The sequence below is a fragment of the Taudactylus pleione genome, unplaced genomic scaffold, assembly GCF_031769625.1.
Source record: "Taudactylus pleione unplaced genomic scaffold, aTauple2 ptg000179l, whole genome shotgun sequence".
Lineage (NCBI taxonomy): Eukaryota > Metazoa > Chordata > Amphibia > Anura > Myobatrachidae > Taudactylus > Taudactylus pleione.
Genome location: NW_028284581.1, coordinates 32,571,866 through 32,860,223, shown reverse-complemented (window position 1 = coordinate 32,860,223; position 288,358 = coordinate 32,571,866). Strand labels below are relative to the sequence as shown.

Genomic DNA, 288,358 nt, shown 5'->3' with positions numbered 1-288,358 from the left:
ATGCCACAGCTGCAGCTCTAAAAGTGATGTCACAAAACGTCTTTGAATCATTGTTGAAACACTGCAAAAAATTAATTGAATGTGAAGGATGCTACTTTGAAAATTAAAAATGTTCAGATCTGGAGGAGTCATCGGATTCTCATTAGTTTTCAATCGGCATATATATATATATATATATATATATATATATATATATATTATATATATATAATATATATATATATATATATATATATATATATATATATATATAGCGTCCAAGTACAAAGGCATCACTCAGAGATGGATAAATCCAATACCCTCACCAGAGGGATTTTTATTGCGGGTCGACATTTCAGGGTTATGGAAAATGACATTAGAAATCTAATCAGCAAACAACATCTGTAGATGAAACAGATAATATGACAAATAGTCTCCCAGGCCCCATTTTGTATCAGTATATTTTAGAGATGAGCGGTTCGGATTCTGAGGAATCCGAACCGCTCCGAACAGGTGGAATCCGAGTCCACCATGAGGCTGAACGTCACCTGGCCGGCGTCGGATTCTTGTGAGACCCGGGTGATGTTCCACCTCTATAAAAGGCATGGCACCCGGAGCTCAGTGCCATTTCACAGCCAGCGAGACATTAGCCCACTGTGTGTATACAAGCTCAATGACTGGGCATTAGCCCACTGTGTGTATACAAGCTCCATGACTGGGCATAAGCCCACTGTGTGTATAAAAGCCTCTTGACACTGCATAAGCCCACTGTGTGTATACAAGCTCTGTGACCTTAGTGGGCATAACCCACTGTATGTATACAAGCTCCGTGGCTGGGCATAAGCCCACTGTGTGTATAAAAGCCACTTGAAAGGGCATAAGCCCACTGTATGTATACAAGCTCCATGACCTTACTGGGCATAGCCCATTGTGTATATACAAGCTCCATGACAGGGCATAAGCCCACTGTGTGTATACAAGCTCTGTGACCTTACTTGGAATAGCCCACTGTGTGTATATAAGCTCTGTGACGGGCATAAGCCTACTTTGTGTATACAAGCTCTGTTACCCCACTGTGTGTATACAAACCTTGTGATAGGGCATAAGCCCACTGTGTGTATAATACATCTGTGACCTTACTGGGCATAAGCCCACTGTGTGCATACAAGCCTTGTGACAGGTTATAAGCCCATTGTGTTTCTATAAGCTCGATTACCTTACTGGGCATAGCCCACTGTGTGTATACAAGCTCCATGACTGGGCATTAGCCCACTGTGTGTTTCCAAGCTCCGTGACTGGGCATTAGCCCACTGTGTGTATACAAGCTCTGTGACCTTACTGAGCATAGCCCACTGTGTGTATACAAGCTCCTTGACCTTACTGGGCATAGCAGAATATAAAAACAAAATAGGGAAAAAAAGGGAAAAAAAGAAAAAGATGAGATCGATAAAAAGAAAAACAAATTGAATATTCACTGATATAAAGTATGGAATAAGAGGTAGCCACACCAACAAAGACCAAAAGTGCCAATCACGTGCTGAGATGAAATTATTAAAAGGGTTATATTTATTGATTTCTTTGGGGCCACATTGTCCAATTGGTGTATCCAGAAACATTCTCTTTTCTTTAACATAAGAAGTATGTAACCCCCCAATGTTGGAGGCGGTATCCAATCAATGAGTTTATATTTCAGACTACCTGATATTTCTTTTCCAGAAAATGTCTTGTGACTGGTTTATCTGAAGTGCCTGTCAATAAGGCTGAACATATAGATGTTCATTGATTGACCATGTGGTCCCTGAATTTTCTGAAAAAAAGACCTACATAATATAGGCCACATGCGCAAGTCAGTATAAATATTAGAAAGTCCATGGTGCAATGCAGATGATAGTGTATTTTGATCTTTTTACCAGAGTGAGGGTATGGGAATGTGGGTCCCATTAACAAGGATGTATAAGTGACACACACCCCACACGAGAAACTACCTTGTTTATGAGTAATTAATTCTATAGACCTGTTTTTACTCCCCTAGCTCTATTTAGATATTGATGTAATGTCGCTGCTTTATAGCCTCATTCACCAAATCTATTGGTCATCAATTCTAGCTATTCTTTCGTCAGTGTCAGATCAGTGTTGATTCTCATCACCCTAAGGTATTGATAAACAGGAATGTTCTCTTTTAGAGCCAGTGGATGTTGACCTGTTTGTAACAATAACATATTCCTATCCATAGATCTGTGGTATAGTGTTGTAATAAGATGACTTAGTATATTTGTGATAATGACATCCAAAAAATGTATGTGGTCATGGTCCACTTGATAAATAACTCAGATCGGGCTGTTAAGCTGATTCAATTCATCCACAATCTTCACAAATGAGTCAATGGTTCCTCGCCATAAAATTAACACATCATTGATAAAACAACAAAAGAAAATTATGTTTTGACCAAAGCTCAGGAAAACATATATTGTCTCATACTTCGTCATATATAGATTAGCATAGCATAGTGCGAGGTTGGATCCCATCACTGTCCCAGATGTTTGGATGTAGTATGAATCCTTATAGAAAAAAATTGTTATTATATAAGATTAAAGTTGCCAGTTCCATCACAAATTCAGTAGGTATACCAGGGTGTGGTCTTTTATATATAGTTTCTCTCAATGCAGCAAGCCCCTCTTCATGGGGTATCACCATATACAATTAACTGACATCCATAGTGGCTAAAAGGATATTGTTGGCCCACTTCATTAAGTTGTTGAACTAAGTCACTAGTATCGTGGATATTGCTCTCATTTTCCAAGACATGTGGTTGTAAATTATGATCCACATAAATAAAGGTTGCAGGACAGGACCCTGAGCCGAAATGATAGATCTTCTGGGTAGGTGGAGCAGTGATTTGTGTATAAATCTGACATCTAGGATTATCAACCTTCATATATTTAAATAAATTTTGGTCCAACCACCCATTTTGTAGACCTCGGGAAAGGATGTTATCAACTTGTTCTTTGATCTTCAAAATAGGATTGGCTTCCAGCCTCATGTATATGTTGGAATCAGATAATTGTGTCATGATTTCATGGTCATAGTCATTCCAGTCTTGAATGACTATGGCCCCTCCCTTGTCAGCTGACCTAATAACTATATGTGGTTTGTCATGAAGTGAATGCAATGGTTTCCTCACATCAGAGGAGAGATTGTCATATACTCTTGCTAATTTTGTAGAGGTAATCTCATTATCCACTAATCTTAAGTATATCTTTTGACTTGCAATTGAGACTGGGTCAAACAGAGTTTTTTTTTACGAACACTGGTGGATGGGGAGTCAGCAAAAAACAATTTCAATCTCAGGATTCTCCCAAACCTATATAGGTCAACTGATCTATCAAAACTCTTATGGCTACATGTTGGGACAAATGATAAGCCTCTAGCCAATAATTTCAACTCAGGTTCCCCAAGTGGGGTACAAGACAAATTTTACACTGTTTTTACATCCTCCTCCTGCATCCCCTTATTTTTGTTGTATCACCCCCTCCGTGGATGTGGTCTCCTAATCTTGAGTCTCCTATATCCAGTGTGATATGATCTCTGGTGGGGCCTTGATCTAAAAAATTACTGATAACCATTGTAGATATAAATAATTTTACACATGTTCATCTATAGGCCTTTTTAATTTTATGAGCCAGAGTTCCATTACTTGATAAAATAAAAGATGTACAGGATCCCTGATGTGGTTTACATTTAGATAATCATTCAATATAACTGGAAAAGTACAGAATATTTGAATTGATGTATCAGTAAAAGAGTTAAGAAGTTTCCCATAGCAACCAATCAGCTTCTATCATTTTATAGAATGTACTTGATAAATGGTAATGATTGGTTGCTATAGGTAACTCTTCCATGGTCCACTTCTCCACTCTTTTCACTGCTTTATACATAAACCCCATTATTATCCTTAATTTAAAAGGTGCTTTATTTTATTGCACCACATGTGCTCTCTGTATAATATTTTGTTCCTTTATTCCTTTGCTAGTTAGTTATCTACCAACAGAAAAGCTACATTTCATCTTTAAATAAATTTTGCCTTTCAATGTACTTTATTGACTTTTTTATATACAAATGTCTAATATTATGAAATTAGACCATGATAAAAATAACTTTGTCACATTGTGTGCAGCGGGCATGGCTTATCTGCAGCTGTGATCTTGCTTCTGCCCATCTTCACACAGCCAGGCCCTGTGTGAAGATGTCTGTGCGGTCCAACCAGCATAAAGAAATCATTTTGTTATAAACTTGGAGGTAAATTTACTATGATTTGATCTTGGATCATTTCCAAAACCGATGAAAACATATGGGTATAGATGGCATGTTTACATCTAAATATTATCTATTTTAATCCATTGGTTTTCATTTGAAAACTGACATCAATGTTGGTTGGTTTTTACTGCTTATTAGTTTATAATTGTTGACCATTTTCGTTCAAAACCCATGTCAAATAGAAGTTTAAAATAGAAAAGTCATGTGTGTGGTCCCATCCATAGCCATAACCAGCCCAAGCCTCTGAGTTTCCTGCTATTTCCTAAAAAACCAGCTCCAAGCTGAAGCAGCTGGGAGGGCTGATGCTTTAGCAGGGCGAGTGGGGTCCCCCTGCCATAATGTCATACAGCCCCAAACTTGTCAGCCCAGGACAGGAAGCCATAGAGAAGTGGGAACCTAACCCAAAAATGGGTTCCTCCCTCCCCAAAGACAACCAGCCCTGTGTTCAGTGTCTAGGGCTCTTTTTCGCACCCCTATTGGTGGTTAGTGTGGAGGTAAATGTCATTAAATAGTTTAATTATATTATTTTTTTATAGTCCCATCAAGTCTGCCTCTGCATTATGGAACTTGTTGAACCACGAGTGTCAGCATTTCTGGACATTAGGAGCCTGCTAGCACCTGTAAAAAATATTTTAAAAAGACAGTACTTTATTAAAAAAACACACTCCCACACATCCCTCGATCACCAGTCACTGATTGGCGCAGAGTGTGGGAACTGCCATGGTCTGGCCAATCAGAGTGTACCCATTCATTTTTATGGTGAGTGACTGGGAGAGACCTGTCTCTCGTGCTAGCTCTCTGTGAAGGGCAAGTTACAGCATTTTTTGTGTTGCCAAGGCCATGTGGATGATACATGAAATAAAGAGGAGGTAATCCCTGCATTTTGTAAGTAATAAATTACCAGTTTGGTGCCATTGACCTTTATGGCTGATGCTCCATGCTCTTTTCCAATATCAAGCTGGGATTAGAGGTCCAGAGGCTGTTTATGGATTTGGAGGAGGGACCCTGTGCAATTATTTAAATTAAATTGTCAGTCTTCAAAACTTATGGAAAATTACCAAAAACCTAATACTCAAATAACTGTCCTGGCCATAAAAGTTGCAACTTTGCCTCTGCAGTACTGCTGGTGGCTGGATTTGGGTTGGTTTGGGCTGAAACAGGCATGGGAAGCTTAAGAGGAGACTTTGGAGGTGTGATTCAACCTAGGTGGCTTGAGTTAGGACATCCTCATGTATTGCTGTAAGAAGGTAGAGAAGCTGCAGAGGTGAGAACAAGAATGGAATGTATTTATTAAACAGCAGGTTAGAATGAGAACTGGATATGAGCAGAATCTGATTGGGACTGATAATGCTGGTTTGAGATCTGGATCAGTTTGAGACTGATGTTGATGATTTGAAGAACTTGATGGAATTGAATCCAATGTTGAAAAATTGATGAACTTGATTGGCTTGAGACAAATGTTGAAGAACTGACAAAATTAATTGATATGAGTCTGATGTTGATGAATTGATTAACTTGATTGGTTGGGACCGATGTTGATCAATTGAAGAACTTAATTAATATGAGTCCATTGTTGGAAGCATCGGATGAGACCATTGGTTGGAAGTATTGGCTGGAACCAATGGTGGCTTTAAGAGCAAGTCTCAGTGGTAAAAACCAGACTGGTGTGCAAGATGGTATTGGAGACTTGTTTACCAGATATAGGAACTAGATCTAATGGACTGGGACCGTTTGGAAACAGAGTACCTGGGAGGTCAGCACTGAGCTGTAACTTCAGCAAGAAGTGACATTGTAGTGGTAACAGAGGTCTATCTAGAAATGGAATTTATAATCAAGGCTCCCCAGGGATTGGATGCTGCGATCAGCTGGACTGGGAGCAGTGCTCTGAATGGAGGAAGAGCATCAGGTGACAGTCCAACATGGCTGCACCCATACTGTTGTTTAGAAGGGAACTCTGGCATGCAGCCTGCATACCATCATGCTGGGAATACACATTGTGAGCAAGAGGCTGCGGAGAGCAATCTCCATGCTCAGTAACAGGACACTGAGTGGACGGGGCAGGAGCAGCACAGACAGCCCTATGCTCCAGCCATATGAAATGTGCAGTGTGAGCTGACTTCTTTCCTATCCTGGACAGGCTTCGGAACTGTAAGAAAGAGATTTTAATAGTCCGGAGTGTGACACCCTGGAGCACATCCCTCTCCTTTTATTTACCTGGGCTGTCCTTCTCTGCAGCCAGTGTGTGCCTTCTGCTTTCCTTGCCTCTTTCCTTAGTCCCCACCTTCTTCCTGGTTCTCCTTCTCTCTTTCTTGTTCTGCCCATCCAGTCTTTCCCTGCAGACATTGTGTGAGGTCCCCTCTACCTGCCCCTTTCTGGACTCCATGCCCCCTCCTGTCATATGCCCTGCCTGCCCAGTGGTACTCACCTGCAGATATTGTGTTAGGGAGGACCAAGCCCAATGCAAGTCTGCAAGCAGAGGTAAGTTGTTTGGCAGGTTTGTATTTTTTTTTGTTCATGTTATCTGGGTGGGTGTAATGTAAGTTGGGTGGTCATGTAATATATCTGCAGATGTATTTACTATAATATTAACTAGGATAAGGTAGGTGTTTGGAGTGTAATAATGTAGCTGGGGGTATGTATACCATATATTAACTGTCCTGATTTTGGTGGGACAGTTCAGTTCCCTCCAATGAGCTGCTGTGTTATGCAAATATGAACATTTTGGGGGGGCAGAATCTCTATTTCCATAGCATAAAAGCTGGTGAATGGATGCTGTACACATGCACGTGGAATCTAAAGAGTGCCAAGAGAAGCTGAGGACAGCCCCGCAGCTCAGGGAGCACTGAGCATGCCCCCAGAATGATGGAAAATAGGGACATGATGCAAGGCCATGCTCCTGTGACATGTGACCACACCCCTATGTCTTGTGGTGATTCCCCTTTTTTGTGCCTGTGACTTTGGGGTCACAGTTGCTAGCTCCCAAATTTTGAAAGATAAGGGCTTTTCCTTGCACCCCTGGGAGGTGGATGCAGAGGTAATCATAAAATTGAAGTGTTAATATTGTTTTTCACAATAGAACTGCAAGTCCTGAGCCACCTGCCCTGTGGCACTTGTAATACTACAAGTTCAAGTGGGCTGCTGGCACTGGTACCACCACTGTGGAAAAAAAATATATAATTAAAACACAAGACACACGCACTGAATAGTGGAATATTTTATGACACATTCACTCACTTACCCACACTCATCTATATACTTACTTTATGACACACTCACTCACCTGCACTCACACTACATAATTACCAACTTCCTGGCACCAGTCAGTCCTCTTGTCCAGTAGTCATTTGGTCTTCAGAAAATAAAAATGCAAGTTACCCAGACAGGGAACCCACAAGGTTGTGTGTGTATGTATTTGTGGGTGGGGGTTAATGAATGATGGCAGGATGAGTGTGTGTGTTAATGAGTCCTGGCAGGGTGAGTGTGTGTGTTAATTAGTGCTGAAAGTGTTAGTGTTGGGGGTTAATGACTGCTGGAAGAGTGATTGTGTGTGCTGGGTTTTTAATGGGTGCTGACATATATTGTGGCAAAGACGTGTGGCATAAATATGTATTGGGGCACGGATGTATGGCATAATGTATTGAGGTATTGAATTGAGCATACAGCTATAAGGCATATAAGGCATATAAAAAAATTAGCTGCACATGTGTGGCATATGTATTGGAAACATTGTGTGGCATCATTTATGGCTAAGTGTCATACAACAAATTTGGTGTACAGCTATGTGGAATATTATGTGTTGGGGTCACAAATGTGTGGCATATTATGTAATGGGGCACAAATGTGTGGCATGTTTTATGTATTGGAGTCATTAATGTGTAGCATAATTATGAGGTGGGGACACAGCTGTGTGCTATATAATGAATCTGTGGCACAGATGTGTGGCATATAATGAAATAGGACACTGTTATAAGGTGAATTATGATTTTGGGCTATATTGTGTGGCATATTAGTTGGGCATTTCTATATAGTATGTTATGAATTTTGGACACAGCTGTGTGGCACAGTACAAATTGGGGACACTAATGCATGGCATATTATCAATAGAAGGGGTTTGGGGTGCTGGGTGAATTGTTGCCTAGGGCACTCAGAATCTTGCACCGGCCTTGCCCCTATTTTCCTCTAATCAGTACTAGTCTGAACCATCTGGTGTTGTTATGGCACATCAGAGAGACACACATCATTTGGTCAACTGCTAAACCTTTCACTTGCAGTCCCACTGTAAAAAACAATATTAACACTTCATTTATATCAATGTCCCTGTACCAGCCACCCAGAGCTGCAGGGAAGAGCCCTGGTCTGTGAGCTCATTGATGCTCAGGAAGGGGACCCCCTTTTTTGGTAGTCGCAACTTTTTGATGATTGTTAGCCGTAAGCTGACCAGTTTGGGGCTGAATAATAGTTTTGCAGGGGGAACCCATGCTGGGTATCCCCCTGCTGTGTCATTACCAACCTGGCTATGTCAGCTCAGTGTTGGCTAAAGGAAAATAGGGGGAACCCCACGTCATTTTTTTCCACAATTGTCCTCTACCACAACGGGCTCAGAGGCATAGGTCTTGTTATTCTTTTAGGTAGGACCCCACACAATTTTATTTCTTAAAATTAACCCTTTTAATACTGTATTACACAAAGAAGCCTGCAGAGATCACACTGATCTGTGCAGCACTTCTGCTAAACATGCTGATGCTGAGGTAGCCTATTTCAAATTTCTATTTTGGCTCGAGTTAGCTCCATTTATGATCATGTTAGCATATATGATTTTCTTGGTACATCCCCAGGTTCTATTCCTGTCTATGGAAAGTACTTGCGAGTTTAGCTGATGGTGTATAGACTTCTGTGTTTTGCAGATAGATTTGTGTTTTTACTTCCATGTTTGTCTTTACTAAATCTCCATAATTGAAAGTCAGGGGAAACTCTCATGGGAATACTAGCTCAGCCAGACATAATTCTTAGTAAATATACCCCTATAGTCTGTATAATTCCTCTTGGAATTGTTTTCTTGTGGAAATAGTCAGAAAGACTTGTCCCATGCAAATAAAAATCTCTCTCTCTTTTCTGTAGCTTTTACAACTGAAAGCAGATTTATTCCAAAGAATGCACAGGATGCTTAAATCTACATTTTCCATGGACTTGCATGCAACTTTATTGTTAAAGAGATTTGTGGTTATTTACATATTTATTGTTATTACAGCTGTATCCACATACATGTATCCTCAAATTGCACCAAACAGGCCCAATTGGCATGCCACAGACTTAGCAACTAAGTCATGCCGTCCATCTTACAATAGACTTTTCCACAATACATGCATCTTAGCCGCATTGTTAATGAGACAAAATTACAATGCCTGGGTACCCAAGACACTGGTACTGGCATTTGGTGCAGTTTTTGCATGTAAAAAATTTAAAATATGGGGGTCCAATAAAAGAGAACCAAACCATGCTTCATGCAACATGTTGTTGTGCTTACTTTGCAACTTTGTACCAATTTAGTTGCAACAAAACACTAATACTAGTGTCTAGTTCACTATAAGTAACCTTGTATTTGGCTTTGATGCTGATAAGATGTTAACTTTAGAAAAATTTATGAGTTGCTAATTGTGGTGGATCATCCAATTTGCGCCATATGGCACAAAATGAATTGGTGTATGAGGACACATATGTTGCCAGTTGAGTTATGGGTACTGTTGACAGGGTAGTCTCACGGACATTCTTTGTATTGTGTGCCGTTCACAGTGACGCTATCAGTACTGTGTGGCAGTCTCAGAGAAAGTCTCTGTATTGTGTGGTTGACACTGTGATAATTTATAATATATATTATGTGGCAGTCACAAGGATGCTAAATTCACGTGTTACAATTTAAAAATATATGTGTGGTGAAAACATTTTCTTTTACTTTATTTTGATTTATCTGTGCTTTTATTGGGGGTATTTAGCAACTGTAACAAACAGTTCTGTCACTTTATTTTGAACAGTATTACAAATATATTGTGTTATATTCATTAAAATAACAAAATTGATCTGTGATTTTGAGGGTCTAGCTCAGATGAGGGTCAATATCTTGGTATGTGTGCACTATGTTTTATCTGTATCAGCATTTCAAACAAAGCACCTCAATGACTATTTGCACTCATGACCTATCTTTGATGGAAAAGCACTTTCAGTCTCAAGTGCGAAAGCAGTATGTTTAATAAATTCATTCAAGTTTCAAAAATCATTATTTGAAAATCTCATTTATGTCCATTACTTATAAATCCATATTATTACAAGGCTTTTCCATTACCAAAATCTATAAAACTGCAACAACTCATGTTCCAATGTTAGCTGGAATATACCAGTAGTTCATTAATGGATACAAAGACTATTTCCCTTAATTGAGCTTTACCATAATATATATCACTTACTGTGCAATAAAAAAGTATAATTCCATCTCCATATTTTATTTTAGAATTTTAAGGGCTCTATTTGGTAAACCTAGAAATGTCTTTTCTCCAGCATTTTAGCTGGAGAAAATACAGTTTTCTCTTCTCTCTATTTATAGAAAACTAAACTGAAGTGAAATCTGTTCTGATATTTAGGGCTCTATTCAGCAATTAATTATTTACTTAAATGATGTGAAAACGATTGTTTCACTACTCAGCAATGGGTTAATGGAGAAAATAACACAATTATCTTCTCTGTTAATTCCCATATCACACAGTATCGCACTGTAGAGAGTGAGCCATTGCCCTCTACAGTGGTTTAACGTGTTTAGCAATTCAGCAAAGCAAAAAGCATGAACCTACTCCATAACTCATCACTTTATATAATGCGATATCAGAATGTCATCATATGAAGAAAATCCTTAATTATTCAGAAAATTGCAGTGACAGAAGGAAATGTTCCCATCAGTCCCGGAAAGATTTTGAGACTCTGCCCCAATCTCCTTCCCTGCAGTGTGCCGAGCAGCAAGTGTATGTCCATATGCAGCCTCTCTAAAGTCTCTAAATTATTTAAAATGTGTACATAGGCTTTAGGTTAATCTATATACATATACATGGAATCAGTATGATTTACCACCGGCCGCATGGCCGGCGGTTCAAATCCCGAAATTTGCAACCCGACAAGGATGAAAATCCTGATCGTCCTAGGTAACTATTTCCTAACCTAATTTTACCCCCTAACCCTTCCTTAGGGGGGCCTAACCCTAACCTCCCCCCAAGTACCAAACCCTAATACACCCTCTAAGTGCCTAAACCTTCCCCCCCCTTCCCCGCTGCCTAAACCTAAGTACCCCGGGGTGTGCTTAACCCTAACCCCTCCCCAGGGGTGCCAAACCCTAACCCCTTCCTTTCCCTAGCCTAAATCTAACCTCCCGGGGGGGTGCCTAACCCTAAGTCCCCCCCAGGAAACCTAAACCTAACCCTTCCCCCCCCGCGGCTGTCCACGCCTGTTGTCCAGGTTACCTTCAATCGGTAAGATGGGTGTCGGTCTCCATTTGTAGGGAAAATTACAGGCATCGGGATTTAGATGCCTGTTTATATATATATATATATATATATATATAGTCAGCATCCCAGTGTGCGGGATACTGATAGTCTGAATACAGGCACCGAAATCCCGACAGGTCTGGATCGCTGCACCAGTATCCCGACCACCGGCATCACAAAGGTAAGTATCAGGGTGTTAGGGGGAGGTTGGGGTTAGGTTAGGCATTAGCGGGAGGGATAGGGTTAGGCAACGTGTAGGCAATGTTAAGATTATGGTGTGGGGAGGGATATATTAGGTTTAGACATCAGGGGGGAGGTTAGGTTTAGGCACCAGGGAGGGGGTGTTTGGTTTAGGCTGTGGGGACAGGGAGGTTTAATTTTAGGCACTAAGGGGGGAGGTTATGGTAGGCACCGGGGAGGGTGGGTTAGGGTAGGGTTTAGGGTAGGGGTTCGAAAAATACTTAACATTACCTCCTACGGGTGTACGGATTCTGCCAGGATTTCATACCCAAATATATATATACACTTTTTGTCAATTCCGCACTCACTTTGAAAAGATAAATGCTGGGGTGCAACATCAAGTTGTGGTTCAGGTAGATGCAAAGAACCACGAGTAGATAGAGAGTTTTTTTAGGGGTGCACTCACCAGACTTCAAATAAGAGTTCAAAAAGTCAGCTTACTTTTTGAACTCTTATTTGAAGTCTGGTGAGTGCACCCCTAAAAAAACTCTCTATTTATATATATATTTATTAGGGATGTGCAGGCTCGGATAGGTTCGAGTTTGCACGCCGAGTTCGGACTTTTCCCTCCAAAGAAACGTAACTCAGAAAGAGGCAAAATGTCATCTTGCATGGACAAACATCATCATTCCTGGTCTTTTGTTGGGGGGGTCCCCAACTCCCCAGGGATCCATGGCCTGGGCTGATTAATGGTCAGGGCTGATGCTGCGGCTGGGGGACCTGGTGATAGGGCACCCCTGGCTGTGGCATCAGTCCCCCATTAGAAAGGTTCCAGGGCTGGTTTTAAATATACGGGGAACCTCATGAAATTTTTTTTTCTCCTTATATTGAAAACCAGCTCTGTCCCTGGTTGCTGGTTCATAAGTTTACAGTGGAACCCTACATATTTTTTTCCCTGTAAATATAAGAACAAGGACAGGCTGGAAAGCCTGGGGCTGGATAGTCTTTTGGGGGGGGACCTCACGTAATTTAAAAAAAAAACATATAACCCTTTTTAACAAGTCTTAACACACAAGCAGCCAACACATATCTCACTGATATGTGCAGGCTGCTAGCTCGGGAGAGATTTGCAGAGAGAAAACACTGCAATCTTGGGTGAGTAATCTCCTGCAAAATGAGATACTCGGGAGAGATATCTCATTCTGCTTCACCTTTGGCCAACTTGATTAGCCTCAAATCGCCTGTTGGTAAATTTGGTAAAAAACACCCGAAATTTTGGCGAGTTCCAGCGAGATTAATCTCCATGAAAATCAGGACCATCTTGAAATTTACTCCTAAAACAATTACAAGCTACTAAACTAGAAGTGTTATCTATACCTAGAAATTCATACTCTTTTCCAAGGTCAAAACTACTTCAACTAACAAGATTCCATTTGTCATTAAAGCATATCCAGGTGTCTTTATGGGATTACAGAATATATTTTTTTTAATGCCTAGCTATAAAAGAGTACACAGTCTAAAGGGTTTACTGGTCAAAATGAATGTATCTGCAATCCACCGATACACAGAACCAGGAGTACAAACAAAGAAGCATGGATGTTACAAATGTCCGTCCTTTGTGACTTGCGGATTTATGGAGGCCAGCCATTACTTTAAACATCCCCACATGAGACATACTGTAAATACAGAATCCAACATGTATTCACATGTACCACTCAGTATGTTATATATGTAATCATCTGCCCTTGTGGGCTATATTATGTGGGACAAACAACTAGAACATTCCAAGAATGGCCCTACATACATCGGCAATTAGGGCAATTCTCTAAGGAAAGAATATTGATCAACATGTAGCTCGCCATTTTAAAACCTTTGGGCATACGTCGAGAGCCTTAAATATAAAATCATTGCCACCACCATATCCCACCTCTCATAAGAGGTGGTGATCGTAATAAACTACTATGGATCCATGCTTTGGACACGGTGCTTCCTAGAGGACTCAAAAAGAAAGTGGATTGGAATGTCTTCTTTCAAACATGAATGCCACTTATTTTTCTAAGTACTTTAATAGTGTTTTAATGCGTACAGTTCTATTCATGTAATTGTTGTTGCCAATATCTGCATTATAGATTAAATGTCATGATTTAAGATATACCCTTTTTGTTCTGATATTTATTAACAATGCTTTAATGATGTATATATTACTCTGTTTTTAATTTGCACAGTAGTTTTTTTTTCCTGGACAATATTAGTTTTTGCCACTCAGTAACACTATCGTTACTTCGTACACAGCTCTGGCAACTCTGTCTAAGCCGGGGAGCTTTGTATGTTGTTGTAAATACTCCTGACATCATTGGGCTCCAACTAGTCCTGACATTTACACAGCTGCCCTGTCTACAACAGACAGCTGAGCCCAGCATGGAAGCACGCGTCTGATTTCAGTGTACTGTATTAAAGGTAACACACTTGTATTTGCACTTTTCTATGCACCTGTCCTGATGAAAAGGTCCTGTGCAACCTTGAAATGTCGACCAGTATTTTGTGCACTATGTGATTAATATACTTAACTTGTTTCACCACGGAGGAGTGCCGCCCATTCTTTTCCAAAGGGGCAACAAAGCCCCAAAGGAAGATCCTGTATATATATATATATATATATATATATATATATATAGATATAAGCAGCATCCATCCTCTGAAACAGAAAACAGAAGTTACAGCATGGCACAGAACCAGCTGTTTCGATTGTGCCACCTTCCTCAAGGGACTGCCTACATACTACTACTGCACCAAGTGTAGACTAAATACCCCCTAAATTACATAATCACTCACTTGTGTGATCAACATGGCATCATCAATGCCATTACCAATGTACGGAAAGCACTGACTCACCTGGCAACTCTGTCAGCCACATAACGCCGGGTCAGAAGTGATGTCGGACGGCAGTTTGGAGTCTCTCTGTTGCTGGGGAGCACCAAAGGGTTCCCAGTAACTGGATGTGATACGCCAGACTACCTAAAAATGCTAAATTGTATATAACAAAAAACAGGCAAAAGTGTATAATGGGTAAATAACAATGTAGTCAGATGTAACCAGCAAATATGTCAAGAATGACACTCAACATCCCAAAACACAAATGGACCAATCACAACCCGCCTGTCAAATGTAAACAAACATGACAATAACAACTTATCATGGTTAAAATTTACCTATAATTCCTGCAATATGTGTAAACCAATTAGACCACCTGTTTCTATAATAGGTGTCTATAATATATATATATATATATATATATATATATGTAGATATATATATATATATACATATATATATATATATATATACATATATACAGTTCTTTGGATGCAGGCACTCCCTAAATAATCCTCAGGCCATGGTGCTCACTTGGTAAGCCAGACAGCAAGGCAAATAAGTGTCACTCTTCGGACTTAGCAATAAGACATCACAATCTGGTCATAAGGTCAACATTTCGAGTTTTAATCCAAACTAGTCATCAGGACCATCATGCATGTCCTGATGATGAGTTCAGAATAAAACTCGAAATGTTGACCTTATGACTAGATTGTGATGTCTTATTGCTAAGTCCGAAGAGTGACACATATTTGCCTTGCTATATATATATATATATATATGACACGTGGGATGAATGACCCCTGGCAATGTTCTTAGGATATGCAGAATGTGAGGCAGGATGTTTGTTTTAATAACGTTTATCTTCCCTATCCAACTTTCGAAGTTATAGTAGTTTCAGGAATATCTGCTGTAAATAGGATTCAATGTCATCACACACTGCAAACTATCCAGGGGTTCTTGTTTTCACCATGGAATCCTGCAGGCAAATATGGTCTTTGCTGCTTTGTTCCCACAGATCACGACTCCCTGGATGGAACCCAGGTGCACCTAGCATGGAATATGGTACAGAAAATATTGGAAACATTGCAAAATAAATATGTGGAGTCTAAGGGAAGTGAGTATTATATAGCATTTAAGATATGTTATGCTCTTTTTGTAAAAAAAAAGTTAATAATACAATATGTCCAATTAAAATATAAATATGTTTATGAGTGGTGTTTGTTAGTGTAACGATATATTTTGTTTTTAATTTAATAATAATTCTAAAGATGATAAAAGCAATTCACATGTAAAAGCTAAATATGCTAATTGTAAGTGGTTTATTACTGCAACGTTCTTACAAGTAATGTTTTATTTTACCTAATGATAATAAATTATATAATGTAAATTGTGAATAATTATTAAAAGTTACTGCAAAGCATTTAAACTAGTAAGGCCAGTGATCCAATTAATAGGAGCAAGTTAAGTATGTTCCACACTACATTAGTCTTTTAAACAGATCTTCTTAGCAATAATGGCACATTGCTGATATGCAGAGTAGGAAGAAAAAAAATATTTAGAGGTAATTATATAAAGACTACTTCTCCTTTTTTGCGTAATTTAAGGAAATGTATGATCTATAAAAATGGGTTCAGATACGCTTTTCAACTAAATTAGCTAGATGCATTGCATAATAAAGCATTATTCCTGTCATAATAGAGAAATAACCCTGGGATATTGGCTACAAAATTTTTATGTGCTTGATAAAAAATAGTAAAAAAAGATAAGTATAAATACTTATTAGATGCAATAAAGATAGTGACTGTCCTACAAAGTGTATCACTGTTATTTATTTCAAGCCAATATATAAGGATTCCCAAAATGCACATACAGTACTTAAAGCTATAGCTCAGAAAGCATTATACATAGATACAAATATTAATACTGGTTAATGTACAACCACAGAAATTTACAAACTAGAATAAATATATATATATATATATATATATATATATACACAGTCAGGTGCATAGATGTTGGGACATTGACAGATTTTTCATATTTTGGCCTCTATTCACCACCACAATGGCTTTGAAATGAAACAAACAAGATGTGCTTTAACTGCAGACTTTCAGATTTAATTTGAGGGTAATTACATCCAAATCAGGTGAATGGTGTAGGAATTACAACGGTTTCTATATGGCCTCCCACTTTTTAAGGGGCCAAAAGTAATGGGACAAACTAAACAATCCTAAATCTAACTTTCACTTTTTAATTCTTTGTTGCAAATCCTTTGCAGGCAATTACAGCCTGAAGTATGGAACGCATAGACATAACCAGACGTTGGGTTTCATCCCTGGTGATGCTCTGCTAGGCCTCTACTGCAAATGTCTTCAGTTCCTGCTTGTTCTTGGGGCATTTTTCCTTCAGCTTTGTCTTCATAGAGGAAATGCATGGTCAATCGGATTCAGGTCAGGGGATTGACTTGGCCATTGCATAACATTCCACTTTTTAGCATTAAAAAACTCTTTGGTTGCTTTTGCAGTATGCTTCGGGTCATTGTCCATCTGCACTGTGAAGTGCCTTCAAATGAGTTCTGAAACATTTGACTGAATATGAGCATATAATATTGCCCGAAACACTTCAGAATTCATTCTGCTGCTTCTGTCAGCAGTCACATCATCAATAAATACAAGGGAACCAGTTCCATTGGCAGCCATAAATGCCCACGCCATGACACTACCACCACCATGCTTCACTGATGAGATGGTATGTTCTGGATCATGAGCAGTTCCTTTCCTTCTCCATACTCTCCTCTTCCCTGCACTTTTGTACAAGTTGATCTTTGTCTCATCTGTCCATAGGATGTTGTTCCAGAACTGTAATGGCTTTTTTAGATGTTAATTGACAAACTCTAATCTGGTCTTCCTGTTTTTGAGGCTCACTAATGGTTTACATCTTGTGGTGAACCCTCTATATTCACTCTTGTGAAGTCTTCTCTTGATTGTTGACTTTGACACATATACACCTACCTCCTGGAGAGTGTTCTTGATGTGCCAATGTGGTGGCAACAGCATGTGTCAGAGCTCTCCAGAATGCTCCTCAAACCAATTATGGACCATTTAGGGTACATGAAGTCCATGAAGGGCTGCAAATGGTCATCAAACAGTGGCATCACTAGGGGTGTGGGACGCACTGGGTGTTATGCTCCAAGTGGGTGACACCAAGAGCTGCACACCCATGCCTGCAAAGCCCCTCTAAAAGTGGAGTGCAGGGCAGCAGGGCAGCATGTTCTTAAGACCTGCCCCCTTGCTGCAAATTGTCATGATTTGCAGGTCAATATGGTGGAGGTGGAGCCAATATGACACGATTACATTAGAATCACTTCGTTTGGCCCTGACCCCTCTTGATTGACCATAAATCACTCCAGATCTGTTAGGTCTAGAGCAAGGTGCTCTACGGGACCTCTGATGTCACAACCATTTGACCCGCATCAAAAGGACAAGGGGCAAGGTTAAGAATGGGGGCCCAGAGTGTCCTTGCTTCATTCACCACAGGTTTATATTCCCCCATCTGTGCCCACTTGGATAGAAACACTGGTAGATAACTTGCCCTGCCATAGCGGTCATGTGGTTGTGATGACAGAGGTCCTTTCTTCACTTTGGATCTAGCAGCAACCCTGCCAGGCCTGTCCTCATCAGATCTGCTGGAAGGTCAGTTTATCTTTTATTATATGTGTGATGTGTGTGTGTGTCAAAGCTTCAGTAGCAAAACGCACATTGGCAGGGAAGCCCACTGTGTTTGTAAATCCTATGACATAATTTATTAAGCCTAATGTATTAATAGCTGACCATCTTGCCACATGGTATATATGCTTGTAAGAGCTTGTGATGTCCATAAGTTTTGTGACATATAATTCAATAAGCCCAATGTGTTAACAGCCTACTGCCTTGCCATATGACACAAGAGCATATTGCTGGCCAGTATAGAGAGGTCTCTTACTGACCGAGGCTGTCGGAACACTGAAATCAGAAGTGACAGTGTGTAAGCTGGGCAGCTGAATAAGGATATATAATGATACAAATGTAACACACAACGAATGTTACAATTCTCTTAAATAAGCAGGAAATATTAAACCTGTGGCTATTTGAATCTATTGGTGTAAATTATATGCATGCTTATTATGAAGTAATGTGACACAGAAAAGAGACACAAACATGTAAAAAATCACTACCAACAGGATATGCTAAACAGCCTTTATTAAATTGAGCAGACGGGAACAGGAGGAATTAAATGAAATACGGTCGGCCGCTTGGCCGGTGGTTCGAGTCCCATCAGCGGCAGCCCGACAGGAGCAGAGTGCGATGCAGCGGAAGCCCGACAGCGCTGGAAATCCCGATCGTGGATAGGTAAGTATCCACTAACCTAACCTAACCCCCCTAACCCTAACCCTCCTTAGGGGTGCCTAACCCCAACTTCCCCCCCAAGTGCCTAACCCTAATTCCCCCTCTAAGTGCCTAACCCTAACCACCCCCTTCCCCGCTGCCTAAACCTAAGTCCCCCGTGGGGGTGCCTAACCCTAAGTCTCCCCCATGGGTGCCTAACCCTAACCCTCCCTCCCCCTAGCCTATCCCTAACCCTCCTGGGGGGTGCCTAACCATAAGTCCCCCCCGGGAGCCCTAAACCTAACCTTCCCCCCCACAGCTGTCCGCTCGCGGTGCCCGGCATCACTACGATCGTGATGCCGGGCGCCGGTCTCCCGGCATCAGGGAAATGCGGGCATCTACATCTAGACGCCCGGCATTTCACCCTTGCTGGCATAAGACAGTCAGGAAGCTGGCTGCCGGTATTTAGGCAGTCGGCTTCCCGATTGCCTCCCAAACAGGATCGGTTTCATCTAGTCATCCTGCATTTAAATGAAGGGATAATATTATGCCCATATAAAGGATTAAATAACATAATTTCTGACCAATATATGATCTGAAATCATTATGAAGGAACAGTAGTAAAGAGGTATAATTAATTAATAAACTTTTGTAGTTACTATTGATACTCAGCAGTGTAATACAACTACAATATCTATATGCATAAAGGAGTAGTACGAACTACCACACATATTGGACCTTATTCAGAGTTGGTCGTGAGCGCCGATGCACTCATAACTGACTCAATGGTTAGGCCTGCACACGCGCTGCGGCCGCACTGTGCGTGCGCAAGCCCCGGAGCAACAGAGAAACTCTGTCACTCCGGAACTCGCTACCAAAGGGGCGGCTGTCGATGTTGATCGACAGCTGCCCCCGATTGGTAGGCGGGCCGGGGGGGTGGTTTCCAAAATGGAGGTGTTCCTTTACGAATGCCTACCATTTTGTGGGCGGCCGCACTGACATCATCAGTGATGTCAGTGGGGAGCTTCCTGCTCCATCAGAGCAGAAAGCTCCCTGGGGCTTACGAGTGCCCAGACCCAACCTTAGGGTCTGGACGTAAGCCCCGATGGTTGCGATGCTGATCACCATAGCAACCATCAACCTGGTTGGTCAGTAAGCTGTGGGTGGTAAGCCATAGCTTAATGATCGACAAGGAGGCGGCTGTTCAGGATGCAAGTGTTCGCCCTGATTCAGTGCGACCGCTTGCATCTAACGACTGCCTCTGAATGAGGGCCATAGACTCTGAGACCAGTAACCTCTGCACTTATCTCAGAATATTCTATAATTGTAGATCATATCAGAAATTAACATAACGGCTTTGCATGAATAAGATACATTATTTATGCTGAAAAGTAAATGGGATGATTGGATTAAAAGGCTAAAACTCATTCACATTTAATAAATATCTGGTCCAAAGTAACTACCTTGGACCTCTATACTATTGCAACCTTTGTCCTCATATAAGTGGACTCAGCAGAAGGGATTAAACCAAGATTTGAAACTCTATAAAAATTAATATACACCTAATAGAACTGAAGTTTGACATACTGGACCTCGATATAACAATTTTTGTCCACATGCAAGGTGACTGAATAAGAGGGTATCAAACTAGAATTGTTATATTCCTTATATGAAGAGAAAAAGAGAGAACAGATCCCATAGCATAATATATAAATTTTTGCATAAAATCTACACTAAATTATATCAGATAACAACTGTAAAGCACATTGAAATAAAAAAACATATAATATATTGTTTTATTTTTTCAACATAAATGAGATTTCATGAAGCCTATGGCAGTAAAAGGATGATAATACCTGTAATACAGGCTTATTCAATTTGAACCAAAAGGAATAAACAGACAGAGGGACGTTCCAGTTTTAATACACATATTTCCATTCTTTTCACTCTATTATTATTGTTTTATATTAGCTGTGGAGGGACACAGGTGGGGTCAACTGCAGAGGGACACAGGTGAGGTCAGCTGTGGAGGAACAGAAACAGTTGAGCTGAAGAGGCTTATGAAAATGATGCTGGTGAAATGCAGGGACGTATGATGCTGAAGAGTCACAGGGAAGAGTCACAATGCATATAGGTAAGAAATGCATATAGCATATAGGTAAGAAAAGACTCAAACTGATGGGATACATAGGGGTTGCAAAAAAAAAATATGACACCCAAGTGACAAAGGCTTGTGACCCCATAAAAAAACTCAGAGAGTGACAAAAAATAAATGAGAGTGACACTGATGGTATAGAACTTTTTTAAGTGACTTAATATTGTAATCTCAATGTTAGTGGTATTTATCCCAGCCATTTTGAGGTTTTACCTTGCTCTTGCTCTTCTCTTATGTGTGTTATCAATATATGTATAGTATATAGCTAGAATGCTAAAGAACAGCTTTAATGGGGCAACATATTTTTTTATTTGCTTTGGACACCCTAGTTGCACCTCTGGCAAGACACAAACTCATTATAGTTTCAACCATTGTGTGGGGGCAGCATCATCATTGTGGGAGATGAGTTCCACCATCTCTCCAGGACCACTTTAAGCCCTGTGTATATATATATATATATATATATATATATATGAGACTTTTCCTTTAGTAGTGCATATGTGTGTGTGGAAACCCCTCCATAAAAATCCTGCATTTGCCCCTTTACTTGATTTTTTGTTTGGTGGTGGTGGTCAGGGTTGACACCAACCTTAGTGATGCCTTGTTGACAACTGGGGTCCATGGTCTCATGTGGTCTGTACCATACCTGAATCCTATCATCAGCTGAAAACAACTGGAACCGTGACTCATCAGACCACACCACATGTTGCCAGTTCTCTAAGGTCAATTAGTAACATTGTAAGCCCAAGTGAGGCACTGTGTACAGTGTGGTAGTGTTAACAGGGGCACTATGCTGGGTCTTCTGCTCCCATATCCCATAGAATCTAAAGGACACTGCATATGCATTTGGTACCTTCTGCATTACTTGCAATTTGAGTCAGTGTTGCTTGTCTGTTACCACAGACAATTCTGGCCACACATTGCAAACACTGCACTGTCCACGGTGTGTGGTATGGCCTTTCATGAGTTATACATTCATTAGTAACAATTAAAACAAATTGGGAGATCATATCCTTCCTATAGTAAAAAGCACAGTTGATTTTTTATCTAAACATTGTGGCCCCTATGGGTCTAATTGAAAGTTTAAGTTTTGTTATATGTAAATCAAACTATTGCCATAATTTTTCTGGCTGGTAACATGACTTTGTTATGCTTGCTGAGAGTTCTTATTATGAGCAGGTTAAATTACATTAAATCTTTGCTACATTCTTATGACTTTTTACTAGAAATGTCCGCAGACCCTTGTGTTTTGATTTTGGATATAATTCATCATTGTGGTCAGTTTTGCCAAAACAATCCTCATGGTTTGGTTTTTGCTCTTGATTTTTAAAAACAATTGATTGAAACAGCTAAAATTGTGTAATTTGTGCCTGTTTTTGTTCCTACATTATTATTAACCTCAATAACATTTGAATTTCTAGCCATTTCTAGTAATTTCCAGTCAATTTTGACCACCTTACAGCTTCACCAATATTGGCTATAGTCTGCAGCAAGCTGGCTGTCTAAACTAAGTGATAGAGCAGAAGCACAAACACATGGTAGTTTTAAAGAATATAGTGCACCTATGAAACATTACGGCACAGCAGTGGCTGATAGGATGACAGTTTAGTAAACTATATGAAAGAATGTTTTTATTAATCAAGAACTAGATCAGAGGCCTGAGGGCAGTACAGGGAAATGGAGGTGGATTATGTAGTGGAAGACAGAAAAAGGTTTGATTAATATACTGATTGATTGTTTAATGAAATTTGACATGTGGAGCAACTTATTAATTCAAAAGCATCCAAATGCATTCTGCAATTGCAAACTGATATATGCAGCAAATCACAGGCCTCAGTATTCAGGACAATACAAAAAATGCAATGGCCTTGCAAGAGATAGAAGAACTCCCCAAAAATATAGCCCATTATGAGAAGAAAAGTGGTGCGCAATGGAATTGTCCTTGGGCCCAGAGCCCATGAGGCCGTGGACCCCAGTTGTCAACAAAGCACTGTGTAGGCTGGTGGTCATTACATAATGGTGTGGGGTGTGTTCATGTTGCATGGGTTGGATCTGCTGGTTCACCAGAACACATCATTATCTACAAATATCAGGGAGCTTTCTCCATATGTCTTCATCCACTTGTTGTATGAATACCACATTGAGTTGCTGCACTTCGCCAGTCTAGAGGGGGTTTTACATGATACTAAGCATCTATGCCATGACTTTTGCCACTTCAGTGTATTGTGTGCTACAAATGTATCTATTTGTGTAAAAATCCAGGAAGTACCACTAAATTTATCTGAATTTTGGGAAGGCATGTATTATCCTTCTGTTTTGTAGAGTGCCAGTCATTGGACTATATAGTGAAAAAGCAGAGAGGCCTTTACTAGAATCAGCAATAGCATATGCATGTTTAATCCATTACCAGCTTAGTTTAATATGTCAGAGCAGAGCAGCAACATTTCTATCCCATTCGGATTTTAATCATGCCCAAAGAAAATAGATTAGTTGTGGCCTCACTCACCCATTCAAAAGGTCCCCCTTAAACATTACAAAGTTCAACCAGCTGTGCCATTAGCTGTGCATTCCAGCCACAGGAAATCCTGAATGGCTGTATAGTAATGAACAGTAACTAGGCAACAAAGATGCCGGAGTTCAGTCTAAAAATGTCAGTAGAACAGTAATTTATTCACACAAGCCACATGTATAAAATAAACTGCCTTAGGACAAGACTGCAAATAGGTTTATATACCTATATAAAATGTATATACTGTAGCTAATGGCCTGTAGCTCATATAATGGAGGCATAAATGTAAATGAGAGTGTCACATTAATCATAACATACATCAGTACATGATAATATTAAAATCACTTATATTCAGTACATATAAATATATTCCTAAATACGGAATATAACCATAGGTTCAAAAATTAATAAATTTTTTTAAGATAATAAAAAATGTAAAGAAAAAGATTTTTTCCAAAACAAAACAAAAACATAACTAATGCAAAACCATTAAAATTTGAAAAAATAATGGAAACAGAAAATATAACCAGCACCCTAGTCTTTCAGAATCGCAGAAAGACAATAGTCCATTGGCAACCAATTATTACAGGAAATGATTAAACTGAATATATTAATTCAGTACTATGGGTCTGGAATTAATCCATCCATCTGGCCTCTTATTGGAGAATAGTTCTCCCCCAGTTACCTCCTCATAAATTATGAGGTATGTAAAGTGCTAATAGACTATATAATTAATCACCGGAAAGATCCACTTACCTATTGATAAGAGCTGACAGTGGAAGCTCAAAACATACTTCAAAAAAGTATGTAAAAACAATAAATCTGAGGATGACACTGCTTTCTTTATAAACTTGACAAAGCAGAATCAAGCAATCAAGACACTTACATCTATTGATGAGTATTTAATTGATGACTAAATTCTTAAAAAAGAATAAAATATTGCACATATATGGATAATAATATAAAACACAATGATTTTTATTAATTATTAAATGTAAATAGTAGATTCCTAGCTCTTGACAAATAAATGTAAATATAGTGTGTATATTTCCAATATGTGCAAATATAGAAAAAAGGGGTACTCACCAGGGTTTGCAATAATAGAACAAGTCCAGACATAAGAGATTGGTGCCAAAAAACAGCTTCCACATGCCAGCTGGACCACAAAGAACATCACTTCCTGTTTCTTGTACACCAGTGCATCGGTACCTTACAGTGATCTAGTATATCACTAGCTCAAGAGCTAGTTATATACTTTATTTTGTAGTCATTATATATATATATATATATATATCCCTCCATCGGGCATAGGGTCAGCTGGGAATCATGTTGTTCTGATGTGTACCCAGCCTAAAAGCAATATATACAGTAAGTGAATGTCGCTCAGTAGTTGCCATCCAGTATTTTAAGTAGACTAATTATAAATAAATTCCTGCATTGTTCAGATGCTCCTAGACTAAAGTACTTGCATCCATTAATTAAATAGTCCTGGTTGGGTATGAGATCCCAATGGTCAGGATGTCGCTTGTCAGAATACCGACAGTGGCAACCCAACAGTCAGAATCCAACACCCATAAGGACATAAGGTCAGACTTACCCCTACCCCTATCCCTCCCTCCTCAGTGCCTAACCCTAACCTCCCCTGTAGTGCCTACACTTACCCACCTGGTGCCTAAACCTAACCTTCCCCTAGTGCCTAAACCTAAACTACTCCTCCCCTCCCCTCACCCTAAACCTAACCCTCCCCCCTAGTGCCTTCCTCTCTCCATAATGCCTAACCCTAACACTGCACCCTAACCCTAGCCATCCCCTAACACCCGATACTTACCTTTGGGATGCTGGCAGTCAGAATTCTGGTGGTGGGATCCCGATGCTGTTGGGATTTTGGCACCGGTATTTCACCCATCGGCAAGCCACACGCCGGGATGTTGACTTTAACCAATTTGATACTATTCTGGAATCCAGATTAATGTGCAGTTTACTAACCAGAGAGAATACAGCTATTCATATTAATACAGTAAATACTGTATCTATAATGTTAAAATAAGTTATGGTTAGGATATCGACACCTGCAGATAAGTATCCTAACCCTAACCATACCGCTACCCCTAAACCTAACCCTCCCTCCCCTCAGCCTAACCCTAACTCTCACCCTAGTACCTAAACCCAAAAGCCTAACCTAACCCTCCCCCTACCACAATACTTACTGTTGGGATGCCAGCTGTTGGGATGATGGCGCTGGGATTCTGACTGGTGCTGGGATTCCGGCGCCAGCATTCTAAATTCCAGCTTCCCGACAGTCAGGATATAAACTTCATACCGGAAGGGATACCTTTGCATACATATGCATATAAACAACATTACAATTTTAGCAGACAAATTATTTTAAAATCAGCAACATGAGATGTGATATACATTAAGCAACATTACAGTTTTAGCAGAAAATTGTATTAAAATAAGCAGTGCTGCAAATATAAAACAAATCAAGAGTTTGTTGTTTTGTCATAACAGTAGAAAAATAAACATACAGAAATAATTACAATGAATGAAAAAAAAGTTAAATGGGCTTAATTCATCATCAAAGATTTTAAATATTTTGTATGAAAATAAGTGTGTTAGCACTTCTGATGATAATCTGTTTTCACAGATATTTCTTAAAACAAAATCTGCAGATACAAAACTCTATGGGGACGTAATTAGTTGTTGCGGATGAATTAGAAACATATGTCAAATATTGTGCAATCATCTTTTGTCACATATGCTAAATGTGTTTACAACACTCACGCAACACACATGGCATACAATGGATACTGAACACATGGGACACGTGGAATGAACCATTAGTGAATATATATTAGCATCTGTTCAACAGTAATGAAGATATACTTACTACAACTGATCTTTGTCATTGTGCGAGTGAACCATGATCACATAACATTTTATTATCAGCAAGACTAGCAGTTATCTATAGTTTAAGCAATTAATTAGGAAGAAAGTGGAATGATTATGTTAAACCCCAACATAATTCACAAAGACATCTGTAAAATAAGAACTTTCACTGACAAAGACAATAAAAAGAGGCTAAATAATAGCATCAATACAATAAATAAATAAATAAAAAATGGATGCAGTATGTAGTTGAATAAAGGTACAGTAGTTACAGAAGACAAAAGAAAAATGTATGTATATGACCTCTTCCAAAATTATTCATAAACCTCTAAATAATATTAATTAGTAAATAACTTCTTCATTGGTCAAATCTTGCTATATCCTCTTATAGTATACAGTAGCTCTTATGTTCTTTTTTAGTAAAATATGTGCATTCAAAAAGTAACAGACTTATACATCATTTTAATACACTTTAGCCCATACAAATGACTGTGCTCCCAGCCTCAGTCAGCACACACAAACACACGGATCATTGGTTGAGAATACCGTGCTTATAGCGATTTTACAAGTAATAATATTTTGCTTCAGGGTCACTACCTAAACACCATTCTTTTCACTGTGCAAATAAATGTTCAGACCTGTTGAAAGGAAAGATCCACTTTTGTCTTTTCTTCTTAGCTATTACTAACTATGTGTGGCCAAACTTCTAATATAATTCTGTAGTTTTTAAATACTTACCTCTAAACCAAGACACCATTGTTATTTTTCTTTATGGAAAAACAAAAAACAAAAAATGGATTATTATTATTACCTCCCATACACACAGCACAATGACCCAATATATCAGCAGAGCTGGTACACACTGGCCGACGAACACTCGATATATTGGATGATCAATTGATCGGCCAATATAGCTGCCAGTGTGTACCCAGCATAACAGTACAAAACAATGCAGGATAAATAACATGGTTTATAAACATTGCTTCATCTGCTATCATAACACTCCAATAAGCAGCATAGCGGCAGCAACCAAGGGAAAGGAAAAGCACATGAGGGAGGAGGGCTCTGCTTGTGAGAATGAAGGCAAAAGAAACATTACCATAGATGCCCCCTCCTAAAGACTTTCTACTATATTTTCTTGCCCCCCCCCAAGAAAACTTTCTCTCCTTTTCACTCTGTGTTCCACTCCTCCCCATGTTCACTGCTTTCCATCGCCTACTCTCTCTACCATTTTACACTTTTTCTTGTTTGACTCTTAGGTGTTGTACACATAAATGTAAAATGTCCTTTCAACTTTCATTGTGTAGAGCTTCCAATTCAGCCTATTTGTGTACATCAATGTCTTTCTTTCCAGGGACCTTCATCAGTGAGATAAACTTTTCTAAATCAGTTTAACAGCCTCTTTCATATATCTCCTCTTTTCCAATGGTGAGCTATGTCATTTCATATAACATTGCACCATGTAACCTACCTACCATTGCCTTTACACTTGCGTGGTTCACTTAAATTTGGTGTGTGTTCTTCCAAAATTGCATAAGTGACTGTACTGGTGTATTTGATCTTGGAATGCCTTCTTCAGTGGACAGTACTCAGGGGCGGGATAGGCCAGGGGGAAGGGTGTCCTCTGCCCCCCGGTCAGGTACATGTTTGCTGCATTGAGGGCCAACAGGCAGCATGCACTGTGCACACATACCTGACAGCTGGGCTGTAAGCAGAAGAGTGCTCCTGGTACCTCCTGAGTGTCAGTCATATCCATGTTATTTTAGGTGCACTTCCCACCCTGTACACAGTCAGTCACAATGTTCTTTTGAAGGGTTACAGGCAGCTGCAGTGTCAGGTAACAGATTCAGGGACTTCCAGGGACCATGCCTAATGGGGGGAGGGTAGGTTTAGGCACCACTAAGGGAGGGTTAAGGGTGGGAGAGGGGTAGGGATAGGGTACTTACCTTCCCTGTTGGGATCTGAAGTGTTTGGGGTTCTGGCATCAGGATTTGAAATGGCGGCTATTGAGCCACCTGTATTTCATACCACTCCTCCACACAGTATAGAATGTTACAGTCTGCAGCAGTCCAGACTTCAGGCTAAAGCAGAGCTCCCTGGGGAGAGGGGCCCTGATGAATATATACAATAATGATAATTATTTTACCATACACAGCCAAGAGAAGTGACACCTCCCATCCCTGTGTACAAAATGTAACATTTTATTTTATTTTTTTACTAATGCTCCTATTTTTCATACTGGAGGAAATGTTTATGGGTTCATCATGTGTGCATACAGTTCAAAATAATTGACACCAATCACACCTCATTCCCACATTAATTACCAGTAATCTGCAAATCTTACTTTCTGTGTACTTTGGTATATTCTTTCTCAGCTTAGTGAAGGCTAAATGGTTAAGGCTAAGTGGTCAGGATAGTTAGCATCACTTGCAACTGAAACTTACTTAGGGCCTGATTCAGCATGGATCGCTATTCTGCTTATATGCACGCAACTGCATTGCTAATATCAGCAGGCTATTTAAATGTTTGCATTCATATTACGTACACAGCCTGACAAAAGGACACCCACTTCCCCTTACTCACATCCATTGCTTTTTGAAGTTTGAGTGGCAGAAATTCAATAGGTTTTGTGAAATTTCAGATCATGTCTAAGAAGCCTTAATGGGACATGTGAAACCATAAGGATTTTTTTGACTATGCAGTATATATATATATATATATATATATATTATATACAGTACATATACACAAGTGTTAGTGGGTTGCCTGGGCAATGCGCTACAATGCTTTCCAGAGAAAGGAAGTAGTTGCCAGTGGAATGCATGCTGATAGATAGCTTGGTTCTCTGGATATGCTCGAACTTTAAACACATGGATCGCGTGATTCACCAATAGAAGTGAGTTAATGCAATACAGTTAATTATTGTGGTACACGTACATTAGTGTCTGTCTTCATTACAAAAATATTGTCAGTCCTAATGGTGTTGGTGGGTGGGGTTTTGGTGAATGGGGTGGGTATATACATTTCCCATGTACTACATGTATTTTAGTCTTGACAAAGGTCCATGTTGTAGGACCGAAACGTCAGAAATTTATGCTGCTATAATCATCTCTATGGATTAACAGTAAAGGAGGCTATTCTTTAGAAGACTGGAGAGTGCACCCTGCTGTTTCTCCTATGTGTTTTTTTTTATATATATATACAGTAAGGTCCATAAATATTGGGACATTAAAAGAATTTTCAGATTTTGGCCTCTATTCACCACCGCAATGGTTTTGAAATGAAACAAACAAGATGTGCTTTAACTGCAGACTTTCAGATTTAATTTGAGGGTAAATACGTCCAAATTGGGTGAACGGTGAAGGAATTACAACAGTTTCAATATGTGCCTCCTACTTTTTAAGGGGCCAAAAGTAATAGGACTATCAACTCAAAAGCTATTTCATGGACAGGTGTGGGCTATTCCATCATTATTTCATTATCAATTAAGCAGGTAAAAGGTCTGGAGTTGATTCTAGGTGTGACATTTGCATATGGAATCAGTTGCTGTCAACTCTCAATATGAGATCCAAAGAGGTGTCACTATCAGTGAAGCAAGCCATCATTAGGCTGAAAAATCAAAACAAACCCATCAGAGAGATAGCAAAAACATTAGATGTGGCCAAATCGACTGCTTGGAACATTCTTAAAAAGAAAGAACGCAACGGAGAGATCAGCAACACCAAAAGACCCGGAAGACCACGGAAAACAACTGTGGTGGATGACAAAAGAATTATTTCCCTGGTGAAGAAAAACCCCTTCACAACAGTAGGCCAAATCAAGAACAGTCTCCAGGAGGTAGATATATATGTGTCAAAGTCAACAATCAAGAGAAGACTTCACCAGAGTGAATATAGAGGGTTCACCACAAGATGCAAACCATTGGTGAGCCACAAAAACAGGAAGACCAGATTAGAGTTTGCCAAAAACATCTAAAAAAGCCATTACAGTTTTGGAACAACATCCTATGGACAGATGAGACAAAGATCAACTTGTACCAGAGTGATGGGAAGAGAAGAGAAGGAAAGGAACTGCTCATGATCCAAAACATACCATCTCATCAGTGAAGCATGGTGGTGGTAGTGTCATGGCGTGGGCATTTATGGCTGCCAATAGAACTGGTTCCCTTGTATTTATTGATGATGTGACTGCTGACAAAAGGAGCAGAATGAATTCTGAAGTGGTTTGGGCAATATTATATTCTCATATTCAGTCAAATGCTTCAGAAGTCATTGGATGGCACTTCACAGTGCAGATGGACAATGACCCGAAGCATACTGCAAAAGCAACCAAAGAGTTTTTTAAGGCTAAAAAATGGAATGTTATGCAATGGCCAAGACAGTCCCCTGACCTGAATCCGATTGAGCATGCATTTCACTTGATGAAGACAAAACTGAAGAGAAAATGCCCCGAGAACAAGCAGGAACTGAAGACATTTGCAGTAGAGGCCTGGCAGAGCATCACCAGGGATGAAACCCAGCGTCTGGTGATGTCTATGCGTTCCAGACTTCAGGCTGTAATTGCCTGCAAAGGATTTGCAACAAAGTATTAAAAAGTGAAAGTTAGATTTAGGATTGTTTAGTTTGTCCCATTACTTTTGGCCCCTTAAAAAGTGTGAGGCACATATAGAAACCATTGTAATTCCTACACCGTTCAACTGATTTGGATGTAATTACCCTCAAATTAAATCTGAAAGTCTGCAGTTAAAGCACATCTTGTTTGTTTCATTTCAAAGCCATTGTGGTGGTGAATAGAGGCCAAAATATGAAAATTCTTTCAATGTCCCATTATTTATGGACCTGACTGTATGTATATATATATATATATATATATATATATACACACACATACATGAACACGTTTTTTCATCTCTTTCTTTCTTTGTTTGTCAGCGAATGTCTTCCACTGCTCTGAAGGTAAAGCTGCCAAATCTTACATAGTTATTTAGTATAAAAAAGTAAGCTATTTGACCACATAGCGACAACGCTACAAAGCGACAGGACGACATATCTTATATAAAAAATTAATTGGTCTGTTTGTCTGTCCGGTTATGCTCCTGCAACGATTGGGATGAAATCAATGTGAGGTGGTCCAGTTGGATCCTGGCCAGGTTTGAAGGGGGTTAGGGTCCCAATTCAGACCTTCCGTTGGTGTACGCTGGACAGAACTTTGACCTGGGGAGCCTGTTTTGAGCCTTCCACTGGATGGATTTGGACAACATCACATAATTAAACTTGAATATTTAATTTGGTCAATGCCAGGTACTTCAGCTAGTTACCTATATTACTACTTTCTGTTCTTCACATAGTAAATCCTAGAAAACAACTACTTGAAAAACCTAAAAACTGTCTATAAATATATTACTCTATTCCACCTTATTTAAAAATATATTGTAAAATCTTCTCACAATTCACTATTCCTATTTAGTTATCATACTTGCCTATCTATAAGGCAAACATTAATGCAGTACAGCACACAAAATAAACTATTGTACTCAATAAACAAATTCAAAATTCAATAATGTAAGTTGTTTATAACTTAAATGAACCAAGTTTATAATGTTTTATCAAATATAAGGATAACATTATTAGTGGCAACCTGAGTCGACTAATTGGGGTCACTGTGTGCATGTTGGGTCCTGTAGTGTGAAGTGTATTGCAGCTCTGTTAATAATGCTATATACCAGAGGTAGGCAGGGATGGCAACAGACATATTGGGGCCCATCACGCTCATGTTTTTTGGGGCCCCCTATCCCATCCCAGTAGGTACATGCAGGTAGGCCATTGGCTCATCCCCAACTTTCTGTCAGCCTCATCTACAACTGTTTCTCTCAAACTTAACCTCCTGTGTCTCTCCAGATTCATCCTCACCCTGGCTGCACCAGCCTCAACCCTCATCTCTCCAGCACATCTATGTCTCTCCATCTCCAGCCATCTCCTATGTGTCTCTCAGCTTCATTCCCCCACTCTGTTTCTTTCAGCTTCACCCCTCCACTGTGTCTCTCAGCTAGCTTCATTCCTCAGACTCTGCATGTCTCAGCTTCATTACCCATACCCTGCATGTCTCAGCTTCATTCCCCAGACCCTACATGTCTCAGCTTCATTCCCCAGACCTTGTGTGTGTTAGCTATATTCGCCAGACCCTACATCTCTCATTCTCAAACCCAGCCCCTGCGTCTCTCAGCTCCAAACCCAGCCCATTGCATCTCTAAGTCCCAAACCCAGCCCCTTGTGTCTCTCAGCCCCAAACCCAGACCCTTGCATCTCTCAGCCTCAAACCCAGCCCATGTCTCTCTGCTCCAAATACAGCCCCTGTTTGTCTCAGCCCCAAACCCAGCCCCTGTGCCTCTCAGCCCCAAACCCGCGCCTGTGTCTCTTAGCCCCAAACCCAGATCCTTTGTATCTGAGCCCCAAAACCTGCCCCTTTATCTCACAAACCTCAGTTCCTGTGCCTCACAACCACAAACCCAGCTCCTGTGTCTCTCAGCTCAAAACCTGCCCTTGTGTGTCAGCCCATGTCTCCCAGCCCCAAACTCAGCCCCTGTGTCTCACATCCTCAGCCCATGCCTCACAACCCCCAGCTTCTGTGCCTCACAACCTCCAGCCCCTGTCCCTTACAGTGCTCAGCCCTGTGTCTCATAGCCCCCAGCCCCTGTATCTCACAGGGTGCTCTCCTCCCCATTGTCTTCATCTCCAACTCTTTTCCCTCCCCAACCACTGCCCATACCTTGGCTCTCTTCCCCATCCAACACCTACCTGCTGCCTTGTTCCTCTTCTCCAGCAGCTCAGGCCTGGCTCCTCTCTGCCATGACATCATGCACGGTGCCAGCACCCAAAAAATACTTTATTGCTCCAGGCCAAACTCCAACTCCCTCTGACTGCCCGTGTCATGTCTATGTGCCCTGCAGAGGCAAGGGGGACACATGAACTGGGCTCCCAATATTCCTGAGGGGTTGGGGCCCCTCAGAATCTCATGCCTGGTACATGTGTCCCCTTTGTAAACCCCTGTTGCTGGGCCTGGAGGCAGGTGCTGGTGTATAAAGAAGTAACATGATTTGTTCTCACCACATTGATATCAGCAACCTGCAAACAGTTACTCAGCTATGTGCTTCTTAGGGTAGCAGCTGTAATATCCTGGGTTCACAGGCAATTCTCTGTGCACGAACCACCTAGGTACAAACTTCTTTGCCTCACAGTCTCTCTCTGTAGCATGGCATGACTGTGTCTGCTGTGAGTTATCAGAATATGGGAGCTAGTTGTCTTTCAGGCACTTTAGCAGATTTCTCCTCCACCTGAAAGGCACATCCTGGGCTCAAATTACAGATTTACCTCACAGTTCCCTGCAGGTCCAATTCTCAGCAAGGTATGTCATGAAGTGTCTCCTATTATGTCAGCTGGCTTGAGCTGGGCAACATTACTGCCTCAAACACATGACTCCACACTTTCATGCTCAGTACACAAACCCTTGCAGCCTCGGCTTCTCTGCCTCTGTAGGTCATAAACTATGTTGGGGGCACATATTAGTGATACCTCAAGGCAGCTGGGTATCACATTGGAGGACAAAGTTGGTGTATAAAAAAGACAGCAAGTCACAAACCATATGAGAGAATGTGACTGCCTATGCAAGTTTAAAGTGGCAAGTGAAGTTAATTAACATTTTCCAACAGCTGTTTGCATTTTCCTAAGATTTTTCAAGGAACTTTTGAAAAACCACAAATGATTATGTCAGACAGATCACATCCATGCCGGATGCAATGCCTAGTGTCGTGAGCAGGTCTAGACCCATAGAAGTAATTGTTTTTTGAGGAAAAAGACAATTTATAAACCACTGATAGTATACTATATTTGATATGGATGCAACAAAACCATAGGAGTTTCAATGCACCATTGACTGCCAAAATAACATTTACCAAATTAAATCTTGCTGAATGAACAGTTTTTCCAGATACTAATTTTTTGGGGCCAAATTAGTTTTAGGAAAAAAAAATGATGCTCATTTGCTCAGAATTTATATGATCTACACTGACTTTCGGAATACCATGCTAAAGATGACCACCCAGATATTATTACAGCAGATTCATATTGACCAGTCCATACTATCAAAAGCAAAAACAAATGTGGAAAGGTCTTTCATTCATATACGGTATGTATTTGTACTGTGATTCTCTTAAGTAGAGAAATGGAATCACATATATGTACTAAACACAGGGGTTTACAAGATGTGCCAAGGCCCCTGCTTTGCTGCTGCAAAAGATCAGAGCAGAGTTAAAGGAAGGTAACTCAGCATTACCATGTCCCCTTCAACTCTTGTTCCCAAAGCATCTCATACCCTGATATTCCCGCAGTTCTGCCACTGAAAACACACTCATGCATTGCAGACACATAATCCCTTCTTTTGAATTTTGATATCTTTGTTATTTTTATAATACAGCCATCCTCTCCATTAATAAGTGCCATTTACAGGCAATCAGACTATTTGCCCTGGCCTTGTTAATCTGTGGAGTTTTCCTTGCCATCATTCTAGTTTTAAAAAAGAAGAAAGAATCTTCTTTGATTCAGTGTACTTTGATGTGCACAGTAAGAGAACTCAGAGAATGTGTTTCTAACAGCATCTCCATGTTATTTTGAGCATTAATGTGGTGCTTTGATGTTGGATTGTTAGCACATAAGTTTTCACCATAACAGGGTACTCATTGCTCATATTTCAGTTACGCAGATATATAAATATTTACAAAGGTGAATAAAACTGATAACTTTTTTCTTCTACTTATTATAGCGACTTCGCTTTATATACATTTTGTAGATGACAAGATATTCATTACATATTAGACTGAGTACCAGAAAAATAGTACTTATGGATCCAAATGCCTGACTACAATGTTCCTCTAATGCTGCATACACATGTAAAGATTTTCTGTCCAACCATCCAACTAGTTGATTGGTTGGAATGAAAATCTGGTAAGGTATGAAAGCAAATGACAATCAGCAATATGCTCCCAAATGCCAGATAATGGACAAAAACTGTTGTTTGAACAAATTGTGTAGATTAAACATTTAACAAACTTGCCTGAACAACCATTTTCATCTGTTTTCTGGCATTTAGGAGCAAATTCCTGATCATCAGTTATTCCCATACGTTACCAGATTTTCATTCCAACCAATCAACTAGTTGGATGGTTGGACAGAAAATCTTTACGTGTGTATGCAGCGAGGGCCATAACTAGAGTAGTGCGGCCGGTGCCATTGCACAGGGCACCACAGGTCAGGGGGTGCTGTTTGGGCCTGTCAAATTTCTGTTTATTATCATTCTCACTTGTAGCTTCCACTTATTTCATTCCCAGCATCTCCTGGCCTCCCCTATCTCTTCCCTGGCCCTTCCTCATGAGTCCAGTCCCATTCTTGTGGGTGCATTATGTTCCTTTGAAAAATGAGGGGGGCGCCAATGCTCTTTCTGGCACAGGGCACCAAAAAGTCTAGTTACGGCTTTGTATGCAGCACAAGAGCTTACATGCTAAATGTCCGATTCAAATTTTTAAATGTAAGTACAATCTCATTTTATATAGATTTATATATTTTCAAGCTTTAAAGCTGCACTAGCACCTAAAGTGATAACTGTTTTATTCACCACGTTACAAGGGCTGCAGAACAAGTCAATGTTTGCATCTTCTTATTGGTTCTCCCTCTCACCCATTGCCCTTCAGAACATCCAACATCACAGTTTAATGCCAAGGCTGTGAGGCTAAACACAAAAACAAATGACTGCATTGAGCATTCCCCCAGAAGTATAAAGTGCAGCTTAATGTTACAGTATGTATTAGTGTTTCATGCACTAGTAGAGGTAGAAGTGTTATTGTTCTGTGTCTGTCTGCCTACATTTCTATTCTGTGTATAAATCACAAATGCAAAACCTCATCAGTAATTCTTTTTGATCAGTTGTAATGAAAATTTTGGTATTAGAAAGAACTAAAGTAAAGAAAACAACAGAAGAAAACCGAATTCAGCTAAAATATTTTCTTTTAATGTATTTTAAGTCAGATCTCTGTGGTGCAGTTGCCTGGAGTCAGGTAGAAACAATTGGAGAATTGTTAGTAAAGAGATGCTGAGATGCTAAAAACAACAATTCAGTAACAACCCACTAGTGTATGATGGCAAGAAAAGCCTGGGAAATGTTCTGGAAAGAAACTGCTGAGCATTGCTATTTTACATTTGTACTCTTTTAGCAGGAAAAATGTGCTTCAGAAACAGTTTAAGAAGTGACCCTAAAGAAAAGTTTGAAAAATGTCTGTTCAAAGTGCATTCTGTGCAACATAATTGTCAGTAAAGATGATGTCATCCTCATTGTATTAAATCTATATTTTTGAAACTAGAATTTTTTTGTACACTAATTATTTTAACAATGATGATTTATGACATTTTGAGGAAAATGTATATAACTAATCTGTTTTGCTTTGTTAAAACTAATGCTTGATGCATACAAAGCAAATAAGGAAATATTTGGCTACAGAGTGATTATGGCTGCGTACATTTCCATATGTTAAATTAGTTGATACTGTCAAGGTGCTCTTTCTCCACTGTGTTAGAGAAGGCCATCTATCTCATGATGCAGTAGGGAAATAATAATTCTGTAATGTGTTTAACCTATAACAAAAACTTGTTGAAAATTTTTTTACAAAATTAAATCATTTTTTAATATCTGTTAGTATATATATATGGCCTACTGAAGTTAATCCAACCTCCCCTCCCCTTCCCTTTCCTTCCCTTCCCTCCCCTCCCCTTTCCCCTTCTTTCCTTCCCTTCCCCTCCCCTTCCCTTTCCTTCCCTCCCCTCCCCTTCCCTCCCGTTCCCTTCTCCCTTCTTTCCTTCCCTTTCCCTCCCCTTCCTGTATCTTATCCAGGTCACATATAGCAAATGTGCAAACAAATGATTTTTCACTAACAATAGCAAATGATCTTTACTTGAATTGACATTTATTCAGGAAGTTTTAGGTGTTCTAGAACTAGAAGCTGTCTGGTATTGTATCATTGGTTTACCCTTGCAAGTGTTAAAATATACTACCCTGTAGTGTAATGTTTTGTTTAGATTTTTTTTGTATGACATGGCTGGTACTTTTCAAATTATTATCACTTTTAAATATATGGAATGTGTTGAGGCCTGGATAATAGTGAAGCCTAGGTGATGATGAGATCTGGATGGTGATGAGACCTGGATGGTGGTGAGCATGGACATTCTTTTAGTGTGGTATGAAGGGTTTAGGAAGAGTAAAGGTTAGAATGACAGAGTCCAGAAAATATATGGGCATTGGTGCTGCAGAGGCTTGTGTGGATTTAGACATGGAGCATGAGGAGGAAAAGTTAGTGGTGCCTGCATGCCACAAGAGCCTTGTTTGTGTGACAGCCTGATTGTGAATAAGAGTGACATCTGGGTGGTGTAAGGTCCACATTACAGATTGATAGCAGGGTGTCCCACTTGGAGAAGGGAGACATTATTTGATGCTGTCTTGGGGACCCACTCCTACCACTGTATGCTGTCAAAGGCTTCTTTGACTTTGGTAGCCACAAATTATGTACTTACGCAGGTCCAACAGGAGGTATACTGTAGGAGCTAAATCAAAGACATCTAGACTGCATCTCAAACATCTAGAAACAGTGGCTGATTTAACTAATTCTATTGGGTTTAGGGGTCTGGTGGATGGTGGGTGTCTAAAGAAAAATAGGGACATTTGCTCTAGTCAGTGCACTGTAAAAAAAAAATTACTAACTTAGATGACAATATTTTGTCTAAGTATTTAAAAACCATGTTGACCAATGAGAAATTGTGAATTTGCACCAGTAACTGTGTGTAAACATAACTACCAGATTATATAGCAAGCAATGTATTTGGTATTAATAGTAAGATGGAAAGCCACTAAGTCTCATCTCATGTTGTGCAAGAACAATAAAAGAAGATTCAGTGCCATGAATGCAGTAAGCTCATTTTATAAGATTTAGACATGGAAGGTGCATTTATCACTTGCTGATTAACCTCTTACATGACATGTGTTTGGCTTGATCCCCAGGGAACATATATTATATGGCAAATTTTCAGAGAATTTGGAAATCTAAGATCTTGCCATATATCTAAATTTGATAATCAATTTGGACATCTATATTTATCACCATAATATCATGAAAGACAAACTCATAATTCAAATGCTTCTAATGAGGTAATTTTTTTGTTTAATTATTGTAGTTTATTGCTCTCCGGTTCTCTTAGAAAAATCCAGGAATGTTATCACTGGATTATAACTATTTGCAGAGCATAACTAGGCTAATGGATAATATAGGAAATTAATAGGTTCCTAATGTCTTAAAGTATGTTTTCTTAGCACTAATGTGTTCTCTTATTAAATAGAATGAGAGATCGGATTTTCATGTAACCAGTAACTGATTACCAAAACAATGAAAAGCCTTAATCAAAGCATTACCAAAAATCTGCTTGAAAATATTCCCTCTGTTTGGTGGATTACTTTATTGAAACTTGGACTCAATCTGCATCAGTTAGAAAAGGGACTTTTCATGCTTCCAATTCTTTTAATGATAGCTGAGCAAAGCATAATCTTCCCCTCACTCAAGTGTCCTTCAGAATCCAATTGAAAGTATTCATCATCACTTACAAAGACCCTAACAGCTCCATGTCTTTATAGATCTAAAATCTCCTCTACTGTATACACAGTATAAAATAAAGTCCCTGATAGGTGTCTGTTTGTTGGGGCTAATCTCAAGAAACACTGGATGGATTATTATGTAGTTTTCACTATTCTATAGAGCATTTATTAAGGGAGGTTTAGGTTTATGAAACATTAATGTAAGACAAAAGGGAGCTGAGCAGTGACAATTTAAGTGAAGCAAGTCAATGAAAAAACAGACATCTGTGCGCTTTCTTGGCTTACGCTGACAAAACCATTAAAAATATATCATGATGGACTTTTTGTTTTATGCCATGTAGAAATTAATACGTATTATCCAGTTTCTCCAGAAAAAAATGATGTTTACTGATTCAAAAAATGAAGTTTTTCCCATTTTTTACCATCTCTATTTAAATTTGTGAAAAACTATTTTTTTATTTCAAACGAGTCCACTTCCCAGTAAGAGTCTGCATTGGCAATAAAAAAAGCACAGGGACAGACACTTAACGTTGCTGGAGTTGACCAGAGTGGAGCCTGTTTTGGTCATCACCAACTTTACCTGGCCCTTTTGTGTGTCATGTCAAAATTAAATTGTGTGATGCCGAGACAGATCGCTAGTCTTGAAATACTCTTTCTTTTATCCTTTACTTCTACCTCTGACCTATGTCTCAAGTCATCATTCATAACCACCTCTCACTCCCACTACAAGACTTCTTCAATGCCTTTAAATTGTCTGCAATGTCTGATCACTCTACCACATGCTTCAAATCTTTAACATTTCTGAAACCAATCTCTTTGAGCTTACCTTACTCCAATCTATATTACACACACTAGCTAATGCTCACAACCAGGGGCTGGCTGGCAACTTTCATCCTGGGGGGCAAGCATAAGCATGTGGCCCCAGGTGGGTCATCTATAAATGGCTTGTGCTCGTGCCCTAATTTTTGTGACATGTATCCTACTTATTCTCCCCATGTCATATATACCCTCCTGTCATTCTCTCCTTGTCGCATGTGCCCCAACCTCCACCTCATCCAGCAAGTCCCTGCCAAGCATTTCATGACTCCAGTCTTCAGCCCCTTTGTTTTTCCAGCCTCCTGCACTCTTGTCTTTCAAGCCTCCAGCACTCTTGTCTTTCCAGCCTCCAGCACTCTTGTCTTTCCAGCCTCCAGCACTCTTGTCTTTCCAGCCTTCTGCACTCTTGTCTTTCCAGCCTCCAGCACTCTTGTCTTTCCAGCCTCCAGCACTCTTGTCTTTCCAGCCTCCTGCCCCCTCTCTTTCCAGCTTCTTGCCCCCCCCCCTCTTTCCAGCCTCCTGCCCTCTCCCCCTCTTTCCAGCCACCTGGCCCCCTTACTTTCAAACCTCCTGACTTTACAGACTCTGTCCCACTCACTGAGTCTTACCATTTAATAGGTCCTCTGGTAGCTGGTCCTCTCCCGGGTGGCTGGTGGCTCCTCTTTGCGGCAGGTAGCATGACATGTCATGAGGTCAACGTCGTGCTCCCAGCCGGATTGCTCTGCACACAGCGTCACACTCCCAGCCAGGTCGCTGCTGCACACAGCACTGCTGGCACTGCCAGAGATATGCTGCGCCTTCACTGCAGTGAGGGGCTTAGACACAGGCACACAGTGGGGTCATCGCTGCCGCCGGCCGGGGAGCAGGCAGAGAATGCTCTCCGACTGACAGCATCACAGAGCGAGGCCGCTGGCTGCCTGCCGGCGGCCCCAAAGTGTCAGGATTGTACCGGCCCGGGGGGCAGATGGCACCCTGCCCCCCAGCCCAGCCCGCCTCTGCTCACAACTGTCAACATTTGCATCCTAAACTACTTGTATTCTTATCTTAGCTGTGTCCTTGGAATTGTGTTGTAAGCTCTTTTATGGACCTTCCCTAACCTTTATATCCATATGTGCATTTATTTTGCCTATGTTGCTTGTCCCTCTTCATTTTATTTAGTGTTTTCTCAACTGTCTGGTTATGCTGTATATTGTAGTGCCTAACAAATCAATAATAATATTAAAAACAATTACATTAATAAAACAATTAACAACTCCTCATTGGTCCAGTAGATTCATTTTAAAGGAGGATGCTTTTAAAAATTCAAAGCAATTAACTTTCTCTACATTAACATTCAATGCCAGCTATTATCAAGACAAAGAATATGTTTTATTCTGTGATACAGTGATAATCTAGTACATAACATGTTATGCTGAGCATACACTATACAATTATATGTCAGATATCTGTCCAATCTGGCTGGTTGGAATGAAAATCTGGTAGTGTATGGGAGCAAATGACAATCAAACATTTGTTCATAAACACTGGAAAACAGACAAAAATGTACGTTCAGCCAAATTGGTTAAATAACACAAATGTAACTAATTTTAACAATCGTTTTGTCTGTTTTTCAGTGTTTAAAACCATATAATCGATTGTCATTTGCTCCCATACATTACTAGATTTTCATTCAAACCAGCCAGATTGGACAGATATCAGACAGATAATTGTATAGTGTATGCCCAGCATTAGTAATAGAATACATCAGAGGTTCCCAAACTTGGTCCTCAAGGTACCCTATAGCTGGCCACACATCTAAAGATTATCTATGCAACCATCCAAATAGTTGATTGGTTGGAATGAAAATCTGGTAACATATGAAAGGAAATGACAATCAGCAATTTGCTCCCAAACGCCGGAAAATGGTCAAAAACTGTTGTTTGAACAAATTGTGTAGATCAAACATTTAACAAACTTGTCTGAACGACCATTTGCATCTGTTTACTGGTATTTAGGAGCAAATTGCTAATCATCATTTACTCCCATACATTACCAGATTTTCATTCCAATGAATCAACTAGTTGGCTGGTTGGACAGATAATCTTTAGATGTGTGGCCAGCTTAATGGTCCAGGTTTGAAGGTTATCCATGCTTGACCAGAGGTGACATAATTAGTACCTCACTCAATTTTATTTAATCACCTGTGCTCAACTATGGATATCTCTAAGAATGAACTGTTGGGTGCCTTGAGGACCGTGTTTGGGAACCTCTCATACACATTGATTGTAATTTTGTAGCTTCAAGCTAATATGACACAGCAGTTTGAATTTGAACTGTGGATATAATGTAGGCAGACTTTCTAAACAGTATGTTATACATCAATGTAAAAAAGCAACCATAGTTCTCTATGAACTTTTAATGCTTAATATATATATATTTTCTATATATTATGCAGCATGTATCCCCTGGTCCACAATTTTGAATAGAGTAACATAAGTTCACAGGTTCTCAAATTCAGTCTTCAGGGCCCGAAACAGTCCATGTTTTCCAGGTGTCCTCACAGAATCACAAGTGAAATAATTAGCTTAACCTGTGAATCTTTTAAAATATGTCAGTGAATAATGAGTGCACCTGTGCGTCTGCTAGATGACTTGGAAAATGTCAATTGTTTGGGGTCCTGAGGTCCAAGTTTGAGAACCACTGCATTAGTTTGATGATATTAAAATAATCAGATTTTTTTCTAAATATATATAACTTGGTTATACTGTAGTTAGTAACAAGGGCCACTCAGCAGAATGATATGTCTTGCCTTTTAACATTTTTAGCATGGCTACTAAGTAATATTATATTTGTTTGAAAATATAAATATGATGATAATTACTATTATTATATTCTATCATTTACTTTTACTAGTATATATTATTATATCTATTATATATTATTATTATTATTATTATTATTATTATTATTATTATTATTATTATTATTATTATTATATACAAAATAAAACAATATACCAATACGCAAATAATCAGTACCAAACCTTAATTGTCATAGGAATTATAGCTATCAAACTAGGTTACTAACAAGATTGTTATTATTAACTGCCAGATTAGTAGTCTGGAATGTGCCTTGGTAATGCATGCATAATGACCAAATCATTTCTGGTTGACTAGATGAGAGCTTTTTAATCACCTCAAGTATATCCAACATTCTGTGTTTTCCAGATGTATGAACTCATGCAAATAATGGGGCCAGAATTCACACCATTATTTTTTACTCTTCGTGAATATTATCAAAACAAACACATGGTTTACAATAGACAAGGTGATCTTTTTTGCAAAGGTTTGCAGTAGAAAAAAACATAAAAAGCAGAGAAAGGAAAAGGGAAGAATGAAAAACTAACAACAGAAAAGGGAATTAGACTGCATGAATAAAAGTTAACAATTTGAGTATTGTAACACTTCTGTTATGCTAACTAGAGCATACTACGTTTTAACATGATATACTGTAATATGTGTCAATACACACTTTTCGGTTCTTTTTTGGGATGTACTTCATTGGCAGGATAATTTCTGCTTTAACCAAAAATTCATGAACTCTTTATGTTACTTATTTATTTGTCTTATTGTCATTATACCATAATTAGTTGTTGTAGAACTAGCAGATGTTTTTGCCCCATTACAACAATGCTGACACATTTTGTAATGCTTCTACCACACAAATCCTAATGAAAACACAGCAAAGCATGTCCTATTTCTTTAATGAATGCATTATTTTTTATCATTAATTTGTGTGAATGAGGAAAATAACATCTGCACAAAGTAATTACTATATATACAATGATACAACAAAACAACTGTTTTTCCATTTATTACTTGTTAATTCTGTTATATATTTAACTCCTTCACAGTTTACCTCAGCTGCTCAACTCCACCCACATATTAACAGCTACTGTAACCAGTGGCAGAAATATTGATTAAAGAAGTCAGTGTAATTAATACATTATGTAATGCTATATCTAAATTATGTATGTACAGTATTCATACATAATGTATTATTTACAGAATATTTAGGGGCAGATGTATAACAAGTACTACACCAGTTGGTGTACAGTATCATGTGTGAAATTGCTCTTTGCAGCGGCCACACATATGCCTATGCATATTGTGTGATTCTGCCATTTACGCCTATATGTACCTGGATTGGCTGGGTACTATAACAGTGAGTTTGTACAACTATGCACAGATGCAGACTGAGACAAAGATGCATATCTGCCTGTGGTGACTGTATTACTTACCAGTGGTCTGGTGCTAACAGGATTATGATGGTCCCCAGTACCAGAGAACTGCTTAGCATTGACTGTTTGCCACTGACAATTAATTCTTCATTTTTTAGGCAAACATTATGCTTTTGAATGTGTGTTTAAGTAAAATATTGTCTTTTCTTTAGAGATAATTTAGCATTTTTTAATTGATGTCTAATAACAAATGCATTTGTTTATAATAAAATAAATAAAAATAAAATAAATGATTAAAAACATAGGTGCAAGTAGGACATGTGTATTTGACATATGCCTACTGCTTCCTGTCAGCAGACATCTTGTTAAGCTGCATACACAGACGATTTTGTTACCAACGATTTTATGAACGATTTTATGAACGATTTTCTGTCAGATTATCTGTCAGATTATCTGTCAGATTTTTTAAAGTGTAATGAACGATTTTTTTGAATTACACATGATTTTTGCATATTCCCTTAATGAAAATTGTTCAGTTGGTCAGTCTGACTGAACTACAAACTACAAACGTGAACGCGCATGAATGATAATCGTTCATTGTTTTAACTCAGAAAGTGAACGATTTTATCAACGATTGAACGATAAACGATATCGTTATCGATAATCATTCAAAAAATCGTTGTGTGTATGCACCTTTAGTTATGATAGTTGGTGCTTTACATGTAGTAGCAATAGCAGCTTTTTTAATAAACAAAAATTGTGTTTTATGATTTGCTTGGTACATAGAGCTGAAGTTAGACTTTTCAGCTCCCTGTAAAAGGTTCTTTTCTGCAGTCCTCTTTGTGATGAGTGGTCTTTTCCACTGTGCACTGGGGTGGATTGGGTGGTTTGTGTGTTTATTTCTTCTTCCAAGGTGAATTTCAGACTGTCACACATATGTTACATGCCCGGGAAATTATTCAAGGGAACCAACTTATAAAAGGGAATGTGGAGGGGACTGATGATACTTAATGAGCATATGCAGGGCAGTAATTGCACATATGGTGCATCTGGAACATGTTGATGGTACACATGAGGCAACTGGGGTGGCCTGATGGTACATAAGGAATATCTGGAAGCAACTGATGGTACATAAGGAATATCTGGAAGCAACTGATGGTACATAAGGTGCTCCTTGAGAGGTCTGATTACACATAAGGGGCATCTGAAGTGGCTTCAATTAAGGCAAATAGTGCTTCCAGGAGCCACATCCAGGACAACTAGGCCAAAAATCTCTCTAATTTAAAAATTGCATCTTATTTGCATAAATAAACAACTGGGAGTGACAAAACTACTTTGGTATATTGTACTGGTCAATTAGATGTGCAACATATGTATATCTGTGGGTGAGTGAGACTGAATTTGTCTATGAAGATGATGCAGTTAAAGTCGCAGTATGTCACTCCCTTTGTATCTTGTATGCTCATTACCCCCTATATATTTTATGCCCATCTCCTTCTTATATATTATACACCCATCACACACACACATATATATACATATATATATATATATATATATATATATATATTGGAAAATGTCTGCACTCACATCCACATTTCAAACAACTTGTTGGGGTGCTCACCCTGGAGCAGAGTTCTGATCCAGAATAATATAATCAAGCAGAATAAGGGGCACTCACCAGAGCATTTCCAGCAGGTAAAGTTGATTTAATAGCTTACATGTGTCAGTCGACATTTCAGTCCAACATGACCTTTATCAAGACCAGCAACAGCACATGTGAACAAAAGACAGCATATGTCCAAAGAATAGCCTCCCAAATCTCTTTACCTGTGGGAGGCTATTCTTTGGACATATTGCTGTCTTTTGTTCACATGTGGTGCTGTTGCTGCTCTTGATAAAGGTCATGTTGGACCGAAACGTTGACTGACACATGTAAGCTATTAAATCAAATCAACTTTACCTGCTGGAAATGCTCTGGTGAGTGCCCCTTATCCTGCTTGATTATATATATATATATATATATATATATTAGTGCTATTTTCAGCAGACACAAGCAGGTCCCATTTTTGTGGCATTATACCGCTGCTAAAAAAAAAAACCCGGTGCTGGTTGTGGATAAAATGAGGGACCCCTACTCATTTTATCACCCGTATTTCCAAAAGCAGGAAGGCTCACAGAGCCTGGTGCTGTTTGTGCTTTGAGGGGTACCCCAAATTATTATATTTTAACACTTTAATAGCATTAACACACAGAGGCCTACACGGATCTCACTGTTCTGTGAAGGCTTCTGTGAAACTTGCACCTACTCAGACTAAAATTGCTAGCCTGAAGCAGCTATATTATTTTGCGAATTTTATGTAAGTAATTCTGTGTGAGTTAAAAAGCTCGTACTCTATTACTTTGGCCGATCTGTATGTTCTCCATGGGAAAACATCTGCATGTGAGCTTGTCCATTGGGAGTTGAGGGAATGCAAGAAACATGCGAGTTTGCATGATCTCACACCCTATTACATGCATGAGTGCTGATAGGAGAGAGGAGCAGGTACTGTTTACCCAGGCCCAGGCTTGCTAGAGGGGCCCGGTGGGGCCCGGGTCCGGCATCACCCCACCCTCCCTCACAGCAGCTCAGCACACAGCTTGTGATGGGCTGCAGTGCAAGACTGCTAGCGGCTGCTGCAGCTGCCGGAGCAGTCTCCTATGGCTGAAGTGGGGAGCGATCACACTGATCACCCCCCCTGCTTAGCACCGGGCTGGGGGGATACAGCGCCCCCTCCCCTGTGCGTGCAAAAGTAATTTTTTTATTTATTTTTGTTAATGGGGCATGGCCATGCCTCCCGAAATTAGGCCACACCCCCTCCTTTACATGGGCCCAGCTGGGCTCTCTATGGCCCTGATTGCGTGCAGTCTATTAGCACTAAATGCATTTATTTACAACTCGCACCCTATTACATTGTAGTCCCATATATTTTATGCTCAACTCCCTTATATATTTTATGCAACACACATCAACAATGATCAGATCTGATGACAATCTGCAGGTCTCCATGTCTTGTGATCCTACAAGTCCCAGCATACTCTGTCCACCATCAAAATACTTCACACTCACATGCAACCACTCAGAAGCTGAAAGTATTGGAACTCGCAGGACCAGCAGACACTACAGCACAGCTTGTGTATGTAACATCTATCTTACCTTACTGATCTGTGACAAATAGTGAATGAAAGTTCCCCATGCTGTGTGCTTTGTGATTAAATGATTTGAGAAGTGGTGAGACTGTGGAACAGGAAGGAATAGCAGACCAGACAATAACAAGGATTGAAACAGGCCATCTCATCATCTACACTATATCACCATATCCACCATCATATGGACATGGCTAAATCAGCAACTAGTGATGAGCAATTTCAGAGCCGTAACTAGACTTTTTGATGCCCTGTGCCAAAAAGAGCATTGGTGCCCCCTTATTTTTCAAATGGGGACAAATTGCACCCGGAAAAAGGGCATGGCCTCATGGGCAAGGGCCAAGGAAAAGATGGGGGTGCTGGGGATAAAATAAGAGGAAGCTACAAGTGAGAATGATTATAACCAGAAAATTGAAAGGCTCGAACAGTGTCCCCCTACCCTGCGGTGCCCAGTGCGGTGGCACAGGTAGCACTACCCTATTTATGGCCCTGATCAATTTGGTTTTGCTGAAAGTTTGACAGCTAAGATCACTTTGGGGATTCCCAACTCTGATCTTCTCACCAAGTTAGGAACTTGGGCCCTGATTCAGAGCCGGACGCTCTGACAGAGAGCTCGCTCTGAATCAGGGCCATTCTTTTTTTTTTTTAAATGGCCTCCTGGCCGCTCGCATAGCTGTGGGTGACCACCCACAGCTAAAGCGAGCGGCCAGGAAGATGGTCACGATGGTCAAGACCATCACGACCATCGGGCTTGCGATGAGACCCTTGTGGTAGGGTCTCGTTGCCACAAGCCCCAGAGAGATTTCGACTATAACAGATCCGAAATCTCTCCCACTGACATCACTTGTGATGTCAGAGGGGCCGCCCCCAAGTGAAGGCGTTCACATGGGAACGCCTCCGTTTGGGCAGCCACTCCCCCGGCCCACCCACCAAAGGTACGAGACCTGGAGCGACGGATTGCCTGTCGCTATCCTGGTCTCGCGCATGCGCATGACGGAGCCGGTTCCATCGTGCGCTTGTGCTTTGGGCCAAAATCGACCCGGTTGCCAAAATTGCATGGTGGTCAAAATTGCATGGAAAAGACTGGAAATTAATGTTATTGATGTGAATAATACTATTATAGGAACAAAAACAGGTCCAAGCTCCATGACTTTAGCTTTTTTTATCAATTTAAAAAAACATCATAACCATAAATGAAAACCAACCAAAACACTTGAAAGTGGTTTTTTCAAAACCAAAACAATTCGGTCTGCACACAGCTCTATCATCATCAGCACAATTCTACACCCGACCTATAGCTTTATCAACAAAAGCCATCAGATAATTAAATAACTGTACGGGACATTGTATTATCAATACTGTTATTGAGGTGTCTGTAATTTTGAGTCAGCACGTCAACTACAGAACATACATTCTGCCTATACTATATGGTCTACATTAGAGAGCAATTGGAATACAATTGCTGCAATCACCTACAGTATATCATTTATTGTCATACCATCAATGCCCCAGAGTGCAGCAAACTTGTACATGATATAGTATGAGAAGATACTGCTATTGAAGCAGATGAGGATTTAGACCTCATGGCGCCCTAGGCAAGATACTCCCTCACTTAAACAATCCTATGCATATAATACAGAATAGTAGGTGTTGCTGGAGCAAGATACACACATCATTTTATATACAGTACACACATCAAATAATCAAATTATATATATATATATATATATATATATATATATATATAAACATAAACAGTGCCGGTCCTCGTAAAGAGTGATACAAGTCCATGCACGGCACTACTGGTGAAAAGGTTTTAATAAGTACAATTTAGTACATCCAATATTTGCACAGCATAGTAGCAGCGTTTCTGGATCCCTTCGGACCCCGTCCTCAAGCTGCTGTGGTAATGGCAATGATATACAAAATGACTGTCATTTTGTATATCATTGCCATTACCACAGCAGCTTGAGGACGGGGTCCGGAGGGATCCAGAAACATTGCTACTATGCTGTGCAAAGATTGGATGTACTAAATGACACTTATTAAAACCTTTTCACCAGTAGTGCCCTGCATGGACTTGTATCACTCAGGACCGGCATTGTATTTAATACAGTACGAGCACACAAATTTGCACTATAGCAAATGAGTGCTGGATCATTGGAACATTATATATATATATATATATATATATATATATGTATATATATATATACAGTCCTTAAAGGCGGCACTCTGATTCAATCAATGTAATAAAAGTCACCAACATTTCGGAGCTATTTATTGTGAAGTCCACGCTGTGCAGCGTCCTGGGCCGGGTCGCATGCTGATGACGTCATCACATGCATCCCTCACCTTGGCGCTCAAACAGCATCAGTCCCGATATAATGGATCTGCCCATAGCCAGCGTCACCGTTGCCCTAGCAACACAGCGTCTGGACTAGATGTAAGCAAAGACAAACATTGGTGCATTTCAGCCCCAAGGCACAAGTAAAATATTCAGAAATTTATAAACTCCATAGAGCATCAAAGACAGATACATACATTGATGAATAAAATAAATTTACAACACAAGGATGTCACTCACATCCCCTCTCCCCCACGATGCCAAATACAATTGCAACAAAGAATATAAAAGGTGCAAAATCCACCTATATATAAGGTGCATACAAAATGCAATATTATCAACAGACCAACAAAACGGTCAGTGACCTATGCTACATATCCTGTACTAACTTATTAATCAACTATATAAAAGAATAACTGAATATTGAATGCCAAACATGGAGATGACAGTGATTAATATCTCATCTCGGGTACTCACAGACCTAGAGGAGAAGGTCTTAAGCTGAGGACTGTCATATATTCCTACGACGAGATTTGACCCTATGAAGTGGGAGGTGGAGAAATATCGCCTCACAAGACAGCTCAAACTACACGAGTATTACAATGGTAGTAAAGCAATTCCAAGACCCCCTTTATCCACGGAATGTATAATCCCCCAAACATTACGGAAATTGCAGCCTAGATCACAATTTGAACCAGCATCCAGTAATGCTGCAATTCAAACCTTCATACGGATGTTAGATCATGGGGTCCAATCATTCACGAAGGAGAATGTAAATGATCAAATCAATAGCAATTTATCCATGGGAGAATGGAGAACCCTGCTGAATTTATCTGACTATAAAGATGTGGTATTTCACCCCGCGGATAAGTGCGCAGCAATCGTAATCCAGGATCTACCGGATTACATGTCTGAGATAGAAAGATAGTTGGCAGATATAACAGTGTACAAACCACTGAGTAGTGATCTGACGGAAATGTTCAGCAGACAACTTCGGGAGAGATTGAACATTGCAGTCGCTGAAGGGACGATTTCTAGTAATCTCAGTGAGGCCCTGATTCCCAAGAGTCCCACCATGGCTCTACTTTATGCCTACCCAAGATACATAAACTCCTGGACAACCCCCCGGGATGACCGATTATATTAGCCAGGAGGTTGTTGTTCCAGGTAGTTTCTATATTTTTAGATGATATATTACAGCCATGTGTTGATGAACAACCAAGGTTCCTACTGGATACTACTACCTTTTTAAATAAATTTTACCCTGCGTTGATACAGCAGGGTAGCTCCCTGTGCAGTATCGATATTAGTAGTCTCTACACTCTGCCAGGGGGTCATTGTTTCAACCAACAGCAGAATACTTGGACACATTATTACAGCCGCATGTCATCAAACAAAGAACCTATTTAAAGGACACTACAACTGTACTAAGAAAATTGGAAGAATTTACAAATATTGATGAAAACATCATAATGTGTACAATGGACGTGTCCTCGTTATACACCTCTATTCCACATAGAAATGGCATCCAAGCTATGCAAACGTTTATATCCAATTTGGATGAACTATTATGTTTGGATCATGATACTTTTTTACGTTTATTATGGCTTATTCTAATAAAGAATTACTTCCTGTACAACAGGCGATACGATCTAAAAAATCTGGATGTGCAATGGGGTCCAGTGTGGCCCCTGCCTATGCAAATATCTTCATGTTCCAACAGGAACAAAAATAATTTTTCGATAGACCAGACTTTTCTGAACATATAGTTTGGTAGATGATCTTTTCTGAACATATAGTTTATAGATGATCTATTCATACTATGGAAAGGAAGGCCAGATCTCCTTGAACATATGATGGACAGCATTAACAAATGACCAACGCCCATCAAATTCACGTATCTAAATAGTAATACATCCATCAATTTCTTAGATGCAACTTTGCAGTTAAAAAGCGGCAGATTTTCTACAAGAGTACATTATAAAATCACGGATTGTAACTCTCTCTTATATGCAAGTAGACATCACTCCAAAGCACTGAAGAAAGGATTACCACTCTCACAGATGCTACAGGTGGCACGTATCACGAGTGAACCTTCAGAATTACCAGCAGCCTTAGAAGTGGTGGTTAACAAATTTCTACAAAGAGGATACAGTTTATCATCATTACAGGAAAACAAAATAAAGTGTTGCAAATGGACAGACACAACCTTTTACACAAAACAAAACTTAAAAAAGATCAAGACAAATTCATTTGGAGTACACGCTTCTCTACTTCAAGGCCAATCATTCCATGTGCAACTAAAGCATTATGGCCTATATTAACAACAGATCCCAATTGCCTAGTCTCAAACAAACTCGACCAATGACTTGTTATGAAAGAGGCAAGAATCTAAAGGATTTCCTAGTCAAGACCTATGTTACGCAATATACTCAATATACATCTATCTTTGGCCAGGTGAAGAAACCAGGTTGCTATCGCTACCCCTCGTGTGTTACTTGCAATTACCTCATAACGGGTTCTAGCTTCAATCACCCACAAACGGGAGTTTCCATTCATATCAAACAAGTTTTGAACTGCACATCCAAATATATAATTTATTATATTACTTGCCCATGTCGATTATTCTGTAGGCATGACTAGCCATACATTCAGAGAGAGATCAGCCATCAATAAGGCTATAACAAGCGTAACAGCAGACCAACCAGTGGCCAAGCACTTCAAGGAGAAACATCACCCATTATCTCTCAAATATCAAATTATAGATCAGATACCCCTCTCAGGAGAAGAGGAGACCGAAATGCCATTCTTCTTAAACTGGAATCGAGGTGGATCTACAGTATAGATTGAATACCTTGCACCCTGCGTGGTTTAATGAAAAAATTTACTGGAATGCTTTCTAATGACACTTGTGATATTAGGATTTGGAATATAGAAAATCACAATACACCTCCACCTAATAATAATATATATTATATGCATACATACTGTCTCTGGAAAGATTTACCTGTAGCATATCAGGGTGACAACATCACAAGAATAACATTAGTTATATACATTATTCTCTATGGCCACTCTTCAGTCTACATATCCCTAGTTATTACATTACAGTAAAACACATTACAGCATACCATTATAGGCTTCATTCAACATCAATATGCCATATATATACAAAATCAGGGATATCATGATTTTTTCCATACTATTTTATTATCACTTTATGTCCACATAAGCACAATTGTACTTTTGTCTTTTTTACAGCCAAATCCTGGAGATGGAGACAGCATCGGAGTTGCTAGGTAATGATGGCGCACAGCGCTGATGTCATTGGTGAGTGTCCCGATGGATGGGAGAGCGCAGCTGGGCTCCGGGATTGGCATCCACATGCTCACACAGGGGATAAAGGTAAGGGTTTTTACTACATTGCATTTTTCTATGTTTTTTGCCAATATTATTGACACAGCAGCTTGAGGATGAGGTCTGAACGGATCTCGAAACATTGCTGACATTGCTGTGTACTGAAATTATGTACGGAATAAATGTACTGAAAAGTACCAATATAAGAAATTGCACTAGCAGTGCCGTGTGTGGACTGAATTCTTTCGGGACCGACATAACTAATATATATATATATATATATATATATATATATATTAGTGATGGGCAGGTTCAGATTTCTGAAATCCGAACACCCCCCCAAGCCCCCCAGATCCGAGCCGGGAACCAAGTCCAGCTCGGGTTTTCCCACCTGACTCGGATCTGAAATGGAGGCAAAACATCATCATAATGTTGTCGGATGTCGCGGGTTATGGGTTCTATAAAAGGTCCCCACGTCGGCACCATTTTTCACTCTGGCTGTGGACAGTGAAGAGGGAAAGTGGGAGTTAGTGCTGGCTGGGCTGTGTTGTGCTGTGCTGCTGTTGTCCATAGGGGCTGTGTCCACTCAGTCCATAGGAGCTGGCTGGGATGTGTTTGGCTGCTGTTGTTCATAGTGGCTACCTGGGCTGTGTTGTGCTGCTGTTGTCCATAGGGGCTGACTGGGCTGTGTTGTGCTGCTGTCATAGGGGCTGGCAGGGCTGTGTTGTGCAGTCAGTTGTCCATAGAGGCTGTGTCCACGACAAAGTCTGTAGGGGCTGGCTGGGCTGTGTTGTGCAGTGTCTCATAAAGGCTGTAGTCCTAAAGGTGTGCTGTTGTTTGTCCAGGGGGTGATCTGTCCATCAGGGGTGCTCCCCCCAAGTGCAAATAAAACAATTTTTTTCTGTGTTTGAGAATTGTATGTGCAGTAGCCGCACATGCATCAACAAAGTAGCACCAAGCATGCGCCTATGTCATAAATCAAGGGCCGGCTGGCTCATCTGTTAAAGGGTGGTGTAACCTCCAAAGTGCACTCCAAAAATATATATATTTTTTTCTGTGATTGTGAAATGTGTGTGGTGTACCCGCAAATGCATCAATAAAGTAGCGCCAAGAGTGCACCTGTGTCATAAACAAAGGGCTTGTCCGTTAAAGGGTGCTGTAACCCCCAAAGTGCACTCCAAAAAATTTTTTTAATTCTTCTTTACTGTGTTTGTGAATTGTGTGTGCTGTAGCTGCACATGTATCAACAAAGTAGCAGTGCCAAGCTTGCACCTGTGTCATAAGTAAAGGGCCAGCTGGCTCGTCTGAGGAAGGGTGGTGTAGCCCCCAAAGTGCCGGAAAAAAAAAAATCTTTTTCTGTGTTTGTGTGCGCCTTAGCCGCATGTGCATCAATATCACATAAATGGAGGACAAAAATTTGTCTGATAAAAATAAAATAGAGAAAGATCAAAAACCACTTCCTACTAGTGCTGAAGCTGCTGCCACTAGTCATGACATAGATGATGAAATGCCAACAACGTTGTCTGCCAAGGCTGATGCCCAATGTCATAGTAAAGGGCATATAAAATCCCAAATGGCAAAGTTCAGGAAAATAACCTTAAAAAATACATTTAAATCATCTGAGGAGAAACGTAAACTTGCCAATATGCCATTTACGACACGGAGTGGCAAGGAACGGCTAAGGTCCTCCCCTATGTTCATGACTAGTGGTTCAGCTTCACATGACGATGGATGCCCTCCTCCTGCTACAAAAATCAAATGAGTTAAGCTGGCAAAAGCACAGCAAAGAACTGTGCTTTCTAATTCTAAGAAGATATCACAAATCCCCATGGAGAGTCCAAGTATGGTGACGGTTGCGATGCCTGACCTTCCCAACACTGGACAGGAAGACGTGGCTTCTTCCACCATTTGCATGCCCTTTGCAAGTGCTGGAAGGAGCACCCACAGTCTACTTGCTGATTCAAATTGAAGATGTCACTGTTGAAGTACAACAGGATGAGGATATTGGATTAACTGGCACTGATGAGGAAGTTGTCGAGAAGGATTCTGATGGTGATGTGGTTTGTTTAAATCCGGCACCCGGGGGAGACAGTTGTTGTCCGTGGGATGAAAAAGCCCATCACGGTCATGCCTAGACAGAAGACCAAACATTCCACCTCTTTGTATATAAAGAAAGGGGGTAGAAACCTGCGCACTGAGATAAAAATGTGGATATACGGCTCTGTTGCGAGCTGCGGTATATGAATGATAGCTGACTCATAAGCAGTTAGACCATATCCTAAATGGATATGGTCAATAATCAGAATAAGCTACTGTTTTTTTTATTTTTTTTATTTTCATGACATTCTGGCAATGTGTTTATGCATGCAGGTATTTACAATTTGAATACTGCTTATTTCGATGTGTTTTTTTGATCCTTATTAATTATTCCTACATTCACATATCTCATTTTGTTACTCAGTAGCATATTCTTATTATTGACCATAACCATTTAGGCCTAATATAACATTCTGCATCCAATCAGTGTGAACTATAGCTGAGCGCGTATATTCTTTTTCTTCTATTCCATCTCTTTGGTCTGGCAATATTTCTATCCAGATCCAGACAACAACTGTCTTGCCATATGTACCATATGTAAAGGTGGAATAAGTAGGGGTAGGAACATTAACCACCTAGGAACATCCTCCCTTATATGTGACCTGCAGCGCGTTCATAAAAATTTACTGTCAAGTTCATAAACTGTGGCTAAGACTGTAAGTAGTCGAGGGACACCTAAATCCCTTTTTCCTGTTGTATCCAAGCACCTGCAAACCACATCATCAACTACCTCCTCGTCAATTTCCTCCTCAGTCAGGATCGGAAGTAATCCTGCAGGCCATGTCACTGGCATGACTGACTCTCCTATCCGTAATTCCTTCGGAGGATCCTGCATTGCTACGCCAACTGCTGCTGCTGCTGCTGTTGCTGCTGGGAGTAGATCATCATCCCAGAGAGGAAGTAGGAACACCACTACTTTTCTTTACTAAGCAATTGACCCTCCACAAGTCCTTAGCGAGGAGGATGAAGTAAGACAGCAGTCATCCTGAAGAAAAGCAGATAACTGAGGCCTTGACTGCTATGTTGGTGTTAGACGTGCATCCGGTATCCGCCATTAATGCAGTGGGATTTAGACAAGTGATGGAGATAGTGTGTCCCCAGTATCAAATCCCATCTAGATTCCACTTCACTAGGCAGGCGATACCGAGAATGTACAGAGATGTCAGAAAAAGTGTCCTCAGTGTCCTAAAAAAATGGTTGTACCCAATATCCACGTAACCTCGGACATGTGGACAAGTGGAACAGGGCAGACTAAGGACTATATGACTGTGACAGCCCACTGGGTAGACATATCGCCTTATGCAGCAACAAAAGCACTGTCATCAGTAGCAGCATCTCTGAAACGCCAGATTGTTCCAAGGCAGGCTACGCTGTGTATCTCCGGTTTCAGTAAGAGGAACACCACTGAAAACCTCTTAGAGGAACTGAGAGAAATCATTCCCCAATGGCTTACCCCACTTAGACTCTCCTGGGGATTTGTGATATCTGACAATGCCACAAATATTGCGCGGGCATTACATCTGGGCAAATTCCAGCACATCCCATGTTCTGCTCACACAATAAATTTGGTGGTGCAGAATTTTCTGAAAAAGACAGGGGCATGCAGGAGATGCTTTGGGTGGGCCAAAAAAATTCTGGCCACTTTTGCCATTCAGCGACTGCATTCCGAAGACTGGAGTGCCAGCAAATACTCTTGAACCTACCCCGCCATCACCTGAAGCAAGAGGTTGTGATGCAGTGGAACTAAACCCTCTATATGCTTCAGAGGATGGAGGAGCAGCAAAAGGCCATTCAAGTCTATACATCCACCTATGACATAGGCAAAGGAGGGGACATGCACCTGACTCAAGTGCAGTGGAGAATGATTTCCGTGTTGTGCAAGGTTCTCCAGACCTTCAAACTTGCCACATGTGAAGTCAGTTCAGACACTGCCAGCTTGAGTCAGGTCATTCCCCTCATCAGGCTTTTTCAGAAACAGCTGGAGAAAGTGAAGGAGTTAAGACGGAGTGATTCCGCTCAGCATGTGGGAGTTGTGGATGAAGTCCTTCATTTGCTCTTTACCAGGATTTGAGGGTGGTCAATCCGTTGAAATCAGCCCACTAGATTTTGGCCACCGTGCTCATTCCTAGGTTTAAAGCCTACGTGGTGTCTCTCTTTCCGGATGACACAAGCCTGCAGTGGTGCAAAGACCTGCTGGTGAAAACACTTGTCAGCTGAAGCGGAATGTGACACGTCAACAGCTCCTTATTCATTTTCCCCCAGTACTGGGGCAGCCAGGAAACAACTTAGGTATCCTAAGCAACCCGCTGGCAGTGATGCAGGGTAGACAGGACCAAGTTTGGACATCTGGTCCAGACTGAAGGACCTGGCAATAATTTCTGAAATGTCTACTGTCACTGCATATGATACTGTCACCATTGACACATCAGTGACAGCATCCAAGTAAGCATGTCAGACAGTCCATACCTGTACTCTCAGGAAAAAGAGGCAATTTGGAGGCCCCTGTACAATCTGGCTCTATTTTACCTAAGTAGCCCCCCTTCAGTGTGTACTCTGAAAGAGTGCTTAGTGCAACCGGGAACCTTCTCAGCAAAAGTCGTAGTAGGTAGCTTCCACAAAATGTGGAGAAGATGATGTTCATCAAAATGAATTATCAATTCTTCCAGGGAGACCAGCCTCCAGAAAGTACAGAGGGATCTGTGGTGGTGGATTCCAGCGGGGACGAATTAATACTCTGTGAGGAAGATGATGTACACAACACTGAAGAGAGTGAGGAATCAGTGGATGAGGAGGATGAGGATGATATTTTGCCTCTGTAGAGCCAATTTGTGCAGGGACAGATTAATTGCCAGCTTGTTTTGTGGGGGCCCAAACGAACCAATCATTTCAGCCACAGTCATGTGGCAGACCCTGGCACTGAAATTATTGGTTTGTTAAACTGTGCATGTCCTGTTTATACAACTGAAAGGTGGGTGGGAAGGCTAAAGGACAATTTCATCTTGCTCCTCTGTTTTTTCTTTGCATTAAGTACTGTTTTCGGCCTAGTTTTTCAAACTGCCATCCTATCTGCCACTGTAGTGTCACTCCTAGATGGGCCACGTGTTTCTGCCGCCCACTTGTGTCGCTTAGCACAGTCATCCAGCTACCTTGGTGCAACCTTTTTGCCTAAAAACATATTGTGAGGTGTGTGGTGTTGATAATAGACTGGAAATGATTGGAAATTAATGTTATTGATGTTCATAATAGCATAGGAACAGAAAAACCCTCAAATTCTGTGATTTTAGCTGTTTTTATGTGTTTTTCCAAAAAAATACAGATCCAAAACACAAAACCCAGAACCCAAAACACAGAGGGGTGGTTTTGACAAAACCAATCCAGATCCAAAACACAAAGAAAGATCCAGATCTCAAACCACAACACAAAACACGAAAAGTGGCCGGAGCACACCCCAAATTTTATATATATATATATATATATATATATATATATATATATATATATATTAGGGGTGTGCACCGGCCACTTTTCGTGTTTTGGTTTTGGATCTGGATCTTTCTTTGTTTTTTGGATCTGGATTGGTTTTGCCAAAACCACCCTTCCGTGTTTTGGGTTCTGGGTTTTGTGTTTTGGATCTGTATTGTTTTAAAAAAAGCATAAAAACAGCTAAAATCACATAATTTGTGTGTTTTTCTGCTCCTATGCTATTAATAACTTAAATAACCTTAATTTCCACTCATTTCCAGTCTATTCTGAACACCACACCTCACAATAGTGTTTTTATGTCCAAAAGGTTGCACCGAGGTAGCTGGATGACTATGCTAAGAGATACGAGTGGGCGGCACAAACACGTGGTCCATCTAGTAGTGACACTGCAGTGGCAGACAGGATGGCAGTTTGAAAAACTAGGCCCCAAACAGTACATAATTCAAAGAAAAAAAAGAGGTGCAAGATGGAATCCACAACCACAGGTCCCTCTGTACGTTCTGGAGGCTGGTCTCCCTGGTAGAGTTGATAATTCATTTTATGAACATCATCTTCTCCACATTTTGTGGAAGCAACCTCCTACGCCTTTCGCTGACAAGGTTCCCGGCTGCACTAAACACTCTTTCGGAGTACACACTGGAGGGGGGGGCAACTCAGGTAAAATAGAGCCAGTTTGTACAGGGACCTCCAAATTGCCTCTTTTTCCTGCCAGTACAGGTATGGACTGTCTGACATGCCAACTTGGATGCTGTCACCGATGTAATCCTTTAACAGACAGACGCATGCTTGTCGCTGATGCTTTGAGGATGCAGGTGCGGCTACAGCTCACACAATTCACAAAGACAGAAAAAAAATAATTTTTTATTTTTTGTGGAGCACACTTTGAGGGTTACACCACCCTTTAACAGACAGACGCACGCTTGTCACTGCAGCTTTGAGGATGCAGGTGCGGCTACTGCGCATACATTTCACACACAAACACAGAAAAAAAGAAGATTATTTCATTTTGTTGGAGCGCACTTTGGGGGTAACACCACCCTTTAACAGACAGATGCACGCTTGTGGCTGCTGCTTTAAGGATGCTGGTGCGGCTACAGCCCACACAATTCACAAAGACAGAAAAAAAAAGAATTTTTTATTTTTTGTGGAGCGCACTTTGAGGGTTACACCACCCTTTAACAGACAGACGCACGCTTGTCGCTGCTGCTTTAAGGATGCAGGTGCGGCTACAGCCCACACATTTCACAAAGACATAAAAAAATAAGAGTGTTTTTATTGTTTGTGGAGCACACTTTGAGGGTTACACCACCCTTTAACAGACAGACGCACGCTTGTCGCTGCTGCTTTGAGGATGCAGGTGGAATCTAGACGGGATTTGGAACCGGGGACACACTACCTCCATCAATTGTCTAAATCCCACTGCACTAATGGCGGATACCGGATGCACATCTAACACCAACATAGCAGTCAAAGCCACAGTTATACGTTTTGCTTCAGGATGACTGCTGTCGTACTTCATCCTCCTCGCTAGGGACTGTTGGAGGGTCAATAGTTTAGTAAAAGTAGTGGTGTTCCTACTTCCTCTCTGGGATGATGAACAACTCCCAGCAGCAAAAACAGCACTAGGAGGAAGTGGTTCTTGATCTTTCCCTATTTTATTTTTAACGGAGAAAGTTTGGTCCTCCATTTATGTTATATTGATATATACGTGCGGCTAAGGCGCACACAAATGCAGAAAATATTTTTTGTTTTTGCTGGAGAGTAGTGCACTTTGTGGGTTACACCAGCCTTTAATAAATGAGCCAGCCGGCCCTTTACTTATGGGACACAGGCGCACGCTTGGTGCTGCTCCTTTGTTGATGCACGTGCAGCCACAGTGCACACAATTCACAAATACAGAAAAAAAAAATTTATTTTGTTTGGAGTGCCCTTTGGGGTTTACAGCACCCTTTAGCGGTCAATCCAGCCGGCCCTTTATTTATGGGACACAGGCGCACACTTGGCACTACTTTGTTGATGCACTTGCGGCTACTGCGCACACAATTCACAAACACAAAAAAATATATTTTTTTATTTTGTTTGGAATGCCCTTTGGGGGTTACAGCATCCTTTAGCGGTCAATCCAGCCGGCCCTTTATTTATGGGTCACAGACGCACGCTTGGCACTACTTTGTTGATGCACGTGCGACTACTGCGCACACAATTCACAAACACAAAAAAAATAATTTTTTTATTTTGTTTGGAGTGCACTTTGGGGGTTACAGCACCCTTTAACGGTCAAACCAGCTGGCCCTTTACTTATGACACAGGCGCACGCTTGGCACTACTTTGTTGATGAACGTGCGGCTACTGCGCACACAATTCACAAACACAGAAAATATTTTTTATTTGGCTTGGAGTGTACTTTGGTGGTTACAGTACCCTTTAACGGTCAAGCAAGCTGGCCCTTTACTTATGACACAGGCGCACGCTTGGCACAACTTTGTTGATGCATGTGCGGCTACTGAGCACACAATTCACAAACACAGAAAATATTTTTTTATTTGGTTTGGAGTGTACTTTGGGGGTTACAGCAACCTTTAATGGACAAGCCAGCCGGACTTTTACTTATGGAACACAGGCGCACGCTTGGCACTACGTTGTTGATGCACGTGCGGCTACTTCGCACACAATTATCAAACACAAAAAAATATATTTTTTTATTTTGTTTGGAGTGCCCTTTGGGGGTTACAGCACCCTTTATCGGTCAATCCAGCTGGCCCTTTATTTGTAGGACACAGGCGAACGCTTGGCACTACTTTGTTGAAGCATGTGCGGCTACTGAGCACACAATTCACAAACACAAAAATATATATTTTTTTATTTTGTTTGGAGTGCCCTTTGGGGGTTTACAGCACCCTTTAATGGACAATCCAGCCGACCTTTTACTTATGGGACACAGGCGCACGCTTGGCGCTGCTCCTTTGTTGATGCACGTGCAGCCACAGTGCACACAATTCACAAACACAGAAAAAAAAATTTTTTTTAGCACTTGGGGGGAGCACCCCTGATGGACAGGACTGGGACACTGCACAGGACTTTGGAGTGGACACAGACCTATGGACAACTGACTGCACAACACAGTCCAGCCAGCCCCTATGGACTTTGAAGTAGTGGACACAGCCCCTATGGACAACAGCAGCACAGCGCAGCACAGCACAGCACAACACTACACTACACTACAACACTACACTACACAGCCCAGCCAGCCCTAACTCCCACCCTCCCTCTTCACTGTCCACAGCCGAGTGAGAAAATGGCACCAACGCGGGTACCTTATATAGGATCCAAAACCCGCGAGACCCGTAAGGCGGGATGATGACGTTTTGCCTCGATTTCAGATCCGAGTCAGGCGGGAAAAGTCGAGCCTTACTCGGATCGGCCTCGGATCGGGTGGCTCGGGGGGGTTCGGATTTCAGAAATCCGAACCCGCTCACCCCTAATCAGGCTTGCCTACCCTCCCGATTTAGTCGGGAGCCTCCCGAATATCGGGTGCCGCTCCCAACCTCCCGGAAAGGCAGGCAAGCCTCCCAGCTGCCGCCTACCCCCCCAGACTACTAGTAAAAACCCCCACTGCTGGAGGCCCCGAAGACGTGATTCGCGCTGAATAGCATCATCGTGGCTCCGCCCCCTGCTTCACAATGCCTTTTTCCAGCATTGTGAAGAGGGGGCGGGGCCATGATGACGCGATCGTGTGGTCCCGCCCCCAAAACGGCATCATAGCCCGACCACGCCCCCCACACAATGCAGGCATTCAGCTCCCTCCCGGAAGGTATGCCCCTAATATATATGGAGAATCCATATAAAGCCCACACTCACAGCAGCATGTCCAGCAGGGTGGGGTGAAACTTCAATGTAACCGCAATTTGATGTTCACAAATGCAAAATTACAGGTTTTAGGGCACTCACCATTGCAGCAATAAAAATGTCTTTTATTTGTTACATACCACCAGTGTTAAAGCACATTTTCCGATGTTTCGGTCTGATAACAGACCATTGCCAAGGTAGATAAGTATTGTAAGAAGCCACAGCCATCAGAAATAGTCACTATTTATGATGGCTGTGGCTTCTTGCAACAATTATCGACCTTGAAAAATGTCTGTTATCAGAACGAAATGTCAGAACACTGATGGTACTGTATGTAACAAATGAAGGCCATTTTTACTGCTGCAATGGTGAGAGCCCTCCAACTTGTAAATATATATATATATATATTTATATATTTATATTAGAGATGTGTGGTTTGGTTCTCCAGAAATCCGAATCCACCTGAATGTGAATCCGGGTAAATTTGAGTCGCAGTTCTAATCTCCTGATGTGATCTGAGAAAATCCTGGTCGCAATTCTGATTTTTTGGCGGTTTGGATGTTGGATTGTAAATCCGAATTTTTGGTTTTGGATTGCATAAATTACATGATTTTAGCTGTTTTCAATACTTTTTATCAATTTTTCATTTAAAATATCCAGATCCAAAACCAAAACCAAAACACTTGTGGATGGTTTGCAAAACCAAATCCAGATTCAATACCTTGAAGGAAATTCAGGTCTAAAGCCAAAACCAAAACATGGGGGTCAGCGCACATCCCTAATATATATATATAGTACAGTAGGTGTCACTGGAGCAAAATACATAAATAATATTAATGTATATATATATATATACAGTCAGGTCCATAAATATTGGGACATTGACAGAATTTTCATATTTTGGCCTCTATTCACCACCACAATGGCTTTGAAATTAAACAAACAAGATGTGATTTAACTTCAGACTTTCAGATTTAATTTGAGGGTAATTACATCCAAATCAGGTGAACGGTGTAGGAATTACAATGGTTTCTATATGTGCCTCCCACTTTTTAAGGGTCAAAAAGTAATGGGACAAACTAAACAATCCTAAATCTAACTTTCACTTTTTAATACTTTGTTGCAAATCCTTTGCAGGCAATTACAGCCTGAAGTCTGGAACGCATAGACATCACCAGACGCTGGGTTTAATCCCTGGTGATGCTCTGCCAGGCCTCTACTGCAAATGTCTTCAGTACCTGCTTGTTCTTGGGGCATTTTCCCTTCAGTATTGTCTTCATCAAGTGAAATGCATGCTCAATCGGATTCAGGTCAGGGGATTGACTTGGCCATTGCATAACATTCCACTTTTTAGCCTTAAAAAACTCTTTGGTTGCTTTTGCAGTATGCTTCGGGTCATTGTCCATCTGCACTGTGAAGCACCGTCCAATGAGTTCTGAAGCATTTGACTGAATATGAGCATATAATATTCCCCGAAACACTTAAGAATTCATTCTACTGCTTTTGTCAGCAGTCACATCATCAATAAATACAAGGGAACCAGTTCCATTGGCAGCCATACATGCCCACGCCATGACACTACCACCACCATGCTTCACTGATGACGTATGTTTTGGATCATGAGCAGTTCCTTTCCTTCTCTTCTCTTCCCATCACTCTGGTACAAGTTGATCTTTGTCTCATCTGTCCATAGGATGTTGTTCCACAACTGTAATGGCTTTTTTAGATGTTGTTTGGCAAACTCTAATCTGGTCTTCCTGTTTTTGTGGCTCACCAATGGTTTGCATCTTGTGGTGAACCGTTTATATTCACTCTTGTGAAGTCTTCTCTTGATTGTTGACTTTGACACATATACATCTACCTCCTGGAGAGTGTTCTTGATTTGGCCAACTGTTGTGAAGGGGTTTTTCTTCACCAGGGAAATAATTCTTTTGTCAACCACCACTGTTGTTTTCCGTGGTCTTCCGGGTCTTTTGGTGTTGCTGAGCTCTCCGGTGCGTTCTTTCTTTTTAAGAATGTTTCAAACAGTTGATTTGGCCACACCTAATATTTTTGCTATCTCTCTGATGGGTTTGTTTTGATTTTTCAGCCTAATGATGGCTTGCTTCACTGATAGTGACAGCTCTTTGGATCTCATATTGAGAGTTGACAACAACTGATTCCAAATGCAAATGTCACACCTAAAATCGCCTCCAGACCTTTTACCTGCTTAGTTGATAATGAAATAACGAGGGAATAGCCCATACCTGTCCATGAAATAGCTTTTGAGTTGATAGTCCCATTCCTTTTGGCAACTTAAAAAGAAGGAGGCACATATTGAAACTGTTGTAATTCCTACACCGTTCACCCGATTTGGATGTAATTACCCTCAAATTAAATCTGAAAGTCGGCAGTTAAAGCACATCTTGTTTGTTTCATCTCAAAACCATTGTGGTGGTGAATAGAGGGCAAAAACTGAAAATTCTGTCAGTGTCCCAATATTTATGGACCTGACTGTATATATATATATATATATATATATATATATATACATTAATATTATTTATGTATTTTGCTCCAGTGACACCTACTGTACTATATGCACAATTGTTGCAGTAGGTGTTACTATATCACATTATATATTGTATATATTTATATATACATGGAGCATGTGGACCTACAGGGAGACAGGAGTAAAGGGTTAAAAATAGGGCAAGATTGGAAGAAAGGGGATGGACAGAGGGAGATGGGAGAAAATTAGGGATGTGCGCTGACCCTTGTGTTTTGGTTTTGAATCTGTATCTTCTTCGAGGTTTTGGATCTGAATTTTTTTTCAAAAATTTATAAAAACTGCTAAAATCACATAATTTGGGCTTTCTTTGTTCGTACAATATTATTAACCTCAATAACATTAATTTCCACTCATTTCCAGTCAATTGTGATGACATCACAGCTCACAATATTTTTCATCCAGTTTAGGCCCAAAAGTTGCACCAAGCTAGCTGGCTGACTAAGTTAAATGGTAGCAGTGGGTGGCACAAACATGTGGCAGTTGAACCCCCAACATGTCACATAAAGAAACATATGTTTTCATCAATCAAGAGGTCTGAGGGAGATGAAGTATTATTATTTATTTCTTAACAGTTTCTTATATAGCGCAGCAAATTCCGTTGCGCTTTACAATTTGAATCAAGATTAACATTATACTGGGTTGTAAAATACATACATACATGACATACATAAGGGTAAGAGGGCCCTGATTGCAAGCTTACAAGCTATAGGAAAATAGGTGTTGATACACAAGGAAAGGTGTTACATATTGCAAATTGGTCCAGCCCAATTGCAGATATTCTTGGTGGGCTGTATAATTCAATTACACTGGAAAGTTGGCCTAGGGTTAGGGGGATGTTAAATTGAACGTATGTAGTTAAAGGCATGGAAAGGAATGGTTGATTCATAGTAAAATTAATAATTTTTTTTTATTCCATAACAAATTTCTGAGGGAGGAGGGAAGAGCATGGATTAACAATATGTGCCATGTTTGGCCCACAATATCAACTTGGTATTTCAGAATATTTTTTAAAACTTAAAGGGGCATGCAAGAAATGCTGTCTGTGGCCAGAAACATTTCTGGACATTTTTGGCATTCAGCAAAAGCATGTCAAAGATTGCAACAGCTGTGGCAGTTTAACTTCCAACATGGCACATTAAGAAACAAATGTTTTTATTATTAAAGAGATCTGATGGAGTTGGAGTATGTATGTGGTTGAAGGCAGGGAAATTGAATTACAGATTATTATTCCAAAACAAATGTATGAGGGAGGAGGGGAGGCATTTACAAAAAATATTTTACTCATTCAAATCAGTACTTGCCCCAGTGGAGCTTCTCGGTGGTTCCAAATTTTGCAGGAGATGATGTCTGTCAAAGCACACAAAATGGAAGCTCTGAACAGGATGTGGGCAGAGGGATTTTAAATTCTGGTATTAAACATATCTTATCATTCTTGCATTTTGTATGGGAAGGCTGGGAGGGGAGGAGAGAGAACATTTCCAGCTACCATCACAAAATAGCCTTTCCATTTAGTGTTTGAGTTGCATCTGACCAAACATGGCTGTTATAATCAAGGACATCCAAGCCCACCAGGTTGGTATCTAAAAATCAAGGTTGAAAAATGGCAGACAGGGGACAGTTTAATAAACTATAAATTTAAAAATGTCAGACAGCAATGCCCCAAACTGCACATAATGCAAAGAAAAGAGGTGCAAAGATGGAATTGTCCTTGGGCCCTTCCACCCACCCTTATGTTATATATAGTAAACAGGACATGTGCAGTTTAACAAATCAATCACTTCAGTGACAGGGACTGCCAATTGTGGCTGAAGCAAATTGTTTTGTTTGGGCCCCCACAAAACAAGCTATCAACGGGCAGCTAACATTGCTAGCAATGATCTCTTTGAGCACAAACTGGCTTTACAGAGGCAGAATGTTGTCGCCATCATCATCTTATTCCTCAGTCTCATCAGTGTGTACATCATGTTCACACAAGATTAATTTGTCCTTGCTGGAATTCACCATTACAGCCTCAGGAGCCTCTGTAATTTTTGGATATAATTGGCGGTAAAGGTCTTCCTTGTGAAATTTGCAGTTAATTTTGATGAACATCATCTTTTCCACATTTTAAGGAAGTAGCTTCCTATGCCAATCACTGACAAGGTTCTCGGCTCTGCTGAAAACTCTGAGTACACACTGGAGGGTGGGCAGCTCAAGTAAAGCAAAGCCAGTTTGTGCAAGAGCCTCCAAATTGCCTTTTTTTCCTGCCAGTAGTGAAACAGACAGTCTGACATGGCTGTTTGGGTGCTATCATTAAAATAGTCCTCAACCATTCTTTGAATGGTGACCGTTTCTGATGGAGTCACGGTAAAGGTCTCATTAATTGTAGGCAAATCTTTTAGACCTGACCAAATGTCAAAACTTGGTTGTGTTGACTCATCTGCATCACCAGTGGGTCTCTTTTGGGGAAAGTTTAGTTTATTCCTGGCAACCATACTTGCTGGAGAAACTGAAGGAAGAGCCATCGCTGCATCATTTGCTGCTTGAGCTGACAATTTCCTTACCAACAGCTCTTTGCATCTCTTCAGATCTGTGTCCACTGGGAAGAAAGACATGACATGACTTAAACCTAGGATACAGCACGGTCGCCAAAATATATTTATGTAATTGTAAGATCCTGACAACCCTTGGATCCTGGCAAAGCAGATAAAGGAATTGATCTACAAGTCCAACATGCTTAGTGGAATCGCTTTGTTTCAGATCCTCCTTCAATTTATCAAGCTGCTTTTTCAACAGTCTAATTAGGAGAAGTACCTTACTCAAGCTGGCATTGTCAGAACTCACTTCACAGGTGACAAATTTGAAGGGTTTCAGCACTTTGCACAACACAGAAAGTATTTTCCACTGAGCTTGAGTAAGGTACAACCCCCCTCCTCTTCCCATGTCATAGTTTGTTGTGTAGCTTTGGATGGCTTTTTGCTGTTCCTCCTACTGCTGAAGCATATAAAGGGTGGAGTTCCACCTTGTAACTACCTCTTGCTTTAGCTGGTGATAGGGCAAATTCAACATTTCTTATAGGTGCTGCAAACTTCTACATGCACCTGCTGAATGGCGAAAATGTCCAGAAATTTTGAGGGCCACAGAGAGCATCTCCTGCACGGTCCTGTAATTTTTTTTAATTGTGCACCACCTCATTGATTGTGTGAGCAAAACATGGGATGTGTTGGAATTCACCTTGCTGTAATGCTCTCACAATATTGGTGGCATTGTCAGAAATCACAAATCCAGAGGAGAGTCCAAGTCGGGTAAGCCATATTGCAATGACTTCCCTGAGCTTTTTTAAGAGGTTGTCAGCAGTATGCCTCTTAGTGAAACTGGTGATATACAGAGTAGCCTGCCTTTGAATGAGCTGCTATTTCTTAGATGCTGATGATGATGCTGAAGTCAATACACCCACCCAGTGGGCTGTTACAATCATGTAATCTTGCCTTTGTCCAGTTCCACTTGTCCACATATCTGTGGTTAAGTGGACAGTGGGTACAATGGCATTTTTTAGGACACTAAGTTTTTTTTATGTTCCTGTATAGGCTGGGGATTGCTTTTCTAGTGAAGTAGAACCTACTGTAGATGGGATTTGGTAATGGTGACACAGGACCTCATTTAACTGTCTATAATCAACTGCACTAATGGCAGTTAATGGATGCACATCTAATACCAGCATAGATGTTGTGGCATCAGTGATCCACTGTGCAACTTGGTGACTGCTGTCATACTTGCTCCCCCTTGCAAAGGATTGTTTAACAGTCAATTGTTTTTTTAACTCCAACCAGTATTCTTCCTGGTCCCCTTCTGGGATGAAGATCCACTCCCAGCAGCAGCAGCAGCAGCATAATCAGTGCTCAAGGATTCTTCTGAGGAATGCAGGATAGGTGAGGACTGAATTAGCCTTATCAAATTGGATGCAGGACTACTTTTGATAATGAATTAGGATATTGTTGATGAATGTGTTGGTGGTGAAGATGCCAGGTGCTGGGATCTAGCAGAGAGAAGGTAGCTGGCTGAAGCTGGATTGATTGTTGTTACTTTTTTAGCCAAATTTTCTGAATTGTGTAAACACTTTTGATGGATGCGCTGTAGATGATGTAACAGGGAGTAGGTTCCTAGATGGTTAGGGTCCCTAACTCTACTTACTCTGGCATGACAATGAGTACAGATGGCTTGACAATTGTTGTCTGGAATTGGGTAGAAATTATTCCACACAAAAGAAGTTGATTTTTTTGTTTTATGCCCAGGCATGACAATGGTCTTTTCCTTATTATGGGCAACAACTGTTTCCACTGGGGCCTTATTTACACAAACAACATCCTCATCAACTACATCCTCATCAACAACATCCTCATCATCAGCATCCTCATCATTAACATCCTTATTAGCATAAGCTACACAAATTTCCTCCTCATCCTGGTGCACTACCACAGAAGCATCTTCGATTTATATATCAGCATGTTGACTTGTGCTGCTTATCCCCATTGCAGAGGATGCACAATTGGTGGAAGGAGGCTCCTCTTCTAATACAGTTTTGGAAAGGTCAGGCTCACACTTGGCACCTGCTGACACACTTATACTCTCCTCAGGGATTTGTGACATTTCTGAGTGCACAGTTGGTTCTGTGCCTTAATGATTTACATTTTTTTTAATGTCTACAGGGAGAAGGGCTTACATCATCATAAGAGGCAGAACCACCAGTCATAAATAAAAGCAAAGGCCTTAGCCTTTCCTTGCCACTTCATGTGGTGAAAGGGATATTGCCAATTTTATGTATTTCTGCAGCTAACGTTCCCTTTGATGTTTTTTCTTTACCACTGTAAAATACTGGTTCTTTGATTTTAAATGCACTGACTGCCCTGTATGCCCTTGTGCATCTGCCTTAGTAGATGATGTAGATGGACTAGTCATGACTGGTGGCACTGGCAGCAGCTCCAGCACTATTTGTGGTTCCTGCTCTCCTCTCAACTGATCGTTCTACATATCAACAAACACAAATGAAGTGGGTTACAGCACACATGGCAATTTGTACCAATTTAAAATTTTATACTGCAGTATGAATGACCTACTGTATAGTGTCACAATATTTTTTATGAAAAAGAAAAGAATAAAACACTGCGCTACCACTTATGGTGTCACAATATTTTTTTATGAAGAAAAAAAGAATAACACACTGCGCTACCACTTAGTGTCACAAGATTTTTTATGAATATGAAAAGAATAACACACTGCGCTTCCACTTACAGTGTCACAATGTTTTTTATGAATAAGAAAAGAATAACACTGCGCTACCACTTACAGTGTCACAAGATTTTTTGTGAATAAGAAAAAAATAACACTGTGCTACCACTTACAGTGTCACAATATTTTTTATGAATAAGAATAGACTAACACACTGCACTAGAACTTATAGTGTCACAGTTTTTTTATGCGTAAAAAACTGCACTACCACTTACAATGTCACAAGATTTTAAATGAATAAGAAAAGAATAACACACTGCACTACCACGTACTGTACAATGTCACAATATTTTTTATAAGTAAAACACTGGTGCTACCACTTACAGTGTCACAAGATTTTTCATGAATAAGAAAATAATAACACACTGTGCTACCACTTACAGTGTTACAACATTATTCATGAGTAAAACACTGCACTACCACTTACAGTGTCACAATATTTTTTAGAAATAAGAAAAGAATAAATCACTGTGCTACCACTTGCAGTGTCACAATAGTTTTTATGAATAAGAATTACAAACTGCGCTAGTGTCACAATATGTGGATGATGTCTGACAGGCATTGTCACCAAACAATATTTTTTTTCTCACTGGGGAAGAGCACCCCTGGACAAGGCAGCAGCCCCTTGATGAACAACACAGCTCCCCTTTATGGAAAACAAAGCACCCCTGCAGAGCGTGGATGGACCATCTGCAGAGTCACAATTATGTGGATGATAAACTGCAGTTTGGCCAGCAGTATCACCGAACAATAATAGTGTAGCTAGCACACACAATTTTTTTTTAAAATATATTTATATTTTATTTTTTGAGAAATCATAATTATTTATCATTCATTTTAACTTTTTTTAACGCTGAGGAAGAGCACCCCTGGATTGACAGAGCACACCCCCTGGACAACACTGCACCCATTTATGAACTGCAGCCCTAGCCCCTGATTCACAGGACAACACAGCAGCAGCCCTTTATGTACTGCAGCCCCAGCCACTTGATTGATAGGACAACAGTGACACAGCTGAACACCTTAATGTACTGGTTACCGAAGCCACCCTTTATGTACTGCAGCCCCAGCCACTTGATTGATAAGACAACAGTGACACAGCAGCACACCTTAATTTTACTGATTACTGAAGCCACCCTTTATGTACTGCAGCCCCAGCCCTTTTATGGACAATACAGCAGCAGCCCTTTATGTACTGAAGCCACAGCCCCTTTATCGACAGGACAGTAGTGATACAGCAGCATACCTTTATGTACTGATTAATGAAGCCCCCATTTATGTACTGCAGCTCAAGCCCCTTTATGGACAACACAGCAGCAGCCTGCAGCCTCAGCTTCTGAAAGGACAACACAGTGACACAGCAGCATGTGCACAGGCAGAGCACGTCTGTTCTGTACACTCTCGACAGCCAGAATGAAAATGGCACAGATCACCGGGACCTTTTATAGAATACAGAACCCGTGAAAATCCGACAGCAGGAGGATGTCATTTTGCCTAATTTTCAGATCCGAGTTAGGCGTGAATACCCGAGCCAGACTCGGATCTCAGCTTGTATCATGAAGTTTGGGTGGGTCCAGTTCTCTGAGAACTAGACTCGCTCATCTCTAGAGGAAATGGGTAGGGGCAGAGAGAAATATGGAGAAAATGAGGACAAACAGAGGGAGATGGGAGGAAATGGGGAGGAACCGAGGGAACAGGAGGAAAATGGGGATGGGATGAAAAGGGGAAGAACATTGTGAGACAGATGGAGAGAGGGTATAACAGGGAGACAAGAGAAGGTGTAGGAGCACACAAAAAATAAACACCGACACAATAGCTAGTGACTATATATATATATATATATATATAATCCACAAACTTAGTACGGCACTCCTTGCAATCAATGTTAATTAGTGAAGCGCTGTGGTGCACTCCTTAGGATGACCACTCATCCAAATATAAAGAAGCACCACTCATCCAAGTCACCCGCCTGATGACATCATTGCGCCGGATACGCTGGAAGCACAGCGAGCGGTGTGGCGAGGAGGACGGCAGAGGCAGACAGGCGAGCACCATCTGAGTTAATTGTATGTATGTTTGTGTCTGTATATATAGTGTTGTATCACAGTATATTGTCATGTATGTATCCCTGAAGACGAGGGGTTGTCCCTCGAAACGTTGGATGAAAGGCTTCATTTTTTTCATGCAATTGAACAGTCTGCAGAGTGCCACCTTATTTTGCTTCTTTATATATATATATATATACACACACATATTTACATATGCACATATATATATATATATATATACATACTCACACACAGATATGTATATATATATATATATATATATATATTAGGGGTGTGCACCGGCCACTTTTCGTGTTTTGTGTTTTGGTTTTGGATCTGGATCTTTCTTCGTGTTTTGGATCTGGATTGGTTTTGCCAAAACCACCCTTCCGTGTTTTGGGTTCTGGGTTTTGTGTTTTGGATCTGTATTTTTTTTTAAAAAAGCATAAAAACAGCTAAAATCACAGAATTTGTAGGTTTTTCTGCTCCTATGCTATTATTAACCTCAATAACCTTAATTTCCACTCATTTCCAGTCTATTCTGAACACCTCACACCTCACAATAGTGTTTTTATGTCCAAAACGTTGCACCGAGGTAGCTGGATGACTATGCTAAGCGACACGAGTGGGCGGCACAAACACGTGACCCATCTAGGCGTGAAACTGCAGTGGCAGACAGGATGGCAGTTTGAAAAACTAGGCCCCAAACTGTACATAATGCAAAGAAAAAAAAGAGGTGCAAGATGGAATTGTCCTTGGGCCCTCCCACCCACCCTTATGTTGTATAAACAGGACATGCACACTTTAACAAACCAATCATTTCAGCGCCAGGGTCTGCCACACAACTGTGGCTGAAATGATTGGTTCGTTTGGGCCCCCACAAAACAAGCTGGCAATTAATGTGTCCCTGCACAAACTGGCTCTATGGAGGCAAGATGTCATCCTCATCCTCCTCATCCACCGATTCCTCACCCTCTTCAGTGTGTACATCCTCATCCTCACAAAGTATTAACTCGTCCCCACTTGAATCCACCACCACAGGTCCCTCTGTACCTTCTGGAGGCTGGTCTCCCTGGAAGAGCTGATAATTCATTTTGATGAACATCATCTTCTCCACATTCTGTGGAAGCAACCTCCTACGCCTTTCGCTGACAAGGTTCCCGGCTGCACTAAACACTCTTTCGGAGTACACACTGGAGGGGGGGCAACTCAGGTAAAATAGAGCCAGTTTGTACAGGGGCCTCCAAATTGCCTCTTTTTCCTGCCAGTACAGGTATGGACTGTCTGCCATGCCTACTTGGATGCTGTCACCGATGTAATCCTCCACCATTCTGTCAATGGTGACAGTATCATATGCAGTGACAGTAGACATGTCAGAAATTGTTGCCAGGTCCTTCAGTCCGGACCAGATGTCCAAACTTGGTCCTGCCTGCCCTGCATCACCGCCAGCGGGTTGCTTAGGATACCTAAGTTTTTTCCTGGCAGCCCCAGTTGCAGGAGAAAATGAAGAAGGAGCCGTTGACGTGTCACCTTCCGCTTCAGCTGACAGTGTGTTCACCAGCAGGTCTTTGCACCTCTGCAGGCTTGTGTCGGCCGGAAAGAGAGACACCACATAGGCTTTAAACCTAGGATCGAGCACGGTGGCCAAAACGTAGTGGTCTGATTTCAACAGATTGACCACCCTGGAATCCTGGCAAAGCGAATGAAGGGCTTCATCCACAAGTCCCACATGCCGAGCGGAATCGCTCCGTCTTAGCTCCTCCTTCACTTTCTCCAGCTGCTTCTGCAAAAGCCTGATGAGGGGAATGACCTGACTCAAGCTGGCAGTGTCTGAACTGACTTCACGTGTGGCAAGTTCGAAGGGCTGGAGAACCTTGCACAACACGGAAATCATTCTCCACTGCGCTTGAGTCAGGTGCATACCCCCTCCTTTGCCTATGTCATAGGTGGATGTATAGGCTTGTATGGCCTTTTGCTGCTCCTCCATCCTCTGAAGCATATAGAGGGTTGAGTTCCACCGCGTCACAACCTCTTGCTTCAGGTGATGGCGGGGCAGGTTCAAGAGTGTTTGCTGGCGCTCCAGTCTTCGGCACGCAGTCGCTGAATGGCGAAAGTGGCCAGAAATTTTTCGGGCCACCCAAAGCGTCTCCTGCACGCCCCTGTCGCTTTTCAGAAAATTCTGCACCACCAAGTTTATTGTGTGAGCAAAACATGGGACGTGCTGGAATTTGCCCAGATGTAATGCCCGCACAATATTGGTGGCGTTGTCAGATATCACAAATCCCCAGGAGAGTCTAAGTGGGGTAAGCCACTGGGCGATGATTTCCCTCAGTTTCTCTAAGAGGTTGTCGGCGGTGTGCCTCTTACTGAAACCGGTGATACACAGCGTAGCCTGCCTTGTAACGAGCTGGCATTTCTGAGATGCTGCTACTGGTGACGCTGCTGCTGTTGCTGCGTAAGGTGATACATCTACCCAGTGGGCTGTCACAGTCATATAGTCCTTAGTCTGCCCTGTTCCACTTGTCCACATGTCCGTGGTTAAGTAGACATTGTGTACAACGGCATTTTTCAGGACACTGAGGACACTTTTTCTGACGTTTCTGTACAGTCTCGGTATCGCCTGCCTAGTGAAGTGGAATCTAGATGGGATTTGGAACCGGGGACACACTACCTCCATCAATTGTCTAAATCCCACTGCACTAATGGCGGATACCGGATGCACGTCTAACACCAACATAGCAGTCAAGGCCTCAGTTATACGTTTTGCTTCAGGATGACTGCTGTCGTACTTCATCCTCCTCGCTAAGGACTGTTGGAGGGTCAATTGTTTAGTAAAAGTAGTGGTGTTCCTACTTCCTCTCTGGGATGATGAACGACTCCCAGCAACAGCAGCAGCGGCAGCAGTAGGCGTAGCAATGCAGGATCCTCCGGAGGAATCCCGGATAGGAGAGTCAGTCATGCCAGTGACATGGCCTGCAGGACTACTTCCAATCCTGACTAAGGAGGAAATTGACGAGGAGGGAGTTGACGGTGTGGTTTGCAGGCGCTTGGATACAACAGGACAACGGGATTTAGGTGTCCCTGGACTGCTTACGGTCTTAGCCAAAGTTTCTGAACTTGACAGTAACTTTTTATGAACGCGCTGCAGGTGCCGTATAAGGGAGGATGTTCCTAGGTGGTTGACGTCCCTACCCCTACTTATTTCACCTTTACATATGGTACATATGGCAAGACAGTTGTTGTCCGGATTTGGATAGAAATATTGCCAGACCAAAGAGGTGGAATGTTTGGTCTTCTGCCCAGGCATGACCGTGATGGGCTTTTTCATCCCACGGACAACAACTGTCTCCCCCGGAGCCTGATTTAAACAAACCACATCACCATCAGAATCCTCCTCGCCAACTTCCTCCTCAGCGCCAGCTACACCAGTATCCTCATCCTGTTGTACTTCAACAGTGACATCTTCAATTTGCATATCAGCAAGTGGACTGTGGGTGCTCCTTTCAGCACTTGCAGGGGGCGTGCAAATGGTGGAAAGAGCCACCTCTTCCCGTCCAGTGCTGGGAAGGTCAGGCATCGCAACCACCACCACACTTGGACTCTCCTTGGGGATTTGTGATATCTTCTTAGAAAGCACAGTTCTTCGCTGTGCTTTTGCCAGCTTAACTCTTTTGATTTTTTTAGTGGGAGGAGGGCTTCCATCGTCATGTGAAGCTGAACCACTAGTCATGAACATACTAGGGATCGACCTTAGCCGTTCCTTGCCACTCCGTGTCGTAAATGGCATATTGGCAAGTTTACGTTTCTCTTCAGCTGATTTAAATGTCTTTTTCAAGGTCATTTTCCTGAACTTTGCCATTTGGGATTGTATGTGCCCTCTACTATGACATTGGGCATCGGCCTTGGCAGACGACGTTGATGGCATGTTATCGTCTATGTCATGACTAGTGGCAGCAGCTTCAGCACTAGGAGGAAGTGGTTCTTGATCTTTCTCTATTTTATTTTTATCGGAGAAAGTTTGGTCCTCCATTTATGTTATATCGATTTGATATATACGTGCGGCTAAACACAGAAAATAATTTTTTTTTTGGTTTGGACTGGAGTGTACTTTGTGGGTTACAGCACCCTTTAACGGTCAAGCCAGCCGGCCCTTTACTTATGACACAGGCGCACGCTTGGCACTACTTTGTTGATGCACGTGCGGCTACTGCGCACACAATTCACAAACACAGAAAATAATTTTTTTTTGGTTTGGACTGGAGTGTACTTTCGGGGGTTACATCACCCTTTAACGGTCAAGCCAGCCGGCCCTTTACTTATGACACAGGCGCACGCTTGGCACTACTTTGTTGATGCACGTGCGGCTACTGCGCACACAATTCACAAACACAGAAAATAATTTTTTTTTGGTTTGGACTGGAGTGTACTTTCGGGGGTTACAGCACCCTTTAACGGTCAAGCCAGCCGGCCCTTTACTTATGACACAGGCGCACGCTTGGCACCACTTTGTTGATGCACGTGTGGCTACTGCGCACACAATTCACAAACACAGAAAATAATTTTTTTTTGGTTTGGACTGGAGTGTACTTTCGGGGGTTACAGCACCCTTTAACGGTCAAGCCAGCCGGCCCTTTACTTATGACACAGGCGCACGCTTGGCACTACTTTGTTGATGCACGTGCGGCTACTGCGCACACAATTCACAAACACAGAAAATAATTTTTTTTTTGGTTTGGACTGTAGTGTACTTTGGGGGTTACAGCACCCTTTAACGGTCAAGCCAGCCGGCCCTTTACTTATGACACAGGCGCACGCTTGGCACTACTTTGTTGAAGCACGTGCAGCTACTGCGCACACAATTCACAAACACAGAAAATAATTTTTTTTTTGGTTTGGACTGGAGTGTACTTTCGGGGGTTACAGCACCCTTAACAGTCAAGCCAGCCGGCCCTTTACTTATGACACAGGTGCACGCTTGGCACTACTTTGTTGATGCACGTGCGGCTACTGCGCACACAATTCACAAACACAGAAAATAATTTTTTTTTGGTTTGGACTGGAGTGTACTTTCGGGGGTTACAGCACCCTTTAACGGTCAAGCCAGCCGGCCCTTTACTTATGACACAGGCGCACGCTTGGCACTACTTTGTTGATGCACGTGCGGCTACTGCGCACACAATTCACAAACACAGAAAATAATTTTTTTTTTGGTTTGGACTGGAGTGTACTTTCGGGGGTTACAGCACCCTTAACGGTCAAGCCAGCCGGCCCTTTACTTATGACACAGGCGCACGCTTGGCACTACTTTGTTGATGCACGTGCGGCTACTGCGCACACAATTCACAAACACAGAAAATAATTTTTTTTTTGGTTTGGACTGGAGTGTACTTTCGGGGGTTACAGCACCCTTAACGGTCAAGCCAGCCGGCCCTTTACTTATGACACAGGCGCACGCTTGGCACTACTTTGTTGATGCACGTGCGGCTACTGCGCACACAATTCACAAACACAGAAAATAATTATTTTTTTGGTTTGGACTGGAGTGTACTTTCGGGGGTTACAGCACCCTTAACGGTCAAGCCAGCCGGCCCTTTACTTATGACACAGGCGCACGCTTGGCACTACTTTGTTGATGCACGTGCGGCTACTGCGCACACAATTCACAAACACAGAAAATAATTTTTTTTTTGGTTTGGACTGGAGTGTACTTTCGGGGGTTACAGCACCCTTAACGGTCAAGCCAGCCGGCCCTTTACTTATGACACAGGCGCACGCTTGGCACTACTTTGTTGATGCACGTGCGGCTACTGCGCACACAATTCACAAACACAGAAAATAATTTTTTTTTGGTTTGGACTGGAGTGTACTTTCGGGGGTTACAGCACCCTTTAACGGTCAAGCCAGCCGGCCCTTTACTTATGACACAGGCGCACGCTTGGCACTACTTTGTTGATGCACGTGCGGCTACTGCGCACACAATTCACAAACACAGAAAATAATTTTTTTTTTGGTTTGGACTGGAGTGTACTTTGGGGGTTACAGCACCCTTTAACGGTCAAGCCAGCCGGCCCTTTACTTATGACACAGGCGCACGCTTGGCACTACTTTGTTGATGCACGTGCGGCTACTGCGCACACAATTCACAAACACAGAAAATAATTTTTTTTTTAGTTTGGACTGGAGTGTACTTTCGGGGGTTACAGCACCCTTAACGGTCAAGCCAGCCGGTCCTTTACTTATGACACAGGCGCACGCTTGGCACTACTTTGTTGATGCACGTGCGGCTACTGCGCACACAATTCACAAACACAGAAAATAATTTTTTTTTTGGTTTGGACTGGAGTGTACTTTCGGGGGTTACAGCACCCTTAACGGTCAAGCCAGCCGGCCCTTTACTTATGACACAGGCGCACGCTTGGCACTACTTTGTTGATGCACGTGCGGCTACTGCGCACACAATTCACAAACACAGAAAATAATTTTTTTTTGGTTTGGACTGGAGTGTACTTTCGGGGGTTACAGCACCCTTAACGGTCAAGCCAGCCGGCCCTTTACTTATGACACAGGCGCACGCTTGGCACTACTTTGTTGATGCACGTGCGGCTACTGCGCACACAATTCACAAACACAGAAAATAATTTTTTTTTGGTTTGGACTGGAGTGTACTTTCGGGGGTTACAGCACCCTTTAACGGTCAAGCCAGCCGGCCCTTTACTTATGACACAGGCGCACGCTTGGCACTACTTTGTTGATGCACGTGCGGCTACTGCGCACACAATTCACAAACACAGAAAATAATTTTTTTTTTGGTTTGGACTGGAGTGTACTTTCGGGGGTTACAGCACCCTTTAACGGTCAAGCCAGCCGGCCCTTTACTTATGACACAGGCGCACGCTTGGCACTACTTTGTTGATGCACATGCGGCTACTGCGCACACAATTCACAAACACAGAAAATAATTTTTTTTTTGGTTTGGACTGGAGTGTACTTTCGGGGGTTACAGCACCCTTAACGGTCAAGCCAGGCGGCCCTTTACTTATGACACAGGCGCACGCTTGGCACTACTTTGTTGATGCACGTGCGGCTACTGCGCACACAATTCACAAACACAGAAAATAATTTTTTTTTGGTTTGGACTGGAGTGTACTTTCGGGGGTTACAGCACCCTTTAACGGTCAAGCCAGCCGGCCCTTTACTTATGACACAGGCGCACGCTTGGCACTACTTTGTTGATGCACGTGCGGCTACTGCGCACACAATTCACAAACACAGAAAATAATTTTTTTTTGGTTTGGACTGGAGTGTACTTTCGGGGGTTACAGCACCCTTTAACGGTCAAGCCAGCCGGCCCTTTACTTATGACACAGGCGCACGCTTGGCACTACTTTGTTGATGCACGTGCGGCTACTGCGCACACAATTCACAAACACAGAAAATAATTTTTTTTTTGGTTTGGACTGGAGTGTACTTTGGGGGTTACAGCACCCTTTAACGGTCAAGCCAGCCGGCCCTTTACCTATGACACAGGCGCACGCTTGGCACCACTTTGTTGATGCACGTGCGGCTACTGCGCACACAATTCACAAACACAGAAAATATTTTTTTTTTTGGTTTGGACTGGAGTGTACTTTCGGGGGTTACAGCACCCTTAACGGTCAAGCCAGCCGGCCCTTTACTTATGACACAGGCGCACGCTTGGCACTACTTTGTTGATGCACGTGCGGCTACTGCGCACACAATTCACAAACACAGAAAATAATTTTTTTTTTGGTTTGGACTGGAGTGTACTTTCGGGGGTTACAGCACCCTTAACGGTCAAGCCAGCCAGCCCTTTACTTATGACACAGGCGCACGCTTGGCACTACTTTGTTGATGCACGTGCGGCTACTGCGCACACAATTCACAAACACAGAAAATATATTATTTTTTTAGCACTTGGGGGGAGCACCCCTGATGGACAGAGCACCCCCTGGACAACACTGCAGCACTCCTTTAGGACTGGGACACTGCACAGGACTTTGGAGTGGACACAGCCCCTATGGAGAACTGACTGCACAACACAGTCCAGCCAGCCCCTATGGACTTTGAAGTAGTGGACACAGCCCCTATTAACAACAGCAGCACAGCACAACACAGCCAGCCCCTATGGACTTTGAAGTAGTGGACAACAGCAGCACTACACTACACTACACTACACAGCCCTAACTCCCACCCTCCCTCTTCACTGTCCACAGCCGAGTGAGAAAATGGCGCCGACGTGGGTACCTTATATAGGATCCAAAACCCGCGAGACTCGGAAGGCGGGATGATGACGTTTTGCCTCGATTTCAGATCCGAGTCAGGCGGGAAAAGTCGAGCCTGATTCGGATCGGACTCGGATCGGGGGGGCTCGGGGGGGTTCGGATTTCAGAAATCCGAACCCGCTCACCCCTAATATATATATATATATTACCAGGTCCACACTCACATCATACTATTTATGTCTGCTGGGGTGACATCCTATAGTGATCTCAGCGTCTCCAAGTGCATAGACAAATAATGAGGTGCACTCACCAGACTTTAGAAATTAATGATTTTCTTTATTATATCACATGTCTAGTAGAGACATCATCAATGTTTCAGTCCACTCTGGGGTCTTTGTCAAGATACATAGTAAATAACTACACCCAATATTTATACACTTGCAGTTAATCAGGTGAACCAAAACCCTCCCATCATTAAACTAAATAAACTACCCCATACTGAAACACAGACAAACAAATAGAGAATCAAGGCTAAATCAAGCTAAATATAGCTAGCGCTGATGACAAGCACTAATGATGGTCCAGTGATAATCAATTTCAATATATACCTAGATATCAGACGCAGCTCCCCGGCATATTTGCTTGGTGTGCGCCTGTTGATGATGTAATTCCTAGTTGCTGGGAAATCAGCACATTGCTCAGCTGTGTAGGAACACAGCACACCACCCGGGCAATGCTGGAATGCAAGCCATTGGAGTAAATTTATTAAGATGGGAGTTCTATCTAAGAAGTGATTTTGCCCATAGAAACCAATCAGATCCTACTTCTCAATTATCTAGCACCTTCTAGAAGATAATACCTGGAATCTGATTGGTTGCTATGGGCAACATAACTTCTTTATAGAACTCCAATCTTAGTAAATTTACCCCATTATCTCCTACGGGAGCCTAAGCATTATAGCTTGCAATCATTACCGGATACATAACGGAGTTACTAACAATCAATCATTATGACTCCTTAAAGTGTAGCAGCGCTGAAAAGCAGGTGTATATACCATTTATGGAGACATATGGATACAACGTCCCCCCTTTCTAAACATTAGTATCTATACATTAAACAATATAGGTATGGCTATAGATTGCATAAGAGCCAACAAAAATGAAAATATATATAATAAAAAATAAAAATGAAGGAAAAAATCAATTTGTGTCAGTTGGTACAAATCACCATTAGGGATCATCCCCTACTAGATCCATCTTAGAAGAGTAAAGTTCAGTAATCCAAAAGGTAGTTACACAGTGTCATAAGTAAAGTAAACACTGTATCAGTCCAAAAAGATGCCATACTGTATAGCAGGGATGGGGAACCTTTTTTCTGCTGAGGGCCATTTTTATATATATAACATTATTTGTGCGCCCAGTGCGGGACCACAATTGCAAGTGATTACAGCAATGCCTGGATCATCCTGTGGATGCTCTGGTGAGCTGTAAGAGCAGCGGTGTGTCCATCTGAAGCATCCTAAGAATGCTCCAGGTGGCACTGCTGCATAGATTCTGGCTGCAGGATGCCATACTAGGCACCCTGCTAGCCAGATGAGGCTAGCAGAAAAAAGCTAAAATTCCAGACAGCCTTAAACGGCCCCAGGGCCTGAGGTTCCCCATTACTGCTGTATTGAGTTGAATAATCCTCTTGGCCAGTCAGTATCCAGACTGTAGATCCATCTTGTCTCTTTCTTCAATAGTAATTTCGCTCCCCTCTTTGGAGGTGGCACCCAGTCAATTGCCCTAAATCTGAGTGTCGCCTGTGGGTTATGCGTATCAATGAATTGCTTGGCAATGGGCTTATTATTGCAGTAGTAAGTGCAGTTCCGATTGATGACCTGTGATTTGCCATCCTTTCACCTAAAGGGCGAATTGTGTTACCAACATATCACACAGTTCGTTAAACAAGCCATTAAACAACATTGGCCAATTGTATCCTCGGATCCTGTCCTCAAATATTGCTTACCAAAAATCCATTGGTGAGTTATAGAGGGGGTCCGAATCTTAAGGACCTGCTGATACACCCTGAACTGGGTCCCACACGGAATAATATTACATGGCTGAGATCGACCAAAACGGGATGCTTCCGCTGCACAAACTGTATTCTTTTATATTTTTCTTTAGCTCTATCTTTGAATATATATCTCTATTTTATTCAAAGAGGCAGAACTGGGTTGTAAAAGAGTATTCACAATTGAGGGTGAGAATTCATTCATATAAATGGAGGCTATCAAGAACTGGATGTAGGCAAAAGTATGCTTGTTTGATTGAGTCATATCTTTTGCACCTTGAATGAATACAGTAGGTATTTATCTTTTGGGCATTAATCTGAGATAAAATTGTACAAGAGCATAAAGCGGACATTTTTTATGTGAATCAATGCACAGAAAGCAGAGTGCATAATTCAATGCTACATTAATATGTCCTTATTGGTACAACAATGAACATTTTGTTCTTTCATTTCTCAGTTTCATCCGTATCAAACAATCATCACCTCAATTTAACCATTGGAACAGGTTTACATCCTTCCTTTTGTCCTGCACTTATAATTTAAAATTAAAATAATTAATTACTGCACTAACCTTGATCTACAGTATCTGGTGCTGGTTACTGTGTACACTGTACAACTGATACATTATTGTTAGCAAAATGGGTACAAATTACTAAAAAATATTGGGCCTAATTCACACTTGGGAATAGAGTGCAATATCTCTCTCAACTGAACATCTTGGTGAAACCATGCTGCACTGCAGGTGGGGCAAATTTAAAATGTGCAGAGAGATTTAGATTTGGGAGGAGTGTTTCCAAACTGATATCTAAATTGTAGAGTTATAATAAAGCTGTGCAGTATTTGTGGGCTATATGCAAAAGCAGCCAGTATTTACCCCACATGTAAAAAAATTTATGTATTTACCCCCCTTGCATTGCAATATGGTTTGTTCAGGTTCACAGTGGAAAGATATATCTCGCTCTGTTCCCAAGTCTGAATCAGGCCCACAGTCCACATAAAAATTGTGTTTTTTTACACATTTGCAGAACATTACACATCACAAGAATGTGCAGTGGCAACAAATGCACATTCTGTATTTTACATAATCATCATGATGATCAGTGTGTATTTACAGGTGCAATTCAAAGGATTACTTTTAGTATGTAATTTTTTATGGGCAGGGCACTCTTCCCTGTTGTTCTTCTCCCAGCACTATATGCCATTAGTGCTCCAATCCCTTGCCTACTACTGTCCTTCAATAACTATTTTTACTTGCCCATACAAATGGAACATATTCATTGACTTCTCTCTTGCAGCTCACCAACACTTCAAGCTCCATCAAGCTACAGTGAGCTGCCCTATCCTTTCCCTTACTCAGTCTATGGCCCTCATTCAGAGCCGGACGCTCTGAGCAGAGTGCTCCCTCTGAATGAGGGCCGTCCTCCATAAAAATGGAGCGTCCTCCTGGACGCTCGTATAGCTGTGGGTCACCACCCACAGCACATACGAGCGTGCAGGATGATGGTCGCGATGGTCTTGACCATCGCAACCATCGCCAGTGCGACCAGAAGCCTGTGGTCGGGTTTTTCGACCACAAGCCCTGGAGTGATTTTGGCTCTATCAGAGCCAAAATCACTCCCACTGACATCACTAGTGATGTCAGTGGGCCGGCTTCTGACGGTAGGCATTCCCTTGGGAACGCCCCCATCTGGGAGGCACGCCCCCGGCACGCCCACCAAAGGGGGCGTGCTGTCAACCAACATCGACAGCACGCCCCCTTTGATCAGACACAACGAGCGAAAGAAAGTCCTTCGCTCGTCGCATCTCACGCATGCGCACGACGGAGCTCCCTCCATCGTGCACATGCTCAGTGCACACCATCGACCCACTTGCGAGCGGACAGCCGCTCGTGAGTGGGTCTGAATCAGGCCCTATGATTCTAATGCACAGTTTAACCTGTGCTATGTACTTATGCTATGGTTACCTGTTGTTTATTATACTGATGCTTGTTTACTCCAATATTTTAACATTTTTGTATGCTTACTGTACCTCATACTGTATCTGATGCTACATACACTTTGTGGTGTATTATAAGTTAAAGATAGTGATAATGATAATAAAAAAAGATTAGCCTACTAACAGGCATATATGCATATAATTGCTGTTCTGGGATGCATCAAGACGCCCCCTTACTGAACTTTGCCTAAGGAGGAATGTCCCATTCCACCTCTTCGGTTGTAAGGCTCAGGGTCTGATTCAGCAGCGTACATAATTGCAAATACATTAGCAGATTGATCAATTGATAATCATTGTGCATGCATATGCACAGAACTGCGTGTGTGCTGTAATAGTATTGTGATTATGGGTGCATGTAGGAATCCATCACAGAGTGAGTGACAAGCTGTGATGGTTGGAGATGGTGATGGGAGTGTGCTTGGAAAAATGCAGGCATCTGTCCATTTGAAAGCCGTTTCATGGACATGCATAAATTAGCCACTGCGATTGAATGCGACATGGCTTGCAGTTTCTGCAGCAGGTCAGACCTGGTGTAAATGCTGCATGCCAGGCAGATGTGCATCGATGGTACCAATGTACATGCAGGAGTGCGAGGTTGGACAGATATGAGAAAGCAGCAGTGGGCGGTTTTATGCTGGCTGAACTATGGCAGATTTTAGCATATATTCGCTGCTGTGTTCCGTATGAAATAGCAGCTGCTAACGCAATAGTGATCCTTTCTAAATCAGGCCATTAATGTCCTTAGTGCCTCCAACTCAGCAATCACACATATGCATGTGTCCATATTCCAACATGCTCAGAAACATGTATAAAGATGCTGGATAGCCCAATTTGCTATGGATAGCCTGGGTGCAAGAGAATTACATTTTAAAGTGTGGTATGATACACCCATACAGTTATGGGGTGCAGGGGCTCGAGTATCAGGTTTATGATGCACTTTCAGCATCAGGGGTTTAGACAAGTCAGATGCACGCACAGCGTGTCAGAGTTCAGGAGCTCAAAGAGGTCTCAGATGCACCTATAGCATGTTGGGATAGAGGGGCTCAGATGGGATGTAGTTATGAGCCCGGCAGTCTCAATCCTGACAGCAGAATCCCAGCAAGGGATTTAACATAGGCCTTGAAATACCTACGCCTATGGTAATCCCAATGCCAGAATGCTGAGGACACCAGCCTGAATGAAGGTAAGTCCAGGGTGCCCTTAGCGGGGTTAGCGTAAGGTTTTGGGGAGAGATCAGGGATAGGCCCACCTAGGGGGGAGGATTAGGGTTAGGCACCACTGGTGGAAGGTTAGGGTTAGGCACCGCCTCAGTCGGTTTAGGTTTAGGGTGCGGGGAGGGGGGTTTAGGTTTAGACACACCCAGGAGGATTTAGGAGTGGGCACCACCCTGGGAGTTTAGAATTAAGCACCCCTAAAGGAGAGGGGGGGTAGATGGGAGGGTTAAGTAACTTACCTCACGCTGTCGCGATTTCATCCTCTTGGCCTGACGCTGCCAGAATTTCAATCCCATTCCGCTCAGACAGGGGTCAGACGCATGCACAGCTTTCACTGAGGTGAATTATCCCTAAACCATAACCCAAACCCTAAAGAAAAAAATCCTGTGTTGACCTTATTTTACTGTTGACCATTTTTGTGTCGACCTTTTGACCAAACACTTACTGTAAAAATACTAGAGATGAGTGGGTTCGGTTCTCAGAGTACCAAATCTACCCAAATTTAATGTTTTAAAGCCGAGATCCGAGTCCGCTGGGGTTTTCCCACGTGACTGGTATCTCAAAATGAGGCAAAACGTCATCATCCCGCTGTCAGAGTCTTGCGGGTTTTCAATTGTATAAAAGGTCCCGTGATCACTGCTATTTTCATTCTGGCTGTGGAAAGGGGAGGGGCTGTGATCACTTAGCTGTGCTGTTGCTGTGTGTTCATAGGGGCTGGCTACTGTTGTTACTTGTCAGGGGCTGGCTGCTTAATGTCCATACTACATAGGTCCTGGCTGGCTGTTGTCACTTGTCATAGGGGCTGGCTGTCTGTTGTCCACTCCATACTAGGGCTGGCTGCTGTGCTGTGGTGTGCCTGTTGTCAATATTGACTGTGTTACTCTATACTAGTAGCTATGCTGCAGACATAAGAGGGGAGTTTCAGTGGCTCCTGTGTCACTGCAGTCCATAAAAGGTGCTGCTGTGTTGTTCAGGGGGTGCTCTGTCCATCAGGGGTGCTCTTCACCCCAGTGTAAAAAATATAAAGAAATAATTTTTTTGTGTGTGTGTGTGCACATTAGCCACACTTATCAGCAGCATAGCTGTGCAGGGGTGCTGCTTGTGTCATTTATCAATGGGCTGCTGCCTCTTTCAGGAGTGCTCTCCCCCCAAGTGCCAAAAAAAATTAATCAATCAATCAATGTATCTTTTTTTCTGTGTGTGTGTGTGTGTGCATTATCCAGACTTATCATCAGCAACATAGCTGTGCAGGGGTGCTGCCTTTGTCATCTATCAAGGGGCTGCTGCCTCATTTAGGGGTGCTGTCCCCCCCAAGTGTCAAAGAAAGAATTAATCCAATCAATATGTTTTTTTTCCTGTGTGTGTGTGCGCATTAGCCACACTTATCACCAGCAATGTAGCTGTGCATAGATACTGCCTGTGTCATTTATGAAGGGGCTGCTGCCTTGTTCAGGGGTGCTCTCCCCCCAAAGTGGCAAAAAAAAATCAAACAATCAATGTGTTTTTTTTTCTGTGTGTGTGTGTGCACATTTTCCACACTTATCACCAGCAATGTAGCTGCACAGGGGTGCTGCCTCTGTTGTTTATCAAGGGGGCTGCTGCCTTATTCAGGGGTGCTCTCCCCCCCAAGTGGCCCCCAAAAATTATTCAATCAATGTGTTTTTCCTGTGTGTGTGCACATTAGCCAGACTTATCACCAACAATGTAGCTGTGCAGGGGTGCTGCCTGTTTCATTTATCAAGGGGCTGCTGCCTCATTCAGGGGTGCTCTCCCCCCAAGTGCCAAAAAATTAATCAATCAATCAATGTGTTTTTTTCTGTGTGTGTGCACATTAGCCATGACTTCATAAACTCCTCAGCTGAGATTTTCATAAAGATTTTCAAAAGGTGAAAATAGAGGATATGGTTTAAAAAATGGAATTAAGCAGCTAAAACTGTGTTCTCAGATTATTGTGTCCCTACTCCCTACCCATGACCCCTCTACCTGAATTTCAGTGAGTCAGAGGGGTAATTTCATGCAACCATATTCCAGAGTGCAGCTGCTCCTCCTGTAGCCCAGGTCAGAAGATGTGTAGGATGTGTGGTGATATGGACTAAAATGGAGCTCACATCCTCTAAAGTGGTCAATGAATCCCCAATCTAACAGAAAGCACAGCTGTAATTTATACACAACACAGGATGGGATGATGATCTAGGCTTGGGTGATGGTATTATCTCGGATGATGTATGCATCTTCTTCAGACAATATTAGTTTTTCCCCTCTGGAATCCACCATTACAGGTGCCTGTGTAATTTTTGCATGTAATTTGTAGTTCAATTTGATGGACGTCATCTTTTTCACATTCTGGGGAAGTAGTCTCAGGCTGATCACTGACAAGTGGCTGTGCTGAAAACTCTTTCTGAGTACACACTGGAAGGTGAACAGCTCAAGTAAAGCAAAGGCAGTTTGTGTAATGGCCTATAAACTGCCTCTTTTTCTGGCCAGTAGTTCTTTACATCTCTTCAGATCAGTGTCCACTGGGAAGACGAAACATTGTCTTCATCCCTTCTGGGATGAAAAATCAACTCCCAGCAGCAGGAATGGTACTCAAGAATTCTCAAGAAAGACACAACGTAAGACTTAAACCTTAAATCTGAAATGTAGCATTTGCTGCTCTGCTCCGCTTGTCCACATATCTGCTCTGGTTAAGTGGACAGTGGGTACAAAGACAGTTTGAAGGCCACTAACTAACTAACTGGGCAGCACAGATGGTGTAATAGTTAGCATTACTGCCACACAGCACTGAGGTTGTGGGTTCGATTCCCACTGCGGCCCTAACTGTGTGGAGTTTGTATAATCTCCCTGTGCTTGTGTGGGTTTCCTCCGGGTGCTCCAGTTTCCTCCCACACTCCAAAAATAAACTGGTAGGTTAATTGGGTCCCAACAAAAATTAACCTTAGTGTGTGTGTGTGTGTGTATGTTAGCATGTGGCAGGGAATATAGGGCCTGATTCAGAGCCGAACGCTCTGACCAGAGTGCTTGCCCTGAATCAGTGTCCTCCTCCCTGAAAATGGAGCAGCCTCCTGGCCGCTCGCATAGCTGTGGGTGACCACCCACAGCATATGCGAGCGTCCATGATGATGGTCGCGATGGTCTTGACCATCATTAACCATTGGGCTTGTGATGGAGACCCTGTGGTAGGGTCTCACTGCCGCAAGCCCTGGAGTGATTTTGGCTCTATCAGAGCCAAAATCACTCCCACTGACATCACTAGTGATGTCAGTGGGGCCGGCTTCAGACGGTAGGTGTTCCCATGGGAATGCCTTCATCTGGAAGGCATGCCCTCGGCACGCCCACCAAAAGGGGCATGCTGTCAATCAACATCGACAGCACGCCCCCTTTGGTGCGAGACCCGGAGCGATGGAGAGCCCGTCGCTCGCCTTGTCTCACGCATGCACACGACGGAGCTCCCTGTGGGGGAACATCGACCCGCTTGCAAGCATCCTGCGCTCGTGAGCGGGTCTCAATGACCCCCATAGATTGTAAGCTCTACTGAATATGTGTGCATTATATAAATAACTGGTAATAAACAATAAATAAATATGTTTTTGTAATGTCCCTGTACAGGTTGGGAAATGTTTTTCATGTGCAAGTTTTGCATTTAACAGTCAATTGTTTTAGAAATCAGTAGCACCCTTCCTGGTCCCCTTCTGGGATGAAACTGCACCCCTAGCAGCAGAAGCATGCACACAATTCTCAAGAAAGACACAACATAAGACCTTATATCTTGCGATTGTCCATATATCTGTGCTGGTTAAGTGGCAGTATGGAGGCCACTAACTAGGTTTTTTTTAATGTCCCTGTACAGGCTGGGAAATGCTTTTTCATGTGGAAGCTTTTCAAAGGATTATTTAACAGTCAATTATTTTGGAAAGAACTACTAGAAGTCTTCCTGGTCCCCTTCTGGGATGAAAAAAAATCCACTCAGGCATGGTGCTCAAGGATTCTTCTGGTGCAAGGACTAATGTGAATGTGTAGAAATGTTTTCGTAAATGCCTCTCCACCTCCCTCCCCTTCTTGCTCATAAATTTACTTTGGAATCAAAAAGTGAAATGAAATGTACTATCAATCAACCCTTCCTGTCCCTGCCTTCAACTACATACATACTCCAACTCCCTCAGGCCTTTCAGGCCTCTTTTGAATAATAAAAATATTTGTTTCCTGATGTGCCATGTTGGAAGTTGAACTGCCATATGTTTGTGCCACCCACTGTTGCCACTTAGCTTAGTCAGCCAGCTAGCTTGGTGCAAATCTTGGGCCTAAACTGGATGAAAACAAGATAGTGAGCTGTGAGGTGGTCAAAATTGACTGGAAATGAGTATAAATAAATGTTATTGAGGTTAAGAATACTGTAAGACCAAAAACAGGCCCATTTTATGTGATTTTAACTGTTTTTATGATTTTTTTAAGAATAAAATCCAGATCCAAAAACAAAAAACAAAACATGGAAAGGATATTTTGGCAAAACCAATCCAGATCCAAAACCAGGGGCGATACAGATCCAAAACCAAAACACGAGGGTCAGCACACATCTCTAAAAAATACTAATAAAATAATCATGTGTAAACCATTTATGTGTTGACCTTTTGTCCAAACCGTAACCCTAATAATAATAATAATAAAAACATGTCGACCATTTTTGTGTTGACCTTTTGTCCAAACCCTAACCCTAAAAATAATAACTAATGAAAATAAAATGCTTTGACCATTTTTCTGTCGACATTTTGACCAATCTATAACCGGAAAAAAATATTTTAAAAAATTGGGTCACGTATCAACCATTATTGTGTCAACCATTTTTCTGATGACAATTTTTGAATCAACATTTTGAAAAATCCCTAACCAAATAAAAATATATTTTTTTTAAAAATGGTGACCATTTTAGTGTTGACCATTTGACCGTAACCTAACCCTTAAATTTTTTTGGGGGAATTAATAAAGAATTAAAAATAATTTTTGTATTGACAATTTTTCTGTTGACCTTCTGACCATGTCTGCCATTTGTACTCATCAATCCATACTTTACAAGTAGATGGATATCCCTGACAAGCAGCTCCACCATGTTTGCACAACCAATCTTTTTAATAATAGTTCAGAAGCTCATTGAACTGGATGCAAGTCTGCACACATACAGTACTGGACAGTAGTGTAATTGCCATGGTGTTATGACGATATTACCAATACATTAGCAGATAATGAGTTCACAACAGTGTGTCACAACTGCAAAATGCTGATTCATTTACAGATATGTATGTGCAGTATACTATGGTACTGTAACTGGCTGTAATAGGGATGCAAATAGGTTTTTTTTTTAAACAAAAGTAGGTAAATATTTTTAACTTCCCTCCCCCTCCCCCAGGCACTTCTCAGATCCATTTACAATAGACTAGGTAACTTGTAACTTCAGGTCTGGATATTTACTTCCCCCACCACACAAATAAAATTCATGATTACAGTGTACATCACTGTGTTTACCTTCCCCCATCCTGGTTCAGATGCACCCACAAATGTTGAGGTTCAGGGACTCAATGAAACCTCAGTTTTAAATAAGACTGCATGATTTCATGTTCAATAATGTTGCAGTAGAGTATTGAAGGTACCACATTGCTCCACAGCTCCTTCTCACCCGGCAATGACACACGCACATTCAGATGCATGCAAAGCTAACAGTACACACAACAGCTGAGAGCATGCGCTTTATGCTTCATTGACATCCCGCAATGTACATCATACTGTAATGTGCATCCTACATGCATCCTACACTCTGGTAAAAAGGTGACTAGATAGAAACAGTTTAGGACTGCAGAACTTCTAATCCTGGTTAAAAGGCGGGACCAGCAGCTCACCATCAACCAGGATAAAGAAGCATCCTACCAGAGGACAAGGTGTGAGATCCTGGCCACAATGGGCTGGGATCATAGTGTCAGAATACTACAAAGGTGCTGGTTAGATCTGGCACGCAGCGACGCCCCGTGGCTCCAAAGGCTTAGAAGGTGTCTCCTCTGTAGTAAGTACAGTATCACTGTACAGTTACAGTATACAGTATAGTAACATGAATACAATGCACTACTGTGATATACTGTACTGTAGGGTGTGGGATAACTGACAGACAATGGCTGACAGTTGTTACATCACACCTGAATGGTCGACAGACATTTGGTTGACAGGGTCATTAGGTCGACATAGACTCATGGCCAGCACACTATTGGTCGATATGGGGTTTGTTTTCCATGGCCACATTTACATTCATTAGATTGACATACAGTAGTAATGGTCAACACAAAAATGGTCAACATGGTCAAAATTTGTTATACAATATGACCCTTTACAAAGCCCTAACCCTAACCCTATCCTTGGTGCCTAACCCTAACTGTCCCTTCTAGTGCCTAACCCTAACCATCCAGAAAGTGCCTAATCTAACATAACAAACCTACTGTAAACCTAACAAAGGGCACCGACCATATGTGTGCCGATAATTACTGTATTGTGTCTGCAAAAGTATTTTGTCAATATTTCATCCATTGTGAACTATTGTCATGTCAGCAAATACTGGGTCGACCATAAGTCTTAGTCAACCTTTTGCTGTAAATGACTTAATGCCTGTTGACCATGTGGTGTTGACCTACTCAATGTCAATCTAGACACTGTTTATCTAAAGCCAAAACCCTGAGACATACTGTATCATGAATAAGGTGCACTACAGTACCTTGTGACATGACGTGAATAAGCACTACAGTAACCTACATAAGAGACACTACTGTGTGACGTACTGTAAAGTGAATCAGTGCAATAGCTAGGGCTCACAGTGCCCTGTGCCATCCCTGCCCCTTTTAAATGTGACATTATGATGTCATGCATATGTGGCGGGTTTGCCTTCCCTCAAAACTACTGCGTTGCCCGTAGAGTCTTAAAAATTTGAAATGGCAGGGTGTGCCTGTAGCATCCAAATAATGCTAAGGGCAGCACTACTGCAGCAAATCTGACTGCAGGGTGCCATTCCTGGCACCCTGCTAGTCAGAAGCACAGGCCGTGGGGTGGTGATGGTGCCACCCACAGAGTCTCTGCGCGGGTTGGCACTACTTGGGCATACTTACTGTAGTTACCATCAAGATGTGAATAAGGTGCACTACTATGATGTATCCTGTATAAGGGGCTGACTGTGTGAAGTCAGACAGTCCTTGCCTGCCATGTCACTGAATGTCAATGAGGTGAGTGCTTCATCATCTGTTATGAAATACTGTAACATCATAATGTAACATGAATAGAGGACTCTACTATGTTGTGTAACCCAAAAAATATCCACTACAATACAATCAGTTATATATTACATACTACGTACAGTAATACTCTGCATACAACATTATGCTGGATATATACAGTACAGTATATATATAATATATATATATATATATATATATATATATTCCATATACAAAAAACTTCATGGTTTCACATTACCCATAAGGTTGCTTGATCTGAAAATTCACAAAACCTATTGAATTTCTGCCACTCAAACTCCAAAAAGCAATGAAATTATGATCATTAAGGCTGACGCCTTAATAGACGTTTTCCTTGTGTAATACAGATATGGTATGCCATGACACCATGTGGTTAATCACAGATTCAGCACTCTCACAGAGTGAGATTGCTGTCTCTCACAAAATGGTGGAGCTGCTAATTCACAGAATTGTGTGCTCATTGGAATACACACATGCAGTCTATGCAACTGAGGTCTAAGCAGTTATGTGGCATGCACATCTCATTCAGTGCCCACAATTTTTACATTCAGTCACCACAATAATCCCACTGTGTTCCAACATCCTTCTAACTCAGGGTTGATGCTTCAGCTGGGGGGCCTAGTGAAAGGGCTCCCCTGGCTGAGGCATCACCCCCACGCTAGAAAGAGTCCAGTGCTGGTTCTGGTAAATACAGGGGGACCCTATGCATTTTCCCCCTGTACTTCCAAAACCAGGGCCAGCTCAGAGCCCAGTGCTGGTTGCACTGAATATGGGGGACCCCTACATCATTTGTCACCTGTATTTTGGGAACCAGGACTGGTTCTGAAAATCCTGGTGCTAATTATGCTTAATACAGAGGACCACTGCATCATTTGTCCCCTGTATTTAGCTCAACCAGTACTGGGTCTCCAAAGCCTGGTGCTGGTTGTTTTATTTTGGGGGTGGGGGACACGCCATTTTTAAATTTTTTAACACAGAAGCAGGTATCATGGATCTTCCAGATCTGAGCCTGCATCTGTGTGCTACTACCTCCACTGAGTGCTAACTCCTGCCCCACTGCCACACACACTCCTGCCCGCACCACCACTGCTAAGGCCTGCTATCATCCCCGGGTCCTGGCCACAGCTATTGCCCGCTACCCTCCCGCGCCTCTCCAACAGGTCCTGATGCAGCTAATGCCAGCTTCCTTCCTCTGAGCCCACCACCGCTAAAGCCCGCAAATGACGGCCGTCTTTGCACACCCAAGTGAAACCACAGTGAGTACATCTGCAGGAAGCTCTTACTGAGGCTGCACAATAAGTTGAAAAGTCCTATCTATTCAATGGCGCATTCTTGATGTAAAAGTTTAAAAACTGTAACTTTCTAACTTACCTGAACCCCAAAAGACCCTAACCTGGAACAGTAGCTACGTAATAACACAAACCCAAAATCTAAATTTGCCCCCTACACTGAGTTATACCTTCCCAAAAAAAACCATAGAGAACAGCAGAAAAGTGGTCCTAATTGAGAATGTCAAAAAAAGTGACAGTTGGAAATTTAGATTACTCCCAAATCCTAATTTTTTTATGTGTATGCTCTGATACTTGGCATGTAGCACCAAGAGACAGTTCTACCCATCCGTGCCAAATTTCAGCTTGGTACCTCCAGTAACTTTTGAGGTGTAGCCCCTTAAACACCATGACCTCCTTCTGGAATTCTCTATGGAAGAATTGCAGTTTTTTAGGTGCAGCCTTAATGCCAGCTTCCCAGACAAGTTTTTGTACTGTACTGTATCTGTTTGTGTTGTTATTTGGGTAGAGACTTGTTGTACAGTAGGAGTTTTTTGAATACCATAGCCAAATTGTTTACAAGCAAACTTTACTGTACTGTACATTTCAGTGTTTTGTTTTTCCACAGGAAGTGAACGGCGCCGAAGGCAGAGGGGGTTTTTTAACCGTGGACCATGGCCTTGTTAAACGACCGTTGTAACCACTAGGCCAAGAAGTCTGTCAGATCCATCTACTAAATCCTTGTGCACTCCACCCACCCACTTCTGTTAGGGAGGTGCAGTGAGGGAAGCATAATAATAATGATAATAAAAATGTGTCTTCCTTTTATTATATAGTACGTTTAAGTAGCACATGCATGTGACCCCTGTTTGAGCACCTGAGACAAAATTATTTAAAAATATTCTTTAAAAAAGTGCAGGACTCATACACATACTGTTCTGTAATGATTTAAAACTTTATTACACATTCTTCTTGACCTCTGATTCCATGACGAAAACACAGTACTATAGTTTACCGAATCACAGGTTCTGTCAGCCAATCATTGGGGGGTGATACAAAAAATGCATTGGATATTTGACAAATGCATAGTATAGTTTAGGAAAAGTGACACCTGGTGGATAAAAAGTTGTATTACATGCTATGACTTTTTCCAGCTCCACGGTACCTTCCGTGCAATCAATACTGAAAGACATGACACAAGGTGTACCATGTGGCAAAGGATTGCAAGGTGTGGTACATGGCATATGGAGCAACAAACTAGCTGGGACCATCTGTAGTAACACTGCAGTAGCAGACAGGATGGTATTTTAAACTATACAATCCTATGGAATATTTTAATTGATCATAAACCAAAGGGCTGAGGCCAGGACAGGTAAATGCACACACTTCTCTGTGCCGGAGGTCTGCAGATAGAGACCTCCGGCAGTGGTGCGCACCGGACAGTGAAAATCAGCGGAAGATCCCGCCCTCCCTCCTCCCCTCGGAAGTTAGGGTAAGAGCTCAGGGGGGGGAGGAGGGGGCAGAGAGGGAGTGAGAGGGGCGGCAGTGCTGCACAGGGTGCTCTGCCGTCTAGCTACGACGCTGATCGGGCCCTGATAGTCACACTCTACCATGCAGCATTTTGCAGTCTTATGTCACCTCATGGTGTATTGAGTTGCATCGTAACATACTGAGGTTCTGACTCAGCATGAATTGCTAATCTGTTTATACGCACGCAATTGCATTGCTAATATGAGAGGTGATATTTAAATGTGTGCATTCACATTGCGTATGCAGCCTGACATAAGGACACCCACTTCCCCCTATGCAACATAGCGTAACATCGAGTAACATCGGACCCATATGCATAGTTAAGGCAAGTCAGACCTCACTCAAGGAATTTCTAACTTCTGTGCATGCTATGAGTACTCAGGAGGTGTGTGGTATCACAGTGGCTAATTTATGCATGCCAATGCAATGGAGTTGAAATGCACTGGTATGCCTGTGTTCACCTGACTACCCCCCACCACCACCCACAAATGGCACTTCCTGTCAATCACTCTGCTCTGGGTGTGCATAGCCTGTGCAAATGCAATTCCCATCGCAATTGCTAGTTTGTGCATGTGTAGTGCGATGCATAATCACGAGCAGTGCAAATTAATAGACCGATTGTGTGCGTCTTTGCAACTGCGTACCTTGCTGAATCAGGCCATGAGACTTTGGAAAAGACAGAGGACCTGATTCAGACCCACTCGCGAGCGCTGAGCGCTCGCAAGCGGGTTGATGGTGCCCTAGTGCGCAAGCCATCGCTATGGGTGTCGCACCAAAGGGGGCATGCTGTCGATGGTGAGTGACAGCACGCCCCCTTTGGTTGGCGTGCCGGGGGCGTTGCTGCCCAGATGGAGGCATTCCCATGGGAACGCCTACCGTCTGGGGTCGGCCCCACTGACATCACTAGTGATGTCAGTGGGAGTGCTTTTGGCTCTGATAGAGCCAAAAGCACTCCTGGGCTTGCAGCAGCAAGACCCTACCGCAGGGTCTCATCGCAAGCCGGATGGTCGTGATGGTCTTAACCATCACGACCATCTTTTTGGCCACTAGCGTAAGCTGTGGAGGCCGCTCCAATTTTAGGTAGGAGAGCCCTGATTCAGAGCGAGCGCTCTTGTCAGAGTGTCCGGCTCTGAATCAGGCACAGGGAGTGTAATACAACTTAATGTCCAGCAGATGTCACTTTTCCTAAACTGCACGGCACGTCTTTTTTGCAGTTTCTGTAGCACCGCCCGCTGATTTCCTGACTGAAACTATCAATCGGTATGCCGCAGATCAAGAGTTGTATTTGAATGTGTAATAAAGGATTAAATCATTCGGTGTGCATTTCCTGTATTTTTTAAAATATTTTAAATATTAGTACAGGTGTCAGCCGCCAATTAATGTCCAGACATGAGAGATGCTGGGACAGGCTAATTGGGACCTGTAATCTCACGGAAATGGATAAATGGATAATATTACCCCTCATTTTACACTATCAACCCCAGGGTCCATGGCATTGAGCAATGTGACATTCTAATCATTATTATTTTAGCTACAATGCAGTACTTATATGTATTAGAGATGAGCGGGTCTGGTTCTCTGAGAACCAGACCCACCTGAATCATGGATCCGGGGCGATCCGAGCCACAGCTCGGATCTCCCTGCCTGCCCGGGGATCCCTCTCTGAGGAAAAACCTTGCGATCCCACTGTCGGATTTCAATGTTTTGCATTGAGTGGGCTTAAAGATTATTGCCTGGGAGAGCCATCAATCAGTGTTAAGCTCACAGGAAATTAGGTTTTAGGAAGATGCCACCCTTGCCTGACACTGCCGGCACCCGCCCACTGCTGACACCTCCAGCCAGCATCGTAGCTAGATGGCAGTGCGCCCTGTGCAGCACTGCCATCCCTCTCCACCCCCTCCTCCACCCCCTGAGCTCTTACCCTAACTTCCGAGGGGAGGAGGGAGGGCGGGATCTTGCGCCGACTTTCAGTGACCCCTGTCCGGCGTGCACCACTGCCGGAGGTCTCTATCTGCAGACCTGCGGCACAAAGAAGTATGTGGCCGGTGCCGCTGGAGGATGGCGCCCGGTGCACATGACCCCTCAGCCCCCCCTAGTTATGGCCCTACCTCCAGCACCCCCTGCTGCTCACCCCCACTGGCAGCATCCCCCACTGCCAACACCCCTGCTGCCGACACTGCTGGCACCCTGCATTGAGGACACCAAAAGCACCTATGCACTGCCGACACCACCAGGACCCCCACACTGAGAACACCACTGGCATCCCCACTCTGCCAACTCTGCCAGCACCCCTGCACTGCCAGCACCCCTGCACTGCTGCCCCATGTACTGAGGACACAATGAGTGACCCCACACTGCCAACACTGCCGGCAATCCCACACTGAGGACACCACTGGCACCCCTGCACTGCAGACACGGTCAGCACATGTACACTGAGGACACTACTGGCACTCCCAGTTTGCCAACACCCTGCACTGAGGACACCACTGTCACCCCTGCTTTGCCAACACCACTGGCACCCTGCAATAAGTACACTTCCAGCTCCTCCGCTCTACTGCCACACATATTGAGGATGCTGACAGTGACCCCGCACTGCTGCTACTCTAACACCAAGGGCATCCCCACATAGCCCACACTGTCAGCACTCCTGAACTGAGGACACCGCTGGCACACCCTATCTGCCGACACTGCTGGCACTATGCACTCAGGACAATGACAAGACCCCCACTCTGCCAGCACAGCCACACAGCAAACCAACTGATGGCACTTCCGCATTGAGGACAGCACTGGCACTCTCACATTGAGGACACTGCCAGCACCCCGCACTGCCAACACTGCTGTCACAGTAAGTGTACTATTGGTGTATCCAATCTACACTGTATAAAACACTGTATATGTTTTGTAACTTGGAAGACGAACTGCCACATGTTAGTGCCACCCACTGCTATCGCTTAGCTTAGTCAGCCAGCAGCTGGATGCAACCTTTTGGCCCTAAACTAGATGAAAAAATAAATTTTTATAAGGTGGTTAAAATTGATTGGAAATGACTGGAAATAAATGTTACTGAGGTTAATAATAATATTGTAGGAACAAAAATATGCCCATTTTATCTGATTTTAGCTGTTTTTATAATTTTTTTAAGTAAAAATACACAACCAAAACCAAAAAACAAAACATGCAAGGGTGGTTTTGGCAAAACCAATCCACATCCAAAACAAGAGGAGATATAGATCCAAAACCAAAACCAAAACACGGGGGTTGGTGCACATCTCTAATATATAGGGCCACATGTAATAGGTAGTCTGTTTTAGTAACAGTACAAACTCGCACTTTCTCTTTCTCTCGCACTTGTACTGAAAATCACAAATTCAATAGCCTGCAAACTTTTCAGCTCGAAGCTACTGCATTTGCGAGTTTAGGCCTGTCGCAACATTGTATGATTGATGTAACCACAAGATTAACCTCTATTAATCTTGCGGCCACGATGTAGTTGTTCCCACCATAGACTTCAATGAGGATTTCTCACCATAGAAGTCTATGGGACACACTGCTGGCCGCATTCAGCTAATCAGGGAGCTTCTCCGACGGAGATGCTCCCTGATTGGCTGGCAGCCCCTTCACTGATGGGGCACATGTGTGCCCCGGTCATTTACGCGGGGCAAAGGTATGTGTACACACATACCTTTGCTCAGTCCGGCATGGATCGGGTTTTTTGTGTTTTTTTATTTTAACCCCTGGATTGCCTACTTGGACAAGTGGACGTGATCTATGCATAGGAGAGGTGAGTATGGATTTTTTTTTCAGGTACACCCCTATGGATTACTTCGGATACTAGGTGACTATGTGTGAGTGTGAGTATGAGTGTGCATGTATGTAAAATTTTACATTCACGGTGTATGTTTGTTTATTTACGTATTTCTTTAGTTGTGGAACTACAAGTGCCAGTGGGCCCGTAATGTCCCGCATGCTGGTATTTGTAGTTCTCCAAATACCAGCATGCAGGGAAGGCTTGCTATTACTTGTGGTTCTACAACTAAAGAAAATATGGAAACTTCATTTTTACACTTTACACTAACACTATCAACCCGGCACCCATAACCATAGGGTGCTGTCTATAGCCCCGGGCTTTCAGTCTAGGCCTGGGGTGCCCTGGAGAGAGGTACCCCTTTATTGGGGGGTACCCAACTCCCCAGGGATCCCCAGCGTGGACTGACTAGTGGTCAGGGATAATGCTTTGGCCGGGGAAACCGGTGAAAGGTTTTCCCTGGCTGTGGCATTATTCCCTCGCTAGAAAGAGTTCGGTGCAGGTTCTGGAATTTTCAGGGGACCCCTACTTGTTTTGTCCGCTGATTTTCCAGAACCAGGACCAGCTCAACAAAACCCTGTGCTGGTTCTTAATATACAGTGGCCCCCTACGCATTTTGGCCCCTGTATTTTTAGAACCAGAACAGGCTTTATAGAGCCCGGGGCTGGTTAATTCTTTTGGGGAGGGGGTGCACATAATTTTTTTTTTATTTAAAAACATATAACATATGTACACACAGAAACATGTACATATCTCATGGATATGTGCATGTTTCAGTGTTAATCTGACCTGCTCAGGATGTACTCGCTAGCCTGAAGCAGGTCTATTATTTTGGGACTTTTGGTAATCTTTTTTTTGCGAGTCTGAAACAGACACTATATTACATTGGGCGAGTTGATTGTTTTCAATGTGAAAACTTCTGGATGCGAGTTTGAGAATGGAGAGTTTTAGTAACTCTGATAAATGCGAGTTTTAGTGAACAGACACCCTATTACATTGGAGAGTTGTGAAAAATTGCGAGTTTAGCACCAAACTCGCGATTTACCAAAACAGACTACCTATTACATTTGTCCCATAGTCTCTCAATTATGGGATGTTTTAATACAACCATATATTATGTCTAAAAAACTCATCCAAAAGATACCACCCACTTCCTTAACCTTATAAAAAGTGTTACAACAATAGAAGATCACACAATAATGTGCAATATGGATGTTGCAAGCTTATATACGTTGATTCCGCATGAACAAGGTTTACAAGCTACATCAGAACTCCTCTTAAACCTTTAGGATGACTTTACCTTCAATAAAGATCTATATGTACAACTGTTGCAACTGGTATTGACATGAAATTATTTTCTTTTTGACGGATCATTCTATTTACAGAAATCTGGATGTGCAATGGGCTCAGCAGTGGCACCATCTTATGCCAATATTTTTATGTTTAAATAGGAACAACTTTTATTTTTCTCACAATATCATCAACACATTATATTTTTTTGTCGATTTATAGATGATTTATTTATATTGTGGAATGGAGGAGCAATGTTGTTTGAACAAATGATGGAGGAAGTTAATCACTTACCAACACCAATTAAGTTCACCTATCAGTGGAGCAGTGAATCAATCAACTTTTTGAATGTACAAGTAAAGTTGGATAATAAAAACATCACTACTATAAATACTGCAAAGACACAGATAGAAATACCTTGTTATTATCTAGCAGTCACCACCCACCACCCCTCAAAAAAGGATTGCACTTCTCGCAAATATTGAGAGTGGCCAGAATTTGCAGTAATAAAGAAGAATTGCCATCTCAACTGGATTGTATTGTTTCTAAATTTCATGAGAGAGGATGCAAACTGAAGGATCTCCTGGACATAAGATCTAAGGTGCTGTTATAAAACAGAGATGACCTGTTAAAATCCAAACAAAGAAATAGCAAAGATGATGTTTTTCCATGGATTAGCACATATAATTATTTTAGTACAGTCATACCTAAAGCCACCAAAGCCCTATGGCCCATTATGTCAATAGATAAAGATCTAACCTTCTTTAATTCAATGAGACCTATGGCCTGTCACAGACCTGGTAGAAACTTGCGTGACATACTAGTACAGACTGATACCAGGGAAGGAACAAATATTTTAATTCTCTGGAATGGCTAGAAAAAAAAACAGCCTGCAACAAATACCCTAACTGTGTTACCAGCAATTATTTAACAAAAGGATCAACATTTAAACATCCGCATTTCTGAAAAATATTCCATAGCCAACATGTTCTTACATGCGATAAAAAATTTCTAGTCTATATCATCGCATGTCCTTGTGGACTATACTACGTGGGCATGACTACCAGCAAATTCAAGGAGCACATGGAACTCCACAGATTTGCCATTAGAGCAGCGCTAGCAGGTAAACCAATGGAACAACCTGTAGCGGTTCATTTCAAACAACATGGATATCAACTAACTACACTTCGATATAAGATCATCAATCATATCCCAGAAAGTATCCGTGGTGGTGACAGATCCAGGGTATTAATGAAACGTGAAGCCTCATGGATATGTAGACTGGATACAGTAGCTCCCAAAGGGTTAAATGAGCGTATCTCATGGAACACATTGTTATAATTGTTCATCGTCACTTTAAGCATTATAATAGATATGTTGACTGTATTCATGCATTTCATATTACTCAATAGGATATCTGAGTATTACTGATAACAATGTAACATATTGCAATGATCTAAAAGAAATGGCCAATCAATCAGATGCAAAATAAACCATAAATGATACAACATATTAAAAAACTTCTTATAAGAATAAAGTTCCAAAGAGATCCAAATTGGACTCCAGATGTTACTCTTTTGGGGATTAACACTCACCTAAAGACAGTGAGATGCATGCATATATAGTGGTATATTTGATCCTCCTTCTCGTAAACAATGAGAACGTTCACTTCACCGCACTTGGTTCTTTACAGCAAACCTCCAAGAAAGATCATAAAAAAATAACTCTCATCATGTAAGACAGTATGGATATTTAATTTCCAATAACAAGTACACTTGACATACAGATAAAACAAAAACAAAAAAAACTAATAAAACCCCCTTAGGGGAATCCTGAGTACCAGAATGGGCCTAAAGGTAGGCACTGTAAAAAGCATAGGGGGATGGATGTTATCCCGGGTACATCACCTCCTAAGCAGATTAAGTGAATATCCCACTCATATCCAGACAGGCAGCAGTAAACCTCCCCACACCACCTACGCATTTTGGAACACTGTTCCTTACTCAAGGTGTATATGCTTTGGACCCTAGCTGCAGGTCTGTGAGCGCAAGTCACACACAACTTTAATCTTTTATAAAGTAACATATTGGTCGGGGGTAACTAGGTCAATAGACCATTTCCTATTTTGTATTTAGTTATGACTTTCCCATTATGGTAATTACACTATGCGGTACAAGATATAACTTATGTTTACAATATATAGAGTTAATTGTTTTTTGCTACATGAGTTCAGGGTGCAGATTGTTTTTAACATTCATTTTACTGTGTTGGCCTCTTAATTTCAGCCGCGGATAGCTGGGACTGTTGTGAACAGGTTGCTTGGCAACCGGGGGGGATATAAGGTAAGGATATGTGACAATTATGTTTATTATTGCACCTGAGGATGGGGTTTAGCACCTCGAAATGTCGTGTACAATAAATGAATATCTCTATATGAAAGTCTGCAGCGCCGTGCTGTGTTTGACCCCTGGAGGGGTGATTCACCATATTACTGTGCATAATACTTGCAAAGGCATGCAGGATATTGATATTTTCAACCAGAGTGCTGGTCCAACAGAACTATATATATATGTCTTATAGTGGAAAAGTATTCACCCCCTTTGCACTTTTCATGTTTTGTTGCCTCACAACCTGGAATTAAAATGGATTGTTTGAAGGTGTGCATCATTTCATTCACAGAACATGCCTCCAACTGTGAAATTGTGTTTTTTTTATATTGTGAATCAAACAACATTTAGGACTACATAACAGAAAAATTCATCGTGTATAACTATTCAACCCCCTAAAGTCAGTACTTTGTCGAGCCACCTTTTGCGGAAATTATAGCTGCAGGTTGCTTTGGATAAGTCTCTATGAGCTTGCCACATCTTGCCCCTGGAATTTTGGCCCATTCCTCAAGGCAAAACTGCTCCAGCACCTTCATGTTGGATGGTTTCCGCTTGTGAACAGCAATCTTCATCTGACCACAGATTCTCAATTGGATTGAGATCTGGGCTTTGACTAGGGCCTAGGTCATTCCAACACATTTAAATATTTCCCCTTAAACCACTTGAGTGTTGCTTTAGCAGTATGCTTCGGTCATTGTCCTGCTGGAAGGTGAACCTCCGTCCCAGTCTCAAATCACAGGCAGGATGAAACAGGTTTTGCTCAAGAATATCCCTGTATTAGCACCATCCATCTTTCTCTTGACTCAAATCAGTTTCCCAGTCCCTGCTGCTGAAAAACATCCCCACAGCATGATGCTGCCACCACCATGTTTCACTGTGCAGAGATGGGATGTGTTGGGTTTGCGCCAGACATAGTGGCCGAAAAGTTCAGTTTTAGTCTCATCTGACCAGAGCACCTTCCTCCATACATTTGGGGAGTCGCCCACATACCTTTTGGCAAACTCAAATCATGTCTTCTTAGTTTTATCACTAAGTAATTAATTGTTTATGGCCATTCTTCCATAAAGCCCAGCTCTATGGAGTGTACGGCTCATTGTGGTCACATGCATAGATACACCAGTCTCTGCTGTGGAACTCTGCAGCTCCTTCAGGGTTACCTTTGGTCTCTGTGCTACCTCTCTGATTAATGCCCTCCTTGCCTGGTCTGTGAGTTTTGGGGGGTGACCCTCTCTTGGCAGGTTTGTTGTGGTACCATGTTCTTTCCATTTGATGAGGATGGATTTGATGGTGCCCCAGGGGATTATCAAAGATTTGGATATTTTTTTATAACCCATCCCAGAATTATACTTCTCAATAACTTTGTCCCTGACTTGCTTGAAAAGCTCCTTGGTCTTCATGGTGTGATGCCTCTTGCTTAGTGGTCTTGCAGCCACTGGGGCCTTTCAGAAAAGGTGTGATTATACTGACAGATCATGTGACACTTAGATTTCACACAGATGGACTTAATTTTACTAATTATGTGACTTCTGAAGGTAATTGGTTGCACCAGAACTTTTGAGGGGCTTCATAGCAAAGGAGGTGATTACATATGCACATGCCAATTTTCAGAATTTTATTTATAAAGATTATTTTTTATATATATTTATCTAATTTCATTTCACAAAATTAGACTATGTTGTGCAGATCTATCACATAAAATTCAGATTAAAAAAATAAATAAATAACAGGTTGCAATGTAGCAAAAATGGTAAAAAGCCAAGGGGGTGAATACGTATTATATATATATATATATATATATATATATATGTTAGGGGTGAGCGGGTTCGGATTTCTGAAATCCGAACCTCCCGAGCCCCCCCGATCTGAGGCCAATCCGAGACAGGCTCGACTTTTCCCACCTGACTCGGATCTGAAATCGAGGCAAAACATCATCATCCTGCTTTCCGGATCTCGCGGGTTTTGGATCCTATATAAGGTACCCACGTCGGCGCCATTTTCTCACTCGGCTGTGGACAGTGAAGAGGGAGGGTGGGAGTTAGGGCTGGCTGGGCTGTGTAGTGCAGTGTAGTGTTGTGCTGTGCTATGCTGCGCTGTGCTGCTGTTGTCCATAGGGGATGTGTCCACTCCAAAGTCCTGTGCAGTGTCCCAGTCCTAAAGGGGTGCTGTAGTGTTGTCCAGGGGGTGCTCTGTCCATCAGGGGTGCTCCCCCCAAGTGTTAAAAAAAAATATTTTTTCTGTGTTTGTGAATTGTGTGCACTGTGGCTGCACGTGCATCAACAAAGGAGCAGCCCAAGCGTGTACCTGTGTCCCATAAGTAAAAGGCCGGCTGGCTTGTCTGTTAAAGGATGCTGTAACCCCCAAAGGGCACTCCAAACAAAATAAAAAAAAATTTTTTTTTGTGTTTGTGAATTGTGTGAGCAGTAGCTGCACATGCATCAACAAAGTAGTGCCAAGCATGCGCCTGTGTCCCATAAATAAAGGGCCGGCTGGATTGACCGCTAAAGGGTGCTGTAACCCCCAAAGGGCACTCCAAACAAAATAAAAAAAAAATTTCTGTGTTTGTGAATAGTGTGCACTGTGGCTGCACGTGCATCAATGAAGGAGCAGCGCCAAGCGTGCGCCTGTGTCCCATAAGTAAAAGGCTGGCTGGCTTGTCCATTAAAGGGTGCTGTAACCCCCAAAGTACACTCCAAACAAAATAAAAAAATATTTTCTGTGTTTGTGAATTGTGTGCGCAGTAGCCGCACGTGCATCAACAAAGTAGTGCCAAGCGTGCGCCTGTGTCCCATAAATAAACAGCCAGCTGGATTGACCGCTAAAGGGTGCTGTAACCCCCAAAGGGCACTCCAAACAAAATAAAAAATTATTTTCTGTGTTTGTGAATTGTGTGCACTGTAGCCGCACGTGCATCAACAAAGGAGAAGCACCAAGCGTGCGCCTGTTTCCCATAAGTAAAGAGCCAGCTGGCTTATTTCTTAAAGGGTGGTGTAACCAACAAAGTGCACTAATCTCCAGCAAAAATAAAAAAATATTTTCTGTGTTTGTGTGCGCCTTAGCCGTAAGTATTTATCAATATAACATAAATGGTGGACCAAACTTTCTCCGATAAAAATAAAATAGGGAAAGATCAAGAACCTTTTCCTCCTAGTGCTGTTGCTGCTGCTGGGAGTTGTTCATCATCCCAGAGAGGAAGTAGGAACACCACTACTTTTACTAAACAATTGACCCTCCAACAGTCCTTAGCGAGGAAAATGAAGTACGACAGCAGTCATCCTGAAGCAAACCGTATAACTGAGGACTTGACTGCTATGTTGGTGTTAGACATGCGTCCGGTATCCGCCATTAGTGCAGTGGGATTTAGACAACTGATGGAGGAAGTGTGTCCCTGGTTCCAAATCCCGTCTAGATTCCACCTGCATCCTCAAAGCAGCAGCGACAAGCGTGCGTCTGTCTGTTAAAGGGTGATGTAACCCTCAAAGTGCACTCCACAAACAATAAAAAAATTCTTCTTTTTTTTTCTCTTTGTGAAATGTGTGGGCTGTAGCCGCACCTGCAACCTTAAAGCAGCAGCGACAAGCGTGCGTCTGTCTGTTAAAGGGTGGTGTAACCCTCAAAGTGCGCTCCACAAACAATAAAAAAATTCTTCTTTTTTTTCTGTCTTTGTGAAATGTGTGGGCTGTAGCTGCACCTGCATCCTTAAAGCAACAGCGACAAGCGTGTGTCTGTCTGTTAAAGGGTGGTGTAACCCTCAAAATGTGCTCCACAAACAATAAAAAATTCTTCTTTTTTTTCTGTCTTTGTGAAATGTGTGGGCTGTAGCCGCACCTGCATCCTTAAAGCAGCAGCAACAAGCGTGCATCTGTCTGTTAAAGGGTGGTGACACCCTCAAAGTGTGCTCCACAAACAATAAAAATATTCTTCTCTTTTTTTCTGTCTTTGTGAAATGTGTGGGCTGTAGCAGCACCTGCATCCTTAAAGCAGCAGCGACAAGCGTGCGTCTGTCTGTTAAAGGGTGGTGTAACCCTCAAAGTGCTCCAAAAAATAAAAATCTATTTTTTTTATGTGTTTTTGACTTGTGTGCGATGTAGCCGCACGTGCACCAACACAGTAGCAGCGCCAAGCGTGCGCCTGTGTCATAAGTCAAGGGCCGGTTTGGACATCTGGTCCGGACTGAAGGACGTGCCAACAATTTCTGACAAGTCTACTGTCACTGCATATGATACTGTCCTCAAAGCAGCAGCGACAAGCGTGCGTCTGTCTGTTAAAGGGTGGTGAAACCCTCAAAGTGCGCTCCACAAACAATAAAAAAATTCTTCTTTTTTTTCTGTCTTTGTGAAATGTGTGGGCTGTAGCCGCACCTGCATCCTTAAAGCAGCAGCGACAAGCGTGTGTCTGTCTGTTAAAGGGTGGTGTAACCCTCAAAATGTGCTCCTCAAACAATAAAAAATTCTTCTTTTTTTTCCTGTCTTCGTGAATTGTGTGGGCTGTAGCCACACCTGCATCCTCAAAGCAGCAGCGACAAGCTTGCATCTGTCTGTTAAAGGATTACATCAGTGACAGCATCCAAGTAGGCATGTCAGACAGTCCGTACATGTACTGGCAGGAAAAGAGGCAATTTGGAGGCCCCTGTACAAACTGGCTCTATTTTACCTGAGTTGCCCCCCCTCCAGTGTGCACTGTTTAGTGCAGCCGGGAACATTGTCAGCAAAAGGTGTAGGAGGTTGCTTCCACAAAATGTGGAGAAGATGATGTTCATAAAAATTAATTATCAACTTTTCCAGGGAGACCAGCCTCCAGAACGTACAGAGGGACCTGTGGTGGTGGATTCCAGCGGGGATGAATTAATACTCTGTGAGGATGAGGATGTACACAACACTGAAGAGGGTGAGGAATCGGTGAATGAGGAGGATGAGGACGACATCTTGCCTCCGTAGAGCCAGTTTGTGCAGGGACAGATTCATTGCCAGCTTGTTTTGTGGGGGCCCAAACGAACCAATCATTTCAGCCACAGTCGTGTGGCAGACCCTGGCGCTGAAATTATTGGTTTGTTAAGGTGTGCATGTCCTGTTTATACAACATAAGGGTGGGTGGCAGTGCCCAAGGACAATTCCATCTTGCACCTCTTTTTTTTCTTTGCATTATGTACTGTTTGGGGCCTAGTTTTTCAAAATGCCATCCTGTCTGCCACTGCAGTGTCACTCCTAGATGGGCCACGTGTTTGTGCCGCCCACTCGTGTCGCTTAGCATAGTCATCCATCTACCTCGGTGCAACCTTTTGGACATAAAAACACTATTGTGAGGTGTGAGGTGTTCAGAATAAACTGGAAATGAGTGGAAATTAAGGTTTTTGAGGTTAAAAATAGCATAGGAGCAGAAAAATCAACACATTCTGTGATTTTAGCTGTTTTTATGCTTTTTAAAAAAAAATACAGATCCAAAACACAAAACCCAGAACCCAAAACACGGAAGGGTGGTTTTGGCAAAACCAATCCAGATCCAAAACACGAAGAAAGATCTAGATCCAAAACCAAAACACAAAACATGAAAAGTGGCCGGTGCACACCCCTAATATATAAATATATATAAATATATATATATATATATATATATATAGAGAGAGAGAGAGAAAGTGAAACTGATAAAAGAGCGACCAATGTGCTAATAAATACTTTGATAAAGTGCAAAATAAATCAATAAATAATGTGCAAATATGCAAGACTGAAAATATGTGCAAATAAACACAAATAAATGTGGTAGTGAATTATTATAAAGTGCATATAATTTTGTATAAATGACAAATATAAATAAGATAAAAAAGGGGTAATTTATTACAAATAACAGCTGACCCTAATATATAGGGCAGAACAATACAATTACAAAGTGGAAAAAAGCACATATAAAAAACAATAAAAGGGGTAGGGATAAGGAATAAGAGCTTATCTGGATCGCAATTAGGTAAGTTCATGTAAGGCTGGAACCAGGAGTCTCCAACGTGTTTCGTCCGTAAGGTCAGCTGTTATTTGTAATAAATTACCCCTTTTTTATCTTATTTATATTTGTCATTTATACAAAATTATATGCACTTTATAATAATTCGCTACCACATTTATTTGTGTTTATTTGCACATATTTTCAGTCTTGCATATTTGCACATTATTTATTGATTTATTTTGCACTTTATCAAAGTATTTATTAGCACATTGGTCGCTCTTTTATCAGTTTCACTTTCTCTATGTAAGTTTTTTAACCAATCACCTTTGTTATCACATTACTGTAGAGCTGACACCTATACCATTAGGGAGTGCTTTTATCCTGGATACCATATATTTATCTCCCTGCGATTTTATATGTATATATATAATTTTTAAGAAAAAGCAAATTGTGTTCTTAGTTCACTTGGCGCTGTAGTCTACTATATATATATATATATATATATATATATATAGATAGATAGATAATTTTACTTTGTTCTGCATTGCATGGCACTTGTCAAGAGACCCTTCATGCATTGTTGAAGAGAGTGTAAAGTTCAGTGGTGTAAACATGCACTCTCAGCTTGCAACAAAACCAGATGACTTCATGTCAGGTTACTGTGCTTTACTCGCTGCATACTTTAGCTGTACACAATCCCCCCAGCCTTCTTTCCTATGCCATGCCAACAGATATGGCTTTGGCACTAACCGCTGCAGACATTGCTGCTAGTAGCTTTCTCAACATGATGCTACTCAGTACACATCACTAAGTGTGGTCAGTGTGTCAATGTAAGGAGTGATTTGCAGCACTCACATAGCTATATGAAATCATCACATAACCACAAGTTAAAAGAAAATAGCCAGTTTGGATTAAACACTGATGGTTCGTTTACTACAGAAACCGTGTTGCAATATATCTGTCTAACTAAAAACAATGCAGGGTTGGAATCAGTGACATCACATTTTAGCACTGCCAGTGTGTAGCACATGCATATGTGGTTATCTTGGCCTAGTGGAATAATCAATGCTTAGAAAAGTTATATACTTAGGTTTGAATCCCATAGTACACTTTTAATAAAAAAGTTTTAATTATATTCTGTTACCAATATCACAGTTTACTATGCTGAATATACTTATCAGCGTGATAACATCTCATTTTTGCAAGTGCCAGTCAATGCCAGTCAGTGCTGGCCCATGCAACTTGTGCCATACACATTTTTCTGCACATATCGGCAGTGATGTGCGGCACTCACACAGCCATGACATGCTTTAGAAAAAAAGAGTGGGGGTTGAGAGGTGCTGTATGAAATCATCACTCAACTACAAGTCTCAGCATAGAAAGAGGTCTATTTGGATTACTTACTGAGGGGAATATTTACTAAAGTGAAGATTTTTAGAAGTGGAGATGTTGCCCATAGCAACCAATCAGATTCTACTTAACATGTATCTAACACCTTCTAAGAGATAACTTCTAGAATCTGATTGGTTTCTATGGGCAACATCTCCACTTCTAAAACCCCACACTTTAGTAAATATGCCCCTGATTGTGTGTTTTTGACAGCAACCCTGAGGCGATTTCGGCTGTGATTTGTGGCACTGAGGGACACTGTATGTAATCATCACTCAACTACAATTCCCAACATAGAAAGATGTCGACTTGGATCACACACTGATTGTGAACTTTTGACAGCAACCCTGTGGCAATTTCGGCAGTGGTGTGTAGCACTCACACATCTATGACATGCTTTAAAAATAAAAAGTGCGGGTTGAGGGGCACTATATGAAATCATCACTCAACTACAAGTTTTAGCATTAAAAGAGGACTGTTTGAATTTCACACTGATTGTGTGTTTGCTACAGCAACCTTGTGGCAATAAGACACTGAATTTTGCACACATACTATACACACAATTGACAGTAAATGCAGGACCTGTGTATGCACTAGCTTCATTGTGTTAACATCCACCATCGTGTCTCATGCATCCTATGGCCTACTGTGTGTATTCAGTATACAAAATGGCTGTAAGACAGCAACCTTATTTGAGGAGGGAGCTACCTCTGCTATTAAAATGGTGAGATCAGCCACTCAGCAATAATGGAGAGAAGGCTAGGCTTATATCAAGTCTCGATGTGACATCCTCGCCAAATTTGACAGGGATCACAGAACTAGTTTGCTCCAGTGACGCTGGAGCGATTTGGTGTAAAGGGAATTGCCCATGGCTCCAGAGGCTCAGGAAGCACATCCTGCATAGTAAATAGAGTATTACTGCACAGTTATAGTAGTTAAGTATAAATACAGGATCTGCTATAGCGGCATTACTGTGTGGCATAATATGGATTAGGTGTACTAATGTGTGGCATAATATTGATTAGGGGCCTGATTCAGAGTTGGGAATAGAGAGAGATATCTCTCTCAACTGATCATCTTGGTGAAACCATGCTGCACATCCAGGTGGGGCAGATTTAAAATGTGCAGACTGATTTAGATTTGGGAGGGAGGTGTCCAAACTGACATCTAAATTGTATAGTAATAATAAAGCTGTGCATTATTTATGGGCTACATGTAAAAGCAGCCAGTCTTTACCTACATGCAAAAAAAAAATAATATTTACATCCCTTGCATTGCAACATGGTTTGTCCACGTACACAGTTAAGTGCTATCTCTCTGTATTCTCCCCACCTCTGAATCAGGCCCTAGGTGCACTACTGAGTGACATATTATGAATAAAAGGCACTACTGTGATGTAATGTGAATAAGGGGCACTACTGTTTGACATAATGTGAAAAAAGTGCACTATGAGGAGTGCCACAACATTTTTAGGATGGGGGTTTCCTGTATCCCTGCTCCCTATGAACCAGCACATATACTTGTTCCTTTCAAATGTATTTTGGGGCAGCACGTCACCCCCTTGCCGCCCATTCCCAAGACTATGTGCATTACTAGAGTGACTAGGGTGGTGTGATTGATGTATAATATAATAATATATAACAGTAGCGGTGTGCTACTATTTCTCTGGCAGGTGCACCACTACAAATATACAGTATTGCTGGGACCTTTACTCCCACTGTAATAGACAATGGGGGTCATTCAGACCCACTCGCGAGCGGCTGTCCACTCGCAAGTGGGTCGATGGTCCCCACTGCGCATGCGCACGACGGAGGGAGCTCCATCGTGCGCATGCGCGAGACCCGACGAGCGAAGGATTTTCCTTCGCTCGGAGTGTCTCATCAAAGGGGGCGTGCTGTCGATGGTGACTGACAGCACGCCCCCTTTGGTGGGCGTGCCTGCCAGACGGAGGCGTTCCCAAGGGAACGCCTACCATCTGAAGCCGGCCCCACTGACATCACTAGTGATGTCAGTGGGAGTGATTTTGGCTCTGATAGAGCCAAAATCACTCCTGACCTTGCGGTTGAAAAACCCAACCGCAGGCTTTTACTCGCATTTCCGATGGTCGCGACGGTCAAGACCATCGCGACCATCATTCTGCACGCTCGTATATGCTGTGGGAGATGATCAACATCTAGACGAGCATCCAGGAGGACGCTGCATATTATTGGAGGTGGGCCCTGATTCAGAGCGAGCGCTCTGGTCAGAGCATTCGGCTCTGAATCAGGGCCAATATTTTTAATTCTAATTTTAACCAATTACTAACCATACTCCCACCACGACCAAGTTTTTGTACTATCTTTGTTTGTTTTGTTATTTTGTGTTCTGGAAAAGACTTGTGGTACAGTAGGGGATGATTTTAATTCAAATTGTTTTCAGGCAAACTTTTCTATACTGTAAATTACAGTGTATTTTATTTTCTTACAGTATGTCATCAGCACCAGAGGTTGCAGCATGCAGAGGGGGTGGAGACAGCAGGGCGGAGACAGCCAAGTAAGTACTGTACAGTACAGTACATTGTGTTTCAAGGTTAGGTCAATGTGTTGATTTTTTTACATGTGGGGCAAATTTAGATTTTTTTTTCATATCTGTGCCAAAGTGTTTGTTTCCATGAGGTTTTTTTTTCTTCAAATTGTGCTGAGGTAAAATTATATTACAGTGTTTTGCTTCACAGTAGTACATCGATGGCACATCCACCATCTGCCCTTCGAGGAGGAGAAGGATGGGCAGCAGGACCTGTCAACCCCTCCCAGCCAAGTAAGTACTGGTACTCTTCTTCCTGTATTCCAAAGGTTCCACTGCACTCTACATCTGCAACCTCATCTCCTAACACACTCCCTCCCGCCCTCTCCAGTCAGCCAATGACCAGAGTCTCTCCTGTGTTGCTAATTGTGATCTTTTTATGTTTTGGTTACTGTAATGTGATGTACAGTAATGTTTTATTTACCCTGTACTTTTCCCAATTACTGTTGCCATTTGAATGGTGCTGGGGACCACTTGGGGCACCTTATACTGTAAATGAACTATAAGAATAATAATAGTACAGTCAGGGATTATTTATTTAAAGTTTTCAAATAGTTTTCAGGCAAAATTGCATTAGTTATGTTTTGTTTTCACAGGCCAAAACCACGCCACTTCAAAATGGCGGCAGAAAAGGAGGAGACTTATGGTAATGAAAGAGTTATAGAATATATTCTTACACTTAACATGTCTCAGACTGAGATGATCATCTTCCCAAATAACCTCATCTGCAACAATATCATGATATATTGATGGCTCAACTACTTTATCCCCTCTTGCCACCAAGTGCACTGCCCTGGAGTTACTGTATCCTTTATTTCTCCCTCTCCTTCAAACCACACATTTACTACCTCTCGCAGTCCTGCCTTTTCCATCTCAAAAAAATCCAGCATTTGAGGCTTTCTCACTCTGTAAGACCCTCATTCTCTCAGAGGTCATCTCCAGTTTGGACTGCTGTAATCTTCCCCTCCTATCTGGCCTACTTTACTACTGCCTCTCTCCACCCCAATCTGTCCTCATTGATGCTGTTTTGCTTATCTTCCTTGTCTGCCTCCCCTCTCTTTCAAGCCCTACACTGGCTCCCCTTCAGAATCCAACTCAAGCTTCTTACACTCACTTACAAAGCCTTCACCCATTCCTATTCCATTTACATATCTGACCTTACTTTTACACACCCTGCTGCTTTTCTCCCCAAATGCATGCCACCTCTTCTGCCTACTGATTACTTCCTCCCACCTCTGAGTTTGCCCCTGCTGCTCCTTTCAAGATACAGAGCCCTGTGTGCTCTTACAAGCAGCACCCTCTCCACTCTTGTGCTTTTCCTTTTCTTACTTAGACTATAATCTACTGTACTCCCTACAACAGCACTTAACCCTTGGTTTGTGTCACCCTGATGGTTATTTCACTGTCAAGACAGCTGATGCAGCAATGTTTATACTATATTCCATGTACACTTTACGTACTTGTCCGGCACTTTCTTGTACTGTAAGTCATCATTTTATTGTTTTTCTGTTTAGATAATTTGTTAGGCCATATAAATAAAGGATAATATAATAGAGTGTACAGTACAGCACCATATTGGAATGTGAATAATGTAATTTTTTTCCAACTTAGACCGTATCATTATTTATGGGGGCCCAAGAGAGGGCCAAGCACCAGGCCCTGCCCTGGGCATAAAACAAGGTGAGTACTGTTTGTGCAAATCAACCAATGGGGTGCAGCTCAAATCCTAATGGTGAAGGCCACAAGACACCAAAATAGTCTGGATAAAAGTCAAGGTTCAGGATAAGCCTGCCCCTTGTCAGGAAAAGTGTGCTATCACTGGTAGAATGTTTATTACCACAGTCTTTAATTCTTAATAGTGGGATTCTTCTGGTTCTAATGTTTGATGCACGGTGTGATAACACACTATGACCACTTCTTGGAAAAGGTGAATACCTCAAAGAAAAGATAATAGAAATCCCATATGATGCAGTACTGTTGTAAATTTAATAACAAATCTCACAAAAAAACAGTAATAAATATCAGAAAAACAAAGGAATGCCCGGGTGAGCGGGATTCCTGTGTAACGTATAGAGCACACTGGATGTCACGATGAAGTTCATACACCATCAACTAACAAGGAGGCAGGTCAAATTGAATACCCTATTTAAACCTATTCAGTGATGTCTACCTCACACCTTGACAAAGGCTTCTAATAGCCAAAACGCATTGGTGGAGACTATCACTGAATATCCATTTGAGTCCATCGAGGAACACACTCCAACGGGGATTGAAGGAGCTTACCTGGCTATGCCATCTACCCTTCCTATACCCTTGGAGTGTGCCTTGCTCCATATGGCCCTATACGGTATGCAGGAACCCCACTCACCCAGGGATTCCTTTGTTTTTCTGATATTTATTGCTGTTTTATGTGACATTTGTTATTAAATTTACAATGGTACTGCACCATATGGGATTTCTATTATCTTTCCTTTGAGGTATTCACCTTTTCCAAGAAGTGGTCATAGTGTGTTAACACACCCTGCATCAAACATGAACCAGAAGAATCCCACTATTAAGACTTAGAGACTGTGGTAATAAACATTCTACCAGTGATACCACACTTTCCCTGACAAGGGGCGCGCTTATCCTGAACCCATGACTTTTATCCTGCCCAGGGCATGCACAGGCCACATGGCTTCACAAGAGGTAAAGTACAGGGTACTGGTGGTTCTTTAAAATTGTGTGGTTCATTTCCTGGCACTGATTGGGTGCAATAATTCCTTTAAAAGGCAAGGTCACTGTGAATCATTGCAGTATTTTATGGTATTGAGTGATAATCTTCACCTTACTTTGCACCTTAAAATTTTCTAGAGGATCAGAATATCATAGTTGAAATTTTGCAGACACACCATTGTTATAATATTTGGTTATGAAAAAACTTCAATTTATAGTCTTTAGCATATTTATTAGGAATACTGTAGCTCTATATCATTTTGCAAAATAACCTTATATTTTACAAGAAGGTATAATAAAGTGTGACTTTTGCATTCACAGTAATCGCAGATTATAATTGATCTTCAGTAAAATGCTTAGTTAATACATCCTTTCCTTGGGGCTTAAGCAGACCCAGGTTGTAGCTCTTTTTTAAATCCGTGTGTGGCTTAGTTCATAATTAAACCATTCACTGTATTAAAGTCCTACTTTATTTACAGCTTCTACAAAGGACATAACACTTGAGAGACATTGTATTTATTTGAATGCTTCAAGACTGCATTGTGATTTTATAGAGAAACAAAATCATGTTAGTACTGATTTATTTCTGTTTCATTGTGTTATGCTATCTGTATGGCTTTAAGAAAGATAAGTTAGCATTTTGTGAATCATGCACTTTTCACTGTATGCAGAAATTGCATATTCTTGTTCATTTTTGAGTTGTCATCATCATTTTGTGAGTTGTCATATAATCTTACATTATATACTTCTAATGAAAATCAAAGCTCTTACAGTCCTGCTATATTTCACTTTCTGTAAAATAATTGTTCATAATCTTATGTTGTGCAATGTTAGCACAAATAATTTTACTTGAGTAGAATCATATATAATGATAGATAGATAGATAGAAAAATAGATAGATAGATAGATAGATAGATAGATAGATAGATAGATAGATAGATAGATAGATAGATAGATAGATAGACAAAAGGGGGAAGTAAAAATGGAAGGTGCTGGTAAATCAGAACATGAATCTAATCATTATGTCCCCAGAACCTACTTTACATAATGCAGCAAATACAACATTATGCAATTGTGGGCAGGGCCAAAATAGTAGGTTTCCCTAATGATGCAACTAAACTTGTTGCATTCTGCCTTTTGAAGGTGAAAGTGTAAATTTACTAAGCAGAGCATTTTCTGGGGTTTAGAAGCCCATGTACATTGTAAGCAGATTGAAGCACCAAACCACTGAATTTATTATTCTAAGTTCTTGAAGGGCATTTTGTACACAACCGCCAATGTCTATCTGTCTTACGGCAGTTTTGTGGTGGTTTCATCCTGTGGTTTTGACCAAAAACATTACCTGTAAAACTGTCATAAAATCGCTGTAAAACCGCAGCATTCATCTGGTCAATCAGAAGGTGAGGAATGACTTATAATATGGGAAATCATTATGTATGAAATAAGGAGGCAGATAACATTAATAATTTCCTTATTGGGGAAAATACTATCTTAATAATATATTAGGTTAAATATAATTACTTAATTTTATTAAGAGACCAATGTTATTTGTTCATTAAATTAAAGAGGCAATATTAATTGTTAATTGGTGTTTAAATATGTTTTATGACAAGGGCAACATTAATTATTTTTATGCTTATTTAAATCCATGAAAACTTTTTAAACACCAATTACCAATTATTTAATGTTATTAATGACAGGGGAAGTGGGTACTAATGCAAGCAAAATTGGGCATTCTTTGGACATACCATGGTAGTGTCACAGGCATGTCAATGCAAGCAGCTGCATTCACAGATGCAAAGCCTGTGACATACAGTAGGAGGCCATGGCCACACAGGAAAACTGTACCTGCCATGGGGCTTGTGCATGTTTTGATGGTGCGACCAATGGTGGCATATAAGGTCTCACCAGTCAATATTACAGCTTTTACTGGAACTAAAAATGGGCACCTCAGTCCTTGTACATTTGGGTGCGTGAAAGTACACAAGGGAAAGAGTTTGTAGTCCTTTTGCATAAACTTCCAGATGGACAATTGCCAATAGACTCTGCTGTGTTTGCTTTTGCATGCAACTCATAATCAGGCCCAATTAGTGTATTGTATTTGTAATGCATCTCTTTCTGATTGATCAGATATTTCCAACATCATGTTTTCTGAGCAATCTTGCCTGCCACAGCCACCTCATTTTGGCAGGTTTTTTTGGATATGTGCGGTCATTCTAAACCTGCCACTTTGTTTAGGGTTTCTAAACTTCTAACGGAAATAACAATGATGGTACGTCGATGATAATTTGTACTCTAAAGTCAGGATTTCCAGTGGCTTGGGCTTTATTGAATCAGCGGGATACAATCTAACTGGTAAGCCACTGCAAAAAAACTAAATTGACAAACTGTGGATTAGTAAATATATACTAAAGTGTAATTAGCAATCTAGAAACAGTGTTTCCCGTAATAAAACCAGTTTCCTTATTATATTCTCCATTTTCACAAGGGATTAATTATTCAATTTTTTTAGAGAGAAGCACATTTCTGCTATCCATTCATATAGTACATATGAATGTAAACTGGATATGAAACATTACACAGCCTTATTTAAATTGCAGGGTTTTTTACCTGTTATTAAGATAAATAATTTTCGGCAGTTTGACCACATTTATTGTGACCTTGTAACCAACAAAATGGAAGTAAAAATCAAGTAGACAATTTGAAGGAAAAATAAGTAGAAATAACATTTCTACAATACTCTATTTGCATAAGTGTGCACACCCTTACACTTTTGCTTTTACTGTAGCATAGAATTTCTGAATATGTCTCCATCACCTTTGCACACCTGGGGGTATATTTGCTAACCAGCAGGTTGCCAAAACTACCAATCATTGGCAGCTTTGACCAATAGATTTAAAATGTCAATATATTTCTAAGCAAGCCTGAATTGGCATTTATTTCATTTGCCATGTTAAATCTACATATCAATCAAAGTCAGAACCTCTTGGTTAGTAATTATGCCCCTGGTGTAATCAATTCTATTCCACTCTTCTCAGCAATAAATGTCATGGTCCATGATTTTGTGAGGGAATCTCCTCTGCACAGCCCTGGTAGGTAATTCCACAGTTTTTCAATTAGATAGGTATCGCTTTTCCTTTTCTGCAGACATTCCTTGGCTGACTTGGATGGGTGCTTTTGTTCATCATTATGTTTGCAGGTGAATGTACTCATCATTTTCAGCTTTCTTGAAACTATTCATTATATGCTGATTATAGTCCCTGTACCATGGAAAGAGAAGCAGAGAAAAGCATATTGAGGCCATCACCATGACACACAGTAATAAAGTTAAAATATTTGTTGTCTTTACATCAAACATTTATTTTTAGAATTAAAGCCATAAAGTTGAACCATGGACTCGCCAGAGCATGCAAAATGTTAATGGGCTTGACTATTGTTTTTGGAAAAGCAGCTTCCATTCTTCCACCCTACAGTACATTGCAGAACAGACATTTGTAGAAACTGTTTTCACATGCAAGAAGTGACCTGTTCCTGCAAGAAAGAAGACTCTTGGTAGCCTGTCTCATGAGTTTTTGCCTGGTCATCTTATCAAATTTGGGAGAATGTTCTGATCTTGACTCTGTCCTTATTGTGAGAAATTTGCTCCACTTATTGATGATAGTTTTCACAGTGTTTAAACAATTAATGCTCCATGTGGACCCTGACCATCCTAGTAGGATGCAACCAAGAAAACTCCAAGGAATCTACAGAAACTTCTAGTCCTTATTGGGGTTGAATCATAATAATTTTCATTGCTGGTAGTTGTATGCTAATTATCATTGAACTTGATTTTAAGTATAATTGGGTAACTCGGAACATAGCTACTCCCCCATTATGAAAGTTTGTGTGCCCTAATGCAACTAGTGTATTGTAGTTTTTGTATTTTATGTAATTTTACTATTTTCACTTGCATAAATTTGGTTGCAAGTTCACATTAAAGGTGTACAAAGGCCTTACATGTTTTATATTGAATTCAGGCTTTACATCATAAAAACTTGCAATGTACAAGGGTAATCCAGAAAGTAAAGACCATTTGCCTGTAAAAAAAAACAACAAACTTTTTTTTATCACTTTTTTGTCTTTTTAAACATGGAGTTTCTTTGTTTTTTTTCTCCACATAATTATCTGGAACAAACATTAGTATTTTTTTAAAAGAATATAAATAAAAGTTAAATAAATGTAAATAAAATATTCCTGGTGAAAATACTGTAACACATCAAAAACTTGTCAAACTTATCATCTTATTTTAGTCCTAAATACAATACTTTTAGTCAGTAAAGGTATTGAGTATAATGTCCCAATGGATTTTGGTGAGTATTCTAACCCTGACCCACACCTCTCACATAGCCTTACCATAACCGCCCCATTTGGCAGCCTAACCCTAACCATCCCCTTTAACATTAATATATTTCAAAGCATTTTAATTTGTCTTCAAAAGAAAATAAATCAATAATGTAGAATAATTATGAAGTGGTTTATTTTTGTTGTATGCTTACTGAATTTAATGAGAATTTGTTTTCAGTTTAACACAACAATAATGTACAACCCTGTGTTATAAATATAAAAATGTTAAAATAAATGCCTCAATATGTATTCTTAGAATTATAATTTGTCAGATAAATATTTACAAGTATTTGTTATAAAGTGCTAGAACTTCCCTACAGTATATGCTAAATGTGTTCACATATGTTATGGTAATCCGTTACACATACAACCTAAGGACAAGAGGCAAATTATCTAAATATTATTTTGTCAAATTGTAAAAGGAAACAATACAGTATACTAAAACTTTTGTAATTTTTTTATTTTTAAAAAAATAATAAAATAATAATTTCTGGAAAAATAATTTGATCAAATATGCAAATATATTTTGTCTTTCAAAATTTATTATATAGTGTATTTTACAGAAGTGATTATGGTAACAAAAGCTTTATAATACCATGTTATGTAATATTCTCACTAAGACATAATGAGATATTTGTATATCATTCTACAGTATCCATATTGACATAGTAAACAGATGTCGCCTACATGTGTCATATGATTCAATATGGAAAATTAAGTACTGTAGTGTTAATTGAAGGCACAATTTTATTTTTACAGTACTAGGAGATCTATAACATTGTTATTGGACACTAAAATAATATCATGGCAAGAAGACAGTAATAATAAATATTTCAACCTTTTTTAAATTTTGAAAATAATAAAGGAACATATATTTATTTTGCTATGAAATTGAGTTGCTGTTTTAAGAACACTAATAAAGATGACATAACTATTTATTATATGCTCTATTGTGGCAGTTGTGCTGGGCCAGTAGGAGTCTTAGATACTGGGCCTGATTCTGAGTTTGGTGAAAGTCCAAAAGTGGATTATTTTAGTGATTACCAGCAAATTGTGTATATGCAACGAAAAAAATTTCAGACTACACCATTAATAAGCCCCTTCAAGTAGGATACAAGAGCAGGCAGTTTACTTCATGCGCTGATGGATCACCCTCTCTTTGAAATGTGCATTTTGTTGTGGAACAGAAAAGATTGTTTCATGGGAGTGTCATTGGAGTGTTGTCTGCATGTAGCTAGACTTCCATGTAGCTAGACTTGCATGTAGCTAGTTTCAGGCATGTGAACAGAGAAGAGATGCCTTTTTCAAATGGATCTGTTGCACTCAGTATGTGCTGGGTCTTAGTATGGACACTAATGATGGCAGCTGCAGCTCTGGGTGGAAAAACAAAGGGGGTAGAGCGATGCATACACATGAAGACAAACAGATACTACCAAAGATGAATAAATAATTGCATTAGCCTAAGGTAGTAAAAACAGCAGCCATGAATGACCACAAATGCTGAAACTTTGCATCTGACTCAGAATAAGGCCCACTAGGCTAAACTACTGGACACAGCCTGACACTGACAGTTACTTTTTCTTTTTTTATATTTTGCCTGTTTTTTCCAACATAACACTTTTAATGCAAAAGTATATTTACTCCACTATATTATCAAAATAAAGCACCATATTAAAAACACAATATTAAAGAAAAAAGTTATTCAATCTTAATCCTTCTGGATCTCTCAGCAGCATTTGATACTGTGGTCCATGAGATTCTAATTGAGCACCTGAAAAATTTCTGTGGACTGGATGGCACAGTCCTTAGATGGTTCAAATCATTTCTCACTGGCAGGTCACAGAGAGTTTCTTCTGTAGTAAACTCTTCATCATCAGTGTCACTTCCATGCGGTGTCCCACAGGGTTCTATACTATCTCCCATGCTTTTTGCAGTATACATGCTGCCACTGGGTGAAATAATCAGACGTCATGACTTGGTTTACCACTGCTATCAAGATGATACACAACTGTACCTGTCCTTTGCTCCAGGTACAAAGGACCCAATAAAAACCCTAACTGGCTGCCTAGCTGAGCTTCAGGAGTGGATGAGTGCCAGTTGGCTGCGACTGAACCCTGATAAATCAGAGGTTCTTATGATAGGTCACAGGACAGGGCTACAGCATAGCCAACCAACAGGACTTACGCTTGGGGGTTCAGAATTACAAAACACTAAACATGTGCGGAATCTTGGTGTTGTCCTGGATAGTGGCTTGACACTTAAACATCAGGTATCAGCCACAATCAAGTCCTCATTCTTTCATCTATGGAACATAGCCAGAATCAAGTGCTTAATTCCCTCAGAAGATCTGCCTAAAGTCATACATGCATTTATATCATCACGCCTAGACTACTGCAACGCCCTCTACCTCGGTCTCCCTGCAAAATAATTACACCACTTGCAGATGGTACAAAACGCAGCTGCCAGGCTATTAACCAACCAGCCCCTTTCCAGCCACATAACACCCATCCTCTACTCCCTTCACTGGCTGCCTGTCAGATGGCGAATTGCTTTCAAGATTGGATTAATAACTTACAAAGCCCTTCATGACCATGGCCCAGGGTACCTGAAGCAGCTTCTGATTCCCTACTGTCCCACTCGATTACTGTGATCCGTTGACGAAGGACTATTAACAGTACCTAGAATCTCACGGAATTCGTCTGGGGGTCAAGCTTTCAGTTTTGTGGCTCCAACCTTATGGAACTCACTTCCCCGCACAGTTCAAGAGGCCTCCACTCTAGAATCCTTCAAAAATAGACTCAAGACTCACCTATTCACCAAAGCATTTCACTAATGTCCCTTGTTTAAGCTTATTTTGTATTTTGTACTGTAAATGTAAAGCACTTTGAGTCCTTTAGGAGAAAAGCGCTATATAAATAAAATGATTATTATTATTATTCTAGGTGAAAACTAGTATATCACATAAATAGGAAATATAGCCTTTACATTAAGACAGATGTTCCCAAACTCCACCGATACAGTCCACATTTTAAGGATATCCATGATTGAGCACAGATGATTTAATTAGCACCTCAATTAATTTGATTTAACCATCTGGACTCAAACATGGATATCCTTAAAACCTGGACTTTAATTTCAGAGTTTGGGTACCTCTGCACTAACATAAAACACTGTTATTAGAGATGTGCGCTGACCTACATGTTTTGGTTTTGGATCGAGATTCATCTTCGTGTTTTGGTTTTGCAAAACAACCCTCAAGTGTTTTGGTTTTGGATCTGAGTTTTTTTTAACAAAAAATTGATAAAATGTTTTTAAAAACAACTAACATCATGTGATTTTTGCAATCAAAAACCCAAAATTTGGATTTAAAAAATGAATTCTGAACTGTGGGAAGATCAGAACTGTGATCCGCATCTGTCCAGATCTCCTTATAAGATAAGAACCATGACTCAAATCTGTCTGGATTCACAACATTTGGGTGGATTCGGATTTCTGGAGAACCAAACTGCACATCTCTAACTGTTATTATTAGTTGAATTTAAATGTTGCAATCCCTGTACTGTATGCAGTATATTTTACCTTTCATTTTCTTTTTTTTTCCCATAAAATATAACTCCTAATATTGTATGCTAAAAATCTGAACACCACTTATTAAGCATTAGTATGCATTTTAGGAAATCTACCACAATGAGAAAAAGAGTAATATTCAGTGTTTATGATTAGATATAAGAACCTATGTAACAGCATTTAGAATTTTAGATTTTCAATTACTCAATGCTGACAAATGACTTTAAGAAATTAACTTTTGAAGAAATTAACATTCTAGAATCTTGTATATCCTTTATATGTAATCCAAAATTAATTTAGCATGAAGAATTAATAAAACATAATTTACCTTTTGGTAAAAAAAACACAAATATTAACATTCAAACTGTAGAAATTAATATATGCCTTTAGTAAAAGAAAATACAAATAAATTTAGGTAACATGATTTTGCTTTAAACTGCAAACAACATTTATTTTATATAAAGTCATGTACTGTACTATATGCAGTACTGTAATAATATTTTACAAGATATTTCAGTTTTTTAGCATATCATCAAATGTATCCGATTGCTGTAACTCTCAAGATATTTTTTTAGAAGTATTGATCAATATTTGATCCACTTGACTCTATAGAGCTGAGCGATCCACAGGTTGATCCTGTTCCTTCAAAAGCATAGCTATGAAGAGAGTCCAGTGGAAGAATACTTTGGTCTGTATTTGCTTCTTCTAATTTTTCTGTAAGGAATTCTCTGAAAATTGCAACATCAGGACCAAGCCCCAATGACAATCTGTACATACTTTGAATATCAGTTCTTATAGTCCGTTTTGTCTTATGTTCTCGCATCACTGTGTGATGTCTGAGTCCTATCATATCAAAAGCTTCTGTGTCCTCTTCTCCTCCTCCTTCATCATCATACTTGACAATGTTCTCTTTTAAGTCTTCTCCTTTCTTAGCCAACATAGAATTATTCTTTTGTAATTTCATGTGAATAAGTAAAGCCAGCACTAGTTAAAGACAGAAGACAAAAATCAACTGTATATAACAAAAAGCTCCAGTTATTAAAAACACTTTAACACCTCCAACATTTTTAATAATATCTTTGTACTTTTGTGCAATATTTTAACAGTAGCTTCTTGTTTAATGTAAAGACAAAGTTTTTATGTTAGAGAAAACTGTTCCCAAGTTGCATTATGCATAATATGATGTAATAATATTAATATATATTTCTATAAAGGTGTGATATTTCCAAATGCACATGTAAAATATGGCAGCAGTTGAGTAGTTTGAAATGAATTTGATTAAATAATTAAATATTATTTAAAACTACTGTTCTTGTCCTACATTTTAAACTAATATTATTGAGACTATTTTTTCAAATGAGAAATCACCAAAATCCTGAAATGTTATATAAATATTTGTAGGTGCGGGCACAGGGACTTATGCCGGGCTGTTATGCAGTCCTAGTCCATCCCTGCTGCATACAACTCTGATGTTTTGCAATCTGCACATGTGCAGGATCTGTATGGAGCATGTGCCAATCTGTGTCTGTGACTATGGCAGCATGCCTTGAAATGTATGATGTATTTCAAAGTGGCTCATGCATTTAATTTTTGATACTTGACTCCAGTGAGGCATTTTGGACCCAATTTCTGGCTGTGCAGAGGCCAGTGTCTGCATCCTTGGACACCGGCATTTGGCCTCTACACACCAAGAAAATGGGGCCAAAATGCTTCACTGGAGTCAGGTATCAGGAAGAAAAGTATGAACCACTTTGAAATATATCATATGTTCAAGGCATGTACTGTATATGGTATGTAATCCACTGTATCCAATTTGCAAAGATTGTTTTGTTAAACTTTAAACATTCATATTTGATATTTAAGCTTTAATATATGGACAGATAAGTAGCCAATAACAGACCCTCTCTTTTTGCTCACACCCACTCCTTTTAATCACATCACAGACTAATAGTTTAACCAACCTAAAACAACAGACAGGAAGATTTAGAGCCTGTGCTAAGTTGAACTTACTCTACAGTACTTTCACTTTGCATCACTATGAGACAATTGTTCTTCCTTTTTGTAAATATGACTATTATTTGATTGTCCATGATAGCACTCCCTACTCCATATGGTATGTAGGCTACATAGACATTAACATTAGGGGTTCCTCTTTGAATTAAATTCTTAGGAATATTTAAACCTGTGCAGATGGTACTCTTTCTTTTGTGTCCATGTACATCACTTTACTTAATGTAAATAGCTCAAATTCAAAATCTGCATGCCCACACTGAGAACAAATGAAGATGTGCATTTGTGACTCTTTGTCACAACTCATAGTTAGATAGCAGATGCTAGCTTGTATTTCGAGATTGGCGAGACTTCGTACTTAGGTGCAGAGTCTAATGTGCTGCCAGTAGTCACCAGGGACCCGCGCAAGGAGGTATGGACTTAGATGCATCTGATACACAGGTTGCAGCTCTCAAACTTGGTTCCCTAATACAAGTGATGGTGTATTCTGGATGCAAGGGTGTAAAAGGGAGGAGTATAATTATAGTCGACAAACCAGGTCAAAACCAGCTGAACAACACATTACCAGGAATCAGACAATATCAAGGTGAAGAATGAAGCCAAGGTCAAAAATAGAATACCCATCACAGTACCAGGTAGAAGATGCAATAGGTTCCTGGAACAAGCCAAGGTCAGGAACAAGCAGGAACAATCACGGATAGATAAATGCTGGAGTAAGGTCGGAAGCCTAAAATCTGGCACCAGAGTGTCCTCAGGAACTTCCTTATATAGGAGGAGGCTAGAGTTTTGGCACCCTGGTGCGCCTGACACTTTAAGAGTACTGCTGAGTGGCCCATGTGGTCCTATGGAAGCTGCAGCCGCTCACCAGAAGGAGTAGCAACAAGCCACAGAGACTGAACATATTGTGTCCCAACCAGGTGCAGAGTAAAGGAGCTGGCAGAGTGTTGAAGCAGTGAGTGCCAGGAGCCACCCACCCACTGCCCCATAGACCACCAGCACTGCTGGACCAGGTAGGTAGATGGAACTTCCAAAGAAGTTGGGGGTGCATGAATATATGAGTACTTAGCCCAATAGTGTTCTTCAGGGCCATATCCTTTCAAGTCATCCAGAATTTGGACTGTACCTCGAGACATTCTGGAGTCCAAAAGGAGCTTCACCTTGTACTCCTCCAGATGATAACTGTAATAGCTGAAGGAGGGTCACAGGGCTTTGAAAACTGATTCAGAACCAATGGTTTCAAGAGGGAGATGTGGAAGGCATTCAGAATCTTAAGCATGCCAGGAAGCATCAGGCGGTATGCCACTGGGTTGATCACTTGGAGGACCTGGAATGGCCCAATGAATTGGGGGCAAACTTAATTGTAGGCATCTTCAGTTGCAGATATTTGGTTGACAGCCAGACTCTGTCACCACCTATCTGCAAACACCTTATACCTCTAAGTTGCTCTGCGCAAGTCCTCCTTTACCTCTCTCCAGATATACTTAACCATATTTCAGATGACTCGAAGTGACACCAACCCAAAGCCTGGCAATTCCGGTAACACAGGGTGCAAACCATACTGGATAAAAAATGGATAGTGACCTGCTGTCTCATGGAACAGATTGTTTTGAGCTAATTCAGCCCATGGCAGCAAGGAGACCCAATCATCCTGATTGGCTGATACATACATTCAAATGAATTTTTCCAAATCCTGATTCACCCACTCCATCTGACCATTGCACTGGGGATGGTAGGCTGATAGACCATTTTATGGAATGAAGTGTGCACCCTAGGAAAACCCATCCACTACTACCCAAATGGTATTGGAACCTTGACAGAACAACAGATCGGTGACAAAGTCCATAGAAATATGGGTCTAAGGACAGTCATGCACTGACATTGGATGCAGGATACCCAAGGGTGAATGAGGTGGAACTTTGTGTTGAGCGCAATTAGAACAGGCTGCCACAAAGTCATTAATATCTTGATGGACCATTGGCCACCACTACCCCATAAGAATTAATTCCATGGTTCTTTTTACATCCACATGACATGTGAAGCATGAACCATGTGCCCAATGTAGTAGTTTTGCAAGGAAATCAGGTGCTATGAATGTCTTTTCTGGAAGAATTTTGACCTTGGTGGTTACTGCTAAAATGCATTTGGCTTCAGAGCATGGTTATCCACCATAACTTTGTCCTCCTCAGCATAACTGAATGCCTAGGACAATGCATCAGCTTTGGTGTTTTTTCTGCCTGGCAAGTAAGTGATCGCCAGATTGAAGCAATCATAGAACAGCATCATTCTGGATTGACTATAGTTCAGACAGTGAGTGGTCCAGAGGTAAGAAATGGTTCTTGTGGTCAGTGTAAACTGTCATAGGGAATTTTGATTCTTCAAACAGGTGTAACCATTCCTTTAGGGCTAGCTTGATTGTTAACAATTCTTTATCTCAGATGGTGTCATTTTTCTCTGGGAAATGAATCCACAAAAATTCCACTTTCCTATCTCATTTTTCTGCAAAAGTACTGCCCCAACCCCGACCATAGATGATTCCACCTCCAGAAAGAAGGGCTGGTCACAATAAGGTTGCCTCAGGTGAGAACAGTGATGGGGCTGCAATAGATGAATAGTTCCTTATGAACTGTCTGTAAAAGTTACAAAATCCCCAAAAATGCTGTATAACCTTTAACACCACTGGACAGGGCAAATATTCAATGGCAGAAAGTTCCCCAAGATCCATTCGGAGACTAGAGACCGAAATAATGTAACCCTGGAATGCCAGCTCCTTTTCCTCAAAAAATCACTTCTCTAACTCGCAGAAGAGCTGCTTATTCTAAAGTCATGATAGCACTTTGCACACATGCTTATGATTACTCACTATGTACTTATTTAAGATTAAATTGTTGTCCAGATACACTATGACGTACTTGTATAATAGATCATGAAAGATGCAATTCATGTACTTTTGGAAAACAGCAAGTGTATTACTTACCAAATGGCATGATCAAGTACTATTAATTACCACTACACGTGTTGAAGGCAGTCTTCCATTCATCCCCCTCACATATTCTAAGTTATAGGCCATGTACCTGTAGATCTAATTTTGAAAAACCTTAGCTCCTTTTTTGCGATCAAAGAGTTCAGAGATTAGTGGTAGCTGATACAGATCCTTGACAGTGATGGTGTTCAGACCACTTTAGTCAATACATAGTCTCAACCCTCCATCCTTCATCTTAACAAAAAATAACCCCACTCCTGCAGGCAATTTAGACTTCCTGATGAACCCACGCTCAAAATTCTACTGTATGTATTCAGATACTGCTTAGGTCTCAGGAAGCGAGAGAGGGAACACTTTCCCATGAGGAGGCATTTTCCCTGGAAGTAAAGCTATAGTGCAGTCCCACTCCCAATGAGTTGGAAGTATTTAATTTGCCTTTTTACTAAACACATCCCTAAAGGCCTGGCATGGAGCTGGAAGAGGATTTTCTGGGGAGACAACCAAATTTCAGATGACACGATGTGGAGGTTTGAAAGACAGAAAGCAGGACTAATAACATTAAGATCTTGACAATCTGTGGTTTGCTCCAATCTAAAATGGGAGCATACTTGCACAGCCACAGAAGACCAAGGATAATTGGACTCTCAGCTGATGGGAGTATATAAAATGAAATTAACTCGTTATGAAGAGCACCGACTTGCATGATGACCACTGAAGTCCTGGAGTAGATGGTAGCTATAGGAAGTTTATGCCCATGCACTCCTAAAATGCAGAGTTGCACCTGTAATGGCACACTAGGAGTTCCTAACTCCTGAACTTTTTTAGCCGAGATGAAATTTCCATTGGCACAGGAATCTAAAATGGCCTTAATAATTTCAGAAGGTTTCTCAAGAACGAAGGTCATGTCGATAGTAAACTGGGAGGAAGGGTTTTTTTTGGGAGTGTGCTGAAATTCACCTAATCTAACCACCCTCAATCAGCTAGGCCTTCTCATTTCCCAGACGATTAGGACAGCCAGAGAGAAGGTGATCTGGTTTGCCAAAATACAAATACAGCTTGATCTGGAACCTCCGTTCCCTCTCTTTGGTATGAAGATGTGACCTGGATGCCAATGCATCCTTAATTTGTTCTGCTAGACCTCGCATATATGCAGAATAGCCAATCCTGCAGAAGTTACATGCCCAGGCTCATCAAAAACCTTCTGGAAGGCTGCTGGTAACTCATTCCTATTATTGACCTGAGAATAATTTATTTCCCATAACACAAAAGCCCAAGCCAATGCCTGTCTGGAAACAGCAGTGAGATAACATAATCCACTTTTGTTCTCTCAGAAGGGAAACTCAACGCCTGGACCTTGAATTAAATCAAGCACTGATTCTGAAATCCTCAATAGCCTTTGGGGTCCCTATCAAACTTTGAGGGATTTGGAATCTGTAATGGTGCTAAATCACCTGCAACCTGTATGCACACCACAAGAGGTGGAGCTGGTTGTACCAGTGGAAACTTAGTGTCCCCGACTTGTTGCATAAGTGTTTGTAGACACTGCATAATCTGCAATTGATCTTGCTTTTGCTTCTTGACTCTGGCAAGAAGATTTTCCAGCAAATCTTGAGGCAATAGAATACCAACAGCATCCATGTTGGGCCAGAGTATTCTGTCACAACTCACAGATAGTAAGGATGCAGATGGTACTCTTTCTTTTGTGTCCATGTACATCACTTTACTTAATGTAAATTGCTCAAATTCAAACTTTACATGCCCACACAGAGAACAAATGAAGATATACATTTGTGACTCTGTCACAACTCATGTTTAGATAGCAGATGCTAGCCTGTATTCCGGTATTGGCAAGACATTGTACTTAAACACAGAGTATAACATGCTGGTATAATCACCAAGGATTAAGCTGCATCTGACACACAGGTCATGTCCCTCAAACTTTGTTTCCTAATACAGGTGCTGGTGTACTCTGAATGGAAGGGTGTATGAAGGAGGCATATAATCGGAGTCGACAAACCAGTTCAGAGCCAGAAGGACAAGATGGTACCAGGAATCAGACAATATCAAGGTGAGGAATGAAACCAAGTTCAGAACCAGAATACCAATCGCAGTACCAGGGAGAAGACATAAATGGGTCACGGACAAGCCAAGATCAGGAACAATCAAGTATAGAGGAATGCTGGAGTAAGGTTGGGTGCCTAAGCTGTGACATCAGTGTCCTCAAGAACCTCCTTATATAGGAGGAGGCTAGAGCTTTGGCATCTATGTGACATCATCCCCCAGTACTACTGAGTGGCCCACACTGCTCAATGGGAGCTGCAGCAACTTTCTGGAAGGAGAAGTAACAAGCCACAGGGACCACACACAGCATGTCCCATCGAGCTGCAGAGAAAAGGAGCCAGCAGAATTTTGAAGCAGCAGGCACCAGGAGCCACCTGGCAACTGCCTCGTAGACCACCAGTGCTGCTGGACACAGTAAGTAGATGCCAGGATTCAGCACACTGTAACACACTTTCATACCTGCTAACTCTTCTGGAATGCCCAAGAGAATCTTGAATTAAAGGGGACTCTCCTGGTCTCCTGACAGAGTTAGATACTTTAAGATAAGGACTGTTTTTAAATATAACTTAATGTATTTCTTTACCTTTTAACATACATTTTCAATGCAATAGAGCCTGTTGGAAAAATTCACATAACTAATTGCGTACATATGAACATTTTAATAATTACCTAAAATTAAAAAGATAAAAACAGAGATTGCAATAATTGCTCCAGAGTTCAAAAACTTAAAAAAAAATCCATCTTGTCTACAAGGCTCTGTGTTGTTATCAGAGTCACAGTCACACACTTTAATGGTTAATGTACTGGTGCTGCTTAGTGTAGGGATCCCATTGTCACTTATTATAATTGTCAAATAAAATACTGGAGTCTCTAGATAACTATATCCATCTCGAAGCGCCAAAATGGTAGCTGTATTATCTGAAATAAAAAAAAATAGTTTGTAGAAATTAGAAACACACATATATCATAAAAAAGTTCACAGAAATGTACAATGCATGTTATGATATATGCCATCCTGATGTATATACAAAAGTTACTGTATAACCATAATAAATAAATCAAGTGTTGCACAAGTACCTTGCCATTACAGATTTCATGAAACAACACTTTAGAAAGTAGTACATACAGTACGTCTATATCCTTCTCTGTCATTCACTGATTCTCTCATAATTATGCACCCTTTCTCTCCAGTGATAGATTATCTTAGAACATAATAAGATTAATGTCTTACAATGCATCAAAACTGTGATAAAGGTTTAAATTTAGCTTGAGAGGAGACAACATTTATCAAAAATATATATGTAGATGATATCAATTAAATACAACATCTGAAATTATTTTTAGAATGGTTTCTTTAGAGGTGACTTCCAAAAATGAATGGTAAATTGTTGTACAGTACACCAAAAATACAGGTGTAACAAAAATAATGGTAACATTTTATAATTTATTCACTAGTATTATTATTATTATTATTATTATTATTATTATTATTAGTAGTAGTAGTAGTAGTAGTAGTAGTAGTAGTAGTAGTAGTATTAAATACTCACCTGCAAAACAACAGAAAAGTAAGGCTAGAACCACAGACTTAGTTAATCAAATGTTGCTGCATTAATTTGTTTTCTTTCACCCAATCCCCCTTTTGTTTCTGCAAGTTTCCTCATACCTCTGGTGAGATTATTTTGGCACTTTTAAGAAAATACTATTATTAAGCTTATTCATAAGTATGTTTGTTTTTTTGTACAAGAATGGTGGATATCTGAGCATTAGCCTCATACATGATCTGTAAATTATTGTGTTTCCTGTAGATCATAAAACAATAAATACGAATGAGGCAATTAATTTGATGGAAAGGACTCTGCCTTTTCAAACAAGTGTGCCCTCAAGTGTACAGGTGCTAGTATGGAGAGATTGTTGACTTTTATTGACCTCCTCTCATGGAAAATGTTATGTTTTCCCCAGTGTAGGGTGTTATTGTCTGTGGATTACAGGTAATCACTAAAGGGCCACATCATTTTAAAAAAGCTTAAGTCCCCTGTTTTAAATGGCTTTGCCTGTGAATTAATTAAAAAAACAGAATTGGGAGGATCTTCCTCTATCCCTGTTCATCTTCATTTTTCTGAAGTGTAGGGGGTTATTGTGATCACAATCAGTGGTGTCACTTGGGGGTGCAGGGTGTACAGACCACTTCGTGTGTCACCGAAGGGCTGTCAGCAAAATGCCAGATCCTCCTTAGTTAGCAGGAGCCAGATGCTACACTGTGATGTTAATGAGCAATGCCCAGCTCCCAGTCACTGAGGAGGAGCCATTTGTGTTGGTAGAGTCTCTGGGGTCATGTAAACATCTCCAAGAGTGCTAGGCATGCCCCAAGAGTAATGAAAATGGAAGGGCGGTATGAGGCCATGTCCTTTTCCTGTGAGTCCAAACTCATTCAGGCATGTATGACAGAGGCATGCACAAGAGGTATATTTGCTGTATTGGGAGTCACTGGCCTCAGTGATACTACTGATCACAATTATCACAGACAGTAGCTTATAAAGGGAATCCTAGTTAGAAGAGGAGACATCCCTCCCAAATGAGGGTATCTACAGGCCAGTATAGCACACACTTTAGGTTTATTTTATGTAATGTAGGATAAACCTGTGACATTAACTTGCAGTAACCCAATGATGTTAGTAAAGTCTTGTCTCCTCCACTGCACCCCCTGGTATTATTTGTAACTCATTTATTGTGCTCAGGATTTTTTATATATATACTAAAACATGTTCCATCTTAGCACTGATGAGTTAAAATAAGAAAAGTCCTGTATTAATTTTTTGTATTATTATTTCTTGTTTATTAGGTGCAACTAGATGTACACAGCATCATACAAGAGGTAGATATAAGGACAAATACAATAATAACAAAGCACAACAATGACCTCTTGCTTGTGTACAAGACATAAATACAAACATTGCAGTAAAACCACAAAAGGTACAGGAAGAAAAGTATAAGGAGTAGTAGAAAAGTATTGGACAATGACACCTCTGAATTAGTGTCACAATCTGGTCTTTGTTGGTAAAAGAGATAAAAGAAACACAATTGGACCAAAAATGTTATGGATAACATAGACAGATTAAATAAAACTATGTGGATTACTAATTAACTCCTATGCATTCATTTATTTAGTAAAGAAACTACTAAATTCAATAAGCTTTGCATGTACTACAGCAGTCCTCCACCTGTGTGTGTAATTATAGGTTATTAAAATAAAGTTTTTTATATATATGTAAGGTTATACCAAGATTTGTGATAGCTAAATCTAAACATAATTGGAAGACTATGATTATTTAGACTAGTATTACTAAAAAAAAAAAAATAAACTTATATTCTGATTTTGTAACTACTACTTTAACGAGCATTTACTATTAACAAGCATTTAATCTGAGTTCTTCAAGTAGAAAATATAATGGTTAGCAAGCTAGACTTTTATTTTGCTTTTCATGCATTTAATTATAAAGGGGTCTATCTTGAGGATTTTCAGGTTATAATGGAGTGCACTAGAAGCTAAAATTGTCTCTTAAAATTAAATGTAGTCGCTGAGTTAGATGGGACACATCAAACAGCTTTAGCTGAGCTTATATGTGTGATTGCAGCAGCATTAACACAAATAATATTTTCTTGACAATAAAGAAGGAAAATAAATTATTGACTTTAATGTACTATACTGTATATCTTTCTACAGTATCCATCTATAGATTGTTTATTTGAATGTAAATATGTACTGTAAATATATGAAAGTATTGGATTACATCACAGTTTTTGTCTGCTCATTTGGGAGTACCACCACAATCCCAAATCTTTATTGCCCATAATGCATGGGATATATTTGAAGGGCATCTGACATGGAAGATTGGAATTTGTATTGTGTATTGAGTTCCCCCAAATGTGTTTTTATACAGTATTGTGACAGCACTCCAAGGGGATTTTTCCCAACAAGCCAAACAGCATCAAAAACTTTATTCCAACATTTCAGACTATTACATCTTTCTTAAAGGATAAAATATATAATGAAAAGGTCATACCTTATATACAATCTCACCCCATGTGCAAACTCCATGCCACAGCCACACAACTTCCTGTCTCCTGTGTGATGCATCACACATCAGACAGGCATCAGGTGGTGCAGCCAGAGACCAGTAGAACAAGTGCATCATACCATCATCACAGAAATCACATACAGTTTTATGTGAAGAAAACAAAATTGAGCATTCTTTAGATACTATATACTGCATGGTGATAAACATTTAATGAACAATGGTGGTGTCACAACTATCGGACGGATTGTGGATGCAGCTCGTATTTCGGGAATTGGCTGGACCTATGCCTCAGGCGTGGAGTCTAATGTGCCGGCGGTATTCACCAGGGACCCTTGCAAGAAGGTTTGAACTTGGCTGCATCCGACACACAGGTCGTGGCCCTCAGATTATGTTCCCCTATACAGGTGCTGGTGAGTACTGGATGTAGTGCAGAAGAATAACATAGTCGACAGGCCGGGTCAATACCAAATAGACAAAATGTACCAGGGAGCAGATGTAGACTGGACACAGGGAATAGCCGAGGTCAGAACCAGATATCAGGAGTCAGGCGAAATCGGAGTCACAAATAAGCCAAGGTCAAGATCAGGATAACAAGTGAGTACTGGAATGCATAGAGTATGGTATGGAGGAGTATGGCATGGAACCTATACTATGGCACCTGTCTGGTGCCAGAGACTCCCTCTTATATGGAGAAGTCCAAATCTTGCGCCAAACGAGATTTCACATTTGGCGCGCCTGTCCTTTTAAATCCCCTGCAGGTCGGCTCACATGCTTCTAGGAGAGCCACGGACGCCTGCACTTGTGAGAAGTGAGGAGAACCCAGTGCCTGCGTTCTGGCAGTGGGCGCCGGGGACTCTCCACCCACTTCCCGCCGCCAACGGAGGTCCAGTGCTGCCGGACCCAGTAAGCAATAGCCGGTGTCCAGTGCACTATGGCTCACCTGCAGGAAACAAAAAAATAATACACACACAGTAATGGGCAGTGAATAAACCGCAGTGGTCAGACAACAATTCCAGTACATGCAGAGCCTCACATGCAAACTACATAGGCTAAAGCATAGTGCCCCAGGGGAAGCATTATTATAGAGGAAAGGGTATATCAGCCTAATATAATAGAATAGAACTTTATATAGTTATAAAAAAGGCAGCCACAGTTATTTAACCAGCCGCAACTAATTTATCTGGCTGACATAACCACAGCAACTCAAAAGTTGCAGCATATACACATCTCCAAATTGTAGCGCAACTAGTGTGTGAATCCAAAAATTTCAAGTATCTATGTGGCCTTAAAAAAATAATACATGAATATTCAAGATGAATAATTATTACTGGAAATAAGACAATGTAAGGCTCTCATTCAAACCAATTGGGGATACAGAATTAAAATGATAAATCCAGTGAGCTTCTTGGTGGAGGAGCCTTTTAGCTCAATTACCACCTGTGCTTAATGGTGGAACATGGGGCCTGATTCAGAGCCGGACGCTCTGACAGAGCGCTCGCTCTGAATCAGGGATGTTCTTTTTTTTTTTTAGAACGGCCTCCTGGCCGCTCGCATAGCTGTGGGTGACCACCCACAGCTATAGCGAGCGGCCAGGAAGATGGTCACGATGGTCAATACCATTGCGCCCATTGGGCTTGCGACAAGACCCTTGTGGTAGGGTCTCATTGCTGCAAGCCCCAGAGAGCTTTGACTCAAACAGAGCCGAAAGCTCTCCCACTGACATCACTTGTGATGTCAGTGGGGCCGCCCCCAGATGGTTGGTGTTCTCATGGGAATGGCTCCATCTGGGCAGTCCCCCCCTGCCCGCCCACCAAAGCAGGCATGCTGTCACTCAACATCGACAGCATGCCCCCTTTGGTGCGAGACCCAGAGTGACGGCTTGCCCGTCGCTATCCGGGTCCCGCGCATGCGCACGATGGGGCCGGCTACATTGTGTGCATGCTCTCTGGGCCACCATCGACCCGGTTGCGAGCACTCAGTGCTTGCAACCGGGTCTGAATCAGGCCCTGGGTCCACAAGTTTGTATCTGTGAGATGCCAATGTGTGTCTAGCCAAGACAAAATGTCTGGCCACAGGTTGATCACTTTCTTTGCCACCTAAAGCCAATCTTATGGCTGATCTGTGTTGTGTAGCTCTTTCTCTAAATGAACATATGGTTTTGCCCACATAGGCCAAACCGCAGGGACATTTTATTACATATATCACAAATTTGCTAATACATGAGAGGACATGTTTGATAGGGATTTTCTTACCAGAAAAATTATGTGTAATGTATGAGAGAACCTCCATATGATGACAGGTGGCACAGCCTGTGCACCTAAAACAACCTGGGAACCCTAGCCACAAATTGACCCATTCCAACATTTGCTTTTCTAGTGACATAGGGGTCTTTTTACTAAGCAGTGTTAGGAGAAATGAATAGTGAAGAGTGAAAAGTGATAAGGTGCCAGCCAATCAGCTCCCAACTGTCATTTTTCAAACACAGCCTGTGAGATGACAGTTAGGAGCGGATTGGCTGGCACCTTATTACTTTTCACTCTTCACTTTTCACTTCTCCGAACACTGCTTAGTAAATAGACCCCATAATTCTTAACTAACTAGTATTTAAGATTTTTACCTCTCTTAAAGCAATTGAGCAGTCATGTTTTATTAAGGGAGGGGATATTAGGGTCCGAGCTGACAAGTGGCCATAATTTTTTGGAGTTTTTACTCACTACCGCACTGGCTGTGGAAAAGTTGGTCTCAAAGGGGAAAATTGGCTTAGACACCTGCTCTACTTTTCAAGTCAACCACTCCTTGGTAATGCCAATACTTTGTCTTTGGCATTAATTAGTTCACCAGATGAATAACCCTGCATCAGAAATGTATCAAACATTATTTGTATTTGTACCCCTAGCTCCCCATCATTGCTAGTAATCCTTCTAGCTCTGAGGAACTGGGAGTGTGGCAGGCCTTTTTTCATTGCCACAGGGTAGAAACTACCGGCATCTAACAAAGTATTCATGTCTATTGGTGTTGTGTACAAACTAGTACCCAGGCTGTCCACACATCTGTAAAAACAGTCATCAAGAAAATTAACAGAAGTCCTGCTATAGGTATAGGTGAATTTGATGGTTTCATTAATAGAATTGATTATGTCCATTTAGGAGTCAAATTCATTCAATTCTCCACAGCAAAACAACAGTAAATCATCTGTATACCTAGAAAAAAATTTAAGCTTATTGGAAAATGTATTGTTATCCAGAAACAGTCTCTGTTCAACCATATACATATAGGAGATGGCGAATGCTGGGGCCACATTGGACCCCATGGTACATCCCTGAAGTTGAAGGTAGTGTGAACCATCAAAATAAAAATAGTTCTTTTTCAGGGTCATCTCCAAAGGAAGCAAATAGAAAGAAATTTCTGGACCTTCACATAGTGGATTTCCATCAAGCAATTTTTTTACAGCCATATCCCCTGATCATGGGTGATATTCGTATATAGACTTATGACATCAATACAGTAGAGCAGGGTATCCTCCGGGAGAGCTTGTAAATTCTGTAATTTCAGTAATAAATCTGTGGTGTATTTTAAAAAGGTTTTAGTGGTTTGGATTTCTGACTGCCACAAAAAGTTCAAGTACTCTGAAATGATGAAAAACAAAGAATCCTGTGCTGCGTTGATTGGGCGGCTGGGTGGGTTGGCCAAGTCCTTGTGGATCTTGGGCAATGTGTATATCATTGGGGCTTTTGGAAAATTAGCCATCAATGCTTTCCTAGTCCGCATATATATGATACCATTTTCAACTGCCTCAGATAGAATACTGTTGATTTCCTTCTTGAAGGAGGCCGTAGGATCACCCTGAAGTTTTTTATATACTGTACAATAACTGATTTGCCTATAGATTTCATTTTTATATGTGTCCAAGTTCTGTAGCATGATAGCAACCCCCTTGTCAGTTGATCTTATTACAAGGGAGTTACAGGAGCTCAGGTTTTTTATTGCTTAGAATTCCTCCCTGGATAAATTATCATGAAGATTACACCAGAGATAACCGAAGAATGCTACATTCTCGAATAACATTTAATGGAACCGTTCTGAGAGGGGGGGTTCGAACATGGATATGGGTTTGAAAGGATGTGGTTAAGATGATGCATCCTCCTTGACTGGATGATTATCAAATAAATCCTTCAGCATCAAATTATGTTGATGTTTCCATAAATCAATCTTCCAATCCAATCAAATTCATAAAATTTAGACACAGGGACAAACGATAAACCCTTATTTAAAAGAAATCTTTCCGCTTCAGTTAATACATGTGAGGAGAGATTCACAACTAGGTATATTTTTTGAAGACACATGTTCCTCTTCCCCCGGCATGTGTAAGTTCTGATCCTACCACACAATGAGCACGGGTAATTGCACCTAGAGGGGGCTTGGATGTAGATGTGGGTATAACAGCATCATTATCACTTTGAGAGGTGGTATCAACAGGAAATGAATCCACTTCCATGGTGATCTCAATTGCTCTCCTCCTCCTCCTCACTATATTACATGGTTTCTATAGAGGTTGTTAGCCCATTGCCCAAGCATAGACCATCTGGTCTTTATAGTCCCTGGTGACAATCGGCATTTTATTCTTTTTAAACTTGATTAATTCATTTTTATAATTCTCTACATTCAAGGATAATTTTTCCATTCAATCATTGTTGATATCACTCTGTAAAATCTGTTTAGATGTAGTTATAGGTGCACAGGCTGTGCCACCTGTCATCATATGGAGGTTGGCTCATACATTACACATCATTTTTCTGGGTGGAAAATCCCTATCAAACATGTCCTCTCATGTATTAGCACATTTGTGATATATGTAATAAAATGTTCCGGCGGTTTGGCCTATGTGGGCAAAACCGTATGTTCATTTAGTGAAAGAGCTGCACAACCCAGGTCTGCCATAAGATTGGATTTAGGTGGCAAAGAAACTGATCAACCTGTGGCCAAACATTTTGTCTTGGCTAGACACACATTGACGACTCTCAGATACTAGTGGACCATGTTCCACCATTAAGCAGAGGTGGCGATTGAGCTAAAAGGCTCCTCCAGCTAGAAGCTCACTGGATTTATAATTTTAATTCTGTATCCCCAATGGGTTTGAATGAGAGCCTTACATTGTATTGTTTCCAGTAATAATTATTATCTTGAATATTCATGTATTATTTTTTTAAGGCCACAGAGATACTTAACATTTTTGGATTCACACACTAGTTGCGCTATGATTTGCAGATGTATGCATGCTGCAACTTTTGAGTTGATGTGGTTATGTCAGATGGATAAGTAAGTTGTGGCTGGTTAAATAACTGTGGCTGCCTTTTTATATCTATATAAAGTTTTAGTCTATTAATTCAGGCTGATATACCCTTACATCAATAATAATGCTTCCCCTGGGGCACTATGCTTTAGCCTATGTAGTTTGCATGTGAGGCTCTGCATGTACCAGAATGTTTGTCTGACCACTGCGGTTTATGCACTGCCCATTACTGTGTGTGTATTAATATTTTGTTTCCTGCAGGTGAGCCATAGTGTTATTGGATGACTGTCTAGCCACCATTGTTCATTAAATGTTCATCACCATGCAGTATATACTATCTTAAGAATGCTCTTTTTTGTTCTCTTGACAAAAAGTTATATGTGATTTCTATGGTGATGGTATGATGCACTTGTTCTATTGGTCTCTGGCTGCACCACCTGATGCCTGTCTGATGTGTGACATCATCACATAGGTGACAGGAATTTGTGTGGCTGTGGCATGGAGTTTGCACATGGGGCAAGATTGTATATAAGTTATTACCTTATAATTATATATTCTATCCTTGAAGAAAGATGTAATAGTCTGAATCTTTGGAATAAAGACTGCCAGCCTTATCTATGTGAACCCTGGCTACTACGCTTGCAGATAAGCATACATTTTTTATTTCTTATTAACCCTGTCTATGTGTATCCCTTGTCTATTCTCCTTGAATAAAGCCCCCTGTTTTAATATACCACTGATGATGTGTCCTTTTTTGATTTAAAAGACCACCATCCATAAAAACGTGGAAGATTTTGGGGTGAGAGGAACACAGGAGGACAGACGAGTAAAAGAAATCTACCTTCCTATCTCTATGCAAGATTTTAATTGGTACGCACAATAATTATTAGCCACATATTGTGTACTGGACTTACTACACTATATTTGCCCCTTTCTATTTGGCTCTACTATGAGCGTCTTTTTTTAAAGATCGTGTGTGCAGCACCAGATATCCGGATAAAGCTATAACTGCATCCGGTCGACAAGACCACTCAGATAAGCATTAAAGAATTTATTTCTGGTACGCACATATTTATTTTGAGCACTAAGACACCATTTAAATTTAATACACTATTTGGCGCATGCCCTTTCCACCCCACTTTCCATATATATATATATATATATATATATATATGTATATATACAGTATATATCACACAAATAAATGCACTTAACCAGCACTCAGCAAATAGGGGCTAAAACACAATATTTTCTATAGTAGTATAGAAAAATTGCCTCAAGAGCACCAATTACAAACTGTTCACATTATTTAGATATATTATAAAAGTCAAATGTATAATTAGTTCATAATCCAAGTTACAGTATTATAAATTATTGGTAGAGATGAATCCTATGGCTGACTTGTCCACTTTCTGAATGTTAAAGACTTTGGTGTGGCTTTTCTACCATATGGTTGGATTTCCTTAGGAAGATATAACTCCTTATTTTCTGTAGGATATATGTATCTAAAAATAGACCCTTGCACCAAGAATACAACCAAAGAAAGCCCAAAGGCCACCATTAATATAAAAATATTAATTAATTCTAAAATATTTTTCAACCGCAATATACAGCCAGATAAAATTTGTGGCTGTATTGATATAGAATAATATCACACCTCAATATGTATATCACCCCTATATAGGAAAGATAAAACACACCCAATGCGTTTTGTCCTACACCAGGACTTCATCAGGGGTAAACCACAATTTTGAAAGTGGGTAAACGCTCCTTATTAAGTGCAATTTTGACAGTGGCTCTATAAAAAAAATGCCTCTTTGGTTGTCCAAAAATGCTGTGAAAGCAACAACCCAGCAAGTAGCTCCTAACTCTGGACTGTCTAATCTCAACAGGAAATCTGACACAGATTCCAGATGCCAGTGGGCAAAATCCGTGCACAGGAATCCCAACCTGTGGTCACAACACTGGCACTGGAATCCTGACATCAGGTGAGATGCCGACACTGGAATCCTGACAGCCGCCAACCCGATTGTAAGTATAGTGGCCCAATCTAGCTGTTAGCCGGGGAGGAGGGGTTAGGTTTAGGCACCCTGGGGGTGGTTTATGGTTAGGCACCATCAAGAGGGGTTAAGGTTAGGCACCAGCAAGAGGGGTTTAGGGTTAGGTACTAAGGGGGGGTTAGGTTTAGGCACTAAGCAGATACTTCTGTGCTGGAAGTGCAAGAAACTTATATGACATATTACACTAAATGTATCAAATGGAAAACAGAATTTACAACTTTACTTTACCTCCATTGTCTATGACTGTAAAATTTGCATTGCTGGTTTCTTCAAGGGGTAAAGTAAAGGAGAGTAGATGGGTGAGAGTAGGTTCATCTTCATCTATTGCACTTATGGTCTCTACAAGCTAAAATCCAAACATTTCATTATGTTAATACCATTGTGTAGAAATAAAAAAGCAAAATACAGATAATTATGAAAGCCTAAATGCATCTGAAGTAGTGATCAAAGCAAAGTAATCAAATACAGTATATGTACTTACTAGATATAATATCATGAATATTTCAAATGTGCATTCCTTTCTGTACAAACAATAATTCGAAATCACTGAAAAAGGATATGGAAGTCCATGGATGGACCAATATAGAACTGTGTGCATAATCTAATGCTTGAAAATCAATTGAGTGCTTTAGCAAATTGATCAGAAAATGGGCAATTTAATTTTCAATTGAAAATCACTGTATATATGATGAAAAACAGATATATCATGCTGTACACACATAACATGAAAATAGTTAAGGTTGTTTTGTAGTGCTTATGTCATTGTAATAGTTAAATCTTTTTTATATGTCTTTATATGGCACCAACAAGTCATTATATATTCAAAAATGATTATAGGGAACTATGGCTATTTGCTGTTTGCATCATCAATTTGGGAAAAACTATTTTATTTGCTAAATTGCTGTCACTATGGCTTATCCTCAGTGTTTACAAAAACTTTTTTTATGATTACAAAACAGTATCAAACTTCCTTGTAGCACTAAAATTTTCAGTTTTCTGAACAAGCCTTATATACCGTATTATCAACAGCAGTAGTTAAAAAATAAGGGCATACCACGTCACCTGTAAGATAGATGTGAGGTTTGGGTTCAAATACAAGATTGAATAAAAGGTGAGACATTTAATGACTGTATAAAAGTTTAGGAGATAATGGAATTAAGGACCCGTAAAACATAGCCAGCTACTTACAGGTTACCAGTGTCTTAATAAAAACACTGGTGAATTGTCAGCCATTATTTGACTGTAACATTGTGGCAATTATGGATTTAGAATTATTATATACCATCATAACACCATTCCTCAGAAGGAAGGGGATTCTGCATGCACAGGTTTTCGCACCAGTTTCTTCAGTACATTTTATTGCATTCATAATTCATATTGATAAACACTTAGCTTAGATGCATATATACAGCAAAGACTAGTATTAGATGTTGTTTTGCTGCACAATGTGTAAATGCTTTTATGTCAGAAGATGTGAGATTGCAAGGAATGCTTCATGGTTTGGAGGCTAGGGGAAGTCTTTTGTATAAGGGAAGGAAAAGCCCAGAAATTATACTCAACAAGAAAACTGGTCACTGGTAACTGGAGCAAGAAACAAGAGTGGATAGATCATGTTGGGAAACTTTTTAATAGAATGGAAAAGATTCATGTGGCACAGATTTATTAGTGACTTTGGGCCTGATTAAGCAAGGAACCCAGTTGCTTATACGCACGCAATCGGCAGATTGTTGTGTTCTGCGCATGCGTATGCATCGCAATGCACGTTCACGAACCAGTCATAGGGATTGGGACTTTGATCGCAGTGACTATGCAGACTCATTGCAGAGTGATTGACAGGAAATGCCGTTTGTGGGTGTTGATGGGGTGATCGGGTGAGTGCATTTGTAGGGGCGTGCATAAATTAGCCACTGTGTTACCATTCGCAGCCTGAGTCCTCATAGCGTGTGCTGAAGGATGCAATTCCTGAGTAAGTTCTGACCTTCTTTTAACTGTGTGCGAGGCTTCTATGGTACTCGATTGTACCGATGTTTTTGCAGTCATCCTACACATTACAGATGTGTGTAAGTGAAGTGGGCTTCCTTATATAGTGCTGCTGCAGCATTGCTATCGCTATGGATTAGCATATATTTGTAGTGATACTGCGTGCGTACACTTTATTGCTTTCCGTAGTGAATCAGGCCCTTTGTATTTTGACAAATGTTTTTTATATTGGTTTTTATATATTTTGTTGGGAAAATTACAGATGTGTAATCTTCCATCTTTGCTGCTTTGCCAGCAAACAAATGCATGCGTCACACTTTACAACTCCCGCACATGCGTGCGCCATGGTACACCAGGCTGCGGCAGCTTTCGCTCCATGCAACCCTTTGGATCATGGGTGCAAATGCAGCTCATATACCCAGTCATGGGCATGTGACTTATGCCATATGTGGTGTGATTTACCGGATCAGCGGCAAAGATACAAGAGGACAATTCTGTAGTTTAACTGCTGCATTCAAAGCAAGATTGAAAGAGTGAAAGTCTGGTTAGGAATAGAACCAGTAATAAATGCTTTCTATGTGGTCTGTCATCAGCCAATTATTAACTTTGCACTTTCAATCTGTAACCATATTGTGCTGGAGCTCTGCTACAGTATATCTGTTTTCTAACAGATTAACACTTTAAGCACTTAACTGTTTACACTACTGCTACCACAGAGAATCGGGAAGTAAATCTTGAAATTCTGAAGATACAATACAGAACATAGCATACAATGTAATGCAATTATGAGCTCACAGGAAAAAGACAAATGGCTACATATTTGTCAAGTGCAGATGTGATATGATCAAAATGTTTGAATATGAAGATGAATTCACCATACTATTCCCCATAAAGCTAATTATTTTGTACATGACAGCTTCACTTAATGCTTATTGAATGCTTTTAATGCTTGTGACAATCAAAGTCAGTTTGATAGTCATAATGCAGTGTCTTACTAAAATTAACTCTAGAAACAGAATATTTATTTGCCCTTCAGCAAAGCTAACTTATCTAACTCATGCATAAAATTCTACAAATTACATAAAATGTTTGCATTTATTTTAACATTAAAGACAAATGTCTTTTTTGTATCATATAGGGATTCTGCTTCTTTATAGTTATTATGTATGGGTGTGGATAGTGAATAATCATGCCTCAGGCACCAGACATATCAAAACTAAAATAGCTTGGCAGGAACTGCACCATCTAAATTATACAATACCTGTAATATAATTCTTGGGCTCTGCCTCCTACTCACTCCTACCCAGATTAATATACCAAAACATGCCCCAAACTCAGCTGGTACTGTACAATAAGTTCAGCCAAATGTTATTTAACTTTGAACTCAAACATAAAGCAGAACCACTTTACCTGCCCTTTAACATTAGTCGAGTTTGGCATAATTACAGTATGGAACGTCTTACAAACATAATTCATTACACTCATATACATTTACTAGAATATGAGCAGCTTGGGTAGGGCGCTATGAAGCCCCTGTTTCTGTTTGTTCTGTGTTATTATCTCATTGCACATATAAAATAATTATGGGTGCCTCCAACCACTCATCTCCTTTAACCATATCCTAAGTTTCTCTGTGTCAATTTCCCCTCCATGGTATGGAAGCAATAGTCTCTGGTCACTTATAACAAAATATTTTTTAAACCTTCAACTGTGCTTCCGAAGTGAACTGGGACTACCAACTGCATGGTGTTATGTACCATCCACCTCCCGTTTATATGCCAACTCTTCTTTTTTACCCCACCAACATGTCTTTAAACTTTCTATACAAAATTAAAAAACACAGTTTTTTAAGAAAAACTACTAGACCAAGGTATTTTTCTAAAATTTCAATCATAAGTATACGTCAAAAATCCCATATAAAAATATATGACAATTAGAGATGTGCGTTGATCCCCATTTGGTTTTGGATCTGGATTTATGTTCCAGTTTTGATTCTGAAAAACCACCCTCAAGTGTTTTGGTTTTAGTTTTGGAACTGTTTTTTTTTTAAATTGTTAAAAAGTTTTTAGAAACAGCTAAAATCATTTAATTTTTACAATCCAAAACTGAAATTCTGATTCAGAATCCATATTCCAAACTGTGGGAAGTCCAGAACCATGACTCAGATCTGTCCAGATTCCCTCAGGAGATCAGATCCACAACTCAAATCTGTCTGGATTCACAAAATTTGGGTGGATTCAGATTTCTTGAGAACCAATCAGCACATTTCTAATCATAATATATATATATATATATATATATATATATATATATGTAATATATATATATATATATATATATATATATATATATATATACACAGTCAAAATACTTGTTAAGTCACATATGAAGAAATGGCATACACACCAAATATAGATAAGGAACTTCTTTCAACCAATTTACTATAATAGGCGTTTGCTAAGTTCCAAACATTGTACTCATGGCCAGTAAGGAAGGGAGGTATTGCATTTTTTTACTGATATGTCCTCATACACCTAGGGATATATTTGCTAAAGTACATGTTTATAGAAGTGGAGATGTTGCCCATATCAACCAATCCGATGCTCTCTATTATCTTCTAGGAACTGCTAGATGATACAGTAAGTATAATCTGGTAGATTGCTCTGGGCAATATCTCTACTGCTATAAACCCACACTTTAGTAAAAATACCCCCAGAGTATATACACCATATTGCCTGAGATGCCCAGCTTAACTGTATTAATTTTCTGAGAGAATTAGTCTACCATATTTTTCTTTTCATTTTGCATCTTGTTCAAATGGCAGACATAGTGAATTACCACTCACAGTCTACTAGAGATGCTGGACTGCAACTTTCACCACAAAGAAATTACTTTTGAACTTGTACGAAGTTGCAGACTCGATTGCACACAGATAAACACATTAATCAGTATAATCTAGCAATGTAGTTTTGTCACTCCCAGTTGTTTATTTTCTGCCTGCTAATAAGATGCACATTTTGAGCAAAATAAACGCTCAGTGCTCCAGAGTCACCAGGGGCCTGGCACACCAAGAAAGGCTATTTTCTGTGACTTAAGCAACAGTGCATTTGGACACGTGTACTTTTTACAGTCATAACACAAAAATAAATCTACACATGAAGTATTATGATGATGAGTAACATGCCCTTGGACAATGGGTGTTTTTTTTTTCAATTGAGAATAGATTTGAGAATAGATTAAGACTAATGACTTCCATGACTTCTTATTAATGGTATTTTATTATATGTAGGTGATTGATGGCTAATTATTATTATGATTGTTTTTGATTTGCAAGTCACCACAGTGTTTTACAGTGACAAAACCAGGGCATACATAAGACAGGGACATAAAAGATAGATAAAATAATAGCATAACATTTTTTTTAGGGAAGGTTGCAGTGCAATTGGTTGAAGGCACTGTTGAGATAAGAGGAGAGAGTCTGTTTTAGAGTCGTGGTCTGTACAACTGTAATAGGCTAATATTGAGGCTGATTCCTTAACTGGGAGCAAAGAACAAAGAGCAAGTAAATTTGCCACTGGACAAACCATGTAGCAATACAAAGGGTGCAAATATTTTTTATGCAGGATAATTACTGGCTGCTTTTGCATGTCACCATAAATAATGGACAGCTTTATTTTTACACTGAAATTTAAAATTTGAGATTGGATGTGCCCCTCTCAATTATAAATCATCTTGCATATTTTAAACCTCCTCCACCTGCAGTGCAGCATGGTTTTGCCATGGTGCAAAGTTAATTGCTTTTTTATGCCTTGCACCCAACTCAAAGTTAGCCCCATTGTGAGTAGTATATGTGGGAGTAGTACGTGTTAAGTGCTAATTTCTGAAAGCAACTACATATAGGCTTTGGGAAATATAAGAGGGCAAGAAGCAGGGTATAGCAATATGATATTGATATATACTGTATGAATGGGTCACATTGTTGAGGTCTTTGTAGGTAATTCATTTGAAATTAATTACGAGGAGACTGGAAGCCAGTGCAGGGGTGTAGTTATGCACTGACCATTTTGTACTGATTTAATTCACAGGATTTGTACAGTGGTATCAATACTTCCTTGCTCACTGTACATTACTCTGAAGGTGGGCAATGTCTTAAGAAAATGCAATGCCCAACAAACACTGCTAAATGTCTTCCTGCAATTGTGGAGAATACCTACATCTGGTTTATGTACATAATGAAAGTAACTGAAAGATAGTGACCTATTGATCTCTAAACATTATTTATAGATTGTAAGTAACTCTTCAGCTGCAGTGAAGTTACAATTTTGGAATTTATAGTTATTATAAAGCAGCAGATTAACCATAAACATTAATTTTTATATGTGCTAACAGTATGGGATGTAATTAGGTCCCAGAGGTGACACATTTTTATTGTTGAGGAAAAGAACTACAGTTAGGGGTAAGGAAGAATATAACATACACGGATCGACTGAGAAGAGAGGACACATGTACAAGGATTAGGATATTTCTCGTGCACATGTAGTTCAGGACTGGGAACACACAGATATGAAAATCCAGAATAATAGAACAAAGTCACTCACACCACAAGCATTGTGCACAATAAAAGCATTTGTCTCTCTTAATAAATAAAAATGACTTGAGATGAGCTTTTGTGATGTAATGCAATTAAAACCTCACTATTACTTAATGTGGCCCAATGATAAGCCAGCTCACTGGAACAATATATCACAAACTAACATAATAAGCAGTCACACTATTTGATGTGGGAGCTCTAGAAGTGCAGTAAGACACCCATGGTACTGCTTAGTGTACTTAGGGCCTGATTCACTATGGATCGCTATCGCAGCTGCGATTAAGCATGGAGGTCTGCTGTGAACTATGCTAATGAATACAATTGCAAAGCCATCGCCCAGCCAGCATACAGACTCCCACTACTGTCCACTACCACTATCTCACATCCGTAATACATTACAGTCCTGCATATACACCAGCCCATCACGCAGAATTACAGCAGGTGTGACCTGCCTCAGAAATTGCAAGTCTCATCGCATGCAGTAAGTACTCAAGCTGCATTCAAACAAAGAGGCACGTCTGCATTTCTCTTACCACTCCCACATTACCATGCCCAAACACTGATCTCCCGTCACTCACTCTGCGATGACTTTCTTTCTGTATGAACGATCGCAGGGCTATCGCAATGCTAACTCATGCAGGCACACTGCAATGCATATGCATGCGCAGTATGCACCATCGGCCAAACTGCGTAAGCTGTTGCAGTTGTGATCCATGATGAGTCTGGCCCTTAGACCATGAGTTGAAAAGCAAATTTGTTTTCAATAAAATAATTACCAAAAAAGAGCAAAAAGAATTGTTATGATCCACTATTCAGTGAACTGATTCTATAGGCTCAGCTAAAACATTACAAAATATATTGTGAAAACTCTTAAATTATCTTCTTTGGCACCAACTTGCTAGCTAAAATTACTTTCACCAACCATCACCCTGATGTTATACAATATAACATGTCTGCTAAAAGTTAATTAGGTCGGAGGTCTACTAATTATATCACCCAAATTCTTCTCTGTTCATAATTAGATACCTTCTATTAAATAGTTTAACATATTCAAAACAAAATGAAAAGCAAGATTTATGATAACCATTTCAACTTTTACTGGTAACATTGTCAACATTTTTATATAAATATACAATACAAATTAACATGCAACTGACAACTTGGCAACATTTCTGATTAAACTTTTGAAGAGTGCATATAAATAACAACAAAAAAAATGTAATATATAATAACATAGCCATACTCATTCCCGTAACTTATTTGTGAATTTCATTTGCAAAAGTTGATGTTGATGTTAGGACAAAGATAACAAGGTTAGGTTCAGCGTTTAGAAAACTTTAGCAGCTGTGTTATTGATTGGATCAAAATCTAATTGCATGAATTGTGTCATTTCAGGACTCATTAAACTGGAAGCTTTGGGAAGAGAATTTTAAAACCAAGATCTTTCTGAGAAATAAGTGAACAATAAGATGTACTTTAAGAGTAAAACCCAATGCACTTTAAATGTATTAGATATTTGTTTATAGTTCCATTACTTAATAGTGTGGTTGTATAGTTATACAGACATTATAAAATCTCTTAGTCTTCTGTTTAAAGTACAGTATGTTACCATTATTTGAAACAGTAATTGAAGTAGAGCATACATTTAATTGTAAATTATTATTTTGTATAAAATAGTCATAATTTTGATTAAAATGTATTTTAAATCTAATTTCATTTTTACCATAAAATGTAACAAGTTATTATTCTGTTGAAATCACATGGTTAAACAGTGTAGTGTACTAAAAATGCAAAATATCAATTAAATCATTAATTAAATATGTTGCAATTTTAGATTATTGGACTATGTAATAATAAAATACCCAAAAGTCATTTAAATATAATGTATATTTAGCTGTCTTATGTAATTGTTAAACAATATAATTAGATTCTCTTTTTTAACTGGCTGTTTATGTTTTAAACAAATCTGGTCCTCGTTCACCCCCAGCAGCTCCTGTTTTAAAGATTGATGCCTTTTACTTACCCAGCCAAGTAGCCTAAGTGCCTGATTTAGAGGTAGACAGTATTGTAAAGCTGCACACAAGTGACTGTGCAATGCGACCATCTACTGCTCAAATGCTAATACTGCAGGAGGTGTCTAAAGAGAAGAGATGCCTCCTGTCAGCATGTGTGATCCCACAGCTGCTACCGAGGCTACAGCCTGGGATCACCATCACAACCAGAAAACAGGGTGACACGCCCCTGTTTCCGAAAATGCATGCCATCTGATCTACACCCCCCCTGCACTGCCCCCTTTCAGTCATGCAGAGTCTTGGGGGAACTGTGTGTAAAATCGCAAGATTCATTCTGCACATGTGCAGGCTCCCAAACATCAGATTTGTGTCTAACCATCAGGTCAGCATACATCTTGGAATCAGGTGTTAAGTGGCATCTGCATGTGGAATATTTTGACTGCCTTTTTGAAAGGATACACATGATTTCTTTTACATGGGTTTTTTTTGCTTTTATTTACATAAGTGGAAAATACTGTATTTCTTTTACGAATATTGTCTTACACAAAATAGTAAAAATATCTTTATGTGTATAAAACTGGCAGTTAATGATACTATCTAATCCCAGAGTGAACCTAGTCAAAAAGCACACAGTAGAGAAAATTATCTGTTATTCACAGTAATGACAGTAATTTCATATTTTATCAGAGACAACTCTGTCTTTTCTGAGACAGCAGATCCTATCCTGACATTGTAATACTACCACTGCTCCTGAAAGGGCCTGCATACACAGTAACCACCAGCAAGAATGATTATTTGCAAACTGACTTTCCTTATAGCCAGGCCACAGGTATCACAGTCAACAATGCCTGGGATTTGTCTGGAGTATGTGACAGGAGTAGGGAACAGCACCAGTCAAACATTTGCATACTTAATAAAAACCAGCTGCTTAACAGAGGCCCTGATTCCGAGATTTACGCAATGCTGATATTTACACATATTGAGAAATTTTGAGCCATTGCATACAGTATGCGTGAAAGCCGTACTGCTCATGCACATTTCTTGGTGTGCTTTATTAATTATGATTAAAAGCTAAAAAACATTATGCAAGACCTTTTTGTCCATTCACTATAGTGGTTTATTTAAGATATAAAGGATGATAAACTGAGACATATTATAATATAAATAATACAGTGTAAATCAATACAGGGAGTGGTCCTATAGTGGAGGTAAGTTGGACTATCATATGACTTTTTTTTACTATTTCCACTTTGCCTATTTTCCAGAAAATCCATCAACCTGCCCAACTACTTCAGATGCAAACTGAGTTTATGGTGTGGCACCTCTAAATGTTCTGTACAATGTTCACCAGACATGCAAGGAATACATTATCAACACTATTTTATTGCATACACTAGTTTTAGTATTTGTAAGTTTTGTCAAATTTGAAAAATGATGATGGTATACATTACCTGTCCTGCTCTTGATTTTTCACACACATATGTATCATATTCATTTTGGAGCTGAGGAGCATTATCATTAACATCAATAATTCGAATATACACTTGCGCATATGATACATGAGCAGCATTTTCTGAACAACAAATGGAAAGTTTATAAAAAATGATTACATTAAATATTGGTTTAATGGTACAATGTGATCAAATATTGATAACCTATTAGATATACATTTGAAATATACCCTTATTTGTGAAATTCAGTGAGAGAGATATTTCTACGTTATATGACTTTCTAACTTCCTTTTCAATGACTTACCCACTTTTATTCAGAGGGATTTTAATATCCCCATCCACAACCCTTCTGGCATTCACACTTATTTACTCCTGTAGTCTTCCCCAATAGACAATATTGCCCACCCTTTGCAATAGACACTGCAATTCCTGTACTATGTGCAATGCTCAAAATCTCATTTCCACACTGACTACAACCTCTATGACTTGCCATGTGCACTGCAACCTGCACCAAACCTAAAAGCACACAGTAACATCTAAACAACTATCTCATAAAATTCTTGCCAGCATCACTTGAATTACTCATCTCTTATAATTCTACCCTGTCCTGCACTAATGATGCAGTATCATTCTGCAACACTAAACTCACTGCAGTCCTGGACTTGGCAGCTCCAGCCACAAAATTCTATAACAATCCAAATTCAAAACCTGGTACTCAAAACAGACCTACCACCTGGCGAAGAGTTCCCAAAATTAGCAAACTCCATCGGAGAAAATATTGATGTACTTCACACTTCCTCCATTACATGTGTATCCTAGTATCTTCATACTATTCCACCCTCTCTCTCAGAGGTGAGCAAACTTACTTTAGATAACTAACATATACCCAGTCTGCCAACCTGTCACTTATTGGCCTCTGTCAACTCACTTTTAAGCAACAGAAAGCTCTCACTAAAATGACAAATAGCTTAAAAGGTCACTTCTTTCTACTAATTATTTTTGAACCCTTTGTTGCATTAATTACAGTAGACTACACTCTACTCCTTGATGCACTTTACTTTATAGGCTTTCACAGTGCTGTATTCTCCTGGTTAACTTCCTACCTTTCTGACTGATCATTTACTGTTTCTACTACTGACACATCCTCTTCTCAATCCCTCTATATGTTGAGGTTCCTCAAGGTTCTGTTTTCAGTCCTCTACTTTTCTATGTTTAGTTCTCTTCATTTTGTGAGTTATAGCAATACTATAATTCTCCATGAAAAACTATATGCAGAGGCACACAAATCTACCTTTTCTCTCCTGACTTTTCTCCATCTTTCTTAATCCTGTCATTACTGGCCTCTCTGTAATCTCTCCAACTACATGTTCCATCATTTCCCAGACAGAACTAATCAATTTCACCCTTTTTAAGATCCTACTATTCTTCTAGATTTCCTCATAGTTGAAAACATCACACTCTGCACTGTTCCCACAGGTTACTGCCTAATTATCATGCTTGACTACACCTTCAGTCTCACTCCATATATCCAATTCCTTTGCTTTGTCATGTTACTTTCTGAAACATTGTCAGAATATGTACCTTTGTTGCTCAGGACATTAACAAAATACAGTGGGGCATGCAGGAGTGGAGCCCTCACTAATTTCTCCCATGAATTTATCTCTTGCCTCATCCCAGGATATACTCCCACTTGTCCCCTTTGATCCATCTCATCTATGCCTCTCATCCCCTCTGATAATGATCTCTTACTCTGGTCACTTAGACTTCTACTGTGCTTCTCCCCAGTTAGGGAACAACTACTCTGTCTCACCAGACTTTCTCAATACAATGTAATATTTCAAACACTCTATGAAAAATGATATCCTTTTTATAGTCTATATGAATCCCACCTGATATTGCTCCCTCTACATGTTCTACCAGCTTCAGTCATTTGACCTGTGCCATTAATTATTTTCATCTCAGCATATCCCTCTACCACTAGGCTTTAAGCTAGGGCAATGTTTACCCTTTGTCTCATGTCTGCAGCTTACTTTGTCAAATTAATCTTTTCTATGGTGTTTTTATGTGCCATTGCATTTTGGTAAAATTTGTAACTTTTACTATCTAATACTACAGAGTTTATGGTACCTATAAATAAACAATGATGATGATTTTGATGAGATTTAGATAGAGATAAACACAAATAGATAGTAAAGAGTAGAGCATAATAATAGCAAGAATATTACTGCTACTACTACTACTACTACTACTACTACTACTACTACTACTACTACTACTACCACTACTCCTAATAATAATAATAATAATAATAATAATAATAATAATAATATGCTAATATATCAAAACATCACTTACTTGCCTCTGTTGCTGTTACTGTTACATTATGCCAAGAATCAGACTCTCTATCCAGGTGTTTGGCTGTGATAATTGAGCCATTGTTTGGATAAATTTCAAATGATCTGGAATATTTTTGTTGAAGAATGCCATACCTAATGTAATTAAATGATTTCATTATATTCAGGAATAGTGCCTGTAACTCAGAGTGAAAAATACACTATTTGATGAAGACAATGTTGCCATTTTATGTATTGTTATTATCACTAATGTCTATTATTATCATGGCCTTATTAACCTCAGCCTGAGGTTAACATTACCAGAACAAAATCTCTCTTATATATGTTCATGATATAGCATTTTTTTTATAATAAAGAGCCTGATTCAGCAAGGATCGCAAATGCAAAGCTGCATGCAGGCATTTTTGCTATTGCAATCCTGGCAATAATGCAAATGCAGCAGGAGGTGTATGACATTCCCTGCTGCATTTACAATCCCAGCATCATGATGGATGTTGCAGGCTGGGATTACCATCACGACCATCGTGACCATCGGTGGTTGATGGTTGCGATGGTGGATGGCACCAGGCGGCCAGACAGCTTAGTAAGCCTCAGCTTACTCAGGCTGGCTGGCTTGCGAGCCCAGAACACTGCTTACCGTATGTCCATGCAGTCTCTGGGCTGGCCACTTCCAGAAAATGTGGCGGACACGCCAGCCACCCACGTCAATCAGGCAGAGGCATTCAAGGGCTTGCGTGCAATTGAGCTGGAGCCATTCTGCACATTCACAGAATGAGTCCTATACACGCGCAAAAATTGGGAATCTACATTCAGCCGTGCACTTGCGTGCACTGAAGAATCAGGCCCAACGTTCATAGAATTACTCAGTTTTATGATAATATAATATCTCAACCTCACTTAAATTATTTTTCCATAATTGTTTATGTTGAAAGAATATGTTTAATTAATGATCACCAAATTAATTTTTATAGAAATATTTTTTATTATTCCCAAATAAAAGCAAAGAATGTAAATGTGTTTATATATTAGGTAATTTCTACAAATCTATTAGGCTTGTAATTTAGCAATCTTTCTTTAATTTAACCTAACCTATCCTAATAATTTTTGACACATACTGTAAGGACTAAGAACACCAGTGATGAGAAGGATCCTCTAGAATTCCCTAAAGATTGTAAGCTTGTGAGCAGGACCCTCTTACTTTTGTGTGTGTGTCAAAGTGCAGTGGATTATTCTGGTGCTATAGTAATAACTGTTAGAAAAAAAAAAATAATAATAATAATAATAATAATAATCTGGACCAAACCATTTCATTACATTCTGTTTTACCTTCATCTGATATTCCCCACTACTGTTGTAGTATTCTAATATCTATTTTACCAGTATGTTACAGACAAAAAAAGGGCCCAACAGGAACTAATAATATGACAAATGTCAGGGGAAAGGGAAAAGGGAAGAACCACTGCACTAGCAAAAATATTAACAAAAAAAACCCATTTACAATGTTGCCAATATTAGTCTTCTATTGGGGGTGCAGCCAAGGACAAGAACCGAAATCTATTGTACAAATTCCTCGAAAGGAGAAAGAAAGTCCTATATAGGCGCACAAAGAATAATTGTTATAAGCTTAAAATATAACCTTTATTAAACTGATTAAAACCTTGTTATAGTGAAATATTAAAAAATAAAGAATATTAAGATATTGTGAATAAAGAAAATTGAAAATGTGAATGAAATAAGCTGACACTTTAGGGCAACTGCTATCCTATGAATAAAGTTTATTATATCATATACTGGGTATTAATGACTCTTCTAATATTGGTGTATATGTTGTTGGTTTAAAATAACAAAGAAAAAACACATAAACATGTTACACTGACAGAAGAACCCAGCCGTGCTGGACCTAAGTAAGTTTGAATATTGGTCTGCTTAAGCTATCTTGCTTCTGCACATCACGCACTGTGTGTATTCATAAGTGAACAATTAGTTATGTCCCTATTTATTTTGGATAATTTGTTTCTAGTCAGAGATGCAGTGATACATATAGTGGGTAACTGGGAGATTTATCAACAGATCGGCCGTTCTTTCTATTCAAACATAATAGTTGGTTCGTGTCACAGTATATTATAGTATATTATATTCCAACAAATTAAGGATGAATACATAAAGTTTATTAAGATTCCATCAATAACTGTATTTCCAGATTATCATATCAACCCTCTGAGTATGTATGAGGGTATTGGATCTCGTATCTGTAATCTAATGTCTTACAGTATAAATATTTATTTGTGAGTTACTGAACATATGTACACCCTCATATTTATATAATATCATGGTGCATGTAATAATACATGTCACGTCGACAGAAAGACCCTGCCATTCTGAACCACAGTAAGTTTTTATATTAGCCTGCTCAAAATACTTTGCTTCTGCACGTCACACACTGTGTATTGCCCTTCATAAATGGGATACTTTGTTCTTATGTGTTTTGAAACATTTGTTTCTGATCACGAACACAGTGAATCATGTAGTGAATAACTGGGACATTTATTATCAGATTAACCCGTTTTTTCATTGATACACAAATGTTGTTACATATCACAATGTATTGTAGTATATTATGCCCCAACCTATAGAAAAAATATTACATAGAATTTTGATCGAATACGATCAACAACTATGTTTGTAACTTATCATAAAACTTAGTGGGTATTTGTAAGGGTATTAATTGGGTGTTCATCTACTGCCTGGACACGCATTAAATCATAATTTTAGTATCTTGAATTCTCAGTTAGTCAGTGCTGAGTAATGTAATTCGAACCTAACGGTTGTTCTCCCTTTTATCTTGAATATCGCTTTACTATTAAGGTTTGACAAGGGAGACAATTTAAAGTGTCCCTTTCATGTTAAATAACATCTCCATACATTATTAAGCAACAGGAGGACACTTATTACTCATCCGGTCTATAGCTTGTGCACTAGCCCAAGACCAGAATATGGGACTAAATTAGTCAGCTTTACTTACTACTAGTAATTTAAATAATAAATATCAGTGGTCAGCCACACTATCGGGCAGCGTCCGTAGTTAGCGTGTTGTCCCCACAAGTAGCAGACTAAATTCCTGTATACTCGAGCATGCTATAGCCGTGTCCTGGGTATATGCTGTGATAATGTCTAGCTAAATTGTTGGTATTTAGCTAGACATTATCACAGCTTATACCCGGGACGCAGCTACAGCACACTTATGTATACACACAGTGCGTGATGTGCAGAAGCAAGATAGCTTAAGCAGGCCAATTTTCAAACTTACTTAGGTCCAGCACGGCTGGGATCTTCTGTCGGTGTAACATGTTTATGTGTTTTTTCTTTGTTCTTTTAAACCAACAACATATACACCAATATAAGAAGAGTAATTAATACTCAGTATATGATATAATAAACTTTATTTATAGGATAGCAATTGCCCTAAAGTGTCAGCTTATTTTATTCACATTTTCAATTTAATTTATTCACAATATCTTAATATTCTTTATTTTTTAATATTTCACTATAACAAGGTTTTAATCAGTCTAATAATGGTTATATTTTAAGCTTATACCAATTATTCTTTGTGCGCCTATATAGGACTTTCTTTCTCCTTTCGAGGAATTTGTACAACTAATAATATGACTGCTGGTGATGCAGTCCTTTCAGGTCACTCAACAAGAAGCCAAGGTTAAATGATTACGGGTCCAGTTGCAGTTGCTGAAAATCTAATTGTTGCAGTATACTGTAGCAGTAGAACTACACTTACTTTGTGATTTACCATTTTAAATAAGTATTTTTTAAGCAAGCAATAAGAGAAGTCACTTACCCGTACATGCAAAAACATTTTATGATAAACAATGGATTATGACAATATGCTGTTTATACATACATACATACAAACGGTACATACATACAAACATACATACATACAAGAACATTACATAAATGTAAACAGAAATAAAAATACAAAATACAAAAATTGATATCTGTTTATCTAGAGGTGAACAGAAGGTGGCACACAGACTTCATATGAAGAAAAAACCTTTTTAATCTGATGTATCAATAGCAGAGGCTATTTTGATAAGGGACTACTAAAACATCAGGCAAAAGGTTTTTTTCTTCATATGAAGTCTCTTAGTGCCGCCTTCTGATCACCTCTACAAGTCAGACACATTTTTTACCTAGAGTGAGTGACTGGCCACTATCTATCTATCTAAATAACATGAGGTTAGCACTCCACCATAAAATTAACTAATTTCCTGGTGCCATATGTGGTATGGAAAAATACCTAATTAATACCTGTATAGTGCATACCAGTGGCACTCACGAGTCTTACAATGAGAGATGAGTCGGCAACTGTGCTGTAAGACTTTTATCAAGAACACACATAAAGAAAAACACACATACCTTTATAGAACACAATCTCCACTGAGATCTACTAACCCACCCTCCGTCTGTCTCCGGGTGCATAACGTCACTACAAGTGACCAGCATATACTGTCCTTTACAGCTAGGTATATGTAGCATTTTTTCTACACAGGCACCACCGGGTTCAGTATGCATATACCTGCAAACCATGGTCCCAGCACCACATCAGGAGTTTTACGCTGATGTCAATAGACTTTATATAGTCTTACGCGGTTTCCAATCTGTATATCAATAACGATTATTTGGTGTTGTTCCATAGAAGAGACCACAAACTTCTTTTGAATATATGCCTCTTTTGTCCATGTATTTGTGCGCCTTTTTTGGGCGCTATAATGATTTTATATGGTTTTCTCTCTTTATTATTCTTTGTTATGTTGTTTTTTTTGTAATCATCCTTATTTTCTCTTACTTTTCCCCTTGTGTTTCATTTACATATTTGTATATAATGTTTTTCCCCTGCTCTTGACCTATGTGGATTTCTGTTTGTATTGCTGTCTCTACTTAGAGGCACATTTTTCTGTTTTCTATGCACTTTGCCACATTTCACCTGGTGTCTGACACCCAGGTGCTGACATCATTAGTCAGCATTGAGCACCAGTGATGCGTGAGGTCATCACGCACATGGCATCATGCCGGTCACATGCAAGTGACATAATCTGCCTGGAGACAGACGAAGGGTGGGTCAGCAGATCCCAGTAGAGATTGTGATTTATAAAGGTATGTATGTTTTTCTTTATGTGTGTTCTTGATAAAAGTCTTTGTGACTGAAATGTTGACCAAGCAACAGCACAGTTGTTGACTCATCTCTCATTGCAAGATCCGAGAGTGCCACTGCTATGCACTGCACAGGTAATAATTAGGTTTGCAATGTACTTTTGGTATATTATTAAAAGCTGATTAATGTTGCTGAAAATCTGGAGAGTGCTTTTTTTCTTTTCATTAAGAAATACAATTGATGTTTATGGAAATTCCTCCACAAGTTTCCTTAAAAGGCACCCCAGTACTATGAACCCATTTATATTGAGAGTGCCGGAACTTTTAAATACATATATATGTATATATATATATTTATACAGTATATATATATATATATATATATATATATATACGATTAACAATACCCTTATATTGAGAGCTTAAAAGCACACAGGTTGTCCAATACTTTAAAAACAACCAGTAACTAAATTTAATAATTCATCTCCTGTTCGTAGTGATAAATTATGTAATTCGATAGACCAATGTATAGACTTTTTTTCATAGACCAAGTCAGATCAAGAAATGTCCTATATGCAGAGTGGAGTTTTCTGGAATTATACCCTCTCACCAAAAAATGAAAGAAATGGCCAAATGGCCTCTTGTTAGTAGATATCAGAATATTTATTCTTGATAAAATGATACAAATAAATGTAAAATTGCTTACATTATGTCAAAAATGGTGTCAAATAACCAACGCCTTTGTGAGAAGGATGTTACTTCCTCCAACAGCCCTGAGGGTGTGAGCTCAATGGTGAGGACCTCACAGATGGCAGGTGTATAAGGCACTTATAAACCTATGCATTTCGTCCCAAAAGTGGGATTTCTTCAGTGACACAAATGTATACCAACTGAAAGAAATACTCCACATGTTCTTACTCAGAACATGAATCCAATTGTTGCTTAAAATCCACCCCAAAAGTGTATGCTCCAGAAGAGAAGTAACTGGGCTTTTAGTTGTAGTGATACCTATCGAACTACATCATTGTTAATGAAGATTTATCACTGCTGTCAGGAGACATTAAATGTTTCTAAAGTTTTGTACAACTTGTGTACTTTCAGCGCCCTAATATATATATATATATATATATATATACTACCGTTCAAAAGTTTGGGGTCACTTAGAAATGTCCATATTTTTGAAAGAAAATTAATCAGAAATACACTGTACACATTGTTAATTTGGTAAATGACTATACTAGCTGCAAACATCTGGTTTTTAAAGGAATATCTACATAGATGTATAGAGGCCCATTTCCAGCAACCATCACTCCAGTATTCTAATGGTACATTGTGTTTGCTAAGTGCATTAGAAGACTAATGGATGATTTGAAAACCCTTGTGCAATTATGTTAGCACAGCAGAAAATGGGTTTGCTTGTTAGAGAAGCTATAAAACTGGCCATCTTTTGAGCTAGTTTGCTATCAGGAGAATCACATTTGTGGGTTCGATTATACTCTTCAAATGGCCAGAAAAAGAGAACTTTCATGTGAAACTCGACAGTCTATTCTTGTTCTTAGAAATGAAGGCTATTCCATGCGAGAAGTTGCTTAGAAACTGAACATTTCCTACAATGGTGTGTACTACTCCCTTCAGAGAACAGCACAAACATGCTGTAACCAGAGTAGAAAAAGAAGTGGGAGGCCCCAGTGCACAACTGTGCAAGAAGATAAGTACATTAGAGTCTCTAGTTTGAGAAATTGATGCCTCACAAGTCTACAACTGGCAGCTTCATTAAATGGTACCCGCAAAATGCCAGTGTCAATGTCTACAGTAAAGAGGCAACTGCGGGATGCTGGCCTTCTAGGCAGAGGGGCAAATAAAAAGCCATATCTGAGACTGGCCAATAAAAGGAAAAGATTTATATTAGCAAAAGAACACAGACATTGGACAGAGGAAGATTGGAAAAAAGTGTTATGGACAGACGAATCAAAGTTTGAGGTGTTTGGATCACACAGCAGAAAATTTGTGAGATGCAGAATAAGTGAAAAGATGCTGGAAGAGTGCCTGAAGGCCATCTGTCAAGCATTGTGGAGGTAATGTGATGGTCTGGGGCTGCTTTGGTCCTGGTAAAGTGGGAGATTTGTACAAGGTAAAAGGGATTTTTAAATAAGGAAGGCTATCACTCCAGTTTGCAATGCCATGCCATACCCTGTAGACAGCACTTGATTGGAGCCAATTTCCTCCTCCTTCAGGACAAAGCACACCTCCAAATTATGCAAGAACTATTTAGGGAAGAAGCAGGCAGCTGGTATTCTGTCTGTAATGGAGTGGCCAGCACAGTCACCAGATCTCAACCCCATTGAGCTGTTGTGGGAGCAGCTTGACTGTATGGTACGCAAGAAGTGCCCATCAAGCCAATCCAACTTGTGGGAGGTGCTTTAGGAAGCATGTGGTGAAGTTCAACAAATTAACAGCTTTAATGTCAAAGGTCTGTAATGTTGTAATTGCTGCAAAAGGAGCATTATTTGACAAAAGCAAAGTTTAAAGGACAGAATTATTATTTCAAATAAAAATCATTATTTCTAACCTTACCAATGTCTTGACTATATGTTCTATTCATTTTGCAACTCATTTGATAACTAAAAGTCAGTTTTCATGTAAAACACAAAATTATCTGGGTGACCCCAAACTTTTGAATGGTAGTGTATCTACTATATAAAATCAAAAATTTGTCCTTTTGTCATTCTGTCCTTCTATACAAATCCACAGTTTACAAGCCATGAAATTTTACATACGAGCGTATTAAAACACAGTGGAGGCAACAAAAAAAAATTTAAATAGAAATTAATTACTGTTCATTTTTAATTAATTAAAAACAACAATTGTTGCATAGCATTCACCCTCTACAGGTCAGGCACAGAATTAGAAAAGGATTTAGCTTATCTATCTACTATATAAAAGCAAAATGTTTCCTTCTGTCTTTCTATACATATCCACAGTTTAAAAGCCATAGTTTACAAGCCAAGTTCTCTCATGGTTTTACAACTTAAACACCAAAGATGAATAAAAGCATTGTCCTGTTTGGTTTATTGTTAGATGCAGATTTTGACACCTTTCTTCTTGGGCCATCTGCAAGGTAAATAATTTGATTTTATAACATGCATTTTGCTACATACTAAGGAATTATGGAATTTTAATCTGTAGCATATAATTTAAGTCACTGAACATCATTCACTATGGCTCTCGTGTGGAGTTTACATTAGCTTTTAAATGCTGTATGAATTTATAACCACTATTAAGTAGAGATGAGTGGATTCGGTTTTCAGAGAACCAAACTCACCAGAATTTCGGGGATCCAGAGTGATCCAAGCCAAGCTCGGATCTCCCTGCCTGCCCCGGATCCCTCACCTGGGGCAAAACCTTGCAATCCCACTAACGGGTCACAAGGTTTTGTATTGAGTGGGCTTAACGCTGATTGGCTGAGAGAGCCATCTGTCTTGGCCAGCTCAGCCAACCAGCTGCCGACACCCCCACTCGCAGCATCCCCCGCTGCCAACACCACAGCTGCCGACACTGCCGGCACCGCTGCACTGCTGCCCCATGTACTGAGGACACCGTCAGTGATCCCTACACTGCCGACACTGCCAGAACTCCCACACTGAGGACACCAACAGCACCCCTGCACTGCTGACACTGTCAGCACACATGCACTGAGGACACCGCTGGCACCCCCACTATGCTGACACCTCCGACACTCTGCATTGAGAACACCCTGCATTGCTGACATAGTCAGCAAACCTGCACTGAGGACACCGCTTGCACCCCCGCACTGCCGACATCGCCAGTACCTTTCACTGAGGACACTGCCAGCACTGCAGCACTGCCATCCCATGTACTGAGGACACCATCAGCAACCCCCCACAGCTGACACTGCTGGCACATCCACACTGAGGACACCACTGGCACCCATACAGTGCTGACACTGTTAGCACACATGCAATGAGGACACCACTGGCACCCCAGGTTTGCCAACACCACCGGCACCCTGCCTTAAGGACACTGACAGCACCCCCACACTACTGCCCCATAGATTGAGGACTCCGTCAGTGACCCTGCACTGCCACTACTCTCATACCGAGGGCATCCCTGCACAGCCAACACTGTCAGCACTCCTGCACTGAGAACATCGCTGACACCCCCGCTCTGCTGACACTGCCAGCGCTATGCACTCAGGACACTTCCAGGGCCCCCACTCTGCCAACACTGATGGCACTTCTGCATTGAGGACACCACTGGCACTCTTGCATTGAGGACACCACCAGCACCCTGCGCTGCCAACACTGCTGTCACAGTAAGTGTACTATTGGTGTATCCAACCCACACTGTATAACACACTGTATCTGTGTTGGAACTTGGAAACTGAACTGCCACATGTTAGTGCCGCCCACTGTGTCACTTAGCTTAGTCAGCCAGCTAGCTGGATGCAACTTTTTGGCCTTAACTAGATAAAAAAATAATATTGTGAGGTGGTCAAAATTGATTGGAAATGACTGGAAATAAATTTTATTGAGGTTAATAATACTGTAAGAACAAAATCAGGCCCATTTTATTTGATTTTAGCTGTTTTTTGATATTTTAATAAAAAAATCCAGATCCAAAACCAAAACCGAAAAACAAAACACCCAGGAAAGAAATCCAAAACCAGATTCAGATCCAAAACCTGGGGAGATCCAGTTCCAAAACCAAAACACGAGGGTCGGCGCACATCTGAGTCTGAATATGGTAAAAATTGCTATCTGCATCCATGTGGAGAGATCCATCTGATTTAGGATTAGGCCCATAAAGATTGCAACTACAGTATACTGGGATGCAATAATGCAGCTCTGCAGCACAAATTTTTATTTATACTTGCTCATGCATGAGCTTACACAACTAGATGATGTCAACAGTGGCGACCAAACTTTTTCCTCTATCTCCTTGGTTGCTGGACCACACTATGGAATGCACAGAGGCTACTTCTGGTTCAATCCTTTGTTAGCCCCTTAAGGGTAAAAGCAATTGGATGAATTTTATACACCGTGGAGATCTTGAATGCCGGACACAAGGAGCTGCACAAGGAACTGGAAGTAATTGCTGTGCATTTCTTAGTGCGATCCAGAAACCAGGAAGAGCAACAGAAGCTCTTGGCCGTGTTTACACTGTACATCCGACAAATTTTGAATGCTTCTATCTCCGAAGTTTGCTTTACATCATTACAAGTCCAACTTCCTTTGAAGACCTTAGGACTGTGGATGGGGAAGTTTGTCACACTTTTTGTGAGGCCTGCCTAAGGAGAGGTTTGTTGGAGGATGATATGTAAACAAACATTCTTAAAATCCAGGGCAACGCCGGGTACCAGCTAGTATATATATATAATTAGGGATGTGTGCCAGACCAATTTGCTGGATTTGGATTTGGTTCTGATTTGTTATCTGGCTTTGGATTTGTCAAATCTGCCGTGACTGGATTTGGATTTTTTTTTTAACAAAAAAAAGCTAATATCACAAAATGTGGGCTTTTTTTTGTTCCTAGAGTATTACTAACCCCAATAACATTAATTTCCAGTCATTTACAGTCAATTTAAACCAGCTCACAGCTCACAATATTGTTTTCACCATTATTGGCCAAAGGCTGCAGTGAGCTGGCTGGTTATTAAGTAACAGACACTGCAGTTTAAAGCACATCCATGAAACATTGCCACTCACTGCCACTCACTACTGAGTCACAGTACTTGTGTGTTATGGACACACAGAGGGCTAAGGCCCAATGCGTCATGGTGCTTAGACACACAGAGGGCTATTGCCCAAGGAGTCACGGTGCTTGTATACAGAGTGGGGTACAGCACCAAAGTTTTTTTTCACCTCTTTTTAAACTTTTAACTTTCTTGAAAGTTTTTTTTACTATTTAAAACTTGTTTTTACACACAGCCACTTGTGAGTCTCTACACTTTAATCAGCAGCATACATCAGTGTGCAGTGTGCCCCCTATACACAGTCACTTTTCTAGCACAGCCACTTGTGAAGGTGCCTACACACTGCATGATGTGCTCACAATGCGATATCGTGAGCAATTTCCCTTGAACTCTCCTCGACACTCCAGGACACGATGTGCAAAAAAGCTTCATGATGTATCACAAGATATATCGTGCACAATGTAAAGATTTGCCAATCCTTAGATCGTGCAGTATAGCAGACATATGCTTGCATGGATCAGGGATAACCATGATGCATGCCTCTGAATGTAAAAATTAAACACAAATGCAGAAACAGCATCAGTGAGACCCATCCATGCTGCTGTTTAAAAAATGAAAAACATGTGTACACTATCAACCCGCCACCCACTGCCCAGGGGTGGTGGGGATAGCCCCTGGCTGTCAGTCTAGGACTGGGGTGCCCTGCAGAGGAGGACCGCTTTATTGGGGGGGTCCCCAGCTCCCCAAGGATACCCAGCCTGGTCTGACTAGCAGTCAGGGTTAATGCTTCGGCTGGGGGACCCAGCTGGATAATACAGGGGGACGCTGCTTTTTAACCTGGATCAGAGCCCAGTGCTGGTTGCTCAAAGTATGGGGGACCCCTATGTCATTTGTTCCCTGTATTTTGGCAACCAGGGCTGGTTCTGACTAGCCTGGTGCTGGTTGTGCTTAAGTATGGGGGCAACTATGTCATTTGTCCCCTGTATATTGCACAACCAGCACTGGGTGTCTAAAGCCCTGAGCTGGTTGCTCTTTTGGCAGAGGGGTCACGCTGTTTTTTTTACACAGGTTTATTAATTGAGTGCCAAACTCTCGTGAGAATCTGACATCAGGAGGCTGACGTTCGGCCTCGCAGTGGAATCTGAGTCATCTGGGAACACCCGAGCCACAGCTCAGGTGGACTCAGATCCCCAATGTTCAGAGCGGTTTGAATTCCACAGAATCCAAGCTGCTCATCCCTTATATATATATATATATATATATATATAGTTCACGCTATCTGCAGTCACTACTTATAATCAATATGAGAGGGGGGTGCTCCATTTAAGACATTACGGTCCTAAATATAGCTCCAGAGGAATGGGTACTCACCATATTGAAGTAAAAGAGATATATATATATATATATATACAGTATATAATATCGTAAGTCTGCACTCAAAGCTTCAAATATAAGTCACATATATATATATATATATATATATATATATATATATATAGGTGGTGCTCCTTAGAGATCCAGCAGAATCCAAAAATACAAAAATAGAAAAAAGGCACTCACCAGGTAGAAAATGAAGATAAAATCACATCTTTAATAGAATCATCTTTAAAAACATCACCATATTGTCGACGTTTCGATCCTCACAGGGACCGTCATCAGGACAATCCAAGCCAGTGTGAACAGAACAACACCACAAAGCATGCTTTGTGGTGTTGTTCTGTTCACACTGGCTTGGATTGTCCTGATGACGGTCCCTGTGAGGATCGAAACGTCGACAATATGGTGATGTTTTTAAAGATGATTCTATTAAAGATGTGATTTTATCTTCATTTTCTACCTGGTGAGTGCCTTTTTTCTATTTTTGTATATACAGTATATATGTATATATGACGTGGGATTTTTAGAAACAGCATATCTGCTGTTCAGTAATAATATGTGTCACACACATGAACTCATTTACCTTGCATTACATTCTACAGTTACTATGAGAAATACCACTAATCAAATGTACAATTTATTAGTGGGAATTCCATAAACATTGTGTAGAAATAGAAAGAAAAATTGTGAATGTATTTTCATAAATTATGGGTATATTGAGCCTGATTCAGAGATGTACTCTATGATATTGTTGCCACTGCTGCATCTATGTATGCAGCATCTGCGCAAAATTATACAAAAACTGCCAGATGTGTCTTAAATAAAAAATGCCTACTGCCGACTGCTATGATCAGATCAACTAAGTGAAAATCAGATATCTGAGTAACCCTCAGAATGTCCAGGAAAATCACGCTGCGCATGCACGCATTTGGGCAGTGTGGCTGCTGTGCATGCATAGATCATTAAACATCAAAGATTTCACTAAATATCAGAGTTATATAAATCTTTGAATCAGGACCACTACGCAAACATTTTTGAAAAGAAAATCTTAAGTGGAAAGCACTCAAGTTCCATACATTCTGTTTGTTAGAATATATGTATTCAATATATATATATATATATATAATAGTACATGCAGTGAAATAATATTTTGTTTCATCCAGTAAATCTAATCTCACTTTACAATATTAGGCACTAAGAAATATAAGGCATAAAATAGGCAGTGAAATTATTTCTAATTGTGTGTTATCCTGTTAGCACCAATTTACATGCAGAGAAATGGGGAAATTACACATACAGAATTCATAGCTCCTTTAGAAATAATAGAATTTTAGAAATGCTACTGTACCATCATCATTCTGTTTAATTGGTAATAATTTTAAAGCCCAATTGTTCAGAATATACATTATATTAAATTTAAAAAAATATAGCTACTATGAAATGGATATCCATTATGTTGGCATATTTCCCATAAATATTTGCTCTTTGGTTAATGTTTATGTTTTTGCTTTATATGATATTTACTATTGGTTTTTACAATTTAAATGTTCCCATTCTGACCGATAGTTCAGGGCTTGTGTGATGACCTCTGCTGTTCATTTGACAACTGTTTCAAAACTCTCTCAGTTACAGTACACTATTATTTCTAACATAAAGTAGTAAAATGTATTATACCTGATTGTGCTGTTGGTGATATCAGGGTCTTTGGCAGTTACAGAACCAATATATGAACCGATAGTTGCATTTTCAAGGCTCTCCATGAAATATTCTTTCTTTATAAACACTGGAGGTTCATCAACATCTATAACATAGATTCTTATAATTGCTGTATCAAACAAATCAGTTTGGAACTTATTTTGTGCTATTACTTGAATATTGTATCTTCTGCTTCTTCTTTCAAAATCAACAATCTAAATATTTGAAAAATAAATACAAATTAGTATATATTTTTATATTTAATATGCATATATAATAATTTACATTTTATAATATTTCCTGAAACAAATAAAGTATTGCTTAAAAGAAAGCATTGGTGACAAATTGTGATATGTTACTTCAAAGATTGCTGATTTATTAGAATAAATTTCATTATGCAATTTTTAAAGGAAGATATTTCAAACAGTATCTAAAATTAAGGAAGTATCTGTAGCCGCTTGAGGCTATGGTCCCTAATGTCTGTTGATTTTGTAGTTATAATACTTTATTCAAACCTGCATATCTTAGCAGTTAATGAAATGGACCTGATCCTTGGTTTTTAAAACCCTGGATCTTTCTGTATTCATGGGCAGATCATTGATGAGCAGGATGAATAATCCTTGGGATGGATGATTCAAAATGGCTGCCACAACATTGTTTTATGGACCTGACTCACTAGATATCTCCACTTCTAAATAGTAGCAGCTGTGTGTGTAATCCTGCTATATGTGTCTTCATTATTCTCCATTACCTAATGCAATCATGAGTCTCTGACACAATACTACCTATTTGCTTTCCGATTGTCTTGAAATTCTGTTACATGTGTGTACTCTTGAGTTTTGGACAGCATGTTACCCATGTATAATGCTATCATAACCTCTCTATCAGAAGAGATTGTAAGAAAGTGTTAAAAAAAATTGTGTAAAAAAAATAAATCTACACTATCACAGATCACTATCACAGATCACCAACTCCTCTATGACATAATTCCTGACATCCTTGGTGATATTTATATTCCAGCATTTCCATTTAAATTTTGTAAAATAACTATGACAATTCTTTCAATTGCTGATTAGACTGAAAAATGCTTTATCTGGTTGACTTGCACACAAAAGGTATATGTGTTGTTTATGCAAGCCTGAATGATTAAAATTTTATATTTGAAAGTTTGACCTAAGAAATTATGTCATTCTTAGTTTTGATTTAGATTAAAGTACAATTTCCCAGTGTCTGTTTGACTTTCTCTCATGGTAATGTGCATGTTGATAATTAAAGTATTGGAAGTACATGATTTTAGGGAAGAGTTAATGAGTAATTTAGATTTTTATGTGCATTCTACCTTTTAGTTGTAACTACAAGATATAAATGAATATCAGCAATGGGTGTTTATTTATGAATATAGAATATATATGTTTATAACTCAATGCATGAATTAGTATATTCCAACCATTCAATATTTCCCTGATCATTTTAATAAAATAAAACATTTTGTTGAATTCTCTGTGCCTGAAATGCACACATCTAAGCAATATCGCTTGCAAAGTCCTACTAAGTACTGTAATACTTAATTGACATTCATTTAATATATATTTTGTTTAAGCTGTCAACTCTCACATGAAGCAAGGATAAACAGGGCATACTGTTAATCAGGTTGGAATGGGAAAGAGTGCATTGGTTAATTGTCAACCTTACCAATGACAAGTCCTTTGCACTGCTGTCTGACTGTTGGAGATACTGTGATAGCTCCTGACCACTAAGAGTCAGGTGCATTTACAAAGTGTGCATTATCTTCTTCCTGCCTCTGCACTTGCTAATATGTCAAAAATACTTTTCTTTACTTTATTTTTACTGCGTTCACATAATTATTTAAAAATTAAATCAAATTATTTTTTGTAATTGTATTCTAAATAACTTAATTATTTATTTATTTTAGCAGTATATCTAATATTTCTGCACCATAAAAAAATCAATGTGCTCCAAACATTTATGAATTAAGCAAACTCTTGATAATATTGGCTTCAAAATGTTTAATTTTGAGTTTAATTTTTTAATTACATTGATTTATGGGCCTTGCTATAAATGAGACTGACAAAAAAAGTATTTATGATATATTATTAAAAACAAAGTAACATTACCAAGTAACATTTGAGCAACATATCTCATATCATGAATACAATTTAAAATGTGTGATTTCCACAAACAAAATATAAACATTTTAATATTTTGGAGAAACAGTTAACACATACAATCTATGTATATATTTTAAAAATAATAATTTGAAGGGACGGATGGCTTTCTGTTCCATCACAAGCCAACCTCACCAAATGCTTCCCATCTGAAATCTTAATAATCATGAATTACCATAGGAAAGTGTTAAAATTATTTACCTCCCAAGTTTTTGCAGGTATTTTTTCTTACATTTATGTTTACTTGTATTTATTAAATAAAAACATAAAACAATTGTGGCACTCATTAAAGTATACACACACACACACACACTTACCTATGTTTTTTATATTATATTTTAAAAACTAATGTAAATTATGCTTATTTTGCATATCCTTTTGTGTCTATTTTACATTTTTAATATTCAATTATTTTCAAGTAATTTATATATCATTATTTGCTTTCAGTTCTGTTTAAACACATTGAGGCTAATTGTATAAATCTATTTTGCTATTACATTCATATTGTAGAAAAGAACATTTACCTTGCTTAATGTTAAGATGCCTTCTTGTGTTATATAATCAGTGCTTATACTAAACATATTGTAATCACCCTTTTCTTCAATTGAGTAAATAATTTCTGCATTCCTTCCAATATCAATGTCATCAGCGAATATTGTTCCAACAATTTCTCCTATCGATGCTGATTCTATTATTGACATGTTATATGTTTCTGTAAAATACAGTGCATTTATGTAAAATACATATAATAATATATATTTTTAACCTGTGACTGACATTTGTGATTGCCCAAACATATCATACTGTTTAATGTCAAAATAAAATAAATCACATGCAAACTATATAAACTATTAACTTACATTTCCAGAAATAATCATCTCAATACATGCAAAATATATAAACTATTAACTTACATCTCCAGAAATAAACATCTCAATATCTGTATATATTCAACAATGTTTTCTGTTCTTTAATGCATATTTAACAGGAGAAAGTTACTACCACATAAAATGAAGTAAAATAATTGGTAAATTGCAAGTTTTTTCAAAACAGTGTTTTACAGCCTCTAAAACATTTCATGAAGGACTCCTAAATCAATACTTCCAATCATTAAAATATAATTGCCGGCCAGTACAATTCAAATCATATAATCCACATACAATTAAAAAGTATATATGATCACATAGATGGTGCACCCTCTAAATATATAGCTTAACATAGATTTATTATTTAATCAATCTCTACTCATAGACTAATTCTTTCAATAGCAATACGAGTGAACCCTAATATCACATGTGAAACAGGATCAACTCTATAGACTTGCCCAATAGCAATAATATTAGGACCATATATTATACACACAATAGATAGGCAGTTTGGTTTCCAGTTAATAGACTTTTCAATTAGGTTGTAACAGTAACAGCAGCAAATTCAAGAATGGATCACTAAAGGGCAGTAAGTTGCTTGGATATATATTAAACAGCAATAGAATATAATAGTGGAACTTTTCTATCACTACTTACTACATTCTAATTAAGGAACTGATCAGCTGGGAGCTAACTGATGTTAGGCAAGTGGGGAAACTACCTTTATTAATGGATGCATAAAAACATCTGATCACAATAATGTGGAACTTTTTCTGCTACTACTTACTACATTTAACTAAGAACTGATCAGTTGGAAGTTAACTGCTGTGAGGCAAGTGTGGAAGCTGCCTTCATAAATGGCCATATAATAACAAAATTAAATACTATTGCTATTGAATTCACCACTGTTACTGTTACAACCTAATTATTATTATTATTATTACATTTTATTTATAGGGTGCCACAAATGGTCCGCAGCGCCATACATACAGTAAAGGTTACACAGAACATACAGAGTACAAGTAACAATTAGCAACACAATTCTCTATACACAATAAAGCTGGGAAGGTGACGGCTGTCATAGAAGTGCTAGAGAAGATGGCTGTGAGACAGTGGGGAGCAGGACCCTGCTCCTAGGAGCTTACAATCTAATTTAAAAGTCTATTAACCTTGAAACCAAACTGCCTATCTATTGTGTGTATAATATATGGTCCTAATATTACTGCTATTGGGCAGGTTTGTAGAGTTGAACCTGTTTCATATGTGATAGTTGGTTTCACTAGTGCCGCTATTGAAAGAATTAGTCTATGAGGGGTATTCAATATGAGAGTGAAAAGTCTGACTTTTCACTCCACATCGGAGATTTTTCAGGGATCAAGTATCGGGCGCGCGCCCGCTTTATCCACGTATTCAAAATAAAATCTACGAAAACGGGACCTGGCAAAGTGGGATTTGCTATAAACTACGAAATTTTCCTGGAAAAAATTGTAGGAACCCCCTAAAGTTGTAAAAACATGGGGGATCACTATGGGTGCCCCCGTTTTAGCCTGCAAATGAAAGTCGGGGATTTAAATAGCCGCAACAGGTCTTTTTTTCCCAACATTGAAGAAGTGTTGCAGAAGAGCACTTAGGTTATTTTTTTCATTTTTTTAAGTGGTCCCATCAAATTTGGGGTACATGAAAATGGGTACTAGCATATTTTTATGTCCCTAAAGTAAGTTTTTCAAAATTCTGCAACTATGCACCTGCCGCTAATAGCCTATTCTAGAATACACCAGCCGCATACTTGCAGAATAGCCATAAGCCTATTTCCCTATTTTTAAACACTTTTTTCCCATTTTTTTTTTTCACCCCAATTTTTAAATACATTTTTTGGGGTGTCCCTATTTTTTTTTTTTTGACACAGTTCTTTTTAAAATGTCATTCCCAGGGGTGCAGGCTATTTTTTTTAAGCCTGCACCCCTAAACCCCAATTCTGCACTTTTTTTCACCACCTATTCAGTGGTGAAAAGTTATCCCCATTTTTTTTCAAAGACTTTTCGAACCTGCGAAAAGTCTTTGAAATTGAACACAGTGTAAAACTAAAACCTGCGATAATGACGTCATAGGTGCGATATTAACGCAAAAACTGAGTTTTCGCTCCATATTGAATTCCCCTATATGAGTAAAGATTATTTAAATAATACATGCTGGTTAAGCTATATATTTAAAGGGCTCACCATCTATTTGATCATATATACTTTTTAATTGTATGTGGATTATATGATTTGAATTGTGCCGGCCGGCAATGATATTTTAATGATTGGAATTTAAAGTGTGTTTTAAATTAATTTGTTTGAACAATCAGCGCCTCTATTTCTATATTTACTTGGTCTTTTTGATTTGGGGTCTGGTAATTACCCCAATATAGAGCCTGCACATTGTCAAGGGAAACTATTGTATTAGCCCAGCGCCAGCTGCTTGTTTGTTTTCTAAATCAATAATTGTCTTAAACAACATAATTTATACACAAATATTAAAAAACAAAATGAACAAATAGACATCTGAATAACATTAATTATTTAACCAATTGGGTGCGAGGTTACAAAAAAGCTTCCACCTACAGGGCTTTTCCCGAAGGTACGAGATTTTTGGTATTCAGTAGGGTGCAAGTTTTTTTATTTTTTTGAGCGCTCAGTTTCTTTTAGCACTTGCAGAGCAGGTCCAATTTCTCCAAAAATCCATATTTCAAGAAAAAAATGTAGCCATCTGCTCTGGGCCCATTTATCAATTGAAAGTTTCCAATTACCTTAATTAGTCCTTAATTACTCTCCTTCTGCAGCACTGCAGACAGCTTCCATGGACTGGCCCAGCACAGGACAGGTACTACTCCTAACATTGCACCACACTACCCCTAACCCTGTACCATTTCCCTGCACACATTACACTACACTGCATTATACTACCAACACCAACCCTGCACAACCTCCCTGCACACATTACACTTCACTTCACTACACTATACAGTACTACACTACTGCTGTTAGCCATGCACCCCCTACCTGCACACACCTACCTACTCTACACTATACTACACTACAATACAGCTGCTAACCTTTACCCCTATACTAACCCTATCTCAACCAGGAACTAAATTTCCCATAAGCACCATCCTTCTCCTCCCAGCTTCCTCCTCCACAACTTGGCTGGCAGGAGTGGAGCTGACAGGGAGAGTGAGAAACCCTGGAGCAGCCAAAACAGTGCCCGGTGTTCTGTGACACATCTTTTTTTGCCTGCAAAAAACCCCATGACCGTTTTTTTTTTTTTTAAGGACACCACGGGTATCTGGAGCGTACATACCGGCAGTAGTCCAAAATTGGTTGCTGGGTCTGTACTTAATTGGATATGCCCCTTAAATTGCTTGTAGACCCACATTTGCTGATGTTGCTTTTTAAAGCTATTGCCATGTTTAAAAAGTGGAGAGGGCCAAAGCAAGCTTCACAAGGGAGGTTGTCCAGAGCATTAATAAGAGGTTTGTATATGGGTTTATGTAAAAAAGCACTCGAAAGCTAGCATAAGCATTCAGAGTAGATAAGCACCCTGTTTTTTATTATAGCAGTACTGGTTAGAACTGGGTTTTTGGTCGCAGTCATGTTATTGGTATATGTATTGAGTCAATCAGAGTTTGACAGCCTATCAGGGATCTGTTTAGGCGAGCTCTGTTTAGAGTTATTAGTGTACTGGGAGGAGTCAGCTTCCTCTTTTCCAGTTGTGATCGTCTGGATAAGTACCTCAGTGTCACACTGAAAACATATATTTTGTCTTTCCATCATATTTCCTGCTTTCCTGCTTATGCAACAGTATATCCTTTTACTCTCTGTCTTTCCACCCTATCCTCATATCTTTATTAATTTTCCCCCTCCCCTTCTTTCTCTATGTTACATGCTCCCCCCTGCTCCCCCCTCCTCTCTACTGTCCCCTTTTGTGTTTTATCCACCCCCCTCCATTATGCTTCTCCCCACTGTGCATTCAATACTGCTGCCATGCCCCATCTCTGTAGAAATGCCCCCCCCATCGATTGCTGGATGCGGCCCAGCCACTAGCCTTAGCGGCCGCCTTTCCTCACTCACGTGGGACATGCACTGCACCCGCGTGTGTGTCCTCCGGGCCGGTGGCACCCGCCACGCATAGTTAGTTAGTGCACCCGCTCCTTCCCCATCCAGCCAGTGGGCATGGCTGGCATGAGCTGGTGCTTCATCGGGCCCCCCCTGCTCAGCAGCCTCTTTCATGAGGTCGGGCAGTGCAGTGTCCTCAGACACTGCGCCAAGCCCCCCACAAGTAGCGGGCGCCATTTTAGTTGGCCTGGGCCCCCATAGCCAACAAATGTTGCACTCCACTGCTCCATGAGCGGGGGGGGGGCTTTGCTGCTTTGCTGCTTTGCTGCTGACCCCTGCCAATGTGCAGCCCCTTTCCAGGGGTCAGCTACTTGCCAGCCCGGCTGAGTTGATCTATTCACCAATGAGCCACATTGTTGCTGTGGACAGCCATCATAGTTCCTCAAACCGCAACACCCTGTTAATTCAGCAGTTCACATACCCAGGTTTAGCCCCTTTACCACCTGTCACCAGTGTTCCCATCAGCAGTTTGGCCCACTATAATTATTCAATAGGTACCGTGCCATCCGCTGCGCATTGGTACCCATATTTTGGTCAGGGTGTTAGCCAGCGGAAGTGACAGAGCATCATGTCACAAGCGTCTTTGGCTCCTGCTGCCGCTGTCACAGAGGCTTTATTGATTCAAGTTGTGGTGGGCACATCTCACAGCGCAGGACAGGAATCAGTTTCCACGGTCGGGGCGGCTACCCTATCAACGTCTGGAGCAGGTGAGATCACTTAGCAACATAACACTGCCACGTCATCACACTCTGAAGACTCATATGATTCATCTGGCTCAAGCAAAAAACTGCACAAGCTCATGTGTTATTTTGTTCAGAAGTTAAAAGGGAAGCGTAAGACCACAAATAGATTCTGTAGTTATGCAAGTAGCTTGGTTCCGGATGCATCGGGCGATGCAGTTCATTGCTCTAATACTGCTATTTTGCGGGGGGTTCGATCTAAAATTAAAGAGCGTATTAGGAAAAGCAAGCATGTGGATATGTTTGCTATTATGCATGATGATAAAAAAGCCTTAGACCTGGCTAAAGCAGGTGGAACGGCTGCAAAGGAAGTTCGGTGCAACTACGATAATTGGCTTTTGGGTATGTACATATTTGCGGCTTGTTATACAGAAACTAGGCCTGGCAAATTTTTGAATATTCTTAAGTATTTACATCTTGTGCATAGCATGCAACTGTCTACTGGGCATAATGTGCGGCATCAGTATGACGAGGTTTTTCGTAAGAGACAGGACGGCCATAAGATCTTTAGTTTCGGGTTCAAGGATGTGGAGGTTTGGCTAGAGGTCACCCATCAGAATTTGCCCACGACCATTACTCCCATGGGGCATAAACAGCCCTTTATTGCCCGCCCAGGATTTAACACAGCAGGAAAAGTAAAATTCTTTGCTTTTAATAACGGGCAGTGTGGCAGAGGCACATGCTGCCATTTTAAACATGTCTGCCTGTCATGCGGGGGTGCTCATGCAGCCAAAGTTTGTAAGCGTACAAGTGTACAGGCGGCTGGACAGGGGAGCAGCATAGTTCTAAGTAGAACCTTTTCCACAATTAAAATAGAAGTTCTAGAGTCTTGGCTGGGTCGCTATCCTCTTAAGGAGGAAGCGTCCTTTTTGTTAAGAGGTTTTATTGAGGGTTTTCATTTGCCCGTTGTTTGTCCAATTTTTTGTTTCAGCCAAAAGGAACCTTAAGTCAACTAGGGATTACCCAGCTGTTGTGATGGAAAAAATTGCGGCGAAGGTGGATACAGGCCACATGGCTGGCCCATTTCCATCTCCTCCCTTAGTCGATATTGGCATTTCCCCTTTGGGAGTTGTTCCAAAAAAGGAGGCCGGTAAATTCCAGTTGATCCAACACCTGTCCTATCCAGAGGGAGGGTCTGTGAATGACGCTCTAGATCCAGGCGAGTGCAGCATCGTTTATCAATCTTTTGAGGATGCCCTATGGTTGGTGCACGAGTTAAGTGAGGGAGCCCTATTGGCAAAGAGTGAAATAGAGTCTGCTTTTCAGGCTTATTCCTTTGCATCCTGATTCTTTAAGACACATGGGTTTCAAAATTGATGCGTCATATTTTGTGGATAAGTGTTTGCCAATAGTATTCTCCATTTCCTGCTCCTTTTCGAGTGTTTCAGCTCTTTCCTACAGTGGTGCATTCAACCAGGTTCAGGGCAGTCAAGTATAGCCCATTTTTTAGATGATTTCTTATTGGTTGGGCCAGCTGATAGTGCCATTTGTAGCAAGCTACTTTTTTCGTTTCAAGCACTTTTTCGCATTAAGGGTGTGCCCATTGCTGCGGAAAAGATGGAAGGGCCTACCACAGTTTTGTCCTATTTAGGTATCGGAATTGATACTGGGATGGGTTTATGTTGGTTGCCTAGCAATAAAGTTACTAATATGCGTGAGTATCTAGGGCTTTTCCTTTCCACTAAAAAGCTTTCATTAAAGCAGTTGCAATCATTACTCGGCCTTTTTAATTTCTCTTGCCGAGTTATTCCTATGGGAAGGTTTTTCTGTCGTAGGTTAGAGAAGGCCACAGCAGGTGTAAAAAAGGTGCACCATTTGATTCGTTTGAATAGTGAACTCAAGGAGGACATGCGCTTATGGTACACTTTTTTACAGTATTTTAACGGGGTTCAGTTTTGGTTGCCCAAGCCAGTGGCCAACTGTGAACTCCAGCTTTATACGGATGCGTCTGGTGCTTTGGGTTTTGGGGCTTTTTTTGAGGGTTAGTGGTGCACGGAAGCTTGGCCACAGGTTTGGCGAGCTGCCGGTTTTACAAGGAATATGCTCCTCCTCGAATTGTTCCCAATTGTAGAGATCTTGATGGCGCAACTTAGTAATCGTAGCATAATTTTCTGGTGTGACAACCTGGGGGTGGTTCAGGCCATTAACATGTTCCGGGAGATGAAAACGATTTAGTGGATGCTTTATCTCATTTCCAATGGTCCAGGTTTAGAACATTGGCGCCCACAGCCAGCGATCATGGTTTACCTTGCCATGCTCATGTCTGGCAGATCATCAGGCCGGCATTGGCAGACTCACTCTGAAAGTGTTGGCACCGGGTACCCTAAGGTCCTATACAGTGGTGTGGAACTCCTGGCTGGCTTTCATTAACAAAATTGATCAAGGTTAAGAGTGTTGAAGGTAACATTTTGCAGTTCGTTTGGTTTTGGCATGAACAAGGTCGGTCAAAGGCAGCAATGTCTGGTGCTTTGGCAGGCATTTCATATTTTTCGCAATTGCATGTCTTGGTAGACCCAACTAAGTCATTTATTCTTTCCAAAGCTCTGAGGGGTTGGGTGAAAGAGCAGGCGCATTCAGACAATTCTCGTAGGCCAGTAGATACCAGTTTGTTAAGGAATCTCGTCCTGGCAGCGGCAGGTGTTGCCCTTGGAGATTATGAGGCATTGTTGTTCAGTTTGGCATTTGTTTTGGCATTTTTTGGGGCATTGCGGAGAACTGGCGGCTGCTAGTAAGAAGTCAGTGCGCACAGGGATTTTGTTGGAGAATGTAATTATGAAATCGGACTCGATTTTGCTGAAAATTCAGAGATCAAAGACCGACCAATTAGGTAGGGGACATTGGTTGTCAATTCCTGAGCATCTGGACCCAAGCATATGCCCCGTGGCTAAGCATTACAATCAGCAATGTTCACGAAGGGGGCTGCAATGGCTAGTGCATGAGGACCTTTCACCACTCTCGTGTTTTCAATTCACAGCAATTTTTAAGCGTTGTTTGATAGCCCTTGATTTGCCGGTGGAGCATTATGGCACACACTCATTCAGAATTGGGGCGCCCACTTGCGCAACAGCAGCGGGTTATTCCAGTGACACAATCAAATGATTGGGCCGGTAGAAATGTCTTCTGCATATAAAGGTTATATTAGAGGTGACAAGCTGCCTAAATAGATAGCGCTTCATGCGAGTTGGTTTTTTGGAAACCCAGTGCCTTATGCTACCTGTCATTAGGGGGGATTGGAGTTCTTTTCACTTTTGCCCTGAAAGAGGTTTTGTGTTGTTCACCTCCATCTTGGTCGCTCAAACAACTCAGTTTTCCCTCTCTAGTTGTTTTTTTTAAACTAATATGGTGTATAGACACTAATGTTCCTTTATACATTTTTTACATACAGGTCGTGGTGGGTTAATTGTTATGGTGTGGATTGTAGGGCATTCCTATGTGTATTGGGCTAGCAAGCACCCCCTTGCTAGAAAGACCCCCCTTTAATGTTTGCTGGATAGGGGTGCATAATTTCAGATGGAATGGCCTTTTGAATCTCCTATGGGAGTTGGAGAAAAAATGGGGTACCCCAAACTGTTTAATCATCCCTCTGGGAGGCAATGATTTGGGCACGTGTAAAGGTGTAGAGATCATCATTGCTATAAAGAGAGATTTGCAAATAATTACTCAGCATTGGTCACAAGTTCAGTTGGTATGGTCTGAAGTCATTCCCCATAGATTTTGGAGAGGAGAACAAGGAGGTGCAGCTTTAGATAGAGTAAGGAGAAAACTGATTGCTGCGGTGTCTCGTTATCAAACACCCCCGTCTCCGCTATGAAGAGGTTGACTTCTAAAGATCAGATGGAGTGCATTTGGATGGGGAATGTTTGATCTTGTTTGTATCAGCTCTTTTGCCTGATATTGGAAGCAGTTAGCGGTCCTAGTTAGCTGGTGGCAGTATGCCATCAGTGGACCCTGTATTTGGCAGAAAGTAGTGCTCCTCGGTGGCTAAATTTAGTGCAGCTGAACTTGGCTAGCATCCCCCCTTTGAGAGAGGCGAGTCAGTCGCTGCCTAAGGGGATGACCAGGTCTCCATCTTATGGAGTGATCAGCACTTTGCTAGATTAAGGGGAGATGATACTACTCGAGATAGCTCGCAATTGGGGGTGGAATCTCCACCCTAATCTTAGTAATACATTCCGCTTATGGGCTGTAGCCAAGTTAGCACTGCTTTTTCGCCACCATGCTCAATGCTATTACAGATCAATTACAATCCAATTAAATAAATTTGGCTGCGACCTCTTTATTGCAAATCTATTCAGTTGTCAGTGTCGTTATTTTAGATGTAAGTTTAAATTAAGTATGGTGAAAATAATAAAACTATGGGTGACTTATCAAATTTTCACCTATCTTTACTCAGTTACCTGCCAGCCTTTTAGCTCTATTGACATTGTATGCTGAAATGTATGATACATACAGTATGTTAATGCAAAATAGACTAATATTTATAGAATATTTTTATGAATATAAAATCTGCTAATTATGAATTGATACAGAATGTAAACTCTCAAAAGCAGGGCCCATTCCCCTCTGAATTCTCTACATAATTATGTAATCTGCGCACTGTAATTATGTATTTATGTAAAATGTATTTATGAATATTGTTTGTATGCTTTACCCCTCTTCACTGTGCATATAAATTAAAGATCATAATATAGATCATAATATATATTTTTTGTATAACACATGAATAAAACATATACATTAGTCAAATTGCATAATAAAATGCATGCCACATGGTGCATTGTTATGAGCTGTTGACATCTAGAAGTGCTATACTATACACTTGTAGTACAATGGACTAAGCAGTTTTAATATGACACCATACAGAGAATATTACGTGATTCATGGGTCACTGAATAACATTTTCTATCTAATTTAAATATGTCTCATCTGTATTTATGTATGAGTGATAAATAAGTTTCCCTATTTTTAATATCTTTAAAGTTGGGTCATTTCTTCAGGGTGAAATGCATTTAAAAGCAACCATTCAGTAGATAAAACTCTTTTAGGATATGTCTAGTGTGAGTGCCACAGTATTCAAATATATAAAAACAAATTGAATTCATTATAGTTCATTTGCTAAGAAATTCAACTGTAGTACATCTGTAAAATAAAATGTTTCGTATAGGCCATTTAATTACACCAAGATACAATAAAAATAAAAAAATCCTGGTAACTATCTTATGGTTGATGGACATAGGTGGCGCTGTTCTATAAATTATTGCAGCTTTTTATTTGTTATTATACTGAACTTTCTTCCTGTTAATTGTCTGTAATAAAAAAAACATACAATGGTACAATTTTCTTACTTTGTTGAAATTTTGGTGCATTATCATTTATATCAGATACACTAATGGTTACAGTTGCTGTGGTTGACAGTGCACCCACATTACCAATCATGTCTTTGGCTTGGATTATAACATGATAATGATCCTTGGTTTCTCTGTCAATTTGTGAAGCAACACGAATAATTCCTAAAACAAAAGAAAAATTGTAAAGCAACATGAATTATTCCTAAAAACAAAATAAAATGCAAAGTTTAAACAGACCTTATATGTATGTATTATAAAACAATAAACATCATTATCATCATTCACTCGCAAAATGAATGTAAGATAAATTTTAAATTGTATGAATGAATAATAATTTCTCACATTTTAATGAACTGGTTTAAAAATACTTACAACACGTGTGTGCAGTTTTATATAAATTGCCATACCTTCTATTCTATCTTGTAGTAGTAACTGGTACTTTCAAGTATTTACAATGCATTATATATAGTGAGGTTCAAAGGCCAAGAGTAAATATATATGAGAAATATTATTCAGCATAAAGATACCCAGTTTTGTTCTATTAATGTTCCAATTGTAAAGCGCTATGGAATATGCTGCGCTATAAAATGAATACTAAATAAATATAGATGCACTGCACTTACTACAGTATATCAATATATGCAATAAGTACGAGAGGGTTTCGATCTTGTATAATCTAAAGAAAACATGAAACCTTGCACTTATCAAATACAGAATTTAAAATTTTTCCACATATTGCAATATATATTAATCTGACAAATTCATGCCAAAGTATTCCCTACATAAATAGTAGAGATGAGCGGTTCGGATTACTTGGAATCTGAACACACCTGAACTGTCAGTAAATAAGTGAATCTGAGCAAGGCTCAGGTCTTCCCGCCTGACTCAGATTCCAATTTGAGGCAAAATGTCATCTAGCGGTGTCATATTCTTGCTGGTTTTGGATTCTATATAAGGCATCACGGACGGGACTCTGCGCCATTTCCTTGTCAGGCACGCTGCTGTTGGCTGCAATGTGCTCTGCTGTATAGGCTGTGCTGTGTCCAGACTCAGTAACAAGACTGTGCTGCTTTTTTTCAATTTGTATAGGGGTTGCACACTGCTATGTGTATGCAATCAGTATATATTACTGCCGGCCGCATGGCTTCAAATCTCGACGCTGGAAGCCTGGCAAGGGTGAAGATCCCAACAGCGGAATTAGGTAAGTAATGCTAACCTTACCCCTCTAACCCTAACCATCCTTTAAGGGTACCTAAACCTAAATCCCCCATCCCTGCAGCCTAAACCTAAGTCTCCCGGGGGGTGCCTGAACCTAATCTCCCCCCGGGGGTGCCCAACCCTAACCCCCCTTTCCCTAGCCTAACCATAACCCTAAGTCCCCCCAGGAGCCCTGAAACCTAAACGTTTCCCCCCCATGGCTGTCCGCACCCGGCACTCGGCTTACCTTCATTCAGTATGCCAGGCGTTGGGCACTCGGCGTAGGTCTAATGACAGGCATCGGGATTTTGACACCTGTCATTAGTACCCTGCTGGGATTTGCCAGTTGGGAATCCGGCGGTCGGTATTTCAACCATCGCCTTCCTTACTGACTGTAGGGTGGGTTGAAAAAAACAAAATTGTGAGTTCAAAATTCCAATAGTGCAGAAAAGTTGTGGGTCCATAACAGTAAATTGTATGCAAAATTTCAGCTTGGTCAGATAATTTTTACTATCCCCAGAGGGTGCTTGAATTTTTTAAAATTTGACACAAAATAGGATATTTTGTAATCAGGTGATGGCACGGTGAAGTGGCTGTGCTGCTCTTAGTCAATGTGTATAGGGGGTGCACACTGCTGTATGATGTGCTGTATATAGGCTTTGCTGTGTTGATCAGTAAAGATTTTCACATGCATATATAAGCCCTGTGGTTCCATGCAGTTTGAAGTGAGCTGCAATATCAAAAATGTAAATTATTTTTTTTTTAAATTCTATTGTTTGTACTGTTTTATGTTCATTACCATAGTGTGCTTTGTTCATGTGCATATAAAAGCCATGTGACTCCATGCAGTTTGAATTGAACTGCTCCATCAAAAAAAATAAGTTTAATTATATTGTTTGTACTGTTTAGTGCGCTTTAACCTAGTGTACTTTGGGCCTGATTCAGACCCACTCGCGAGCGGCTGTCCGCTCGCAAGTGGGTCGATGTTGTGCACTGCGCATGCGCATGACGGCGGGAGCTCCGTCGTGCGCATGCGCCAGACGCGACGAGCGAAGGACTTTCCTTCGCTCGTTGTGTCTGATCAAAGGGGGCGTGCTGTCGATGTTGATTGACAGCACGCCCCCTTTGGTGGGCGTGCCGGGGGCGTGCCTCCCTGACGGGGGCGTTCCCAAGGGAACGCCTACCGTCAGAAGCCGGCCCACTGACATCACTAGTGATGTCAGTGGGAGTGATTTTGGCTCTGATAGAGCCAAAATCACTCCGGGCCTTGCGGTTGAAAACCTCAACCGCAGGCTCCGGCTCGCAGTGGCGATGGTCGCGATGGTCAAGACCATCGCGACCATCAAACTGCACGCTCGTATAGGCTGTGGGTGGTGACCCACAGCTATACGAGCGTCCAGGAGGACGCTCCATAATTATGGAGGGCGGCCCTCATTCAGAGCGTGCACTCTGCTCAGAGCGTACGGCTCTGAATGAGGGCCTTTGTTCACATGCATGTATATGCCATGTGGCTCCATGCCATTTGAATTGAGCTGCAACATAAAAAAAAAATAAAAAAAATAGTTACCATAAATTGTATTGTTTGTACTGTTTGGTGCGATTTACCTAGTGCTCTTTATTCATGTGCATATGTAAGCCATGTGACTCCATGCAGTTTGAATTAAGCTGCGACATAAAAAAAAAAAAAAAAAAAAATAGATACATTAAATTCTATTGTTTGTACTGTTTGGTGCACTTTACCCTTGTGTGCACTTTGTTTACGTACATATATAACCCTTGTGACTATACGCAGTTTGAATTGAGCTGCAACATCTTAGAATCAAATTTTTAAAAAATAATTAAATTCTGTTGTTTGTACTGTTTGCTGCACTTTACCCTAGTATGCTTTGTTCACGTGCACATATAAGCCCTGTGACTCCACACAGTTCTATTTAACAACAAACATAAAAAAATCTAAATCAAGAAAATTGTTAAATTTTATAGTTTGTACTGTTTGGTGCACTTTACCCTAGTGTGATTTGTTTACGTGCACATACTGTATAAGCTATGCAGTGATCTGCGAATTTGAAAAAATGGATAAAGTTCAGTTTAGAAAACAGCATTCTCATATTGTCGCTGCAGCTGCTGTCACCAGTCATGATGACAATGCTAATATTTTAATGTCATCTACTAAAGCCAATGCTCAAGGGCATAGAGGATATAAGTAGGGCATCTAAAATAAAAAAAAACAATATACAGTGCTAAGGAAAATAATACTTCTAATAAAAGGAAAGTGTGGTGCAGAAGAACGTAAAATTGCCAACATGCCATTTACCATATGCAGTGGCAAGGAAAGACTAAGGCCTTTATTTGTGAGTGGTGTTTCTGCAGGTGTCAGTTAGGCATCTTTCTCTGCCTCTTATGATGATGCAAGACCTTTTCACTCAGAGGGTAGAAAAAGTGTAAAAAAATTAAAACCCCTAAGGCAGTAGAACAAACTGTACATTAACAAACAGAAATGTCACAAATCCCTGAGGAGAGTCTTGTTTGTCCATGAGTGCTATGTCTGAGTCTGACCTTTCTAAAACTGTTGTACTCACAAAGAAGCTACCTTCCAGCATTTCTGCTCCCTCTGGAAATGTGGGGATGAGCAGCACAAATATAGCTGATGACATAGAAATTTAGAATGCCACCAAGGAAGTGCAAGAGGATGAGCGGTGTATTTGTGTAGCTGATGCCAGTGCTGTTGAGGATGAGGATGTTGTTTTTGTAAGTCACGCACTAGTGGAAGAAGCTCCTGGCCATGCGGAAGGCCACTGCCATTCCATGGCATACGACTAAAAAATGCACCTCTTAAGTTTGGAATTATTTTTACCAAAATCTTTACAACAATTGTCAAGCCATCTGTAGCATCTGTACAACCACATTGTGTAAAAGTAGGGATAGTAACCATCTAGGACCCTTTTCCCTGTTACATCCTTTGCATCAAACTCATTCATTTTTTTACAACATTAGAAACTGGTAATAAAACAATAACAACAAGCAGTCCAGCATCATCTAACTCTTTTCTCTCAACCAGATCTCAGAACCTGCAATCTCAACCATGAACACCTTCAGCCTTAATATCCACAGTAATGATCGGAGGTAGTCCTACATTAAATTTGTTAAGGTTAGGTGACTCCTCCCCTATGCAGTATTCCTTAGAAGATTTCCTGAGCGCTAGGCTCGCTGCTTCTGCTGCTGCTAGGAATGAATCTTCAACCCAGAAGGGGACCAAGAAGACTAGTATTTAAAAAAAAAACTGACTGTGAAACAATTCTTTGCAAGGGGAAGCAAATATGACAGCTCTCACTCAGTCGCACAGTGAATCACCATCACGGCTATGCTAGCATTAGATCTGCATCCAATATCCACCATTAATGCAGTGCGTTTCACACAGTTTATTGAGGTTCTGAGTCCACTGGTACCAAATTCCATCTCAGTTCTATTTTACCTGAAAAGCCATGCCCCAGCTGTACCAGGATATATACTAATTATTGGCCTAGAAAATGTCAATGTACCGACTGTACACCTAACCACAGACATGTGGACAAGTGGTAGTGGGCAAACTAAAGATTACATGACTATGACAGCCGATCCATTGGGTGGGTGTATCGTCTTTAGCTGCAGCTGTAGCAGTATCTAATAAACAACACCAGCTAATTCAGAGGCAGGCCACTCTGTGTATCACTGGCTTCACTAAGAGGCATATCACTGACAATCTCTTAGATAAACTAAGGTATGTCATAGAAAAGTGGCTTACCTCACTTGGACTCTTCTCAGGATTTGTGACTTCTGGGTGAATTCCAACATGTTTCATGTTTTGCTCACACAATAAACTTGGAAGTACACAGTTTTCTAAAAATGACAGGGGTGTGCAGGAGATGCTGTATGTGGACCAAAAAAATTCAGGACATTTTCGCCATTCAGCCACAGCATGCAGGAGATTGCAGCAGCTGCAAGAACAGTTTCATTTGCCCTGTTACCAACTATAGCAAAAGGTGTTAACCAGGTGGAATTCCTCCATTTATATGATTCAGTGGATGGATGAACAGAAAAAAGGTTTCCACAGCTATACCACAAGCCATGATATTGGGAGATGAGGGGGAGTGTTCCTAAGTCCAGCACAGTGGAGCAGGCCTTCCATCTTGTGCAATATGCTCAAACCCATTGAAGTAGCCAACTGTGAAGTGATTTCAGATACTGCTTGAATCATGTGATTCCCTGTTTAAGCTTTTAGAAAATCAGCTCAAGAATTTGAAGGAGAAGATTAAACAAAGTAATTCCACTAAATATGTAGAACAAATTATTTATTTACTGTGACAAGATCCAAAGGTTGCCAATATTTTGAAATTGGATCACTACATTTAGGTGACTATACTTGATGATACAGCAGGTTTAATTCGTACATCATGTCTTTCTTTCCAACTCACCCAGATATTAAGAGATGCAAAGAGCTCATAGTGAGCAAGTTAACAGCACAAGTGGTACATGACACAACAACATCTCCTCCTTCAGTTTATCTCGCAGCTGCCAGGAAAAAACTCAGCTTTCCCAAAAGATCCAGTGGTGATGCAGAGGAGTCAACACAACATTATGACATATGGTTGGTTCTAAAAGATTTTCTAAATAATTTCTAACACTGCTACCACGACTCCATCTGATAAGGTCACCATCCAAAGAACGGTGGATGATTATTTTCATGACAACATACACATTGACTACTGGAAAGAAAAAAAGGCAATTTGGAGACCCTTGTACAGACTAGCTTTGCATTACTTATGCTGCCCACCCTCCAGTGTGTACTCAGAAAAACTTTTCAGCACCGCTAGGAACCTTATAAGCAGTCAGCATTGGAGGCTAGTTCCTCAAAGTGTGAAAAAAGATTATGTTCATCAAAATGAACTGTTAATTCCATGAGGATGACATTTTCCTCCAATTACATAAAAAAATACAGAGGTACCTGTAATGGTAGATGCCTGCAGGGATGAATTAATATTGTGTGAGTATGATGTACATACTGATGAGGGTGAAGAATCTAATGAGGAGAATGACCATTGGCAGCTTGTTATGAGGGGCCCCAAAAAAACAAATACTACAGCCACAAGTGACAGTCTCTGTTGTTGAAGTGTTTTGTTTGTTGAACTGTGCATGTTCTCTTTAATATATACAACATAAGGATGGGTGGAAGGGCCCAAGGACAATTGCATATTGCACCACTTTTCTTTGCATTATGCACTGTTTGGGGCTTTGCTGACTGACATTGTCATAGTTTATTAAACTGCCACCCTGTTTGCCACTTGTCACAACTCTTGGGTAGATAATGGATGCAACCCATATTTTGGGGATTGGTGAGACATATTTCTGAGGCACAGCATCTAATGTGTCGGCGGTGTTCACCAGGGACCCTCACAAGAAGTTATGGACTTAAATGTGTCTGACACACAGGACACAGCCCTCAGAATATGTTCCCCTATACAGGTGCTGCTGAAACTCTGGATGTAGCGGAGAAGACTTTCAGTGTAGTCAACAAGCTAGGTCAATGGACAAGATAGTACCAGGGAGCAGATGTATGCAGGTCATGGAGGAAAGCCAAGGTCAGAACCAGATTACCAAATGCAGTACCAGGGATCAGACAAATATGGGTCAGGAACAAAGCCAAGGTCAGGAATGGATAGCAAATATACACAGGAATGCTGGAGTAAGGTAACAGAGCCTATACTCTAGCAACTGTCTGTTGCCAGAGACTCCCTTTTATAGGGAGGAGTTCAATTCTCGCTCCAAATCTGACTCACCTTTGGTGCATCTGTCCCTTGAAATTTTCCTGCAGGTTGGCGTGTGCACTCCTAGGAGAGCTGTGGCTGCCTGCACTGCAGTCGCACAGTGAGGGGGACCAGGAGCACATGCCTTAGCAGTGGGCATGGGGGACTCCCTGCCCGTGCCCGCCGCCAGACGTGATTCCAGTGCTGCTGGACCCAGTAAGTAATAGCTGGCTTCTAGAGCACTGTGACATTACCCCTCTTCTAATGGTGGACACTGAACACCCCACAAATGGATTGTTAGGAAACTTTCAGTGGAACTTCTGAAGGAGCTGAGGTGCATGAATATTTGAGGCCTTGACCCTGCACTGCTTCTCAGGACCGTACCCCTCCAATCCACCAAGAACTGGACAGCTCCTCTAGAAACCCTGGAGTCCAAAATCAGTTTCACTTCATATTCCTTCTAGTGGTCTACCAGAATTGCAGGAGGAGGGCTGCAAGGGGTTGAGAAATGATTAAGTACCATGGGGTTGACAAGGGAAACATGAAACACATTAGGTATTCTGAGAGTGCCCTTGAAGCATCAAATGATATGTCACTGGATTGATCACTTGTAGAATCTTAAAGGGACCAATGAATCTGGGAGCGAAGTTCATGGTAGGAACTTTCAATCACAAGTGCTTCGTTGACAGCCAGACTTTATCACCAGGACTTAGTACCAGCCCCCTCCTCCTCTTTCTGTCCACAAACAATTTATACCTTGAAGAGGCTTTACATAAATTCCTCTTTACCTCCTTCCAAATCTTAAAGAACTGGTTCACTGTACCATGGATGGCTGGAAGTGATACTAAACAAAGACCTGGTAACTCTGGTAATATAGTATGCAAATCATTCTGATTAAAAAATTGAGAGTGCTCCAATGCCTCATGATACAGATTATTGTGACAAATTCAGCCCATGGCAGCAAAGAGACCCAGTCATCCTGATTGGTTGAAACATACATCCAAATGAACCTCTACAAATACTGGTTTATTTGCTCCATCTTGCCATTTTTCTGGGGATAGTAGGCTGACAAGAAGCTCAGATTGATTCCAAAGCACCTGCATAATGCTCTCCAAAATCTAAAGGTAAACTGCACCCCTTGGTCAGAAACAATGGGGGTCATTCAGAGTCAGTCGCAAGCGCTGAGCACTCACAACCAACTCGATGTTGCCCCACTGGGCATGAGCACGATGGAGCCGGCTCCGTCATGCGCATGCACAAGACCCAGCTAGCAACAGACACTCTGTCGCTAGGGGTCTCGCACCAAAGGGGGCGAGGTGTCGATGGTGAGTGACAGCTAGCCCCATTTGGGAGGCGGGCAGGGAGCGTGCCTGCCCAAATGGAGGGGTTTCCACTGGAGCACTTACCGTTTGGGGGCAGCCCCCCATTGCTGATGTCAGTGGGGAGCTTCCTGCTCGATCAGAGCAGGAAGCTCGGTGGGGCTTACGAGTGCCCAGATGCAACCTTATTGTCTGGTCGTAAGCCCTGAAGTTCGGCATGGTCTTGACCATCGCGACCAACACCCATGTTGTTCACTAGATCTATGGGTGTTAACCCACAGCTTAGCGATCGACAAGGAGGTGGTCGTTCATGATGCAAGCGGCCGCCCTGATTCAGGGTGACCACTTGCAACTAATGACCACCTCTGAATGAGGTCCAATGTCCTTAGGAAACCCGTGTAACCAAAAAATTTTACTTATGAATACTTCTGCCAACTTTGGTGCTGAAGGTAAACCCTTTAATGGAACAAAGTGGGCGGCCTTGGAAAACCTATTCACCTCCATCAGTATAGTGTTAAACCATTAGCATAAAGGTAAATCTGTCACAAAGTCCATATAAATGTTAGTCCAAGGACAATCAGACACTGGTAGTGGCAACAGGGGACCTGATGGAGAGTGCAGCGGGCCCTTGTGCTGAACACAATTATGACAAGCTGTCACAAAGTACTTAACACCTTGATGGGCCATCGGCCACCAGTACCTCCTGAGGATCAGCTCCAATGTTCTTTTGACGCCTGCATGCCCACTGAACCATGATGAAAGCACCCACTGCAGTAATTCCGGCAGAAGTTTAGATACTATAATTTTTTTCCCTGGCCGAATCTTTACCTTGGTGGTGACAGCTATAAAGCAAGCAGGGTCTTGTCCTCTTTTACTTACTCTACTTTAGCAGAACTAAATGCTTGGTACAAGGGAACAGCCTTGATGTTTTTATTACCCAGCTGGTAGGTAATCACTAGTTTAAACTATTCAAAAAATAACAACCATCTGATTGACGATAATTTAAAAAGTGGGCTGTCTTGAGATACATCAAATTCTTATGATCAGTATAGACTGTCACTGGAAATGTAGTTCCCTCTAACAAGTATCATCACTCCTGAAGAGCCAACTTGATATTATCCCTGATACCATTATTCCTCTCCACCACAGAGAACTTACAGGAGAAGAATACACATGAGTACCACTTGTTTATTTTATCCCTCTGCAACAGCACTGACCCAAAACCAAATGTGGAGGCGCCCACCTCCAAGAAAAAAGGTTGATCACAATTTGGTTGCCTCAGAATGGGTGCTGACAGGAAACACTGCTTTAACAGGATGAAAGCTTCTTCTGTCTCAGGTGGCCACACATGAGTGTCTTGACCCTTTCTGGTAAGATCAATGATGGGAGTTGTGATGGATGAGTAGTTCTTGATGAACTGGCAGTAAAAGTTGCAAAAACCCAGAAAGTATTGTATTGCTTTCAACCCGACTGTAAGAGGCCAGTTGACAATTGTAGTAAGCTTTTTCTGGGTCCATCTGCAGATAAGAATCCAAAATGATGAACCACAGAAATGTTAGTTCCTTTTGCTCAAAGGAGCATTTCTCAAGCTTACAGATAAGATGATTAGCCCGGAATTATGACAGCATCTCACATACATGTCTGCGATTACTCGCAATGTCCTCAGAGAATATCAGAATATCATCCAGGTATACCACTACATACTTATACAATAGGTCCAGAAATATATGATTTGTTTACTTCTGGAAAACAGCTGGGGCTTTGCTCAATCCAAAAGGCATGACAAAATACCAGAAGTGGCCATCATGAGTATTAAAGAACGTCTTCCACTCGTCTCCAGTTTAATGAAAAAATTTTTTCTGATGTACCATGTTGGAAGTTGAACTGCCACCATTGCTGTTACTTAGTCAGCGACCTACTTTGGTGCTACCTTTTGGCGTAACTGGATGAAATTAATATTGTGAGCTTTGAGGTGGTCAAAATTGACTGGAAATTAGTGAAAATGAATGTTATTGAGGTTAATAATACTAGCAATAAAAAAAGGTTTAAATCAAGTTGATTGTAGCTTTTTTGTCAATTTTTGGAAAAAATCTAAAACCAAAACCAGTCATGGCGTTTTGGCAAACCCAAAACCAAAACCGGGTTAAGAATTAGAACCAAAAATAGTAAAAATGGTCTGATGCACATCTCTAAAAAGTAGTGCTAGAAATCATATCAAAATTTAAAAATTACACTTTCCTATAATACTAGATATCACTGACATTTTTAACATGGTAGTTGTTTTTTATCTTGCTCAATGCTTATTTGTTAACATAATTTTTTGTGTGTTTACATTTCTCTTGCACTCCATTTAAACTCCAGCTTGTGTGAAGTGATTCATTAAGTGTTTAATGATGCTATAGCTTTGATGAGGTTCTATGTTTAAGGCTGTTTGCAAGTAGGCAGTTGAACCATATAAAATAGTGATTATCATGTTTACATTTATAAGGAATTTCTAGTGTTGGACTTGGATATCATTTGTTTTTCAGATAATTTAAATAATTTCTTTTAAAAAATCAGTTGTCCATATGTTTACTGAAATCAAACAATTGCACATTATTTTCTATATAATCAAAGGGATACAAAATAGGGGACACCTGATTTTGTATATCAAAATAGGCATTGTATCAAGAATTCCAAATTAATATAAAGTGTCAAGAACATTGTACTTGGTCATAACAAATTTATATTAATAACAATGTTATTTTATGTACTGTAATTCCTATTGTTTTGCTTATTTTAAAATAAATTAAAAATAATGTTGATTTACTTATTTTGTAGTTTTATATTTGTATGTAGTGATTATATTAATTAATTATGATGTATTTGTATTTATCATTCAACTGCTTTAAACTTTGCCAATTAAAACTTTATTCACATTGCAATAAACTGAATATGCTACAATACTGTTGGAAGATGGATTTCTAACCAAGTCATGTATTTTTCATGATACTGTCATTTATTATGACTTTATACCAGAAAAATAAAACATGTTGCACAATTCAATTGTTATGCTGTAGAATCAGAATGCACTTGAACATTTTTTACTGAAGTGTCTCACTGAAAAAAAGAAAATAATTGAAAATGTAATGGTTCTTTAAGCTTTTATGTGTTTTCTTTCTGGTAGTATTTGTTCAGTATGTTAAATGCTAACATATTAATGTATTTAATACAGAAGAAATTGTATAATTAAAGATGCCAAATAATTTATTAGTGGTATTTGTGAAATTTAGTATATGATCCTTGGCAACCAACAACAAATATTACATAGGAATCAGTATGAAATACTGATGGATGGGATGCTGGCTGTCAGTACACTGACAGCGGCATCCCGAAGGTTCACATCACGACAGGGAAAGGGTGAGTACTGTTCCCCTGTCCTATTTACCCATAAACCCTCCTTTCCTGTACCCTAATACTAGCCCTCCCTACCTTGCACTGTAACCCTAACCCCCTCCCATGGTAAGCACCTAAATCTAACCCTCCCCCTTAGTGCCTGACCTTAAATCTCCCAGGTGGTGACTGAACCTACCCACCCTGCCCGGAGCCAAACTGCTGTGCTCGGAATGATCAGCATAAAATGTATTAAATTATGCCTGACACCAATCCCTGTATTTTTAAAAGATTGTTGCATTCGAAATTCATCTGAATTGATAAATACTCCATTAATCAGGAGACTATTGACATAAATATCTCATGAGAATAGTCTTTTTTTATCATGTGTCCTTGTGGTTCACCCTCTAGGATGTTCCCTTTTGGGTTTACATGGAAATGGACTATTATTAATTATTTATTTATTAGCAGTTATATATATAGTGCACATATATTACACAACACTTTACAGAGAATATGTCATTCACATTTGTCCCTGTCCCTATCCCAGTGGATCTTACAATCCATATTCCCTAACATATGTACACACAAACTAAGGTTACACTTTATATGAAATGCAAAATAACTTAGCAGTATGCTTATTTTTGTTTCGAGTATGGAGTACCTGGAGAAAAGCCATGGAAACAAAAATAGTTCCTTGGAATTGATCTAATAAACTCAGGGTTGTGAAGCAGTAATGCTCTCTACTATGCCAATCATGCTATTCACAAACTTAGTAAAACTTAGCAATACTTGTACTCTGCAGTGTGCATGTCCTAGGTAGAGTTAACTGATAAATAAAATGTTGTGGTTATTATTTGTGTGTACTGTATATACTGTATTGAAATGTATTAGTGGTAGCAACTCAGTATTATAATTTGTAAAGAAAAGTTATCTTTGCAGTAAAGTATGTACATTGTGCCTGATTCAGCATGAAATGCATGTGCAACCACATATGCAGACCGGCCGATTGCTACATACTGCGCATACATAAGCACTGCACTGTTCGTGCGTGGTGATCGCACTGTGATTATGGACACACTGTGGAATCCATCGCAGAGTGAGTGGCAGCCGTGAGTGTTTGGGGGTGGTGAGGGGGTGTGGTTGCATAAACACAGGCGTGCCTGTCTATTTGAACGCCGTTGCACGGGCATGCATAAATTAGCCACTGCAATTGCCTACACAGCTTGAGTACTCACTGCATGTGACAAGACTTGCAAATCCTGAGACAGGTCAGACCTGCTGTAATTTTGAGGGCCAATGTGCTCCGATGTTACCAATGTATACTCAGGACTGCAAGGTATTACAGACGTGAGACGGCAGAAGTGGGTGTGTCTATGCTGGCTGGGCATTGGCAGACATTAGCATATTTTTGCAGCTTCATTGCGTGCGTTTGCAGTTGTAATCTGTGCAGAATTAGGCCCATTGTGCGTAGTGATACCAATCCCAGGACCCAGATTCCAGGATTCCAGATATTTTATTCAGGATTATAATTATAAATTACTGAATATTTTGGGATTCAAAACACACTGTGGATTGGGCTGAGGGGCAGTGGGATGATACTTTCCTTCTCAGTTCCAGATACATTGTCTGGTCCTCCCACGTTCTCCCAGCTGCTCATGCAATAGATGTAATCCCATGAAGAAGATGCTCTCAGTCCCTGAGAGGCTGGGATTTGTGCTGTACAGTTACATCATCACTGCATGGCATGCTTCCTAACAATCAGTGAATGAGAGCAGCCACATCACAGGACTTCTGCTTTTCTACTGCAGCTTTGCCTTAGAGAGGACCAGACAATGCTCCTACTGATGGGAGAAACCTCTTCTTGCAGAGGAGATAACAGGTGCCTAATATCACTCCACCTATCTATTTTAAAAAAAATCATATTTTGCTACTTCCACCACTCTGCTACTTCCACAATCTACTAATTGTTTGTGCCAATAAATTTGTCTTTTAGGTTTTTATAGAGATGAGCAAATATGTAAAAAATTAACATTTTGGTCATACCTGCCTATTTCTTCTTCTCCCATCTGAAAGGGAAGATGCAGATAGCTAATATAGGGGGTGAGGAAATGATAATGCAATATGTTTAGTATTTCATCAACACCCCCATTCCCCCATTTCAATGTTGTTTTGAGGATTTCTAAAATTTTGGAGTCTCCAGTAGATTCTAGGAGTGTAGGCAAGTATTATTTTGGTGAAAGACAAAGTTTAAACTCTGTACCTTTCCTTACCAAGAAGAGCTTATTGTCTTTTTCAAGCAAAAAGTAGGAAATAGAGAGGGGGATGGCTGTGTAGGGGGAGAGAGAAGGAAAGAGAGAAAGAGAGGGAGACCACCAACAATAGAAAACATATTGTCTTCATGTATATAAAGAGGTATTAATAATATTCACAAGCATGGACATCAGTATGGAAGGTGCAAGGGGTGCAGCTGCTATGGGGCCAAGAGCTGAGGAGGGCCCATCTTCCTTGTTAAAGAATACAAACATTATGTACATTTTTCACCAATGGGTGGTGTCACGAACCTCCGGCCAATCTCTCCAGATACGCCAATCTGAGAATCGCCATCCGTGACTTTTACAAGTTAAATCAGCACGTGTGGTTAAATAAACCTGATAGCTGCCACCAGCAAAGGGAACTTTAATATTAATACAGGGTAAGCCTTTGCTCTTACCTGCCAAACAATTATGCACGCTTAGTAAAAATAGGTAACATGGGCCAGATGAGGCCTTCGGTCATAAAAACACAGGGACTGATTCAGACCCGATCGCGAGCGGGTCGATGTTGCCCAAGTGTGCATGCGCACAACGGAGGTGGCTCCATCGTGAGACCCGAATGACGATGACCAAGCCGTCATTATGGGTCTCACAACAAAGGGGGTCTGCTGTCGATGGTGATTGACAGCACACCTCCTTTGGTGGGTGTGCCGGGGTCGTGGCTGCCCAGATGGAGGCGTTCCTATGGGAACACCTACCGTCTGGGGCCGGCCCCACTGACATCACTAGTGATGTCAGTGGGAGTGCTTTTGGCTATGATAGAGCCAAAAGCACTCCAGGGCTTGTGGCAACGAGACCCTACCGCAAGTGTCTCGTTGCAAGCCCGATGGTCGCGATGGTCTTGACCATCGCGACCATCATTTGGCCGCTCACTATAGCTGTGGGTGGTCACCCACAGCTATGTGAGTAGCCAGGAGGCCACTCCAAAAAGTAAGAGGGACAACCCTGATTCAGAGCGAGTGCTCTGTCAAAGCGTCCGGCTCTGAATCAGGCCACAGTTCCAGAACTAGAATTAATGTTTTCATTCAAGAAAATCTTCAAAGCTTAGTTACAAAGAGTTACACTATTATAATAATATTAAATAAAAGGTTGCACACAAGCTAATTACAATTTCAGAAATAAAATAAAAGGGAATAAATAAACACCATTGGCTTAAGTGATTTGGGGAACAAGGCAGTCCCTAGTGATGAACTTTGATTCAATCTATACCTCACGATAGCCCCTCAGAAAAGAACAACAAACTATAGGTGAATCACATATTTATATCTGCCTTTCAGGCACACCCCGACCCCCCTCCCTAAGGTGAGTTTAACCCTTGGCAGCTCAGAGAGGGTTGTATAGCTGGCTGGATCTAAGGTGTCTCTCTGTCATTTGGAAAGGATTATTTTAATTACCTCTTAGCCCTTTCTGAAGTTTGAGAAGTGAGCTTAGGTCAATAAATGTGCACACAGCTAAAGTGATAAAACATACACCTCTGGAGCCTGACTATAACACAGGGTTTCCTGGTCACCAGAGCAGGGGTTAGCTCACTGCTCACTCACTAACTTGTTTGAAGCTCATAGGTCAGATGAGGGATCCGACACCTTGCTGGTCGGTCTGTCTCTTGTTGGCCTGTAAGCCTGCTTCAAGTGAGGAAACCACAGACATTAACAACTTGTACCCTGAGCATAGGGCCATAAGTAAACACTAGCCAGTCAATTAACTCTCAGTTGTACAATTTGAAAAGCATTTCTCCTACAGAGAATAGATATATTGTACATACAATGTAAACAGTACCATTGGCTGTGCAGGAACAGAGAACTTATTTAACCTCTCGTTCAACCTATGTTCAAAGGCTTGTCATTTTCTACACACAGATAACATTCCATACCAATTTAAAGAGAAAAAAAGAAACAACAAGTTACATGTTTATACAATTTGCATTCGGCGCAGTTATGCCCATGCGGATGCAAAATCCATTTTTTCAGAACAGGTGGTTCGTAAGGGCCCATGAAAATTTTTGCTATGGGGCCTTCAAATACCTAGTTATGCCCCTGTTCACAAGTATATATGTAAAAGCTATTGTCCCTTGGTTGAGCTTGTTTCCATGTAGCTAAATTTCTATGTCATCCATTTCTGCAAATATAATTCATTGGGATGACTGACAGAAAGTCTGCTGTGTTTAGAAAAAATATCTTCTCCGCAAAATAGTATTTCAAGTGTCTTCAGTTCTTTTAATTTTTAACGCCTTTATTCATATATTTTTGTTTATTAAAATTAGTGCTGTTAAATAAAACAACCTGTATTTTATACTGTAGACCTTTAAGACCCCAATCATTTTAACATGTCTTACTAGTGTTAGTAGGGATGACATGATGAAACAGAACATTGATTGTTCTTGTCCAAATATAATAAATATTTTACCCCTCTGAAAGTGCTTAATGACAATAATATTTGTGACAAAAAGGAATTATTTCATATGATTTGTGTAGCAAAATTTGTTATGGTGCTATGGGTAAGGGGGAGGGGGAGTTAATGAAATGTGAAACCTTGGGTTTAATATTTGAATTCTGATTAACTTCTAACATTTCCAACAGTTTATCCAGCTCTACATCTGTAAAATGTTTCATGGTGATGAATCACAAGCATTATATAGAAGAATCACTAAACGTACTGAATCTTTTTTGGGGAATTGCTGTTAAGTAAAATAATAAGAAGACATAATAGAGGTTATTTATATTATTCAATTTTGACATGAATCAATGAACAGTAGCATCACTAGATACAGGTAAACTGTAAAAAAATAATTAGGTACTATGTGCTGATGGTGGCATCTATTACTATAGTCAAGGTTTAACTGAGGGTTCCATTAAACACCTTTTCATGTCCCAGTGCTTTCCTCTGTAATGAAAAAGTCTTAGCTGAGCAATACTTGACATGTGAAAGCTTTTAATTTATTTATTTGTGATTCTTAAGGGAGTCTCTGTAGTCAATTTTAATATAGAAAAAAGCATTACTGCTGCATTTGGATTATCATGTTAACTAGGTCAAGTCATTGTAAATACTAAAATATTGTCTTCCTGCACCTCACCATAAATATCAGAAGCATAACAAAAAAAGCATAATTAAACATAAATAAATATATTTATAAATAGCAAAAATGTAAAGGAGGGTCCACCTTTTCCCATAATCTCTTGCATAGCATAATACAATAAAGTGGCAACAGTAATGGGATAGCTTGATGTAAAGGTAATGTTAGGTGGCATCACCATACTGTGACATCTTGGAAAATCCCAGACTTGCATCAATTGTAATCTGACATCTCATGAGTCAGTTTTAACATTAGTTTAGCTGTTCATAGCAAAGCAACATGAATAATCAGAGTTCGAATGGGGCATGATAGTGGGTGCCTGATGGATGGGACATTCCATTTACAAAGTTGTGCAGACATTCAACAGTCCGCAATCTACATTGTCATGTGTGTACCAGGAATACCTCATGGATGGCATTACCACTCACCGTAAACAGCACAATGGCAGACCACGGGTGCTTAATGATCACAACCAGCGTAGTGTCGCAAGAATTATCTGTGGTAACAGGCAAGCAAAACTTCACAAATCACATCTATATTCAATGCAGGAAGTACCAGACACATATCCAGTAGGTCAGTGCAGCATTCTTTAGCTTCCATGGGATATGGTAGCAGAAAAGCCACCAGAATGCCCCTGTTAACCTTATGACACTACACACAACACCTTACATGGTGCTGATGGTAGGGTTGGGGTTTGGCACAGACCCCATGATGCCATGGACCCCAGTTATCAACAATCCACCGTGCAGGCTGGTGGTGGTTCCATAATGGTGTGGGGTGTGTTCATATGGCATGGGTTAGGTCCACTTGAACACCTCATTTGTTTCCCAGAATTGGTTCAAGGAGCATTCTAGAAAGTTCAGAAGAATAATGTAGCCAACATGTTCATCCCAAATGAACCCAATTGAGCATTTATGGGATGTGGTGCAGCGGTCCATTTGCACTCAAGAGTATGCACCTACAGTCAAACATCAAGGAGCTGTGAGAAGCTATCCAGATGGCATGGGTTAAAATCTCCCCAAAGATCTTCCATCCAGTTGTGGAATTGATGCCCCTTGAGTTGCTGCACTTCACTTGGCTAGTGAGGGCCTACACAATACTAGGCATCTATCCCATGAGTTTTGGAACTTCAGCATAATGACATGTAAAAATCTGTAACAGGCTGTATTGCTTCAATTTGAGTCTGCCAACCCTATCTTTAGCCCTCATTTCTTCCGTTTAAAAAATGTGGGCACACAGGTACATTTACCCATGGACAGTTATGGTCCACCAACAGGTGATTTTGCTTTGAGCTATGGTAAAAAGGAATTCACTTAAAATATTTATTCATGTACAATAAGAAATTTTCAATCTCCCTGCCCTGAGATCTGAAAGAAACATTCCAGGGGCATGGTGATATGATTTGTATCAATTAGCCCAACTTCTTACTGCATAGTACTGCAATTCATGGCTTTGTGTGGCAGTGGGTGGCATTATGGTGATATAATATGTCTCAAATAGCATCACCTAGCCACATTCCTGCTCACTTCTCGCTAGGAGACCTTCTCTTTCGGGATTCCAGGAGACCTCTTAAGTTGTTAGAAAATTACAGTATGATTTTAGGGAAACAGTAATAGAGTTGATTTTATATATTTATGTATTGTTTTCAGGATAATCATGATAAATACTGTAGATGGCTGTGCACAAGCATAGTAGACACATTTTCTGTTTTTCATTATTGCTATATTAGGCATTTAACATAATCTTACTTTTATCTACTGAATGTGTTTAGGTGGGTATTGAAACTTGTAGATGTAATAATAATAATAATAATAATAATAATAATAATAATTAATAATACAAAAATAATTTATAAAGCACCAATAGACATGTTACTTGCAGACTAAAATGTTTTTCACCATTTGTAATTTTTACTAGCAACACAGAAATACTGAGTTGGTTTATAGGCAGGACACTTCTACATATGGCAATCAATTCTCTTTTTTATCATTAATTTAAAAGTATTTATTTTTATATAATGAACCCACAATTCTAATATCAACCAGGTTGTAGTACTCACTAAAACACAGTTAACATACACTGTAACATTTGCGTTATGTGGAAAATGTTTTTTTTTGTGTACTGTTTCAATTATGGTCTGGTGATCTCTATACAGTAATTACTAAGAGGACACAACATTTGAAAGAGGAGACATGTGTTTGCAGGCCAGCATTGGGGGCACAATATACTCTTCCCCATCTATGGAAAACTATTTTTTCCATACCATTAGATAATAGTTTTCGATGATCACAGGGGATCACTGAAAATAGCTGCATATGACAAGTAGGACTCTGCAGTTTTAAGGTATATGTGGATGATGAGACCACTTGTCCTCCTGTAATGAAGGGGTTAAATGGCTGATAGGAGGATAAACCATATCACCAGTTAGGCTACTAAAAAGTATTCATGATATAAAATAGATAGGAGTTCAACTGTTATTCATTTTAATTATATTTCAACCTGTTCTGGATTTGTGCCCTAAGAAGAAGAAACATAAATCATGACAATTAATTACAATTTCAGTTAGACTTACTTCTGACAATTTTTTTTAAAGATTTCATTCGTTAACTTTTTTACCTGATTTTATTTCAATAGAAAACTGGGGTTGTCCCTGTAGAATGCTGTAAACCAGTCTGGCATTATTCCCTTGTGTTGGATCATCCATGTCTATAGCTGTTACTTGTATAACAAATGTCCCTAAAATGGTGAAAAAAATATTTTGCCTAAATGCATTTTTTAAATCAAAATGTTTAATTATGGTACACAATTCACAAACACACACATATATACAATGACTGTTTCTTCAATAAGGTAAATGGGTGACTTTGAGACAATAAACACACACCAACATTGGCACCTAATAAGACACTGTGGAGCTCATTCAGACCCGGAGGCTAAGCTGCACTCTCCTGCAGCCAAAAGGGGCCGGTTATGCAAATGCTGTGATCACACTATCTGGTGGAAGGACACCCTCTCTGCCTTAGTGAGCGACGGCAGAGTGAACGCAATTACAGTATAAAGACGTCCATCTTTCTCTTTTAGCACACGTCATCTCCAGGAAGTGTGTGATTACTTGGATACATCAGGAGCCATTGTAGCTGCATGCAGTGCTTGAGCAAGCACTGCGATCAGTGCTGTCTAAAATACTCTAAAATGTGAGAGTTTAGTAGTAAACTCTCAGACTTTTTAAACTTGGCCAATGTAAACTCGCATGTTTTTAGACTACAAAAACTCAATGTAAACGCTCATCCAGATGTTTTCCCATTTTGAAAATAAAACACAAATACTGTAAGAATTTACTGCTAAACTCTCACATTTTCTAAACTCTCATCCTATTACATTTGGCCCATAGTGTTAGAAAACCTGTGGTTTGATTAGGTTAGGAAATCTTCTCCTAAGAGTTCTGTATGTGTTTGTTTCCTATATATCTTGCTATCAAAGGCTCTAAAGCTCATTTAGAAATATCTAAAAAGGCTGATAATCAGTACATTTCTTATTTTGTGTTATGACAGATTGGAGCATTCATGGCTTAATGTAGGCTAGGTAAATAATTGGACATCATATTGCATCTGAAGTGTGCAAAAAACAGATTTTTGGTGTGTGGTATGGGATACTTAAATGATAGTCAAGTAGTGGATAAAGTGCATACTTCCAGATAAGCAATTGGTTGCAGAGTCTCATAACTTGACTCTTTTTAGTAGATGCTTAGAAATGTCCTATACTTTAGTTTGAATTACTTCTTTATTTATCATTAATACACTTGATGCATAAGTACATTTATAAATGAACACATATTTACTAAAGTCCGGGCTTACAAAAGTGGAGGTGTTGCCCATAGCAACTATCAGATTCTAGTTATCATTATCTACTTATTAAGTGTATGAGTTTGCGACTAGATACAGTATGCAACTTGCAAACTTGACACTCCCATAACACACTCATCAGATCATGCATCTCCATGTGCCTAAATAGTCACTTCCCAGTCGCCATCAGGGGATACCCAAAACATTTCCATTACATTTCTGATACTGTGCATCTCAATCGCTACTGCACCTCTGTGCGAACTCACCATGGGACGCATGCACTGTGCGGCTTTTTAGTAACTTAGAGGCAGTTAAAAAAACATTGACAATATCGTCATTGCATGTGACTCAAAATCAGTCCTCTAGTGAGATGCTTGATCAATAATAATAAATAATACAAATTACTATAATGTGAATCACTAATACCTATAGATTGTAAGTTTGCAAGCAAGGCCCTTTTACCTCTCTGTCTAACAGTTATTAACTAGTTTTGTTCTATTAATGGTGTTTTCAAGTGTAAAGTGCAATATAATATGCTGAACCTCCCAAATCAAATGCACTGGCTAATATCGATGACAAATCTCTTACTTTATATTTCAAGTACAAGATTGATAAGATCTGACATGAAATGTATCCTTTTCCTTAGCCAGGAACCTGCACAAATCCTTCCCTGTCCCCTCTGTCAACTTCTTTTTATTTCATCCCACCAGTTGAAGTATTTACTTATCTTATTCTTTCTACTCTGCTATCTCTCCTTTACCCTCAAAAATCAGGCAATTCCTGTCTTCTGTACTGATCCCAAACAGAACTAAAATGTATAATCTCTCTCTATACTGATGTATCTCCCTCAATATTCAAGCAAGCAATGATAACTTCTTTATAGAAAAAACAATTCTCGCCCAAACTCTTTCTTTCTAATTACCATCCCATCTGTCAATTATATCCAAGCTGCTTGAAAGACTTGCCTACATCTACCTCAAACACTTTCTTGCCTCACAAAACCATTTGGATCCAAATCAGTTTGATTTCCCAACACTGAAAATAAACTGTGCTGAACAAGGAGTAGAATGATTTGATCACTGCAAAATCTAAAGATCATTACTCATTTCTGATTCTGCTAAATCTATCTGCTGCTTTTCACACTGTTGACCAATCTCTTATCATACAATTGCTTCAGGATATTTGCCCTGATTCAGACTCACTCGCTCGCTGGCCGCTCACTGGGTCTGTGGGCGATTTTTTTTTCTCTGGCCACTCGCAAAGCTGTGGGAGACCACTCATAGCTTGTGCGAGTGGCCAGGAGAATATAGCGATAATCGCAACCATTGGCCTTGTGAGGAGACCCTACGGAAGGATCTAGGCTGCCGCAAGGCCGAGTGGACTCCCTGCTCAAATAGAGCAGGAAGTCCACTACTGACATCAGTAGTGATGTCAGTTAGACCTCCCAACAAACGTCAGGCATTCCTAAGGGAATGCCAGCGTTTGTACAGCCACCTCCCCTACCCACCCACAAAACAGGGCGAGCTGTCACTCATGATCAACAGCCACCCCATCTTGTTGCGAGCCCCATTGCAACTGAACTTCAGTCGATCAGTGGTGCTCATGTACGTGCATGCTGGATGTGGTGCAATCACACTTGCGAGTGCACAGAGCTTGCGAGCAACTCTGAATGAGCTCCATTGTCTTATCCTGGTTTTCTTCTTTCTTATCTAATCACTGTTTCATTGTATGCTTTTGTGAAACCAACTCTGCCCTGCTTCCTTTATCAGTTGGAGTACAAGAGGACACATTCTTAGGTTCTCTGTGCCACAGTGTACCGGACACCGGTTGTCACTTACTGGGTCTAGCAGCACTAGCTTTCAGACAGGCAGCGGTTGGGGAGATCCCGGCGCCCGCTGCCGCTGATGTCCCCCCTGGCTGCTGTCATGTTCTCCAGTGAGCAGCAAGCAGGGAGATCCCGGTGTCTGCTGCTGCTGGCTTCTACAGTGGAATGTGTGCAGATGGCCGCAGCTCCCCTAGGAGCACGTGCGCCGTACTGCAAGTAGAGTTAAAGTTGAACCCCGACCTATATAAGGAAGTTTCTGGGAGCACTTCAGTGCCAGAGTATAGGCACCATTACCATACTCCAGCGTTCCTGTGCATATCCTGATTATTGGTTCTGACCTCGGCTATTCCCTTTGACCCGATTATGCCTGCTCCCTGGTACCACCTCATCTGTTTGTTCTGACCTTGGCTGTTCCCTGTGACCCATTTACACCTGCTCCCTGGTACCGTCTCATCTGATTGGTTCTGATCTCAGCTATTCCCTGTGACCCATTTATGCCTGCTCTCTGATACTGTCTTGTCTGTTTGGTTCTGACCCGGCTTGTTGACTACACTAAAGTTCTTTGCACTTCAAATAGTACACCAGCACCTGTATAGGGAAACCTAATCTGAGGGCTGTGACCTGTGTGTCAGACGCAGCCGAGTCCATACCTTCTTGTGAGGGTCCCTGGTAAATACCTCCGGCACATTAGACCGCACCTCAGGAATAGGTCTAGCCAATTCCCTGAATATGGGTTGCATCCACTATCCATCCAAGAGTTTGTGAAAGAATACTCTGGCCTAAAACATGGATGCTGATGGTAATCCGTCACCACGAGACCTGCTCAAGAACTTACTTGCTAGAGTCGAGAAGCAAGAACAGGATCAAGCTCATATTATGCAGTGTCTGCAGACCTTAATGTAACAAGTCAGTACCACTCAGCCAGCACCAGTACAATCAGTTCCACCTCCTATGGTGACTGTACAAGCTGCAAGTGCTTCTGCACCATTACACATTTTGAATCCAAAGAAGTATGATGGGGACTCAAAAGACTGTTGAGGATTCCTGTACCAGTGCTCAATTCAATTTGAGGTCCAAGCAGCAAATTTTCCATCAGAAAGGACGTAGGTGGCTTACGTAATCTCGTTGCTGTCCGGTATGGCTTTGGCTTCTCCACTATGGGAGAGGAATGGTCCTCTAGTTAACAATAGCACAAAATTCCTGAAGGTTTTCCGAAGGGTAATCGATTAGCCTGGTCAAGTATGCTCTGCAGGATCGGTTATTCTACAGCTAAGACAATGCAATCAATCCGCAGGACAGTATACTGTACAGTTCCGAACCCTTGCTTCAGAATTGGGATGGAACAACGAAGCCTTAGTTGCTGCATTTATTCAGGGTCTGTCCAATGAGATCAAAGATGTACTTGCATCAAGATAATTGCCAACTCCTTTGGATGACATGATCTCCCTGTGTATCTGGGTGGATACATTTTACGGCACCAGTGGAACCTCTAGAAGAGCCCAGGCAGGTTGGAAAATCTTGCCTTACTGTCACAGAGGGAGAAAGGAGGCTTAAAAACAGACATATACTGTGGTGAACAAGGTCATCTTGTCTCCGGCTGTCCAAAAACATCTGGGAAATGGGAAGGCCTAGTTGATTGAGGGGTGGTAAGATTAGGTACATTTCAATACACCCCAAAAAATCATGTAGTTCTTCAGTTATTCATTGATGTGACTCTGGTCCTGGGAAAGTCCTCTGAAGTCATGAGGGCTCTCCTGGACTCAGGTGCCGATTGCAACTTCATTACCGCTGAGAAAGTTCAAAAGTTAGGAATTCCAATTATGCCACTTCAAACACCCCTCAGTGTCATCAGGGTGGATGGAAATAAATTTTCTACAGCGACCATCCACACTCGGATGTCAGAGATTATCATGCAAGTAGGGGCTCTCCATCAGGAATCGATAGCATTCTATATACTTCAATCAGCCAAGAGCCCTAAGATCCAGGTCTTCCTTGGCTCCGCAAGCATTCTCCTGTGCTAGATTGGGAAGAACCTCAAATTCTGTCGTCGGGTCCTCGATGCCATGGTTCCTGTTTGTCCTCTGTCAAACCACTTCAGTGAGTCATTCGGAGTTCAGCCATTTCTCCGTAAGTTCAGCTTCCAGCTTCATACTGGTCCTTATGAGATGTCTTCAGTAAGAAAGTCGCTGAGACACTTCCTGCCTATAGGGACTGGGATTGTACTATTGACCTATTACCTGGGAAAGAGTCACCTCATGGGAGAGTTTTCCCTCTTTCACTTCCTGAGTTCCAAACAGTGTCTGAGAATATTCAGGAGAATCTGGATTGCGGGTTCATCAGGGAGTCCAAATCACCCATGGGTGCCAGTCTATTCTTTGTCAAGAAGAAGGATGGAGGTCTAAGACCATGCATAGATTACTGGGGCCAAAATGCTATTACCATCAAGGACCGGTTTCCATTACCTCTGATATCTAAACTTTTCGACCGAAATAAGGGAGCCAAGATTTTTACCACGCTAGATCTTCTCAGGGCCTATAATTTGATCAGGATTAGGCCTGGAGATGAGTGAAAGACAGCCTTCAATACTCGTGATGGTCACTTTGAGTATGTAGTCATGCCTTTTGGGTTAAGTAATGCTCCAGCTGTCTTTCAAAAATATATGAATCATATCCTCAGGGATTTTCTCTATAAATACGTTATGGAATATCTAGATGACATCCTGATTTTCTCAGAGGACATAGCAAGTAATCGCCTGCATGTATGTGAAGTGCTGAAATGACTTCGGGCCAACCACCTGTTTTGTAACCGTGAAAAATGTTCCTTCGAGAAAAAAGAGCTAATGTTTCTGGGATATATTATTTCTGTTTCCTGTTTTCAGATGGATCTGGAAAAACTAGCTGCCATTACTAAATGGCCTTGTCCTGTTGGGATAAAAGCAATACACCGCTTCCTGGGATTCTGCAATTTCTATCGCCAGTTCATCAAGAACTACTCGCTCCAATCACTGTGCTCACCAAAAAATGACAAAATACCCAGAGACGGTCTCCCGCAGCTGAAGAGGCCTTTGTTCTTTTAAAACAGTACTTTATGTCAGCTCCTATTCTAAGACAACCTGACCATGATCTGCCTTTCTTCTTGGAGGTGGATGCCTCCACAGTTGGAGTTGGAGCTGTACTGTCATAGTAGGATGAGTGGGGCAAGTGGTACGCCTGTGGGATTTTTCCTGAAAGTTTTCTCCTCCAGAGAAGAATTATGCAGTTGGGGATAAGGAGTTACTAGCTATCAAGCTGGCATTGCAAGAGTGGAGATATCTGCTGGAGGGGGCAAAATTTCCGGTGACAGTCTACACAGATCACAAGAACCTCACTTATATCAAAACTGCTCATTGCCTGAATTATCGCCAGTCAAGGTGGTTGCTGTTATTTGACTGCTTTAATCTGGTAATTACCTATTGTCCAGGTTGCAAGAATGTAAAAGCTGATGCCCTGCCTCGAGCATTTAATTCTGCCCAGGAAGATGAAGTAAAGGAAGACAAACCAATTTTAAACCCTGGGTGCTTTGTTGCAATTACTATGGTCAAGATCCCACAAGGGAAAACATTTGTAGCACCAGAACTCCGATCTAAGTTACTCCAGTGGGCTCATTCTTCATGTTTTTCAGGTCATGCAGTCGTGGGGAAGACTTTGGAACTGATCCTTAAGAGTTATTGGTGGCCGACTGTATGTCATGATGTCAAGGACTTTGTGGCAGCCTGTACCATTTGTGCTCAGAAAAAGGTGCCTCCCCAACTCCCTTTCGGGGTCATTATGTCCACTTTCAGTACCTGATCATCCTTGGTCCCATATATCCATAGACTTTATAACAGAACTAACCTCCTGCCAGGAGTTCAATACAATCTGGGTGGTGGTGGACAGGTTCTCCAAGGTCGCTCACTTTGTCCCATTAAAAGGGTTACCGTCGGCTCCAAGGTAGGCTGAGGCATTTATAAAGGAAATCTTCAAACTATATGGGTTTCCCAAAAACATTGTTTCAGACCATGGGGTACAATTTACTTCCAGCTTCTGGAGGGCATTATGTAAATGCTTTAATATCAACTTGAGTTTTTCTACTGCATACCATCCTCAGGGTAATGGTCAAACGGAGAGCATAAATCAAGATTTAGAGAAATTTATTCAGATATATGTGTCAGCTAATCAAGACAATTGGGTTTCCTTGTTGCCATGGGCTGAATTTACTCACAATAATTTGTACCATGAGTCATCGGGGTACTCTCCATTCTTCATTCAATATGGGCTACAAGAAGTATCTGTTCTTCAGCCAGTATCTCTCCCAGCTGTTTGTGGCACAGCAGGTCAGTTCTTCAGGATTTGGAGGGAGGAAAAAATAATTTGTGTAAAGCCTCTTCCAGGTATAAGCAGGTGGCAGACAAGAAAAGGAAAATTAGTCCTGTACTGAACCCCAGTGTTAAAGTCTGGTTATCCACTAAGCACTTACGATTAAAGGTTCCCACCATGAAGTTTGCTCCCAGATTCTTTGGTCCCTTCCAGATTCTTCAGGTCATCAATCCAGTGGCTGTTCACTTAAAACTTCCTGGTACTCTTAGGGTCCCCAAAGTGTTCCATACCTCTCTTCTGAAACCATTGGTGCTATCAATATTTGAGACAGTGCAACCCTCCAACTGCAATTACAGTGAATCACCAAGAGGAGAACAAAATCAAATAGATTTTAGATTCCAGAATGTCCCGATTTGCAGTTCAATTCCTGGTAGATTGGAAGGGATATGGGCTGGAAGAATGTTGTTGGAATAAGACTGCGGATATTCATTCACCTCAACTCCTTCAAAAGTTCCATCAGAAATTCTCTAACAAGCCATTTATGAGGTAATGTCACAGTGCGCCGCACACTGGTCACCACTTACCGGGTCCAGCAGCACTGGGTTCCTGACTGCCGCTGACGTCCTCCCTGGCTGCTATCAGGTTCTCTGGCAAGCAGCAACCAGGGAGATCCTTGTGTCTGCTGCCACTGGCTTCTACTGTGGAATGTGTGTAGATGGCTGCAGCTCCCCTAGGGGTGCGTGCTCCATACTGAAAGTAGAGTTACCCTAACCTATAAAAGGATGTTTCTGGGAGCACTTCAGTGCCGGAGTATAGGCTCCATTACCATACTCCAGTGTCCCTGTGCATATCCTGATTATTGGTTCTGACCTCGGCTATTCCCTGTGACCCGTTTACACCTGCTCCCTGGTACTACCTCATCTGTTTGGTTCTGACCTTGGCTATTCGCTGTGACCCATTTATGCCTGCTCCCTGCTACTGTCTCATCTGTTTGGTTCTGACCCGGCTTGTCGACTACGCTAAAGTTCTTTTCACTTCAACTAGTACACCAGCACCTGTATAGGGAAACTTAACCTTAGGGCTGTGGACTGTGTGTTGGATGCATCCAAGTCCATACCTTCTTGCGAGGGTCCCTGGTGAATACCACTGGCACATTAGACTCTGCGCTTCAGGAATAGGTCTAGCCAATTCCCTGAATACGGGTTGCGTCCACTATCTGTCCAAGAGTTTGTGACACTCTGCCTTTCTCTATCAAAACTACTTCTCTTGGAATTTGGTATATGGATTTCATCTGTATGCAGATAATACTCAAGTTTACCTATCCTCTCCAGGTCTCTTACCATCTGTGTTGGCCCACATTGCTAAAATGTATTTCTGCCATTTCATCTTGGATGTCATCTTCCCTTCTTAAAATCAATATTTCAAACACAGCCTTGATAATATTACTACCTGTCAATAACAGAACATATCCTGAAAACACACATATCTCACACAAGATACTGCAAAAACTTAACTTCATTTAGTAATTATCTTCTGCATTGATTATTGATTACTCCATACTGGCCTTCCCCTAAACAGATTTTCACTTCTATAATCTAATTTGAATATAGTGCCTAGACTGGTCATCCTTGCAAATTATTCCACTGCTCTGCTTTGTCAGTCCTTACATTAGCCGATTTTATTTTACCACATTTAATATAAAATACTTCTGCTTACATATTCTTAGGATTCTATTGTGTATTTTGATTGTGCAATAATGGGGTTCACCTTTGGGGCTGCTGTTTGTACTTGCTGATATTTCTCTATTGTGAAGTTAACCTGGATTCTTCTAAAAGATGCTAAGTATCTCAATCAGTCCAAATTATTTGTGGCTTTCCAAAATAACTATGTAATATTTCATTATAGTGACATTACTCAGGAGTACTCTGAAGATCTACTCAATAGATTGTTGCTGTGCAAATTAATGTGCTGTTCAGAAAATCCATTAATTTTTAGCAATTCTCTACTATGGCAAATATTTGTGCTATTTTATTCTGTACTGTGAAATATACAGTATTTGTGCTATTTGAAATCATATAATCAGTTCACCCAGAGTTGTTATTATTATTATTATTATTATTATTTATTACCAGTTATTATATAGCACACACATATTCCACAGTGCTTCACAGAGAATATTTGGCCATTCACATCAGACCCTGCCCTAGTGGAGCTTACAATCTATAGTTTGTATTTATGTTTTGCTTATTCTGCTTGCCTGCTATGAACTGAAACCTGAGTTGTTTTTTTCTTAGTTTACAGACTGCAAGGGATTCACATTATCCTGCCTTCACATCACAAATCAGTATTTGGTTTATGCACATAGTGAAATCATAACACATATAATATCATAAACTAAACTACACCAACTTACAACTCTTCACTTATCTCCCAACTCACCCCCTCTGATTACATGATCTGTGTTTCTCATTCATACTCATTACCATCTCCCATTCCTGATTCCATAGAGCGGATCAACCCAAAACTTATTTTGGGTTGATCCGCTCTGTAGAATACCCTGCATCACCCTCTTCTGTGGATTACCCTCCATCTTTCTTCTAGTCTCCAAATTGTCATACATTCCCTAAACATTTACCATTTCAAGCAAGATAATCAAATTACTAAACCACCCAGATAACCTCCATAAGCTATTCTGCCCAAGTACATCCCCTCTACACAGTACTCTTTCTACATACATTTCAATTACCCCATGGCAACATTTCTGTGTTAGTGGATAATGTAGCCCAATAGGAACCTTTGTAATCTGGCTGGACCAATTTGAGGCACTTTCCTATTTTCCATATACAGTAGATACTAAGGTTGTAAATATGGCCCTCTTACATCTTTATCTGTTATTACCCAGTATCATTTTATCACAGGTTTTCCCAATTGTAAACCACAATGGAATATGCTGGTACTATGTAAATAAATCTCAATAAATAAATAAGACACTATAGAAATGAAGTTAATGGTGTTTAATAGTTTTACAACTGACATATCATGAGAAACTTACCCAGTTATTACTTAGAAGGTGGAAGGTATTAAACTGAATTAGGTATAGATCTTTATAGAGATACCTTTCCATATAACTTGCTGTAAAAATGCTGAAGCTAAACAAAGCTGTAAGCAATATAAAGGTTTAGGCTTTTGTAGAAAACTTCTAGAATGTTAGAAACTTTGTTTGCAAGTGGGAAATGTACTAATTGAATTCAATTTTGACCTTTCTGTTAATGTCTTCTAAGGGGCATATGTATCAAGCTGATTTTTACATAAAATTATGCAGAAACTGCAATTTCTGCTTAATTTCATGTGTTGTTGCTATGGAATTGGTATGTAATGCCAGCAGCAGAATAGCTACTGGATAAAATACTGACAGCGGCATACCGATGGTTCAAAATACCATTGGGGGTGGTAAGTACCCTTACCCTCACCTCTACCTACCCTAACCCTCTCTTGGTGGTGCCTAACCCTAACCTCCCCCTTAGTGCCTAACTTTAACCTCCCCCTGTTGGTGCCTAAATATAACACCCCCTTCCCGCACCCTAAGCCTAACCCTACTGGGGGGTGCCTATCCCTAACCTCCCCCCAGGGGTGCCTAACCCTAACTTCCCCTTCCCCTAGTCTAACCTTAACCCTCCTGGGGAGTGCATAACCCTAAGTCTCTCTGGGTTTTTTTTAAAGCTAACCCTCCCTCCCCATGATTACAACCTAAGATACCTGGCTTCATTAGGTATGCCGGGTGTTGGGATTTCAACATGGAGCCAATGAAAGGCATCAGGATTTTTACACCTATCTTTAGTCCCATGTCGGGCTTTTAGTGTTGGGATTTCGGCAGCCAGGATAGTGGCCGCCGGTATCCTGACTACATCCAGTTGCTATGTACTTATAGCACAATGTAGGAGATTTTACTTCAGATCTCAGTCCCCACTATTATCATTGATGACTACAACCTGACCCCTATGTATTAAACTCCAAAAAGAAAAGTTTTTTGTAGTTTAGCACTGGTATTTTTAATTTTACACCATCTTCAGATGGTGTAAACTAATATAAACCTATGGGGGCTCTAGGGGCAGAAGAGAGATCTTTCGATCTCTTCCCCACAGCCACTGGCTGGACCTGCATGTGCAGTGTCAGCTTCCCCTGAGGAAGTATTTAACTTCTGTGAAAGACTTCTTCAACATGCGAAGGATATAACTCGCGTGGACAGTGGTTACCGCAACTGCTGTCCCTGCTAGTTCCCTGTAGTACATAGCCATGATATTTTTAGTAAAAATTATAATATCCCTGGTGAGTAAGGTTCATAATAATCACAGCAGTACTATGATTATTAGTACATAGACCCCTAAATGTTTTGAAAGTGTCCATTTTAATAGACTTTACAAAATTAAATAAGTTTATTAACTAAGAAAATGACTGTATATTTTATTACAATTAATATGTGAATGCAAAAGAAAGTTGAACAGAGAGGTGGAAGACAAACGGGCGCAACAGGTTGTTCTGCTGGGTTGTAGTAGAAATAATTTCACACATTATGTAGTTATAATAAAAGTAAAATATGACTCTTGTGAAGAATGTAAACCCAAAATGAATTGCTTCTGGTAAATACATTTTTACATCTCTTGTCAATAGAAATACATATAAAAGTGACCTGTTATTACACAAGCACTTCAGAACTCTCACAATAATGAAAATAGGTATGCACTGTAAAGCCACACAGATTTATTAATTGGCATAATCCATTCCCCACATGACAGATGTGCCTCAGAATGAGGTATAGCACTATAAAAGTGGAAACAAATGAAGGAATCTGTTATTAGGCACTCACAGATTGGTTTGAAAATGTTACTAAAATTGTCACTTGTTATACCATTTATAATACTCAAGGGAAACACTTGAGAAAATATTAGAAATTCATATAAAAAAAACAATTTTTATTGATTCTTCTAAAATAAAAAAGTTATTTCCCCTGTAAAATCAGCATAATAGACAAAACATGAAGCATAAAGTGAAATAATGTGTTATAAAAATTTTTGAAGACCAACCCCATTAGATTTGGCAAATCCAAAATACGTGAGTGGAAAATGGACACACACATATGCACCTCAACAGATTTATGTGATTCTGCCATTTGCTGTACGAAAAGTGGAAAACAAAGTGAAATATTGTGTTGTATGTGCAAAAATAACATTGAAATCTAATGCGGTTGGTCTTCAAAAATTTATGTTTGCACATACAACAAACTATATCAGTTTGATTTCCACTTTTCGTACAGTAAATGGCAGAATCACATAAATCTGTAGAGGTGCATATACATATGTCCATTTTCCACCCACGTGTTTTGGTTTTGCCAAAAACACCCTCAAAGGTTTTGGTTTTGTCAAAACCACCCTCAAGTGTTTTGGTCCGGATTTGGTTTTGGTTTTCTTTAAAAATGTATAAAATCATGTAACTTAGACCTGTTTTGTTCCTATAGTATTATTAACATCAATAACGCTCATCTCCAGTCATTTCCAGTCAATTTTGACCACTTCACAGAACCTAAATCTCAATGGAAGGATTTAAATGCAATCTAAAACACGTGCAATCCGGTTTTTAAATCCAAGTTCTGATTGCAACAAGACCAGAGTCAGGACATGGTTCAACTCGGTACCCCAAGCTGATTCTGAACTGGTACTTGGAACCCCTAAGTTAAGGTATTTTCTGTTTTCTCAAAAACCAAACCACTTATCTCTATTAGTAACTGGCATATAACTCAGTCTGCATCAGTAACTATTAAATAAACTGTTATAGAGTAACTAGTGCTAAAATACACATAAGTCCAAAATAGTCTTACAGAATTCACAAATATTTACAAACATAAAATAAAAATGATGTCATTATTATATTATTCGAAGCCAGACTATTAGAGGAAGGTGTTCATACACTGTTATTCAGCTTGAAAATATATTTTAAAAAAGTATTAAGTTCTTGTTTAGTTTACCAGGATTTCTTGTTACATATTTAGCTTTAAATATAGATTTCTACAACATAGTTTTGACTTGATGGGTATGTCTAATTTATATTTAAGTTAGAAAATATTTGCTCAAAATTGGCACATTTTATTAAAAAGTACAAGGACATTATTATTCATTAGCATTGCTTAATATTATTATAAATCAAAATTTATTCATAGTCCAGTGTGATTTGGCCTACCAGAAGATACATTATTATACTGTAGATAGGATAACCTAAAAAGGTATATCTACAAATTTTACATTCTGAAATGCTTGCTTTAATATAAACTTAATTTGGATTTAAGAATTAAGAAAATAAATCCATGTTTATTGAATTATATTTTAAATCCTCCACTGGGTTAAGGGAGATTAGACATGTCCCATTTTCTAAAACAAAAATCTGTTTCGTGAGCCATTGTATAGGAAATTACATATGTTTTCTGCACATTGTTGCGGCTACATTTAGTCAAGGCTACTTAAGCCCAAGGTAGAAATGACATTAAATGGCCCATTGTTAACCCTGTAAAACATGTGACTACTATATGCCAAAAGTAGAGTATATAAAGACTTCTCAAAAATACTTTTTCAAAATATTTTCCTGCTACAAATTACTCCATAATCTATTTGGGAGAAATTATGCAATTTTTATAGTATTCAGGATGGTTTTAGAAATTTATATAGGTTAATATTTGTAATATGTAATATTATATGATATAATTTTATGATTTGTAATGTAGTGTAGTACTTATACAGTGCTTTCCTGCAGTCCTGGGCTAACTGTGAGTAGTAGGGCCCTGGTTAGTGGAGGCTATTGGTACCATACAACATTTTTTCACACTCATTGATGATCAATATTTATCTTCACTTGACTGCTGCTGTAAAAGCATGATTAGCGAATTTGAGGCAAATCATTTTGGTGTATAGAGAGACAACAGGAGTGGAAATGGCTAGAGAGTACTGTATGACATGGAGTAAGGATTTAGTAATTGATTGGACTACATATGTGTGTTTTCTTACTGTTGCTTCAGTCTTGCCTAATAGCCTCTCTCGGCATGCAACTGGGTTTGATAAACATAATCTCTGTTTAAAATTTGTGGCTTATTTGCATAAATAAAACAACTGAAAGCTACAAAACTACATTCCAAGCTTGCACTGATTTTGCACAGTTTGATGAGTGACATTTGTACATCTGTGTATGACTGAGTGGAAATCTGTGTGCTCCAATGCAAGCAACTACACCTTTTTCTCAAGCTGAGTCCTGTTGTGCCTTATCTGCGACTTTTGTACCTATGTAAAACCAATTTCAATGTGGTTACAGTCTCAGTCTAGCATCTCTTGTTCCCTCTGAGTGGTATTTTGCTTCACCTGAGATGCGACTAAGATGAAAAATTTGATGAAACATATGTTATGCTACTCCTCTTGGGGCATCTTAGTCGCACTGGGTGTCTCATGTCGCAAGAAGTACTGACAAAAAGCAAGTGAGGACACATCACCACATGCACTGTATAACAGCTGAGGGGGCAAAGGAGGTAGTAATATGATCTGGGTGATTTATTAATGGTACATCAGGGCAAATTAAGAGTCCTTATTACGATAATTTGCCGCAATTCTTATTGTCTGGTGCTGGCCGCTAATAAATACTGCCCTAAAAGTTTTATTTTAACCATTAGTGCACTACCTTAAACCAAATCACTTATAAAATGTTTATAGAGAGATCTGTCTTTGCTCAGCAGCACCCCTCCCCCCTTTGTCCTTGGTGGCCCCCTGAAGCTGGCACTCAGACACCAATGCTTCCACTACTTTCAGGAGTTTTGTTAAGGGTGTGAGCCTACAAGGGCAGCATTGCAATTGTTTTACATGCTGGGGAACTGACTGATAGGGGATCGTATGATATCTGAGGGCGACAACTTACAATATGTTACAGGGTACCAGAGGTAACTACTACACTGCTGGGTTTTCTACATATTCTGGGTTATTCAGATGGTACTGTACTTCTTTTCTGCAGGAAGCTGGAAAGAGTTCCATCTGGGGTTGTTCTACCTCATAGGTCCATTTGGTTATTTCATGTGCTCAAGCAGGATCTAAAGATATGAAACTCTTTCCTCTGAGAATTATAATGGGGTGCACTTCTCACTAATTCTGCTGAATTGCAGTAGATGGCTGCAGCTGTTAAAGGAAGCAGCAGTGTTACTGGGCTTTAGTACTTTCCAGGAGAATTAGTGGTATATATTGGGGTGGCCTGATGCCTGACGATGGAGACATCTTACTACACATCTGCTGGTGGGAGTTTTTCCCAATTATTATTTTACAGTAGAATTGTGGTGGGAGTTGTTGTGTGAGAAGTCGGTGATTTTCTGGTGTGGCATTCTAGTAGTAGTTCAGGCTACACCTCTCACAGCTATTCAAGGAGGCTTGTGTCCTTCCTTTGTTTGGCAACTTGTCACTCAGATCAAATGGTTCATGGCAGTCGCTGCTTCTCATAGCTTTGGAAAAAAACTGCTCATCACATTACACTGTGGGATTTTTACACTAGTGAAACTGACAAAAAACTTAATTAGTCAAGGTTGGTTTTGGGGATCCATTAGGTTTTTTACCTTTACAGACATACCACCTCTGCCTCCTACTGCTGGATTTAGACAATTTGTTAAAATGTAATTTGCATGTGAAGGTTTTTTTTGTGTTGTTTACCCAAGTGAATGTGTATGGATAACTATAAATATGTCTTTTGGATAGCCGGGCATACCTCAGCGATGGATTTCTTTACGTTATATTCCTAGAATGTGACTATTTTTAATTGTTGAAGGTCAGGTTTTAGGTTGGAATGGTGTGCATGGATGACTGTTTAGCAATGATTCCCATTTTGGTTGGCCCCAGGCTTTGGTCCAGCATCTTTGGGTCAACCTTGTAAAGTTCCAGTCAAGTGAATTCCAAGGTCACTTTTTAATGCCAAACATATATTAGCAGTTAAGCAGGATATCCATTAATTATCAGTAAGTTGGCTGGATATTCGGGTCATTTGGTCTGAGATTGCTCATTACAGGATGTGGAGATATTTTGCGTGTGGTCATGCCATTGATGAGAACTGGAAGAATTTTACTTTGGGAAGAAACATAAAGTTTTGTAGGCACTCTGCAATGCATATTTGATTACCTCTGTAGGTCTGATGGGGTTCATCTGACAGAAAAGACCTTGTTTTTTTGTGGATCAGGTATCTAAGGCATCTGGCTGGGATTTTCAGTGAGTTTCTTAAAGTTTGATAGAAGTTTTTGTCCTTTTAGTTTCATTTACTGTATATTCTGGTGGCAGTTCTGGGTGGAACCTTGCAGTTTCAAACATTGGCAAACAGGGCTAGATGTATCAGAATAGGGGTGAACATGGTGTTGGGGGACTGGATATATTTGAACAAACATCTACATGGGAGTTTTATGGATACCACTCACTTGATGGCCCATAGTTTGGTATGTGGTTAGGAGAGTGGCCCCAATTTGTAGAATGCAACACATGAGGGCTTAGCACTTTGACCCCTTCGCCCACTTTGTATCATGACAGTTATCTCTGTGCATGAACTGTTTTCTCATGTTTGGATGCCACCAGAGTATTTGCCACAATAACTGTGTCAGTGTCTTTATTTATAATTCTTAAATTTTAGTGGCTAAGTTATGACTTTAATGGTACATCAGAAATTATTGCATTTGTTACAAGAAACCTGTTGTCTGGAGTGGGTGAAAATGTCCCACTTTGCTTGTCACTGTATTTGCATCCCCGTACTCAGGCCAGTTCAGCCAAAGTCTGATGGCTACCACAGAAATTGCTGTCAGTATCTTGTGGGTGTTCCCATTCCATATGGTTTTAATGTACAGTAAGAGAGCTGGTGATAAATGTGCTTCACACCAAGCGGCTGATTAAGATTTGGGAGCAAAGCAGAAAAAAAGAGTAACTTTGCACCTTGGCAAAAACAATATTGCACTGTATTTGGGCAGATTTAAGGGCAGATTTATTCATTATTATTTGTCAGGGCAATAAAAGGTTAAGAATCTCCACCATTTATTAAAAAAACATGCAGGGATAGGAGCTCCGATTGGAACCCATCTCTGCCATGTGTTAGCAGTAAAGCGATCACTAATTATCAGACCACGCTAGTGTGAGCAGCCATTGCCATGTGGGGATCATTTCTACCTCTCTCACAAGTAAATTGAAAGTAGCCCATAGGTTACAATGGCTTACGCAATGTAGAGATGTTATCTACAAGGACCAAGCTACAGTATGGGGCTTGAGTTCTGCTTTTGCAGTAAAAAAAAGAGTATTACATCAGCTATCTCTAATATCTGATATAGTCATCCCGAGATACAACCTGGGGATGTTATTGATATTTTATCTTCTTAATTTTTGCAGGTATTTTCGAGGGACATCCAGCATTTTTTTTAACAGGGTCATTAAAATGTGCGCCAACAGCTAGATTTGGGAGTGGCATGGTGTAACACAAGTATACAGACATGTCCTGTTACATCTTTGCTAATAGCCCAGCATTCTGGCATCCCTGCTGCATCATGTCAATATGCATTATGGCATGATGTACTGTATTGTATGTCGCAATTGACTACATGCAATGCAATACACAGTTTAACCGCTGGGTGGTGAATGCTTCACAGATGAAAATGACAGTACTGAGGATCTGATTCACTATGGATTGCTATTGAGGTTGCAACTGCGATTACGCATGCAGACCCGCTGTGAAAATATGTTAATGAATACTATCACAAAGCCGTTGCACAGCCAGTATTGAGATGCTCACTGCCGCACCAATACCGCTATCTCACATCGGAAATACCTTGCAGTCCTGCATATACATTGAGAACATCGAGTAACATCGGCCACAATTACAAGAGGTCTCACCTTACTCAGAAATTGCAAACCTCGTCACATGCAGTGAGTACTCCACCTGCATATGCCATCACAGTGGCTAAATTATGCATACCCATGTAACGCCGTTCAAATGAACAGGCATGCCTATATTTCTACAAATACTCCCCCATTACCACCCCCAAATGCTGACTACCTGTTAATCACTCTGCGATGGCTTACTGTGCTCTGTGTGATCGCAGTGAGTGCACGCTCATTGTGATGCATATGCATGCGCAGTACGCAACAATTGGCCATCTGCATGTGTAATAACACTAGCAATCTGTAATGAATCAGGCCCTGAGTACAATACTGTAGCAGTGTATGGTGATCTTTGAGAAGCTGGCCAATCTGTACTGTATACTGTCGCTTCATGGTTTAAAGACGCCTGGCCTAAAGACGTACAGGCATTTTTTCACAGAGAGATCATTTGAGGTTCTATATTCTTAAAATACTCTGCTCAACTTTATGCATTGTTCCACACTTTCCTCATTCCTTCATCTCCATGTTATGACACCCAGTTTCAATAGACTATAAACCGCTATTGACACTGTATTGTACACATTGGTTTTGTGATAACTTGCGGTAATTAGGTCGGTAGAGGGTGGATTGGTGCCTTGTTTAGGTGCTTTAATGAAGGTCCACATACAGATTCCATGTAAATAAATGAAATAGTGCTTTACTTTTCAGAATGGAAATCAGGAAACAAAAGTGAACAGAAAAGAATAAACAGTCTAGCCCCTATTTAGGGCATCTAACTCACTTCTTGACCCCTCATTATATTGGTACAGCTAGTCTGCCAATAAAGTCTCTTCCTGCTTCTCTGCAGGTTTTTCACCAGCTCCAGCCTGGCTTGCCTGTCACAGCTATACAAAACACAGTCAGTCTTGGTGGCCTTCCCTGTCTCCTCCAGGTATAGGCTCTGGCTTCCCCAGCCTGCAACTTAGCTGCTATTATGTCACACATTCTTTTGGAGTGTTTGGGTTCTCCCTACCTCCTGTAGGTCTGAACCCAGCTGCCTAGCCACCAGTGGTTTCCCAACCCACTCTGGTCTCAAACTGTAACCCCACCTGGACTGGACACAGGCCCCAGCCTGTCCTGACTGCAGAGTCTTGCAGAATCTCTCTCACTACCCCCAAAGTTGTGTCAAAAGTCAGTATTTCTACCCTATGTGGAGGATCTCTCTATCCCCACACATAATCTGCTGCTCACCAGCACCATCTCTGGTGAAACTGCCACATATCCCCCTCCTCAGCTTGAAACCCTTGGGTTCAGTGACATGGGACAAGGCATTTTCATGACGATGTCCCTCTTCACTCTTCTCAGGAGGGAAATCCACCACATCCCCAGTCATACTGATTCTTGTCATCTCTGGAGTCCAGTGCCAGATAAAGGTCCACATGGGCCTTGAGCTGAAATCTAAGAAGGGCCTGCAGTGTGCTGCCGCAGAGGTGTGTCCGGCGTCGTGGGAGTTTGACTAGTTATATGGGGTGCGAGACCCGTGTTGTGAGGGTGTGGTCTGCATAAGTGGCGTGGACTGTGCAGAGGGGGGTGACTAGTGCCTACCTTCAAAACCTCAATCTCTTTTCGTTCTTCGCTTAATGTGATAGTCTACAAATAAACAAAAGGGAAACACTACTTTTTAACATGACTGTAATATGACAAAAAAATGGTCACTTAAAGAGTATGTAAATGTATAACCCCTCTACTAAATAGCAACTTAGTGTTGTCATAAATGGGAAATTTCTCTATATATAAAAAAGAGAGACCTTACCTTACTATAGGGGCATATCTATTCAAATATGTGGTCTACCCTTGATAATTAAGAATCATAATCACCACAAATCACAGCAATAGGGGTTCTTGTTCTGCTCGGATATATCCATTTTAATTGCTGGGACAAGGGTTCTCATAAGAGCCTGTCCTGGCAATCAGGAAGAAGTAAAGTGAACATATCCGCGATCACTTTACTTCTTTCTATGGACATCCTTGTGGCTACTACTTTCCCCTTTTGGCCAAAGCGGTAAAGAATTTTTGGAAAATCCTATACCACACCAGAGAGGGATTGCAAGACCCCTCTATGGCAGGGCAGCCCAGAGCTGTAACTAGACTTTTTGGTACCCTGTGCCAGAAAGAGTATTGGCGCCCCTATTTTTCAAATGGGGAGAAAACGCACCCGAAAAAGCTGCATGGCCTTAAGGGGAAGGGCCAGGCAAAAGATGGGGAGGCCAGGAGATGCTGGGGATAAAATAAGAGGAAGCTACAAGTGAGAATGATAATAAACAGAAAATTGAAAGGCTCGAACAACACACCCTTACCCTGCGGTGCCCTGTGCGGTGTCACAGGTCACACTACCCTAGTTACAGCCATGGGGCAGCCCCATAGTAGGTGGGGGCGGCTGCTGTGGTACCTGGTGGATGGAGATGTCTCCTTTTATCCGCTCTGGTACATCTGAGGCATACTTTAATCTGTGAAGAAAAAAGAGTTGAGATCTTGGGATCTCAATTCCTACCTAGCGCTCCTTATATAACAATCGTAATAGAGACAATATTGATGGTATACTACTGTGTATGAATGTATATACTAGCACCAGCGCAGCATACCTTAATGTCAGTTGCTAGACAGACACAACACAAACTACAAGATAAACTGAAAAAAGATTGTGCTGCTGTTGCTGTATAATGGAGTATACTTGATTGATCCACGTGACAACTTCTCTGAATCGCAAATTATTTATTTATGGTGCATACAATAAAATAGACATATTAAAAGATATAATATCTCCGTATAAAAACAACAACAAATTGGTTAGAAATACTGTGACAGCTAGAACTGGAATAAATGTATCTGTACTTAGATATAATTGATTTCAACCGCTCAGTGTATCAGCTGTATCTGATGTTAATGGATTAATCTAAAAACGGCATCCAGGCTGATAATGCAGTATATCAAGATTCTTTATATTAAAGTACACTTGAATGAAAACATGCCACTTAATCCACCAAGGCAACCTGGCACACAATAGATTGCACAATAATGATATCTCTTCAGTGATTCCATGTCTGGCTGGGATCTGTAGTCCGCCAGTACTGTTGATATAAATATGCAACACAAACCAATGTTAATTGTGTGTCAATAGTTACTTCTGAAAATTGGAACAGAGTGACAGCTAATGGATAACGCAATAACCTGACCAATTCTCTGGTCTAATGGAGGTCTTGTGTCCTTAATAGTTCTACAAAGGATACCGCTTGCTCTCACAGCCAATTTGGCTGAGTGAACTCAATGTAAGGCAGAGTAATATCCATACTGACCGGTACCTAGGGCTGGACGCATTCGCGTATCCTCACTGGTAGTATTGGAAATGCCGCTTGCTTTTGTAGTCAGAAAGTTTGCCTGACTGAGCCTGTGTGGAGGCAAGGTGGAGCAGTGGCTGCCGGTGAGGCACACACCTGACCAAGGTCCCGATCCGGTGCCGATCACGTGGCTCCACTAGTGATGTATTTGCCGTCACTGTCTCTTGTATCCTAGGCCTATCTTGAAAAAGCTCCCACAAAGAGGAGCGAAATGCATCAAAGGGGTTAACCACAATGACTCAGCTCTATTATCTGGTAAAAATTTAATTTCCACCAACCGCCAAGTTACATTGTTCTCAGCAGAGAGGTGTCAGCTCTTATAGAAGCCTTAACCAGCGGATACCTAGGATACAAGAGAGAGTGAGAGCAAGCGGTATCCTTTGTAGAACTATTAAGGACACAAGACCGCCATTAGACCAGAGAATTGGTCAGGTTATTGCATTATCCATTAGCCGTCACTCTGTTCCAATTTTCAGAAGTAACTATTGACACACAATTAACATTGCATATTTATATCAACAGTACTGGCGGACTACAGATCCCAGCCAGACACGGAATCACTGAAGAGATATCATTATTGTGCAATCTATTGTGTGCCAGGTTGCCTTGGTGGATTAAGTGGCATGTTTTCATTCAAGTGTACTTTAATATAAAGAATCTTGATATACTGCATTATTAGCCTGGATGCCGTTTTTAGATTAATCCATTAACATCAGATACAGCTGATACATTGAGCGGTTGAAATCAATTATATCCAAGTACAGATACATTTATTCCAGTTCTAGCTGTCACAGTATTTCTAACCAATTTGTTGTTGTTTTTATACGGAGATATTATATCTTTTAATATGTCTATTTTATTGTATGCACCATAAATAAATAATTTGCGATTCAGAGAAGTTGTCACGTGGATCAATCAAGTATACTCCATTATACAGCAACAGCAGCGCAATCTTTTTTCTGTTTATACTTTAATCTGCCCTTAAATTGCAGTTTCTGCATATTTTAAGAAAGATAACTAAATATATATATATATATATATATATATGCACTTACAAATTATATACAGTATGTATACATACTGAGTGTATATGTGTTTATATGTACACAAATATATTTATATATATATATATATATATATACATATACTACAAATACAGTATATATATATATATATATATAAAAAAAAAAATATATATATATATATATATATATATATATATATATATATATATTAGATATCTCTTGTTAGTGCGGCTTGTAGTACCTGGTTATTACTAGCACTGCAGTAGCCAGCTACACTTCTGCTCTGTGACCCCGATCAGCAGCAGCCAGCAGGACAATGGCAGGCCCAGTCTGATACCTCAGGAGGAAAGTTCGCGGCTGGGCAGCCCTCACAGAGCTCACTGGAAGGACACAGCTGAGACGCTTCTTTCTGGATTCTGGACTGGTGACATGTGACGTTGCACGCCGTGAGTTCACACGGTGCCGAGGCACTATGCACATGCAGTGCAGTGAGGGCTATTGAAGTCCTCCCCTGCGCTGCCATGTGTTTAAACCATGCCGGTATTTGATCTGTCGCCGCGTGGAGGGGGGGTAGCGGCCTCCGGTTGGGGGGTGGGGCCTCACATGGACACTAGCTGCTGCTGTGTCAGGATAAAAAATCCTGTGTACAGCAGCAGGGCAGAAACAGAATGGGCCTATTTTGAAAGGGGGCCTGGAACTGTAGCTCCATCTGCCCCATTATCAATCCGGCCTGTGAGGGTCTCATCCTCTAGTTTTCAGAGTTTTTCTTAATCTTTTTTTCTTACTTTATGGTACTTTTTCCCAAAGTGACATACTTCATTATTATATTTGTCAACTGCCTCAAAATCCAGCAAGTTATTTTCCTAAGAATCTTCTGAATCAGACCCAAACAGCTTTTTCTTTGTTAATTTTTCATAGAACAAAGGTTTCTCATGCTTAAACCTCTTATAGGAACACCCATTGGCCAACTTATGTTTGTCACATCTTTAACCTTCAGCCTTGAAGCACATTATTGGCTTTTGGCATACTTCACTGGCAAATAATTTCCTTTTAAAGTGCCACCCTCATCTGAGAGTCACTATCATCACAAATACCAGACCTTGGCTTTATGTTAACAGTCCATATATTGGCACTGCCAACTTCAGATACAGGACTCTCATGTCCATGTAAGATACTTGAATCTTTGTTCCATTGATCCACAAACTTTATCTCACAACTTTGATGGCTATCTGCCACTTCATTAAGTCATAGATAACTTGTATTTTCTTGTGTTCCCAAATTTTGAGCATTTAAAATAGGATGAGCAACTTCCAAATGTTCCACCAGCGCACATTGAAGTTCACCTTCCACAAAGGTTTTTATTATCAAATACTGTCTAGCTGGACTATTTGCTTCAAGCTTTGTAATTTGAGACCACTTCACTTCCTCACAGATAAATTCAGTAGCATTGCAAGTTCCATCCTGCTTGCACGAAGGCATTGTTTCACATACATGAATATTATTCTTCACAAGACTCTCAGAATTAACTTTCTTTAAGGTTCTGCTTCCAACAGCAAAACTGTGTGATTGAGTCACATTCATACCACTCTGAACACATGGCAACAAAGGAGTCTCAACCTTTGAAGCCATCGCTATATTAGTAGACTTCTGTACATCCTGCACCTTTGCTTTGCAGGTCATGCGATCACCATCTGTATACGTTAGTTCTTTATCATCAACTTCGGACACAGTTTTGCAATCTGTACCTGTGCCACTTTGAGAGGACTTCACACCCTCAGCTATCACTGTTAGATGAAAGACACTGCAAGGAAACTCATCCACTTTTAGGGAGTTTCCCAACTTTGATCCTTTGGTCCCATCTTGAACACTGTGACATTTAATGAGGACATCTTCATTGTCATATTGCTGCTGACAAACAAAATTTTTCTGGAACATTTTACTTTGTTTTAGATTCTCCTTGTTCATCTGCTGCTCATCACACAATACACTCTGCTTTGGTAGTATATCACTCTATGCACCAGCCTTTTCAGGATCAAGCTGTAACAATTGCAGCTTATGTTTATGTACTTCTGCCACACTGGCATCAGCAAAGACATTGGATGCCATTTTGGGTCCAGAAACCCACTTCAGAATGTTATTCAACATCTTTCCTTTTCTGATTTTCCCACTACCATGTGGAACTTGACAGCTGCTCTTCCAGCTGGGCAATTTTCGCCATGGCGCCTTCCAACTGGCTCTCAGATTGCAGCAAATTGCACTCCACAACTTTAAATTCAGCAAGTCTCAACTTTTGTACAATTACTTCAGACTCTGCCACATTTAATTCACATTGCATCTCCAGTTCTTTGGTATTCCTCTCTACTTGGAATCTTTGCAAATGATCCTGTGTACTTAGCAGACACTTCTCAAGGTTCTCACTTTTTTCTTGCAATTTGTAAGCCATGCCATAAGCAAAGTTAAAATCTCTCTCCAAAGATTAACTTTTCTCTGTGACTTTATGCAGACTTTCCACCAGGAATACACTTCTTTCCATCAAAACTTCTGAAACTGCTGTAGCTGCAGCTAAATTGGATTATAGAGTTTGTACTTGCTCCTTACAGCTGACTTCAAGGAGGAAAATCTCCACCTCTTTTTCTTTATGGTCTGTTTCCCACTGAACGCGAGTCTGCATCATCTGGAGATACTTTTTCTTCACAAAACTTTTCAGCATGTGAACTTTTCTCCAACTCACAATCTTTAAGATTTACTTGTGTGGACCCAATTAAAGAGTATTTTTCTTTTAACACCAGAGTCAGACCCTCCACCTTCACTTGTGTGCACTCTGCACCACTCTGATGTCTCTGGACACATTCTTTCAAGTCTTTCAGGTCTGTCTCTTTAAGAATTTCAAGTCTTTTTTCTTCTTCCTGTACCAATGCCATTTTTCAAAGAGGACAATTCACTCTGTAATTTCTTTTCAGCTTTCCCATGTAAATTTCTGTCATCAGCCAACTGTTAAATTAAGTTATCAATCTGCCCAGCATAATACGTATTACTTTCATTCAAAACTTTTTGCATACTGTCAAATTCTTCCAGGCTGATGTAATCATCTCTGAATGGACCTTGCACCATACACTGACCACACACGCTGCTATCTTTATTCTGCTTTGACAATTTAATGTCTCTTTCTTTGGGACATTACCCTGAGCTCCAACATTTTGAAAAGATTCACCACAGAGGATTTCAAACAGTTTTAAATTATTTCCTTGTAACAGATATCCTTCACATTCAGACTGTAAATTCCAGCCCGGGTTTTCCATCTCTCTAGCTTGAGACTGAATTTTTGTAGCAGGCCTTCTGCCTTCAGAATATTTATTTTTAGTTCCCATAATTCTTGGAACAAAATACACAGGAACAACTTGCTTTTTTTTACTAAATCACACTTTGTCTGCAAAAGTATTTTCAACACAGCAAAACATTTTTCTTCATGTGGCACTACAATTACCAGCATGTATCATGCATTCTCAACAGCCTTTCAAGAGGTATAACTGCTCCACACCATACTGGAATAGCCACATCTAATTTAGCGAGATTGAGCATTTTAGCAGAATAAATCACACAATTTCTTTTAAGCATTCCAATGCTAAGGAAAGTGTACATTTCTCTTCACAGACAATATATATTTCATAGCTGGCAATTCACATATATTTGCAGGTCATAACAGTTTCCCACAAGCAGACAATACTCCAGCAATTTGTGTAACACTTATTAATCTTTCTTTCCAAGGAGAAGTGCACACTTGCAGACAATTGTTTTGTTTCAACAATACTTCATAACAGACTTATCTTCACTCACCACTGATAAGCATCTCACCATGCAGGTGCAGTGAGTGTCCTTACTTACATTTACTTTCTGTAATTCATTTTTGCCCAGACCTGTCTTGTGTACACCTTATTGTGTATAATCTTTATGCCCACATTCTCCAGCATATGTCATAACTTGGGGTAATTAGATTGGTAGAGGGTGGATTGGTGCAGTGTTTAGGTGCTTTAATGAAGGTCCACATACAGATTCCATGTAAATAAATGAAATAGTGCTTTACTTTTCAGACTCACTTCTTGACCCCTGACTATAATGGTGCAGCTAGTCTGCCAATAAAGTCTCTGCCTGCTTCTCTGCAGGTCTATCACTGGCTCCAGCCTGGCTTGGCTACCACAGCTATACAAAACACAGTCAGTCTTGGTGGCCTTCCCTGTATCCTCTAGGTGTAGGCTGTGGCTTCCTCAGCATGTAGCTTAGCTGCTGTTATGTCACATGGTCTTTTGGAGTTTTAGGGTTCTCCCTACCTATTATAGGTCTAAACCCAGCCTCCTTGCCACCAGTGTCTTCCCAGCCCACTCTGGTCTCCAACTGTAGTCCCACCTGGTCTGGACACAGACCCCAGTCTGTCCTGACTGCAGAGTCTTGCAGACTGACTCTCTCTCACTACCCCCAAAGATGTGTCAAAACTCAGTATTTCTACCCTGTGTGGGAGGATCTCTCCAACCCCACACATAATCTGCTGCTCACCAGCACCATCTCTGGTGATACGTTCATAGTGTATAGACACACCCTAGACATGAGATACACAATAGGTGTAACAGCTGCTTTGGCTGGCTTGTGTGGACAGGTGGGTAAGGTGAGCTCTTTCCATAGCTTACACCTCAGGTTCGAGACCCAGAAAGAACCATTTTGCAAATCAGTATATAGATTTCACATTAAAAATAATAAATAAATTCAAATTAGATTATAGTCACATAAATAAAACACATTATTTGATGCAAAATAATCAGACAATAGGTCAGCTCAATTAATTATTGAAATATGGTAATTTACTACTGATATTGCTAATCTTCAAATTGTCCCACTTATAAAAGCAGTACATGTAATACTGTGAGGATAAATTAACCACTTAACTACCATGGAAACAGGGGATGCCACTGCAACCAGCTGGGCTTTAGCTAATTTAGGCCCTCATTCAGAGCCACTCGCTATATGCGGTCATTCGTTCTCAAACAAGGGGTGGCTATTCAAATGATCCGTTCGCAAATTGCAGTCTGTTCACACCTCTAAGTCTGAACGAGAGAGCAAAACATACGCTCGTTTATTTGTTAAAAACGCCCCCTGGCCGCTCGCACCATACGTCATGTCCGCTATTTAATAGATTAATCGAGTACATCGTACAGCGTATGAACTGCTCGCTATTCTTGTGGTTGGTTTTTTCAACCGCTATTTTGCGAGCAGTTCTGAGTTAAAAAAACCAAGTGACGTGGTCAATGACGCTGCTGTATTAATTATGCACACCCTTAAAACGCCCGTTTTGACCTTTAAGCACGCCTGCGTTCTGATCTCCTCTCCCCGTTTACAAGCACCTTCCCCTGTTACCACCCACATATGCCTCATTCTGTCACTCAAAATAGCAGGCACTCGCTATATAGCGTACAAACGATTTTCAGCCGCACTGACTGGTTCGCGCATGCGTACTAAAAACCGTACGCATGCGCAGATGTGCGAAACGAGCGTACGGCCGCTAGCGAGCGGCTTTGAATGAGGGCCTTAGTTTCTGGATTGCATGTGCTGGGGGGGAGTGCAAAGAGGGGAACTTATTTACCCCAGAACACTATTTGGCTAATCTCTGTAAGTGCAGGGATGAACTTGTAAAGGTGACCGATCATCAGTCCACCCTGACCCAAGCTCTACTCTGCTATGCATGTGGGGCAGGGATAATGCCCCATAATGGCATTGGTCATTAATACAAATGGGGCTTTTTTTGGACTATGAGTGGCTATGGTGGGGCTTTAATGCCCCATAAAAATGACTCTGGTGCATGGAGGGTTTTTAAAATAGAGAAAAAATGGCACTAGTCACTGGAGGTGGAGGGTGTGTGTGTGCAAAACTGAGATCTATTACACTGCGAATGTTAAAGGTTACACAAATGGAGATCTACTTATGTAGTGGTTGTTGAAGCTTGGTAATGCTAATGGAGATCAATTGCCACTGGAGGGGAGGGCAAGAAACTTCCTAATCATATTTCTTTTCAATAAAATATTTTAATTCATTTTTTTTAAAAAATAAAAATTTTTGAGGCCCATTTCATTAAAAAAATTGGCAGTTGAGTGGTTAATTAAGCACCTGCTTATAGTCAGCTCTAGTACATAAAAGGTAAAAGTTTATACTTTAGATAGAGACAATTTTCCCTCTGTGTTAGTCCATAATTGTTATATGACTCATACGGTGCTGTGTGTAGTTGTTATGCTTTTGTTGTAATAAATGTATCTTACTGCTCTTCAATAAAGGCATTACCCATGTTAGTAATATTACCGTATATGAAAAAGGACATACTGTAATTGTAACCAGATTCATTATCGCCTGCTTTCACCCTGTCAGTGCAGCACAGGTTGTTCTGCTCTGCATTGTGAAGAGCTACATATACAATTGTAGGGAGACTGTCAGGCAATAACCTTTTCCAGAGGTACAGTATTTTTTCCTTTCAGACCAACTTATTGAAACTTTTATATTGAAATTCCCAGAATTTTCCCAAATTTATAAAATGATTATTATGAATAAAACATTATGTTCAAAGCCAAAACAATCTATTAAAAAACGACTTCAACATAGCTAATACATACTAATTAGCCATGTCTGGTACATAAAAATAATCATATTAAGCATATTAAAGAGGTTTGTGCATACAGAATACTAATCTGCCAACTGGTATATAAATGGAATATGCCTCTGTAAGTAATCTCAATCCAATTATATATGACTGATGACATCTCTGACACAAAGCAAAATAGAAATGTAAAAGCTCTGTGATGTGCTGCTTTCTAGGATTGTGCTTAATAAATGCAGGAACACAGACACACACAGAAGAAATTGCTTACGTGACTGCCCTATGGTGGTCGGATTTGTATGTGATTCTTTTACTCAAACTCATCTTGAACCTGAAGTACAAAATCTAATATTTGAAGATTTTTTTAGTTCAAAATCAAAATCCCAGGGCTTAAAACTCAATAAGCCCTCACTGACCTTTCTTGAGAAAAAAAATTATTGCTAGATTTATTTTCAGTAAAGGTGCACAGATCTGACAGCACATCACATGTAACAAAGGAAACCTTTAAATGTTTGTAAAATGATCAACAAAGTTTATAAATATATGTATGAATAGAACACTTTTACTATTGGAACCAGTGTAAGTATCCATAGTACTCAAATTTGTAGAGATGTGTCATGGGCGTTTAATTAGAGCAGGGGGTCTGCATGCAATCACCAAAAGGCAGGGCCAATGAGACTTTTAGTGAGCTCAGGTGCTGAAGGTGTGGTTGATGGAGGGGCATGGATAATACCCTTTATTGTATAAAGTACTATGGTGCAACAACTGGTATGTTCATGGCATTGCAGTTGTTTGCAGTGCAGTGTTATGCCTCCCATGCACTCTTGGGCATCTACCAAGGCACAGTCTGGGAAATCTGTTTCTTCCTCTCCCCAATTCTATACCTGCCCTGCCCCCTAGTGCATATTCAGTAACAAATCTGGTACCAAGCTAGAGTCTACTGCTCATGTGCATATCTTCCCGAAAATGACTTCAGTGGTCTGACTACAGTGATGACCAATCATCTTGGAAAATGAAACTGGTACCTTTTACTGATGAGTTATTTAGTGGTGACCACAAAGTATTGTTTGGGGGGGTTTACTTAGTTCATGAGCACCTCACATTCTGGACCCATTATAGATACCCAAGTAAGATGTGTATTTACTGGTGTTGGAAACAGTACCATAATGTGACCTATTGATGAGAGCCGTTACACAGACATGTGTTGTATGACAATGACTGTTTCTGCATCCAAAACCAAAAAAAAAGATTGAAACAACATATTTTAATATAGTTCAAGTGATTGATGATTGATCATATCTGGGGAATTTCCCATTTGTGCCTGTATGCACAGAGATTTTTATAGGTTACACAACATATAGTATCTTCATTTTTATACCACTTGGGAGGTGGCCAATGCCCAATGCTCCAACTAGGAGTATTTCATTTTGAAAGAAAATACAATTTCCCATTTCAATCAAAATGTACTAAAACAATCAAAAACTGGATAAATGAAACATTTAAAATAACATTAACAGCAATGTTTATCTACTGCCATAGCAATTTGCTTCTCGCTGAGATTATTGAAACATTGCATAAACACAGTATATAAATCTTAGATTACTTCCAATACAAGTAATTTTTTTACTTTGTTGAAAGTAAGACCTAAACATATTATTTTTTACATAAATTGTATTTTTATGCTCATACATGAATATTTGAAATGTGCATCTTTTTCAGTCATGTGACTACTATGTACATCTAGAGGGCTGACAACAGGATTGGAATGGACATGCAAACAACAAGTGTGTGCACCTGAGCAGTGTGCATGCAGATGTAGTCAGTGCAATATGCATAGTGTAAACATGTAGTCGCACAATGTGACCTAAATGGTTGCAAGAATAAATGTGAAGCTATGCCTCAAATTGTCTTCCATCCTTAAGAGACCTAGATACACCAATAGAAGGGAGCTGCAGCTTCAGATCGGCTTTTGTGCCGACTCTACAAAGTAGATATTCGCGGTTCAGTTCTATGTAGGTTCTTTGTGCCAAATTAGCGCAAGTTCGGATTTATCTTATTGGCTTTCCAAAACACATGAGAACCAATAGCTAATGAGATCGTTTTTCTGATCCAAAATTAACCAAGCCAAAACGAACTGGTCATATCTACTAAATAGGTTACAAAAATGCAATTTTTTTTAATTCTGTAATTTGTGATTCCATAGGCTTTTCAATCTGAATAAAGCCCTCTATCACTAAATGTTTCAAAGTAAAATTATATTACAGGTATGGGATCTTTTATCTGAAAGCTCAATATCCAGTATGTAAAGAAAACCGGAAAGAAGAAATATAAAAGAACAATCTAAAGGGAGAAAATTAACTACTGAAACCAAAAAGTGCCATGAAATATACACAAACAGTATATAAGAAGAATATTTTCAAAGCCAATACTGCTCTTTAATATAACATTTTACTTTTAAACAATTGTTTAGCACACATTACCTTTAGGAGACATTTCTGGAACTTCAGCAATATAAGGTCCATTGATAAACTTTGGCTCATTATCATTGATATCCAGTACTTTTATAACAAATTCAGATTCTGTTTCTACAGGAACACTTATGAATCTATTGATAGCCTGAGCTCGTAGAGTATAAAATGACTTTTTCTCCCTGTCAAGTTTTTTCAGGACTGAGATCTTTCCTGAGCTTTCATTCATTGTAAATATTGTTCCAGCTCCATCTCCAGATAAAATATATTTGATTGACCCATCTTGTTTGTCAGAATCAGACCGTATCTGTTGGAAAAAGATACAAAGCTTTATTTGTAGTATTTTATTTTCAACAAAATTACCAACATACAGTACAAAAAACAGGAATTTAGTAAATAGTGCCACTTACATGAAGAATAGGTCATGTTACAAACTGTAATCTATTTTTCTCAACATGGCTTGCTATGTGTTTTGAAAAATTACTGACCTTATATTTACTCTTGAGGTAATTTACAAAGGAAAGATGACTGCTACAGAGCACAAATATATCTTCAGACCCATTGTGTGCCTTGTTTTATGCAAATGCTCCAGTATTTTCTCTGTGATGCATTTTGTAGGTTTTGCTAACCTGCTAGCATCACTATATAATGAAGGATCCTTGTCATGTTTAAATATGAAATATAAGCAATGACACTACTTGAATCCTAATAATAGAGCATAATGATTTTAGGATCAATATTTGTTCTGGAAAAGAAAAAATAATGACTAAAATGGTGATTGGTATGCTTTCTTATCTCATTTCTAAACAATTAGTTTGAATTTGTAACAAGCTGGATTATTTATGTGAATAAATGTAATTGTAGTTCTTTCAAAATAGTAAAGGTTTAAGCCTACCATCCAAAGTTGCAACATATTGCACTGGTTGTTTTGCAGAGATTAGAAATTCTACAATACAATGCAGATTGTACAAATACAATGTTCAATTTGGATTAATTAGTATTAATAAAGCTGGGCTGTAAAGGGTGAATCCGTTCGAATGTATGGCATTGTTGTGGTAGGTCTGGGAACACTTATAGTAAGATATCAATAAATCATTGAGTGTTTACTCTCTATGTTTTACGTGAGTATGTGCCTTGAACATTTATCTGTACCACCATGTTCATAATTGTTTTGATGATCAAGTGGCAATATCATTAAAATAGAAAATGATTAAGCCAAAATGCAGAGGCTTCTTTTAACTGCAGGGTAATATAAAACTTATTGGAAAAATCAGTGCATAGATTTTTAAGGAATTTTTATTAATCAATTTATTTTTTCCTGGCTGCATTGCTGACTCACATTACTTTTTGGAATATTGGTGCAAGTCTGGAACTTCTGGGAAAACTTAAGGCAACTTTATATACCAAAAGCAGAATGAGGAAACTATTTTGTAGAACAGTTTTGAAAATGATTTCATGTCTACTCCCATTCATAGGGCATAATTCATCTAGCTGCATTACTTTACCGCTGGCTAATTGATTTCCCAGGTTAATTCAATTAGCCCCTAAAACTCAAACCTTAATGGGGGCATAGCTTAATTGCTGGAGGCATGGCCACACCCCCATAGAAAAAAAACATGGCAGCGCCGAAGAGGGGGGTTCTGTGAGCCCCTCAGCCAGTGGTAGATACAGGGGGGTGCAATCAGTGTGATCATACCCCCCCATCCCTGATGAGGAGAGGAGACTGCTGCTCAGTTGCAGCAGTTGCTCTCATCCCACTGCAGCCCTGCACACAGCAGCATGATGTGCACTGCTGACAGGAAGGCAGGTAAAACAAAACCTGCAATAAGTGTCATTTTTTCTGTCTGCAATCGAGAAAACACATGGATCTGGGAACTTATCCCATCAAATGGGACATTTTAAATGCGGTATAAAAGGATTGTTATTGAATTGCCTGGAAACAAAAATTGCAGTAAAGTCCCGTTTTAACTTTTACTTTTTTTTTACGAGAAATCATCATGGGAAATTCAATTCCCCCCTTAGTGGCTAAAAACTTCTAAATAGTGTTACTGATCTGCATGAATTTTGACAGGTAAAGACTTATTGATATGGTAAATTTTGTTTAAAATTTTAAAAATTAAGACTTCAATTAACATTATACACCCTATGACTTCATATTCCCTTTTTATCCATACAGTATGAAGCATTTATGTTCTTGGCCAGAACAAATAGCTTTCTATTTACATCACACTATAATTTGTTTTTGCATGTTTATGCCATAATTGACCAACAGTTATCTTCTTAGAAAACAGCACGATATCTATGGTTTTAAACAACTTTCTAATAATTATGTTATGTAATTGAGAGCAATACTTTAAAGTTAGCCTGGATATGTTTATAAAATGGGATTTATCTGCTGGTGTCTGTTTAATTGTGTAGAATGAAGTCACTAGCTCTTTAGCACAGACCTTAATAAAACAGTTAATTAATTGTTCCCAGTACCCTGTGGGTCCAATTAAATGTTCCACTTAGTTAGAACTTAAACCTGGTTAATTTCAGGCTTGTAAACAGGGCAGTATGATTAAAGGGCATACTGGCATACAGTAGATTTTAAACATATTAAAAATATAAACACAGAAGGCAATGAAATGTCTAATTAAGATAATTATTTTAATGTGATAAATCTATTCAATAATTAATTGTGTATCCGAGTAAGATAATTATGCTAATGAAATATATTGCAGTTGGTAAGTTAAGGGAAAAAATAATGTTTTACTGATAGTAATATGAAAAATCAAGATAACTTTTAGAAACATGCAGATAGGTCCACTTAAATGCATTAGGGGAAAGGGGACCATGAATTAAAGAGAATAAGATCAGAAAAAAAATATATAAAATCTGAATATTTAAAATGAGGGTTTGAATGTATACATGTAAAAACTATTGTTAGTCAGTTGAGTCTATTGTCTCTTTTGTTTAATTAATCACTAAATTACAGTCTAGAGGTCTCGACTGCTTTTTATACAGACAGCCTGGAAGGCATAAAGTAAATTGTCTCCCAAATGGATGTATGACAACTTAAATCATCTTTTATTTTGTCATGTAGCAAAAAAACACTAGAGGTGTGTGAGCCATTGTTACGGCTCTGCTGAAAGTACTGCAAAATCAGTTCTCCTTTATTATAAATTAGTATTATAATATATATTATACTTAATTTTTACGTATTGCAATATTTTTTATTTATTGTAATCCTAAAGTAGCGATAGACAACATATTTACCTTGTTCTGCATTTGGGAGTGAAATGTCACATTTCACTGCATAGAAGATAAATTGCCAGTTGTCCACCACGCTCTATTCATAAACTAATAGTCTGCAAAATGTGCATATACAAATAGAGTACAGAATGGCCATTCAAGCAAATGGCAAAGGAAATATTATACTGTACTTAATGATTCTACGAAATGTAATATTTCAACTTATTTCAGCTTATCTCTAACTCAAAGTTGGAAAATATGAAGTATTAGAGCATTGTCTGTTTCTCTGAGCTAGTTTGATGATTTTAGGTCTCATTTAAGGTGCATACACATAATGATTTTTTGAACGACATCATTATCATTCAAAAAATTGTTTCTGAGTTATAACGATGAACGATAATCGTTCAAGTGCGCTCCTGTTTGTATTTATCGTTTATCGTACATTTCAGACTGTCCAACATTACGATTTTCATTAAGGGAAGGAACATTTTTCATTCATCATTGTAAAAATCATTCATTGCACTTCAAAAATCTGTCAAAGTGAGGTAGATAATAGTATGCTGTGCTGTGTATATGTAAGCAGCTCAGTGTAGTTCGATTTAGACAAGGTATTTTTATGACTGAACACTAAGTACTATTGTTAGTTAATGCCTATTGATCTATGTTAAAAATAGTAAATAAAATAAGTAAAATAAAAAAATAGAAATAAAAACTCTTTTTAAAAAATATATTTAATAAAAACAATATGCGCCAGCAAGACAAGCAGGGGGGGGGAGAGGGTATTAGGATAGGTAAAAAGAGAGACTCCAATGTTGAAAATTCTTTTAATAACAATGTTAGAGCAGGAGGTGAAATTATATTCAATGTCCAGATGATTAGGAGGGATCGAGATATTTCAGCTACTGTCCCTGACTGCCCCTACCTGTGGGTTACTCTGGTACTGTTGCAGCATGCAAGCTTCTCCTCCTTTGCTGTACAGAATACTCTGTGGGGATCTGACTGGAGCATGCCACAGTGGCTGGTGATGACTTCACTTTCTGGCGGCTTGCTGCTCTCACGGTCCTGCTTGGAGTTGCACACTGCTCTGCTCAGAAGGAGTAGAAGATTGCATGCTGCAAGTGTCCCAGAGTAACCCACAGGTAGGGGCAGTCAGGAACAGTAGCTAAAATATCTTGATTCCTCCTAATCATCTGGACATTGAATATCATTTCACCTCCTGCTCTAACATTGTTTTTAAAAGAGTTTTAAACATTTGAGTCTCTCTTTTTACCTATCCTAATACTCTCTTCCCCTCCCTGCTTGTCTTGCTGGCGCATACTGTTTTTATTAATTAATTTATTTATTTAAAAAAAAAAAATTAAGCTTTTTTTTTTTAATTCTACTTATTTTATCTACTATTTTTAACATAGATCAATAGGAATTAACTAACAATAGTACTTAGTGCTCAGTCATTGTAACACTTCAAAAATCGTTGACTTTTTCAAGGAAAAATCTGACAGAAAATCGTTGGTTACAAAATCGTTACATGTGTATGCACCTTTAAACATGGATTTATAAACTTTCTTGTGGTCTACTCTGTGCATGTGTAACAAAATGCATCTGTATTAAGATATAAGCATACTGTATGTTAAATTCATGCATTAGCCGTGGTGGTTACTTATGTCATGTTGCAGCAGTCTAGATTACTGCAGGAAAGATGATTCCCATTTGATAAATAAATGACAAAAGTATGGTGTTTGTACTTAATTACATTTTATACGGAAAATGCAACTTCACATCTATTAATAATACTTCAGGAGACTATTCAATCTTGTTTATATGACAGATCATTACATTATTTTGTGCATGAGTAGGGCAATACAACTTTCACATTTGCTACAAACACTGTCATGTGTCATTGTTAAGGAATTGTGGGGGGTTCAAAATGCATTTTTTTTGCTTGCCAAAAAGAAATACTGTGTTTTTTTGGTGGAAAGTATTTTGAGATATATGCACTCATCATACCAATGTAAATCTTCCTTCTTTGTAACCTGAATTTCCACTGTGTACCTATGTAAGGGATGCACCAAGGGCCTGATTCAGAGCCGGTCGCTATTTGCGCTTGCTTGTCCAGAAAATAGGGGTGGCTATTCAAATGAACCGTTCGCTGTTTGCGGTCTGTTCACGCCTCTAGGTCTGAACGAGCGAACAAAACTTGCGATCGTTTTTTGGGAAACTACGCCCCCTGTCCGCTCGCATCCTACATCATGTCCGCTATTTATTAGATTAATCGAGTACATCGAACAGGGTATGAGCTGCTCGCTATTCTTGTGGTTGGTTTTTGCTACCACAATTTTGCGTCAATGTATGCCTGTGCTGGCTGCCGTGCTTCCTGGATTTGTGTTCCACTGTGGAATGCAAACAGGAAGCTGTCATCTGCTCTGGCTAGAGGGCATTTCAGAGTGCCGGCCCGTTAGTCGAGAGCAGCAGTGGCCAAGTCAGTGTATGGAGCTTGTGCTCTAATCAGGGAACCACAGCAGGGGCAAAGTGCAGCACTGTTAACAGGGGCAGGTAAAACCAAGGGGTCACCTGTTTGTGACAAGACCACCCCTTAGCAGTGCAGGACTGGGCAGCGCCGATGTCGGTAAGGACTCACAATCGGGCCACCCATAGTTACCACAGTCATGATGGTGGATTTAGCCAGGGGAATGGTGCCTCCTTATCCTCCTCAGCTCCCCTTCCCAGCTGTCCAGCGTAGTCTACCCCCTGCCACAACAGTACACACATCTGTGGGGCTGCATTAGAACAGGAACACCTGGAGCTCTACATCTAAAGGTAAGAAGTCTGGGGATCCTACGTGTAACTAGAGCACTGACTGCCTATCCAGCTTTTATGAGATTACAAGTCCCATCACTCTTTATCAATTGGATGTGCTGGGACTTGTAGTGCCATCCCAGATAGAGAGGCAGTGAAAAGACAACTATATATATATATATATATATATATATATATAGATGGATAGATAGATAGCAAAAAGCTTGGCACTCCTCCTCTAATAATGATTTTGGGTGCCCTCCACAGGTAACTAGATGCAGATATAGACAACAGTGGTCAGAAAAGTATTATCAAATTGGTTCAATAGAACCTAAGTCCTTTACTTCAACAATTCAATCTGAAATGATTTTCATCAGGAAAATCGTTTAAGATTGAAACATTGAAGTAAAGGACTTAGGTTCTATTGAAACAATTTGATAATACTTTTTGAGGAGTGCCGCTGCCACTGTTGTCATATATATATATATATATATATATATATATGACATCTCCCTACCCTCAGCCTCCCTGTAACCCCTTATTGTCACCACCTTCGCTTTCCCTGTAACTCCCCCTGGGTGTCCCTGCCGGCACTCTCCCTGTAACTCAACCTCATTGTCCCAGCCTTCATGGTTGAGCCTAGATCCCCTTCAGCTAATGGACCTGGATGCAACATCAAGTGAGGGCATAAGCGCAGTTCCATGTCCTAAAAAACACCATTATTTTATCTAAAATGTAGTATCCGGCCACCAATAGTACGAACTTGTGGGCTCACCATGCTTCAGGCATGGTAGCTCGGTCCATTTTTCTCACCATAGGTTACTAATCTCAATAGATGTACATGTGAATTGTAAATGATGATGTCAGGGTCTTTAAGCTGAAGGGTATCTAGCTGCAACCCTCTGTTCACCCCCCTTGTAATACTCATTCTGTCCTTACCCTGCCTGTCACTCAGGACCTCATTCAGAGTCGGTCGAAGTGGCCGCATGGTCGTACGGAAAAAGGGTCCGGATATGCAAATGATTCCCTAGCAAGTTGCTTCCCTAAGTTTGGATCGGTAGTTGGCCGACCAAGGGGAGGAAGCGGTCGGAAGACAAAAAAATACGCCCCCTTCTCGTACGCATTGCACATCATCTCCGGGCATATAAGGATTAATCGAGACCATCGGGAACCATCGGAACTGGCCGTAGAGTTTAAGGTTGACCATACCCTCTCTTAAGCTCTACGATCATGTCAGTGTAAAAACCTCCCAGGTCACATGTGCCATGACGCTACTTTGTTAATTATGCACTCCCATAATCCGTATGCACTCCAATAAAATGCTGTTCGCATAATCAGGCACGCCTGCGTTCGGATGCCCACTCCCCCGTTTTCAAGCACCTTCCCTTGTTACCGCCCACAAACGCCTCCATCTGTCACTGAAACTACCGACCTGACTGTGTTCAAGGAGAGAGAAATTTCTGATCATAGCGGCTAGTTTGCGCACGCGCATTGCGAACTTTATGCATGCGCAGTATAGCGAACATCGGTGGCGTACGACTGTGCACCTGCAACAACCGACTCTGAATGAGGTCCTCAGTCCCAATATTCCTGCCACTCATACTCACTGTCACTCTGACCCTCAGTCCTGTCATTAAGCCACATTCATCTTTGTTTAAATAACACTGACCCTACACTCATCAATTACAGTATTCCTGTCAATCACACTATCACTCAAGCTATGTACCAGACAAACACCCACAATATTACCATCACACACTCAACCTGGCACTCACACTAAATAACACACTACCACCATCAATGTTCTACATCACAAAAAGAATGTCAGAACAGAAACAGACACAGACATAGAGGGGCAGGAGAGCGAGAGGGGGAAAAATGGAGGATAGGATGGAACAGAGAGACAAAGTAGTGGGATGAGAGAAACCAAAAGGAGAATATCAGAGAAAGAAAAAGAAAAAGTGGAGGGAGAAAAGAGATATAAGAAAAATACAAAGCAGCAGTGAGAGATTAAATAAAAAGGGGAAGAAGGAGAGGAGAAACAGGGGGAAGAAGAGAGAGAGTAGAAAAATATAAATTCAGGCCAGGCAACACTGACATTACTTTTAGATTATGTGTTTGTGTGTATATATCAATATATGTTTTTAGATGTTAATTCTTGTCTGGATATGTTTTCTGCTTTAATATGCATTTTAGGAGAGTAATGGCAGAATCTACACTAAGGGTCTAATTCAAACCCACTCGCAAGCACATGAGTGCTCGCAAGTGGGTCAATGTTTGGCTCTGCGCACGCACAGCGGCCGCACAGCGTGTGTGCAAGCCCTGGAGTGAGAGAGAAATTCTCTCTATTAGAGCCGGAAGCTCTCTGGGGCTTGCGGCAGATGAGACCCTACCACAAGGGTCTAGTCAGAAGCCCCGATAGTCGCGATGGTCATGACCTTCGCGACCATCATCCTGGCCGCTCGTTAAAGCTGTGGGTGGTAAACCACAGCCTAGCAAGCGGCCAGGAGGCTGGATCATGTTTTAGATGTGGCCACCCTCATTCAGAGCGAGCGCATTTTGCGAGCGGCTCTGAATGAGGTCCTAGATTCACACACACACATATAAATATATATATGTATATACACATATATATATACACATATATAAATATATATACATACTTCACATACACATATATATATATATATATATATATATATCTTATATACACATACACATACTGTATATACACACACTCACATTCACTCACTCACTCAGAAATGCAAGACCCACACTGGGATCTATGTAAGAACAAAGACCCCACCCCCTCTACAGTCCCCGCCTCCATTAAGGCTGATTCCATATATTTCCTGAGCTGGTTCTTCATCCCAATCCACCCCTGTACATAAGAGCAGTAACAGAAAAGACACATTATGGAAATGAATAAGGGCAAGAAAGTGGGCAATCCCTGGGACAGGGTTTCCAGATTGTACAACAGAGATAAACAAACCTGGTGTGTAAAGAAATGCTTGGCTGAGTTGAGGTGCCCAGGCTGAGTTGAGGTGCCCATTGTCACAGCCATGGCTGCATCTTCTGCTGCAGCCATGTCTGCATCTTTATGATAATGCATTGACCATTGCTCTTCCTACTGAGACCCCTTCTGGCTGTGGCACTAATCCATCTCAATGCATCTATAAATGCACCATCGCTTCACAATTGGTCACACATTCGAAGCTTGCACCATCCCTATGGCAGGTGCAATTTCTCCATCTGAACATGGCATCCTATGTCTGTGCTACTGTGGCAAAAGACACAGCCACTGTCAGCAACACACCCATGACATGCCTGCATCTGCCTAACCACTTCAGTGTGAAATCCTAGAATATTGCATCAATTTTGCTCTGGATCTCACAGCGGTAACCATCTAGATGCATGCACAGTGCGACTTAGACACATGTGGAGGCATGAAATGTTGGTGCTTGCATGTATCATCAACACTGTGTGCACCTCTCAATCAGGCCCTACAGTATGTTTTTGGACATAGGTGTGCCAGACCTTAAGAAAGTTTCTGCTGCCTTCCACATCAATAAATAGCTCAACCCAGACCATCTGAAAGAGGTGAGCCAGGTCTAGTCGCATCAAGGTAGAATCTGAATCATCAGGATAAACCCATATTTTATTCACAACTGCAGCTACCTTTATCAAAAGTGACAAGTGCCAGAGGTCAGTGTGCTTTCAGGGGCAGTAATTATAGTATTCCATTAAGCACACTCACTAGAAATAGTGAATATCATGCACGATATAACCCCGAACAAACTGCCTAAACCGCTATACATTAGAACATGACCACATGCAATGTACCAAATCTGCATCTGACTGTGCACATTTAAAACAGTTAGAATCCAAAGAAGCACCAGTAAGAACCCTCAATTTTGGTGAGCAATATGATCTGTGCAGTAGTTTGAGATGAATTCTGCTAGGAGGCTGATATTAATTGTTTGTTAAAGGTGGCATATGAACAGGGTTTGGTATAAAAGTTAGACAGGAATTAGATAGACAATGTCTAGACAGGCCACAGGTGTTAGACAGGCAATAGGTCGACAGGGACACAATGTCAACACAGTAAATGTCAACAATGATGAAAGTTGATGGCTACAAAAGGTCATCAGGGTGAAAAACTTGATGCAAAAATGGTCAACACATTTTTTTTGCTAACCCTAATCTTAACCCTAACCCTCCCCTTGGTGCCTAACCCTACCTCCTGGTGCCTAACACTTGCCATCGGAGTAAGTGCCTATCCCTAACCATCCCTTCTAGTGCCTAACCCTAAAAAAACTAAAAGAAAACATTTGTCGACCATTTTTGTGTCTACCTGTTTTGTGTCAACTGTTTGAACCTGTCAACCTTTTGTACCTGTCGACATACATCCATGTCAACATTTCTGTGTATATCTTTTGTTTTTGTCAAACTTTTGTCCCTGTCTAACATCTGTTGTCTACAGTATCTCGACATTGTCGACCTTTTTACTGTCTATCTATTGACTGTAACCCATAAGAACATACCACAATAGATAACTTGAATCAGGAAATGTCTCACTCCATTTTGACAGGCCACTATTGGCAGTGTCAAGATCTATTATATATGGGAAAGCAAGTATATTAATGAAGTGGAAAATGGGCCCCGGGTTTTAGGGAGAAGTTCACCATCCAATCCACTGCTAGATTCGGGAGGTGCTAACATCCTAAATGATTTTGAAATAAAGCTATCAGCAGGGGCGTAACTAGGTATTTGAAGTAGAGATGTGCGGGTTCGGATTACCAAAATTATCGCAAGTTCAGATTAGTTCGGATTTATTTTATTGGTTATCCAAAACACATGAAAGCCGATAGCCAATGGAATGCCGTTTTTGAGATCCGAACAAATCCGAGTAAAACCAAGTAAAACTGAAACTGCACATCTCTAATTTGAAGATCCCATAGCAAAAGTTTGTAAGGGTACCTATGTACAACCCAATGGTGAAAAATGTATATAACACAAGTAACTTTGATAAGGGAGATGGGCCACCCTTAGCTCTGGGCCCCATAGCAGCTGCAACCCTTGCACCTATGGTAGTTACACCCATAGCTATCAACCTACATATATGCAAATAAAGGTGTATAATCGGGCTACTATGAGTTTGATCTAAAAATTAATAAACCTAACAAGTCCATTGGGGCACCAAGTCCAAATCAAGGTTTGTGGTATCTAGTATGAAACCCAGTAACGACAATTAAAGGAAGATAATATGTAACAGAAGGTGAGAGTTTAAACATGTGTGAATTGCCTGCCAAGCTTTTCAAGTGGAAAGAAGCAATATATTTTCCTTTATAGCTGGAGGGATGGCAGAAGGGTGAGTATGAAGTAGACTAGCTAAATGCAGCATAGGGATAAAAGATTGTTTTATCAAAAGTTTAGTATAAAATTCACCACCATCAATCCAGCCCATCGCATTTCTGTAAGGAACCGCTAATGCATAGGTTTTAAGACATGGCAAATTAATACCACCCAAATCCTTTGACTGTTGTAATTTATATAAATATATAAAGGGGAATTTACCAGCCTATATAAATGTACTTATGGTCATGTTACAGTGAATACATATATTTTACATAATAATAGTGACAGCCTTTTAAAGGTATATAAAAAGTTAGGGGAATCTGACCATTTAAATTAGCTGCGTATGGCCCAAATTAGAAAGAGGGAGGCGTCTCCAAGATTGAAAATCAGACCAACTGCAGTTGATTATATTTGGGTGATTAGCCTCATATAAGAGTGAGTGTTGTGTTGGGACTCGGGATATGTAAACCCAAATATGTTAAAATAGCCTGGGCCCAATAAAAAAGAAAACCAGTTCCTCACTCTTTTCTAGCCACTACAGTGGATGGTAAAGCCTCGGTTTTAGAGGTATTTATTAAGAAGCCATAAATGGAGTGGTAATCACCTAAAATGTTTAGTGCATCAAGAACAGCAGTATATGGGTTATTAACATTAACTAATAAATCAACCACAAAATAAACTTTTATGTCATGTTGACCAACCATAATACCATTCTTTAGCCTACAAATAACAAAATGTCAAATGAAAAGATCCAGTGCTATATTAAATAACACAGGTGACAGGGGTAGCCCTAAGAAGTATCCCACACAAAGACAGACAAAGCTGGATTCATTCCATTCACCATTAAGAAAACAGAGGGGAATTGATACAAAATTTGAAATATTCTAAAAAGTCAGGTCCAAAACCACATAGAGGCAATACTCTGGGAATCTATATCCAAGAAACCCTGTTGAAGGCTTTGTCAGCATTACAGTTTATTACCATATTCTGTTTAGCTTCAGTAATACTGTATGTGTTTGTTTCTTAGTCACCACCAACAATCTAAATATTATTATGTACAGAGGAAATACCCTTCACAAATCCCATCTGTGTAGGATGTGGTAAATAGGGTAACACAACCATTGCAGTCTTTGGGCAGGATGTACTAAAGGAAAAATGTGGTAAAAACCCTGTTTTCAGTTTTTTTACCATATTGCCATATGTACTAAGCCCTGGCAACCCTATTATCGGTGCGGAGGTTACCGCCAGATAAACCTGGCATTACCCTATAGAAGCCTATGGGCTTCTTACCGCAAACCAGCACCCGATCATTCGCCACCACCTCCCCACCCTGCCATTGCCCAGCAATGGCACCCACTCACCTGACTCTCCATGTTTGCTGGCCATGCTCCTCCTGAGTCCTCCGTCTCCTCCTAGTCTTCTTCCGGGTGCAGGAAGGAGGAGGAGGAGCCAGAGATTTCCTGCACAGGTCACCAGCAGGAAGTTCCCATCGTTCGGAGGGGGCGGGGTCCCATGGAGACCCCTCACCCGGCATCGGCTGCTTTGAAAAGGGCAGCTCTTATTGCAAGAGCTGTCCTTTGTGATACTAATCGCATATGTTAGTACATATGTGATTAGTAAGGTTGTGGTGACTGGCAGAATGGTCACTGCAACCTTAGTACATCCTGCCTTTTGTGCAATTAACATATTGAATATTTTCAGATCTTGATTCAGTAATGAAATAGGTCTATAAGACAGCAATAAGGTGGGGTCTTTATCTGGTTTAGACAAAACATTAATTTTTGCTTGATTAAAGCAGTAAGAAGCATCATTGCCATCAATAAGTGAATTATAATGGGATGTCAATTCTGGTAAAAAGTGTGGCAATAACAGTCTATAATACTTGGCACTAAAGCCATTAGAGACTTAATAACACCTCAGTGTTTCATCTCTGTGAGGTGCTGTTAACATAGATCTGTCAGCATCAGAAAGAGTGGACACGTCCAACTCTCTCAAAAATCCATCATCAAAAGGATTATCTGATAGAACACTATATATTGTAGGTCTTCATAATGTTTTGGAAAAGCTTCCAAAATTTCTTTATGAGCTGATAAACAAGTGAACAAGGTGCTATTTTTAAAATGGTTGGGGCAGATCAAGCTTTAATAAACAAATCAAATCAGGTAAATACAATTAAAAATGTGCTTAATTTGTTTGCCCACCTGAAGTAATGATTTTTCTGGTAGTTCCAGTTAAGTTGGGCCTTTTCAGTACATAAATAATCTTAGAGTTTATTTGCCTCTGTATAAGAGTGTCAGGTAAAGGATGTTTTATGAGACATCATAGCGGCATACTGTATGCTGCAGACAAATAAGCACTAATGGCCTGGGAATTACTTAATAATGTCTTACATTTGTGGACTACATTGGCTATGATATGGCCTCTCAATATAGATTTTAAGCTTTGAAGGAGCCCAAAACAAGTTGGTATAAATAATCAATGTGGGTAATTGTCACAAGCCACCATCGCAGCTTGTTACCTGCACAGGTCCCAGTAGTCGCCGGCCAACCAGGATGCTGCATCTGTTGGCAGCAGTGCCTGACAGTCTCCCTCGTCACCAGGCAACACAGACACTGAACTCAGATGGCACCTGCAGTTGCTGGGAGACCAAGACACCAGGCCGCCATGAGTAATGCTAGGCCTGATGGAGAGATTGTCAGAGCTGCAGCTGCTGCTAATCTGTTAATTCCTGTACCTGCATGCTGATTGGTGTAGCTCCTTCATATAGGGCAGCCAGACCTGCTCCATCTTGCTGGTTATACTCTTGTGTAAGTTGCTGGTCTGTGTTCCAGGTTCCTGTAATTATACATTTCAGTGGAAACTCTGTCCATTTCTGTAATACTTTGCTTGGTCCTGTGGACTATCTGCCTATCAGAAGCCTTGCCTGTCAGCTGTGCATGAATCTTACCTGATCCTGTGCCTGTCTTGTTACCCCAGACTGTTCTCATTATGCCTTTCCCCAGCTCAGCCTGCAAGTGTTTTCCAGCTGCACAGTACTCTACATTCCACCTCAGTGCCTTGTTTTCTGCAGCTGAAGTCCTGACCCAGACCTGTCCTTTAACACTTTGTGTTCCAGTCTTGTCTGTGCCTTATCATTTGTTACTCCATTCTATCCTGCAGTCTCCAGCCAATTGTGTAAGCTCCTACTGTTTAAGACCTGGTAGTAGTCTAAGTGTGTGCATAAAACTATGGGTATAATGGGTGGCTAGGGGTCTTACACAATTGAGTTGGAGTTCCATAACAGTAATATCATCCACAAAGTTTAAAAACTGACTTTCAATATAGTTTTGTGGAATTTTCCAGGTATGTGGGAAAACAACAATTGAAATAGAAGGTGATTGAAGTATAAAGGGCTAAGGATATACAAGTTGAGCATGGTCAGATATTACTATATTCTCAACACCTTAATCCTTCACCCTATGGAGAAGTGAATGGTAAGTTAACCAATAATCTATTCTTAAAGAAAAATTGGTGGGTGTGGGAATAAAGATATAAGGCCTATATATGGGATGTTGGTACTTCCATGGATCTAACAAGTGAAATGAGTTGGTCAGTAGCTCTGAATCCAGGGGTGGACTACTTCCCTACATCCATGAACATATCAATCTATCCAGTGTGGAGGACTGAACTGCATTAAAATCCCCTCACATAACAATAACACCCTTTTCCAACCTTGAAGATGGGAGTATATATTGGTTATAAAAATGTAAGATATTAGCCAGTGTGAATTTCTCCCCAACTAATTCCAGCTTCAAAATCAAATATCTATAATTGTTATCAATAAATGTATCCAGAATACAATACTGTATGTGTTTTCTAAAAAAAATTACAATCACCTACCATTTGACTGTGAAGGAGGCAGACTCATAATCCTGGATCCAGCTATCCCTAAGAACATTGGGATTCCCTTTTTCCAATGCAATTCCTGAAAAGTACTCCACCTGGCCTGACTTGTCTAAGATATTGCAGATCTATAGGATGTTTGAACAGTACATTGAGCTCTTCTACAGTCCATCTAACTAATTTAAGATAACATTATGTTTAGAAGTCTCTGCACTCGTTTAACCACCAACAACTCTATTGTAAACATGCAGATTAGAGACAAGACAGGAAATGTCCCAACCCATTCCAGAGAGCAGGTGGAACAACCAGAAATAATATATTGAAAAAAAAATAGTGAGGGAGCTGCCCCAAACATGAAAGAGAAACATGTACTATGCACAAAACAAAAATGGAATCTGATATTTCCATTTTAAAACCTTTTTAGAACTCTTTGGGGCATCCAACATAAAAGCTTAAAATACAAAATACATAAAATATGATCTGATAGAAAATACATAAGGAAAAAACAAACTAGAAACGAAAAACTCCCACTGAAATATGAGCAGTACTGGAGGAGCAGCAGGAATTTGCAGAGTAGTAATACTAAACCTGCACTCAATCAGTTACGGCATTATAATGCTAAGGAGGGCTGAGCATATCCTAGGATATACAGGGGAGTATGAATCGCCTACAGAGGATGACATAGTAGAGAGGTAGTCCACAAAGAAACAAGGTTTTTCACTGTGAAGGATCTTCAGCTTGGAATAATACAGCAAAGCAAATTTCACTCCAGTTGCAAAAAAAATTCTAGTCACTGCATGGCAAAATGGGTAGGAGAAATCTTGGAACAATAAAAGTCTCTCCCCTTGATATTGAAGCCCAGGATGCTTGCAAAAGACCTCCATGACTATGTTGTCATAATTGAGAATCTTAATAAAGATAACTGGTCTAGGTTTCCTTTGGCCAGATTAGTGCTCAGGGACTACTCTATGCACTCATTCCACCACTACTGAGTCTGGTGTGATATTACACTTCAGGTAGCTAGTGGGAGACCAATTGCATCTAGGTTTCATAGATTCAAAGAGTCCTACTGTATGAAACATAAGATTATTGCATCAATTTCTATTTTCCAAGTCCTTTAATTTACTATGCGTTGCTGTAATAGTGAACTCCTGAGCAGGCAGCTTAGTATGTACTGTTGCCTGTTCATCCTCCATATACAAGATATGTTGTTTGTCTTCTTAGAAATGCTCAGAGTGCTCTTTTAATTGTGCTAGGGCACAATTTATGGATTCAATCAGTGATTTAGCTTTTTGTTAAATAAAGGCAGTATCAGCCTTGTTATCTGCTGAACTCATAGAAGAGAATGGGTGATGTATTTAGCAGTATCAGAACCTCCATTAAAAGTCTCCTTTTCTCTGGAAGAAAAAGAAAGACTAATAATATCAGAAGTGGTTGCTTGCTTATCCTTTGCTCTTCAGGCCTGGCTTTTTTTGATGTCTTTAGAATGTTTAGTCTCAAACATTTTCATTATGTAATGGTACAACAACAGAGCACTAGATACAATCAAATTAAAATGTAATTTGAACAGGTGGATAATGTCTTAATAAATTTAACCGAAAACATGTAAGAAGTAGCAGTTAGTACACAGAATGGTGTGATAAAGTATCTAGAGCAGGTTCTATATGTTGGTTGTTACCTATACAGAGTAGTCCAGCTTCAGAAGTTTGGAGCGTATGGAGCATGGTGGTCTGTGGTGCCATATAAGAGCCAATACAAGCTGGAGGCTAGTGGTAGCAAGTGGCATCTGGGTAACCTACGAAGATGGTGGCTGTGAACTACACAATTCAGATGTACAGGTTCACAGTTGCAATCCCCAGTAATAAGGTGCACAAAGAGTCAGCAGACAGCAGACCCTATGCTCTGGAAAAGTTCTGATATGTATATCAGGCAGAATCTGTGTGCTGTGCCCTCTTGCTGCTAGGCTGAGAGTCAATCAGGGCTGAAATTCCAGTGGTGGAGCAAAGACAGGGAACCAGGGCAAGTCGCTTCACTTGGCTGGACTTAACCTTAAGCTGGTTCTAGGGCTCAAACCCTCTGATTAGTGGTGGTATCAACATGGAGGTGAGAGAGCCCTGTGTAAAGTGTCCATCTACAGTACACAGACCACCCATTGGAAATCTCCAACAGTGGAATCAGGTTGATTTTTCATTTTTAAAACTGCTGTTTTAAACTTCTATGCAAAATCCTGAAAAAATTACACTTTTAGAAACTCATACCCATTCATATTTCCCCATTCACAGCAAAAACTAGTATTGTGTCACCGACCAGTATGCTGGGCCTAGGGGTTGACAGCATCACTGCCCTAAAACACCTGAATTTGGCCTGCAAAAATGCCTGGAATAAACCCTGCAGTCTATAGATCCACCAAAGCACTACCCAGAGTATCCTTAGGATGCACCAGGCATGCACCCTGCAATCTGCAGAGCCACCCAGGATGTCCTTAAAATGCTCTGGATCTCTCCTCTTCTTCATGGCCAAGCCAGCCCTGCTCCCTCAATGTAACATCCTGATGTCACATGTTTGGTTGGAAGCACTGGACAGTGCAGATAATAGCCATCCTATGGCACTGAAACCATAAGCTTTTTGCTTCCATTATGAGACTTTCTGGTAAAATTAGGTAAAAAAAACATTTCTTCATTAGCATATTATTCTTCACCATTAGATGTTGAACTTTTATTGACAGAGATTTCTATAAATATTGTCTCAGTATTTGTTAACTTACTTTCATTTTTTGGTACATCAACAAACTGCTTAAGATTTTGGTGCTATAGTAATTACTGGACAACAAGAGCACCAACAAATAATACTATAATAATACAAATACATTACAATTATAATCATTAACATGTGGCTATGCTTACCTGTCCAACATACAATGCTTTGTCCACTTCTTGTTCTTCAGTAACATACAGTGGTTCCCATGACCACCCTCGCTTGACTCTTACATGATTTTCAAATTTAGTTTGTTGATTAATAGAGTTCAGGAAACTCATACTTATGGCACAAGGCCATAGTAACGATAGCTCAAAGAGAATGGACAGACATATACAGATGTCTCTCATATTGCTCTTTCCAAAATAAAAAAACAAGTTATATATATACATACATATATATATATATATATATATATAAAATGTTATGCTACTATTAACATATTGGTTGTTAGAGTCTGCGTTGTAGAACACCAAATTCCATTGTCTTCACAATTCTAGGGGAAAAAAGAGAAAAAAACACTTTATAGCAAACACATTAAAGAGATTAAAAACACAAAACATCCATTTACCATTGATCTAAATTATGTATATCAAATATTTATTTTTGATATACTGTAGTATAGATGTGTGTATTGATTACTGTAAGAATTTTTGCTGCCACTACTTACAACAATCAGTTTGTGGTACATTAAAAACATACTAATTAAGGTGCATACACACACAACAATTTTTTGAACGATTATCGTTAACAATATCGTTTATCATTCAATCGTTGAAAAAATCGTTCACTTTCTGAGTTAAAACAATGTACGATTATCGTTCATGTGCATTCACATTTGTAGTTTGTAGTTCAGTCAGACAGACCAACTCAACAATTTTCAGTAAGGGGATATGCAAAAATCATTTGTAGTTCAAAAAAATTGCTCATTACAATAGTAAATGACCGATTTTAGTAAACGATTTTTGTTCATTTTTCCCTTGAAAAAATGAACGAAAATCCTTTTCTAAAATCGTTCATATACAAAATCGTTGTGTGTATGCAGCTTTAGAGTTGTTTTCTTTATAAACCACTGTTTGCTAAAATAGAAATATTCAGTACTATGGGGTATATTTACTAAAGTGAATGTTTTTAGAAGTGGAGATGTTGCCCATAGCAACCAATCAGATTCTACTTAACATTTAACTAGCACCTTCTAGAAGATAATAGCTAGAATCTGATTGGATGCTATGGGCAAGATCTCTACTAAATATTGCCCTAAGAGTAAAAACTAAATACAGCACCAACCAAATAGACCATTTATTTTTCAAAAAAACATGTACAGCATTTTGGCACAGATAATATGTAGATTCCTCTCAAAGATAATAGAAATCACTTTATTATGCTTATATTTATCATTAATGTACTGTATTAGAAACACAAGTACTGTATGAACAGGACCTTTTCAATAATTAAGATTTATCTACTAAGAGGATTCCAATTGCAAGGTCCACATTGAGAAAGGTGTAAGACATGCGAGAGCAAATAGCATTTAAAAGGATATACTGGAATTGAGAAAAAACAAGGTTTGCGTGGAACAGAGAGATAATGAGTAAAGAAATATTAGGTAGGAAGGGAGACTAAAGTCTGCCATGTGAAATAAGTGAAAAATAAAACAGAAAGTAAAGTTAACTACTAGCACATGAACTTTCAGAAAGATTCTCTCAGTCATCCTTATTCATATGACTATAAAGAAAATGAAAGACATTTTTGCCACGGTCTAGAAAATAAATGCTATAGAAGGCAAAGGAGGCAAAATTGCTTAAAAAAATCAGAAACAATAACTATGACTGTCCAAACAAAATGTATAAGTATTGTATAACAATATTATAGCACAATTGTGTAACAATGTTGCAAAGCAAAGTAAAAAATGTAATTCCACATTCATATGTACATGGTAGAAAACAAATAAACTGCCTTCTACAAAAACATGTGAGGATCTGTGCGTGCAAAAAAAAAAGATTTAAAGAAGAGAAAACATTATTTTAAGCAATACATTTGGGGCAATTTGAATATAATAAATAATGATTAAAGTAGACACTTAACGGAAATTACACTTATGGCAATATGAATTGTATGTAACTTGAAACTCAGTAATGGTGGATTCTGTGCATTGACCCAATATAGCCTGCATTGCTATAGAAACCAAATTTTGAATAAAAATTAAATAATGACACATACAACAGTGCTGGAATTTTAAAAATAATGTCAAATTGTATTGACCAATTAATAATAATAAATTAGTGGTGACATTAAAGAACAGAAATGACAAACACAATCAAGTAAACAAACTGAACATTGGTGTTCAATTATCTAAATAACATAACCTACCCATTCAAGTGGTGTAGTCATATCACAATCAGGATAATTAGCTTACTATAGATACTGTCATTAGAAGGAGAGTGCATTTATTAATCTTAAACTAAACATTAACAAACCACATAATGTTCTTTACTACACGTACAACATGATAGTCAAATAGGGTAGGACAGAGGCCAAACCACAAAAAAGAGGCAGTTAAACTGCCTTGCAGCAACTATCAAAATAGAAAACTCCTTCCCCAAACAATTTTATAGGTCAACAAAATCCACAAGCAGAATGCTAATTCTTAAAAGGGGATACCACCATCACATTAAAGGGAAATGCACAGAAAACACCTTGTGGTTTATCCTACATCAATTTCTAACACATCAAATCAAATTTAACCAAAATGGCTAAATAAAGTATTTTATCTTGAAAACAAAAAAGTTAACTAAAACCAAATGTTTATATGTTCTAAACATACCACAAAGAAAAAATGTCTGGTTCTTGAATTGGCATTACTACATCTTTCCAAAATACTAAATAGCAGGATTATACAAATATTATTTATTTATTTATTTTCTCATCTTCATAGTCTTGAACTACTTTAAATTAGGGGTGAGCGGGTTCGGATTTCTGAAATCCGAACCCCCCCGAGCCCCCCCGATCCGAGTCCGATCCGAGTCAGGCTCGACTTTTCCCGCCTGACTCGGATCTGAAATCGAGGCAAAACGTCATCATCCCGCCTTCCGAGTCTCGCGGGTTTTGGATCCTATATAAGGTACCCGCGTCGGCGCCATTTTCTCACTCGGCTGTGGACAGTGAAGAGGGAGGGTGGGAGTTAGGGCTGTGTAGTGTAGTGTAGTGTAGTGTAGTGTAGTGTAGTGATGCTGTTGTCCACTACTTCAAAGTCCATAGGGGCTGGCTGTGTTGTGCTGCGCTGCTGTTGTTAATAGGGGCTGTGTCCACTACTTCAAAGTCCATAGGGGCTGGCTGGACTGTGTTGTGCAGTCAGTTCTCCATAGGGGCTGTGTCCACTCCAAAGTCCTGTGCAGTGTCCCAGTCCTAAAGGAGTGCTGTAGTGTTGTCCAGGGGGTGCTCTGTCCATCAGGGGTGCTCCCCCCAAGTGCTAAAAAAATAATATATTTTCTGTGTTTGTGAATTGTGTGCGCAGTAGCCGCACGTGCATCAACAAAGTAGTGCCAAGCGTGCGCCTGTGTCATAAGTAAAGGGCCGGCTGGCTTGACCGTTAAAGGGTGCTGTAACCCCCGAAAGTACACTCCAGTCCAAACCAAAAAAAAAATATTTTCTGTGTTTGTGAATTGTGTGCGCAGTAGCCGCACGTGCATCAACAAAGTAGTGCCAAGCGTGCGCCTGTGTCATAAGTAAAGGGCCGGCTGGCTTGACCGTTAAGGGTGCTGTAACCCCCGAAAGTACACTCCAGTCCAAACCAAAAAAAAAATTATTTTCTGTGTTTGTGAATTGTGTGCGCAGTAGCCGCACGTGCATCAACAAAGTAGTGCCAAGCGTGCGCCTGTGTCATAAGTAAAGGGCCGGCTGGCTTGACCGTTAAGGGTGCTGTAACCCCCGAAAGTACACTCCAGTCCAAACCAAAAAAAAAATTATTTTCTGTGTTTGTGAATTGTGTGCGCAGTAGCCGCACGTGCATCAACAAAGTAGTGCCAAGCGTGCACCTGTGTCATAAGTAAAGGGCCGGCTGGCTTGACCGTTAAGGGTGCTGTAACCCCCGAAAGTACACTCCAGTCCAAACCAAAAAAAAAATTATTTTCTGTGTTTGTGAATTGTGTGCGCAGTAGCCGCACGTGCATCAACAAAGTAGTGCCAAGCGTGCGCCTGTGTCATAAGTAAAGGGCCAGCTGGCTTGACCGTTAAAGGGTGCTGTAACCCCCAAAGTACACTCCAGTCCAATCCAAAAAAAAATTATTTTCTGTGTTTGTGAATTGTGTGCGCAGTAGCCGCACGTGCATCAACAAAGTAGTGCCAAGCGTGCGCCTGTGTCATAAGTAAAGGGCCGGCTGGCTTGACCGTTAAAGGGTGCTGTAACCCCCGAAAGTACACTCCAGTCCAAACCAAAAAAAAATTATTTTCTGTGTTTGTGAATTGTGTGCGCAGTAGCCGCACGTGCATCGACAAAGTAGTGCCAAGCGTGCACCTGTGTCATAAGTAAAGGGCCGGCTGGCTTGACCGTTAAGGGTGCTGTAACCCCCGAAAGTACACTCCAGTCCAAACCCAAAAAAAAATTATTTTCTGTGTTTGTGAATTGTGTGCGCAGTAGCCGCACGTGCATCAACAAAGTAGTGCCAAGCGTGCGCCTGTGTCATAAGTAAAGGGCCTGCTGGCTTGACCGTTAAAGGGTGCTGTAACCCCCAAAGTACACTCCAGTCCAAACCAAAAAAAAAATTATTTTCTGTGTTTGTGAATTGTGTGCGCAGTAGCCGCACGTGCATCAACAAAGTAGTGCCAAGCGTGCGCCTGTGTCATAAGTAAAGGGCCGGCTGGCTTGACCGTTAAAGGGTGCTGTAACCCCCAAAGTACACTCCAGTCCAAACCAAAAAAAAATATATTTTCTGTGTTTGTGAATTGTGTGCGCAGTAGCCGCATGTGCATCAACAAAGTAGTGCCAAGCGTGCGCCTGTGTCATAAGTAAAGGGCCGGCTGGCTTGACCGTTAAAGGGTGCTGTAACCCCCGAAAGTACACTCCAGTCCAAACCAAAAAAAAATTATTTTCTGTGTTTGTGAATTGTGTGCGCAGTAGCCGCACGTGCATCAACAAAGTAGTGCCAAGCGTGCGCCTGTGTCATAAGTAAAGGGCCAGCTGGCTTGACCGTTAAAGGGTGCTGTAACCCCCGAAAGTACACTCCAGTCCAAACCAAAAAAAAATTATTTTCTGTGTTTGTGAATTGTGTGCACAGTAGCCGCACGTGCATCAACAAAGTAGTGCCAAGCGTGCGCCTGTGTCATAAGTAAAGGGCCGGCTGGCTTGACCGTTAAAGGGTGCTGTAACCCCCGAAAGTACACTCCAGTCCAAACCAAAAAAAAATTATTTTCTGTGTTTGTGAATTGTGTGCGCAGTAGCCGCACGTGCATCAACAAAGTAGTGCCAAGCGTGCGCCTGTGTCATAAGTAAAGGGCCGGCTGGCTTGACCGTTAAGGGTGCTGTAACCCCCGAAAGTACACTCCAGTCCAAACCAAAAAAAAATTATTTTCTGTGTTTGTGAATTGTGTGCGCAGTAGCCGCACGTGCATCAACAAAGTAGTGCCAAGCGTGCACCTGTGTCATAAGTAAAGGGCCGGCTGGCTTGACCGTTAAAGGGTGCTGTAACCCACAAAGTACACTCCAGTCCAAACCAAAAAAAAAAATGATTTTCTGTGTTTAACCGCACGTATATATCAAATCGATATAACATAAATGGAGGACCAAACTTTCTCCGATAAAAATAAAATAGAGAAAGATCAAGAACCACTTCCTCCTAGTGCTGAAGCTGCTGCCACTAGTCATGACATAGACGATAACATGCCATCAACGTTGTCTGCCAAGGCCGATGCCCAATGTCATAGTAGAGGGCACATACAATCCCAAATGGCAAAGTTCAGGAAAATGACCTTGAAAAAGACATTTAAATCAGCTGAAGAGAAACGTAAACTTGCCAATATGCCATTTACGACACGGAGTGGCAAGGAACGGCTAAGGTCGATCCCTAGTATGTTCATGACTAGTGGTTCAGCTTCACATGACGATGGAAGCCCTCCTCCCACTAAAAAAATCAAAAGAGTTAAGCTGGCAAAAGCACAGCGAAGAACTGTGCTTTCTAAGAAGATATCACAAATCCCCAAGGAGAGTCCAAGTGTGGTGGTGGTTGCGATGCCTGACCTTCCCAGCACTGGACGGGAAGAGGTGGCTCTTTCCACCATTTGCACGCCCCCTGCAAGTGCTGAAAGGAGCACCCACAGTCCACTTGCTGATATGCAAATTGAAGATGTCACTGTTGAAGTACAACAGGATGAGGATACTGGTGTAGCTGGCGCTGAGGAGGAAGTTGGCGAGGAGGATTCTGATGGTGATGTGGTTTGTTTAAATCAGGCTCCGGGGGAGACAGTTGTTGTCCGTGGGATGAAAAAGCCCATCACGGTCATGCCTGGGCAGAAGACCAAACATTCCACCTCTTTGGTCTGGCAATATTTCTATCCAAATCCGGACAACAACTGTCTTGCCATATGTACCATATGTAAAGGTGAAATAAGTAGGGGTAGGGACGTCAACCACCTAGGAACATCCTCCCTTATACGGCACCTGCAGCGCGTTCATAAAAAGTTACTGTCAAGTTCAGAAACTTTGGCTAAGACCGTAAGCAGTCCAGGGACACCTAAATCCCGTTGTCCTGTTGTATCCAAGCGCCTGCAAACCACACCGTCAACTCCCTCCTCGTCAATTTCCTCCTTAGTCAGGATCGGAAGTAGTCCTGCAGGCCATGTCACTGGCATGACTGACTCTCCTATCCGGGATTCCTCTGGAGGATCCTGCATTGCTACGCCTACTGCTGCCGCTGCTGCTGTTGCTGCTGCTGGGAGTCGTTCATCATCCCAGAGAGGAAGTAGGAACACCACTACTTTTACTAAACAAACCTCCAACAGTCCTTAGCGAGGAGGATGAAGTACGACAGCAGTCATCCTGAAGCAAAACGTATAACTGAGGCCTTGACTGCTATGTTGGTGTTAGACGTGCGTCCGGTATCCGCCATTAGTGCAGTGGGATTTAGACAATTGATGGAGGTAGTGTGTCCCCGGTTCCAAATCCCGTCTAGATTCCACTTCACTAGGCAGGCGATACCGAGACTGTACAGAAACATCAGAAAAAGTGTCCTCAGTGTCCTGAAAAATGCCGTTGTACACAATGTCCACTTAACCACGGACATGTGGACAAGTGGAACAGGGCAGACTAAGGACTATATGACTGTGACAGCCCACTGGGTAGATGTATCACCTTACGCAGCAACAGCAGCAGCGTCACCAGTAGCAGCATCTCAGAAATGCCAGCTCGTTACAAGGCAGGCTACGCTGTGTATCACCGGTTTCAGTAAGAGGCACACCGCCGACAACCTCTTAGAGAAACTGAGGGAAATCATCGCCCAGTGGCTTACCCCACTTAGACTCTCCTGGGGATTTGTGATATTTGACAACGCCACCAATATTGTGCGGGCATTACATCTGGGCAAATTCCAGCACGTCCCATGTTTTGCTCACACAATAAACTTGGTGGTGCAGAATTTTCTGAAAAGCGACAGGGGCGTGCAGGAGACGCTTTGGGTGGCCCGAAAAATTTCTGGCCACTTTCGCCATTCAGCGACTGCGTGCCGAAGACTGGAGCGCCAGCAAACACTCTTGAACCTGCCCCGCCATCACCTGAAGCAAGAGGTTGTGACGCGGTGGAATTCAACCCTCTATATGCTTCAGAGGATGGAGGAGCAGCAAAAGGCCATACAAGCCTATACATCCACCTATGACATAGGCAAAGGAGGGGGTATGCACCTGACTCAAGCGCAGTGGAGAATGATTTCCGTGTTGTGCAAGGTTCTCCAGCCCTTCGAACTTGCCACACGTGAAGTCAGTTCAGACACTGCCAGCTTGAGTCAGGTCATTCCCCTCATCAGGCTTTTGCAGAAGCAGCTGGAGAAAGTGAAGGAGGAGCTAAGACGGAGTGATTCCGCTCGGCATGTGGGACTTGTGGATGAAGCCCTTCATTCGCTTTGCCAGGATTCCAGGGTGGTCAATCTGTTGAAATCAGACCACTACGTTTTGGCCACCGTGCTCGATCCTAGGTTTAAAGCCTATGTGGTGTCTCTCTTTCCGGCCGACACAAGCCTGCAGAGGTGCAAAGACCTGCTGGTGAACACACTGTCAGCTGAAGCGGAACGTGACACGTCAACGGCTCCTTTTTCATTTTCTCCTGCAACTGGGGCTGCCAGGAAAAAACTTAGGTATCCTAAGCAACCCGCTGGCGGTGATGCAGGGCAGGCAGGACCAAGTTTGGACATCTGGTCCGGACTGAAGGACCTGGCAACAATTTCTGACATGTCTACTGTCACTGCATATGATACTGTCACCATTGACAGAATGGTGGAGGATTACATCGGTGACAGCATCCAAGTAGGCATGGCAGACAGTCCATACCTGTACTGGCAGGAAAAAGAGGCAATTTGGAGGCCCCTGTACAAACTGGCTCTATTTTACCTGAGTTGCCCCCCCTCCAGTGTGTACTCCGAAAGAGTGTTTAGTGCAGCCGGGAACCTTGTCAGCGAAAGGCGTAGGAGGTTGCTTCCACAGAATGTGGAGAAGATGATGTTCATCAAAATGAATTATCAGCTCTTCCAGGGAGACCAGCCTCCAGAAGGTACAGAGGGACCTGTGGTGGTGGATTCAAGTGGGGACGAGTTAATACTTTGTGAGGATGAGGATGTACACACTGAAGAGGGTGAGGAATCAGTGGATGAGGAGGATGAGGATGACATCTTGCCTCCATAGAGCCAGTTTGTACAGGGACACATTAATTGCCAGCTTGTTTTGTGGGGGCCCAAACGAACCAATCATTTCAGCCACAGTTGTGTGGCAGACCCTGGCGCTGAAATGATTGGTTTGTTAAAGTGTGCATGTCCTGTTTATACAACATAAGGGTGGGTGGGAGGGCCCAAGGACAATTCCATCTTGCACCTCTTTTTTTTCTTTGCATTATGTACAGTTTGGGGCCTAGTTTTTCAAACTGCCATCCTGTCTGCCACTGCAGTTTCACGCCTAGATGGGTCACGTGTTTGTGCCGCCCACTCGTGTCGCTTAGCATAGTCATCCAGCTACCTCGGTGCAACGTTTTGGACATAAAAACACTATTGTGAGGTGTGAGGTGTTCAGAATAGACTGGAAATGAGTGGAAATTAAGGTTATTGAGGTTAATAATAGCATAGGAGCAGAAAAACCTACAAATTCTGTGATTTTAGCTGTTTTTATGCTTTTTTAAAAAAAAATACAGATCCAAAACACAAAACCCAGAACCCAAAACACGGAAGGGTGGTTTTGGCAAAACCAATCCAGATCCAAAACACGAAGAAAGATCCAGATCCAAAACCAAAACACAAAACACGAAAAGTGGCCGGTGCACACCCCTTCTTTAAATACATTTACAATGTATAGGAACAATATTGTAGAACAACAAGGGGTACCAATTTTAAAAATGAGAAAACCTACTCAATTAAATCAAAGCAATTAAGTCTTTACTTGACTAAAGATGAGGAAAATCTGGGTATTTGATCCCTTCCCATTTGTTGAAAATATGATTTTTTATGTACTGTTTCATATCATTGTCTAGTGTTCACCGGATAACAACTACTAATATGGGACATTGATTTAGAGCCAGTCGCCAGATGTGGCCACTCACTCCCAGCATATGCTAATCCAACGCACTCCCAGCAAGGCAGGAGATCGCATGGCAAGGCACTAGCATGCCCACTATGTCTTGGCGAGTGATCACTTTGTGTATGCAGACGCCCACCAGCCATTCCTAAGATGCCCACTTGCGCAAGTCATCTCCAGGAAGTGCATGAAAACATTGGTACATCGAGCACCATCGGATGTACTCGCAACGCTTGAGGATAACTATACCTGGCCGCAAGCACTGTGATCCCTTCAGTGTGAAATACAACCAGGTGACGTGTACAATGACGCTGCCTGTTAATTATGCACTCCTATGAAATGGCGTTGAAACACACAGGCATGCCTGCATTCTTACATCCACTCCCCTGTTTCTAGTGGCCTGCTCCTGTTACCACCCACAAACGGCCTCTCCTGTCACTCATTCAACTGGGCTGTCTATGCTGAGTGAGTGCTTCCTGATCTGTCGCAGTGGTTCGTGCACGTGCAATGTGATGCATACACATGCGCAGAACTCAAATATCAGCCAGCCACGAGCGATTGCATCCTAGCAAGCAGGTCTGAATCAGGTCTATTGTTTCAAAGAGTGGATGCTACTCCTTGAAATGTGGGTGCCCCCACATATGCATGTGGACACATGGGAGTGATACTCTGGTCTTTAAATGTTAGGGACCATGAACTAAAGGATACAAGAGATATTCCACCATCACTGATTTTTCTACAGTGTAGATGTTCTTGCATGGTGGTCACACTGATCATCACAAGACAATAGATTTTATGGTGGACAAAAGAGGAGGCTCCCCTCTCTATAAAAAGTGTGTCCCAATTTATTTAGGTCTTAGCATGATGAGGAACTGAAAGTCCCCCCACCCACCCATTAAATGACATCATCAAACACAGGAGAGACAATGTTACTTTCCTGTGACATCCTTCTTGGCGGCTCATGATTTTCCCACTGGCAAAAAGAGGATAAGTGTTTTTATTTGAAGGGGGGTCTTTGCTTCATATGAAAATACATGAAGAACTAGCAACAATATTGCAGTGCTAACCTAATAAACAACCAAATGGTTAATCTCCACACCTTTCTCTTTTTATCATAGCTCCCATTTATTACTTCATGTTAAATTAATAGTTTAAAATGACAGATTACCATAATATTTCTTTGCTTAACACATTCTGCCACTTCCATTCTACTTATTTTTACTTTGGCTATTAAAATAGATTTTTTTACATAGAATTTTTTTATTGTATGGCTCAAAGGAATGCTAATCATTTTGTGCTGCCAAACAGACTTTCTAATTGTCTCAGACTAGAAAATAAAAATATGTTTGGTAAATGTATCAAAGCCTTTCAGTGAGTCTGATTCAAAGGTGCAGTTTGTGCATGGCTGTGATTTCTCAAGGATTTTCAAGTGCGAAAATATATGCATATGTCAGCTTGAGCATTACAATTGTGTACTTTCATGTGACGGACTGAGCTAACCCTGCAACAATTATGTTGAATCCGATCTCTCTATCATGGATGCATCAGCAGTCACAACGTCAAACATATTAGTAGCCCTTTCCAGGCACACAGCCTCCCTTGTAACGTTCTCAAAATATGGGCACTATGACTGTTGTGCTGTAAAAGAGAATGCAGCCACATGCCTAAACACACCCATCACACTCCCATAATACGCTCATGTTACCCCCTCTTTAGGTCACCACCCAGTCTCCACACTGAAATGCCCATGGATCAAGTTATAGTGATGTTGTATGCAATTGCATATGCCATCACACACATTGGTTCGCAACGTTTGCAGTAAGACTTTTTACTCATGGGCAGTAGCAAAACATCACTCAACTGAGCAAACACCAGCTCTGCATGCACCTCCCAATCAGGCCCCGTTCCTTCCAGCTGTCCTGAGTACTGAAGCAGCAAGTGGTGGTTCTTTTTGAAACCATAATACTTGCAAAATAAGAGTTTCAGTTTTCCTCTGCAAACCAAGAATATACAATACATAGAGAAATCCTAGTTCAGTGTTTTCATAGATAGAAATCAGTATATCTTTTAAGCTATATTATAAATAGATTTTGAATTTACAGAGTGTATACTCAGCACATACATGTCATTCTTTGAACTATCACTAGTAAATTGGAAAAGATAAACACAATAAATCTGAGAAACTCTCCTCTAGTTATTAATCCCCCATATATTTAATGCAGAAGCAAACATTTACAGGGGACATTATCTGTTTAAACAGCTGCATATCTTCATACAGTTTGAACAGGGATTTTAAATGTCTATTTCCCTGTTGCACAATCCTTATCATTTTATTACTCTTTTCTCTTTGCAAATACAGATCTCATTCCAAGATATATCTACATCTGTCAGTTTAAATCCTGATAAATAATATTATTAGAGAAAACATGGAACATTATGCCATCTCTTTTAGCTTTAAAGATGCCCCTATCCTCCAAAGTCGCATATACAATCAGCAGGATGCTCACTGTATCTAACTTAAGTGCATCTCTAAAGCACTTTCATCTTCAAGTGATAACATTTTTCATTTAAAGAAACTTGTTATACATGATAATTCTTTAAAAGGATATATATATATATATATATATATATATATATATACTGTATATATATATATATATATATATATCTACACATTTATTGGTATACAAGCTTTAGATATACGATATATTTGTGTACATATACATTATATATATATATATATATATATATATATATATATATATATATGAGGTGTGGCTATAAATAAACTAATTAGATTGATGCTATAATTTATGTTTACTTATATTAATTACATTTTAACTTCGTTCCTCTTCTATGTATTCCCCTTCTCCATCCACACACTGCTGCATTCTTATTTTCCATTGGTCAAAGCCGTGCTGTAGCTCATTATCTGTCAGCTGTCTCAAGTCAAAAGCTCCATTGTTTTCTTATTTACCTCAGTTACTTAAGCAACACGAGTTCCCTGGAGTACAGATTTTACTTTAGGGTAAAGAAAGAAAAAACACGGTGTTAGGTCTGGTGAGTATAGACTGTGTTCTAGCACTGCAATCTGTTTCTAGACCAAAAACTGTACAGAGAGAGCTGTGTGTGCTGGTACATTGTCCTGATGGAGGATGAAACCATTTTGCCACAACTCTGACCTCTTTCTTCGAATTATTTCCCGTAAAGTTGCTATAACATTTTAGTAGTAACGATGATTCACTGTTGAACCTTCTGGTGCCCAGTCTTCCAAAATAACATCCTTGAAATCAAAGAAAACAATTAATATGGCTTTGAATTGGATTTGCTTTGATGTGCTTTCTTCATTTTTGTGATTATGATGTTTTCCAGTGCATGGAGGGGCGTTTTGTCTCAGGATCATAATGGAAGATCCATTTTCATCACAGGTTATAACTTTATCTAAAAAATGCAAATCCACTTGACTTTCTTCCAAAATATCTGTACAAATTGGTTTTCAATTTTTTTTCTACTTGTTAGTGAGAAGCCTTAGAACAATCTTAGCTGAAACTTCTGTCAACTTATGTCATGTTAAGATCTTGATGCAAAACTTGCCTAACAGTTTCCTTATCGATGTTTACCATTTCTGCTCTCAACTTGAACAATTTTCTCAATTTTTTCCACATTATCAGTTGTTTTTGATGTGCATGGCCTTATGGGATGTTCATTGTTTTTGACATCCTCACGACCATTACTAAATATCTTGTGCCACTCAAATACACGTGCACATGACATACAATCTGCCCCTTAAGCCTTGTTTAGCATGCAGAAAAATTTGGTAGGCGTATTGTTAAATTCAACTAAAATATTTAAGTTAACACATTGCTCTACTTTTGAACTAAGCATTCTAATGGTGCATGGGAAAAACACTAATTCGATTGTTGTGTGACTATGTGTGCGAGAGGGGTGAAACTTGCAAAACCAATTTTGGGATAGTCAAAGAACAATATCCCTTCACTCCCTTTTAACACATGCGGTATGGTTTATTTTTTTACAAGAACAATCTTGTTATTTAATAGTCACACCTTGTATAGATATATATATATATATATATATATATATATATATATATACTCACCAGAAAAACTTAGCAAGATTGCTAAAACTGCATTAATTTAATGCTACAGTTTATGTCAACGCAGAACATAACAAAGAGTCACATTAAATATACGTATTTCTTTGCCACTGACTGCTCTCAAACAGGAGTACAGAAGAGTTAGACCAAATATGCTTTACAGATAAGTACCATATATTCCCTGATACAATTAAAATGTCCCCTCAGAAGGGTTTTTAGCAACAATTAAAACATAGGGCTACTGAAGAGGTAAACAGAAGTTAAATGCACAGAAAAAATTCAGATATTTAAGCATATACAATGTTGTTTGACTGTACTGCACCATGCATATGTTTGGTTTCATAGTCATTATCAGTATCAGTGCACTCTTGAACCAATATTTGTGTATGGGTTTGTTATATACTGTATATTTGAAGACACTAACCATGTCGGCACTGATGTTATGTCGACATTGTTAGAATATCTACATACTGTTTTTGTAGTCATTCTATCCCTAACCATAATGTTATCTCTAACAGCAACTATGATCCTAATGGTAAACTTACTGTATGTTAACCCTAATGCTGACCCTAACCCTAAGCATCCTGGAATTGTGGACATTATGACAATGTTGTCATTTCTGATGTCGACATTAATTATGTCAACATTTTAACCAAGTTATCATCATCAATGTCAACCTTCTGCTGTCGACATTTTAAATGTTGACATGCTGACCAGAGAAATTATGAATGCATACCCTGTGAAAGCACAATAATGTATAACCTGCATTGTTGTCAAAAGGCTCTTGCTAAACTTATCCTATGTATGAATGCCCAGTCAGCACCTAGCAATGCCTCTTTAGCCATAAGTGGAAATGTGACATGACTCAGCATTTTCCATATATGTGTGAGCTCAGCTACAGTATGGTGCATGCAATGTGACAAATATAAGATGCTAAATCTTTCCACAAAGCTGACTTGTATTCTACTCTACATAAGCCTCATAGTGAGTATACACTGACACGACACTTAACTCAGACTGATATAAAATTAGTGAATCTGTAATATAAGACACAAAATGGTAAAAGGAAAATGAGTATTACTGACTTGTTAAAGTGCAGCCCTGCATTACTGCTCTTAAGTGCCACGTTAGTAAAACTTTACTAAACATTCCATTGTGGAATAAAGAAAATAATGTAGTTTGACAAAGTACTTTCAGACATATGCATATGATCACGGGCACTGGATGGGTACTCTTTACCTGGGCCTGGGTCTGTTGCACCCACTGTGGTACTTCTGGCAGGGACAGAACTGACTACTGCTGCAACAGCTTCTCTCCCCAGCACACATGCTGCTCTCATGCTGTGTGCTAGGCTAGGGAGAGAGGCTGATTGTTCAGCAGTCAGTCTTCTCTCTCCCTGTGTGATATGTCAGGGGTAGCAATCAAAATCACCTGGCCCACTGGACACTGGCACACCCCCACACTACAGCCCCCCGTGTGGTACACAAGGCCGCAAATATGTCTTTCTTTTTCACAAGTAGGGGCTCTAGCCATACCTTCTCAAGTCGGCCACACTACCCAGTACTGGGGCCCAGCAGAGCTGTCAGCAGCCCTGCAATGATCACAATAATCAAAAGCATTTTTTTTCATTTAAGTAAAATATTAAGGAAGACCAATCTTTTTGTGAAAATAAAAAAACATATAACATAAAATATCATGATTGTTATATCTGTGATTATATGCATTGATTCTAAATGGATTATTTGCCTTAACCAAGGTTTAAGATGTAAGGAAATGGCTATAGCAAAAACTTTGTATTCTTTACAAACAAGTGAGATACAAGTTCTTTAAATGTTGCAGTTCTCCCTTTGTTGGCAGCAGGACAAAAACAATACTGTATGTTAGGAAAATTTGTTTAAAATTTTAGCTCCTTCAGCATCCAAAATGATGTCTAAGAGCAATGCCCCAGGTCTTTTATTGGGCAAACACAGCCTTTTGTTTTTGCAATATTTTTAGAAAAATCTTAGTTGACAAAACTGAGATCAACAGATATTAAGGTACCAGTTTAAATGAACTTAAATCTAAGCACCCACTGAACACATACAGCATGATGGTTAGTAAATGGAGCATAAATATTAGTATAAGACAAGAAATATACAATTTTTTTATCCTGGATGATGATGTTATTGCTATTGTAGTTGAAAGGAACCTCTCTTGGATTTTGGTCTCTCCATATATTATTCAAGGAGATGAAGTAGGATAGAACCCCTCTGATTTTGGTCAGTCTTTGGAGTGTGATTAAAATCTCCACCAAAAAATACACTCATCTACATTGATGCTTTATAGATTCATGGTGAGAAAAAAAGGTGCCTCTGGAGGACCCATGAACGGTGCATATACCTTTATTCAATTTAGGTCTAATTCTGACATGGCAAAGGTGGTCTGAGAAAACAGCCTTTTTACTCAACATTTTAAATTTAAAAGCATCAGAGAACATAATGACATAGCCATGAGATATTTCAGAGTGAAATGTTTTAAAAAATCATAAGCACTCTGTTTAAGGTCCTGATTCAGAGGTGTACAGTAATGAGAGTACATCCTCTTATGCAACATGACTGTGTCTTGTGCTACAGTAATGATGCAACCATTTTGTACAGTGACTCCAACCAGCTGCGTCTAAAAACCATCGTTTTAGGTAAAATGTAGCACCATCATAAGTACATTGATCCCACCATCAGACATTAGAGAAGCTCCAGAGTTGTCCAGAACATTTGTAGGAACATGGCAGACTGTGCCAGCAAAGCAGTCACTGGCTGAGACTCACTCATGATGCACCCATGTCTAGCTAGCCATCACCCTGTTACCACCCAGGAATGCCCACTGAAACACAGCCTATAAAATGATAGTTAGGAGCTGATTAGTTGGTAAATTATCTCTTTCCACTTTATCTCTCTCTAAGTTTTGCTTATTCTCCCCCTTGATCAGGTAGATCAATTTAGTTCTTCACCATGGAGCAAATTTTGCACCCAATAGCTGGATTTGATCCCAATGCTAAATCAGCCTTTCAATGTCCAAGTTTGACAAGCAAATAGAGACAACAACAATATAAATGCCAATGAGTTAATAAGAATTTTAGCGCTTTCTCTTTTAGAAAGAGACTCAATTAACAATTTTCCTTTTGTCCTCAAAATGAGTAAATTAAATCAAAACAACTAAACAAGAACATTTATACAAGGAAAATCAGCATTTTGATAGTCCAAAACAGTTCAGTAAATAAAAACAAACAACTTTAAATACACAAAACACACAATCAACACAGCAGCACAGATGGTGTACTGCCTCACAGTACTGAGGTTGTGGGTTCAATTCACACTGTGGCCCTAACTGTGTGGAGTTTGTATATTCTCCCTGTGCTTGAGTGGGTTTCCTCTGGGTACTCCAGTTTCCTCCCACACTCCAAAAATATACTGCTAGGTTAATTGGCTCCCAACAAAATTAACCCTAGTGTGCATGTGGTAGGGCATATAGATTGTAAGCTCCACTGGGGCATGGACTGATGTGAATGGCCAAATATTATCTGTAAAGTGCTGCGGAATATGTGTGCGCTTTATAAATAACTGGTAATAAATAGTAGTTATGGGAATGCAGGCTTTTCAAATCTCTGAGACCAACACTTACAGCTGGATTCTGAGCTGCTCACTGCAAGTGTATAGGTAAAAACTATAAATCAAAACTACTTTTAGACTAAAACTGACTAAAAGCTAAATCATACAAAAATATTCTAAACCAAAATTTTCTAAAAAAAATTAAATAAAGTAAAAATACACTACCAATTATATAGTTTCATGATTTTATGTTCAAAACAGAAGCACACACTCCCTCTACTAGTAGTAGTATTAAACTAGTTTAACAAACTCTATAAGCAAAAGCCCAATAGATTTTTGTTTTAATCACGAACAAATGAAGCTTCAAAAGGAAAAACAAGCAGAATGCTAAACTAAGTATAAACAACTAAAAATTATATTTATTAATTTCTGGCAATATATATAAACCATACTAGTAGTATTCATCTTGTTGTAGTAATTGTAGACATATTTTTTTTAATTTGTAAATGCAAACTTCAATAATGCTTGGTCCTAATAATTACCAAAATTAGCTTCTATTTGCCAATGACTGCCAAAAAGGGAGCATTAATAATATCACTAATAAAAGTAGTATGCTTTTATAATTCAGCCTTTCCATTCATTTCATTATTTTTATGCATGTAAAACAGGATAACAAACAGCCATAACAATAATATTATCATAAAATAATCTAATAAATTCAAATCCTATTCTTTAAAATTTTGGTCTACTAAAATTTAGATATTACATACTTTAATGACTTACACAAATGGTCGCAATATTAATTTAACAATGACAGTGTTGTCAACAAAGTATGAATATACAAACCCCAAGCATGCATTTCTATCATGAAACAGAATACAATTATTGATACTGTATATTTTGCTTTTACATTTAAAGCATGAATATTTAAGCATAACAATTTTTTGAATATGACAGCTTTTTTTCATAATTCTAGCTGATAATTTGGTTTTAAGTCAAGTTAATTAAATAAAACAATTTAAAAGGTTAACAAAACAGTTAACCCAGTAATCCGGAATTATGAATGATATATGAATTTCATTTCCACCTGAATCAGTATTATGACTTTCAATACATGAGCTTAATTTTAGAAATTTTCTCTTCTTAGTTTGCATGCACAATTAAGTAAATTGCAAAGAAGCAAACACATTAATATAACAAATTAATTAAAAAACATTAAGTAAAATTATTATGGTAAATTATGTTTAATATTCTGTTTACAAATATTTAACTTTGTTTCCAAGAAAGTTGTAGTGTTACATACTCACACATGTTCATCTTGAATCAGTTTGGTAAAGATCCACATCCTCCATCCTGTTTACAGTAAAAAGCTCTTGTGTTCAGTTTTACAAAACTCCCAGTATCTTGCTGCTTGCTATTTTGGGTGCACTGGGTGGTAAACACTGAACACAAGGACTTTTGTACATAGCATAATAAGGCTTCTCTGATGTTCATTCAGCTCATTAGATTAAAATGCAGAAAGCTTCAGCAGACAAAGTTCAAGCTGAAGGAAAAGAACTATACTTGTAAGTTATGCATCTTGTATAAGTGTAATTTGTAACCTTAATGACACTGTCCTCTGTATGACATTCTCACTAAGTTATTTGTCTAGATTTGTAGAAGAGAAAAATATTTTACATTAATAAAATCTAAGAATTATGTTTTTGGGGTAGAAATATTTAGAATACAGTTACTTTCAGACATATAACAAAGGATTGTTGTATATGCCTTAATTATTGTTAGAAACAACTTAACAAAATATAGTGGGTTTGAAGAAAATCATTATGAGTTACATTAACTGTGCTGTATAGCTCATCATCTGCCCTCTAATACTTATGGGTCCAATGGGAGGTGTGTGACATGGCTTATGAAATCATTATAATTAGATTTACTTTAAAAAGAGAGTTTGAAAAAGAAAAGTAGAGAGAGAGAGAAACATGAGAATGGAAGATAAGGCAAACGTGTATCCTTTATATAGTGGCCCAGCCAAGCATTTATCACTAAGATAATTGTTGTTAAGTGTTTTTTAGTGCTCTATAAAAAGGACAACCAGCTAGTTTATATGCAAATTCAGAAATAAAGTACATAACAAAGTGGAGGACTTATTAAGGTCAGTAAAATGAGTTAACTGTTATACACATTTAAATCATACTTGCCTACTTTTGAAAAAGCTTTTCAGAGATATTGTGAAAGCAACACCTATGAGTGCAGCAGTAAAGTGGACTTGTACTGCTACATCTTAGAGGTGTGTCATATATTAATGTAAATGAGCCCCAAAGCAGTTAAGATCTACTTGTTGATGAAAACACACTGATACCTTTCAGAAAATGCATGTGACCATAGGGATCATTGTGCCTTATAATACTAATGAACCCATTTAAATGTATATATTTCTGATTTTTTCATATATAAAACAGCTACTTAATGGGGTAAGGTGCAATCAGGGAGATGGCTAGACTTTGTAGGGAGTCATGGAGATTGCTACTATATCAGGGAGTCTCCCTAACAATCAGTGAAAGTTGGCAAGTATAGTGTAAATATGTTGTGAAGAGTGAACATAGGGGAGTGAGAATAAATTGCTTATTAATCTTGGGGGCCCAATACTGTGATACTTTGGGAATTTACCGAGATCCCCTAAAGAGGTTTGTTTTGGATACAGTCTTAAAAGTTTAAAATCAGAAGTTAGTCTAATTGTTTTGACATAATGCATAATGATCACTCATGCATAATTGGATAGACTTGTGAAGACAAGTACTGTAGATGGATATAATATAGGCATAAATCCATGGCACGTTGATGACATATTCACATTACTATCAACATATAAGTTATGCCCTAAAAACTTTTTTCACATAATGAAATCTGCAAGTAATGTAATGTACTGTACCATACCCACTATTTTTAAATAAGGCCATTGTGAGCATACACAAGCAAAAAAGTTTCCTTGAAAAACAGGGATGACAGTATTAATATGGGCAAAAATTATATCTGCATAAATGTATCATCACTCCAACCAAATCAAGTTCTAAATTGACAATACATTTATATAAAATAGGGAGACTAAAAACCCCTTAATAGAAGAATTGTCAATCATAAATGAACAGCCACAACTGCTACATATATTTAGCTTGATAAAGATAGCATGATTGACACATATTCCTCCCACTATAATTGCATAGGCCTATTTCTATGCTTTCTGAGTAATTTTGACTTTTATGCTGCTCAGCTATACTGCACTTTAACCTGTTTTGTATACTTCACTGACTTGACTGATTACAGATTTTTTAATTGTAGTGCACTACCTTATTATATATGGCATATGTGTTTTGGACTTTCATAGCTATGTAGCTGGTATATTCTATAAATGAGGCTCTTAGACTTCAGTCTAATAAATAGTTTAATAAGATGTTAAATATATTGTGATATTATGTATATCAATGTGATCTCAGACCAGTATGTTTATATAATACCATTTATTGCACTTAGAAAATTTGTAAAACCACTAACAAAAACAGTTGTCCTCAAGTGTATTAGACCCCTGAACTTTGTTCAGATTATATCCCTGTTTCAGCCTTCTTGTACTCACATTGCCCTAAACTGTACAGTACATGGACTATGTTTATAGTATTACTCTTTTCACTAAAGCACATTCCAACTACCATGCATACTGCTTGTCTATGTATCTATCTTCAATATTAAATATAATCTAAAGGAGTACCTGTCTCTCTGTGCTACTTTCACCTCTGACTCCATCTCTAACAGTTTTACTTCCCTCTGTAATAGGGCTACAGCCATTGGGTCCTTCCTGAAAACAGCTTAGGATAGTCTATTTACCAAATTTATGGGACATCTATAGATGTGTCCTCATACATTGTGGCTTCAGTTGCACCAAACAACTCCTCTCGATGTGCCAAGCATCTTTTTCACTTAAAATATGCACCTTATTCCAACAGATACCAGTAGAACTACTGGAAGTAACAGTGATCAATTTGATGTTTGACATTTGTACATCTGTGTGTGAATGAGCCTGAATCTGTATACAATGTGCTACGATTTTTCTCACAACAAGTACTTTGTGCTTCATCTGTGAAGCACAAACTAATATCTGTGTGGTTAAAGTCGCATCTTATTGTCTCTGGTGCACTGTTTGCAGCTTTTTCCTGCATCTGCAATGGTATGAAGACACAATTAAAGAATAAAGGCCACCATACATGGTGCAATTTTTTACACGATTTGGCCATTTTCGATCGATCGTAATGACCAATCGTGTAAAAAGTGGCATTTTCCAGGATGATTACGATGTTGATGCGCATCCCCGCTGCCGTGTATTGGCATTGTTGATCAACTGAACTTGCAGTAAGATTTTGACCTATCGTGCACACATAGTTTATGCACACAGAATGATTTAATGCACGATAAAGATGCATGTTGCATGGTTCAGGGAGATCCAAGCTATATGCATCTGTGTCATTGACACAAAAGCACGGATGGGTCAGTGAGACCCATCTGTGCTGCTGTGTATTTAAATGACACAGATGCACATATGGACCAGGAGATCCTGTGTAAAAAAAGAAAAACAATGTTGTGCCCCTCCCTCAAAAGAGGAACCAGCCCTGGGCTTTTAGTGACCCAGTGCTGGTTGTGCTTAAATACAGAGAACAAACGATGTAGAGGTCCCCTGTACTAAAGCACAATCAGCATCGGGCTAGTCAGAATCAGCACTGGTTGCCAAAATAGGCGGGAAAAATGACATGGGTTCCCCCTTACTTTGTGCAACCAGCACTGGGATCTGATGTGGTCCTGGTTCTGGAAATACAGGGGAAAAATGAGTAGGGTCCCCCTGTATTATCCAGAACCAGCACCAGACTTTTTCTAGTGGCTGGCTAATGCTACAGCCAGGGCAGTCTTTCACCAGGCCTCCCAGCCAAAGCATTAACCCTGACCACTAGTCAGCCCAGGCTGGGGATCCCTGGGGACAGGGCACCCCAGGCCTAGGCTGATAGCCCGGGGCTATCCCTGGCTCCCCTGGGGTGATGGGTGCCAGGTTGATAGTGTAGTGTAGTGCATTTGATAAAAGTAAAAATATTGTCTTTTGCTGTGGAACCTCAAGTGCCAGCAAACCTCCCCCACATGCTGCTACTTGGAGACCCACAAGTACCAGCATACGGGGCATTACGGGCCCACTGGTGCTGTAGTTCCACATACCCTCCATAGAGTGCCAATCATTTTGCACAGTATATATTATGGGGAGATATGTGTATCTGGAAAAGCAGGGACATAATGCATCATAAGGAAGATGGTAAGGACAGTGGGCCTGATTCAGACCCGCTCTTGAGCGCTGAGTACTCGCAAGTGGGTCGATGGTGCCCTAGTGCACATGCGCACGATGGAGGGAGCTTCGTTGTGCGCATGCGCGAGACCCGGGGAGCGACGGGGAAACCGTCACTCCAGGTCTCACACCAAAGGGGGCGTGCTGTCGATGTTGATTGATGGGTGTGGCTGCCAGATGGAGGCGTTCCCATGGGAACGCCTACCATCTGGGTCCGGCCCACTAACATCACTAGTGATGTCAGTGGGATTGATTTTGGCTCTGATAGATCCAAAATCACTCCAGGGCTTGCGGTCACCGAGACCCTACTGCAGGGTCTCTTCGCAAGCCCGATGGTCGCGATGGTCTTGACCATCATGACCATCATCATGGACGCTCGCATAAGCTGTGGGTGGTAAGCCATTGCTATGCGAGCGTCCAAAATGCCACTCCAAGTTTAGGTAGGAGGGCCCTGATTCAGAGCAAGTGCTCTGGTCAGAGCGTCCGGCTCTGAATCAGGCCCAGAATCCAATAGGCTTACATCAGTCAAGCCTCCAATATCACATTATCCAGAGGCTCTAATGTACCATGTATTTCTAGTCATTTCTCTGATGCATACTTGGAGAATCACAACCCTCCCACAGAGGAGACAATATATATTAGTACTAGTATTAGTATTAGTATTTGTTTTACACTTTTAACAATTGTTCAATGAACACAGGCACACATATGCTAATAATTCCAGCTACTCTAAATGACCCGTTTTAGGACTGTTACTCTCCCCATAGTATATACTGAATAAAATGATTGGCACTCTGTGGAGGGTATGTATAACCAGACACCAGATGCCAGTATTATTGAAGTGTGAATTATCATATAAAGATATGATGTTAGGAAGCCATAACAATACATCAAGTTCATTGATATGCTAGTTTAACTTCCATTTATTGAATCATAAAAACTCACAATAAGCTTAATATTTGGGAACACTAACATTAAAAACAATATTACCGCAAGATGCACATACGGAGATCATATGCTACAAATATCCCTAACAACAAACTGCAGATTGCTACTATAACACTTGGTTTCAGTGATGTTAATAAAATAAGAACCACAACAAAATGGCCGACGCCATGACTGAAGACAGTAGTCCGCATCCAACATCATATCCCTATTCCAATAACACCCGGGAGATCACATGACATCTGATTAATTATCCAACACAAGTCCACGCAAGCGCACTGACACCAGCTAAGCACTCAGTACGTCATGACTGGAACCTGGAATTGCTGCACCAGGAGAAGCAGTGGGCGAACAGAGGACCCATAGAACCATATAAAGCAGCCAAAGGTAAAATACAGCACTACTCTTTGACCTTGAAAAAGTCCCTATAAGGGACGAAATGCATTGGGACTACGAAACGGAAATTGACTATATTGTTTTTACCTACCCATTCTTTGTCAACAATATTTGGAATAAATACAGTTTAAATTTATATAGCTGTAATAGCCTATTCTTACACCCCAGCCCTCACTCTGCCCATCTTGAGCCAGTACATCTCCGGAGGAGGATGAAGACCAGCAACAATCTGGGTAAGTACATTCAAGCACATACTTACCAGCTGCACTATTGTTATCCACCCACCCTCATACTGCGCTCTCATTATTCTGAGGTATTACAACTTGGGGAACAAAAATACCCACAACATTGTAAGAAACTTGAAGGGGAACTGGAGATACTGAGGTGATTCACGCAGCAAATTGAGACATCCTCAAATAATAAGAATAACCTGCCTAAAGGTTTTGCCTACCAGAAACAAGAATACTTGCAATACACAGGGCTATAACAACATAGAGAACATTTTATTCACTGAAGATCCAGCATAAATTTTTTGCACACCAGACAAGTAGAATACACACTGTGATCACCAGTTTAGAAGCTACCAATTTCTAAGACAATAGATTAGAAGCACCAACCCATAGTTATTGCCCACCTGGACTGTTAAACATTAACCACATAAGAATCTCATAATATTTCACTCATATAACAATCAAAAGAAGCACAATTCCCACTAGTTAATCAGCATACACTGGTAACCACAGAGCGCTTATCCCTTACTTCTTCCCTAACTCAATCCGCCCCTATCCTCACAGTCTATCCTTTCAACTCCCCATCCCCTATCCAAAACAATTAAAAAACTTGACTACCAGGAGTGTGGGATAACTCCTATAAATATAGCAGCTAGTGGTTATAGACCATTATTTTGTGAACGCTGACCGACAAAAAAATTCCCTCAACTAAGTACAGGGTACCCCTACGTCATTTTTCCCCTGTATTTAAGCATAACCAGCAGGGGTGTTTCTAAAGAGGAGGGGGCCCATGTCCAGTCTCTGACACGGGCCCCCTCCTCTCCGCCCAGCGGTCGGCAGCGCACTGAGCTGTGCGCGGCCAGTGCCGGAGTTATAGACTCTGGGCACTAGAAAAAAAAGTGTGCCCAGAGGCTATAATATATGCACAGGTCACCAGGAAAATGGCCACGGCAGCCATTTCCCCTGTACTGCGCATGCGCAAATGAAGGGAAAATGGCCACCGTGGCCATTTTCCAGTCGTTTTACAGCGCCGGACCCCCGTGCCGACATGGGACTCCAGAGAGGTAAGTAATATTATGGGTGCAGGGTGAGTGGTGCGGGGCCCCCCTGGACCCAGGGGCCCATGTTCCCTGCACACCCTGCACCCATTATAGATACGCCCCTGCTGGGTCACTAAAAGCCTGGGGCTGATTGCTCTTTTTTTGGGGGGGAGGGTTTCTTTTTTTAAACAGTTATTTTATTTATTTTTACTGCAGCAGCACAGATGAATCTCTCTGACCCATTCGTGCTCTGTGTCAATGACACAGAAGCATGTAGCACAGATCTCTCTGGTCCGTGCTACATACATCTGTGTCATATCGCACTTGATTTTGCTGCACATCATTCACCTCAGCTGCTGGAGAGAGTTCAAGGGCGATTGCATACGAGATCACATTGTATGCAAATCACAACTTGTATGGGCACCTTAAGACAGCACGCTGCACCTAATGACGTATGGTATATTAAGGAATGGAGGACACATCTGTAGGTACATGCATATCAAATACAGATATGTCCTCACTTAATTATCCTTCTAGCCAGCGGTGGAACTAATGGCAGTGCAGCCAGTGCCAACCCTGTCTGCACATGCCTGGTATTCTCGTAGAGGTGGCATACTGTTTTTTTTATTATTCCACTGCATTGAGGCAACATCCCTGTTCAGACCAGCCTGGTAGTAGTTTTTATTAGCTCATCGTGCCCCTACTCTCACAATATTGTGTTATAATGGCAACCAGCCCACTTTCAGTTAAGGTTTTGAGAAATAGACATGCTGCTTATTTATTTAAGATATAATTTTTTTTATTATTACACTGTGCACTCAGCAGTGTTGAGAAGAAGAGGGGTGGGTACTAATTACTTTGGTCCAGGCTTGTCTGAAGGACCTGACAAAGACTCTGGATGCAGAACAGTGACTCGCCATGGTGAACTGCAGCACAAACTGGTGGCATGCACAATGACCAAAGTTTAGATTTCCAGTTTGATTTTACTTAAAACTGAACACACCAGAACTTTGGGGTTCCAAGTCTAACCAAGTCCCAGCTTGGATCACTTTGGGGTTCTAAGAAGCACATAGTCCCAACTAGAGTCGTCTCGCCAAGTTCGGAACTTGTATATAAAAACCAGATCTTGCATATTTTAGATTGTATTTACTATGTGTCCAATTCTTGTGATTTCAGGTGCCGTAAGGTGGTCAAAATTGACTGGAAATTATTATTGATGTTAATAATACTTTAAGAAAAAACAGGTCTAAAGGTGGGTACACACCTGACAGATATATCTGCAGATCGAGTGAACAACACACACTGAACGACCATCATCTGCATGCTGCAATGGGTCCCGGCGGCCGGGGGTGGGCAGGATGCGTAGGCATGGCCACGCCCCATTAAAAATAATATTTGCGGCGCTGGGGAGGACAGTGCTGTGTGCCCCTCAGCCAGGTGCGCAGCCAATGGGGGGTGCTATCAGCATGATCTCCCCCCCCTTTGACATAGGACACTGCTCGGGCTGCTACTTTAGCAGCATCGGACAGTCTCCCAGTGCAGCCCAGCACACAGCAGCGTGTGCTGGGCTGCTGTGGATGGGGAGCTGTGCCGGACCTGGGTAAGTAGTACCCGCTCGTGGCTCCCCCCTCTCTGCACCATTGCGTATGGGCGATTGGCTGATCGTACGTACACACTTGTCGATGGACAGATATGTGTGCAGAAACAGCTGTTCCTTGGCTGTGCAGCACAGCCAATGTGATATATTTGTGAACGAAGTTGTTCACAGACATATCGTCGGTACATACTGGCCGACGGGGACACAATATATGGCCGATCAATTGATCAGCCAATATATCGGCCAGTGTGTACCCAGCATTAGTTACAAGACACTTGAAGGTAGTTTGCCAAAACCAAAACATTTGATGGTGGTTTTGCCAAAATAAAAGTATGGGGGTCAGCGCACATATCTAGTTAACAGTATTTTACTATTTTACATGCTAAGCTACGTATCCTCTGTGGTACTGTGGACCACAAAATGTCTCACCATCCCTTAGTGTACTTACATCCCTCACTACATTCTCTATGTGTCAACATAATTGTTTTTAAAGGCTTGATACACATTTGAGTGGTGGCAGAGACTGCAATGGACACAAAATTTATATCAAAGTACTATATACACTAAAGGCCCCCATGGTGCGATATGCACTTTGCTACGCGACGGTGGATCGAACGGACGACATATCAGGCGGTCCCCACAAAAGGTGTGATCGGGTGGCTTACCACCTGATATGCCAGCACCCCACCTGCATAGCGCTGCATGGGATTGTGCATCCCCAGATCAAATTAAGCTGCAGAAAGATCTTGAGGTGCGATATACAACCCCATGGGAACACGCTCTGTCCGATATCATGCCCAGACAAGGTACAATACAGCAGCAAAATTGTACCAATCCGTCGGATCGGCTGCTATATCGCACCGTGTATGGGGGCCTTTAGAGCTGTATGTAGGCTGTCCAGTAAATTAACTAAGCATTGCAGTTTCTCTGGAGCAACAAATTATCAATTTCTGTGAAGATAGATAAAATGATGGTTACAGTAAAAGTTTAGAATGATAATGACTGTGCTGTATATTGTTGATTTAGTGTTTTGTAATCAGCAGCAATTCATATTATGCAAGTATATTTACATTCTATTTGACAACATCTTCAAAGATTGATGGTGTTTCAAAAATAACAGCCTTTGCCTCAGATATTGATTACTATTGTTCACACATCAGCAGTCTCTAAAATGGTACTAAATGAGATAGTTTGCAAATAATGATTTTAATATTTATTTATAAATAATTGGATGTCATGGGGATAGTCTGAGGAACATATACTGTAACACATGAATCATGAATACAGGTTGAGTCTCCCATATCCAAATATTCCGAAATATGGAATATTCCGAAATACGGAATAATTTTGGCATGACTGAGATAATGAAATCTTTGATTTTTGATGGTTCAATGTACACAAATTTTGTCTAAAGCACAAATTATTAATAATTGTAGCAGGTATTCTCTTTCCATTACTTGCTACTATAAACCTTTCTAATTTTTCTTTCCATTTAGTGCCTCCACCCAAGTCTTGTATCTCATTATGCTAAACCTGGAGTGGACTTGGGAACACCCCTCGCTGGTACGTATTGGTTATGTGTAAAGTTATACCTTAATTTCAATTGATTTAACCCACCAGTGACACTTACAAATATGCAGCAGCAATAATTCACTTCAATTTAACATCTGTGTTCATACTCAGGATTACACACGAATAGGTAACATAGTTTATTTTACTGCAACTCTCTGTTCTGCTGAAGATGAGTTTGGTTAATGAGCAATGCATTAGCCATAACATTTTCAAAATAACATTCGCACATGAATGAAATTGTCACAATATTATTCTATACAAATTACATACAAATAACCAATAACCTGTTTTCTTTAAAGCTTTAAAGAGATTACCCTCTCATATGCGGTTCTTAATTTCCCCTTATTAGTCAATGTGAATGGCCATGCTTATTGGTGCACGTATTACTAGAGTAGTATGCATTTAAGTAATAAAATCCGGGTTTATAGGGAATTCCTAAAATTAGTCTCTTCTCATCCAATGGGCTCTAGTAGTGATATGCACCAGCCTGTAGAGTTATTCCTTATAATCCTTGGTGCTATGTTAGCAATTGTGCCTGAATATAAATATAATAGGCAGGAGTCTATGCTGTCTGAAGGCCAGAATTATAATGCTGAGCAGGTGCTGAATGTTAGTATAGCTAATTCCTCCTTAATCTAATGCACTCAGTACAACAAACAGTACCTCCTATCCGCTTCAATGTGATGTCAGTCTATGGACTGCTGAACTGCTGTCCGGTACTCATGTGGTATGTAAAGTTAGTATTACTGTAATAAAGAGACCTGTCAGCAGGACTCATTTTAGACTTATCTCTGTCTCATTCCATCTCTTCCACAGGCACAGCAGCGCTGACTATACTCCTCCTGGGGGCTGGGCCTCAGACCCCCTGGTTTGCTGACTTTCAAGTTTCTCCTCCACAAAGCCGAGTTACAGGCAGCACTCAGTCTCCGGATCCCCCCCCCTAATAGCAGCGTTCACCTCAGCGTCCCTCCTATCAATCACTGGTTTCCAGCTCTCAAACACCATGGCACGCCATCCTCTATTCAGGTACGCAGCCGTTCAAGAACCCCCTAGAATAACTGTTTTCCCTGCCAGATCCAACTGTCACTTCACAACTGCCAATCGCACCCCTTCAGTGCCAGGTATACTGCAATAGTTCATCGTCCTCCCAATAAATGATTCCACTGTCACCACTGTAATGATTAAACCCCTGCATATACATTACACTACAGTGGCACACTAAACATATTTATAAATATATATAATAACTATATGCATACTATTTACATGCTTAAAGCTGCTTATTTTAATATTGCAAGGGATTACATAATATTGTATAAAATTACCTTCAGGCTGTGTGTATAAGGTGTATATGAAAAATAAATGAATTTCATTTCTGTACACAAACTTTACTTGAGCCACAAAATTCATGAAAATATTGTATAAAATTACCTGCAGGCTGTGTGTATAAGGTGTATATAACACATAAATGCATTCTGTGTCTATATTTGGGTCCCATTCCCAAGATATTTCATTATGATGTGCAAATATTCCAAAATACGGAATATTCCATTATCCAAAATACCCCTGGTCCCAAGCATTTTGGATATGGGAGACTCAACCTGTATATACTTTCTCTCATCATTCATATATAGTCTATGAACCTTTATTATTATGCTCTGTCAAAAGCTTTAGTATTGAACTGTGGGTTAGTGGGTATGCTTAAGATCTCTAATCCACCAAATCCACCATAAGTCTTTAAAGCTTCTATAAAGACTTATGGTGCATACACAAGGTCAGATGGGATGTAGGGCCTGATTCAGAGCCGGACGCTCTGACCAGAGCGCTCACTCTGAATTAGTGCCCTCCTACCTAAACTTGGAGCGGCCTCTTGGATGCTCGCATAGCTGTGGGTTACCACCCACAGCTATAGCGAGCGTCCATGATGATGGTCGCGATGGTCAAAATCTGATTGGTTGCTATTGGCAACAACTCCAGATCTAAAAACCCACACTTTAGTAAATATACTATTTAGGGAGCATTAAAATCAGTAGGCTCTCTACTCCTGTGACTGGTATATCTTCTAATTCATTTTTTTATAGAATTTATAAATCAAGGGTTTATTGTTTAAAAAAATAGAAAGATAGAATTTGATGGCAGATAAGAACCACTTAACCCATCTAGTTTGCCCTTTTTAAAATTTTGGTAACCTCAACCCTATGTGATCCTCTGTGTCAGATGAAAAGTGGCCACAAGTGCAGAATTCTATGGTAGCCAGATCAAATAACTTATGCTAATGTGAGTTTCCACGTGTCTATGCGGGCATCCATCCATCTTCATGCATATTGCCACACCACCCACTGGTTTTCAGGAACGCAGCAGTCATCATTAATATTGCACTTGCTCCCACCCCATGCTGGGTGCAGTAGATAAATCTGAGACAGGCATTCCATCTCAGTTTGCACTCCTCAAACAAGCATGACATTCCCACTAGAAGCATCTGTTCTGTCCATAGGCTTGATATTTGCTCAGTTGCCACCCAGAAATGGCCATTGCACAGAAGGCTATGTCTACTCAAGATAGTGTCCATGCTTCTTCTACGCATGTGCCAATGGTGTTTGCTGTTTTGTCTCATGCTCAGTTTGTGCTAAATCGCAGGTGTAACAAATATTCTCAAGAGATCCTGTGCTATGTACACAAGTAAAATTGGTATGAAAACAATGTCATGACACAAAAATACAAAAATATATTTATAAATTACATTTTTTTATTATACATTAAGCTGTCATTTGAATAAACCAAGCACAAAAATAAAATCTCAAATCAATATTTATCATATCATATCACATCGAATTTGCTATTATTTGGATTATATGTTGTCTAAGTTGGATAATTGGCTGAGACAGAATCAGTTTAAATTAGATTGGAATGACCCCATCTTGCGAATGGCCACAAGACACCATCTTATAAAATGAGATCTGCACAACGCCATTTTGCGGATGGCCGCCCAGCACCATTTTAGGGAAACTCACACTTAAGTACATACGGCGATGCCATTATTAGCATCATGCGATCGCATATTTCACCATACCCCATACACACATTAAATACACACAGCTTTTAACATGATGCACCATAGCGAATGCATAATATCCTGCATGCGAACGATGTTTATTAGCTTCATGCGCACGCATCTGCCCCAAGTTAACTAGCATCTTTTCCCAAACTCCAAATACTTGCACACTGCACACTCACAGAAAAGGTTCCATAGTTTCAAAGTGTAATATTCAAGGTTTATTCATTTCTTACTAATGTTGTAAAATAAAGACTATTTTGAAATCTAAGGTTTAGTACAAGATAAACATACTGTGTTTGGTGTTGTACTGATCTACTCTGTCTCAACAGCTTTCCGGTATCATTGGTGAGAAGATCGCAACATGCATTCTCAACTTATGGACTGTAGACAGTTAAAACACTAAAATGTACTTTGTAATGTTAGCAGCTTAGATTTGCATGTGGTGGGAAAAAGGAGACAAAAGGCTGTTGGAGGATGACCTGTGTCCATTTGAATCAACCTGTTAAATGTCCTGTAACAGAAGCACTGTGACGGGGAACCAATGGAATCATGCCAAAGTTGCCTATTGTATTGCTTATCCCTGTAAGGGTATAAATGTGCGTACAGACTCCAATCAGGAGTCTTCTGGCTGATGCTGTTGATGGAGGTTTCTTTTAGATGCAGGTAACTGGTCCCAGAGCGCGTGCGTATGTATAACTGTACCATGGGTCTGTATGATTTCTTTGCGCTAAATTGTCTTTAGATCACAGCATGTAACCTACTGTTTTTATGTTGAATAATAACCTTTGTACGTTGGAAACACATTTCAAGGTCTGAAGGCATTTATTTACTGTATGACTGCATACGCAAATAGCATCAATTCTAGAAGGTATAGGCAGGATTTAGAAGGTATAGGCAGGAGCATATAGAGGTTTAAATGCAGTATCGTTAGTTGGAGGCTCGCAGGTTAATCTCGCAACCGGTCTGTAACACTCGGTATCGAACTCTTAGCAAAAGGGTGGAGGCACCTGGCAGGAGAACGCATTGTGCATTTGGAATCTGTTACTACCGTTGTTGCTAAGAGTGCGCTACCAGTTACTGTGACTTTAGGAGCGCTGATTAAGAATCCAGGGACAGGGAAGGAAAAAGTTTTGTTTCCTTCGTCGATAGGTTGTTTTTCCGTTTTTATTTTGTGGGTTAAAAAGGAGAGTCATAATACGGTTGTGCAATAGTCAAATTATTGTGTATGCGACTAGTCGCACAATAGTGTATACGTATTTCCGGTCTTGCTGCCACATGTTTTAAATAAAGCCGCTGAGATTACATTATCAATTGTTGCCAATAATTGGGTTAACGTGTATTTTTCTTGGCAGGAAAAAAGAGTGTAACTGTGAGTATTTGTTTAGGGTGTAACACGGGACCTAAATTTTTAAGGGTATCGTAGGACCCTTAAGTGCTAGGCATAATGAACGGCCTAGTGACTCGGTAGCAGCTTACCGTTTACTTTACACAAGGCAGGTGTATGGGTTGTTATATTTTGGGGGGTTCAGCTCCCAGGGTGATTATAGTGTTCAGTAATCGGTTAGACTTATTTGAGCACTATAATTGAACCGCATAGTTTTGGGCTAAACTGTGATTGTGAACTGGTGAGCGGGTGGACGAAATGAACTGGAAAACAAAGGGTATTTATTGCCCCCTAGCAGTTGAAATGTAGTCAAAAAGGGATTTCTGCGTGGGTGCAGCTTTTCTTCCATAGGTGAGTGAAGGCGTCTAGAGGTCTTCCATAGGGTTCGTGGATACACCCTTTTTCCAAGATGTCAGCAGGTAAGTGAAAGTATCTTGACTGTCTTTCACCAGTTTAAATCTTTATTGAAAAACATAGGATTTGTCCCAGGATGGGAGCCACGCAAGCAGTAGAGATGTTAGACAATGATGTGCTGCTAATGGAAGCGCCACTTGGATCGGCACATCGTATTATGCATACTAAGTATGGTGCTTATGCAATTAGGTACTGTGATATTTGGTTTAAGATGACGATAAAGAGTGTAAGGCCGTTTCCCAGAATTGGTAGTTTTGATAATGATGTATTGAACAATGTCCGAGATCACATCAGTCTGTTGCGTTCTTGAGTGAAAAAGGTAAAATATAACAAATGTTTAAAATTATGGCAGAATGAAGGTGATGCATGGCTTAAAGGTGTGCAAGCAACGCAAACTAGCATTGCGAATGCATTACCAGAAATTGCAATGCGTGCGAGCCGCAAAATTGCATGCACGTGCAGCAAGGTAGCATTGTGGAAGGTATTGCCAGTGGTTCACGTGCACTACCGCCACCCTATGTTGAAGGTGGTGCATGTACAGTTATTGAAAAAAAAACATAAAAATGGAACAAGTAATTTGTACCCTCTCTTAAGTAACCATAAGGAAAATGTTTAAGATGTGGATGATGAGCCTCTTGTTATGTCTGCATTTCCCATGCTGTACACGTTAGATGCTCCGCCACGACAATCACAAGTGGTGTCGCCATCTCCATCAGTGATAGTACAGGAAGTGTTAACTTCCACTGCACCCGTAGAGGAAGTTGTTAACCCTATATGTTGCAGTAACAGACTAAACCCCCAGCCAGGTAATAAGGTCAAAAGTAGCAGTGCGGCTGGTCTGCATCTTATCCGGACAATTACTTTTCTGAATGGGAATGCGGATGCGAATGGAGTAGTGCCCACAAGGGAAGTAGTAATGCATTGTCCTTGGACAAGAGTGGGAAACTAAATTCCATAATGAGTGATTTCCCCAATCCCAAAAAGGAATTAGCCAAATGCCAAAGATTTTTGATAAATTTGGGTAGGTCTCACGAGCCAACCAACAAAGATTGGCAAGTAGTGTTAAGGGCGTGTCTACCATGCAATATCAATGTGACAAAATTTATCACGGATTGTGTATTGGAAGGAGATGATCCTTTAACAGACTAAATTAGTCAAGGTAACATTTCCCGCATTATAACCCAATTGGGTGTATATTTTCCAGTAGTAGTTAACTGGAACAAAATATTCACCATAATACAAAAAGAGAGTGAATCTGCAGAAGATTATTGTGACCGGGCTCTGCAGGCTATCACCCAGTACACTGGGTTAGAAGATATTAAAGATAGCAAACACCACAGGGGAATGATTGTCACTATACTGATGGATGGCCTTAAAGAAGACCTAAAGACCCAGTTCAACCTCATAGCCTGGCTGGAGGGGAGTCACAATAGATACCCTCATAGAATCTGCTATTGAACATGACAAGAAAATCTCTAAAGAGAGAGAGACCCAGAGCGAGAAGCTAATGGCTGTCAGTATTCAAGCTCTAAAAGGAATGATGGTAACATCACAGCCAGACACACATGTACCCACACCTGAACAGTTACACGTCCTCACTAATCCCACACCACCACAAACGCAGCTCTTCCCCACTTATCACACACATCCACAAATCCCATATCATCCAAAAACCCCATATCTCCCACAATATCCTCTCCCTCAATATCCTTAGCCATACCCACCACCTTTCACTCCTGCTCAACCCACACAACAATCCTTTCATCCACCCAACCCATGAAAGTGTTTTAATTGCAACCAGCCAGGACATCTAAGTAAGAACTGTAAGGCAAAGAGGGTAGGACCCCCCAACCAGGGAGTACCTGGATATCCCCATAAAGGATATACACAGAGACAAGCAAATATTCAACAGGCATCAGTTCCAATTGTGGCCATTCTCCATGCTTTATTGGAGAGTGGGAGCCAACACTAGGGGTTAGGTCATACCTGTAGTCTACAGATATTCAGGTTAACGGGAAGTACTAGGGAAGAACCGATAGTGATGGTTGATGTAGCTGGTACTAAATTTCCTTTTTTTCTCGACACAGGGGTGACCAGGTCAGTGATAAAATCTCCCGTTAATTTACAGGTAACCAATGAGACAGTACCAGCAATGGGCATAACGGGTAAAGTGCACCATTATCCTTTAACCAAATCCACAGAGGTTACTATCGGGCCGTTGCATACCAGGCATTCTTTCCTCCTGGTAGCAGCAGCTCCTACTAACCTACTGGGAAGGGATTTGTTATGTAAGATGGGATATGTCATATATTGTACCCCTGATGGTGTGTTTTTAGATATCCCAGAGAGAGTTGCACACAAAGTGAGGGATATGTTGGACACTTCCCAAAGGATAATGTATCACTCTATCAGTTTAAGTGAAAATTCATCCCAGGTAGATAAAATGTTATCCCAAATTCCAGATTCACTTTGGACCTAGGATGGACAGGACACTGGATTAATGGCAAACGTAAGCCCCGTAACGTAAATTTAAAAGGCGGTAGGCAAGCTCCAAAAATTCCCCAGTACCCATTAAAACAGAAGGTAGAATTAGGGGTTTATCCCATAATTGAGCGATTATTGCAACAGGGAATTTTAGTTCATACATCCAGTGTAGCCAATAGTCCCATCTTTCTGGTAAAGAAGAGTGGTGGGAGGGGTTATAGGCTGGTACAATACCTTAGAGGTGTTAATAAGGTGGTAGAAAGCCAATTCCCCGAATTGCCAAATCCAGCTGTCATTCTCATGCAGATCCCACCAAATGCAACCCATTTCACTGTCACTGACCTCTGTTCTGCTTTCTTCTCTGTGCCTCTCCATCCTGACTGTCAGTACCTATTCGCTTTCACATACAGGGGTGTACAATACACATGGACACGATTGCCCCAAGGTTTCATAGACAGTCCCAGTATCTTTTCCCAGTCCTTGCCCAACTGTTTACAATCTTTTCAACCTGCCAATGGGTCTTTTCTAA

The 288,358-nt window shown here is 40.2% G+C and overlaps 1 protein-coding gene and 1 long non-coding RNA gene across 5 annotated transcripts; one reads left to right on the top strand and one right to left on the bottom strand.

Moving 5' to 3' along the window:
• Nucleotides 1–124,681: 124,681 nt before the first annotated feature.
• Nucleotides 124,682–270,755, bottom strand: LOC148519987 (cadherin-19-like). 4 transcript variants are annotated; one of them, XM_088475992.1, is made up of 12 exons: nt 270,648–270,755; nt 252,037–252,383; nt 233,879–234,173; nt 202,071–202,190; nt 182,399–182,563; nt 171,818–172,005; nt 169,087–169,322; nt 155,158–155,291; nt 152,803–152,924; nt 142,997–143,114; nt 132,012–132,260; nt 124,682–125,275 (listed from the first exon to the last, which is right to left on the bottom strand). In XM_088475992.1, the coding sequence occupies exons 2-12, from the start codon at nt 252,277–252,279 to the stop codon at nt 124,863–124,865; spliced, it is 2,283 nt and encodes a 760-aa protein (XP_088332118.1). In that variant the 5' UTR covers nt 252,280–252,383; nt 270,648–270,755; the 3' UTR covers nt 124,682–124,862. The 4 variants fall into 4 exon arrangements, with proteins under 4 accessions (XP_088332118.1, XP_088332120.1, XP_088332119.1 ...); XM_088475994.1 differs by having other exon boundaries at nt 270,652–270,755; XM_088475993.1 differs by lacking the exon at nt 270,648–270,755 and adding an exon at nt 264,481–264,564.
• Nucleotides 270,756–278,513: 7,758 nt separating this feature from the next.
• Nucleotides 278,514–281,512, top strand: LOC148519986 (uncharacterized). The gene is made up of 3 exons (XR_015878897.1): nt 278,514–278,575; nt 280,417–280,483; nt 281,309–281,512. It is a non-coding gene; the product is annotated as an uncharacterized LOC148519986 (long non-coding RNA).
• Nucleotides 281,513–288,358: the final 6,846 nt, after the last annotated feature.

Coding starts and splice junctions, on each gene's coding strand:
- LOC148519987 (XM_088475992.1), bottom strand. CDS start 252,279: ATGTATATATATAACTTGTTTTTTTATTTTGGAAAGAGCAATATGAGA. Junction 234,174..252,036: donor AAGCATTGTATGTTGGACAG/GTAAGCATAGCC, acceptor TTTTTCCAACAG/ATACGGTCTGATTCTGACAA. Junction 202,191..233,878: donor TCCAGAAATGTCTCCTAAAG/GTAATGTGTGCT, acceptor TCACCATTTTAG/GGACATTTGTTATACAAGTA.